Source organism: Mercenaria mercenaria, chromosome 18 (assembly GCF_021730395.1).
Source record: "Mercenaria mercenaria strain notata chromosome 18, MADL_Memer_1, whole genome shotgun sequence".
Classification (NCBI taxonomy): domain Eukaryota; kingdom Metazoa; phylum Mollusca; class Bivalvia; order Venerida; family Veneridae; genus Mercenaria; species Mercenaria mercenaria.
Window position 1 is genome coordinate 57,063,116 of NC_069378.1, and position 239,875 is coordinate 57,302,990.

General features: G+C 36.7%; 5 protein-coding genes and 10 non-coding genes across 16 annotated transcripts; 12 read left to right on the forward strand and 3 right to left on the reverse strand.

Moving 5' to 3' along the window:
- Positions 1–11,636: 11,636 nt before the first annotated feature.
- LOC123539405 (low-density lipoprotein receptor-related protein 2-like) lies at positions 11,637–198,932 on the reverse strand. The gene is made up of 93 exons (XM_053529882.1): positions 198,499–198,932; positions 193,729–193,866; positions 189,394–189,510; positions 189,036–189,173; positions 183,885–184,034; positions 180,937–181,062; positions 176,852–177,085; positions 176,248–176,445; positions 175,309–175,466; positions 174,491–174,714; positions 173,300–173,443; positions 170,749–170,814; positions 170,207–170,418; positions 169,528–169,662; positions 168,796–169,020; positions 167,648–167,843; positions 166,307–166,483; positions 165,062–165,150; positions 163,746–163,886; positions 137,421–137,597; positions 136,308–136,424; positions 135,876–135,989; positions 135,249–135,368; positions 134,445–134,579; positions 133,435–133,536; positions 132,835–132,960; positions 132,127–132,252; positions 126,286–126,417; positions 123,074–123,193; positions 121,707–121,838; positions 120,806–121,017; positions 119,757–119,941; positions 119,133–119,361; positions 116,257–116,434; positions 114,959–115,090; positions 114,025–114,200; positions 113,449–113,572; positions 112,760–112,889; positions 111,507–111,681; positions 110,513–110,735; positions 108,796–109,023; positions 107,639–107,836; positions 106,684–106,819; positions 105,040–105,211; positions 103,997–104,219; positions 103,178–103,303; positions 102,523–102,774; positions 101,543–101,723; positions 100,351–100,509; positions 99,432–99,553; positions 97,637–97,744; positions 97,036–97,228; positions 84,198–84,280; positions 83,021–83,137; positions 82,451–82,573; positions 70,072–70,203; positions 69,098–69,211; positions 68,291–68,425; positions 67,090–67,178; positions 65,476–65,653; positions 64,474–64,596; positions 62,084–62,206; positions 61,321–61,443; positions 60,494–60,625; positions 57,941–58,199; positions 56,940–57,071; positions 56,563–56,733; positions 55,517–55,737; positions 54,973–55,147; positions 54,294–54,367; positions 50,893–51,069; positions 49,297–49,359; positions 48,272–48,397; positions 33,161–33,329; positions 32,052–32,128; positions 30,963–31,094; positions 29,878–30,053; positions 28,997–29,201; positions 28,261–28,389; positions 27,026–27,163; positions 26,358–26,495; positions 25,354–25,513; positions 24,368–24,478; positions 23,655–23,780; positions 20,436–20,659; positions 18,646–18,822; positions 17,834–17,962; positions 17,291–17,392; positions 16,488–16,553; positions 15,053–15,143; positions 14,412–14,499; positions 14,044–14,210; positions 11,637–12,434 (listed from the first exon to the last, which is right to left on the reverse strand). The coding sequence occupies exons 1-93, from the start codon at positions 198,581–198,583 to the stop codon at positions 12,248–12,250; spliced, it is 13,878 nt and encodes a 4,625-aa protein (XP_053385857.1). The 5' UTR covers positions 198,584–198,932; the 3' UTR covers positions 11,637–12,247.
- Trnan-guu (transfer RNA asparagine (anticodon GUU)) lies at positions 85,833–85,906 on the forward strand. Its single transcript has one exon. It is a non-coding gene; the product is annotated as a tRNA-Asn (tRNA).
- On the forward strand, positions 86,672–86,745 carry Trnan-guu (transfer RNA asparagine (anticodon GUU)). Its single transcript has one exon. It is a non-coding gene; the product is annotated as a tRNA-Asn (tRNA).
- Positions 87,511–87,584, forward strand: Trnan-guu (transfer RNA asparagine (anticodon GUU)). The gene has a single exon. It is a non-coding gene; the product is annotated as a tRNA-Asn (tRNA).
- Trnan-guu (transfer RNA asparagine (anticodon GUU)) lies at positions 88,555–88,628 on the forward strand. Its single transcript has one exon. It is a non-coding gene; the product is annotated as a tRNA-Asn (tRNA).
- Positions 91,166–91,239, forward strand: Trnan-guu (transfer RNA asparagine (anticodon GUU)). Its single transcript has one exon. It is a non-coding gene; the product is annotated as a tRNA-Asn (tRNA).
- Trnan-guu (transfer RNA asparagine (anticodon GUU)) lies at positions 93,957–94,030 on the forward strand. The gene has a single exon. It is a non-coding gene; the product is annotated as a tRNA-Asn (tRNA).
- Trnan-guu (transfer RNA asparagine (anticodon GUU)) lies at positions 95,114–95,187 on the forward strand. The gene has a single exon. It is a non-coding gene; the product is annotated as a tRNA-Asn (tRNA).
- Positions 95,377–95,450, forward strand: Trnan-guu (transfer RNA asparagine (anticodon GUU)). The gene has a single exon. It is a non-coding gene; the product is annotated as a tRNA-Asn (tRNA).
- Trnan-guu (transfer RNA asparagine (anticodon GUU)) lies at positions 96,366–96,439 on the forward strand. The gene has a single exon. It is a non-coding gene; the product is annotated as a tRNA-Asn (tRNA).
- On the reverse strand, positions 123,734–123,826 carry Trnam-cau (transfer RNA methionine (anticodon CAU)). Its single transcript has 2 exons — positions 123,790–123,826; positions 123,734–123,769 (listed from the first exon to the last, which is right to left on the reverse strand). It is a non-coding gene; the product is annotated as a tRNA-Met (tRNA).
- On the forward strand, positions 143,294–147,005 carry LOC128550683 (thrombospondin-2-like). The gene is made up of 5 exons (XM_053530210.1): positions 143,294–143,424; positions 144,769–144,856; positions 145,239–145,439; positions 146,272–146,452; positions 146,682–147,005. Exons 1-5 carry the CDS (start codon positions 143,347–143,349, stop codon positions 146,842–146,844), a joined length of 711 nt encoding a protein of 236 aa, XP_053386185.1. The 5' UTR covers positions 143,294–143,346; the 3' UTR covers positions 146,845–147,005.
- Positions 153,586–158,744, forward strand: LOC123539406 (SCO-spondin-like). The gene is made up of 5 exons (XM_045323975.2): positions 153,586–153,722; positions 153,993–154,080; positions 154,677–154,877; positions 157,355–157,535; positions 158,305–158,744. Exons 1-5 carry the CDS (start codon positions 153,645–153,647, stop codon positions 158,465–158,467), a joined length of 711 nt encoding a protein of 236 aa, XP_045179910.2. The 5' UTR covers positions 153,586–153,644; the 3' UTR covers positions 158,468–158,744.
- Positions 198,933–209,092: 10,160 nt separating the features above from the next.
- On the reverse strand, positions 209,093–218,354 carry LOC123539043 (uncharacterized). The gene is made up of 6 exons (XM_045323513.2): positions 217,025–218,354; positions 216,301–216,385; positions 212,951–213,121; positions 212,214–212,305; positions 211,333–211,420; positions 209,093–210,475 (listed from the first exon to the last, which is right to left on the reverse strand). The coding sequence occupies exons 1-6, from the start codon at positions 217,334–217,336 to the stop codon at positions 210,237–210,239; spliced, it is 987 nt and encodes a 328-aa protein (XP_045179448.2). The 5' UTR covers positions 217,337–218,354; the 3' UTR covers positions 209,093–210,236.
- Positions 218,355–229,086: 10,732 nt separating this feature from the next.
- LOC123538810 (uncharacterized) lies at positions 229,087–237,562 on the forward strand. 2 transcript variants are annotated; one of them, XM_045323200.2, is made up of 3 exons: positions 229,087–229,234; positions 235,370–235,502; positions 236,922–237,562. In XM_045323200.2, exons 1-3 carry the CDS (start codon positions 229,226–229,228, stop codon positions 237,119–237,121), a joined length of 342 nt encoding a protein of 113 aa, XP_045179135.2. In that variant the 5' UTR covers positions 229,087–229,225; the 3' UTR covers positions 237,122–237,562. The 2 variants fall into 2 exon arrangements, with proteins under 2 accessions (XP_045179135.2, XP_045179133.2); XM_045323198.2 differs by lacking the exon at positions 229,087–229,234 and adding an exon at positions 229,283–229,429.
- Positions 237,563–239,875: the final 2,313 nt, after the last annotated feature.

Genomic DNA, 239,875 nt, shown 5'->3' on the forward strand with positions numbered 1-239,875 from the left:
CAAGGAAGAATATTTTTGTTGATATATCATCTCATGTCATAGAGATCTCTGAGAGCATCTTTGCCTCGTTTCTCATTAGTGCGAAGTACTAAACCTACAATTTTCTATTAGGTCTGGTATGTTCTGCGCTTATTTTCATAGTTTTTTTGCACCTTCGCGCTGCTATGTTGCTTCCAGGCATTTTAGCTGGAGCTTTGTCTTTCATATTTCTCATCATTTTCATATATACCATGCTATATATTTACAATATGCCATAATTTTCATTTGAAAATTTACAATAAAGTCACGGCCTTATCCCACATAATTTTGTTTTGTTTTTGCTATATTACTTGGTACATTCACCTTTGTCTTAGAACCGATGAACTCCCTTATGCAGTCAGACCCGTACTGTAGACAGCCTCCAAAAATTATAACCTGCTTACCATGGTCACACGTCACCTGTCTTGAGAAAATATATGTTTTCACAAATACCGGCATTTTTCAGTCCCCAAGGGAGGTTCTGCAGCCGGGTTTGACTGTATATATATATAAATACCCTAGCACCCACCCATAAATTAAGTGATATCAAGATTACTTGCATTTGCTGGCTATATAGGTTGCGACACCGACTGCCTACATTCGATTAAAAAAATACCACGTCTGCCGTTGTAAAATAGAGAAGTAGTCAGAGTGTAAACAGTATTTGGAAAATTATTCTTTTCATATCTCTTTTCACTTCGGATTATAATATCTTGTAAAACAATCAACTACGACAAAAGTCTATTCTGTGGAGTGAACAATGACAGGAACGTTGATGATATAAGACAAACGAGATCATAAAGATTTCACATCTTTAACATTCTTGTAGCAACACAATTGATGCTTCGGTTTCTTGAACCTCTTACTTCAGTGTGTCATTATTTGATATTTAATAATCATGAAAACAATTGTTTCCGTAGATCTTTACTTTGTTAACTGCACAAATACAGACAATTTAGAATGTAAAATTGCTTACTGGCTATGGCGAACGATACCGTTTACACTCCTCACAGTAGGGTTGTTTGGAAATATTTTAAATTTTGTGGTGCTATTAAGACCACGCATGCGCAAGAAATCTACAAGCGTGTATCTTTTATTTTTGGCTGGAAGTGATATGCTATTTCTGTTTAGTGACCTGTTTCTAGACACCTTGTACGTCATTACCGGGACCAAGGTCATGAATTACTCCCATCTCTTCTGTAGACTAAGGATGTGGCTTTCATACACGTCTGGATCATTCTCTGTTTGGCTTCTTGTTTTATTAACTATCGAGCGGCTACTATTAACAAAGATTCCAATGGTTGCGAGAGCCAGACTAACACCAAAGACTTCTCTCGCGTCGTCAATGTTGATTCTATTATTTATTGCAGTTACAAATAGTCATACTCTTATAGGTATTAAACATCATTCGTCCAGAAAAGAAATGAAGGAAGAATTTGGTAAGGAGCTCCTTTCTTTTCCATGCTTTTTTGCTTCAAGCTCATATATGTCATTTTATACAAAGACTTGGAGTCTTGCATTGCTTATTCTTTACAACATTATACCCGGCACGATCCTGTTGACAGGAAATGTTACAATAGCAGTTGATATTGCCATGCAAAAGAGACGCCTTCTTCGAGCAAGTCAAATTCCACATGGAACTCATGGAAAGAAGAACAAAGATTTTTCAGATATGCGAGAAAGCTCGTATGTATCGGTTATTCGCCAGAAGGAATTGCAGTTCAGTGGACAAACAACAAATAAAAATGTTCAATCAAAAGAGCATCAATCGAATGAACCAAGCAATGGTACATCTCCAAAACCACATAACACAAGATCCATCATCAAAACGGAAAAATCAAAGCTGTCACCGAATCGAATTTTGTTCACACCAACTACGTTTTATTTCGTCACAAGGGCTCTGTTTTATATGTTTTTGGGTTTTTAAGAGTAGATTAGTTGAGTTAGATGAGAATGACATTTTTAAGTGGCAGTTAATATATGTTGTTGCGCATATTTCGTTATGGAGCAATTTCACATTCATTTTTTTTCTTTATTTTGTAAGTGGAAGTTTATTTAAACAAGAATGGAAAGAACTATTGCAGGAAGGAAAAGTTAAACTCGGCACCATATTTGGTTGGCAGAGAACTGTCAAAGAGATTTAGACATAGTCTGAATGTGACTGGACTGTTCTGAGTACAAAGTAAATAGAATGCTATTTGCTATACTAGTGAATAGATGAATTGTTTTCTTTTCCAACGTTCCCTGAAAAAAAAATCAGGGGAAAAAAAACTTATTTGTTTCTTCATTTTTGTCTGTAATGTGTTTTGATATATATTATATATGAATAAACAGTTCCTATGTGTTATCAAATTAATTTATTTGGGGGAATTTGCACAATTTTTTTAGAATTCCTGTACACGTGCTTTAACTTTTGTAAAATATCTGCTTGTGCATTTAGGTTTGTAAAACGGCTGTGTACGTGTTGTAGATTTGTAAAATCACTTTTTGCGTATTCTAGGTTTGTGCAGCTACTGAATGCGTAACATAGGCTTATAAAAGGATAGTATGCGTATTTTAGGTTTGTAAAATCACTATATGAGTATTTTAGGCACCAGTTTGGCACACTATATCATACATGTAAATAGCTTGGCATTGTGCTATACTGAATTTTTTTGTTTATTTTTGTACTATTTTAAAAATGCATATGAAAAATTGTAAATATGTTTGTTTCTTCTTTATCAAATAAACTTTATTTTCTAAAATTATAAATGCGTTTATTGTTACGATTTCATCATTATATATGTCAGTTGTCTTGACTCGGCAAATAGTAAAACTTTCTGTAAATATGTATAATCAATTAACTGTATAAAATTAATCTTTCCAAAGCCTACATTATCCATATTAATCGTTTTTTATGGGTAAACGTGTTTAATTCAAATTATAAGATGCCTTTTAACAAGAGATACCTGTATTATGGATAGTTTATAACAGTTGGTCGTTACCAAACATTACAGAGATGTTCTTCACTCCGCTGTCTATGATAAATATCAAAGATATATAGGTTTTGGTTGCGGGTTTATCCCGCTATCAAAGTAACAAGTATATTTCTGACAATCATATAGCATCTTGATTTTATTCCGAATCACATCCAAAGGATGTTCATGTGCTACACAAAATAGTCCCATTCATGAATAATGCGGATGAATTATCAATGAACAAGCAGTTCTTATTCAATCTGTATCCATTCACACTGACCATTTAGATTATATAAGATCTATCAATGATAAGGTATTCCAGCCCATGGTTACATCACAAGCTAGGTCAGGCAGAGTTCATCTTAGATATGAGGCACATTAAATTTGTATTTGCTTCTCATTCATGTATATTCATAGACTGTCATTTAAATAGAAAATAAATCTACCAAAAACCCGCAACCATCAGACATTTCAAGGCTTTGATTATATTATGCTAGAGAGCCATATGTTAGGCTTGCTATAGCCAAATATGTTATACTCTTTAAACAAAATTATAGTTAATATTATTTATTATCATTATTACTATTACTATTATAATTATTATTAATATCCATATTATTATAACACTCAATTAAATTACACCAAGGAATAGTTGTAAGGTAGGTGGATAACATGTAAAAGGCTGGCAAGATGAATAGCTTATTTCTTAAATATCGAAATGCAAAGAGTGATGAAACATTGTCGGCAAGCCTGGTATTGTTACTATATCTGTTCAGTAATTGACATATTTAAAACCAAGATAACGCATATAACTGGTGTGATTTAAGCGTTGCTTACAACTGAAACTACTTAAAACATTACATTTACAAATTTTACGTGTATGGGTAAGTTATACGGGGTTGAAGCATCATTTACGTTCATTACCACTCATTACTTTCTGACAACGAATAAACTAAAACAAAATTCAACACGTAATATTATTTATTTGATCAGACTGTGAAACTGGTAGTCACTTTCGGATAATCAAATTATACTTATGTTGTTTGTTGTTAATTTTCTGTGTCACTGCTTTGGGAAACATTTCTTTCTATATTATTTGGATCAGAAATATAAACGTATTAGTTCATCAACTGAACGATACTCTCGTGTATATTTAACGTATTTAATATCGTTTAAAATGTCTAAAACTGGGAAATAAATACATTAATGAGCTGAGACCAATATGCGGTGACAATCATTTTCATAATAATCTAGACACTGATAACATGTTAATTATACTCGAGGAAAACAATTGGGAAATTTCATTGCTGCCTAGCTAGCAAACGGTTTCTGGTGGGGTGTTTTGAAAAGGAGAAAAATTAAGGATGGATATTGAACAGGAGAGAGATGTTTTGGTAAGGAGAAAAATTAATGATGAATATTTAACAGAGAGAGCCACACTCCAAACACGTTACTTCCCCAGACCACACGCAAACACGCACGCACGTATCAAGATCACTAGTTGGGATCTCTAGCCAGTAGGGTACTTAACCTCACTCAAACTAAAACAGGAGAAATACCACAAAGGTTCCAAAAGAAACATGAGGCAGCATGCTAATACCAATACATCAAACATTGCCAGCCATAGTAAACATCTGCTGCGCTTCATCAGATGAAATTGGTCTCACCTTGATAATACGCTAATCGGCGTTATATACCACTCTGTAGATGCTAATCGTTTGCATTTAGTATTGCTATTTAAATAGAGTATGAGCACAATTAGCACAAAACAGTCAGGCGTATATCAAAGTGTACACCATTTGCAAATCAAAACACAACCAAAGAAGACAATTGAAAGTCAAACAGCAAAAGGACTGAGCATGACAAAGAAGCTATTGGCAATATTTTTAGGATCGTAGCTTTTACCATCGATGTATTATTCTATCAGGACATCAATAATTGCAATCCAACGATATTATTATCTTTCGTTACACGTCTATTCGGGACGAGATTACGTCATGATATATGGCTTCTAACTCTTTTCTTAGCGCAACATGATATTAGTTTTAATGCCCACAATTAGTAACAGTCCCATTCTTATAGTCATTCAAATACTTTGATAGAACATCAAGAAATGTGTTTTAAAGCGTATTAGTATAGTGTGGTGGCCAATTTAGGACATTTCGTTATGTCGCGTTGACATGCGCATGGTTTATGAGGCATACTTCATATTGAGAGTACTGTATGTCGTTTTGGCGTGCACACTAACGCGACGGAATGAAATTAACAACACATGTTATTTTGCTCTGACATGCGCCACCAACAAAAATATCGTGTTGGCGCGTCCTTGCACACACCAAGATGAAATGAAATGAGTCATTGTTTCTCGTTGGCGTGCGTGCCAGTAACAAATATTTCGACTCGGCGTGTTGATATGCGCGCCATGACGATACAGAATGTTGAGTCGTCTCGCATTGGCGCGCCCTAGGATGACACAACGAAATACGCTACGTAGTCGCGCGCATCAAGACGCGCGAACTCCCAAAATCAGGTCTTTTTAAATGGCGTGCAAGGCAACGCGAAATAAAATGCTTCGTTCTGTTGCGTTTGATGTTCCATTATGTCACGTTGTTAGTTTCATTTTCTCGCCTTGGCGCGCGCCTCAAAACGGCACACAAAACTTCCAAAAGTCTTTATGGCGCGTTTCGCATGCGCACCAGGACAACACGGAGAAATGCGCTACAAAATCCACGCGCACGCTAACGCGACGTAAACATGTTTTAGATCACCCACCAAAGAATGGTATATGCTCAAAGTTAGACATTGCTACCAGCTAATAAATTTAAACGATTATATATATATTATATTATCAATACTGATTGCTCTGAAGTACGAGACGTGTTCAGTTTATTATGAAACAGTTTTAAACAAAGCTTAATTATTTACTCGCATACGTTTTATTGCAGCAGATGCTCAATCTGGGATCCATGGCAATAGTAAATCATTCTGCACCTTCTAGGCCAGCTTTCTAAAGTCCGGTTTATGCACGACTGCTCAAGTTTGTTCCATTCGTCTTTAAGAGCCTTTTTAAGACCAGTCATGGTATAGATCTTACGCTTTTGTAGCCTACGTTTCAGTATGCCCCAAATACCAAAGTCCATGGGAGCTGCATCTGGGCTTTTTGGCATCCATTCTGCAGGAGTTTTATAATTTACTTTGTGTTTGTTGAGAAAATCAATGGTCATTTTAGCAGTGTGACTAGAAGCCGAGTCTTGATGGAACACGATATCATTCTCTCTTCCAGGAAAAAGGCGCGGAACATCTTTTGTTTCAGAAATGGCTTAAGAACCTTGCCTATGTAATACTTTGCATTGACTTTCACCCCTTTATTGATAAAAATCAAAGATGGTTTGCCGTAGAAACTAACACCGGCCCAAACCATAAATCCATGTGCAAATGCATCTCGTTTTACGAACTTCAGTTTGTTTAGGTCTGTCTCATTAGAACGAACGTAGCAAACACGACGTCGACCATAACTACCGCCCATACAGAACATAGCCTCATCAGTGGTGACTACGTTTTTCCATTTTCCACTTTTTGGTCTAACCATATTGAATTTTGAATTCAAATGTATTGAGTATGTGTACGATACACTACTTTACATGAATTAATCGCTTTACACGAGGTTTTGTATGCTGAAAGATCTTATAGGTGTGTTTTGATAGTGTTTCATAATAAAATGAACACCTCTCGTATTAGAAGTGTTTGAAGATAGGGTCATTAAAATAAATGTGGTCTCTAAAGTGCTAACAACCTTTTCCTTTGATTTGACCTGGTGACCTAGTTTTTGACTCCACATGATCCAGTTTCTAGCTTGGCCTAGAGATAATCAAGATAAACACTCAGTACAAGGAAACCTCAATATGGCTGAAAGGGTTAAAATTGAAAAATTTGCCCCTATCAGGGGCAGTGTCTCTAGAACCCATGATAGAATCTAGCCGATTTTCAAAAAGAAACAAGATCTTATTGTGTATGTGTATGTTCGGGATTAACGTCTTTTTCAACATTTTTTTCAGTCATATGACGACGGTGTCTACTTGTAGCAGTGACAATTCCCAACTTTGTAGTGCTGTCTCACTGTAATATCACGCCGTAGACACGTGTCACGATAACCTACCCAGTCACATTATACTGACACCGGGTCGCCCAGTCTTCTTAATGCTAAGCGCCAAGCGAGGAAGCCGCTAGTATCATTTTTAACGTCTTTGTTAACTTGGCACACTTATTAAATGCGAAATCTAGCTTACGGTCTACATGCCAAATTGAAATTGACGATATTCTTGTATGCTAAACAGGTTTAACAGTAACAATGCAAGATATGCAACAAAATCCATTCGACACTATTCAATTTATTAGGGAACAAAACGAATAGGAACGAATTTATTACACGCCCTTTAGATTGCAAAATATGCTCTCAAGAAATTGTGGACGGAAGACGTACCACGTGACAGGTGGGCTGACAAAGGAATCAGTTGTTAACGAAGACTCAAAGTTATACTTATGTTACCAATTGACATTTTACTTCTCTTCAAACATATATTTATTTTCAGATGAAAAACAATTTAATTTGAGTTTCATATGAATATAAAGGGTATATTTCTCTCTAGGGATTTCTTAGTGTATATCATAAACTTGATAACTCTTTTAAGTAAATTGTATCAATTGGAATGAGCATGTATAAGAGCTTCAATCATTCTGCCGTCAGGGTTATTAATTTTGATTTTCGTATATAATGATTATTAAAACTCACAGGAACAAGCACAAGCAAAGGCAAAAGCACTTGCTGCCAATAGGCTTAAGGTTAATTTGTTGAGCCGCGCCGCGAGAAAACCAACATAGTGCGTTTGCATCCGCGCAGTCTGTTCAGGATCCATGCTGTTCGCTAATGGTTTCTCTAATTGCAATAGTATTTGATAGCGAACAGCATGGTTCCTGACCAGACTGTGCGAATGCGCAGGCTTGTCTCATGTGTCTGGATCCAAGCTGGTCGCAAACGCACTATGTTGGTTTTCTCATGGCGCGGCTCAGTTGTTCATTTTCATGTGAACTGTAATAAATGAACGACGATGTCGTATAATTCAAATTAAAAATTTTTATTGATGACGAAACAAACGTTAATTATTCATTCAGCTTTCAGTAAAGTTTATGGAAAACAAATTGATATGCGCATTCAAATAGACCTTTGTTATGTAAATAATGTAAAATGAAACTGAACGTGTGCAACAAAACGGAAATTCAACACTGGGATAACTTTACTTTGAAAGAAATGATAGAAGGACATAGCAAGTATTAATTGGTTACATTATTTAAATACATTTCAAGAATGGGCTAAACTAACTGAACCGATCGCAGAAATGTAAAGGAACGAAGTAAAAATAAATAGTCGTATAAAATTATGAAATATGGATACACGAACATTTGGTTAACATGCAAATTGTATAAAAACGCGTTAATATTGACGACGATTTTTTCGTCCTTGTTGCATTGTGTTTTCGCACTTTGACGCAATGGGATTCTAAAAAATTCAAAACGTTTTTTAAATTAAGTGGATATAGAATTGTCTTAACACGCAAAATTACAGTACCGAACTAACAACAAAACTGTACTGTTTCGGCATAGTGAAAATCACTCCCGAATACAACGGCTGGCTTCGATTCACCTATTTCGACGGAACAGTTGGACCTGGTACAGAACTGAAGTTTAGTTTTGCATTTCTCTTCCTATTTGTGATATTTAGGAATTCGATCTGACCACAGCCAATGTGATTAAAACTGGAGTAATCGGAAGTATTATTTAGGAATATTACAACCTATTATTTACTTTACAGGCCCTTTAAACATGTACATTGATAGTGTGTATAAATAGAAAAAAAAAAGTTTTCGTGTGCAATATTCTCGTGTATATGAAATATTCCCACTAAACAGCAAATGAATAAACGTTTCTTTAATTCACGGACAGACATGAATGTGTTATGGAAGCAAAAACCATCATACTTATTTTCTAGGGTACAGCTCTAACAGATGCTACCTTTTGGGTGATATCTTTGGAAACAGATGAAAAACTAAATGAAAGAAATATTTATTGACTCTAAGGACCTATAGAAGAACTGTTGAAGAATACTTAGTTTTATATTACTGACTTAACAGATTGCGTAAAAAAGCCGAAAGAAATAAAGCTGATTTTAATTATGAGAAACACAGTTTTCATAGATTTATATCACGCCAACTGCACTGATACAGATGGCGGACGGTACCATTTACACTTCTCACCATCGGGTTGATGGGTAATATTTTGAACTTTGTAGTTCTATCGAGGCAGCGCATGCGTAAGTATTCTACAACTGTGTATCTTCTATTTTTGGCGGGAAGTGATATAGTATTTTTATTATCTGGTGTGTTGCCAGACACAGTTTACGGTATAACTGGATTCAGGCTTACCGATTATTCCATTTTCTTCTGTAAAATAAGGTGGTGGACCGTTTACACAGCCGCAGCATTTTCGGTTTGGCTTCTGGTTTTATTAACTGTGGAACGGTTGCTGCTAACAAAGGCGCCATTTGCCGCAAGGTCAAGGCTAACACCGATGACGTCATTTGTAGCCTCGATGTCGATCCTTGTGTTACTCGCAGCTGCAAACATTCATACAATCATTGGTTTTAAACATTATTCGTCAGAGGATGAACTCAAAGCAGAGTTTGGGGTTAAATTGCTCAAACTGAATTTCCCATGTAATTATGCATCGCGAAAATACATGTCATTTTTCACCGGTATATATCAACCCTTAATGCTTATTGCTTACAATGTTATACCTGCCTTGATCATTTTAACAGGAAACGTGAATATAGGAGTTGCTATTTTAATTCAGAAAAGACGGCTAAATAAAGTTCATCCATCAAGTCGAACGCCATCCGAAACAAATAGGTCAACAAGATTTGAATTATCGACGGTAAAGAAAATAAAAGATTTTCGTCTTTTATCAACACAGACAAAGCGGCTGCAGACGAATCAGCAAACTACAGTAACTGTTATATCAAGGAAATGCGTAACGGATCAGTCTGATCCTAACGGAACGAATCAAGCAGGCACATCTGCCAGTGAACATAACACAAGACCCACTCCAAACGCAAACAGAACAATAAAAACGTCTAATTCCCCAGCTCGAATGTTGTTTACGCTGACTATATTCTTCATCGTCACAACGTTTCCGTTTTGTTTATATTTTGTTTTACAAGGGAGACTTGGAGATCTCAATGACAAAGATATTGCAAAGTGGAAACTGATCACCGTTGCTCTACTTTGTCTGGCATGGTGTAATTACAGTTTTAACTTTTTCCTTTATTTTGTGAGTGGAACCTTATTTAAAAAGGAATGGAAAAGAATATTGCAGAAGGGAAAAGAGAAAATTAGCAGCATTTTCGGTTGATCCGGATTCCTGTTATTTAGATTTACAGATTAAGCCGTTACTAATGAATTTGCCATTTTCTATTTTGTCATGTGGATCAGTTGGGTAACATTTTCCACATTTTATGCTCGACTAATACGAGAAACAGCTTTTCTTCATTATTTAAATTAATTGATGAGTGTTTATTTGTCAAAACATCAAGTGAGTGAGTGAGTTGGGTTTTACGGCGAACCGACACAAAATGGTCATATATCGCCGAGGCAAAACACCAAGGCCTTCAACATCAAGGCCTTCGAGCGGTTTGTCGCATGAATTACTACAGTTTGGAGTTTTGATGCACAGGAATTGAACCAAGAAAGTGTCATGGGAGTGAAAAAGCCATACAAAATTTTAGTATTAGATCTACACTAGTAATAAAAGCTTTGACATCGACGCCGTATAGGAGACGTTGGTCCATTTGACGTGGTTTATAACCCGCGTTATGGCCAAAATGTTTCGGAGGAGGGGTAATTCATTCCAAGACAATTTTAAAAAGGATGAACATTATGTAAGTTTGACAAGTTTTAATTACAGAATTTCACTTCTTTTGTTAATTTAAAATATAACAGACGACTACGAGTATATGAACAATTTTCACAATAGTGATAAAGTGAATGCTAGAAACTTTAACTAAACGAATCTTTATTAAATGGACACAGAATTGTATAAACTTACTTTGTTTTTAAAATATGCTCATAACTTGACTCTTGTTTTACAAATAATGTTATTATTTACGATTTGTTTCATTCGAATTTTCATATTAACCCGTATACGTACTTTAGGTCATATGGCAGTAATTCGGTAAAAAAGTGTAGCCGAAAAAAGTCCATAATAAATAGATCCTGATTTTTATTTCATTTTTGAAACAAACAACGATTTCTTATAACCTAAAAGTTAAGTTGCATCATAAGGCTTGTTAAAGACGGTCTTTAAGGGTACATGAGTCAACTCGACTTCAGATTTTACACGCCGACACTTACCTGTAAAAAATGTCCTACACATATTTTGTGTAATATGTACTGTGATTCGGGTTACTCAACATTATATGATAAAGGCCACGTGCATGACACAGTATGTCTTTATATAGTATATATTTGGTTCTATTTTATGTAACCTGTCTCATCAATACGCCATGACGTCATATTATGTTTAAAAACTGGTATGATGTGAGCAAATCAAGAGTCTGCAAAAAGGTTTAATATATCAAAACACTGCATATAATGTTCTGAATGTTACATAAACAGTGGCTTTTCATATTGAACTTAACAAACGAGTTTGATATGTCAGCTGAGAATTTTGTAATATTTGTTCAACTAGTTTAATAAATTCAATGTGAAAAATACAAACTTAAAAGCTTCTGTTCCTGTTACATTGAAATTTCTTCTTTCCTAGTTTGCGTAGGCAAAATCAACTCAACCAGCGACTTTTATACTTGAATACGTCAAAATGTTTTTACACAAATGTAATACCAAAAGATGACATAGCGTTATTTCACTTCTATGATGTCAAACATGTGAAAAACACAATTTTCACACCACAAACCAGATGTTGTTTTTTTTTTTTCGTGTAAATCCGTCAACATTTGGTAATCTTACAACTTTCACACCACAAACCAGATGGTTTTTCCCCCATTTAATCCCGTGTACATTTGGTAATCCCATTACCTGAGACAGGCAAGCGTATGTACAACGTTGCTTATATAGTATCGTAAATGTCAAATATTATGTCTAAAATATTATGTCGAGAAGAAATATTCAGCAAATAGTCTTTAATAATTAAGAACACATTAAGTCCTAAACTTGATGTTCTTCCATTGTTGAGCCATCTATATTTTGTTTAACGAGAACGTTCGTGTCACTCCCGTGATCCTCTGCGGCGTCAAGATGTCGAGGTTCACTTCCGGCGACTAAACCGGCAAAATCAGAGTTATTTCCCGCCCCTGTAGCTGTTATGTAGGGATCATCAATGCCTTGGTTAACGCTACAGAAAAAAGAATAACTTTGATATTAACCATTATCCTGCTAAATTTCTATAATGAACTTGTCCATCTTTCAATTTGGACAGTACAATTAACTGTTAAAAGGGGTGCTTACCAAAATGATACTGACTGAATGGCGAACTGCAAGTAATGTTTTTGGTAAGGTTTCAACTGATGCTAGTTTTATAAAAACAATCTTCCCAGTAGTTAAGAAGATATGGGGCGGACACAATGTTAGAGTATTTGAATTTCAACCTCCAAGTGTGACCTTGACCTTGGATTTGATTACCTGGCTTGTGTGCTCTCACATTCACTTATTAGGTTAGCAATTTGTGCTGTGTAAAAGTATTCCTAGCTATTTAGACGATATGGAGTGGGTGGAGTGACTGACCTATGGAAAGCCGGACATGCGTGCCTCCAATGTAGTCCCCATATACTATGTCTCCGGGAATATACGTAATTAAGAAAACGCATTTAAGATAATTATATTTTTTTTTCTAATTCAGGGCCACCCTGGGAAAAACAAATCATGTACACATAGAAGATCAAAAAATATTTTAAAACACCGAACAACTACATCTTAACCACTAGGTAATATCGGTAAAGGCATAAAACAAAACACACACACACAAGTGTTCAAATATAATCATGTAATACAGTGTAACTTCCGAAAACCGGACCTTCTGAAAACCGGAAACCTTTGAAAACCGCACGAAACTCAAGGTCCCGATTTTTTCTGTTCTTATTTCTATTTATTTTTAACTTCTGAAAACCGGAACTTCCGAATTCTGAAAACCGGACGATTTTTGAAGGACCGTTTGTATTTCAACACTAAAATTGACTTCCGAAAACCGAACAGCAAAATTTTTGCTGGGTTAAAATGTCACCTGTTAATCCAAAAACGCTGTCAACATGTTCTTTTGTTTATCTATCAGCAGCCCGCGTTTATTTTGACACGCTAGATAATCACAATGATCATTTGATACAAAAGTAAGCAGTAATCAGTGATTACTTTCATTTGTATTCATATTATGAAAACGTGATAAATTAAATATTTTAGTGTGAAAAACGTTTTTAATGTTTGAACGAAAGAAAGATAGGTGTTTTAGTTCATTTAGTTACATCGATTAAACTATGCATTGTCAACATTAATGAAATGTTGACGAACTCCAAACTCCAAAAATGGTAAATGTAGGTGAAAAATATTTGCGTAAATGCTATTATTTAAGATATGTTGTTTCTTTTTATATTTGTTATTTATGTATTTATTATCCTTAATGTTTGTAATTAATTAATAAATATATTAATTATTTACTTTAATTAAATTGTAAAATTAAAAAGGATAATAATCTCCTTCATCCTAGGTGTAAGAAAACATAACTCTTGTGCACCAAGTTCACTTCGCCTACAAACTTTCAAACTTCTGAATTCCGGAAACTTCCAAAAACCGAACTTTTAGGCTGGTCCGGAGGTCGTTCGGTTTTCGGAAGTTACACTGTACTACAGGACATTTCATATCTTAAATTATGTCCCATTTTGTAAGAAATGGTCTCATTTCTGTCTTGAACTACACAAATGCTCTTTTATCTATGCTGCTTAAAATCTACATACCTCGGGTATATCGTGGTCACACTTCCGGCGGAAGCATAGTGATCTTCATCGTGCACGGAAATTTCTTGCACACCTTTCATAAACATTTTCGGATCGTCACCATGACACGTTTCATACAATGGATTACAGAAATTGGTTGGTGATGGGTCATTCGAAGATGCTTGTATCTGTGAGTATTAAAATTCAATAAATTTTGCTCCAATTTGTTTCAAATCAATAAACAATTGCAAAAAAATGACTTGTGCTTTATTCCAATGATATATCATAATAATTATAATAATATTACATAACAAAGCAGAATTCATATATTGTTGAAAATATTTAAAAAACACCTAAAATATCCTTTCCCCTGAACAAAGCTAACTTACGTCTGCCGCTTCCGGTACAGAATACGACGTCGGGATTTCTACGTTTTCACCGTTTGTATAAGCTACAGACGCTCCAGACTTCTTCAGGCTTTAAATATAAAGTAATTCTTTATTTAACGTAACATGTAGGTAGCATAAAACAAGAGCTTCAAAGCTTTTGTGCGAAAAATGAGATATCCAGTAACAGATCCTAAACTGGGCTTATTTTATCCCGTGGTTTACCCAGGAAACACTGAGTTCCAAGCAGGGGAACTACCAGTACCATTTTTTTTTATATCTTTGTTATGACGCGGCCAGGGATCGAACCCCCGATCTCACGCACTAGAGGCAGTCACTACCATTAAACTATTGATGCGGTGTGGGACCGGATGTAAAACGGTTATTAATGTATAAACGAACTTCCTTCAAGACGTCATTTTCTTTTTTCATGAATTAAAACTCTCATGTTATAGAATGAAATTTTGATATGCAATGTATCCTATATAAAAGATAAACTTGTGGCCAATTTAGTGCACAATTTAAGTCTATAGTGCAGTTATTGCATAAAAGTGATAAAACAAATACTATTGGTAAGATTTAGACATGAAATGCCTAAATGAACGTGGCTCAGAAAATAAATCTACTATAAATTATATACTTACCCTCGCCTTTTGAATATAAATATTATTACAACAACCAACACTACCGCAAGAAGAAACACGACTACTGTGGGTATTACTATAGCCAGCAACTCTGAAATGTAAAAAGCTAGATGTTTTATTTACAGTAACCCGAACCATAGACAGCTGAATAAGAGAACGGCCTGGCGGAGCATCGTGCACCTGCCGCACTATTCCTTTTAAGGATTAGAATATTAAGTAAATGCATGCTGAAACTAAATTGTAAACTTATACGGCTGGATGATCTGCACAATCACAATATACTTCTTCGCATAATGAATGTTCATTTTTTAACAATGACTATAATCTTAACCTAAGACTCACTGTCCTAAAAATCAGTACAGATTATGCACTGCCCATGACCAATATGCTTGCCAAGATTGAGAGTCGTATGTCAAGTCATTCTAACAATATTTAGTGAAAATGTTTTCATACTAACAATTACTGTGAGTTTGACCTTTGACCCAATAATTTCAATGGCAGCACAGTTCATCTATTGTACACTGAAAATGTACTAGCAAAGTAGGTGGTAGGTCGAATCGATGTCAAAATTTTGAGAAGAAACGTTTTTCGTGTCAGTATGACTTTAACCTTTGACAATATACCCTAAAAGGCAATAGGGGTCATCTACTGCCCATGGGAAATACCCCTGACAGGATTCAATATCGTAGGTGAATGGATTCTTAAGGCCTAAAAAAAAATTCTTTGTTTCCTGTAACATGCTCAAAAAATTTAGGGTAGGTAGGTCGGAATTTTTTTTTTTTTTTTGGAAATTTTTTTTATTAAGGGAGACTTTTCGGAAATTATTTTTTTGTCAAAAAATGATTACAAATAAGGGGGTTATGCCTTTAGAGCATCAGTAAGTTGATTTCTAACATCACTGGCCATGTTTAAAGCATAAAAAGTGCAGTTTTGCATCTTTTTGCTAAAAAGTTGAAAAAAATATTCTCCAAGGCCATAAAAACATTTAGGGTCGGGCCAAAAATTTAGGGTAGGTCGGGATACCGGAAACAAACAATTTTTTTTACGCCTACGATAAAAAGCGGTAAAGGCTTTGGCACACTGGCCTCAAAATCAATAGAGGTCATGCTTTGTTCATTAGCTATGTGCACATGAAAACCTTCAATAAGCTAGTTGGATACCGGTTACGTCAAGTGAAAAATACAACACCTTTAGCAGGTTTCGAACCTACTTTAATGTGATGCGAAGTCAGTGACTTTAACCACCTAATCACTCTAGTGAAAAAGAACTAGTTGAGGGAGATCTTTAAGTACCAATTTACAAGTAATAGTTTTATTATAAACATAATAATGTTAAAGATGCAGAGGAGGGGGAAATTACAGTCACCATAAAACGAACAAAGAATGAATTTATAAAAATGTATTTTTTGATGCCGTGTAATGCCAAGCTTCCTTACCCGACATATCCTCTTCAGCAGTCAGTTTCTTCGGTTCTACGTGCTCACACAGGTTGCCACTGAAACCTGAAATCAAACATTAGAAGTATCTGGTTTAACAACTCCTTTATAAGTCGCTTCTTATTAACTAACATGTTTCCTTAAACACACGGTACGAATAGATATTTTTCACATTTTTATTTAAGAGTAGCTTAACACGTTCGGATCACTTTTTTCTGCAATGCAGAATTAGATTAAAACCAGATTTTTAAAACTTAGTAACATACACATGTACTTAGAAAACTTGGTAAATAAAAAAGACGAGTTCGTGCGTTTGAGTTTTTGCTAAATCATATCTAGTTTTCTTGTATCTTTATTCTAATGGTTTCTCCTTTACTTTCTGTAGCACAATTTACACTCGATCAGACATTTGTTGGAAGAAAATAATAGAATAGTGCCTGTCTCATTAAGAGTGTCCTGGGTTTTGGAAGTCAATTAAGAATGATATCATTAAAAGCGCACTATCTGACTTGAGTACTCGATCTTCCTAAATGTATATGTAGAGTTAATAGACATGATTTTAATCAGATGGTAAACCGATACACAAAACAGACAATTCGTAAAAAGTGTTTTAATTTATGCATGTTATAAAGATATTTTTGTAGACTACCGAGATATCGATGTTTACTTGCACTATGGTGATAGTAACTGGATCGTCATTGTTCAACATCGATACACACCGCCGGCAGTCGAAACCCACCGATAGTTCAACCCATCTTAATACTTGTAGTGTCAATCTTTATGTAAAGAAACGTGTTTGTTACCTGATAAACATTTACAAATGCTTGTTCCATTTTCAAGTGTGAAACATTCTCCACCATTCCAACATGCACACATCTGCGGGGCGGATTTCGCTACCTCAGAGGCTAGTAATGATATACGACAACTTTCATTTTGATTCGACGCACATCATAATTTTTATCTCGAAAACGACCATTTCGTTCGATAATTTAAATACACTTGGCACGTTCTAAAACAACATATTAGTTTGACTTATAGTTTAAATACATTCTCGATCAAGTAGATCTGTCAGTCACTTGTTCAATCAGTGGTTTTAAATAAGTACTTATATACGTTACCATGGTTACAACTACTTTTAGTCTACTTATAGTATCAAATGTAGAAAGGGTTATGCAAATCTACATTAATCAAACATGTGCTTAAAATGCACTGCATAATTCTTCAGCTAGCCAATAACAGTTTTCGAAATGTTTCTTTTTTCATAAAATTAACGTTTTTTCTTCATTTTTTTCAGCACTGTTACATGACCACTGCGACTTTGACTCAAAACATTGTCATCCACCTACCAGCATCACATATATAGCTATTGTCTCCCTCGAATGAAGTTCCATCTGGACATGCACACGCGTAACCGTTCGGTTTCAACAAACATAAATGACTGCAAACATCCCCATGTTTCGGACATCTAGGCTTAACTGTAAACAATAAAAGTTATGACGCAAACTTTGTAAGTCATGACGTAAAAAAAACGTCATCATTGGCTTAAATGTATTATGGTACTGCTACTGTAGGGATACCACCTGTTTTTGTTATAATGTTATAATGTCTGTAGATTTTTCAAGAACTGGTTGGTGCTCGAGCCCGTTGCGCCGAGGATATCAACGTACCCAAAGCTCTGCAGATGTTATAAAAGAAAACAAGCATGCGTTAACGCTAATCTAACAAAAGCTTGTAAAAGCTAAAATTACTGAATATTATGTCAATAAGCATTCACGTTTTAATTAAGCGTTTCAGGGCCGTAATATGTATACGTTTCGCCAAGGAAAACGCATATATAAAATGCGTTATAACGGAAGTAGATCTGCTTGATACACAGCTTTACCTTCAAGTTAAAACATCTCTCGAAAACGACATAACAGCGTTTTAACACTAAAATGTTTTTGAAGTCACAATTGCTGATTCTGTCGCCAGGTTTTCTTTACCGTGGTCTACAAATGTAAATGGATATATTATCAAAAGGCTGGTCAGCTGACTGGAAAGACTAGAGGATGATTCTGTGCAAAAAGTTATTCCGCGCTATAATTGCATTTATTCAGTAAAGCTTTATCGTGCAAATCCTATTGTTATATTCTCCGGGTTCCAATTCAAAATGTCTTACTTTCCAGATCTTTCCTTAGCCTGTGGAACAATCTTACTCCGCTAGGATATATGAGTCCTGTCTGAAGGACGGTGGAGTTCCCAAAGCCAAATTTATCCATGTAATGCGCTGTTCCATTCCGTTGTGAGACCCAGTAAATCTTCGACTCGAACACGTCCAAGCTGACTGGACTTAAAACTGTAAAACATTTAGAATTTCTGCATGCTTTTGTAGACTGGACTGCAGCAGATATCTAATATGAACGGTGTAGAGGAAATAACGTATGGAAAACCAGAATTAAACAGAAATTGTCAGAAAAGAGTGACTGCGAAACCAAGTTAAAAAAAAGACAAAAGATGCTAATATACATCTATGATGCGGCTCAGCAATGATAATAGACAATAGCATTAATTTGCAAATATTTAAACTAAGCGTCAAATTTAAATGGACAGTGTGTATCACATCATTATAGCTGGTAAAAATGATCTGACGTCCTGATAGCTAGTCAAAATTATTTCACGTCCTGATAGCTGACGTCCTGACAGCTTGACCCAACGATTTGACGCCTTGATAGCTTGTCAAACATCATAGTATCTCAAAAAGATTTGACGTCCCGATAGATTATCAAAAAGATCTGGCTTATCAAAAAGATTTCGCGTCCTGATAGCTTATCGAAAGGATATGACGTCCTGATAGCTTATCAAAAAGATTTGACGTCCTGATAGCTTATCAAAATGATTTGGCGTCCTGATAGCTTATCAAAAAGATTTGACGTCCCGATAGCTTATCAAAACGATTTGACGTCCTGATAGCTTATCAAAAAGATTTGACGTCCTGATAGCTTATCAAAAAGATTTGACGTCCTGATAGCTTATCAAAAAAAAATTGACGTCCTGATAGCTTATCAAAAAGATTTGACGTCCTGATAGCTTATCAAAAAAGATTTGACGTCCTGATAGCTTATCAAAAAGATTTGACGTCCTGATAGCTTATCAAAAAGAATTGGCGTCCTGATAGCTTATCAAAAGGATCTGACGTCCTGATAGCTTATCAAAATGATTTGGCGTCCTGATAGCTTATCAAAAAGATTTGACGTCCTGATAGCTTATCAAAATGATTTGACGTCCTGATAGCTTATCAAAAGGATCTGACGTCCTGATAGCTTATCAAAATGATTTGGCGTCCTGACAGCTAGTCAAAATGATCTGACGTCCTGATAGCTTATCAAAAGGGTTCGACGTCCTGATAGCTTATCAAAATGATTTGGCATCCTGATAGCTTATCAAAATGATTTGACGTCCTGATAGCTTATCAAAAGGATTTGGCATCCTGATAGCTTATCAAAAGGATTTGGCGTCCTGATAGCTTGTCAAAATGATTTGACGTCCTGAAAGCTTGTCGAAATGATTTGATGTCCTAATAGCTTGTCAATATGATTTGTCGTCCTGACAGTTAGTCAAAATGATTTGACGTTCTGATTTGATTAATTTGATTCTGAGACATTTTCGTGCTGGGTCCGAGTCCCCAATAACTATCTTAACTCATAATATTATATGGTTAGTTGGGCTACAGTTAAAGCCTGTCAATACTCGGTGGTCGCCGGCAAGCGCCAGAATATTTTGTATCTTGCAAGCGAGGTATTCAACGAAGTGGTAGCGGAGATAATTACTTTCGATTTCTCTTGCGAAGATGTTTCTTAAAATTTGAAAATTAAATCATTTTAGTTTTTCCTTCCAAACTACATTCAAAAATAGATTGTCAGTACAGTACATGAATAATTTATATTGTTATATGTACCAACCACTATATACCTTTCCCAACAATCAAAGCTCTTTCAGTTCCATCGAAGTTCATTGACTCTATGACACCGGTTTTATAATCTGCCCAGTATACTCTGTTTGACATAATGAAGTCTATTGTCAGAGCTGACGGATGTATAAGACGCTTGTAAACAAGTGTCTTTCGTTTCTCGCCGTTCATCCAAGACTGCTCTATGCGCGGATGTTTAGAATCAGCATCCGTCCAATATAACAGTCTGAAAGAAGAAAAAGAAATTATGCGAAAAAAAAACGAATACAATAATAGAAGAATGAAGTATGCTTAAACGTAATCTTAACCAGTAGAACAGTGTGTCAGAGGAATTATTCATGCTGAAAGCAAGACATTGATAGCAGAGAGAATCACGCGTTAAGACAAGCTTGCATGTAATCCTGAGCAAAAATATCATGATTCTATTAATTTGACTGACCTCAAACCATGACGATAGTCTCAAAACGGGAAAGGTTAGGGTCCTAGCATATATTTGGATTTAATTTTCTACCAAAAGAAACCTTAAGCTGTTCCTTTGATAAAATGAATAAGAAGGTCCCTAAAAAGCACAGAATGCAACGGAAATAATGTTCTACTACTCACTCAAGTAAAGGACAATTACCGACAATAACCCTGCTAATTACAAGAGGTTAGAACTGAGAGCAATTGCTAATGGTTCTTCAGGCTTGGGGATAATGTTTACTACTTGTCCAATTTTAGGACATTTACTTAAAGTTTTTCAAGGCTGAACAATAATGTCGCACTACTAACTTAAGTTAACTAGGATTTACAGCAATTGCAATCGTTTATAGTTCCTCACAATTAGAGAATAACGTCTTAATACTTACCAATGTTTAAGATTCACAGCAATTGGTAGTAGTTTATGGTTCCTCAATGTTTGGCAATAGTATCTTTCTACTTACCAAAGCTTAAAATTTACAGCAATTGCTGTAGGGTTAACGCACGTTTTTTTGTGTAACAACATCTGCAGAATCCCAAGGGATTGGTTGGTGCACGAGCCCGTAGGGCGAGTGCACCAACATAGCCCGAGGGATTCTGCAGATGTTGTTTCACGAAACAAACGTGCGTTATCGCTATTCTTGCATAAAACACAACTTAAGTGCTGGAAATATCGAAAAAACAAGACTATCCAGCTGACATTAGCCGATCGAAGTCGGCCGTTTCAGGTTGTTATGGACACATGTTTTATTTATGCATTTCCAGGGCATACAGAAACAGTGCGTATTTTATACATGTCGAACGGACATTCTTGTTGTGGTAATTTCTTTTATATTAAATATATGTAAAATAAGCATGACTTCCCCTTTTGCCGATATATCGGTAGGAACTTTAGCTTTAGAGGCTCGGAATTATGAGAAAAGGGCATAACCCTACACGGCATCCTGTCTACACAATTTGCAGGTGAGGTGCCGACAGAACACAATTCTGCTTGGTTTAAATTAATAGTCTGCCCCTTACGCTTTTTAAATGTAAATATTATCGTTTAATAGAAACTGGTATCAATACCTATATTCTTCATGTCGTTAAGAATGAAATCTCTAGGCCTATAACTAGAAAATTTTGCTTTGCACCCCACCCCATCGCGATCAAAGTTTGATAAACACAAAAATTTGAATTTTTCCAACATCGATATAATCAACTTAGATTGGATTTATAAACTCAAACATGGTTGGTGAGATCTACAAATAAATTGAAAAATATATAATAAATACCTTCTGTTCATCAAATGTTCATTAACTGTGGAAAAATCCTTCAAACTTTACGCTTCGTCATGTTTATGCTTTACATTACACACCATCACTGTATCAGTAGACTGCATAGATGTGTAAAGTAGACACAAACATTTTTTAAAAGTTTTAGTGTAAGATTTAAAGTTAGCATGTCAACTTTCTCGACTCAAATTAATTTGGAAAACGAAATTGTATTTTTGTACATTATTGTTTGCCTATCATTTTCAGGGATTAAATCGCGGCGTGTAAACTTACTTTGAGTCTAATACGCGTAATAATACAAAAATAAGGAACGTCAATTCAGTCGCGTATCAAGAGAGGTAGCGCTTATTACAAGTTAAAGTAAAGTTAGGTTGAAAAATGATATTTTTAATAAATATGCAGATGAAAAGATTTCATAAATCTCGGACCTTTCGACTTCGGCCAAAATTGATTCGGGATCCATAATTTGCTTACGTTGGACCCACAACAGCATATTCAAAACGTTCACCAACAGCGCGTGCTCACGAGAATCTCCTTGTTTGTACACGTTTTTTCCCTGTTTGTGCATGCCCAAAATCGGCAAAAAACAAAGGTTTTATGCAAGAATAAAGGTCTGGGATAATTTCCTACTACTTTCCTAAGTTTAGGATTAGAGCAATTGCTAAAGTGGAACGACTATACCCTACATATTACCTAGTACGTCAAGGCTGATGAAAAAATATCCTACTGCTACCAAAGTTTAGAACTTACATCAATTGTTAAAGGCTCTTCAACTTTGCAGAATGATGTCCATCTGCTTACATAAGTTCAGGGTTTCAGCAATTACTAAAGGTTCCTCAAGGTTGTAAAATAATATCTTACTCCTTACCTAAGTTTAGGATTTACAGCAATTGCTTTAAACATTGCTAAAGGTCATAGAATAATGTCATAGAACTTATCCCGGTTTACGATTTACAGCAACAGTTACTGCCAAAGGCTCCTCAAGGTTGTAAAATTATGTCTTACTACTAACCCAAGTTTAGGATTTACAGCAATTGCTAAAGGCTCCTCAAGGTTGTAAAATTATGTCTTACTACTAACCCAAGTTTAGGATTTACAGCAATTGCTAAAGGCTCCTCAAGGTTGTAAAATTATGTCTTACTACTTTCCTAAGTTTAGGATTTACAGCAATTGCTAAAGGCTCCTCAAGGTTGTAAAATTATGTCTTACTACTAACCCAAGTTTAGGATTTACAGCAATTGCTAAAGGCTCCTCAAGGTTGTAAAATTATGTCTTACTACTAACCCAAGTTTAGGATTTACAGCAATTGCTAAAGGCTCCTCAAGGTTGTAAAACTATGTCTTACTACTAACCCAAGTTTAGGATTTACAGCAATTGCTAAAGGCTCCTCAAGGTTGTAAAACTATGTCTTACTACTAACCCAAGTTTAGGATTTACAGCAATTGCTAAAGGCTCCTCAAGGTTGTAAAACTATGTCTTACTACTAACCCAAGTTTAGGATTTACAGCAATTGCTAAAGGTTCCTCAATGTCGGAGAATAATGTCCGTTGATATCGGCCATCAAATAGAGAAACGGAGATACTACGTTTCTTCACATCTGTCCAATATATGTTACTGCAATAGATATAGGGAAATGTAAATCCAATATAAAGGGCATATATAGTAAATAAATTGAGCCGTGACATGTGAAAACCAACAAAGTGGCTTTGCAACCAGCATGGATCCAGATCAGCCTGCGCATCCGCGCAGTCTGGTCAGGATCCATCCTGTTCGCTAACGGTTTCTCTAATTGCAATAGGTTTTGAAAGCGAACAACATGGATCCTGACCAGACTGTGTAGATGCGCAGGCTGGTCTGGATCCATGCTGATCGCAAACGCACTATGTTGGTTTTCTCATGGCGCGGCTCAAATTAACTTTAATCAAAGCTTGATCAATTAGTGGAGAAGTATTAACTATGAAACGAAAATAGATAATCTTACAAGAGATTTGTTGTTAAATTGCACTGAACTAATATTTAATATTTAAAGTGCATACCCTTAATTCAATCTTTAAGCAAGTGCTGTTGAAACCAACAGGATTTAACCTTCTTTGCGGCAAAATAACTCAAGTTTGAGAATCTTGCAAGACATACAAATTAAATGACCTGTAAAATTAATACTGTTAATAAACGAAGTAATAAGTATGTTTTTATTTCATTACTTTTCTATCCAGTCCACAGCTATTCCATACGGTCCGGGTGCACGAACGCCAATATTTTGAGGCAGCCCTAGACGATCTTGTTTATTTGTTATTGGTGCGCGGAATATCTCACTGAAATAACGTATGATTATAAACTACAATAAAAAAAAGTTACTATTAGATTCAGCAAATCAAGAACATGTGATTTTCACGAATCGCGGTTTTATGATTCAAGGTTCAGATATATATGTTATACATAATCTTAAAGAATTTCGTGATATTCGTTTGAAAATGTCTATTTTATGGCCAAAAATTAAAAAATATAATACCTGTGAAAATGTAAATTTTATGGTCAAAAATGAAATTTTACTTGTCTAAAATTCCGGCTCATGAAAATTATGAAAAATTTCTTCTTTTTGACATTTTACAAATCGTTTGCATGGAAATGTTTCTGTTATGCTAACTAAGATATCCTGAAAGTTTAGTTACACTCCATCTACAAACAAAACAAAAATGAAATTTTAAAATATTATGATGTCAAAAATGTTTGGCGAAACTTTGTAGCTGAAAACAATTTATTAAAATCGTCTGTTTTGACAATCGATTCCAATCCAATCAAGATATTTTGAAATTCAGAAAGTACAACTTTGAAATGCCGGTATTTAAAACGATGTAAACAAGAATGATTTTGTTTAATCTTTAGAGAGAACTTGAGGAAATATCGTGTTACAGAAATGGTAGATCAAAGAGTAACTTTCAACATTATTAATTCGTGTCCTTTTTGCCACACATTGTAATGCGCATGCGCGAAAAATCAAAACATCCGCTTTATTTCCTTAGCGACCAGACGCTGTGTAAAAAGGTCTATAGTGTAGTGATACCTTACAGTTCATTGTTGGAAGAATTTGTGTTAATTTTTTCTAACAACAAAACGAGTACTTTGCTTAATCGTGTTTTTATTAGGAGTTTGTTAATTATTATATGTCTTTTGTTATTTAAAATCTTACCCATTTCTTTGGTCGGTCCAGTACAAAAGTCTTTTTGCAATGTCAAGGTCAATGGATGTTATGTAACTGCCAGAAATTACTGCCCCTGAATACTCTTTTTTATCCGGCTGGAATCGTCGGATTTCCGTTAGAGTGGAAAAGAAAAGTGACCGACTAACTGCTGCTCAATAAATATAGATAAAAGGTTAAGATTTCTATTATAATTTTGACACATCACATGAAACGCAGAAATAATATCCGCATTATTTTCACACATACTCCTAAAAACTTCATATATAAAATGTTAACTGAAGACATACAGTCACAGGCGACTCCTAACATCACCTCAGCGGTCTACCATTTTGAAGGTAAAACTGGCCGCTGGTTCTGTAACACTTCTGTTTTAAAATACATTATTATATCTAGTAGAAATTGCACTACATGTATTAAAAACTACAATTTTATTGCTACAATCTGTATTTTTATGTATTTTCATCAATAAGTTTATTCATAGATAATAAATATCCAGTTGGTAAAGTTTTATGCAACTCGTCCAGTTGGGCTGCCAAAGAAACTTCCTCAAAATATAAAGTTCGTTAGTGTAGCAGGCACAGTTTTAATTCGTTATTGGTATGCAAGCACCCTTGCTATTACTCACTGGCATAAATATATGCTTTGCCTACACACTTTAACATATGACATGTTAACACATATAAAATACATGAAAATAAAGGTCCATAAAATAAATCAGATATGAAAGTCTCAGAGGACATAAAGTCAGATCTCCCATAACCTCGTGTCAGGCAAATGAGATCTCGATTATCGATGAAGACGCTTCCTTTACTCATTACTTAAAAGCGTCTGTGCAAATTATGTGTTTTTTAAAATTATACTGGTACGTAATTTAAAAAAAAAACAACCAGATTAAATTCTGTTGTATACTATTTCTTTGATAAAAAGAAAAACAACAAAAATGACACTACAACTACAGAGCAAACCTATTAAAATTCTGAAATTCTCATTACCTTTACCTTCCGGTTTACAATCGTGACCTTGACCTTTTACATCTTTAAACCCAGCCGCACACTGGCACTTAAATGATCCTTTCACATTGTTACACAGCTGTGGACAGTTATTGCCATAAACGGAACACTCATTTACATCTGCAAGGCATAAAATGCAATATCGAATACAAAAGTTTTGCGCGCCTCGTGAGATCCAACCTTGCAAAATCCACGATATCCGAACACAAAATCCCAGATCTAGCTTCTGTTATAATGACCTTTTTATTATATACCTCCACCTTTTTGTCTTTTGTTTTGTTATTGAACGAATTCTTCAATGCTTATCGATGTTATAATGGATCTTAGTGAAGCTTTTATGGGCGCTATTTGTGTCAGGTCATGCATATTAATGAAAGTAGTCCGGCAACATACAAAACAAAAGGTACAATACGGAATTTGTTTCTGCCTGTTTATATTTACTTGTGAAATACAAGCCGTTCTTTTTTTCAGAATTTATATAGGTATATAATAAATTGTTTTATCGTATCGTATTATCGAATGTTAGTAAATTTAGCTGCTGAAGCGAAGGTCGAATTTACGATCCTTGGTTTCGTAGTCAGACATTGTTACCACTGTACCACGTCGTTTGCTCTTAGCTGTTTAAGCAAAAAATGATAACACTTTTATACCTTTGCAAGATTTCCCGTCAGTTTCGCTGATATAAAAACCGTTCCAACAGGAACAATAAAATCCGTCCTTTACATCGGTACAATTCTGTTCACATCCCCCATTCTTCACAGAGCAGTAAGATTTTGCTCCATCTTTTGCTGAAATCAAACAAACGACATAATATTGAGCCGCACCATGAGAAAACCAACATAGTGCATTTACGACCAACATGTATCCAGACCATCCGGCGCATCATCATACGCAGTATGGTCAGAATCCGTACTTTTCGCTTTGAAAGGCTGGTCTGGTTCCATGCTGGTCGCAAATGCTCTGTGTTGGTTTTCTCATGGTGCGGCACAATTATTATTACATCAAGGCTTGAACATCTAGCGTTTTTCATAACTTTGGTACCTGTATAATCTGGAATACGACAGGAAGTAAAATGTTTACATGAAAGTTAATTTAGTTTTAAACCACGTGAATATAAATAATGTCTAAGCTTTCCTTGTTTTATAAACCAATAATTCAGACAACGTCTTCTTTCGCATCACTTAAAATCATGAAATCAGCTGGAACTTATTTCTATTTTGTAAAAGTTGAAAAATATTCATGATGGGTTTAAAGTCAAACTGACAAAAATTGAGCCGTGCCATGAGAAAACCAATAAAGTGGCTTTGCGACCAGCATAGATCCATACCAGCCTGCGCATCCGCGAAGTCTGGTCAGGATCCATGATGTTCGCTAATGGTTTCTCTAATTGCAATAGGCTTTGAAAGCGAATAGCATGGATCCTGACCAGACTGCGTGGATGCGCAGGCTGGTCTGGATCCATGCTGGTCGCAAAGCCACTATGTTGGTTTTCTCATGGCGTGGCTCAAATGTTATGTCAAATGGCGATTTTTCAAACTTTCGGTAGTGGAGGAAGATCGCATATGCCAAGCAAGGGCGGACACCTGGGTAGAACCATCGACCTACAGTAAGCAGGCGGATGCTTCATCACGTGCAAAAATTCAATATCCCAAGCGAGGTTTTGAACCCACATCTGAAAGGGCAAGGATTCGAAGTTAGCGACTTTAACCATTAAGCCACGTTGACCCCCACGTCCTAATAAAAGAAAAAAACATGACCATCTCATAAAATGATGTTAAAAGCATCTGGACACATTTCTCATTTGATGATTAATTTAAAAAGGAATGAATAAGTCAGAAAGTGAAAACGAATGTATTATTATTGCAAGTATACACGGAAAACTTACAACAGCCGATCTCGTCTGATGCGTCCCCACAGTCCTTGACATTGTTACAAACTCCGGAAGTAGATATACAGCCACCATCCGAACACTTGTACTGGTCAGCCTTACATGGTTCAGGTTCCTCTGGTTTACCTGTATGTTATTTTTGAAAATGACATTCGTGATATGATTTAATAGTTATAAAGTTTTGCTTTATAGTTTAGTTCATGTACTTTTACTTTGGCATATGATTCTTATTGTCTTTGAGGTGATGAAAAATATTAATCAACATTTTAAATTTGCGTGAACATTACGTCGCTAAATGACTCTGATTTGTCCTATTTCATACTGCGAAAAAAAAAGTTAATATACGGGAGTGTACGGGATTCCGTATATTACCCATATGCGGAAAGAAATACGGGAAAACTAAAATACGGGCGTGTACGGGGCTTGTATATTTTAAAGTCCGTATACTAATAAAATACGGATACGTATACTATGAAATACGGAATTCTTAGTATACGATACCCGATACGTATATTATTGAAATACGGGAATTTTTAGTATACGATACCCCGTATATTATTGAAATACGGGAATTTTTAAAACGGGTTATCGTCTGATCGTATACAACACCGTATATGTCTGGTGCACTTGCCATTAAAACATAAGCTGTCTAGATCAAATAGTTTCGTTCACATTTGTCGTCTGCTTTGACAACTCCATTTCAAATATAAATTCGAATATAAATGTCACTAACAAACAGTTTTATTGTTTTCATCAGATCCGTCATCACACTGAGTGATATTGTCACAAAGCTGCCAACTCAAGATGCATTTCCGGTTATCACACCGGAAGTGTGTTTCATCTGGACACGTGATCTGGTCACATGTTTCAACTTTTTCGTCTGTTTGGTCGCCACAATCATCATATCCATCACAACGCCAGTGTAAAGGTATACAAATCTTTATAAAATAAACATGATAAAGATAAAATAATATTTGTCTTATAGTAAATGTCCATAACAGATCTCAGATCTACTTCAGCAAAGGGATATCCAAATGTTCCTAAACAGAAGACGACGCATAACCCAGTCAAATCTTTCCATTTATCATTTCACAGGATAAAACATAAAAAAAGTCTAATTTGTGAACTTATTCACATCAAGTGAACAGTAGCACGTATCATATGCAGGTAAGTCTGCAGCATACATGTATATGACAATGAACTGGTTAAATTCATTACGTTCTGTGCTATATAAAATATCTATTCGAACAAGAGTTGTCAGAGGGCTACAACGCTCAGCTATTCAACATCCTTTTCAACTGAACGAATATTAAAGTCTTAAAAGGGGCATAATTTTGTTGAAATGCAAAGCAGAGTTACAGAACCTGTACAATGCAGTACAATTTCAGCTAATCTCATCACAGTAGTGTGTGAAGTTTCAACTCATTCCCACAAGTGGTTACTGAGAAATCAACTTGCATACAAAAACATAACCAAATCGGGACGCCGACGCAGACGCAGAAGCCGGTGCGGACACACGTGCGAGTTCAATAACTCTACCTTCATTTTTGTGTGCTTCGCATAGTCGAGTTAAAAGCAGATGTTACAAAAATATTAATAACAGAATATAATTACATTGTTATTGCACTGGAACTTTTCACCAGGGCATGTCCGGCCGCGTGGATAAACGCCGGTACAGTTGGCTTCGTCCGAAAGGTCCGGACACTGGCCTTCGCCGTCACATCGGAAGACCTTGTCTAAACACTGTCCTGTCAAGCACTGGAACTGCTTACGGGAACATACAGTGGGGTCTATAATAGATCAATACAAATAAGTATTGCGGAAGTCGCTGTATATTTGTCATTGTATTTGTGTAACATTCAATATATTAAGGATGATATCATAATATCACTTTACAGTTACGTCAATTTTCACGACAGCACGAATGTCTTATCAATTACCTTAAATACATCACATTTTTTAAAAATAATTAAACCAGCAAGATGAGTATTTTAAAGGAAAACATTGTTTGTTTCGTCTGTCAAAGTAAACACCATTTTTAATTGTATTTCAGTTATACACGATACGAGCTCTTAATTTCAAATTTCCAGTATCTCGTGAGTAAGTGTTTTCAGCTCTTAGTATTATTTCCAGTTTTAAGTTGTTTTCCTCGAGTAACTGACATTTCTCCTTTTTTATTTTCTGTCTTTTCCACAAGCAACTAACCTATACTATGAAGTTTGTACGAAGTGACTCAAGGCGTTCTGCAGTTAATGATCGAAAACTGAATGGTTTATCCACCGGTAGGCGGATAAATCACACAAAAAAAGCAAAACAAATGCTCTTTCTTCTTTTAAGTAGGGGCATAAAAATCTGTATGGTACAAATCCACCTTGACAAATTTGTTGTACACTGCGAACATGAACACTGTTTTGCTCCTTGACACATAAGCTATCATTCAAACTAGAAACGGATCTTAAAAATGTCCAAATCAGCTCAAAGAATCAAACAACTTACATTTACAAATAGCAGGATCTTTGTCCAAGTTATCTATGCAGTCGCTACCACTTACTACGTATGCATTTCTGGAGATCGTATTCAGAGACAAGGGAAATAACTTACATTTACAAATAGTAAGATCTTTGTCTGAGTTATCTACGCAGTCGCTGCCTCTTACTAAGTATTTCTGGAGATCGTATTAAAGAAGAGAAATAACTTACGTTTACAAATAGCAGGATCTTCATCTGAGTTATCTCCGCAGTCGTTGTCATAGTCACACTGCCATTTGCTGCGTATACATTTTTGATTCTTACATCTTACTTCCGTCTCAGAACACTGCCGATACAGCGGTGCTGGAAATATTGAAATTCTCGATGAATCAAAGCCTGAAATGTGCTGAATGAGATGGGCTTTACACCAAATGTATCATTTAAGTGATAGTTTATGCTCATGCGCAATCCATTTCATACAGCAAACCAGATCGTTCAAACACTTTAGGCAAACCTTACACGTGAAGCTAACAGTTTCTGAAAAGGGAAGTTTTTAGTACAAACAAGAGCTGTTTGTAAAACACGTATGCCCTTCCACCGTCCCTAAACGTGTACGTCCAATTTTCAGTCCCGAGATAACTATGACCTTGCCCTTAGACCTGCTAGCCCCAAACAACAAAGGATTCATTAACTGAACGCAGGCAATCGTTCTTTGACGTTACTTGACTGTAGGCTAAGCATATAAGTTATCTAGCTGAAACTGTCTTCAGTGTCAAAGGTCAATTTGACCCACTGACCACCAAAACAATAGAGGACATCCACTAGTCTGGCAGTAGGTAATCATCTTATGAAAACAAATCAAGGCCATTTTGTTTTTTTTTTGTTATTCAACGGGGACCATTTTCGGTGTCAAGGTCACTCTGACACAAAATGAATAAGGTCATCTACTAAACACTGGCATTCATCCTATGAAGTTTGAACATCCTAGGCTAAGGTATTCTTTATTGAGTCTAGGGACACCCAAAGTCTTTCCCCACCATGAAAAAATGGAAAGTTGCTGTATTATCTAAGATTGTGTCAGTGTGACCTTAAACAATGGACCCGTGATCAATATCGGTAGTTTCCGTGTATTTACGTATTCTCGGCATTCTTCGGAATTCCCTGTCTGGTTGCTTATACGGGCTAAATTTGCAGCCGGAGAATGCCGAAGTAACATCGGTGGATTACGTAATCTGACGTTTATTGCCGACTGTCATTAAGGGTCCGTTACCTACAGAGCAAAAAAAAAAGTCCTTAAGCTTGAAAAACGGCATGGCTCACCACACATGGTTGGATTTTCATCACTGTTATCTCCACAGTCATTATCAAAGTCACACATCCACCGTTTTGGTACACATCTGAAAAAAAAAAATATATATAAATAAAAATCTAATATGAAAATCCTTTAGAAGCATTGAACGCAACCAAAAAATATAAAAGCATACCCAGAGCTTGACTGAATCAATTGGAAAAAGCAATACTTCTTTACGCCTAAGGCTTTTGTGGCACAAGACAGACCTCTGCAAACATATTTCAAGGCGGGCTAAGTTCACGATTTATATAATTTTATGAGATACATAGTCTGTGTTCAGACACAGGAAATAACTCCTGAGGCTATTCAAATTTTGTATAATTATGTCCCTTTTCTTCTCAAAAACACTGTACATAATCAGAGCCAAGAAAGATCGGTCAGAATATATAAAAAAAATGATAAGAATAATTTAAAAAGATTATCTAGTCGGTAGCCAGACTAGGCGATACCCTGCATTTAATAAAGTGACTATAAATCCATTAATGCATGAAAGTATGAATAATTATTTATCTATCACTTAGATATTACAGCTACAGATAAACAAATTCTGGGTCTGGTCGAGTTTTATAAACTGGAAATTGCGACATTCAGCTAGTGAGTTTTCTTAAGTAAGAAGGTATTTAGTAATACCTATTTGTTATAAATTTTATTAGACAGAACAATTTAAATTTTCACAGTCAAAATCATGACGACCTGTTACTCTTAAACCAAGAACTGTTTATCAAATTTTAAAGTTATAGTTTATACGCCTGTAAAACATTATAATACATTTGATTCCGTTGTCAACTCACAAACATTGGTCAAAATGATATTTATATGGCCTAAAAAAAGGAAAAAAAAAGATTTTTCTGTATCCCAACCTATTCTAAAAATTTGCGCGACCCTAAATGCTTTTTATGGCGTTGGCATTTTTTTCGATATTTTCGCAATTTTTTATACTTTTCTTTTTGTATTGCCTTTTCTTCTTTGTAGAATAAAATCCAAAAAGAATTCCTACACACCTACCCTATTTTTAGGAGGGGGTGGGGGCATGTTACTGGAAATAAACATTTTTTAGGCCTAAGTTATTTGTATTTACCGTTTGTTGGCACACTCGAAGTCTCCTGTAGGGTGACACTTTGGACAGTTGGCTGTTTCTTCATCAGAGTTATCCCTACAGTCGTCCTTACCGTTACACCTCTGCCAGTCTGGGATACATCTGTAGTTCGAGCGACACTTCCACCATCCCTGCTTACACGTGCGATTACCTGAAAAGAAAACATCCACTTCAGTCATAACGGTACTCGGCAAATAACATATTATCGCTGCCCGTGTGCGTTCTTGGAATTTTTCTAGGTGTTGTGTTGTTTTTTTTTGTTTTTTTGTTTTTTTTTTTTTGTTTTTTTGTTTGTTTTTTTTTCTGCAAGTCATATGCGTATTCAGCTATATTTACGGGTACTCAATCAACCAGGATAACAGATATAAAATATGTGATATCTTGATACCTGTGCGATTTCCAAAATAATGTCTTACACAAATGGTAAAAATAAAACGTTTGTTACAAATGAAATGAAATAGTCTTAAGTGGGTATGTTGAACAAATCATAACCCAGAAACTCAACTAGACAGTCTATGGCCTATATTGCCTGAAAAAAAGCTTTTTCCTCATACGTATTTAACTTAAATAATTTCTCTAAACTATATAAGGTAGTGACCCCCGTTATCAAACAAAAAAAAAACGATAGTCATTACAGGTCCACTACCTTAATTTCGTACATAATCTGATTTCACCAAAGAAACGGGGAGAGTAAAGTTGTTTTTAGAGTGCGAGAGGTTAATCTAATGAAAACGCTTACACTCCTTAAAGTATTTTTTGCTAAGAGCGGCATTTCAATGTGTATCCATATATTTGATTTCTGTACTAACTTTGTCATGTTATGAATATTTGTGGTTTTGCAAATTCGTTCTATTAACCTCTATCCCCTATGCACTTTTATACTGATTTTACCCCCGATCCCCTTCCCCCACCCCAATCCACACGCCATTTTTATAATGTTTTTATCACGGCTGTAAAGTATCCAGCAGGCTGTAATTTCTCCGTACGTAATGTGACTTAGTTAGATCTGTATTTTGTTACTGCTGCGTCACAGGTGCTGAACTATGAGAACTATATAATTATGAAATCGAGCTGATAGTTTTGTTTTACCACAAAACTGTCAGAATACGTATTTTAAAGACAGAGAAATCAATTAAATACAAAATGTCGTGCATCAGGTCAACAATCTCACTGTCTTATCAAAATACTGTTTCCATAGTAACAAATGCTGTTTGTAAAGCAAATATTTGCCATATTTTAAAATTCAAGAGCAAGAATACATAATACAATATTGTGTATTATGGATCTATAATTTTCAACATTTAGTAACGCTGTTGCCAACAACTGACAGACTGAGTCAAATACTTTTATATAAAATCACCATAAAACAGTAACTTGGCTTTTGATCGAACCCAAGACCGCAAAAGTGGAGCAGTTTGACCAACCTGCGAACGGCCTGGCACTAATTCTCCCTTATACCGTATGCTTTTAACGTCACTTACTAGGATATACAATTATTTATCAATTACTTATGTTAACAATTGTTCCCGACTAAATTACACATAAACCATTCTTCAAACATCAGTAACATAAATAATAAAGTGTGATGTTACACCTGATCATGCTGGACACGATTGAGTCTGCCTTTGTGACCAGTGCAGATCATGATCAGGTGCACATCCGTGCAGTCTGATCATGACCTGCACTGTTCGCCATTCAGTCAGTATTTTTTGTTTGTGTTTTGGTGTGCATCCATTTTCAGTATTTTTTTGTATGCACCCCATTTAATGGCACTGTCAAAGTTCAAAAATGGACAAGTTCATTATAGAAAATAAGCAGGATAAGGGTTAACTCTATGACTGCTGGCTTATACACGCTTGTTATGGTTTTATGACATGCAGTGTACTTCTATGGCTGGATTTTATGCCATACAAGTATAGCAGGTTTTCCGCCACTGTCCCATAAATAAGTGAGGGAGATGACTGTATTGTATTTGGTTTGATCAATCGTACTACCTCTAACGTCCAAGAAATTAATCACGGGATGACTTTTATTATATGAGCCGCACCGTGAGAAAACCAACATAGTGCGTTTGCGACCAGCTTGGATCCAGACCAGCCTGCGCATCCGCGCAGTCTGGTCTGGATCCATGCTGTTCGCTTTCAAAGCCTATTGTAATTAGAGAAACTGTTAGCGAATAGCATGGATCCTGACCAGAATGCGCAGGCTGGTCTGGATCCATGCTGGTCGCAAATGCACTATGTTGGTTTTCTCATGATGCGACTCAATTATCTAGTTTGATCAACGTTGATTTCGATAATAACATTACAATTTGTCATTTGAAAACTACTGTTCATTCCAGACAAGAAATATGAGAGTACTTAATAATATATGATAACTGTTTTATGTCTACAGACATGCGCGTTGGGCGACATTCTGCGATACGCGCGTCATTATTTCAATTAACTGATATTTTATTTACAGTGATTACGAGAGCTTTTATAGATTATTTCTACAGTATATAATATGTGAAAAGATGTAAATCAAATAACAGAAGAAACAGAATTCTGATGTGTCCGTCGGAAACTATAGTTTTAAATGAAATAATTCTATAATGGGTGCAACAAACATTCTGTAATATCGAGGATGAAAAGCTTCTCTAGTGTATTCTGTGACAAAAACTGTAACAGAAAGAGTAGAATTGATACATAATACATTAACAACAATGCAATAGATAATTTTGCCAAAGAGATCGTTTAGAAGTGTGATTAACACATATCTTGTGTGAAACATTATCAAATAAAAAATAATGTAAATAAACAAAAAAGCAAAATAACACACTAAGAATAAAGATCGTGGTTTGACAGATAGCTCTCTTTGTGATTATCATTTAGGAATACAGAAAAATTTAACTAAATCAGAAACGGAGTTTATAAAATATTAATGAAATATTCTCTGAAGGTACAAAACTTGATGCTGCATGGAAAATGTTTATCTTTTAATTCTGCTGTGATATTGTTACGCAATTTACATTTTTACTACATATGAGAAATATAGTTTCTATAGATTTATATCATGTCAACTGCACTGATACGGACTACACAGAATGTAGAATTGCACACTGGCTATGGCGGACGATACCGTTTACACTTCTCACCATTGGTTTGATCGGGAATATCTTGAATTTTGTGGTGCTATCAAGGAAGCGCATGCGCAAGCATTCAACAGCGGTGTATCTCCTTTTTTTGGCGGGAAGTGACACAGTATTTCTGTTGTTCGGTCCGTTACCGGACACAGTACACGGCATTGTTGGATACAGATTATGGGATCATTCCACTGTTTTCTGTAGGACAAGGAGCTGGATTATTCACACATCCGCATCATTTTCTGTCTGGCTACTGGTTTCAGTAACTTTAGAACGTTTTCTGTTAACGAAGGCACCAATTTATACCAGAACAAAACTGACACCGAAAACATCTTTTATAGTTTCCGTAACAATTCTTTTGTTACTTACTGTTGCAAACAGTCATAGTATTGCAGGATATAAGCACTATACTTCAAAGGAAGAAATTATAGAAGAGTTTGGAAGTGAATTATTACACTATCCGTGCAATTATTCCTCTAAAGAATACATGAAATTTCACCAAGAGACTTGGGGAATCATAGTCCTAATTGTGTTCAACATCATCCCTGTCATTTTCATTCTGATAGGAAATGTGTATATAGCTGTGGCTATAACGCTTCAGAAGAGACGGCTCAATGTTGTTCATCCAATGTGCCAACAATCTTCATCAAAACCAACGGAAGGAAAACCACCATTGAACAGTCACACAGACAGAGTTATTGAACTTCGTGAATTTCCGCGGGGACAAACGGAACAAAAAGTCGATGAGCACACGACAAACGTGTCTCAGAAAGCCAACCTTGCGGCTAAACATATCGAAAGCCAAGGTATCTCCCAGCAAAGAAATCGGCCAGAGACAAATACCGGTCTAGAACGAGCTAGACCTACAACAACCAAGACAAAAAAGTCATTTTCGCCAACCCGCATGTTGTTCACGCTGACCATATTTTTCACTGTAACGACATCTCCGTACTGCCTATATGCGGTGTTTAAGGGCAGATTAAATGAACTAGATCAAAGAGATGTTGCAAAGTGGCAACTTATCACAATAGCTGTACTTATTTTTGCATGGTGCAATTACGCTTTCAACTTTTTTCTTTACTTCATGAGTGGGACTTTATTCAAACAAGAGTGGAAAAGGTTAATGCAGGCTGGAAAAGTAAAGATTCGCAAACTTTTTGGATAACCAATTTGAATTTGGATAACCAAACTGTTTTCAACACTGATTTTTTTTTTTGTGATTCTCGACTCAACCGATGAGCGAGATGCTAAAGGGTTTGGTTTTATGTCAATATGTATAAACGTGTATAGTTCAAGAGATAAATATAGTATCATCTTGAAACATGCTTCGAGCCAGATACAAAAACCGCTCGTAAATATGATTACTTCCCCTATCTGCATAGTTTAATACCAAGTGATATTATCTCTTTATTATCGAAGTTTTCAAGTTTTTTAGTTAAAAACTGACCACCAAATACTGAATATATTTCAAAATTGCAAGATTGAAATATCTTTACGAGTGAACACCAGACGCAATAATTATTTTTACGAGTGGCATAGCAACGAGTAAAAATATTAGATATGGCGCTAATGAGTTAGATATAAAGACAGTTTGATCTTACATGTAAAACAAACAAACAAAATCTTTTATTTCATGTTTTGACGAAATTTACCTATTTCATATTATCATACCCATGAAAACTAGAGCTATCACTAAAGGTGATGAATGTACCCCCCCCCCCCCCCCCCCCCCCCACACGCATGCACTGACACAGTACATTGCAATTTGACGCACACAAGATTGCATAATTACGTGGACTGTATGTATATAGACTGTATGTATACAGTAAAGTAACAAAAAATAAAGTCCCATAACTATGCAGAATAGTTATCTAAAAGAATGTAACATGCACCATGCACAACTAGGGTTGGTACTGATCACTTGTGTGAAGTTTCATTAAATTGTGTGTAAGGGTTTGGTAGATTAGGCATGCACAAGATTGCATATGCAGACTGTATGTACATAGTATGTTAACAAGAAACAAAGTCCCATAACTCTGCAATTTTTGTCGCTGAAAGAACCTAACATGCCCCATACACAACTACTGTTGATACTGATCACTTGTGTGAGGTTTCATTAAATTGTGTCAAGGGGATGAGGAGAGATGGTGCGCACAAGATTGTGTCTATGTATATAGTATAGTAACAAAAAAACAAAGTCCCATAACTCTGCAAAAAAATTTTCTGAAAGAACCTAACATGCCCCATGCACAACTACTGTTGTTACTGATCACTTGTGTGAAGTTTCATTAAATTGTGTCAAGGGGATGAGGAGAGATGGTGCGCACAAGATTGTGTCTATGTATATAGTATAGTAACAAAAAAAACAAAGTCCCATAACTCTGCAAATTTTTTTTCTAAAAGAACCTAACATGCCCCATGCACAACTACTGTTGTTACTGATCACTTGTGTGAAGTTTCATTAAATTCTGTCAAGGGGATAAGGAGAGATGGAGCGCACAAGATTGCGTCTACGGACAGACGGACAGACAGACAGACGGACAGACAAACAGACAACATGAAACCAGTATACCCCCCTTACAACTTTGTTGTCGGGGGGGGGGGGGGGGGGGGGGTACAAATATACAATGTATTTGATACTTTTACTGTGAAAATATTAGGCTGAACACCACTAAATCCGGCTGTTCTTTATTTCATATAAAATCCACTTACTTCATAACGGTTTTTCGACATTTCCTAGCATATCAGATTTTCAGAGACATATTTCCACTACTTTTCGCTTCTTTCAATTTCTCTTTTGGAGACATTAAATTCTTACGCCCCCATTTTTGCCTAGCATGCGATAGGAACATGCCGATTTCAATAGAATGCAAAGTGATACATACTGAAACGCGGTAGGGTAAAAGTAAACACGTTGCTGTTGAAAGAAGGCACTAGGAAAGGAAACAATTTATTAGATATATTCCACTTTTATTTCGGTAATTTTCTGAAAAAGCATATAATAAATATATTTTTTTGTGAGTTTCTACGACAATAATTATAAATGATATTTTGAAAACTGAGAAATACTGGTATCTTCTTACAAATTATACTGAAGACAATTGACTGAATTAGCAAATAAAGTGGAGAAAACATATTCATTCTTGCAGGGCCTTGGAGCTCATAGAAACATGTACGTCAGTGACGCAAAGGAAATTCATAATTAGAATGATTTACAGCCTGCTGTGTCTTAGTTGTGACAATAAACTTAGAAAGTACCATAGTTTGTTTTTCTCAAATATTTTAACCCTCTGACCGCAAACTTATTAAGGCGCATCAAATATAATTGCAATACCTCCCTATAGCAACAGCTGTCGTTATTTGCATTCAAAGAAGTAATAATTACCTAAAAAAAATCAATTTTATATATTAGTAAATGGCTCTTTTTTATACAACTGGGTTTGACTACGTATTGTCTACAAATTTATGAAATATAACATGTATACCAATCATGAGAAGAAATATTAGACCTTTCAAGTCATCATTTTTTCTTCTTACTTTTATATATAAAGCGTTGAAAGGCAGTCATCTTGTTAACCCTTACCATGCTGGACATGATTGATTCCCCGTTTGCGACCAGTGTAGATCATGATCCGTGCAGTCTGATCATGATCTGCACTGTTCGCCATTAAGTCAGTACTTTTTTTGGTCAGTTAATGGTACTGTCCAAATTGAAAGATGGACAATTTCATTGTAGAAATTAAGTAGGATCAGGGTTAAGCTATTCATATAAGTCAAACGAATAGGCATTAATTTTGTGTTCAACGTACACTTTCATACACCTTTGATGTGTTTTCACTGACTTTACGAAAGCGAAAGAGTTACAAATATAAAACAGGAAATAGTCTGTCTGTCGATTCATTATTAATTTATCTTCAATATTTAGTCAAGTGAAGTATTTCATACAAGCATTTCACTATTAATTCATATCAAATGTGTATAAATGAGAACATCCTTTGAATACAGAATTTCAGATAAGAGCACTGATTCCATACACTCTGTTAGATAACTAAGCCGCACCATGAGAAAACCAACAAAGTGCGTTTGCGACCGGAATGGACCCAGACCAGCCTGCGCATCCGCGCAGTCTGGTTAGGATCCATGCTGTTCGCTTTCAAAGCCTATTGCAATTAGAGAAACTGTTAGCGAACAGCATGGATACTAACCAGACAGCGCGGATGATAAGGTCGCTGGCTTCAAATCACTTGCCCTTCACCGATGATGGAGAGGCACCTAGGGTCTTCCCCAAAAATCAAGGCTGGAATGTCGCCATATGACCTGTAATTGTATCGGCGCGACGTTAACCCCATCAACAAAAATCTTTTACTTCTTCTTGGCGTTCACCATCAACAAAAATATAAGTACTGTTGGATTTAATGAAAAACCGGCAAATGTACAGGTCATATGGTGACTCTCCAGCTGTACATGACCCACTGCAGATGCTTCTTCGTGTATTGTAACAGACACGTGTGGGCACCTGAGTAAAAACCAACGACCACCCGTAAGCCAGCTAGATGATTTCCTCACATAAAACGATTCTTTTCCCCAAAGCGAGGTTCCCCGCCCACAACGAGAGGGGCAAGTCACTCAAAGTCAGTGGCAATGATAACTCGGCAACGTAGGACCCGTTTCCAAGTTGCATACAAAATGTATATCACAATATGTCAAACCACACCGCCAAATATATGTCAATTATTTTCTATTTGCATACTGTAGAAATAGTACCTTAAGTTTAAGTCATAATACATGATTAAAAGTTTAGAATCCACAATAAAGAAAATTACATAGAGATCTAGATCTAGCAATAATTATTATAAAAAAGAAGGGAGCGGTGGTTAAAGTGCCGGCCGCTCAACCCGAGGGTCGTGGGTTCGAGCCCCACTGGGGTCACGACCATGACATCTCATATGACACCAGTACTAGTTTTTCCAGGAAGCGGACTTGAGAGTGATTCGAATAACTTTTCAGCTTTCATCCCATCGCACTAAAATGAATTTGTATAAACTAAACTAATAACAAAAATATAGATCTAGTTTGTATTGAAGATTGTTCATAATGGTTCTATTGTACCACAAAGTATCACACTGCAATATTTAGTGGCAATTCTATTAACAAATATCTAATAAAACGATGGAAATACAAGAGGCATAAATCTGATTAAGAAATTCAATCTCATAAAATCACTTAACAGTTCTCAAAGCGTCTCGTCTTGCCAGAATAATTTGTTTCTGAAAACGATTAAGAAAAGTAGGAGTCTGGTATAGTTAACAAATGGCTTAGCATTCAAACCGCATTCATAAAGCAGTTTAACAAAGGGGTTTACTTAACGAAGTAATGACCATCTCGTCAGGCAGGGATTAATCGATTTCCTTCTTATATTACTGAATACAACGCATCTGGTCAAATGATTTTAATTTTGCCTTCAGTTTGTTCACGTGTTTATTAATTAATATTAATTAATTTTTTTATTTTTATTTGAGCCGTGCCACGGGAAAACCAACATAGTGGGTATGCGACCAGCATGGATCCAGACCAGCCTGCGCATCCGCGCAGTCTGGTCAGGATCCATGCTGTTCGCTAATAGTTTCTCCAATTCCAATAGGCTTTAAAAGCGAACAGCATGGAGCCTGACCAGACTGCGCGGATGCGCAGGCTGGTCTGGATCCATGCTGGTCGCATACCCACTATGTTGGTTTTCTCATGGCACGGCTCATTTTTATTTGATTCTCCACTAAACATGCAAATTAGTGAAAATCCAGTCCCACGTGTGCATTTGCTAATACAACTGTAACAATGTGTTTAAACTTTTATACATGTCAAACTATTGTACAGTAAGTAGAATCATATCAAATTATAATGTGTTTGACATATTTGAGCGAACTACAACTTCATAATGAGCTTCATATGGACGATTTTGCCTTGTCCCCCGCTCGGATGCATACATTTGTGCTGAAATAAAGTCACTTAACTCTTACGTATGACAGGCAATAAGCTAAATTTTCCTACCTATTTGTTTCAAAAATTGAGTGGAAAGACATTTTACCTGTGTAAAAGGGCTTTTGCATAGTGTGGCTGCTAAACTTTTGTCCCTTGAAAATCAGATAGATACGTTACCAAACTTCGGAGAAGCCAGAGAACCACATGCATGCTCCTGATATGCTTTAATTTTATGTTTTCAAATCCATAAGTTGTTATATTCCTCCATGTAATAATCAAACTGTTTACCATGCAATTGCAAAAGCAATGATATTGTCTATCAGGCGACATTATATGAATAATTATTTAAACCGAAATAGATACGTTACTACGCTTTCCAACCAAGTATCATTTACCATTAAAAGTCCATTAGAATATTGAGTTTAATCGCTTAAGATTAAACTGTTTATCGAGCACAAAAGAATAATTAATTTTGTTAATTGGTTTTTAATTAGATGACGTAATATAATGAGAAGATGAGCACGCGCTTAGAGCGCCATCTATAATGAAAAGATAGCACACGCTTGGAGCGTCCTCTTTCTCGCTGGCTTCCAACGAAGGTAGACACGCTTTTGGTGCTCTGTCAAAAAATTTAATTTAAGTCTCTAAAAAACACCACCCACCCTCCCCCTCTTGTTTTCAATAGTTTGTTATCCTCTTTTTTTGTATATTTTCAGCTCCAACTCCACTTTGTCATGGCTGTGGATGCGTTATGGAAATGCATACTTCCTGAGAAGATACATACATGTACTTATGGAAGAATTGGAAACAATATATACAGACTATTCACTATATAGTTCAATTGTTTTGCTACCGTTGCCGGAGCAAAAAGCTAAATCTTAAACTTGAAGTGTGGAAGTGTTTTTACATAAGAACAATAGCTGCAAGAATTATGACATTCGTTGGCGTTTTTAACGCATAAAAAATCGCTCTGCTACCGTTGCCGGAGCAGAAGTTTTAAATAAAAAGACTTATGGATTATCATCAATGCATTTATTTATAAATTTATCAAAAATTAATATATATTCACAGCCATGGCCAATATATGACCCTATCTAAAAAATAAATTTCATCAAACTCTATTTGTAGTTTGTTTCTTTTGTTGCTGGATAAATATTGATACACATTAAACATTCATACATTTTCTATGTGACTGAAGGTCTTTTTTTGTAAATGTGACAGTAAAAAATGGATCTTTAGATTAATTTTTCTTTTTTGCACAATAGATACATTACAGACAGATACGTTACCGATTTTTATTGATCGAGCCTTTGGTTGACTTTTTCACATGCTTTAATGATGTTGTGTGAGTATCTATCATTTATTGTAAAGCATCTGTTCCATATTAAGTAGTGTGCTTTACAACAGGATACGACTAGATATTCTTATTTATTTTTGCATAGATTATAAAACTTTTAACAGTAGATAAATTTCTAATATCCGTTATATCTTTGAATCAGAAGCAGGGCCGTGTTAGAGGCAATATAACCAATATACATGTATATAAATACATATAAATACATAACCATTCTATGCATCATAATGTTATTATATGCAAATAAAAGAATAAACCAAATCGAATTTCAAACATTTTCATAAAAATGGCGAACTCAGAGTCGAAATGCATTGGCCGTGCCATGAGAAAAAGAAACAATTAAACGTCACAAATCTACATCAACTAATGGTTTATATATAGGAGGTCATGAAATGTGAAATTTGCGTCATTTCTTTAGCTGATATGGTCATCAAGCATGGTGTGAAGTATAAGTAGCAAAAACTTGCTGACGACTTGTGGGTTACATTAAATAACGACATTTGTAATATAGAACCTCTACATTTATTGGCAGATCACAAAGGACCATGCATTTGAACTAATTGGAGCTACATTAAAATTTATGCCAAAATAGACAATAGATACGTTACCGCCACTTAAAACATTAAAATTGAAAGTATGTGTCCGTTTTACAATCTAAAACTACTTTTAAACACTTACATTGAATATTCTTATAGTGTTAGCAAGTAAATTTGTTTTCATTGTTCATGGTTTTAATATTTCATATCTTTCTAAATTAATATTATTATTTGAATAGATACGTTATCATTGTAATGACCTTTGATTACAAATAGTGATTTGAAGATTAAATTATGTCAGCATCAAGACATTAAATGTTGGTTGTATTATTGTATCTTAAAGCTTTCATTTGTACATATTAAAACAGCAAAGAAGGCACTGATCAATTTGAAAACTAGATCTTAAACATTGTTTGGTATACAGAGATAAACTGAAAATATTCTTCAAAAATGTACACAAGTTCGTCGATTTAGCAATTCCTTAAGCAGAATAGTTGTGTGAATGTAAATCACAAGCTAAATAAGACATGTATTTGCTCATGTTATAAAACAGGTGCTTTTAGTTAAACAATAGATTAGTAACGTATTTATTTAAAATGAAAGTAAGTATTTAGGATGACTTGATTTCAACCTAAATTCCGACTTTGTCTACGAAAGCTAAGAAAATCTAGTATTCATTCACTGTTACTCAAACATTAAACCTCAAAATAATGTGCTTCAACGTTATTTTGGCCAAAGTTCATTTTTGAGTTTTCTGACATTTTAATTAACATGTTTAGTGGAGAATCACGATATTAAGTGCTATAATGATCCTTTTATTACGTCCATAGTCCTATGTCTAGTGTTATTTCTGCCACCATTGACTATGATTTAAGACAAATAAGATTAATCAAAGGCCTGAAGGGCCTGAGAGTCGGCTAAAAATGTTGAAAGTACAAACTACAATTTGACAGGTGACACTAAGATACTTCCCATGACTATAAATATTTTTCCAGTAAACATTTGCCTCCGGCATTACCAAAACAGGCAATTATCGGCTGGTATATATTCGCACATGATAAAATTTGAATATGAAAATTTATATATTGAAATTTTATAGCGCGGATTGCCACATACAATTTGTAACGGATGGACGAAAGAACTGTTCAGATATTTTACAGATAAGGGGCCTGGCAATAACCGTGTCACACGCTAGGTATTGTTCAATCATATTATAAGGGATGTGAATTTAAAGTATACTTACTTTTGCGTTTAAAGATATGTAAATGTTGCTGAGTGTCAATATATAGTGTCATAAATGTTTACACTGACAGGAAAATTGTGCATTCGAAACTAAGAGAAGTTACTCGGACGAGCTACCAATTTCGGAAAAGATAACCAATATTAATAAATGCAGTTCTTTTTTATTTTAAAACCATCATTTATTCTATTTCAGACCTGTTAACCCCTTCAAAACCATGTCAGTAGTCCCAAGTCTATGTACTTTCAATTATCCGTTTTGATTCATGTAGACAGACAGACCCAGACTGGGCTGAAAAATGTTTGAGCCATTTTTCCGTGGTCGGTAGCAGGGTGGGTGTTGTGAGGGGTGTTCCTTCCCGCTTTGAACTGCAGTCAGATTTTGAAATGGGCATTGTGGCAGGTGGTAAAAGGGCAAATGTATCAAACTGTAAAGTGGCAATATGGGGGGAGGGTGTGGGAGGATACCCCCTCCTGCAAGTAGGGTTTGGGGTATCACCACAAGGAAATTTTGAAAATGTAGACCCTTGATACAGCCTTTGGTGCGATTTCTAACTGAAAATTTTATGTTTAAATTTCTAAATATTACCCAGATTCTTTTTAGTATTACAATATTCAAAGTATGAATGACTGTCACTTCATATTTTTACTTTCAGGTCATGCCTCAGCACTAGAATATAAGTCTGATATTGATTCTATGTATGTATTATAAAAATAAATTCTAGAATCATTTCTGTTACAATAATATCTATCATGTCTGTTACTTTAATGTTTAAATTTCATAACACAGCTCGATATTTACCCAAAATATTATATCCGGATATGATTACACTTTCTTTTATACTGCCAGTTTCAATAATATGTTCTACAAATTGTGATGATATGAAGACAGTTTAGCAGCAATTGGCAGTATCTGATATTGAAGTTTACGGTGAAATTATTTAAATCATTTCATACAAAAAAATTGTTTCGTTTTGTCAAAGCACTCTAACATAGACGATCTACTTTCGATTTCAAAAACTACAAGAAAATACAATTTAATGTTTCGCCGATTTGTTTATTTCTCGAAAAATAAGAAATAAAATCATTTTTAAAGTCAGTAGTAATTAAACAAATCAGTAAGAGCTCTTTTAATAATAATTTATCCGCTTACTGACTGCAAAAGTCAAGACATGTGTCATCATGAAAAGCAGAATGGGTGACGGTTTCATTTTTTTGCGAACCTGAATCGTAAGCAAATTATCCAAACCAGTCAAAATTCCAGAAAGGTTACGATCTAGATTCTTTCTAGTATTACAATATCCAAAGTATGACTGTCACTTCATCTTTTTACTTTCAGATCATGCCTCAGGACTAGAATACGAGTCTGACATAGATTATATGTAGGTGTAATAAAAATAAATTCTAGAATCATTTCTGTTACAATAATATCTATCATGTATGTTACTTGAATGTTAAAATTTCATAACACAGCTCGATATTTACCCAAAATATTATATCCGGATACGATTACACTTTTCTCCAGTTTCAACAATATATTTTACAAATTGTGATGATACGAAGACATTTAGCAGCAATTGGCAGTATCTGACATTGAAGTTTACGGTTAAATTACCTCTTATTTAAATCTTTTTATAAAAAAAGTTGTTTCGTTTCGTCAAAGCAGCCAAACATAGACTATCTACTTTCGATTTCAAAAACTACAAGAAAATACAATTTAATGTTTCGCCGATTTGTTTATTTCTCGAAAAATAAGAATGAATATCATTTTTAATATCAGTAGTAACTAAACAAACCAGTAAGAGCTTCTTCTTCCGATAATTTATCCGTTTACTGACTGCAAAATTCAACCCACGCAAAGTCGTAGAAGCATTGTTATAAACAGGTCACGCGTGTTCGCCGAGAAGTGTCCAGAATGTAGTTAGGATTCATCCGCGAAGTCTCGCGGAAGAATTAACGTACTGCACATATCTTATTCGGGTCATTTAAAATGAAGCTGTCATAATTTAATTTCATCGATGTGGTAAACTCTTTGATAAGAGACTTTCCAATGCTTTCAGAGGTACCCACTCAATAAAATACTAGCAGTATGTTCTGGAACTACATTTTGTCTTTCGCTGGATGTTACGCAAGCTTTGTAAGTTTTCGCGCAACTCATAAAATGCACAGCACAATAAATTTGTTATTTGCGCAATGATTTTAAAGATTATTTTTTGAAACGGACAGGGTAACAAATGGATAATTTGGCTAATAAGTTAATATGCAGTTTTTATTTGAATTTGTGAACATCATATTTGCTATTTTGTGACAAAAGGGCATAAAATTCGTCACCATAATCATATGCGCAAATGTATTACCAAACCCCGCAGAATCGTTATGCGTGTTTACGCTTAATGAGTTACCGCGGAAGAAAAAACGTGGCTTTATTCGAGTATTGTACAATTACAAGTCATAAATATGACAGATAACATCGTATATTGGCCATAGCAAATAGGATTAACATAAATGAACTTCATTCGATCAATGAACTCTTTGAAATTAGAGACAATCCAATGGAACTACATCACTTCGCTGTGTTGTGAGGCCATTTAAGAATGAGAAATCGTGCGATAGCAAGGACTCGTCAAACGCTTGACAGCGTTTAGCCGACTCAAAAACTCATTTTAAAAGGTTTTTAACGCATCGAGACGCTATTATTACGTCATTTCTGACTCCTTTTTGACGTCACAACTAAAGCAAAAAGTCTCACAATTGCATAATGCGTAGGCCTACCCAATGGGAGTTGAGTAGAGGGTTTTGTTCCTATTAGTAAAATATATGCTGTATTTCAGACAGAAATTTCGTAGGCACATTATAAGACTTACTGCATCCGAATTCCGGTTTCTCATCGCTGTTGTCACCACAGTCATCATCGAAGTCGCACTGCCATGACAACTGGATACATCTTCCATTGTCACACATGAATTTATTATCTTCGCATTTTCTTTTATCTGAAGTAGACAAAATATACAAAGGAAGTGACATAAAGGTCTTTGAGACAGGGTCATTATAGTTAATCATATATATGTTATGGTCTATGAATAATATAACTCTCTAATTAACACGTTTCTTATCATATTTGAGCCGCGTCGTTTCTATGACTGGAAAATTGTTGAAAAAGACGTTAAATCCGAACACATACACACATACAAACTGTAAGTAAAGGGTAGCACAGAAAGTTGATGCTACAAATAATAGTTTAGCGACAATTTTAAGATTCAATACGAGTAGCTTTGTTTACAAAATAAAGCATTTCCAAAGTGAAATTTATTTGGTATGTAATGGAAAGCAAACGATTAACATGTCGACAAACTACTTCAATAAGGCAACAAGGAAGAAACAAACAAAAGTAACGCAGTATGACACCGCCTTGGAACAGTCAGTGGTCAATTGGTAGATCTATATAAATAATTTAATTGTGCGCATCAAACCTTAGTCAATTACAGGATAGTGTAAAGGAAAGTTATCCCGCCATGTGAATTCCTACCACACGTTATAAAAACAAAAGGCATGGAATGGAAACTACGAAAATTTCATCTGAAAATTTACCTCCCCCACCAAACTTCTGACATATAAAACACAAACTTGTCTGAAGAACAATGCATGTACGTAATGCCTCTGCAGAAGTCAGAGCAACAATGGAAACACCATTCATTACTTCGTGCTTGGCATTTATTTGCATATAACCAAAATCTTTGACAATAAATTGAAACATATGACTCGTTATTACGATATATGCTTTAAAAAACGTCTATCACGTGTTAGTATTATCTAATGGCATATTTCTGTAATATTTAACTACAGTGTACTTATCTATGTTAAAAGTTATCACCAATTAGCATAAACTTACGGCATATGTTTGTAGATTCGTCGCTATTATCCCCACAGTCATCCACCTCGTCACATTTCCAACCTACGTAAACATATAAACATAAAGATTTATTTTCACAGAGGACCAGCAATCGCTCGTTACAGGGAAACAAACAATGGAAACCAAATCAAAAATAGAAACACTCTAAAGATTGCTTAATGTTCTACAAAAACGATGCATTCTCCATAGTTTTAATATCTGTAGACAGGTTAGGATGACAAACGGCGATATGAGCCGCGCCATGAGAAAGCCAACCTAGTGCGTTCACGACCAGAATGGATCCAGACAAGCCTGCGCATCCGCGCAGTCTGGTCAGGATCCATGCTGTTCGCTAATGGTTTCTCTAATTGCAATAGGCTTTGAAAGCGAACAGCATGGATCCTGACCAGACTGCGCAGATGCGCAGGCTGGTCTGGATCCATGCTGGTCGCAAACGCACTATGTTGGATTTTCTCATGGCGCTGCTCATATTACGTTTTTCCATTGATCCAGCATCAGGCAGATGTAACTGGATACTTAACAGACCACTCCAGTGTCATTTACGATCCGCTTTGTAACATCTTCTAACCAAGCGGAAACACTCAGAAAAAAACGTCAAGAAAAACAAAGAAACATAATTATACACAGAACGACCTTTAAGAGGAATTAAATACGTACAATAACTGTTTTGATATGGTTATTGTTACTGTTTCAAGATACGCGAAGTGAAATGAAAAGACATTATGGAAGGCCGGTGCGCCATGCTAAGTACCAAATACCAAAAATTTAACGCTAAATTCTAATTACTTAATGCTAAATGCCAACTATTATACGCTAAATGACAATTACTTAATGCTAAATGCTACGCATCGTATGCTTAATACCAAATACTAAATGCCAAATAGCTAATGCTTATTTCTAAATGATAAATGCTGATCGTCAAATTTAATTAGAATTAAAACAGGGATCGCCTGTCCGGTCGTCCGAATAAATGTATTTTTTTTATTATTTAAGACTATTTTTTTACTAAGCACTAAGCAATTACCATTTGGCATTTATTGTTTCGCATTAATTTTCTCAATTAACAATTAGCATTTATCATTGATATTACCGTTTGACAGTCATTATTTGTAATTCAGCATCTGGGAAATAGCGTTTTCATTAACTATTTATTATTAAGCATTGGCAATTAGCATGACGCACCGGCCTTCCACAATATACAATAGTTGTGTTTGCAAAAGAATAAGAATAACTATGGAGGTCGGTTTGTCAAGCTAATTGTCAAATACTAAGTGCCGAATCTTTAAAGCAAAATACTATTTACCAAATGCTTATTGTCAAATATTTTTCATCATACGGGAAATGGTAAATGCGAAACAATAATTGCCAAATGCTTACTGCTAAAGGCCTATTCCAATAAACAGCTAAATATATCAGTCAATGAATGCATATCTTGAACAGTCATTGGTCTACATTACATAACTTTGTCTTTATTAAAAACTTTATCCTCTGCTTACATAGTCCTATGTTACAAAGTCGTCTGCTTATAATAGCCGATTCTTATCAGACGATGAATTTGACCAATGGCAGACATACCTTTAGGGATACATTTGTGATTTTCACATTGGAACTGCCACGACTCACACTCGTGTTCTTCACAACCCTCTTCGTCCGAACCATCTCCACACTGGTCTATCAAATCACATGTTTGAAACCCATAAACACATTTGTTATTACGACACCGGAACTGCCCCGGCGAGCACGTGGTGGCAGCTGCAAAAGAAAGATCACTGTATGTCAAAATGAGCAACACTATTCATGGAAAAATAAAGAAAGTTACGATGAATGCATTTAAAACCAGAAGAGATGTTCTGCTAAATTATCAAAAAAAAAAAACCCACCATAAATATGGGTTTTCGACCTTTCAAATTTTTACAAACTCTTTTTTTGGCTTGATCCTTAGGATTGATCTGTTCTCAAACATGCAATTTGAAAACAAACCAGAGCTCCACAACCTAGAGCAATACGCTTGGCCCGAATTTCGCAGACAAACTTAAGTAATTTCTTAGCTCAGTCTGTTATTATGCACCCCTTCGAAGAAGGAGGGGTATATATTGTTTTGCAGATGTCGGTCGGTCGGTCGGAATGTAGACCAATTCGTTTCCGGATGATAACTCAAGAACGCTTGGGCCTAGCATCATGAAAGTTGATAGGGAGGTTGGACATCACCAACAAATGACCCCCATTGATTTTGAGGTCTATATGTCAAAGGTCAAGGTCACAGTGACCCAGAATAGTAAATCGGTTTCCGGATGATTACTCAAGAACGCTTGGGCCTAGGATCATGAAAGTTAATAGTGAGGTTGGTAATGACCAGCAGATGACCCCTATTGATTTTGAGGTCAGTATGTTAAAGGTCAAGGTCACAGTGACCCTGAACAGTAAAACGGTTTCCGGATGATAACTCAAGAACGCTTAGGCCAAGGGTCACGAAAGTTGATAGGAAGGTTGGTCAGGACCAATATTGATTTTGAGGTCAGTATGTTCAAAGGTCAAGGTCACAGTGACCAGGAACAGTAAAATGGTTTCCAGGCAATAACTCTAGAACGCTTGGGCCTAGTGTCAGAAAGATTGATAGTTAGGTTGGCCATGAGCAGTAGATGACCCCTATTGATTTTGAGGTCATTAGGTCAAAGGTCAAGGTCACATTGGCCAGGAACAGTTAAAACGGTTTCTGATCTTCTTATCCAAAACCATAGGGCCTAGAGCTTTGATATTTGGTATGTAGCAAAATCTAGTGGTCCTCTACCAAGATTGTTCAGATTATTTCCCTGGGGTCAAATATGGCCCCGCCCCGGGTGTCACATGGTTTATATAGACTTATATTGGAAATAACTTTGAAAAAAACTCTTGTCCAAAACCACAGGGCCTAGGGCTTTGATATTTTGTATATGACATCATCTAGTGGTCCTCTACTAAGATTGTTCAAATTATTCCCCTAGGGTCAAATATGGCTCCGCCCTGGGGGTCACATGGTTTACATAGACTTATATAGGGAAAAACTTTAAAAATCTTCTTGTCCAAACCAAAAAGGCTATGGCTTTGATATTTTGTGATGTAGCATCATTTAGTGGTTCTCTACCAAGTTTGTTCAAATTATCCCTCTAGGGTCAAATATGGCCCCGCCCCAGGGGTCATATGGTTCATATAGACTTATATAGGGAAAAACTTAGAACCTTCATATCCATAACTTACATCATTCAGATTTGGACCACATGTATAGTTTTGAGTGGCAAGATGAACCTTGACATGAGTTGACCTTGATCTTGACCTAGTGACCTACTTTCACATTTTTGAAGGTAAAGGCTTCAAATTTGGACCACATGCATAGTTTTTTGTTCCAATATAAATTTGACCTTGATTTTGACCTAGTGACCTACTTTCACATTTCTCAAGCTACAGCCTTCAAATTTGAACCACAGACATAGTTTTGTGTACCGAAATGAACTTTGATCTTGAGGCTGACATAGTGACCTACTTTCACATTTCTCAAGCTACAGCCTTCAAATTTGAACCACACGCATAGTTTTATGTACCGAAATGAACTTTGATCTTGAGGTTGACATAGTGACCTACTTTCACATTTCTGAAGCAACAGGCTTCAAATTTGGACCGCATGCATATTTTTGTGTTCTGAATTGAAATTTGACATTGATTTTTACCTATTACCTACTTTCACATTTCTCAAGCTACAACCTTCAGATTTGAATCACATGCATAGTTCTGTCTACCGAAATGAACTTTGACCTTGAAATTGATCTAGTGACCTGCTTTCACATTTCTCAAGCCACAGCTTTCAAATTTGGACCACATACACATTGTTTTGTACCGAAATGAAATTTGACATCGATTTTGGCCTTGAGCTAGTCTTGAAATTTGGAACATTCAAAAATGGCTCAGTGGATGGTACCAAGATCACTGTTAGTTGTTAGGTTAATAGGTTTAAGGTCAAGGTCAGATTAAACCAGAATGGTAGAACTTTTGTTTACAGTGAGCATATAATTTCTGTTCCTTGTGCAATTACTGAATGCATGAAGGGGGGCATTTCGTGTTCGACGAGCTCTTGTTTCAAATGCTTGTTTTTGCCCTTTATTCGTCTTCAATGCTGACTTTTTATATCTTATATCAGAACCGTATATGTCAATTTCATAGATCAAAACACAACAATTCTGAATTTTGCAGAAAACGAAGTAGAGAAATAGCAAATACTTACGTCATATTAGCGTGACAGAAACAAGCACTGCAGACAAAATTAATACCTCTAACCATAGTATAATCTAGCTATAGAAAAAGATCACGATTTTAAAATAACAGACTTAACTAAGTAATTACTTAAGTTTTTCGTGAAATTGGGGCTTGATGTCTTAGGTCAGAGGAGGAGGAAGTAAATTTTACAAAATATTTTGGGGTATTTGTGTATTTTACAGAGTAGTAACGCACACTAATTTGGTAGGAGTCGTGGGGGCGGAAGGTTAAAGTAGGGGTATAGGTATGGGAATAGTGTAGATTGATGATGCACTCGACTCAACACTAACCAAATATATTCCTAGTTATAAGTCAATGCCTTAATAGGTTTTAAGTTGTGCTCAGGACACAAAATATGACGGTTATTTTTGACATTATAAATCAATCTGTGACCTTGACCTTGACCTACATACTCAGTTCATGGGCTCTGCATACCTACCTATATGCCTAGACTGAAGTCAATACTTTGATAGGTTCTTAATGTACCCCTTTATAGGACATGTGACAGCTCAGCTTGACCTTTGACCTATCAACCCGGTTCGTGCTGTATCGCAACATCAATACCTTAAATGGTCAAGTTATGGTGCAGCAGACGGACGGCCATACAGACGAACAGAAACACGCGTAATGACTTTATACGTCCGTTATTCCAAAACATGCGGTATAATAAAGTATCGTTAAATCATATTTACGACATGTATCCGGTTCATCTGCACCATCTTTGCAATCACGTGACCCGTCACATTTCCATATTCTAGGTATACACCTGAAAAAAATCATTAAACATACAATACAGTAATGCCATGCGAATACAGTGGTATGAAATTAATGACTGAAACCTTAACATATAACGTGTGTTTATGATATGTAGCACTTAAACTGGTTTTACTAAATACAAATGGCTAATAGACAAATGAAATTAAATTTGCTTAAGGTTGCCTTTGGCTTCATAGCTCGCAATCAATAAGAAAACTGGTACAACTGCTTTCAATAACCTAAAAGCTTTTCAGAAAAGTGGCATAACTTTTTGCCAGCCTCAAAATGACACAATGACACAATTCCTTCTTTAGAAGGTAAGACGATACTAGCTGCTGAAGCGTAAAAAACCGCTTTTTCAGTGAATACGATAATTTATGACTATCATCTAAGGAAGTGTTTCAATTGTATGTATCCATAGTAAACTTGCAAGTTAGTAAAGATATGACCCATTTCCTTGTTCTTTTGTGGCTTTGTCGACGGGTCCTAAATAAATCAAGAATACTAACTGTCTGGAAACCGTCAAACACAAATGGAACGTGATGTAAGTGAATTGTATGGCACTCTAATAAAAATAAAACAAATTTAACAGTTGTGAAATCATTTGTGAATTACCTGTCATTGATAGCCCCACATCTTATCTGAGTGATAGAACAGTTCGCTTTGCACGTGTGCATGTCCTTATCCAGTTCAAACTGGTCTGGGCATGCGCAAGTAAAGTTAGTGCCACCTGGTTGCAGAAGACACAAATGACTGCAGCCGCCATTTTGTTTGCCACATGGATTCTTTCCTGAGAAATTCGAAATTACATTACTGCGATGAATAAATATTCCAGTATAGAGAAATTGGAAACATATCATAAAGCCTAAACGACAAATACCATCAGCATAGAATATTATCTGGATATTGTTCTGATTTATTATCGGTTTCGTGTACACCTAATTTATAATATCATAGCTTAATTTAGTCAACGGTCAATTTATTTTAATGAACAGATGTTTCTGAATTGTCTGACCTAAAAACATACTGCGTAGATAAGTGTGTAAATAGACCAAGGATACATTTCTTAAATAACATTAGTGTTTATGCTATCTCATGGCTTCCGCTTATCATTTATAACCAAAAATATTATTTTCAGCTAACATAAGGTACAATTTACCTAGCTTCTGTTTCAGAGGATGAAAAACGTGTATATCCATCGGTCTATGCGTTGTATTCAGAAGGGTTGTGTGATTTCCGCCGGTGAATTTATTGCATTTCTCTATAGTAAGGTGATTCCAGTCCGTCCAGTATACCCAGTCTTCGAACACTGCTATCGCAAATGGGTGGGGTACATTACGTCGAACCATATGTCTGTTGGTTCCATCTACGTTTGCATATCTTAGATAAAAGAGATTTTAGTAGACAGCAGTGGAGTCAGACAATGATACTTCGGTCATTTGTTTAAACAGTAACGCATACAAACCTATACATCGACGGCAATGACATTCAATAATGTTCTGTAGCGTTTCTGCGGTAATTTATTCATTATTTCCGTATTATTAAACCATTAAGCATCAGATCAGACACAGGTTAATGTTTTTTTTTTTGCAGAATAATAAATATAAAAACACATTTAGTTTGTCGTAAACTTTTTCGTAAATCCTCACGATAGCTTCCTGTTGGGCATGCGCACAGACAAATATTAAGTCATCAAAAGCAAATTGCCGACTGTCATTACGGATCTATTACTTTAAATATTATATAGGTCACAAACAGGCAAATAGTTTTCCCTGTATATGCTATATAAAACTGACATATTTTAAAGAGCTACCAAATACATGGCAGCCATTACGCGACTAGACCAGATGGCTCCCACGCTGGTTCCTTTACTTTAGTTAGGCATATAGCTTATTGCATCAATGTTAACTGATAAGTGGTACTGAAGTGTAATACAAATCATGGAAATATATAACGTAAAGATGAAATACTTGGAACAAAATAGGATTTCTTTGAAAGGTACAATATTAACGACATCCGAACAATGTACCGGTTTGAAAATACAATAATCCGGCAAAAACATGCTTAGGTAAAGTAAATAATATATAGCTGAAAACAAACCAAGAAACCAGTGTGTTCAAATATAAATTCAAAGACATCCATTATTTATATTTGCAAATACGATAAAAAAACAATTTATTGGTTAAAAGGAAAGTGTAAACTTACTCGATCCAGTCTAAATGTGCGTCCGCCCACCACAATCCGTTGGTCTCATAGTCCATTGTAAGCGCGTTGGGCCAGCCGAGTTTTCGTTTAATAACAATCTTTGGGTCCGACCCGTCTAGACCCATAGAACCAATGTAGGATTCTTTTGACCAGTCTGACCAATAGGCATAGCTGTAACAAATAAAACGCTGTTAACCAATGGGGATAGTCATTACAATTCAGATATATCTCTTCCAATTAGCATAGATTTGAAGAACAATCTGACAGTAACGAAGAAAGTACATTTGAAATTAAGAATTCTTAACACCTGTAAAACTAGAGTGGTATTATTTTTGATGCATCATTTGTGTGAATATATAACAATATTCAGTAAATACCCGGTAAATGGATTGAGAACCAGTGCACGTGGACGTCGCAGAATAGTTTTCTTCAATAAAGTTTTCACACTGGTTCCATTCAGCTCTGATACATACATTGCCACTCTTTTCGCATCGATCCAGTACAGCTTCCTGCAAAGATTATAAAAAAAAGTACAAAAATTATTACAGGTCAAGATCACACGAAAGGCGCAAAGGTCAAGTATGGTCTGGTCTTTTAAAATCCACAACAGCTCAATACATCCCAGATCAAGCTACTGTTATAATGACCCTAGGGCCTACAGTATACCTTCATTGTATTTTTTAATATTCTAAATATGGCTACAAGTGCTTCTGAAAGGAAGAATAATTTATTTACTGGGGTATGAATATAAATGAAAGTAGTTCAGGCAAATTATCAAATTAGATTTCTACTTAGTGCAGTGCGGATTTTGACAGTTCGTATTTAATCATAAAGTATCCGCATTTATACAAGAAATATGATTTACACAATAATTATACGTATTAAATTAACATTTGTATAGAATTTCTTCAAATGACATAACTTTAAGTACAAGGAATAAAGCAAACATATCTCGAATAAATTTATACCTAATATATTAGTTATAAACCAATAATGATAACCCTTTTAAGTATACACATTTACAATTGTATCATTTACCGTTCCCACATCCCTCTATGACGCAGATGAATTAAAATTAAGGTAAGCCTCACGAGAAATTTTGTTAATATTTTTTACTTACTAAATGACAGAAAGAATGCCAACAGGCAAGATAAAAATTCTCGGTTTGATTAAGTTTGTTCGTGAAAGGCAGTAAAACAATGTAACACCTCTAACGATCCCTTCTACCGGCTAAAGTGGAACTCTATGGAACCTCCTCCTCAAAGAGGACCGGAAGTAGTACTAGCAGATAACATATTTAAACTTTCAGTCTTACATATATTTGCTATGCTAAGAAATATAATTGAATTTCATGTGTTTTAATGCAGCAAATATTTACCTTCCCACCCAATCAATCGCAAGCCCTTCTGGAGACTTAATTCCATGGTCGATTACTGTCTCCGTTACTGACCCATTGATTGTCATTCTCTTTATCTGTTTCGCCGTCACGTCGGTGAAATACAACATGTTCTCGTCGTATAATATGTCCATAGCAACAGCGTTCCCGAAATCATCCGCTATTTTCTGGTAGCTTTTGCCGTCGGTGGTAATTTCTCGAATGTAGTAACGGTTTGTAAATATCAACCACGGTGTTATATCTGAAAATAAAACACGTTACGTAGTTCATGATAAACAAGAGCTCGTCGAACACGAAATGTGTCCCCCTTGCATTGATGCATTCAGTAATTGCACAAGAAACAGAAATTATTTGCTCACTGTAAACAAAAGTTCTATTGTTCTGGTTCAATGTGACATTGACCTTTGACCAATTGACCTCAAAATCAATAGGGGTCATCTGCTGGTCATGATCAACCCCCAAATTAAGTTTAGTGATCTTAGGCCCAAGCGTTCTTATGGTATTGTCCGGAAAGGGTTTAACTGTTCCGGTTCAATGTGACCTTGACCTTTAGCCTACTGACCTCAAAATAAATATGAGTCATTTACAGGTCATGATCAACCTCCCTATCAAGTTTCATGATCATAGGCCCAATCGTTCTCAAGTTATTATCTGGAAACGGTTTAAATGTTCCTGGTTACTGTAACCTTGACCTTTGAACTACTGACCTCAGAAACAAAAGGGATCATCTGCTGGTCAAAATGAATCTCTCTGTCATCTTTCATGACCCTTGGCCTAAGCGTTCTCAAGTTATCGTCTGGAAACCAGTTTACTGTTCCTGCCAATGTGACCTTGAACTTTGACATAATGACCTCAAAATCAATATGGGTCATCTGCTGGTCATGACCAATCTCCGTATCAATTTTCCTAATCCTAGGCCCAAGCGTTCTTGAGTTATCGCCCAGAAACCGTTTTACTGTTCCTGGTCACTGTGACCTTGACCTACTGACCTCTAAATCAATAGGGGTCACCTGGTGGTCATGATCAACCTCTCTATCAACTTTCACGATCCTAGGCTCAAGCGTTCTTCAGTTATCATCCGGAAATCGTTTAATTTTTCAGGGTCATTGTGACCTTGACCTTTGACATACAGATCTCAAAATCAATAGGGGTCACCTGCAGGTAATGACCAACCTTCCTATCAACTTTCATGATCCTAGGCCTAAGCGTTCTTGAGTTATCGTCCGGAAACGGATTGGTCTACATACAGACCGACCGACCGACCGACATCTGCAAAACACTATACCCCTCCTTCTTCGAAGGGGGGCAAAATTAAGCATGTTCAGCTATTGATGCTTGCCTTTGGTTTCATTGTAGGAGTCTAAGCCCTCCTATATATCTTCTAATGGACTTTTTCAATATGACATTTCAATTTTATCAGGCATGTATTTTGGAGAAGAGTTTTTCTTTAATCTTCCGTTGATTTCAAAATTTATGAATATAAGGATGTCATGTAACTTTTGCAGTGGCTGTGTGGTATAAGTTTTAGCACTGTTCGTATAAAAGGCAAAACTGACTTATTCAATATTTGCGCAAGCACAAAAATGGCAACTATTTTTGTAATGTTTGTAAATGCGCATATATAAAATAAAACTTTGTGATATCTGTTTATGAACAAAGTTTGATATTTGTATATATACAAATGGGTGGTACATATAGTTCTGCAACATTTTCTGATGAGAAGATTTTCGAATATTTGTATGTTCAACTTTTTATTCTACATTAGTTAGAAAATATTTTTACAATATGAATTTTTAATATGTACAAAAAAAAGATCGCAAACACGTTTGCATTATGTGTCGACAATATGCACACTATAATTGCAACGTTCCAAATGACAACCTGTCCGTTCACGATATCGCATTTGTATGTATGTTTAGATTTAATGTCTTTTTCAACATTTGTTCAGTATATAAACCACGGTGTCTAATTATAGAAGTGAGCACAATGACAGACTTTGCTGACACATTGGAATATCACGACCTAGACACGTGAAATGATACCCTGCCAAGTAACATTACAACAATTTGCCAATGTGAATACATGTTAGAGAATAACAATATGAATATATTATCATTAACATCTACAATACTAATATTCTTCCTATTTGAATAGTTTCCAATTAACTTTTACCCTACTAAACTTCTAAAATAGAGTGGTCCATCATTCAGTTTGGGCAGTACCATTTATTATTTAAAGAGATGTTTTACTGAAAATTTACTGACTGAATAGCGAACAATGCAGACCTTGATAAGCCTGCGTGGATGTGCAGGCTGTTCTTGGTCTGCACTGGTCGCAAAGGCAGAATCACAAAAGGCTAAAGGTTAATAACAATTACAAGCCAATTTTTACATGATTTCCATTGTATTAATGCCTTTGCACAGAGTTGTGCCTATTTCTAAATCAAGCAAATAACTAGAGCTTCAAGTAAAGACAATTACATGTATTCACAGGAACACGTCTAAATTCTAGAAAAAGAGTACAACTGAAACTTACTATCGATTCGTTTGCATGTCTTCCCATCTATGCGTTTCTTGTAACCCTTATTACATTTACACGTATAGCTTCCCTGAGTGTTTATACAAACTTGGCTGCAAACTCCAGGAATCGCCAGACACTCATTTATATCTGCAAAACAATTGTTCTTTTTTTAATTATACATGTATAAGTGTTAAACGAAGCTGTCTGTCATCATAACTGGAGTTACTGCCACTATGAATGCCAAATTACGTTATGTATAGATTCTTCTTGGCGTCAAAAGTGAAATGTTTCAATCTGCCTATACTGCACCTTACATATATGAGCCGTGCCATGAGAAAACCAACATAGTGGGTTTGCGACCAGCATTGATCCAGACCAGCCTGCGCATCTGCGCAGTCTGGTCAGGATCTCTGCTGTTCGCTTTCAAAGCCTGTTGGAATTAGAGAAACCATTAGCGAACAGGATGGATCCTGACCAGACTGCGCGGATGCGCAGGCTGGTCTGGATCCATGCTGGTCGCAAAGCCACTATGTTGGTTTTCCCATGACACGGCTCATATTACAATATATCCATTTTTGTAAATATTTTAGGTTCACGTGTTAATGAAAACTGTGAAATTTTGGTGACTTATAGGCCCGTTGGGCCGGGTATACGTGTATTACTGTATATATACGATATACACATGTAAAACTATTAAACTATTTACTTACTTTACTTTCTTCTATCATATTATATTAAATCATATCATAAATTTACAACGATCTGAAAATATTATATTCAACATTGGTTAAAAAAAACTGTTGACTTCGATTTAAGACTTGGATATAGTAAACATGATATACCCGTGCATGATATTTTATCATCCAGGAGTTTATATCCATTATTGCACTGACATGCATATCCGGATTTCAGATCAACGCATTTCTGGGAACATACTGACGTGTTCGAAAGACATTCATTTATACCTGCAAATAATTGAAATTTAATTGAAGATTTACGCAATATCCAATATTAAAACTATGTTTAACATCTATGCGAATAAACTTCTCACGTGGGGGCCTTCGTGGCCGAGTGGTTAATGTCGCTGACTTCAAATCACTTGCCCCTCATCGATGTGGGTTCGAACCTCACTCGGGGCGTTGAATTCTTCATGTGAGGAAGCCATCCAGCTGGCTTACGGAAGGTCGGTGGTTCTACCCAGGTGCCCGCTCGTGATGAAATAATGCACGGAGGGTCACCTGGGGTCTTCCTCCACCATTAAAGCTGGAAATTACGTGTAGACATTTCATACGATTTATTTCAAAATCTTAAGAACAGGTATATTTTGAACTGCAACAGCAGTGTCCAGGAAACAACTTTTAGTGTCTGTATATAGTACTGAAGGAGTTGCATATCTTTAAATAGAATTAATTTGAAAACGAGCCATGCAGAATAAAGCAGATGTTAAACAAGATTTTAACAAAATTTTGTACGAAATATATATGCGGTTTAAATTCCCTAAAAGTAAATGACAAAATATTTACCGTCAGTCCAATCTCAACGACTGCAGTAAGTTATAAAACTAAAACTTCATTCTCAACTTAAAACCAATTAATACAGTCTTACCACAAAGTTTCTCATCTGACCAATCACCGCAGTCGTTTTTCTCATCGCAAACAGCTGATTGGCTGATACATGTACCGTTATGGCACTGGAACTTGCCCTCGTCGCATTTGGCAGCTTTCTTTGCTACATGATATTTAAAATGTATACACTTAAATACGCGTATTTTACAAGTTAAAGCATAGCTAAAATTCCTTCTAGGGCACATCGATATAAATATAATATGAAATTAGGTGCTACCTAAAAGGCAGAGCTCCCTGAAAAATCACAGTGCCCCTTTGAAATTGAAGGAGTGGTGTTGGAATTGTCTGGAACTAAGGATTCGTTTAGGAAGTTTATGTTCTATTAGATCTATTAAAATTATAAGATCCGAAAATATGATTTTTCTAAATGCATGTTTTAGACTGCATCAAATTTAATTCTTGACATGTGAAATATTCGTAAGATATTCTGTATATAATTTAATGAAAGTTTGATATAAATTAAAATCTGCACCAAGATAAAGAATGTAAATGTTTGGCAATAAGGACTTAATGTAAAAAGTTAATGTTTCAATTCCAAAGTTAGTTGAAATTACAATTTATGTACTCCTGGAAATGACTATTGTAATTCTTTTAAATGTCATTATTGTCAAATTTTGGTTCTTTCTGAAAGGAAGAATGATTGTGTCTTCCTTTCAGTCAAAAATACTGCTATAATAGACGCCTGGTATGGGAAAATTACAATCATTTACATGACTGTACAGAGCTTGTTTTAAACCCAAATACTAGCAATTTTTAAAAGTTAATGATCAGAATTTTACCTGAGAAAAACAGAGTATGCCGAAATTCTTAAAAAACCCTGTTTATTTACTAAACTTCTAAGTAAACATTTCTATGGCTTTTTATGGTTAATCTTTTGGCACTATAAAACAGGGGCGGTAGTATGAACCTTTTTGATGTTTATTGATCATTGATCGCCAATAGTTTTTGTTTTTTAGGTAAACTCTGGTCAGTGTTAATGCTGCCCACATAAGTGGGACTTAACATTTGTTTGAATAAAATTGAAACTAAACTTGTTTTTAACGCTAATGGATGAAATATATGCGAACGGGGAGAAGATCATTATTTGCTTTTCACAGTTCAATGCCTGTATATTTTGATTCTAAAGCTGTTTTTGTTTTTAAAGTTATGTCTACTGACTACTGCACAAGCACTACACTGGAGCCTGACATCAAAACTAAACACTTGTTAAATTTCACATGAATGACTTTAGTTATACAATATTTTCAAAACTCATAATAATAGAAAAAAAACTGAAATAAAAAAAGGAATTGAAAAATTTTTTTTGTCTCGGTGAGATTCGAACTCATGACCTCTGGTTTTCAACGAGAACTCGCTAACCACTACACCAATGTGGAGTTATGACGTCATAATGACAAACATAAGTATATAATTATGATAAAGTTTGGTCATGGCAACGTGAGGAAAGTCGTTTCAAAATGAAAATATTGTATTTTATTTCTTTTTTCTTCGTACAAAATGTATTTAGCTCTAAATTTTTATTATCAAACGCGCATTTACACTTCTTATTCAATATTCAAAGCAGTAAGCGAGACACTTTTATCAACCGTAAACAGTAAGCGTCTACTGACGTCTTTACTGATTAATTACTATGTGCATAGAGCACATGAAAAAGTCCGAACAACACCGATTCCAAAAAAGTACCACGAATTTTCAACTCGATAGTATACACAGTTAGTTCTCTCTATTCTTTTTCTTGTTCATAAGTGTAACCGTAATGCGACGCTGTCGGCGCCGCTCCGCGGCGCCGGTAGCTCTACTATAATGATCATCTGGTAAAAGTTTGATTGCAATGTCTGTTTTAAATATTGGTCATCAGTGTGTGGAACCCCGGGATTGGACGCAAGGACAAGACCATTCCGAAACTGAAACTGCTTTATTTGATTAAACATCTAATTTTACAAGAGTATATTCACTGGCGTTGTACATTAGATTAACAAAAATATAGTTAGATATATACATAAAGGTATCAAACAATGAAACACGAGATGTTTGACAAAATTATTACAATGTAAATTACAACATTGCGTAAACGTCGGTCACACTATATAATAGAGTATACTCAGCGTGTCTTCCATATTCTATCTTATTGATATATTATATATATTCGCTTTACTTTTCCTGTTTTTTTTCTGTTTAACATCCTAATTAACTGTTAAAAAGAAGTGTTTACCAAAAAGATACTAGATCTTGATCAGACGGCTGATCATGATCTCAGTCCTGGCCAGCATGACAAAGGTTAACATGTTTAAACGCGGGTTGGGGCGGCCAACTTCACACTAAATAGAATATATAAGTTGCTGTACAAAAGCAGCGTAAAATATAACTTACAGCACATTGATTTTTTCTCATCTGAGAAGTCCAGACAATCGTCCTCTTTATCACAGACAAAATGCTTTGGAATACATATCTTGTTATCACACATAAACTCGTCTCCTTTGCATGTACGGTAATCTATAGAGAAAGAAATCTTGTTATCGTACATAAACACGTCTCCTTTGCATGTACGGTAATCTTATAAATCGTCCTATTTATCACAGTCAAAATGCTTTAGAAAACATATCTTGTTATCACACATAAACTCGTCTCCTTTGCATGTGCGGTAATCCATAGACAAAAAATAAATCGTCCTCTTTATCACAGACAAAATGCTTTGGGATCTTATCACACATAAACTCGTCTCCTTTGCATGTACGATAATCTATAGTCAAAAATAAATCGTCCTCTTTATCACAGACAAAATGCTTTGTTATCGTGCATAAACTCGTTCCCTTTACATGCACGGGTAATATATAGACGCAAATTGTCTCATAAACATGTTTGACAGCATCATGTGTTTGACAAATTTCTTACTATAATATAATCGAAATTCTATTCAGTGGAGCAGACCAAAGAACAATTGCTATGATCTTGATTTATACAATCGTATTTCAATAGTTTTAGCATGGTGAAATTTGTTAAGCTAACATTTAGAGATATCCAGTTGTCGGTTGTTTATTGTGTTCAAAATTGTTGCTTATAACCAAAAATTGAAGCTAAGCGATCATTATGCATGATTTTTCTATAATAAAACTATCCAGACAATTTTGAGCTAAAACTTTTAATCAAACGCGTTTTTTTTTTCAAAAAATACATCGCTGACACCAAGTCTCAAGAGGACTATAAAAGAAACTATCGCTATGTTATCTTTCGAATTAAAGATGACTTAATGTACATTTCTTTGGCTACCTCACTACTAGAACTTAATAGCAAAACAAGCTGTTGTAGCACAATTAAAATAGTGTTTCAGCCGAGTGTTCTATTGGCTGAATATGATTGTGAATTCATCCGTACCGCATTTTTCTCCTTCGTCAGAACCATCCGGACAATCGTGTACGTGGTCACAGCGAAACCTGTCAGGTATACACTCCCCGGAACTGCACTGGAACTCGGGAATGTCGGGATTGCATGCTGGGCGTGAGCAATCTCTCTCATCCTCGCCATCCGAACAATCCGCTGTTCCATCACATACCTTGGGAGAAATAAATTGTGAATTTGTTACAGTATTTGCTTCACATATTCTGATGATACAATTGTGTGCATTTTGTCAACGTGTGGCCACGTAATTCTTTAGAACGAGAAGGTAAATAATCGCAAAGCGATAACTTGTTCATTGAGAAAAAGTACCTGTGTTCTGGGAAGTCGACATATGACTGTGAACTTTAACTGTGTCGAAGTGACAAGAAACCGAACAAAAATAATTCACGAATAAACATGTAAACCTGGGATATAAAATGAAATTTTCAATATCAGCTAACGAGATATATGTCCATGCATATATACCTGCTTGCTGAACGTCAACATCAGCTAACGAAATATATGTCCATGCATATATACCTGTTTGCTGGACGTCAACATCAGCTAACGAAATATATGTCCATGCATAAATACCTGCTTGCTGGACATCAACATCAGCTAACGAAATACATGTCCATGCATATATACCTGATTGCTAAACGTCAACATCAGCTAACGAATTATATGTCCATGCATACGTCAACATCAGCTGACGAAATATATGTCCATGCATATATACCTGCTTGCTGAACATCAACATCAGCTAACGAAATACATGTCCATGCATACGTCAACATCAGCTGACGAAATATATGTCCATGCATATATACCTGCTTGCTGGACGTCAATATCAGCTGACGAAATATATGTTCATGCATATATACCTGTTTGCTGGACATCAATATCAGCTAAAGAAATATATGCCCATGCGTATATACCTAATACCTCCTTGCTGGACGTCAGTATCAGCTACTGAAATATTAGCCAATGCATCTATACACCTGCTTGCTGAACGTCTATGACAGCTAACAAAATATAAGCCAATGGACGAATACATGCTTGCTGGACGTCAATATCAACTAAATAAGATATTATGACATGAATACACATTGTTTGCTAGATAAACATGTAAAATGACAATGCCAAGCTATATGAGGTATTAATCCATAGGTATACGTAATATTCCATAAATACACTGACGAGATATGAAAACGCAACAAACATATGCCTAAATTAATATATTTTTTTCTACAAAAAACATCTCTTTGAAATGTTCAATACATACACATCTCGATACTCTATACCCACTGTGTTCAAATTTAATCAGCACAACAGACTGTAAAATTAACTCAATGGGAAAAAGAGTATCGAGATGTGTTTGTGTTGAACATTTCAAGGTGATGCTTTTAGTAGTAAAAATATATTCAGGGATATGTTTGTTGCGTTTTCATATCTCGTCAGCGTATAAACCTGTTTGCCGGATTATAATAATTCTAACTAACTTGGTATGATATAATAAAATTTCATTTTATATTATTTTTATTCAATGTATAATCAGATAAAACAGTGGCCCTGAACAAATTTTCAGATGTACAGAAATGCCTACTATACCTGTTTGGCGGATATACAGGGATAGCGCCCAAGTCTGCGGTTTGCTTCACAAGAAAAGGAATCCTTTTTGCATGTAGCTGTGTACGAATCTAAAACAAAAATGGTTAATTATTATAAATAGTGACCTAAATGCCACTTTAAGCATTATTTTTTTCAGACAGAAGATTATAACAAATATAAATACAGCTAAAATAAAGTATAAACTGCCAACAACTGGGCATGTAATCATGTTCATTTGCTATGGACGAACAAATTAATTAGGAGATAAATCTGTATTTAGGCGGTCGTAAAATGTCGCCACGTTCTGTGACTTCGCATTGCAATTTTCTCAAGTTATTTTTCACCAAGTCCAGTACAATAGAATTCCGCTTAAACTGATGTAAGGGACATGACGAATGATGTATATTACATTATCTCTCGTGGAAAGCCTCTTCCAAGTCCGCTTAGTTGCGTTCGAGTGAGTGAGTTGGGTTTTACGGCGAATCGACATAAAATGGTCATATATCGCCGAAAGTTGCTTTCGATGCTTTCAATTCATTATCAAACTGTTTTTCTTTGTTGTTGTTGTTGTTGTTACACAATCCGTGTGATTTTTGTGATAATAGTTGTTTATCGACATGAGATAACATTTGCTCATTTTGAGCGCCTTTACCTGATAATCTTGTGAAATAATATACACAAAAGGTGTAGACATCATACAATTAAATCCGAGCCCTGCCGATGAGCTACGTATAAGACAGTAAGTTAGGTGCCTATTTTTAAATGTATAATATAACAACTTGGGTATATACAATGTCTTGAAACTCGTTCGTTTTTCACTAATTCATGCTATGAAGTTGTAAAAAACAAACAGTCATGTGTTTGCAAAACACAATTATGCCCTGTATGTGTCAAATAAATGTTATTTTCAGTCTCAGTCAATGTAAAACTTGACTTAATGATCCTAAAACCAATAGCAGTTATCAGCTGGTCTTAGGCAAATGATTATTGCTGCGGGCCGCGACTCGGGGATACTGTTACCTTTACCTTTGACCTGCAGACCCTAAAACATTATGGGTAATTTACTACCAACAGACAATATCCAGAGTCACTAAAGGTCATAGAACTAAGCATACTGTAGTTATTCATTATAGAAAACATTACATAAAGTGGGATTTTATTAAAACTGCACTCGCAAAATGAAACATAGAAAAGGACATACCACAAGGAAGATTGTACTTTTCGTCACTCAGATCACCACAATCGTCAGACCCATCACAAACCCATGACACAGGAATACACTTGTTGTTGGAGCAACGGAACTGTTTATAGCCGCATGACATATTCTTGAAACTTGCTACAAATATTTGTTAAGGCTATATAATGTCAATTTCATTGGTGCAAAACCTATTTGCTTTTAGAAATAATTTCTGTGATTGGACTTTGACACTGCTTTCGTAAAAAACATACAAGAACACACATTATAACACTTTATATGTGTGATACACAATAAATGCAAAATAGCATGTGAATTTTTAAACTCCTTACATTAAAATCCAGAAATATCTATCAAAGATTACATTACATTGTCTAAAACATGATATCAAGGTTTTGTAAAAGCATCTGCCTATGTGACTGACGCTCCGGCCATTTAAAAATGCATTGCTCGCATAAAAGACGCTTTGGACCATACAAGACTATTGCCCAACGGCATGTAAATTACGCCCTGGGCCATATAAAACTGCAATGTTCATGTAAATAACGCTGCATTGTCCATGTTAATCATGCTCCGGGTCATAAAACTGCACTGTCCGTTAAAATGACCTTCCGGGTCATAAAACTGCACTGCCCGTTAAAATGACCATCCCGGTCATAAAACTGCACTGCCCGTTAAAATGACAAAACCGGGTCAAAAAAAATTGCACTGCCCGTTAAAATGACGCTCCGGGTCATAAAACTGCACAGCCCGGTAAAATGACAAAAGATTATGGATAACATTTTTAAAATCACAAAACTCATTCATACTCACTGCAGTTTGCCTCGTCTTGTTGTCCCTGGATACCGTTACAGTCTGGTTCACCATCACACAACCATGACTTTGGTATACACTTTGCAGAGGAAGGACTGCTACAGGCATATTCATCTAAAAAATTCAACATAAAACATATTTTTTAAAAGCTTTTAAGCATTCTCACAACACTACAGTAAATATCATACCTGGAAATAAATGCTACAACAAAAGTTATCTAAAAGGTTTAACACTGTATAAATACGTGGACTACTCACCTAGTATTTTTATTTACGTCGCCTTGTAAGCATGGGGACTGAGTGAGGATTTGGTCACAATATTAACCAATTGCAAATTATGCTCTCCAGTGGCGTTCAAAGCCTTTATTTCTGTGTTCTATCCTTTTCATTATTTAGCCTATGTATTTTTATGTACATGTTTATAATCTACACCATCAATCTATACCCACACTGCTGTAGGCCTTCCTTTTGGGGAAGCTGCATCTTTTTTAAGATGACTTCCGTTAGAACCGTCTCCCATATACAACGTCAAATTTTTCATTAAAGGTATACAGATCCAAATTTCATACTTAAAAACATGAACAATTACTTTATATAGTTTATGTTAGCATAAAATTAACAAGTTTTTATGTATTAACAGAATTATGTATTAGGTTTAAAATGGTTCGTACTGTATACATGTATATATAAACACAGTATAAATGTGTACCAGCACTAAAAAGAACTGGCTGCCTTTCTTAACAATCAACTGTTACTGTTTGACATGCAGTTACGATTGTAACTCGTATATGCAGACTTAATTTTTATATTAAGTAACGTTAAATATATTTGATAACGATTTTATACATTTGAAATAAATATCTAAATATAAAATATTTTAGTGAAAGATAGCCTTTGAATATTTTAATATACTGTTAAATTTCCTTTTTCACGATTTAATTAGATATTAATTTTTATAAGAATCAAAGACAAAACCTTTTCCACAATTATGTTGATTGCAGTAGACGCCAACTTCATCTGCACCGTCCCCACGGTCGTCATCCCCGCCCCACAACGGTGGTCTCCTTATACATTTCGTATTGGACAACTTTTTTGGGGTAGCAATTACTGTGGGTTGAAGCGAATTATTTGGGATCCGTAATGACACTTCGGAATTTTGGAGTACTTTCTAATTCGATTTGCTCATTGCAGAGAGGGGCTTTGCGCATGTCGGAGTGAATATCATTGGATGGCCAGAATCCAATTATGCATTCCGCGACATAGTGTATCTTGTATAATACTACACTGACTAAGGTCTAAGGTTGTTTAGGCAGGGGTACATAATATTACGATTTTATAGATTCTTTCATTTAATGCTGCATCCCAATTACCGAGTCTGAAGTTTATACAGCGACTCAGGTCCGTGAGTCCATGACTTAATAGGCTTTCGGCATTCCTCGGACATAACGTAGTCAACAGTCACAAGATCAAGACTCCCAAAGGGGTATAGCAATTAGTATTCATGCAACAACATCATCGGGCGTGAGTTGGCGTACAGCAGTAGCAGCGTAGGGCATTAAATGCTGCTATGCCAGCAGTTATAGCAGTAATCTCCTATGCCAGAGTTTCAGCTTCACGCCCGTGCCAAGTTTAAGCAGTTATGGTCGCTACTGCTAGCATTACAGCAGTTAATAAGCTGTTTACTAGTTGATGAGTTGCTGACTCAAGTTTTTGTGTAATAAACTTCACTTCTTGCAATATACATCCTCAAGTAATCCCTTATTAGTTCAGTCAGTGCATCTAATGTTTCTTTTGTACTGTTATTTCAAGCCAAAAGGGAGAGGGGTGCACACTGCCCCTTCCCCCTAACCTCCCTTCTTGTTTCTACGCTAGGTAAGTAGTTTCGTGGTGATGTATCCCTGATTTGCTCGTTATGAAATGAAGTGAAACGCGCGCTTTTCTAGATAGGTACATGTATGATCAATTATGTTTCTAAATAAAAGGAGTACGTCTATTTAAGGCATTTATTCAATGAGTTTTTAAGTTTGACGTGAGATAGGAATAATATTAAAACAGTTGCTTCTGTGGAATCGATCGGTCTCCGAAAGACACTAACTAGGTTTTAGGACTCCATCTTCGCATTATTTTGTAGTGTGTGCGTGTCGCGCGCGCGCTTGGTGTTGTGTGTTCGGATTACGTCTTTTGCAACATTGTTCAGTAAAGAGGGGTGTCTACTGTACCCAACTACACTGTGAGCACGCCCAACTTAACTGCTTGCTCTTGGAATATCCGGCCCGTAGGACATGGCATGATTTCCCACTCGTTCACATTATAGGGACGGCTGACCAGACCTGCACTTATATTAAAGCGGAAGCTGCTAGTACATTTTTTCTCTTGGGATGACGCTGCAGGGATCGAACACGACCACCGCTTCTCGTGAGCGGACGCTCTACCCTAAGCTGGGAGGTTCTTATCGATCATTTAGATATGGTAAAGCGAATGTTTGGGGGTCCCCAGCTCCGCCCCAGACCTTGAGTTTTGGATCGGACCGGGTGGCCATTGTAGAGAGGGTTGTCCCCCACCAGGCACGGGTGGCCGCCATTCCGGGAAAACTCTTGTTTGGGAGAAACCCGGGTCGAGGTGTGAGGCGGGGGTGGGTCGGGGGTGGCCTAAAATCGTTCCAGCAGTTAATAGGAGGTCCCTATGGGATCCTGAGTTTGGGTTGAGACCGGGTGGCCGTTGTAGAGGGTGACGGTTTATGGGTGGCCAGCATAGTGGCTATTCCGGGAAAACTCTTGTTTACTCGTGAGCGGGTCTCAAAGTTGGGTTTAGGTCATTGTCGGAATTTTTCGTTTTCTTCAGTTTGGGCGCCCCCAGCTCCGCCCCAGACCTTGAGTTTTGGATCGGACCGGGTGGCCATTGTAGAGAGGGTTGTCCCCAGGCACGGGTGGCCGCCATTCCGGGAAAACTCTTGTTTGGGAGAAACTCGGGTCGGGTGTGGGCGGGGGTGGCCTAAAATCGTTCCAGCAGTTAATAGGAGGTCCCTATGGGATCCTGAGTTTGGGTTGAGACCGGGTGGCCGTTGTAGAGGGTGACGGTTTATCGGTGGCCAGCATAGTGGCTATTCCGGGAAAACTCTTGTTTACTCGTGAGCGGGTCTCAAAGTTGGTTTTAGGTCATTTTCGGAATTTTTCATTTTCTTCAGTTTGGGCGCCCCCAGCTCCGCCCCAGACCTTGAGTTTTGGATCGGACCGGGTGGCCATTGTAGAGAGGGTTGTCCCCCACCAGGCACGGGTGGCCGCCATTCCGGGAAAACTCTTGTTTGGGAGAAACCCGGGTCGAGGTGTGAGGCGGGGGTGGGTCGGGGGTGGCCTAAAATCGTTCAGCAGTTAATAGGAGGTCCCTATGGGATCCTGAGTTTGGGTTGAGACCGGGTGGCCGTTGTAGAGGGTGACGGTTTATGGGTGGCCAGCATAGTGGCTATTCCGGGAAAACTCTTGTTTACTCGTGAGCGGGTCTCAAGGTTGGTTTTAGGTCATTTTCGGAATTTTTCATTTTCTTCAGTTTGGGCGCCCCAGCTCCGCCCCAGACCTTGAGTTTTGGATCGGACCGGGTGGCCATTGTAGAGAGGGTTGTAGGCACGGGTGGCCGCCATTCCGGGAAAACTCTTGTTTGGGAGAAACCCGGGTCGAGGTGTGAGGCGGGGGTGGGTCGGGGGTGGCCTAAAATCGTTCCAGCAGTTAATAGGAGGTCCCTATGGGATCCTGAGTTTGGGTTGAGACCGGGTGGCCGTTGTAGAGGGTGACGGTTTATGGGTGGCCAGCATAGTGGCTATTCCGGGAAAACTCTTGTTTACTCGTGAGCGGGTCTCAAAGTTGGTTTTAGGTCATTTTCGGAATTTTTCATTTTCTTCAGTTTGGGCGCCCCCAGCTCCGCCCCAGACCTTGAGTTTTGGATCGGACCGGGTGGCCATTGTAGAGAGGGTTGTCCCCCACCAGGCACGGGTGGCCGCCATTCCGGGAAAACTCTTGTTTGGGAGAAACCCGGGTCGAGGTGTGAGGCGGGGGTGGCCTAAAATCGTTCCAGCAGTTAATAGGAGGTCCCTATGGGATCCTGAGTTTGGGTTGAGACCGGGTGGCCGTTGTAGAGGGTGACGGTTTATCGGTGGCCAGCATAGTGGCTATTCCGGGAAAACTCTTGTTTACTCGTGAGCGGGTCTCAAGGTTGGTTTTAGGTCATTTTCGGAATTTTTCATTTTCTTCAGTTTGGGCGCCCCAGCTCCGCCCCAGACCTTGAGTTTTGGATCGGACCGGGTGGCCATTGTAGAGAGGGTTGTCCCCCACCAGGCACGGGTGGCCGCATTCCGGGAAAACTCTTGTTTGGGAGAAACCCGGGTCGAGGTGTGAGGCGGGGGTGGGTCGGGGGTGGCCTAAAATCGTTCAGCAGTTAATAGGAGGTCCCTATGGGATCCTGAGTTTGGGTTGAGACCGGGTGGCCGTTGTAGAGGGTGACGGTTTATGGGTGGCCAGCATAGTGGCTATTCCGGGAAAACTCTTGTTTACTCGTGAGCGGGTCTCAAAGTTGGTTTTAGGTCATTTTCGGAATTTTTCATTTTCTTCAGTTTGGGCGCCCCAGCTCCGCCCCAGACCTTGAGTTTTGGATCGGACCGGGTGGCCATTGTAGAGAGGGTTGTAGGCACGGGTGGCCGCCATTCCGGGAAAACTCTTGTTTGGGAGAAACCCGGGTCGAGGTGTGTGAGCGGGGGGTGGGTCGGGGTGGGCCTAAAATCGTTCCAGCAGTTAATAGGAGGTCCCTATGGGATCCTGAGTTTGGGTTGAGACCGGGTGGCCGTTGTAGAGGGTGACGGTTTATGGGTGGCCAGCATAGTGGCTATTCCGGGAAAACTCTTGTTTACTCGTGAGCGGGTCTCAAAGTTGGTTTTAGGTCATTTTCGGAATTTTTCATTTTCTTCAGTTTGGGCGCCCCCAGCTCCGCCCCAGACCTTGAGTTTTGGATCGGACCGGGTGGCCATTGTAGAGAGGGTTGTCCCCCACCAGGCACGGGTGGCCGCCATTCCGGGAAAACTCTTGTTTGGGAGAAACCCGGGTCGAGGTGTGAGGCGGGGGTGGGTCGGGGGTGGCCTAAAATCGTTCCAGCAGTTATAGGAGGTCCCTATGGGATCCTGAGTTTGGGTTGAGACCGGGTGGCCGTTGTAGATGGTGACGGTTTATGGGTGGCCAGCATAGTGGCTATTCCGGGAAAACTCTTGTTTACTCGTGAGCGGGTCTCAAAGTTGGTTTTAGGTCATTTTCGGAATTTTTCATTTTCTTCAGTTTGGGCGCCCCCAGCTCCGCCCAGACCTTGAGTTTTGGATCGGACCGGGTGGCCATTGTAGAGAGGGTTGTCCCCCACCAGGCACGGGTGGCCGCCATTCCGGGAAAACTCTTGTTTGGGAGAAACCCGGGTCGAGGTGTGAGGCGGGGGTGGGTCGGGGGTGGCCTAAAATCGTTCCAGCAGTTAATAGGAGGTCCCTATGGGATCCTGAGTTTGGGTTGAGACCGGGTGGCCGTTGTAGAGGGTGACGGTTTATGGGTGGCCAGCATAGTGGCTATTCCGGGAATACTCTTGTTTACTCGTGAGCGGGTCTCAAAGTTGGTTTTAGGTCATTTTCGGAATTTTTCATTTTCTTCAGTTTGGGCGCCCCCAGCTCCGCCCCAGACCTTGAGTTTTGGATCGGACCGGGTGGCCATTGTAGAGAGGGTTGTCCCCACCAGGCACGGGTGGCCGCCATTCCGGGAAAACTCTTGTTTGGGAGAAACCCGGGTCGAGGTGCGAGGCGGGGGTGGGTCGGGGGTGGCCTAAAATCGTTCCAGCAGTTAATAGGAGGTCCCTATGGGATCCTGAGTTTGGGTTGAGACCGGGTGGCCGTTGTAGAGGGTGACGGTTTATGGGTGGCCAGCATAGTGGCTATTCCGGGAAAACTCTTGTTTACTCGTGAGCGGGTCTCAAAGTTGGTTTTAGGTCATTTTCGGAATTTTTCATTTTCTTCAGTTTGGGCGCCCCCAGCTCCGCCCCAGACCTTGAGTTTTGGATCGGACCGGGTGGCCATTGTAGAGAGGGTTGTCCCCCACCAGGCACGGGTGGCCGCCATTCCGGGAAAACTCTTGTTTGGGAGAAACCCGGGTCGAGGTGTGAGGCGGGGGTGGGTCGGGGGTGGCCTAAAATCGTTCCAGCAGTTAATAGGAGGTCCCTATGGGATCCTGAGTTTGGGTTGAGACCGGGTGGCCGTTGTAGAGGGTGACGGTTTATGGGTGGCCAGCATAGTGGCTTTTCCCGGAAAACTCTTGTTTACTCGTGAGCGGGTCTCAAAGTTGGTTTTAGGTCATTTTCGGAATTTTTCATTTTCTTCAGTTTGGGCGCCCCCAGCTCCGCCCCAGACCTTGAGTTTTGGATCGGACCGGGTGGCCATTGTAGAGAGGGTTGTCCCCCACCAGGCACGGGTGGCCGCCATTCCGGGAAAACTCTTGTTTGGGAGAAACCCGGGTCGAGGTGTGAGGCGGGGGTGGGTCGGGGGTGGCCTAAAATCGTTCCAGCAGTTAATAGGAGGTCCCTATGGGATCCTGAGTTTGGGTTGAGACCGGGGGCCGTTGTAGAGGGTGACGGTTTATGGGTGGCCAGCATAGTGGCTATTCCGGGAAAACTCTTGTTTACTCGTGAGCGGGTCTCAAAGTTGGTTTTAGGTCATTTTCGGAATTTTTCATTTTCTTCAGTTTGGGCGCCCCCAGCTCCGCCCCAGACCTTGAGTTTTGGATCGGACCGGGTGGCCATTGTAGAGAGGGTTGTCCCCCACCAGGCACGGGTGGCCGCCATTCCGGGAAAACTCTTGTTTGGGAGAAACCCGGGTCGAGGTGTGAGGCGGGGGTGGGTCGGGGTGGCCTAAAATCGTTCCAGCAGTTATTAGGAGGTCCCTATGGGATCCTGAGTTTGGGTTGAGACCGGGTGGCCGCTGTAGAGGTGACGGTTTATGGGTGGCCAGCATAGTGGCTTTTCCGGGAAAACTCTTGTTTACTCGTGAGCGGGTCTCAAAGTTGGTTTTAGGTCATTTTCGGAATTTTTCATTTTCTTCAGTTTGGGCGCCCCCAGCTCCGCCCCAGACCTTGAGTTTTGGATCGGACCGGGTGGCCATTGTAGAGAGGGTTGTCCCCCACTAGGCACGGGTGGCCGCCATTCCGGGAAAACTCTTGTTTGGGAGAAACCCGGGTCGAGGTGTGAGGCGGGGGTGGGTCGGGGGTGGCCTAAAATCGTTCCAGCAGTTAATAGGAGGTCCCTATGGGATCCTGAGTTTGGGTTGAGACCGGGTGGCCGTTTTTAGAGGGTGACGGTTTATGGGTGGCCAGCATAGTGGCTATTCCGGGAAAACTCTTGTTTACTCGTGAGCGGGTCTCAAAGTTGGTTTTAGGTCATTTTCGGAATTTTTCATTTTCTTCAGTTTGGGCGCCCCCAGCTCCGCCCCAGACCTTGAGTTTTGGCTCGGACCGGGTGGCCATTGTAGAGAGGGTTGTCCCCCACCAGGCACGGGTAGCCGCCATTCCGGGAAAACTCTTGTTTGGGAGAAACCCGGGACGAGGTGTGAGGCGGGGGTGGGTCGGGGGTGGCCTGAAATCGTTCCAGCAGTTAATAGGAGGTCCCTATGGGATCCTGAGTTTGGGTTGAGACCGGGTGGCCGTTGTAGAGGGTGACGGTTTATGGGTGGCCAGCATAGTGGCTATTCCGGGAAAACTCTTGTTTACTCGTGAGCGGGTCTCAAAGTTGGTTTTAGGTCATTTTCGGAATTTTTCATTTTCTTCAGTTTGGGCGCCCCCAGCTCCGCCCCAGACCTTGAGTTCTGGATCGGACCGGGTGGCCATTGTAGAGAGGGTTGTCCCCCACCAGGCACGGGTGCCGCCATTCCGGGAAAACTCTTGTTTGGGAGAAACCCGGGTCGAGGTGTGAGGCGGGGGTGGGTCGGGGGTGGCCTAAAATCGTTCCAGCAGTTAATAGGAGGTCCCTATGGATCCTGAGTTTGGGTTGAGACGGGGGCCGTTGTAGAGGGTGACGGTTTATGGGTGGCCAGCATAGTGGCTATTCCGGGAATACTCTTGTTTACTCGTGAGCGGGTCTCAAAGTTGGTTTTAGGTCATTTTCGGAATTTTTCATTTTCTTCAGTTTGGGCGCCCCCAGCTCCGCCCCAGACCTTGAGTTTTGGATCGGACGGGTGGCCATTGTAGAGAGGGTTGTCCCCCACCAGGCACGGGTGGCCGCCATTCCGGGAAAACTCTTGTTTGGGAGAAACCCGGGTCGAGGTGTGAGGCGGGGGTGGGTCGGGGGTGGCCTAAAATCGTTCCAGCAGTTAATAGGAGGTCCCTATGGGATCCTGAGTTTGGGTTGAGACCGGGTGGCCGTTGTAGAGGGTGACGGTTTATGGGTGGCCAGCATAGTGGCTATTCCGGGAAAACTCTTGTTTACTCGTGAGCGGGTCTCAAAGTTGGTTTTAGGTCATTTTCGGAATTTTTCATTTTCTTCAGTTTGGGCGCCCCCAGCTCCGCCCCAGACCTTGAGTTTTGGATCGGACCGGGTGGCCATTGTAGAGAGGGTTGTCCCCACCAGGCACGGGTGGCCGCCATTCCGGGAAAACTCTTGTTTGGGAGAAACCCGGGTCGAGGTGTGAGCGGGGGTGGGTCGGGGGTGGCCTAAAATCGTTCCAGCAGTTAATAGGAGGTCCCTATGGGATCCTGAGTTTGGGTTGAGACCGGGTGGCCGTTGTAGAGGGTGACGGTTTATGGGTGGCCAGCATAGTGGCTATTCCGGGAAACTCTTGTTTACTCGTGAGCGGGTCTAAAATTGGTTTTAGGTCATTTTCGGAATTTTTCATTTTCTTCAGTTTGGGCGCCCCCAGCTCCGCCCCAGACCTTGAGTTTTGGATCGGACCGGATGGCAATTGTAGAGAGGGTTGTCCCGCACCAGGCACGGGTGGCCGCCATTCCGGGAAAACTCTTGTTTGGGAGAAACCCGGGTCGAGGTGTGAGGCGGGGGTGGGTCGGGGGTGGCCTAAAATCGTTCCAGCAGTTATTAGGAGGTCCCTATGGGATCCTGAGTTTGGGTTGAGACCGGGTGGCCGTTGTAGAGGGTGACGGTTTATGGGTGGCCGGCATAGTGGCTATTCCGGGAAAACTCTTGTTTACTCGTGAGCGGGTCTCAAAGTTGGTTTTAGGTCATTTTCGGAATTTTTCATTTTCTTCAGTTTGGGCGCCCCCAGCTCCGCCCCAGACCTTGAGTTTTGGATCGGACCGGGTGGCCATTGTAGAGAGGGTTGTCCCCCACCAGGCACGGGTGGCCGCCATTCCGGGAAAACTCTTGTTTGGGAGAAACCCGGGTCGAGGTGTGAGGCGGGGGTGGGTCGGGGGTGGCCTAAAATCGTTCCAGCAGTTAATAGGAGGTCCCTATGGGATCCTGAGTTTGGGTTGAGACCGGGTGGCCGTTGTAGAGGGTGACGGTTTATGGGTGGCCAGCATAGTGGCTATTCCGGGAATACTCTTGTTTACTCGTGAGCGGGTCTCAAAGTTGGTTTTAGGTCATTTTCGGAATTTTTCATTTTCTTCAGTTTGGGCGCCCCCAGCTCCGCCCCAGACCTTGAGTTTTGGATCGGACCGGGTGGCCATTGTAGAGAGGGTTGTCCCCCACCAGGCACGGGTGGCCGCCATTCCGGGAAAACTCTTGTTTGGGAGAAACCCGGGTCGAGGTGCGAGGCGGGGGTGGGTCGGGGGTGGCCTAAAATCGTTCCAGCAGTTAATAGGAGGTCCCTATGGGATCCTGAGTTTGGGTTGAGACCGGGTGGCCGTTGTAGAGGGTGACGGTTTATGGGTGGCCAGCATAGTGGCTATTCCGGGAAAACTCTTGTTTACTCGTGAGCGGGTCTCAAAGTTGGTTTTAGGTCATTTTCGGAATTTTTCATTTTCTTCAGTTTGGGCGCCCCCAGCTCCGCCCCAGACCTTGAGTTTTGGATCGGACCGGGTGGCCATTGTAGAGAGGGTTGTCCCCCACCAGGCACGGGTGGCCGCCATTCCGGGAAAACTCTTGTTTGGGAGAAACCCGGGTCGAGGTGTGAGGCGGGGATGGGTCGGGGGTGGCCTAAAATCGTTCCAGCAGTTAATAGGAGGTCCCTATGGGATCCTGAGTTTGGGTTGAGACCGGGTGGCCGTTGTAGAGGGTGACGGTTTATGGGTGGCCAGCATAGTGGCTATTCCGAGAAAACTCTTGTTTACTCGTGAGCGGGTCTCAAAGTTGGTTTTAGGTCATTTTCGGAATTTTTCATTTTCTTCAGTTTGGGCGCCCCCAGCTCCGCCCCAGACCTTGAGTTTTGGATCGGACCGGGTGGCCATTGTAGAGAGGGTTGTCCCCCACCAGGCACGGGTGGCCGCCATTCCGGGAAAACTCTTGTTTGGGAGAAACCCGGGTCGAGGTGTGAGGCGGGGGTGGGTCGGGGGTGGCCTAAAATCGTTCCAGCAGTTAATAGGAGGTCCCTATGGGATCCTGAGTTTGGGTTGAGACCGGGTGGCCGTTGTAGAGGGTGACGGTTTATGGGTGGCCAGCATAGTGGCTATTCCGGGAAAACTCTTGTTTACTCGTGAGCGGGTCTCAAAGTTGGTTTTAGGTCATTTTCGGAATTTTTCATTTTCTTCAGTTTGGGCGCCCCCAGCTCCGCCCCAGACCTTGAGTTTTGGATCGGACCGGGTGGCCATTGTAGAGAGGGTTGTCCCCCACCAGGCACGGGTGGCCGCCATTCCGGGAAAACTCTTGTTTGGGAGAAACCCGGGTCGAGGTGGGGCGTTGTTTCCAAGGATAACTCTTGTTTTTAGGAACTCGGGGCTGAATTCCGCTTGAGTGGTTTTCTTTCAGCAGTAAATACACCAGAAATATATTCGAGACTGGTAAATTGCTCTCGTTTGCCGTAACAGGAGCCTTGCTTTTTGCTGTCATAAACATTTTACTGCTAGCAGTAAGAGGAGCCTTGTAAACATTTAATCGCTGGAAGTTACATGTAAAAAAAAGCTGGTATACTGGTCTTATAAACCATTTGACTGCTGCCAGTAACACAGAGAAAACTCTAAAACTGCTTTCATTGGTCATTTCACTGCTGGAAGTGACATGCTCTCATTACGGTGTCCCGTTTGGACAATCGCGACATTTTATTGAATCCTAAATCGCGATGTACGATAGTACGATGACGAAAACGCGATAGTGCGATGGCACAATGATGAAACAACGTTGGTACGATGGTGAAAACGCGATGACACGATGATGAAATCGCAATGATACGATGGTGAAATGTCGATGTAATATCGCGTTTTCACCATCGTATCATCGTAGCATCGCGTTTTCACCATCATATCATCGTACCATTGCGTTTTCATCATCGTACCATTGCGTTTTCGCCATCGTGCCATCGCATTTTCATCATCGTACCATCGCATTATCACCATCGTACCATCGCGTTTTCACCATCGTGTCATCGCGTTTTCACCGGTGGTCATGCGCAGTGGTACAGTTTATGTGTCAGTAAAATACAGGCTTGATACAATTTCATTTTCACATTGCACTATATAACTTCTACATCCTAACAAGAATAAGATGAGTTTGAATAATATCATGTGACTATTACACCCAGCTTTTTATTTACTTTCATGCATACATAAAATACAAAGGACGTGGCCTTGAAGGTTTTACACAGTTTTAATGAACTGAGCACTGAACATTTTGTAAAACATATTGCAAAACAGCAGAATCTAAATGGTAAATTTCTTCTCACAAAGTACATCGAGATACATTCATCTATTGTTGACAAAAGTGCAAGTGCATGGGACTACGCATTTCCAGCCGGAAGGCGATGGTACGATGGTGAAAACGCGATGGTACGATGGTGAAACCACGATGGTACGATGATGATAACGCGATGGCACGATGGTGAAAACGTGATGGTACGATGATGAAACCACGATGGCACGATGGTACGATGATGACAACGCGGTGGCACGATGGTGCGATGGTGAAAACCCGGTGGTACGATGGTGAAAACGCGATATTACATCGACATTTCACCATCGTACCATCGCGATTTAATCATTGTGCCATCGCGTTTTCATCATCGTACCATCGTTGTTTCATCATCGTGCCATCGCGCCATTGCCTTTTCGTCATCGTATCATCGTGCATCGCGGTTTAGAATTAAATAATAAGTCACGACGGGAGAGACTTTTAAACCATTTAACTGCTGGTATTACATAGTTTGTAGGAGAATTTAAGGGCAAATGGGACAATTTCCTTGATAGGGCAAAAACTTTTCCTACGGGCAGAATCTCTTTAAACTTTGTATACTTACTGAGAATCAAGTTTAGAACAAAAATATGTATTAAAATCATAGGTATCCAGGCTTGATCCTGAATTTTCTGCCCTTGAAAGTCAGTTTCAAGGGCAGATAATTCATGATAGAAATAGATTAAGAACGCTTCAATGATCTTTAAACGGTACGGACAAATGTATAAGCGAGAAGGGCAGGTTTTACGGCCTATTACACATCTGAAGGAAACTTGTAAAACTGATTTTAATAACACAATTTAACTGCTGGCAGTATTATATGTAGGACACTGACAAAATAAATACCTTATGCCATTCTAATCATCTGGTAATACAGCTTTATTAACTGTTATAATTGCTGGCAGTAGTAGCAGTTAACTGGTGCTAGTAAACACGATCAACTGCTGTAACTAGTGGTAGTTAACTGCGACAGGCAATAAACTGCTGTTACTGCTGGCAGTAGCAGCAGTTAACTGCTGTAACTGCTGGCAGTAGGAGCAGTTGACTGCTGCTATTGCCAGCAGTTACAGCAGTTAACTGCTCCTACTGCTGCTACTGCTGTACTGCCAACTTCACGCCGATCTAACAATCGGACGAGGAATTAACCTTGAAAATTAATTGGTAAACATTTACACTGACTGATATATGAAATCATTTCATGAATGACAGACTGATTGTCTGGAATCTCGGGCAGACGGATGAACGGACGGACGGATGGACTGACATTCTGATCCACCCTTTAAATAAACTCGTTTTGTTACAGAGAAAAAGTCATAATATCTTGTTGACAAGTATATCTTAGAAAAACATATTACCTCTATTTGGACGATATATGGATTTTCGTACATTTTGCGCCGTTTTCACTCTAAAGAAGGCTGCGATTATACGCTTCTTTTATTAACCGAGTAAATAGTTTACAGATACTATTTTGTTTTGCTTTTTTTTAATGTCCCTGTATTTTCCAAATAACTTGTTAAACACTCACGGCAATTCGTCTCATCTGATCTTAGTCCATCTCTGCAGTCATCGACGCCATTACACTTCAGTGCGTTATCGATGCATCTTCGATTATCACACTGAAACATTCCCTCTTTGCACGCACGGGACACTGTGGTGAAAACAAGAGCTATCACTGAAGCTGATTAATATTCAACCAGCTTGGCTTTGTCAGAGTGAATTTTTTTTTTACTTAAAGTCAAAAGTTACTTTACAAAATGTTAAAAGAATAATGAAAAAGGGACAGTGATAACATTATGCGCAGGCAGGGTTACTGGATACCTGTGCAAGTCATTTCTACTTATTGCAGTTTATCATTGATTTAATAACATGTAATTTTCTCAGTATAAAAAAAATATTCAAAAGTAAATAGTAAGAAGAGGGAGAAATTTTATTTTTTAGGATTTGATCATAAAAAGTAAAAAACAAAGGACTTTAAACAAAATGCAATCGCCTGAACATCGCAAATCATAAAACGCCTCGTGCGCAAGGGTCGTACTCTGCACGTGCACTATCCCAGTCTAATTCAGAGGTCTAACTGCAGTAGCAACAGACTTACCACAATCCTCCTCGTCCTCTCCACCAGGACAGTCCACATCATAGTCACACCGGAAGTATAACGGTAAGCATCTTCCACTCGTACACCGATATTCTCCGGACCGACATTGTCTGATGGCTGTTGAATATATAATGCTAACCCGTTAATATTCCATAAGGCTTAGAATTACAAAAAAGTAAAGCAACTGTCCATATAGAGAAAATTCATAATTACTTTCGTAAAAATCACTTCTTTAAATATTACCCATGAACTTATTCAGTTAAAGCAATAGAGGGAGGTAATCATAAACAATAGATTCACTAATATTTTCCACAATGTTTATAAATATTCAAATCTTTGGCAACTACATCGGAAAACAATTATCAAAAATAAGATTTAAATAGGAACAGACATTTCTGGTCATAACCAAAAATGTTGCAGCCATATTATAAACAAAGGACATTATTTTTTTATTTCACAGGTTAATATAAAAGTTTAATATTACTGTTTTAATTCAACTGTGTAACAATATTTTTTGTGTCACGATTGAGTCCGATTGCATTCATCTTTCTTCTTGACTTCCCGAACTATAATATTTGAATTATTACGTAGAATTGCCTTTTACATAACACGGACATAGATATCGCCGCAGGATATAAGCACAACATATCGTTTAAAAATAACCATTGCAGTCTGAGGCAAAATAGTTTTTGCAACAGCTGTCATTTACCCATCAATATCTAAAGTTGTTTTAATAAACGTGTCTTAATACATTTCATTATGTTTCTCATTGTATCAAAAAGAAAAAAAATTATAACTCCTTATATAATTCGCCGGTCAATAGTTTGTGCTACTCACCGGTTTATAGTTCAAAAGTAAATTGGCTTAAGTAAAAACTTGAAGAAGAAATATCTTTTAAAAGAACACAACTATTTAATGGGTCAGACTGTCAATATTCAATCTGCAATGAATATTATGTATAACTTCTGCTGAAAATGTCAGTCTGAACTCAACTGTACTTACAAGTCAATTAATGTTTGGCCATATTTACGGATTGCGGCACAATGTATGTTGATACCATATAACACGTAAGGGTGCGCACCCCAACTGTTCTTATGTTTATGTATTGTGCTCTAAAATTGAACGGGTAACAATGTTCTAGTTCATATATTACATTGTTTTCACGAAACATACTTACCACAATAATATTCACTTTCGTCTTCCGTTTTCAAATCAGATGATTGCAAACAGTTTGGTTTTCCATCACATACAAATGTGGAGCTGAATAACAAACAACAAATATGTAAGTCCGACAATAAGCAACATTCTGAGTCTAAAATAGTGCCATTTACTATTAGATATTTACCAAGGGGGCCTCAATAGCCAAATGGTTAAGGTCGCTGACTTCAGACTACTTGCCCCTGACCGATGTGGGTTCGAGCTAAATTCTTCATTATAGGAAGCCTTCCAACAAACTCACCATTTTAACTGTTTCTTATATGTTCGAAAGGCACGCAGCATAAAATATACTTAGTATCATTAAATAAAATACATTGTGAACCTAAGAATGTTTTCTAAATTTCAATCGATCAAAATTTCTTTAAATATTTATTCATTTTTACTTGAATTCTTAGGCATCGGCTCTTTTGATAAAAGCAAGTAAAAGATGGTGACTTTGTTTCCCGAACTTCATTAATATGAAGTTTCCCGTTCCGGAAACAGGGAATCAATAGAATGTTTTTCCTCCGCTGATAACCTTCATTATTATGTGCTTAAAATATCATATTAGCCATAACTCTTTCTGTGGTTATTCCTCAACATCCTATGAACTGAGGTACGAGTACTTTTAACCAAGACATTCTAAGCCAATCCTAGTCTAGTATATTCAACATGTCATAACTGCTAATGAAATGTATTTCGAGAAATCATTTTGCCGTGTCTCTAACGTTTATTAGAGTTTTTTTTTCAGATAAAGTATCAATTACATAGCTAAATAAAGTTAATATAGAAATTAATTTGCAATATATAGTAGCTACTTTGCTTTGATACCACAGAAAATTGTATATTACCAGCAGCTCTATTTTCTCTTAGAATACCGCGTTCTGTGATAAACTTATTCGTATTAGCATTATTTGCATATAATTATGTAAATGAATTAGCTTATTGAATACATAGAGCAACAGAAACACACCTGAAAAAAGGCGAAAATGAGTTAAGAATAATTCACGATACTGGCAGTTCATGTAATACGTATATAAAGTCAGTATTTTTGATATCCGTTTGACTATTGTCGCAAAGATTTTTTTTCTTGAAAACTTCTTTAATTTCTTCTTTTTTTTTTAATCACTGGATGTGTACTCGTAGTTTCACGAAACTAAGTTTTTCGTCAAACGATTTTTAAAAGTTTCGCAATCGTATTAGCTATGGGAAGCAGTCTTTTAAAATCTTCTTTTTAATAAGTAATTTACTTGTATAGCTATTCCGACCGTAGGTATTAAACAGAAATCGAACTTAAAGGGTTATCAAGTAATTTAAAAATTATACCCCCTATCTTCGTGATGACATAACTGCATCATGTTTCAAGATGATTATGATTATAAACTTTGATTTAGATTTTATTAAATATTACAGGATAATATCTATGTCTCGCAGGTGTTCTGGTATGTTTTATTTAACTACTGTTCTGAATGATAAAAAATATAGACATAATATTAAGTCATTTTACTTTAATTTACAACATCTATAAAACCAGCTGACACATACTCGTAGCATAAAATGTTATATTAAATACTTAATATCTGATAAAACTTAATACATCCTCCAAACGACAGATGTCTCTGTGGTGCAATCGGTTAGCGCGTTCGGCTGTTAACCGAAAGGTTGGTGGTTCGAGCCCACCCAGGGACGTTAACTTTTTATAATATTTGAAGTAAAATAAGTTAATATGTAATCATAGTTGAAGCTAAAAGTCAATAAATTGGCCTCTACTGACAAAGAATTTCGGGCTCTATTGACAAACAATTTCTATCAAAAATTTTAAGGTACTAATAAACTTTGATAACGTGGCAGTTGGCCCCAATACAATCAACACTTTATTTTCCAATACAGGTAAATCCAACGATCGCTTTACAATAGGTCTGTGACGGATTATCTTTGAACACCCCTATACTTACTGGACTCAATTGCCACATTATCAAAGTTTATTAGTATACAGTAAAAGTGCCTTTATATAAATTATATAAACAATACTTATAAAAATCGTAAAAATATATTTGTTCATAAACGTGCAGTCAGTGTTACTGGAATATAACATAACTGGAAAATCAAATTACTCTGTTCCAGCAGTAGCCTACCCCGACATTTAGTTACAAGTCTGTATTTTATGACAAATTGTGTACAAAATATTAACATTTTCTGGTATGTTTTATTTAACTATTGTTCTAGATAATAATAAAAAATATAGACATAATAAAAATGTTAAGACATTTAACTTTAATTTACGACATCCGTAAAACCAGCTGACACACCTCTCATGGGATAAGTTTATATCAAATACTTAATATCTGATAAAACATCATACATCCTCCAAACAACATCTGTAAAACTAGCTGACACACTCTCAGGAATTTGTTTTTATTAAATACTTGATATCATATCGTCCAAACCGCAGATGTCTCTGTGGCGCAATCGGTTAGCGCGTTCGGCTGTTAACCGAAAGGTTGGTGGTTCGAGCCCACCCAGGGACGTTAACCTTTTTATAATATCTGAAGTAAAATAAGTTAATATGTAATCATAGTTGAAGCTAAAGGTCAATAAATTGGGCTCTATTGACAAACAATTTGGGCTCTATTGACAAACAATTTCTATCAAAAATTTTAAGGTACTAATAAACTACGATAACGTGGCAGTTGACCCCAATACAATCAACACTTTATTTTCCAATACAGGTAAATCCAACGATCGCTTTACAATAGACCTGTGACGGATTATCTTTGAACACCCCTATACTTACTGGACTCAACTGCCACATTATCAAAGTATATTAGTATACAGTAAAAGTGCCTTTATATAAATTATATAAACAATACTTATAAAAATCGTAAAAATATATTTGTTCATAAACGTGCAATCAGTGTTACTGGAATATAACATAACTGGAAAATTAAATTACTCTGTTCCAGCAGTAGCCTACCCCGACATTTAGTTACAAGTCTGTATTTTATGACAAATTGTGTACAAAATATTAACATTTTCTGGTATGTTTTATTTAACTATTGTTCTAGATAATAATAAAAAATATAGACATAATAAAAATGTTAAGACATTTAACTTTAATTTACGACATCCGTAAAACCAGCTGACACACCTCTCATGGGATAAGTTTATATCAAATACTTAATATCTGATAAAACATCATACATCCTCCAAACAACATCTGTAAAACTAGCTGACACACTCTCAGGAATTTGTTTTTATTAAATACTTGATATCATATCGTCCAAACCGCAGATGTCTCTGTGGCGCAATCGGTTAGCGCGTTCGGCTGTTAACCGAAAGGTTGGTGGTTCGAGCCCACCCAGGGACGGTAATTTCTTTTAATAATATTTAACTTAAGTAAAATAAGTTAAACTACAAACATAGTTACAGCGAAAGTGCGCAAGTTCATATCATGAAAAAAAACTCGTGCAAGGTTTCATCAATTTATGTCAAATACTTTTTGAGTTAGGTGCGTCACGAACTTCGGACGGACGGACGCACGCACGTACAAGACCAAACCTATAAGCCCCCACCACTCATGGGGGCACAATAAAAATATTAAGTCATTTAGCTTTAATTTACACCGACACTAGCTCATACGATATAAATGTGATAAAGTATCAAGGAACGTCGAAAGCGCAGATGTCTCTGGCGCAATCGGTTAGCGAGTTCGACTGTTAACCGAAAGGTTGCCAATGGACGTTATTTTTTTTTTAATAATATTTGAAGTAAGTAGTTAAAATATAATCAGATATAGGGAAAACTTATTAAATTTGGGTCTTATTGACAAACACTATCTGCCAATATTATAATGATGAAACAAGAGCTAAGGAATGCTGTCTTTTGTATTTTTCTTAAGTAATTAACTTATGTAGCTATTCCGACCGAAGATATTGATAAAAATGTAGCTTTTAAGATGATAAAGTAGAGCTAGACATCTCTAACTTTTAGTAACACCTGTGTATTACATATTTAAGTTACGAATAGAATGCTAACATTCTTCGATCTTTTTCCCCCGTTTATTGGTTCCTGCAAATCTCATATAATTATATGATGTTTTAATGTCATTATGATTATACATTTTGATTTAGATTTTAAATATTACAGGATAATATCTATGTTTCGCAGGTGATCTGGTATGTTTTATTTAACAATTGTTCTAAATAATAAAAAAATATAGACTTAATAAAGATGTTAAGTCATTTAGCTTTAATTTACAACATCCACACACACTCATATAATTTTATATTAAATACTTTATATCTAATAAAACACCATACATCCTCCCAGCGACAGATGTCTCTGTGGCGCAATCGGTTAGCGCGTTCGACTGTTAACTGAAAGGTTGGTGGTTCGAGCCCACCCAGGGAGGGTAAAGTTTTTGTAATATTTGAAGTAAAATAAGTTAAACTACAATAATAGTTTATCGATCACGATAAAGACACATGCATGGTTTCGTCAATCTATGCCAAATACTTTTTTAGCTTGTCGCGTCAAGAACTTCGGACTTTTGTTCTAAATAATAAAAAACATAGACATAATAAAAATGTTAAGTCATTTAGCTTTAATTTACAACATCCACACACGCTCATATAATTTTTATATTAAATACTTTATATCTGATAAAACATCATACATCTTTCTAACGACAGATGTCTCTGGCGCAATCGGTTAGCGCCTTCGGCTGTTAGCCGAAAAGTTGGTGGTTCGAGCCCACCCAGGAACGTTAACATTTTTATAATATTTGAAGTCAAACTATATATAATCACAGTTATGGTGAAACAAGTGCATACCAGTAAAAGTGTCTCTATATTTATATACACTACTTACATAAATGGTAAAAAATATTTGTTCATGAACGTACAATCAGTGTTATTAGAATATAACATAACTGGAAAAAAAAATTACTCTGTTCCATCTACAGCCTACCCCGACATTTCAGTTACAAATCTATATTTCATGATAAGGTTGTGTACAAAATACGAATACTCTACTCTAGAAGTGTGTTCTAGGTCTCATGATGTTTTACAGTGATACACATACATTTACATTAGATTTTAAACATTACAGTATATATATATTGTTCCTTAAGTTCTCTGAATATTATAACATTTTCTTTTTTATTTAAATGTTACATTATTACATCAGTTTACTTAAAATTTCATCTCTTAAGTTTTTGTGAAATAAAATATAAAACTTTTGCGAGGGTTTTGGCTAAGGAACAGTCTTTTATATTTTCTTTAGAAGTTTACTTATGTAGCTATTCCAACCGAAGGTATTAATAGAATAGTAACTTTTAAGGTTATAAAGTAGTTAAAAAACATCCCTAGCCAGACATCTCCCTAACGTTTTAGTAACAATTGTGTATTACATATTAACCCTGATCATGCTGGACACGACTGATTCTGCCTTTGCGACCAGTGTAGGTCATGATCTGAACTAGGGGTGGAACAAGCCAAAAAACAGAAGATGCGCAAGTTCATATCGTGATAAAGACTCCAGCAAGGTTTCATCAATTTATATCAAATTCATTTTGAGCTAGGCGCGCCACAAGGTGAAAATGTGCACTTTTGACTATTTCGGGTCCGTAACTCTAGAAATAGAGGCGGAGCCAGACGAAAATATAGGAGGTGCGCAAGTTCATATCATGTTAAAGACTCATTCAAGGTTTAATCAATTCATATTAAATACTTTTTGAGCTAGGCGGGTCACAATGTGAAATTGTGCATTTTTTACTATTTCATTGGCCATAACTCTACAAATAAGGGATGGAGCTAGACGAAAAATAGAATGTGCGCAAGTTCATATAACGATAAAGAATCATGCAAGGTTTCATCAATTCATATTAAATACGTTTTGAGCTAGGCGCGTCACAAGGTGAAATTGTGCTTTTTTGACTATTTCAGGGGCCATAACTCTAGAAATAAGGGGTGGAGCCAGACGAAATATAGAAGATGTGCAAGTTCATATCACGATAAAGACTCATGCAAGGTTTCGTTAGTTTATATTAAATATGTTTTGAGCAAGGCACGTCACAAGATGATAATGTGCATTTTTTACTGTTCAAGGGACCATAACTCTGGAAATAGGGTTTGGAGCCAGATGAAAAATAGAAGGTGCGCAAGTTCACATCATCATTAAGACTCGAGCAAGGTTTCATCAATCTGTATGAAATACTTTTTGAGCTAGGCGTGTCGAAAGGTGAAAATGTGCATTTTTGACTATTTCAGGGGTCATAACTCTGGAAATAGGGGGCGGAGCCAGACGAATGATAAAGACTCATGCATGGTTTCATCAATCTATATCAAATACTTTTTGAGCTAGGCGCGTCAAGAACTTCGGACGGACGCACGTACGCGTGCACGTACAAGACCAAACCTATATACCCCCACCACTAATAGGAGGGGGGTGGGGCACAAAATATACACAATAGAAATTTTAAGTCGTTTAGCTTTAATTTACACCGACACACACTCATAGGATATAAATGTGATAAAATATCATAGAATGTAAAATGGCGCAATCGGTTAGCGCGTTCGGCTGTTAACCGAAAGGTTGCCCGGGGACGTATTTTTTTTTTATAATATTTGAAGAAAGTTGTTAAAATATAATCGTATATAGTGAAAACTTATTAAATTTGGGTCTTATTGACAAACAATATCTGCCAATATTATAATGATGAAACAAGAACTAAGGAATGCTGTCTTATATATTTTTCTTAAGTAGTTTAATTGTGTATTTATTCCGAATCGCAGGTGTTCTGATATGTTTTATTTAACTACTGTTCTGAATAATAAAAATATAGATATAAGTCATTTAGCTTTAATTTACAACATCTGTAAAACTAGCGGACACACTCTCAGGAATTTGTTTTCATATACTTGATATCATATCCTGCAAAGCGCAGATGTCTCTGTGGCGCAATCGGTTAGCGCGTTCGGCTGTTAACCGAAAGGTTGGTGGTTCGAGCCCACCCAGGGACGGTAATTGTTTTTATAATCTTGAAATAAAATAAGTTAAAATATAATTATAGTTATAGCGAAAACTCAGCAAACTAGGTTTTACTGACAATATCTGCCAATATCATAACGATGAAACAAGTGCATATCAGCAAAAATAGTGAGTAGGTTATAGGAAAAAGATGTTTCCTTTTTGTGAAGAAAGCACCAAACTTTGTATGCAACTATTTTGAAGTATGCTGAATCCAAAAAAAATGAGGAAACACGTAGTTCGCAAATCCCAACTAGCTTAAAATGAGGCCCCAAAAAGGGTCCTATATTTCATTTATTTTAATCATATATTTTTTAAAGCAATGTCCAAAAGGTTAATTAATAACCTAAATAAATATCTATTATTGACATAATTTTTAATTAGTTACATTTTAAACACATTTAATATATAGGACACTGACAAATGACATAGATGAGGCCCTAAAAGGGGGGAAATTGTTTAAAAATTTCATTTATTTTTAAATGTTTATTATTTATTTATTTCAGTCTCTTCCATTTACAAACAATAAGTATATACAAATATACAACACAACATTACAACATATGTAAATGGCCATTCAATTATAGAATTATAAGAGACATAAATATGAATATTATATCACTCAGGTAAAGCTTTACAAAACTAATTTTAGTATTTAATTATATCAAAATATTATTTAAACATTCTTTACATTTTGAGGTTCATTAAGAGTATCTTTAAAACAAGTTCACATATATATTTGTACGTACATAATTCATATAATCGATTTGACAGTATTTATACTGTACATGGGGTACCGATAGTTCGACTTCCCTATGAATATTATTATTAAGCATTCAAAAGAGCAGATAAAGCAGGGGTTATTTTGTGTCTTTCTTGTATTTCAATATCTAATTTAAATGCAGTCATGTATAACATATTATACAAAACATAATTTATATGTTTTTTCAAGACAATTAATGACTTCAAGCTAAAGCATACGATCATCCTAATGCTTTCTTTACAACAAAATGGAATGTGAACTAAATACATTGATGTATTTATTATTGCTAATTTATACTATATTCAATGATACTAATTTAGTTGAATTTGATTCAGATTTCAAGTTTTAGAATCAGTCTAAATTCCGCTTTCTTGAAAAGAGCACTTGTATTGTATGATAGATTAACCTTTGTACGGTTTGAACCAACGACCTTCCAATTGATCAGACAACACCTTTCCCACTAGACGGTCTCTCTTACTGAACCCCTCCACAGCGCTTATAACTATAAACATTTGCAGTGATTCACTGCAGACGCCCCAAGGACGCAAATACTTGTTTAAGATGAAACAGAAATAATGAAAGTCATGCCAAATAGAGTTGGTTATAATTATTTTAAGGTAAAGATTAATCGATTTGTTTATGTCTCCTTAAAATATACTGAGCTACAGTTATCTTGCATGTTAAGCCTTTGACAAATAACGAAATAGTGCATTTTCTGTATTAGGTTTCAAATCGGCCTATATAATGATATCATGTATCTGATCGATAGCATATATCTGATAAAGAAATTATAATTCAGAACATTGTACTTGTGGGTCAGAGTTGAGTATGCTCTGCATCTCGGTATAGCCGATGGAGCTCATTCAACATGGGTAAAATAACTATTACAGGCCGTCTAGTTATAACCATATTTTTCCAGTACAGTGTTAGGAATACCTCTCAGTAGCGCAATTATAAGTGCTAGAATAATTGCTTGTTTAGGGTAATGTCCCAAGAATTTTTCGTCAACTTACAGAAGTTTAGAGAAAAGTTACGATCAGGTTACCCTAAACAAACAACTTCTAATTTTAGGCGTAACAATCCTTTTAATATTTAACTAAAACTGTAATAGGTTTGCCTATTTCACTCACTAGCACACATGTCTTCGAAATGTCTAAGTATACAGGATCGGTTTGATATATTTATATCTGCCTTTGTATGTATTCTTGTAGTTACATTGATGATTTTCCTCCAACTTATAGCAGCTAATTATGAAGCGTATTACATAATCAAAGCCAAGTACCAGTTCTCTTGACCATTTCCAGTTGACAGCATTAGCAATGTCAATGTATGCTATAAATGCCTGTTTACAACCTGCTTGATACAATGTTATTTGCAACATACGTAAACATCTCTTATAGGGTTGTTTTTAATACGTCTAATTGCTTAAGAAAATATATTCTCTGGCCTCATTTTGATATTACTTCTTTGCATGATAGAACAACCTATCCTTCCCTTCCAGTTGTCATGTCTTGCAAACGTATTGAGACAGTATCACAACCAGATAATGCATTATAATGAATTTTAGCTTTAAGTCTACGTTCTTTGATTTGTCTTTTCTTGTTGGATTTTTTTGTCCTTGTTTTTATGCCAAAAAGACGGCTTACTACGGAATTAGTCAGCATGTACCAGAACTGTTTTGAACGGCCGAATTAAGCCACAGCTAACAACTAGCAAACTGTTCTACTGTAGAAAATAACAGTGTGTATAAATGTTGGTTGCTCGTAACATTATCCCTTTGTGGTCTTGTTTTATGCATCTGCAGCAAACAAATGTGTACCATGTCGCATACAAGTTAGTGCACCACATGTAATTTCAAACTTTTGGAACAATACAATGAATATGTTCCGTTATATATTAAATACTTAATATGTGATAAAACATAATACATCCCCTCAAACTGTAGATGTCTCTGTGGCGCAATCGGTTAGCGCGTTCGGCTGTTAACCGAAAGGTTGGTGGTTCGAGCCCACCCAGGGACGGTAAAATTTTTATATTTGCAGTAAAATAAGTTAAAATAATCAGTTATAGCGAAAACTCAGCAATCTAGGTTTTATTGACAAATAATATCTGCCAATATCATAATGATGAAACAAGTGCATACCAGCAAAAGTGGTTTTATATTTATATACACTACTTACAAAAATGGTAAAAAATATTTGTTCATAAACATGCAATCAGTATTATTGGTATATAAAATAATTGGGAAAACAAATTACTCTATTCTACTCTAGAAGTGTATGCTTTCTTCTTTTCTAGGTCTCGCGATGTTTTACAGTGATACACATAGATTTACATTTAAATATTACAGGATATATATTGCTCCTCAAGTTCTCTGAATATTATTACATTTTCTTTTTTATCTAAATGTTAATTATTACATCAGTTTACTTAAAATTTCAAAGTGTACTAATATATAAAACTTTCGCGAGGGTTTTGGCTAAGGAACAATGTCTCTTATATTTTTCTTAAGCAGTTAACTTATGTAGCTATTCCAACCGAACGTAATAATAGAAATGTAACTTTTAAGGTTATAAAGTAATTAAACAAATTCCTAGCTAGACATCTTCCAAACTTTTTAGTAACAATTGTGTATTTCATATTAACCCTGATCATGCAGGACACGATTAATTCTGCCTTTGCGCCCAGTGTAGATCATGATCTGCACTGTTCGCCAGTCAGTTAATATCTTTTTAATAAGCATCCCTTTTAAAAGCTAATGGTACTGTCCAAATTGAAAGATGGACATGTTCGTGATAGAAATTTAGCAGGGTAAGGGTTAAAGTTACGAACAGAATGCTTATATTCTCTCTTTTTTTCTGCACAATTTCTATAGTTACATAATTGCAGTATGTTTCAAGGTGATTTTAATTACAAACTTTCATTTAGATTTTAAATATTACAGAATATATCTATGTCTCGCATGTGTGTTTTATTTAACTACTGTTCTAGATAATAAAAATATAGACACACTAAAAATATTGAGTCATTAAGCTATAACTTACACCGACACACTCATAGGATATAAATGTGGTTAAATATCATAGAATGTCAAGACGTTAGATGTCTCTGTGGCGCAATCGGTTAGCGCGTTCGGCTGTTAACCGAAAGGTTGGTGGTTCGAGCCCACCCAGGGACGTTAATTTTTCTTTATAATATTTTAAGTAAGTAGTTAAAGTATGATCATATATAGTGAAAACTAAGCAAATTTGGGTTTTATTGACAAACAATATCTGCCAATTTTATAATGATGAAACAGGGCATACTCATAGCATATTTTAAATTTTTAATATCTGATGAAATATCAGGGAACGTCAAAACCGTAGATGTCTCTGTGGCGCAATCGGTTAGCGCGTTCGGCTGTTAACCGAAAGGTTGGTGGTTCGAGCACACCCAGGGACGTTAATTTTTTATAATATTTGTAGTAAATAGTTAAAATACAATTATAGTTCAGTAAAATGGGTTATATCAATATAATAATGATGAAACACGGGCATACCAGTGAAAGTAACCCTGTCCTTATATTTATATACAATACTTAAAAAAATGTTAAAACACATTTGATCATAAACGTGCAATCAATGTTACTGGAATAAACATAAGGCCTAAAAAAATCTTTGTTTCCGGTAAAATGCTCAAAAAAATATGGTAGGTAGGTCGGATTTTTTTGGGGAGATTTTTTTTGAGACTTTCCGGAAATTATTTTTGTGTCAAAAATGAATACAAATAAGGGGGTTATGCCTTTAGAGCATCAGTAAGTTGGTTTCTAACATCACTGACCATGTTAAAGCATAAAAATGCAGTTTTTCAACTTTTTGTTAAAAAGTTGAAAACAATATTTTCCAAGGTCTTAAAGACATTTAGGGTCAGGCCAAAAATTTAGGGTAGGTCGGGATACCGGAAACAAACCATTTTATTTTTTCGCCTAAAGAAAAAAAATTACCCTGTTGAAAGACATTTCAGTTACAAATCTGTATTTGTGTACAAAATACTAATATTCTAATCTAGATGTATGTATTGTTTTTTGTTTTAGGCATCAAAGTATTGCATGAAGTTTTACACATATAGATCTACACATAGATTACATTTAAATAATACATGATATATATCGCTCCGCAAGTTCTCTTGATATTATTACATTTTTGCTTTATCTAAATCTTAAATTATTATATCAGTCTACTTAAAATTTCAACAGGTAATAAAATTTGACAGCTATTATTATCTATTCAACTTAAAGTAGCTGTCACACGTTGAAAACCGACAGGATAAACTTGACATAGATAGATAAACTAAATGTGAAATACAAATTGTATGGATGTCTCTGTGGCGCAATCGGTTAGCGCGTTCGGCTGTTAACCGAAAGGTTGGTGGTTCAAGCCCACCCAGGGACGTTCTTCCTTTTTATTCTATACTGTATTTGTATCAAAACTTACAAAGGCAATAATTAAAGATATCCAATGGCCACCTTACATTAAAACATTTTATTCATATTAGATATGGACTTCAAATCTAGAAAACCCCAATCAAATGTGTTTAACTTCACTAAGTATATAAATACTGTTTGTCATGCAGTCACAGCTGATTGTTTAAAAAAACTGCCAGTTTTTTAGTGGCAGTACACATTTATACTTTGTCTGTATATACATGTACATGTATACAGTGTTTACTATTAAGTTTAAACCTAATGCAAGGTACTATTAATACACATAAACTTGTTAATTTTTCGTTTACATAAACTATATAAACTATATAAAGTAATTGTTAATGTTTTTAAATACGTTTTGTATTAAAGGATTTGGATCTAATACCTTTATTATCGGCTTAATTTTGCAATCATTGTACTGTAGTTCGTTTCGCTGTTGAACAAAGATAGCCAAAATAACTCAAAGACAGACACACCTCCAAATATTATAAAATACTTCGTACGTACATTTTTTCTTATATTAAATGTGCATTAAAGCAAAATGTATTATTACATAATACTTACCCTACACAATGTCCATTAGTGCATGCGAACTGGTCCTCCCTGCACGTGTTGTTCTTCCGCTCACAGGTTTTACCATTCTTACTCAGGACTGTGTTTTTAGTATCGTTACACGAGCACACAGCTTCCCTGTTGGTACCCGGCGTGCATACTTCACTGCACCCACCGTTATCATAAAGACAGGAATTAGCATGGCCTAGAATAAATCAATTAAAAATTCTCTCTATCTAAAGGAAATTAAGAAAGATTTTTACTACATTTGGTATTTCATAATTATACGTTTATTCGACGTTTTTCTTTTGTTTGCTATGACAGTCGCAAGTGCAGTCACGCAAAAGTGAGAAAGGTTCTAATAAGCATGGTTCAAATAAAGTCTTATATGGGGATAAGGAAAAGGGCAAGGAGCAAAATTGTTCAAACAAGTTATGAAAAGAAAATTTGTTTGCGGTGAAAGATAGACATACAATAACAGCATACGACTGCAAAAAAAAAAAACGCACCAGCACTGCAGGAAACACCTTATATTCTTCCTTAAATGCAATTCTAATTCTTTCAACGTTTTCTACAACTAATGAACAGAAATAAAATATTTATAAATACTTACAAGCGTCAGATCTGTTTCTATAAATAGCAATTCCAAATATGGTTCCCGTGGTCTGAACAACAATCTCATTGTTTGCTCCTGTGAGCTTGTCTGCTCTGAATATCATATCTGTGGCGGAAAATTGAGCCGCACCATGAGAAAACCAACATAGAGCGCTTGCGACCAGCATGGATCCAGACCAGCCTGCGCATCCGTGCAGTCTGGAAAGGATCCATGCTGTTCGCTAACGGTTTTTCTGATTGCAATAGGCTTTTAAAGTGAACAGCATGGATCCTGACCGGACTGCGCGGATGCGCAAACGCACTATGTTGGTTTTCTCATGGCGCGGCTCAACTGATGTAACATATATAAAGAAGAGTTGTTAAGCATGTCGATAATTCATTTTATATGACATTGGCACTTTTAACTACACAAACGGATGTTATGAAATAAATGTTTGAAGTCAACAGCATTTTTTTACCAATAACTACGATCATGACTAAAACAACTGGCTAAACAAAATTAATATGTAGAAAATATTCGAGTTTTAATCTCTGACTATGACCTTGAAGTTGACTGTTACACTGTTCCATTGTGGCTAATAGTTAAGTTGGTATAACAATCATTAAAATTCTCAAATGCTGTTAGGGTAGCGAACCCGTAATGGTATCCGGCAAATTCCGTCCGATTACGTATTCTTATACGATGTTTTTCATTACAGATTTGGTGCAGCCGTTCTGCGCATGCCCGAATGATTATCAATTTGAGCGCACGGCAAAATCACGCATTTTGTTTTGCACGTCCGCACGCATTTAGTGTATAATATGCATAATGTACTGACTAAAGGTTAGAGTTAATATCATCATGGTTATAAGATATATACATTCAAGATATTTTTCGTTCAATTTGCTTGAATCCGGTATATACCGGAGTCTGTAATATATCACAGGCGCACCAGATCTGTTTTTTGGTAGCAGGGTACACTTAGATTCGAAAATTTTGGGCAAGACCAGGCTTACATGTAGCGAGCCGCAATATTGCACTTCCCTAATGAGCAGAATCAGGGTGGCCAATTTCTAAACTGCGTGCATGTTTTGTGCTTTTAAATAATGGCACGATCGGTACTCTCATACAAGAATACAGAAAGTTATCAAAACGAAAGTTTTACACCATCCATTAAAATAGCATGCCAAAATCATCAATTTTGCACTTTTTGAACCTTTTGCAGAAACAATGCCCAATTTTATTGCATTTCAGATTTCTCAATTTAATAGTCCCTACTCAGCCTACTGAACTACAGGATATAAACGAAATGGGGGCCCATCCAGCTTGTTTGTTCACAAAATAGCGGAAAATGTTCCCGATCAACAAGCACAGAACCCTTCCGTGATTTCAGTTTCCCGCGCCAAGGTGACTCATCGATTCGTACAAAGCTAGCAGCAGTAAGTTTTGCAACTGACATCAGAATTTTTCATGTATCGGCTGTTTAAATGTTGTAAAGAATTAACAATCATTATCTCTCGCCTTAATTTACAGACATCCAAAATCACAAAGTTCTATTTATAACAAATATTGACGGGGGCCAAAATTCGAAGTGTACCCTGCTACCTTAATTTAGTCACAGCCATTCTCATATCTGTCTTCGGTACTCTTCGGTCATTATCGTATCTTACACACGGTCACGTGGATTTCCGTCACAACCGGTGAATGCCGAAATCGCATACGGAGAAACACGTAACTGAACGGAAATTGCCGGCTGTTATGATGGGTCCGCTACCTTAATTGACACATATTAAGCGTACACATATATTCTTACTTGTATTAGTGTCTGTGTAATATATATTTTGCCGGAATATGGCAATATCTCTTGGCTCAGTGTACACTGTAAAATAACTTGTCAGACCTTTGCCATTGAAATCGCAGTGGTAGATACGGTAACTAACGAAAAAAAGATTAATCGTCAAATCAAAGTTTGCCTTTCTTATGTTGACAAGTAAAACGCATTTATTTAACTTCCTGTTCCTGGGAGGACAAAGGTACTTGCATAGAAACAGTGCAGAATTGCATATAACGATACAAAACTACTTTTCAGTTGTTCATGGTTCAAGATACATGTAGATAAACGATTAATTTACGTTGTACGTAAACATTATTCGTCTTTGAAAAAATCTTACTTAAAGATCACGGTCAAAAAGTTTAAAAGTAGTTAAGTTATTATAATGCCAATTTTATCGGTACATCAGAACAGAACAACAAATACACCACTTAACATGATAAAACAAATTTAGGAGGATACGTCATTTGTCATTTGAAGATATTTCTATATATTTCTATTTGGCAGGCTTTTTGGCGAAAAAAAATATCTTTGATGCCACACTTTTTGACAAATCATAAAAAATGAATTTTTGACCAATTAGAAAAATAATTATCTTGGAAGCCATGCTTTTTGACGAATCTGAAAAAAAGTATCTTGGCGGCCAAGCTATTTGAAAAATCAGAATAAATGAACTTCTGATGAATGATGAAATAATAAATTATATTCATTATTGACGGCCAAATTGTTTGACGAAAAAAAAGAAAAGAAGAAAAAAAAAGAATTATATTGGCCACCAAGCTTTAAGAAGCAAACGTTTGGCAATGTAAATATTCAGTTAATGTCTCTTCAACATATTACTAATAATGTCGTTTCTTTAGACATAGATCAAATCTGAATTGCCTTATATCATCTTACATACTTATTTCTGTCGACAAAATACAGTCTCTCCTCCTCGTAATCAATTGCCAATCCCTTAGGTCGTATTGTCATGGATCTCAGGATAGTTCTCCTGTCGGACCAGTCTGTGTTCATCCGGACTATCTCTGCTATGGCCGTTGTGTAACACCAAAACAACAACCTGCGCAATTATATAAAAAAAATCAATAAAATAAAAGACACACTCAGCACTACCGTAATACAACCGTATGAAATTAAACTTTTTGGTTGCATACAAAGTAGGAAGATTTAATACAAGGAGTCATAACTCTACCTTAAAACATTCTAAAACCAAAATAAGTCTTGGTAATTGTGTAGGTCAGTACATTTAACATAAATCGGGCTATACACGTATATCGTTATATATTCTGTTCATTGCCAATGAAGTATCCATTTGTTGGCTCGGACAGAAAGATGAACGAATGCTCGGACAGAAAGATGAACGAATAGATTGACAGGTACCGCAGGACAAAATACGTTTTATTTCTTCATTATCTGGACATCTTCTATTTTGTACGGGTTTTTTTTCTGACGAAAACGCGTAAATGATCGAAAATGGCCGACTGTTATGACGAGACCGCCACCTTAATTGACAAATATTAAGCGTACACATATGTACTTACTTGCATTAGTGTTTTTCTGACGAAAAAAAAGTCAAAAGTAGTTACAATGTTTTCTCTTAATTGTTTTTTTTTCATTATTATCCACATTTTGGGAGGCAGACAAGTCTGCATATATGGAACAAAGACCGATAACTCTTCCTTCATGTTGTTGGAAACGAAACCGAAACAAAGAAGATTGGGTCATAAATATGGTTTAGGTTCAAACAAAAGTGTTCCCAGTAGTGAACTGGTCTGATTTATTCTAGATACAAATCTTGTGTGGAGCTATCCAGCTGGCTTACGGAAGGCCAATGATTCCCCTTGCCTGCAATAATGCCCGGAGGGGCACCTGCGACTTATACTTGTTTCAGTGTTGGTGAGTCACCAAGCCCCTTTCGTCCAGCGCCACCCTACACACACCAAACAAAAACTTGTGTGTACGTTTTGGTCCTAAATCCAAGTTCCACTTGCATCTACTAAAGGTTGATGTTATGTCTGTATGTTCAACACATTTTGTTAGGAACATATTTTCAAAATGTAATATAAAAAATAAAATTCAAGTTACGGACATACCTTCTACACGGATACACAACGATATCAGTTATCGGTATCCCCCCTCGGTATCTGTACAGGTTTGACCCGTTAATATTCATGCTAAACACAGCCATCTTCAATGTATCTGTCCAAAATATTCTCTTTTCTATCCAATCATAGGTGATACCATCCCCAACGCCATTTGTGAAGATTTTTCGATCTGAAATACAATATTTATTATTGCATGACTCTTTATAGTGTTTTTATAAAACAGCATGTTAGATAAATGTTCATATTTTTTCCTTCAAGCTTTGATGTTAGCCAAGCTAAATTTAGAACTGAACTATAGACCGGCCAGTAGCACAGTTAATGAACTAGAAATTTATATAAACAGTCCTGTTACAAAAGTTAAACGGTAGTCTTTTGATCCAGTTAATTGAATAGGATCGTCAATTATCATGACATCAATATCTCGTATACACCTTGTGCATCCTCATTGTTAAATTTTAATGAGGTTTATTTTTCAGTGGCAAACTTGCACCATACCCGCATTCACGTTATTATTTCGAAAACAATCTGACAGAATTTACTCAGACTGCAAAATTATTTTATGGAACTGTTCAAAACTGTAATATCTGATCATTCTCATTTTTTTATTTAAAAAAAAAATAAATAAAAAATTTAATTTTCACTGTGCGCATTACACATGATACATTTTTAAAGGAAATACTTTAAAAACTCATTTTTATCCTGGTTGCCCAACAAAGATAGAGTTATTTCATCATGCGCATGCGTATAAATTAATATTTTCACTCGTAATGACACTCGGCAATTTCTGTGTGATTACGCACTCCGGTGCCGAAGAATGCCGAAGTAGCATATGGAGTATACGTACTTTACCAATTGTCATTACGGGTCCAATGTCTTAACATTTTGTTGTTAATGTACATCTAGAGGAATGTACTTTTAATACAAAATCCATGACATTTTTGCTAAGCTACCCGTTGCACGATACTCACGTGGATGATCAGAAGTTAAATTCATATATTCTTGTATCTCTGTACTCTTTGACGCTGTTGTATTAACTTGAAAGACCGCCCTCTTCAGTCCATCAGAGTAGAAGATCATTCCCATCTCAAAGTCGAAATCGATGTCCAGCGGACTCCCTTCGTTGTCCTTTGGAGCAAACGGAGAGGATTTCACGGAGGCGTCCAGGTACGCGCTCATTACTTTCTGGTCCGCAGTGAATATTAGATATTCTGATTTTGTTTCTGTAAAACACAATTAAATATATTTGAAAATCTGAACATTTTTTATAAATATTAGCATGCAAATAAAAGCCGCGGAAACCCCATCAACTAAATTTTATTTCCTGTCCAAAGCGGCTAATAGTAGTTGAAATCAAACTTATTTGACTTAATCATCTCGAATATACGACTATGGACGACTGAAACTCCTGGGTAAATATTTCAAAGGTCACTGTATCCAATTAATTTGCCTACCCAACATGTATACGAAACCTCGAGAATATGACATTTTTTTATCAAATAAAAAAACTAAATGCACGTGTTTTCTGTGCCAAATAAACACTGAAAGGTATTTGCTGACAAGCCCAACAAGTATCTTAAGTGGTTACGAAACTCTTTAAACGATGAAAAGACGGATGCATATTACCTCCACACGTGCGGTTGTCATTTTTCAGTTGACCTTTGCTGCATTTGCACGTGACGTCGTTACTATTAGGTAGCGCAAAGCACAACTGATCGCAGCCCCCGTTGTTTAATGAACACGGGTTCGTAACTGAAATTTGTTTGTGCATGTATTAAGAACAACGTAAACTATTAAATATTTTCTCTAAGACATTACACTTAAAAACCTGTAAAATTATTATAAGATAAGAGTATGGAATGTAAGCCGTAATGTTCAAAGAGATTTGCTAGTAACAACTGCAGAATGGATGCATATAATGTTCATAGAATGCTCCATAAGTCGTAACAAACACAATTTATGGATCGGACACTATAAATAAAATCTTGCCACTGGTAAATCTTAAAATTGCGCTCAAACTGTGCCAGCCTTATACTCTACTTTTGTTACCAGTTACAAAACTAAGCTCTAAGACCAGAAACTCACCGTTTTTATAGAGCTTGCGGACAATTTGCCCTTGGCAGGCTTCGAAAACGTGACATATCGATTATTGAACGATAGATACTAGCTCTACAACACATGAAGAATAGACTGATTGAAGAAACGAGATAAAGAACAAAATGGCTACAACTTGTCGTAAAAGCATTGATCTTAAAGAAATCATTTTTTCGTTTTGTTTTGGTACGAGTCAAACCGAGCCAGACCTGTCTAGAACACTGACCGTTCGTAAACCAACAATTATTGAAAAACAAAAAAAAAACAAATAAGAATTACTGAACAACATCACAAAGACCTCTTCAGTTCAAAGACATCTCAGAAAATCACATATTTTAGATGATTACATACCATTTGGTTGCATTCTTTTGTCAAATATTGCCAAGCCCATTACATGATGTAGACCGCCTTTCAGAGTTTTGGCGCGAATATCTGACTCGGATTTGTCAGCTTTGTATAAAATTCCTAGGGACTGATCCAACCAGTAGATATTTTGCTGTAACACCGCTATCCCTACCGGAAATGGCAAATTGCTGCGGACGTATTCACGTCTGCTGCCCAAATAATCCATCTTCTACAAAACAAAATCTTCATTTACCACCTTGAAATTTCAATATAACAGGGACCCTCAAACGGTTCCAGTAATGATTTTTTTCATAGTGTAGATAGATTCTTGTTGTATAAAATAGTTTATACTTAACCTCCTTATAATGTCGTGAAATCGGTATCTTTGGCCAAAACGAGGTTTAAAAAGTTTAACCCGATAAAATTGATACATATGTTCCATATGAACCTCTGTCGGGTTACTGAAATTGAAAGTGTAATACCAGCCAGTGTTTTTAAACTTTGACCTTTGACTTCATAAATCCCAAAACAACAGAAGTAATTTGCTTCACGACTGTAGGAATTAGTCCCCTTCAGTTACAGATAGGAAACGGAATACAGCGTCAAGGTCATGTTGACCTTAACTTTTGACCTACCGACCTATCGTACTACTGGTCACCTACTGGCCACATGTAATCGTCCTTCAAACTTTTATGACGTTATACCATAGCATTCTCCGCTAACTGAATGATTCGGGATTAATGTGTCTTTTCCCTTTGACCTGTTTATACCTTAAACGATAGGGTCAGGCTTCATATCAATATATATATATAATTAATTTGTAAAAGTCATTCAATTGTGATTCACAACAAACAGTTTTTCTATCTTATAGCCTTCATAAAAAGCAGCAACCTTGCAACAATTCAAATTCTTGTTACAGTTTATCTGATGAACTGTGCACCGAAATCCATAGGTTGTTCTTTGGGATGAATGGGTGACGACTACAAAATGTCACATTAAGGTGTCAATAGAGATGGTTCTGTTTGAGCTCGACAATGATATGACAGTACCTGAATAGCATCGACGGCGGAATCGGTCCAATATACATCATGAGTGAAAATATCAACAGTTATTCCACTTGGTTTGAGTACGCCATTTGTAATTATGGCTGTTCTGTTTGAGCCGTCTAGACAGCTCCGCTCAATCTTTGGAAACTGTCCCACGTCCAGCCAGTATAGGTATCTGTAAATATTGATTATAATCTCATGTATATGAATCATTTTCACTACGTGTTTATGTCCATTCCTTGTAATTAAAAATCAAAGGCCTGAATGGCCTGAGTCGGCTAATGATTGACGTACTGACAGTATAGTCTACCAGTTTCAGTTTGTTTTTAGTTTTTTTCTTAAAATTTCATAACACAGCTCGATATTTACCCAAAATATTATATCCGGATACGATTACACTTTTCTCCAGTTTGAACAATATATTTTACAAATTGTGATGATACGAAGACATTTAGCAGCAATTGGCAGTATCTGACATTGAAGTTTACGGTTAAATTACCTCTTATTTAAATCTTTTCACAAAAAAGTTATTTCGTTTCGTGAAAGCAGCCAAATATAGACGATCTACTTTCGATTTCAAAAACTACAAGAAAATACAATTTAATGTTTCGCCGATTTGTTTATTTCTCGAAAAATAAGAATTAAAATCATTTTTAATGTCAGTAGTAACTAAACAAACCAGTAAGAGCTTCTTCTTCCGATAATTTATCCGTTTACTGACTGCAAAATTCAACCCACGCAAAGTTTATAGAAATCATACGATGCGTGTTTACGTTCAATGTGGGAGAATTAAGGCTGATCGGCTATGTTACCTAACGCATCCAGACGATTCAGATTTTGTTTTTAAAAAAAGCATTGTGTGCGTTTCTGTAATTTTATATAAGTTTTTATACGCTTAGAAATTATTAGACATGCGTATTTGCATTATTTCTATACGTAATTTACGCTTATACGCATCTTATCTGGAGCCCTGTGGAACTATTTTTTTGTCTTTCGCTGGATGTTACCCAAGCTTTGTAAGCCTGCGCAATTCTTAAAATGCACAATTATGCTTAATGAGTTACATTCGAGAATTGCACAATTACAAGTCATAAATATGACAGATTACATCGTATATTGGTCATAGCAAAGGGAACTGACACAACTTAACTTCATTCATGCAGTGAACTGTTTGAAGTTTGAGAAATCTAATGGAACTACATCCCTTCACTGTGTTATTTGGTCCATTTAGAGAATCGTTGGATAGCAAAGACTCGTCAAAAGGCTTTCAGCCTTTAGCCGACTCAAAAAGCGGTAAATGTAATAACTTAGTAAATCGACCAACGTATTAAAGAGCCAATATTAAAATGTTTTGTTGTGGTTTAGGCCTTGGATTCCAAGAATTTTTAGAAGCTCTGAGATTGTCTAATTATCGCTAACATAGTTTCAAACTTCACTTGTTGTTCTTTTGAAGTATAACTATGGGCGTACACGTAAGTAGGTCAACCGGAAATGCCATCATATCTAAAACATTCAACATTGCCGAGACTCCATCAGTAAACTTTGATTCGAAGAGCGAGTGATTCAAAATAACTCGGAGTAGAGTCCCTCCATTAGATTCGAGCAAATTATCATGACAAATTTCGTAAGAACTTATTGATAGCTTACCGTTTAATCGGGTTGACGGCAAGTTCTGTCGGAGAGTTCGCTGGGTCGGAGATAAGAACAAGTCGATTTTGACCATCCATGCGTGAGACCTCTATATATGTTTCACTTGGCATCACATTTGTAAAGTAAAGATTACCTGAAATAGATGAAAAGCCTGAAAGTGTGCATAAATAATGAAAATCTACTCTAACCCAGTGAAAACAAACCTCTGAGCTCTCTTCCTTCTAAAAATAAGGTATCGAGGTGACATTTTAGGATATATGACAATAATAATGAATAACCGGACAAAAGTACCTTCTCGAAAAATACCGTTATGCAATCTCGACACAATTTAAAAGACATATATTGGAGATTAAAAATACCGAAATGAAAGACTGTAATAAAACTTCAACTGATTTCATACTACATGCATTGGCATGAAGACTTCAAATCATTTCAGGAATAAGAGGGTGAACTTCATCTCGTTTTAAATAGTAACAGGCAGACATCGGATATAGACATACTGAGGCGAAAGTAATGAGACACAGTTTTGAACTGGGCTGAATGTCAATGCTGATCTTAGCAAATTCCCTCTAGTGTATGTTACATAAAAACGACAGTTAAGCTTTTAAGTAAACAGTTAATAACAAATAATTCAGTCACATGCGCATATCGCACCGGATGAAAGTAATTTTTTCATACACTAGTATTGCTATTCTGTGTTCAGACCCAGTATTTCGTTTACAGGGGATAACTACTGAGGTATTTCTTCTCAAAAAGAGCCAAGAAAGATCGGCCAGAATATATAAGAGAAATCATTGTAAAAAAAAATAAAAAATATTATCTAGTCTGTAGCCAGACTAACTGTTGTCTTCCAAATATAAACAGATATATGGTATTGTTATGATTATTCAGAAAAAGTTAATAGACTTATTGGCACTATTTTCCTATAGATAATAACACCGATGAACTATACCAGCTATCCAATCCACAGCAATTCCTTTGAAACCGGTGGCCCCGGGCTTTCCGAACGAACTTCCAGATACCACGCGTCCGAATCCACTTCCATCCGGCCTCATCCTGTATATACCCTCTGGCATAGGTGAGCCCGGCAACTCCACCCAATAAATATGTTTGCCTACCATGTGAACATCCAGTTGGTAAATACTCCGGTCTGAAAGAATAAATGACTTTCTTTAGCGGGTGTAATAAAATCAGATAAATTTACTCAGATAAAGGAAAAGCTGAAAATAGTCCTCTGCATTGTTGACAAGTTTGTTTTAAATATATATCAGAAATGGAACCACGTACTTATCATTGTGTTAGGAGCCTCCTTGGCTTAGTGGTTAAGGTCGCTGACTCCAAATCACTCGCCCCTTACCAATGTGGGCTCGATCAATGTGTAGGGAGTAGAATTCTTCATGTGAGGAAGCCCTCCATCTTGATCCAGCTTACCTTATGCGCTTTCCTGGACATTTTATCAGTGCAGTAGTGTAATGTACTCCTCAAGAAACTGACAACTTCCCTATATGAATCAGTGGTGGAGACTGAATGGCCTCAGACGCTTTGTCTACAGTCAGTCATCACGGAAAGCAATCGCGATCTCGTTCGGGATCCGAACCCGGGACTTCATGGTATGAAGTATCACACTCTACTTGTTGAACTAACTGGATAGGCTTTCTCCTGAATCAGCTGGATACATACATTGTACCCAATATGTGATCCACCAAATCCTTGACGTTGTTTTACGCGATTTATGGCTTTATTATGAGAGTTAGATCACTATCTCATTTTCAAGTTTACATGTATACATAGATTATTCTCAAGGTACCCAGGTCCTGTATTTTGATCTTTTTGATTCCTTAAAATGTCTGATACTTTTTGTACAATGCCAGTAAGAATGAAAAGCGGTAGGGCAATCGATCAACTATCATAATCTGTTTTGGATATGAATTTCAAAACCACTAAAAGGTGTATGAACATTAACTTCATGGAGGTTCTTTAAAATAAGGTAGGCCTATGATATGAATGGTAGTGTCTTTTATCTTCTTTTATTTGGACAGAAACCAAGGTAAAACCTTGTTTTGAAAGAAAGATGGAGAGACATATATGGAAAAAAATATCAGAAACTACCTGGACCACCTATAGGCGATAACGCCTCATCGTGGCTCCCCCGGTCCAACGCAAACCCTCTTACGTACGCTTCGAATGAAACGAGTACGAACGATTCGCTTGACGTACACGATCCGTTCTCAGCCTTATCGTAACCAACACCACAGGCACAAACGGCCGTTGTATGACTAGTTGGAAGACAAAGTTGTTCGCAACCACCGTTGTTTAAAGCACACTTGTTTTTCTCGCCTGAAGAAAGAAATTATATTTCAAAACTTTAAAAGAGTCAACTGTCCATCATACGCGTAAGCTATGTCTTGGTTAAAATCAACATAAGATAGAACTTCAGTGAAAGTCAATGTAGAAGAGAAAACTAGCAAAGACGGTATAGAACTGAACATCACTCACAGCAATTTTTGTTCAAGTATTTGAGCTAAGTTACACGCCAGTCACACAGTGAAGTCACTCGTTACCGTCAGCCAAATCAAAGCCAAATACTACTTTTGATGTCTATATACAGTCAAACCTGTGTTAAAGACCACCTTTGAACAGAGACCACCTGACTCTAAAGACCACATGTTTCGTTCCAATTCTAAAATTTACAGTGTATTTTAACCTGTGAATAAAGACCACCTCCCAATAAATACCACATCTTGGCTCTCCCAAGGGTGGTTTTTATAGACAGGTTTGACTGTATTCAGTAATCGCAAAAATACCCAACTTATACCGGAACTCTATTCCAAACCATTTTTAAAAAAAATAAGTATGAAAATATAATATCTGTAAAAATAACATTTAGAAGTTTGCAAGATTCCAGATATTCAAATAATAGGAAAGCTAGGACGTTAACGTAAATGACCAACTTCGGCAATTCCCGTGTGATTACGTTCCTCCGTATGCGATTTCGGCATTCCTCGGCCATTTTCAAAATAACCAAAGGATGCCGAAATCGCATCGGATATTACAACCTCCGCGCAGGAATATTGTCAAACAATCATCCCTGCCTTCAAGTAAATCATGTGACGATGGTACAACCATTTGATCCTAAAATGGCGGCGCGCTTGGCAACGCCGGGTAAATCAAATGCTTGTCTTAATCGACAGTCAAATTGACATTTATTTCATAACCTTTAAGATCATAACGGAAGTATTTGAAATAGTTATATGTTGCAGTACGCCACTCGTCAAATTCTCTTACTGTACTCAAAATACCGTCAAGTAATTTCATTGTTTACATTTTTAGCAGGTCCGCGTCACAACACCAGAAAAGGAAGTAATTTTAGTAATACTGCATTATTTTTTAGTTTTTTTTGCTCGTTTTACAAACAAAATATATAATATTTAACTACTGAGATAAAAACTTTGTACAACAAAATTAAAATAAAGAAAAATATAACCCGGCTGAAATTCAGCCCAATTTATACGTGGTGGCAGTGTCTACTGTACCAATAAGGGGAAGTAACACTGTGTTGGAGTTTGTGTAAATACGTAAACAAACGGAAATTGGCGATTGTCATTACGGGTCTACTACGGGCACTAGTTCAAGCAAAGCTGATATTCATTTCTTGTACAAATGAGCCATGCCATGGGAAAACCAACATAGTGGCTTTACGACCAGCATGGATCCAGACCAGTTTCTCTAATTACAATAGACTATACTTTTAAATGTTTTTGTTTTCGCCGGAGCCGGCAAACGTCATCACTGATATCGTCAGCTTAGAAATAACTCATCCACTTACCTTTAACATTTCGGTTATGGTAGACGGTAATTGCCTTCACTTTTCTTACATTCTGCTTCAGAACTGTCAAATCACCGCCTCTACGAAGTTCTAGCTTGTTGAGTGTTTGCTGACTGTTGTCTGCGTAGTATAAAACACCGCCAAAAAGCGCAACGCTATTTGGTTTGCCTACGTTATCCTGAACCACGAACACGCGACGAGTCGAAAATTCCCATTTAACGATCTGAAATTACATGTGTATACTTATAAATCGATAAAAGCTCATCTTTATCAAATAAATGATTATTAATAAGATGATGAAATACATAACTTGTAAATATCAACTGTAGTGTTCTGAGTTACATTTTGTCGTGCTATAAATTAAACAGAAATACAACTGAATACAAACAATAGCTCCGTCTAGCAAAGGGAAAAAACACATCCGTCCACAAGCAGACAGGGAGGGGGCGGTAAAATGTAATAAATCAGTTGTGAGAAAGGAGGGAAGGGGTGGAGAGGGCGAGTGGGACGCTAAAACATTTGAGAAATACAAGAAACTGCAAGTAATAAAAATAGAAATAACTCTCGTTTTAATCTTGTTTGGGGAGAGGGAATACAGCAATAAAAACAAGCGAGTGAACTGAAAGTAAAAAATAAATTTAAAGGCGGGCGCGGGGTCTGGGGCTTAGGTTAGGTTGTGTGTGGGGGCGGGTGCAGGACTGCAGGATGTTGAAGAAGGTTACTATAAAACTATCATTTGAAAATGAAATGGAAAGTAAAAATAAATACTAGGGAACGTGTGTATGTAAAGAATGAGTATCGCCATTACATAGTACGTTCCGTCTGTTCAAAACGGGCGTATGAAATTTTCATATGTATAATTTCTGTTTGAATAGCATAGTGTTACATTTATATTTCTCTTGTATCTTACCATTTTTTATTCAAAAGAGAACAAAAACAAACAAATTTTGTATTAAAAGTTGAAGTCAAATTAATAATAAGTAGATTTTGGCACCTGTTGTCTTCTTCCTTCCGTCCAATAAAGATCGTTGGTTGATGGGTCACGTGACAGGGAAGTGGGTGTGTCCACACGTCGTGCATGGAGTACCTGCCTTCTTGTACCGTCCATTAACATAGATGCCAACTTAGGACGCAAGCCGTGGCCTCCGATATCTATCCAGTATATATACCTATAAAACAACATTTAGCGAGGGTTGGGAAATAATTTTGGTTTTGCGTGCTTTGCTGGCAAATAAAACACGGTGTTGAGTTCAGATGTGTAGTATTATAATCTACATCTTTGATAACATCAGGCAAAATATTGGACTGCATTGTACCGTATTCTTATCTAGCGCACTGCAAAAACTCGTGACTCCAAAGACGCGCCTGAGTGACAGGCACATTTTATTACAAAGTATTATAAGTTCCGAAACAGAAATCTTTTTAACAGTAACAAGAATAGCAGGACATTTTAAAGCAGAAAAAAGAAAATTGGCACATAAAACAGTTTGAACAAGTGCCCACCGAGGCGCATGTAGACTAGTATACTTATGGTCAGTATCACTGACTTAGAAAACATAAACAAAAGTGTGCCAACTTCAGACAACGGTGTGACACAGATTATCTGCCTTCCAATGCAAGTGGAGGTATATCCCTACCCTCATGAAAGATCTATAGATACTGCCACTGACTAAACACACATCTATCTGTTTCCCATGCAAATTCGAGTAAAAACCTACCCTCTCGAACGATTAAAGATGCTTCCACTGGTGAAGCACTATCCGTCTTCCCATGCTTTTAGGGGTATGTACCTAAATTCCAGAAGGATCTGAAATTAAGCCACTGATTCAACACAGTCTGTCTTCCCATGCAAGTGGAAATAAAACCCTACTTTTTAGAAAGCTCTGCAATTACTTCTACTGATAAAACACAATTTGTCTTCCCATGCAAGTGGAAGTATATACCTACCATCTAGAAAGATCTACAGATACTTCCACTGTCTATCAGGTTCCCATGCAAGTGGAAGTAAAACCCTACCCTTTAGACGGATCTGCAGATTCTGCCACTGGTTAAACACAATCTGTCTTCCCATTCAAGTTGTAGTAAATACCTACCATCTAGAAGGATCTACAGATACTTCCACTGGTTAAACACAATCTGTCTTCCCATTCAAGTTTTAGTAAATACCTACCATCTAGAAGGATCTACAGATACTTCCACTGGTTAAACACAATCTGTCTTCCCATTCAAGTTGAAGTAAATACCTACCCTCTTGAAGGATCTACAGATACTGCCACTGGTGTCACACAATCTATCTGCCTTCCCATGTTACTCAAAATAACTTGACGATAAGGAATGTCACCGGTCATCCGCATCACTTCAATAGTACCACTCACAACTGTTAATATAACATACAGTTTAACCTGTATTAGCCGTCAACTGTATATACCGTGATACTACTTAGTACGGTCACCTTTGGTCAGACTGTTCGGATTCTCTACATAATGAACCTTAATATAGTGTGACCCTGTCTAAAGTGGTCAGCGGCCAGTAGAAAAATAGCAAAATGTACCATAATGGTCACTAAAACCTTTATTCGATGAAATATACTACAAAACTGACCTATAGACTAGGCCCAATCAATTACATCACAGCGTTTCTATATATTGTTTTATATAAGGTACAATTTCGTTCTATAAAATTATTTTGATATGCTGCAAGTATGCATCAGAGTCACAAAACGTTTTTCGTACTAAGAGCAGTGAAGTAGTACACGGATACAACGATCATGTCTCAAGAATGATAAACATAAGTCTTGGTACAAGTTTATAAAACTCAGTTAAAAGACAAGCCTCAGAATTCAGCCTTGCCATTGGTCAATATCAGGAGAAAGCTCAAAATCAAAAGATCAGATACTGGAGTTTGAAGACTGGTCTCAAATCTTGGAGCATACTCACAATCAGCCCAGAAGAGGTTTTTTGAGACCCAGTCAAATGCAATGCCAGCAGGGTTACCAATATATGACGTAGGTGCCAGTAAAGAAACGTTTCCTGAGAATAACTTCATTGTCTTCAAAGTGGTCTGCAAATATATAGTGTTCATTTCATATACGGTAGAAGATTTCCAATTTTCTATGTGATGTCCTTCAATATACCAGCGATATTTTGTCTGTCCTGGATAGTCTTTTAAGGCAATATGCAAAATGCGTCGTCAATATCATATACGTATACCATGCGAATACGGAATGTTGAAAATTACAATTTTTCATTTTTAAAGTGGCGTGCAAAATATGGCTTGAAGTTTACATAAGGCACCAGCTCATTTTCTGATAAGAATCTCACCATAAGGTTCAAGTCCCGTTCTGACTGTATATTATCTAAGTCTTTGTAAAGAACACTGGTATTTAAATGTAAAAACGTCTCCGTATCTACACATTAACTGTCCATAAAAAATGAAAAGCAAAGTAAACACTGCGGAAATGTCTAAAGATTAAAATAATACAATTATATATAAACATATTGTCTATATCTTACATTTCCTCTACTCGTTTCTTCAACAAAGAAAAGTAATTTATTCCGGCTGTCGAAGTCCATACTGACTACTTTCTTGCTCCTTGCCAAGGGAAAGTAACTCTCATTGCCTCGTCTAACCGGAAGTTGCAAAGCGGAAATCCCGTCCGCGTGACTATACATAATATAGTCTGTAATATCTAAGAATAAAGAACAAACGCGTGGTAAAATAAATTTAACAAAAGGGTTAGTAAAAATCCCAACTTTGATTAACGCACTATGGAAGCTTATTGTAACAGATTATTTAAAAAAAAATGTAATTATCCTTGATACCAAGCAGGCTGTGTTGTTTTGGTGCATCTAACACAAAACATTAAAAAAAAGAAAATAACTCTTATTTCACTTGTACAAATGTATTCATATACATGAATTTCATTTGACTGTGCATACCTACATAAAGTTAAGAATCGTATGAACTATTTACTCACTAAATTGACATAACAAGAGCTTTTTTATTCAACAAACTTGGCCTTCTTTCGACACAGCACAAATCGGTCGAATTCTTACTAGGCATGCGCAAAAAAAAACAATACTACCGAGATATAGTAAAACATAAAGCGTGTAATTATCACACAATCACCGCATTAATTGGCTCTTCAGCAAACGGCGGGTAAGAAAATGATAGACATTTGTTTATTCATGCAATCTGAGGTTTACTGATGGAGTTAAGCAAAAAATATTAGTGTTTAAATACATAAACGTCAAAACTATCTTATGACAAATGTATCTCGCTGGATTGTTAAACAAACATGGAAAAACAGCCGAATTACTGGTTCAGTCCTTACCGCAGGAATCTCAAGTCATGCATTGTTACCAAACAAAACCCACTATAACAGGTATTAAGGTAATAAGCAGACTAGAAAATACAGAACTTGTTTTCTAGGCACATTATGCTTACCTTCGACACAGAGATGAGGTGCAGACTGAGACAGTCGCATTCCCATTGGGCATGCGCAGACGAATCCACTTGCACTTACAGGGGAGAGCAAACACAGATGGCTGCAAGAAGCTAGACTGCATGGATTTTTATCTAACGGAGAAAGAATTAAACATTTTAATTATTTGGTCTTAACAGTAGGTTAATTTATAAATATAATTATACGTACAGTTATCAATTACTTTGAAATGTTTTACCGCATGGGTTAAATTGACACGAATATGATACATGTACAATAAAAGACACTGCAAAATACAGAACATTATCAAAAAAGAATGCTTTTTTTTCATTACCTAAACATAATAAAACTCGAAAACTGGTACACAATGTCAATAACAAAGTCAGCAATTTGTTTTAATTATTTTATACTCAACTTTCTTTTTTTTTTCATCTTACATAATTATATGGATGAAATTCGATATCTCGAACTTGACAGCTTTTTAAAGCTCCGTCCCAAAAACGTGTGCACAAAGTATCATTTTCAGACGAATGTCGGCTATCTCAGAACTAAAAAGCTCGATCCATTGGTATTCGAAATACTGACTTTCAACAGTATTTTCACGGTAGTCAATGGGGGTTATAGTTATCCGGTTTCGACTGTTTACAATGCACTTTTTTATTAAGCACTAGTTCAAGCAAAGATGATATTTATTTCTTGTACAAATGAGCCATGCCATGGGAAAACCAACATAGTGGCTTTGCGACCACCATGGATCCAGACCAGCCTGCGCATCCGCGCAGTCTGGTCAGGATCCATGCTGTTCGCTAACAGTTTCTCTAATAATAACAATAGACTTTGAAACCGAACAGCATGGATCCTGACCAGACTGCGCGGATGCGCAGGCTGGTCTGGATCCATGCTGGTCGCAAAGCCACTATGTTGGTTTTCTCATGGCACGGCTCAAATGTTGTTGCTCTGTGTGTTTGTTGGGATTTTATATTATACAGCAACTTTAAACGAATTTTAAACGAACATGAAAGACCACCACGTGTCCCTCCTGGCGTAATTTTAGGTGTACGGAAGGCACTCAGGTAAAACCAGCAACCTCCCGATCCCGACAGCCAGTCGAATGTGTCCCTCACATGACAGAATTCTACAGCTCTTGCACCATTTCGAACCTACTGTAGCGGGGGATATGATACTCGAAACCACCGATTTGACCCCTCGGTGACGGAGCCAGGGTCATTTTACTATGACGCTATTCTAAATAGACAAGGATAAAATCTAACAATTTTTTTTGGAAAGTAGTTATACAAACCTTTAGGTTGTCTGGCAGGGTGAAATACTGTGACACCAATAGGGTTGTACAAGCGGTCCTGGTTCGTAAACAGGTAGGTACAGTTATACTTTAAGCACATAGACACTGTCTCAGTCTCCCGGTCTGTCCAGTAGATAAGGTCCGCAAACACGACAATATCGTGCGAATGTAATAAAAACTGAAATAGAAATATTTCTGTGAAATATCATGCTAATGTAATAAAAACTGAAATAGAAATATTTCTGTGAAATATCAGGTGAATGTCATAAAAACTGAAATAGAAATATTTCTGTGAAATATCAGGCGAATGTAATAAAAACTGAAATAGAAATATTTCTGTGAAATATCAGGCGAATGTAATAAAACCTGAAATAGAAATATTTCTGTGAAATATGCGAATGTAATAGAACCTGAAATTGAGATATTTCTGTTAAATAACAAACCTTGTCAAATTCAGACAGAAAATCAATAACCTGAACGTGACTTATTTTTATTTTGTACTTCGTTCAGGACACGTTTTGGTTTGGTCTGGCAACAGTAAAATACCAATACTTTTGCTGAGCTTCGACGTTGAACATAATGTTTTTGAAACTGTTGTTTTTGTGTTAGTTAATGCGGTGACAGCGAACAATAAGCACAGTTCCGTGTATTTTTTAGTTGCGTTTAGATGATAACACCACCGGAGTACACTCAAACTGCTGATTTTTGAAATTTTCTTGTCTTCATGTGGTGGGTGGGGTGTGTGGGGGTCTTTTTATATATATATATACTTTTGGTGGTTTATAGACAGAATTTAAGGATCCTCTGATTATAACAAGGTCGTCTGGTTCATGTCATAGTCCATTATACCCACAGGATTCGCACTTTTGTGGCCTAACATCACATAACAGGGACAACACTAGTTACACAACCCCTCCTCAACAGTAGACATTAGACAAGCGTACATTAAATCTTTTATCAAAGATCTCCTGCATTAACTGATATTTTGTTAAACAACATGGAATATTACGTGACGTAAGTAATTATGTGTACAGATTTACTAGTCACATGCATAATTAACATGTTATGCAAGTTATTATATTTACGTGAGTTTCCATATTAAATATCATATTGTTACACAAAGGTACATTTACAGAGTTATAAAAGTAATTTTCTATTCGCTAATTACAACAGAAGAGAGAAAATTGAATTTAATGATTCAGGATAGTCCCATCTTATCTTAAACATTTTGAAAAGGAAAATGCTCCCCGTGTTATAACAAGCTTTTGTCATGCAATACAATTATCATGTTTAATATTTCTGTACAATAATTATCCAAAGCATTTGAGAGGGATGAGATGAATTTGCGCAATATTCTATTTTTACTTTTTCACATTTTAGGTGTAATATCACAGGGTAACCTGCCTGCCTAAAGATTCCAGCAAAATAATCACAGTGATGTGTTACTTAAGGTAAAGTAAAATGAATTCCGTCACCTACATTACATAGTTTGGATATGTTCATTACCGTAGCGGGGGGGGGGGGGGGGGGGGGTGTGCAGCAGGCCCCATCCCCGCTAAATTTTGAGGGGGTGGCAACATATGCTTGATTCATGTAGAATTGGTTAAGCTATTTGGTGAAGTTTTTTGTATGTAAGCTGGTAGCTCAGTAACCACTTGTGAGAATAGATTGAAACTTCACACACTTATTCACTGTGATAAACTGACTTAAATTACACAGATATTTCATACACAGTTTAATTAAAATTTCATTTTTGACGTCTTTCATAAAACAGCTGATAGGATCGGCGATAGTTTAAACATAATTTCTTCTTCAAATATTTTATGAAAATCAATTTTTATTTGAAACCTTCACTTAATTTTAGATACCAACTTCTACCGACACTGCAATTTTGAATTAAAATTTTTATTCTTGTAATATTCATACAACTATTTCTTGATACCTTAGTTAGCATTTAGGCATTCAATCTAAAGAAATTAAAAATCTACTTTCAAAACGGCGTTTTCTTGTCGTAGAAGATATCTTTTAAAATGAATATTACATGTGAATTTGTTAAAATTGGTTCTGTAAAATTCCCGAACAATTAGTTTTGAAGAAGTGGTGGTCATACTCATACAGGCAGATATCTTTGTTTTTCACCCACTATAAACAATGCACAGCATGTGGATATTGAACTAAGAAAAAAAACAACGACAAAACTTCCGGCATCACCTGAACAAATATTAGACGGTTTTGTATTGACAAAGGATTCAAATGTATAAATGCGCTTTGATGAAAATAAACCAGTACTCAGTGCCATATACACTCACCTTTGTATGGTAATATATATTAATAATCAAATTATCTAACTCAACATTCTAAAATTTGCATTAATGTTACTTATATTTCACCTTTGTATGATCGATTACCGCTCCTGTCGTCATTTGATGAAACCATCTTGCTGGTCTGCCATAGGTCGGTGGTTCTACCAAGATGCATGGAATTAACGTCATGTTAACCCTTACCACGCTAAATTTCTATTATGGACTGGTCCATCTTCCAATTTGGGCAGTACCATTTATCATTTGAAGGGGTGTTTACTAAAAATTTACTGACTGAATAGCGAACAGTGCAGACCATGATCAGACTGCACGGATGTGCAGCTTGATCTTGGTCTGCACTGGTCGCAAAGGCAGAATCACTTGCCGTCAGCAGGCTAAGGGTTAAAGCACCTGGGTTCTTTCTCAAAGCCATAGAGGTGACAAATATGGTAAAATATTGCCCATACCAAAATGGCGGGAAATCTGTTATGATTCGTATAGTATATAAATGATTGTTAGCATGTATTTCACATGTTTTATGATTACAACAAAAACCCACCAATAACCGACACTTACGTTAGGGCGAAGAATAATCTTCCGGCGGCCTGATCCGTCGTAGTTACAAAATTCAATAGAATCTAGTTTGGCGTCAGCAAAGTATAATCGACGTGTTGGATAGTCTATTGAGAGACCATTCGGCCAGTACAAGTTTGTAGACACAATAGTAGTCCGACCTGACCCATCCATACCCGCGCGTTCGATCCTAGGATACTGTCCCCAGTCTGACCAAAATATATAACGAGCACTGAAAAAAAACGAAACATTGGGGTTTAGTGTGTGTACGTGTACGAGTATATCAAGAATTACCTATGCCATGTTACGCGTACGCTCATTTTATCACATTCATCTAGACGCTTAATAGAAACAGAGAAATTCTAACGGTACATGTGACCGTACCCGCACGTGACCTTTTATGCACATTCTTAAAATAGCTCTATTATCATGAAATACTAAATTATCATTATGAAATGGATCACTAATTGATTATAATCGAATGCAGGGAAATATGAAACTTTTGTAGAAGTTAGTTAAATAACAATGGGTGTTTTCGTAAAATATTAGGAAAACATGTACGTTTTAAAATTGGAATGAATTCAAACCAGAAGCTTGTGAAAATGTGACAATTTTAAAGGTAGTTACTCCTTCCTCGGATCGAGTTCGATTCCTCTTGGACGAGTTACATTTTCACTGAAGAGGACCATTCGGCTGGAACCATCAAGTCGGGCTACTTCGACTGTCTCTAAAGTATAGTCATTCCAGTACAAATTGCCTGCTAACCAGTCTACGGCAATATCCTCAACTACGTTGATTCCAGACGAAATTACCTTCAAACGAAAACATCAAGAAAGTAAGTACAACTTTTTTCCCGACCAAATAACCTAACAATACGTAAACATGCAATGGAGACGAAATAATCTGGTAAAATAACAAAATACAGACAGGTGGAACTGGAATTAAAGATAAATGACCCTCATAGGTAGACAGGTTTGTTTTCCCTTTTTCAGTTGTTGGATTTAGAGTCATGCTGATACAGTTTAGGTCATACGGCGACCTTCCCGGTTCTGATGGTGGATGAAAATCCCATGTGCTCCTCCGTGCAATATTTCATTATGAGGGTGGACCTATGTAAACCACCAACCTTCCCTAAGTCAGCTGGATTCATTCGTTACAAGACTCCTATACACCCCAAGCGCGGTTCTGGCGCCACAACGGTCTGGGCCAAGTGATTCGAAATCAGTGACCTTAACCACTCGGCCGCGGAGCCCCAAGACAAACTTCGAAAGTCAGTTTGAATAAATTAGCAGCACACAGCAATTCAGTTATGTGGCTTGAGCCGACTGCAAAATTAAACAAATGTACAAGTGCTGATTTTTACCCAGTAAGTTACTAACAACTTCCACTAATGAACAAGAGAATCAAAGGTGAAGGGCGAATGGCTTCAGATGCATTGTCCTCTGCTAATTCGTCACGCCTAAACATTGGAGTTGCTGGAAATCAAATTCGTGACCGTTCGATTCATAGCACTGTCACATTGTGCTATCCCCTCTAAGCTTACACTAGTATATCGGGGTGTGGGTAGGTGGGGATAAGGATTTGTGTCATACTAGTCAGTGGTATTAAAATAAGAAAATACATCTGTGTATAGAAAAGACGCTATACTGATTGTAAAAGAAAGGAAGTCCACATGCCTCTGTCAGGTTGCTCCCGTTCACTGACATACTATAAATCTTCATTGTCCTCGAGTCGCTGAAAAACAGTTTGTTCTCTTTCATATACACGTCAATCCCGGCGAGCGACGCCGTGTCCTTGACCGGTATAGTTGTCCACTCATGGTCGTATATCGATAAATGGTTTCCGAATGATATTTCATGTCGTGTAGTAACGACAACTCTAGCATCGCCTGTCGATTAATATTAAAGAATCAAAACACAGTTGCATACAGATAACCTATATACTGGTGCAACATCTTCATTCAAAATCGACCACTACAACATTAGGATTTTTACTGACCCTTTTTAAAAAAATCGCGACACCAAATAATGTGCTTAAGTTATAAGGAATGCTGGTATGCTGTGAATACTGAAGAGAACAATCAGTAATAATTTGTTAAGAAAACAGTGACACTTTTAACATTAAACGCTGTATTCTATGTTTGTTTTTCAAATATGACGTCTCAGTGGTTTGGCACCGTTTTTCGGCCATTTTTCAGCAACTTCTTCTCATGAAATTGACGAATCAGATGTTAGTGGAGGACGAATGACTTCGGACACACCGTCTTCAATCAACTTGTCACGGAGTACTACATGTTCGAAAAAAGCATTCGCTGGATTCGGTTTCTTTTTGTTATCTGCCTACAGAGTACTGACTAACCGGTCGGGCAAGTAAGGCACAAACAAGATTATTGATGTACCAGCAACGGATTGTGTCTTTGCGGCTAGCACGGACCAAGATCTTGATCATGGTCTGGATTGTTCGCAATTCAGTCAGTAAATTTTCAGTGAACACCCCTTGGAATAATGAATGGTTCTACCCAAAATGAATAATAGATGAGTCCATTTTAGAAATTTAGAAGGGTAAAGGTTAATATACCAATAGCACGACAACCCTGACCGTCGGTTGAAGTAGTTTTTTCATATCCCTCTTCGCACAGACATTTGAACGAACCCTTTGTATTGATACATATCTGGCTACAACTGGTAGGATCCTCACATTCATTTGTATCTAAAGACAACAAAAAAGAACTTATTTTTTAAATGTTTTCGATCTATGGTAAATAATATTATGGCGTAATTATTGGGGGAAAATCCGAACAATCACGCCAACAAGAATAATTCGTCGGTGCCGTCATTTCTTCCATATTCAACGTAATTAATTGTGGACATGTCATGGACATTGCGACCAGACTAGCTCATCTTTTCAACTTTTCCTCAGATGCGCAACTTATAATATTGAAGAATATTTCAGGACAGTGTTATGACGCTAGATCAAATACTTTTTGCGATATGTGTAACAAACCATTTCTCTGATGAACAGCCGGATGGACAGACAAATCTAAATCTTATCCTGTGCGGTGGCATAATAAGCCAGACCTTACCATCATCATAGGAATATTTTCCTACCGCCGCGATATAAACTGATTATTTAAAATCATGTTGAGACGGTCCCCTTGAAAAATCGATCGTCTTAGGTGTCCACAGTCCACGTAGACTTAATTCGCAGGATTAAAAAGACAGAACTGTTCAAAGATTATCGACCGCTGTTACATAATAAATATATTTGTTCTTTGAGAAGTATATAAAATTTTAACCACCGTAGTAAGTGCGGAATATATAACTAATTTGTATATTGGTACGCAAATATGATTTAATTGCGCAGTAAAAGTCAAGTCATAGCAGACTGTGTTTGATCGCGTATAGTGCTGATGCGCCGCTAAACAACACTGTAGTATTTAAATGCAGCATATAATTGTGTGATTATTACTAATTTGGCTTCAGTGGTAGATACGCCGTTAAAACTGTAACCATCGTAAACTTCTACCGCTTTAGACTGCGTAATAAAGACTAGTGCCGAGGCGCCGAAATGCTGCGTATAATTGTGTTATCATTACTACTTAGGCTTCAATCAAAATGTAGATACGCCGTTAAACTGTAACCTTTAGACTGTGTAATTATGACTAGTGCCAATGTGCCGTTAAACAATAGAAAGGTGAAATGTTGCGTATAATTGTGCGATTATTATTTGACTTTAAATTGCCGATGTACCGGTAAACGGTACTTCTGGGTTAACAAAAGAGGTTGTCTACTGGGAAGTTCTATATCTTAGGGCGACACGAAGTTCAAAAATTAACTTCGGATTATTTTCAGAAGTTTCAAAGACCGATTTTTCGTGTAGCGCTAAAACATTGAAAATTACGGAAATAATTCAGAAAGAAATTCACTTTGCATTCTTTCCCTTACCTACACATATTTTAGTTCCGTTTAACTGTTGACCTTGAGGACAGACACACTGAGGTCCCTGCGGGGTTTGAATACAACCGTAGCTGCACCCGGCATTACCAATGGCACATTCGTTCCGCTCTTGTTGCAAACAGAGTAATAAACAAATAAATACATATAAACAGAAAAATAAAAGCAAAAATAATGAAAACAAACTTTGAAAAATGCATATTCTAACACGATCCGATTTATTTTCCTATTAAACAAAGAAGGCTGGAAACAGTGAATTATTAAACAACAATTCACTGTTCTGACGTCACAACTATTACGTCATAGCGTCAAGCGGCGTAGCGGCGCGCTGGAAAAGAACCCGACTGAAAACGGGCAAATATTTAATGCATGCCGACAAGGGTGTACTTTAAAGTTCCTGATAACGTGTTAGAATCGAAATAATATATCTCATTCAGTGATTTGCTCTTGAATAAATCACTGTTTGTCGTTCAGATGCGTAGCATTATATCACTCGGGCTACGCCCTCGTGATATAATTCCTTCGCATCTGAACTCCAAACAGTGATTTATTCAGCGACAAATCACCGATGAGATATATTATTTCTTAAGCAATATATAACAGAATTAAATAAAAACGTTTTAACTGCTGCGAATTAAAGAAAAAAGTTTGTGCCCCGGGTGAGGATCGAACTCACGACCTTCAGATCGCTCTGTTTTAAGTGTGATTATGAGACTGACGCGCTGCCTACTGCGCTACCGAGGCACTTGCTACACAATGGTTCGTGTGTTTATATTGTACTCAATAATACAATACTTCCTTTAAAATAATATTTTTCATCTTTTTTTTTTCGAAGTACTAGATACCAGAAAATATTGTTTCGTATATTATCAAAAAAAGAATGTATATATATTTTCTAAATGTATTGTCATTGTAAAACTTCTGTCATGAATGCGTGTATTTCCTACCTGATCTATTTTTAACATAATAACATGCTCATTAATATTCATATCAAATATAGCTGTCGAAATATTTGCTATATGCTAACGTTATTTCTGTCATGCTTGTCATAAAAATATTCAACTAATATATATCAATGCATTTCTTCGTTAAAAACGTTATTTTTTGACATAGATTAAATTGATATTTTCTGTTTGGTCTATTTTTAACCGTCACGCATAATGAAGGACATCTATTTATAACCATAGCAGGCCTAATTTAAGTAATAATAACTTTCCCCTGCGATAATGTTCTTGATATTTAATTACCTCAATGTTTTCATATCAATCTTTTGAAAATAAAAACCTAAATGCATTATTAGAGCATCACACAGAAATACTCATATTTATGATATATGCAAATATCAGTAATTTATCAAATCTATTTTTAACCATACATTATGATATGAAGGCCATCTATTTATAACCGCAGCAAACAAATACCTGATTGTACATCAAGGAAAAGGAAGAAGGAAAGAAAAGTAAATAAATGTGAACAAAAGTGAAACACGAAGAAGCAGATGACATTGTTTTTGCTCCTGAAACAAAGAAACTTTAAAATAAACAATGTATGTCTCTTAAATGATAAAAACCTTGTTCTGAATCTCAAAAAAGTTTGAAATAGAAGTATTATTTCTTAAAATAGAAAATATGGAGAAAAACTATAAATATGTATCTTTAAGAAAATGTAGCATATATGCAACACTGAAATTAGAAACTTGCTAATGACCAACTATTAGCAGCGCGCGGAGGCATTAAAATTACATCTACAGTTTCCGAAATAATCAATTTATTTATTATGTGTATGTGTGTAATTTAAGACTTTTTTCTATCATTGAAATCAGATATTGATGTTCACCTGATATTAAATATCAGCGCGGAGGCATTAAAATATAGCTATGTACAGCTTCCTAAATGATCAATTTATACATTGTGTATGTATGTTTTGTCCGTGTAGTTTAAAACTTTTTAATGTTGAATTGTTTAGTTATTTGATGTTGACCAGCTATTAGCAGCGAGGAGGCATTAAAATATATCTACAGCTTCCGAAATAATCAATTTATACATAATGTGTATGTATGCAAATGTGTTCGTGTAGTTTAAAACTTTTTTTTCTGTTGAATATTGTTCAGTAACTTGATGTTGACCAGCTATTAGCAGCGCGGAGGCATCAAAATACATCTAAAGCTTCCGAAATGATCATGCAATTTATACATTATGTGTATGTATGCAAATGTGTCTGTGTAGTTTAAAACTATTTTTTCTCTTGAACTGTTTAGTAATTTGATGTTGACCAGCTATTAGCAGCGCGGAGGCATTAAAATATATCTCAGCTACCGAATGTGTATGTATGCGAATGGGTCTGTGTAGTTTAAAACGTTTTCTGTTGAATTGTCTAGTTGTAGTCATTGAAATCGGAAACATAATGTTGACCAGCTACTTGCAGCGCGGAGGCATTAAAATATTTCTACAGCTTCCGAAATGATTTATATATACATATATGCAACAGTGAAATTAAAAACTTGCTAATGACCAACTATTAGCAGCGCGCGGAGGCATTAAAATTACATCTACAGCTTCAGAAATAATCGATTAATACATTTTGTGTATATATGCGAATGGGTCCGTGTAGTTTAAAGCGTTTTCTGTTGAACTGTTTAGTCAATGAAATCGGAAACTTAATGTTGACCAGCTATTAGCAGCGCGCGGAGGCATTAAAATTACATCTACAGCTTCCGAAATAATCGATATATCTATATATAAATACGTTATGTGTATATGGTCCGTGTTATTTAAAACGTTTTCTGTTGAATTGTTTAGATATTGAAATCGGAAACTTAATGTTGGCATGGAGGCATTAAAATATATCTACACTTACTGAAATAATCGATTCAAATCGATTATGTGTATGTATGCAAATGGGTCCGTGTAGTTTAAAACATTTTTTTGTTGACCTGTTCAGTCTTCAAGACAAACGCATCGTTGCACATGACAGTGCTAACCTTGTAAAAGTTAGAAGCTTTTCATATTAACGTTAGACGAGGCATTCGATATTAAAATTATCGGACAACTTTTCGCAAACGCATATTCTACGTGTAGAATTTTACGAATACTCGTGCGCTTGAAACATCGGATAATACCGAGACTGAAATCTCATACTCGTACATGTAGATACATATTGGATTATATTTTTTATTGCTTTATAACTATATATACACGTCTTACCACAAGTTATATCTTCGTCTAGCCCTCCTGGACAGTCCTCTTTACCGTCACAGACAAGGGAGCTGTTGATACACTTAACCGTCGCCCCCGGGCACTCCCACTCACCCAGGGGACATGCAAATGGTGGTGGGGCTTAAAAGATGAAAATAAAATCAATATAACCAATTTCATCATCTACCATGAGGACACGCTAATAAAATAAAAATGAAAGGATATTAAAACCACTTCCCCCACCAACCCCCATAAAAAAGAAAAATGGTGACAAGGCTTGAAACAGGACGGCGCTGATGGAAACAGGTTTTGGCAGACATTTTTGACTTTGTGCCTAAATGCTGTTCTTTGATAGTTTAAATGAAGCAGGGAATGACTGCACTGACAGTTCGCCTTAAACAAATCCATGTGAGTTGTACAAAATACAACTTCTTTAAAAGTGCTTTCAGCACAGATTTTATCTAAAACAAAGAGATGTGCCACGCGGGGCTAAATACGCTCAAATGGTTACATCAGAGGAGGAGGGAAGTAAACTGTGAAGAAAAACCATATGTAAAGATTTTTTTAGTTTGGTGAGGCATATGAGGGGTGGGAGGGGAGTGGGGGCAGGGGGTGTGCGCGCAGTGGTGATTACAGCAGACAGGATACTAAAGAGGGCAAAAAACTAAATGAAAAAAATGGGTTGGGGTGGGGGGCGGGGCGGGGGGAATGCAATGTAGATTGTTGCGGTCTGTATCAACACCTACCTATATTTCAATACGCTCTGCACATCATCTCATCGCCACCTACAAACAAGCCAAGTTTGAAGTCAATACCTTGCATGGGTTTTTAGTTATGCTCCGGACACGAAATATGATGGCAATTTTGACCTTTTACCTCAACTTGTTACCTTGAATTTGACCTACAGAGTCCGTTCAAGCACTCTGCACATCGTTTTCATTGCCATCTACCTATATGCCAAGTTTAAAGTCATACCTTTTGTGGTTATAAAGTTATGCTCTGGACATGATGGAAGATGGACGGATGCATGCGCCATCAAATAATACGTCCATTTTCCAAAACGGTCGTATAATAAGAAACAAACAGATTAAAGGTAAGACAAGAGGGTCATGATGACCCTGGATCGCTCACCTGAGTAATATGAGCTACATGTTTCAAATGTCAAACTGATGATAAAATATTAAGAAAGTCAGTAGGTCACATTCATGGTCAATGAAATTCAGTTTTACGATTTGTGTGCAAAACTGTGTATGTCATCAAAATTTCAAGACTGTATCTTAAAAAGCAAGAAAGTAGGTCAGTAGGTCAAGGTCACAGTCAAGTGACATCATATTACTTGGGGTCATCAGGTAATTATAATTAAACAGTCTTGGAAATAGGATCAGATGATTTTTTAAGTATTTTTCCTATATAACTCACATAATAACTAAGTGACCCCAGGGCGGGGCCCCTTTTGACCCCAGGGGAATAATTTGAACAATTTTGGTAGAGGACTACTAGACAATGCATCATACCAAATATCAAAAGCCTAGGTCGTATGGTTTCAGACAAGAAGATTTTTAAAGCTTTTAACTATATAAGCCTATATAAAACTTGGGACCCCGAGGTCAGGGCCTCTTTTCACCCAAGGGGTACAATTTGAACAATTTTGGTTGAGGACCATAAGACAATGCTACAAACCAAATATCAAAGGTCTAAGTGTTGTGGTTTCAGACAAGAAGATTTTTAAACTTTTTTCCTATATAAGTCTATGTAAAACTTGGGACACCAGGGGCGGAGCCATATTAGACCCTAGGGGGATAATTTGAACAATCTTGGTAGAGGACCACTAGATGATGCTACATACCAAATATCAAAGCCCTAGGCCATGTGGTTTTGTACAAGAAGATTTTCAAAGTTTTCCCTATATAAGTCTATATAAACCATGTGACCCCCGGGGCGGGGCCATATTTGACCCTAGGGGGATAATTTGAACAATCTTGGTAGAGGACCACTAGATGATGCTACATACCAAATACCAAAGCCCTAGGCCATGTAATTTCGTACAAGAAGATTTTCAAAGTTTTCCCTATATAAGTCTATATAAACCATGTGATTCCCGGGGCGGGGCCATATTTGACCCTAGGGGAATAATTTGAAAAATTTTGGTAGAAGACCACTAGATGATGCTACACACCAGATATCTAAGCTCTAGGCCCTGTGGTTTTGGACAAGAAGATTTTTAAAGTTTTTCCTTTCGGTTGCCATGGCAACAAGAGTTCTGCATGAAATTCAATTCTTTGAACAGTTTTTGTAGAGCTTCACCCAAGGAACACTCCTGTGAAGTTTGGATGAAATTGGCCTAGCGGTTTATGAGGAGACGTCGTTTAAATAAAAGTTTACGGACGACGGACGGTGAGTGATCACAATAGACCTTTATAACGGACACGGACAATGTAATCGTACTATGTACTATGGTCAATATCTGGGGAAATTCTCAAAACACAAAAATTGTAACCACAAGAATTCGTTTTTTTTAAAGATAATAATATAATAAAGGTTTTCGCGTAATTATAATTATCAAGGCACAATATATCTTTATAATTCTTGGCTGCGCTCTCCTTTGCTGCGTATAAATCTTGTCCTCAAGGAGAACACAAATGAACAATTTGTATCTACATATACGTCAGATGAAAAAATACAATGTTCAGTTTAATTAAACGTCACATACTTGTACTTTTATTTATTATCTGCAATTTTATAAAATGCCTTTTTTTTTCCTTTTGAAATTTTTGAGTGTTATTTTGACAGTCTATCGGTAAGCAACGCAAATACAACAAATTTCAGAGAATATATTTTGAACTAAATTCATTGGACGGTAGCTGTTTTTTTTTTTTTTTTTGTAACTTAGGTGAAACAATTCTGAACTTAGCTCAAACAGACCATTGCTAGGTCTTTTCACTCAAATAAGTATAATTTATGGCAGAATATTATCTTTTAATTTAGATACAGCGATTTTGATCCAAACAGCTGTAATACAATTGCAAGCTGATGTTTTTATAACTATGTTATTTCTCATGTTTGGTGATAATATGTCATTCTAAACTCTTGACCGAAAACCTTTGTTTCTATTTTTAGTAACAAACTATCAGCTACCCCATATATATCCAAGCCTTTCTATACTGGAAAGCTATCTATAAACAATGTTTTGTCGTAACATGTCGTTGTTACTTACTGTAATTGAGCTCAATCAATTTAAGCGAATAAGGATTTCTATAATATGTATTCACACTGACGTCTGTGTCCGTTTTGCTCTTTGCTGTCGGGTCAAAGTTGGCCGCCTAAATTTTTCTAGTAACTGCCCATATAATCATTCAACCTCATATTTTGTAATAGTGTTGGTTCAATGATTAAGTCAACCTTTTCAATGCCTTTTTAGTTATAATCACTATAAATAAAAAATCATCATTTCTTAAGGATTGATCTTGTTATTTGTAAATATCTCATATGCTCCAACCCTTTACGCCTGTACAGTGGCTTCATCTCATCTCTCAAAAGTGTATATAGACAAGTAAGTACAAAAAGTTAACCATATTATTTATTTTGTAATAAAGTAAGCCTCTCAAATAAATAGGTATAAGTTTAGTGTTCTTCTAATTTTTAAATATTCTCCCAAACACCAAGATCCTTAAACCACCCAATTACACTCCTACACCGACCGTCAGTTATCTTTGTAATTTCTGTTCATATTCCTTTTTTAGCTCGACTATTCGAAGAATAGTCTAGCTATTCTACTCACCCTGGCGTCGGCGTCGGCGTCACACCTTGGTTAAGTTTTTGCATGCAAGTACATACAGCTATCATTTAAAGGCATATAGCTTTGAAACTTATTTATTCTTTTTCTAGGTCAAATACCAACCTCTCTGGGTCAAGTCCCATAACTCTGACATGTATTTTGAGCAAATTATGCCCCCTTTTGGACTTAGAAAATTTTGGTTAAAGTTTTACATGCAAGTTACTATCTCCAAAACTAATGCAGATATTGAATTGAAACTTCACATGTGTCTTCGGGGTTATAAAACTAGTTGATAGCATCAAGTCCCATAACTCTGACCTTCATTTTGGCCAAATTATGCCCCCTTTTGGACTTAGAAAATTCTGGTTAAAGTTTTGCGTGCAAGTACATACAGCTATTACTAAAAGGCATATAGATTTGAAACTTATTTTTTCTTTTTCTAGATCAATTACCTACCTCACTGGGTCAAGTCCCTTAACTCTGACATGTATTTTGAGCAAATTATGCCCCCTTTTGGACTTAGAAAATTCTGGTTAAAGTTTTACATGCAAGTTACTATCTCCAAAACTAATGCAGATATTGAATTGAAACTTCACATGTGTCTTCGGGGTTATAAAACTAGTTGATAGCACCAAGTCCCATAACTCTGACCTTCATTTTGGCCAAATTATGCCCCCTTTTGGACTTAGAAAATTCTGGTTAAAGTTTTGCGTGCAAGTACATACAGCTATTACTAAAAGGCATATAGATTTGAAACTTATTTTTTCTTTTTCTAGATCAATTACCTACCTCACTGGGTCAAGCCCCATAACTCTGACATGTATTTTGGCCAAATTATGCCCCCTTTTGGACTTAGAAAATTCTGGTTAAAGTTTTGCGTGCAAGTACATACAGCTATTACTAAAGGCATATAGATTTGAAACTTATTTTTTCTTTTTCTAGGTCAATTACCTACCTCACTGGGTCAAGTTCCATAACTCTGACACGTATTTGGGCAAATTATACCCCTTTTGGACTTAGAAAATTCTGGTTAAAGTTTTACATGCAAGTAACTATCTCCAAAACTACTACAGATATTAAATTGAAACTTCACATGTGTCTTCGGGGTTATAAAACTAGTTGATAGCACCAAGTCCCATAACTCTGACATGTATTTTGGGCAAATTATGCCCCCTTTTGGACTTAGAAAATCCTGGTTAAAGTTTTGCGTGCAAGTACATACGGCTATTACCAAAAGGCATATAGCTTTGAAACTTATTTATTCTTTTTCAAGGTCAATTACCAACCTCACTGGGTCAAGTTCCATAACTCTTAACATGTATTTTGAGCAAATTATGCCCCCTTTTGGACTTAGAAAATTCTGGTTAAAGTTTAACATGCAAGTTACTATCCCCAAAACTAATGCAGATATTGAATTGAAACTTAACATGTTTCTTCGGGGTTATAAAACTAGTTGATAACATCAAGTCCCATAACTCTGATATGTATTTTGGTCAAATTATGTCCCCTTTCGAACTTAAAACTCTTTTGATATTTAACATTTTGGGTAATAACTGCTTCTGTGACAATATTTCGAATAGTCGAGCTTGGCTGTCTTACGGACAGCTCTTGTTTTTTAAAAAATCCTTGTGTATCTTTTAATTGTTTTAGAACACCACCATCCTTTCCCAAACAATTACAAATACGTCAAAGATCACTGTGTGTTTTTGTAAGCATGTACAGTAAGCAACTTAACAGAATTAAACTTCACCTCTACACAATTTAAAAGACAATGCGCTGTAATTATAATTATACATATTATCGATATACACTAAGCACAATATGTTACCATTTTCTAATAACATGTTTGAGAAAACCCCTCAAATTTGACCATTGTACAGAGTAAGTTTACATTTACATTTCCATGTCCGTGTCCGTGATAAAGGTCTGATAGCTAATAAAAAGTAGCAAAGACAGCCTAATAACTGATTATCCACAACTCCGAAAATGTACGAATGTTGTACTAATACAATTTAATTTTAGTTCATTGTAACACGTGAATGTCGTGCATTTTTTATAAGTGTGCACATGCTTACGACACGTTTTACTTTGATCCTCGTCGCTGTTATCCCCACAGTCATCTTGTGTATTGCACACAAGCTCGCTGGATATACACTTCCCATTCTTACACTGGAACTCACTCCCGGAACAGGTTATCTTATCTGAAAGGGGGAAAAACATAAAACATTGACGGAGAACGGGATAGACAATTTCAACAGAAGCAAATAATAACTGAGGACAACTGCACCTAAAGTTAAGAACAAGATTTGTTCACCTTGGGCTCAGAACAAAACTATCTTGTTCTTGATTATATGCTGTTAAAATAGTTTCGTGTTGTGCCCTCGATCTGCTGTGTTGTCCGTAGAATCCGTAGAACATAAGGTTGAACTTAAAACCACGTAACGAATTTACTTTTATATGGTACCTTCAGGACGTAAACTGATAAAGTGGTTATTCCCCTAATTAAGTTGTGCAAAGATGACAAAGATTTTAAGCATTAAAAATGAACATTTATACAAATACAGCATTTACAAAACAAAAAAAAAAGAAACTCTACCATTCAAAAGAAGACGATTATGTCAAACAGTATTGCCATCTGACAGTATTAAATATGACACGAGTATAATGAAGGAGAAATTTCACATTAAACAAAATGAAATGCTAGAGAAAGGGCAAAGTTTCAGAAACTCAGTAAAATCATGCTTAGATATTAAAAGGGTTGAAAAGAATATCCGCCCACTTACCGCATCCACTTTCGTCCGTAGAATCGGAACAATCGGGTTGACCGTCACACTTCCACTTGACAGGTATACAGCCACCGGTGACGCACTTTAACTCGTGTTTGAAACAACCGTCTTGTGGTCTTGCGGCTTCAATGATATACGGCAGGTAATAGAAATAGGAAAATGTTTACATTCGATTACTCGGGTTCAAGACATGCCAGCCATATACTTCACACACCCGGAAGCGTCAGATAATTTCGCTACATAGTGAATATGTACCGAATTGTACTAAATATTAAACCACTCTCATTGTTGTTAAAGACTAGAAACTTAAGGTGCCAAAATTAAGGTAGTAGATCCGTGATTATTATAGTAATTTCTGTCTGGCAGCGTATTCTTCGTATGATGTCGTTTCGGCATTTCTCGGCAAGTATTACTGTACCGCCGAAGAATGCCGAAGTAAGATACGGACGAGCGTCAGTATACAAGGGCAATAAGAGATATTGAGCCGAAAAATATGGTTCTTTCAGCACATGAGGACTATTTAAGTGAGGATAAAAGTAAGAAAGAATGTAGTTTTTGTTGTGTTGAATGTAAGAAGAGCGAGGATGGTACACTTACTACAATTTTCTTCGTCTGTATTATCTCTGCAGTCCAATGCACCGTCACAGCGGTACTGTATAGGCACACACTGCCGCACTGTTCTACATCTCCAGGAATCAGCTTTAACATAAATCAAGCAGAACCGTTAAATCTATTTAAAGAGTTGAACTTGTCGAAGATCCTAAATAATTAACTAGGATCATCCACTAACTAGTGACATCCTTCCTAATAAAATAATATTTGCATGATAATATACTTTTTACATTTTAGGCCTTCATAGAATCGACAAAATAGCTTCTAATTCTGTGTTATGTGTGTATCTAAATTATCATCGATCTAATTAATTTTCACAATGCATTTTAACTTTCCCATGGGAAAAAATACTTAATATAGGTCTATCTATGAGCAATTTCTAAAATTTCCACATGGGAACATAGTATCCCCATCGGTAAGAATATTTCAGAAAAAAATTACCATGATTTACGTCATGGAGCCCAGTAAAGTAATTCTGTAACTACTGCCAATGTTGGACGGTAGTAAATCGACGACCTTGCGTACTTGCTGTACTCGTAAGAAGTTCCAGACTATCAAAATAGTCCCAAGTATTTCCAGGGTTACGAACATATTTCAATGGTAGATTCTAGTTATTACTCGTTTCATCACTAAATATGCCCTTACAGAGTATTTTAGAAGTGGCAATTTTATTCATTTAATATATATCGGAGTGGTAAACTATTATTTCAGGATGTTGCATAGTAAACACAGTGGACCCTGGTTGGCGGAAAGATACGTGGTTCACGAACGATGATGTCAATAAAAGTTAGCCGGTGCTATTGCATTATATTGGACATGTTTTATACTTCAGATAGTATTTACAAACTTTAAGTATATACATGTAGTCTAACAACTACTGAAATAGTAAAGCAATAAAAACTCTGAAGATGTCAGCAATTTAAGATGAAACAAAGAGCAGATCTAACTAGTATCATGAAACCTTTTTTGGACAGTAGAGTGCATGATCTTAGTACCTGGACACTTTAATGGCGGGCAGTCTTTCTCATCCTCGCCGGTGTAACAGTCTTCTTCGCCGTCGCATTTTAATCTCTCTGCAATACACCGTTTGTCCGCACATTGGTAATGACCGGGCTGACACACGTGGTCTTCTACAGAAAAAGCAAAGCCAGTAATTAACACATGGTTTGCATGCTTGAGCATGCTTAATCACGTGGATTTTTAAAAACAAAGAAGTGTGTGTTTAGTAAAATGTTTACAGTCGCAACTTCAAAACACTCCTGAAACGGTGTAGGTTTTGGCACGGCATGTCACGTAACTACACCAATAAAACACTGCGTAGAATTTCGGTCACCAAGGGTTCTATCTAGTAAGAACAGCCGGAAAGACGACATCTCCAACGTTAACATTTTAACCAATGGATTTCATTGCAATTACGTATCCTTTTAATAGTTTATACGACTCTTTTCCATACGCTTCCGAGTCACTGCGGTTATAGAGTAGGTATTTTTGAACCTACTAGTAGGTCTACTCTATGGAATGTTTTGTATGGAATTTTCTCGTTGTTTATTCCTCCTGCGTATACTCAATTACACTTCAGTCACATTAGCTTGTTTCCTATACAGTCAAATATTCAGCTGTGGTTTAATCATAAATAATTCTAACACGACCCGATTTGTTTTCCTATTAAACAAAGAAGACTGCAAACTGTGTGTCACATACACACATACACAGTCTGAACGTTACAGCAGCGCGCGCTAGAAAGGACCTCGCGTAAAACAGACAACTATTTGGTGACACAAGAAGAAAATGTCACTTACCACAAAAATCGCCTTCGTCTGACCCATCTACACAATCGTTCTCTGAGTTACATTTCAGTCGTATGTGAATACATAATGTGTTGTTACACTGAAACTCCTGTGGTTTACACTGTTTGTTTGCTGAAATAGTGAATTACATGTTGTATATATGATTTAATATACGGATCTTATAAGTTTGAAAACTCAGTAATTGCAATGCAATCGATCCTACTTCTTCATCAAAGCAAAGAATCATTTCCTCTATATAAGACTGAGATTGCTAAACATTTTGTTTATTGACGTACGTACTGTATAAATATTTCTTCATATTTCCATTCCGAAAGTTTAACATAATTGTGATTAAGTCTTAACTCTGTAAATCAAGAGTGACAGTTTGGTTGTGACTCCCGTCGCATGTTAACCCACGGATCTGGGGTTGAGAGACTGGCATTTGATGTAATGGACCCGTAATGACAATCGGCAATTTCCGTGCGATTATTTTTTATAATAACCGGAGAATGCCGAAATCCCATACGGGGAATACGTAAACGAACGGAAATTGCCGACTGTCATAACGGGTCCACTACCTTAACACATTATACTGTCGTTCCCTTAAAACATATCACATTTAGACCTGACTATACTCACGGCATTGGGATTCGTCGGACATATCACCGCAGTCGTCCTGACCGTCACATTTCCAATGATAACTAAGACATTTTCCGTTCTTGCACTTGAACTTGTCTGCTGGGCATTCTTGTACTGAAAATTTGAACTATTTGTGTTATTTATCTTTCGAAAACTTGAGCCGATTTTCAACAATAACTGTCACGTTTCCAACAAAATAAATAAACTTGAAAATAGCGAAAATGGTGATCTGTGTTTTATCATGAAGAATATCTTTGGATACAGGTAATGTTTGGAATTAGATCAGTCATCGATGTGATGTAATAAAGATCATGTATATACATGCATATCCGAACGTTATTTGCGCAAACCTTTTTTATTTTTGTTTGGTAAAGTAGTTGTATTGGCTGGCTTTATCTAAAATAATAATCCTGTTTACATTCTAGTTAATACCTTTCGGGCACTTTTCTTCGTCGCTGTTGTCCATACAGTCATTGTCACCATCACATTTATAAGTGGACGAAATACACCTCCCTGACTTACACTTGAACAAAGAGGCGCGGCTACATGCTGAAATGGAAAATACATTTGAATTTATATAATTCTTCTCTCACTTGCATTTGAATAAGGAAGCGCAGCTTTATGGTGCAACAGAACATATTTTGAATAATTACATATCACTGACTTACACTTTAGCAAGGAGGCGCGGCTACCGCTGAAAAGGAAGACAGCGTTGAGAAATTACACCTCCCTAAAGGAGGCGCGGCTACCGCTGAAAAGGAAGACAGCGTTGAGAAATTACACCTCCCTAAAGGAGGCGCGGCTTGCTGGATACTGAAATGGAACTAATTGAATAAATACACTTTCCTAATGGAGGTGCGGTTAAATGTTGAAGCGGAGGACGGATCTGAATAATTACACGTCCCTGAAAGAGGTGCGGCTGAATGCTGAAATGGAAGATTAATTTCAGTAATCACATCTTCCTGAAGCAGGCGTGGGTGAATGCTGAAATAGAAAATTGACTTGAACAATTACACCTCCCTAAAGGAGGCGTGGCTGAATGCTGAAATGGAAGATTGACTTGAATAATCACACCTTCCTAAAGGAGGCTTGGCTGAATGCTGAAATGGAAGATTGACTTGAATAATCACACCTTCCTAAAGGAGGCTTGGCTGAATGCTGAAATGGAAGATGAATTTCATTACAATGCACTCACGGAGACTGAATGCTGAATTGGAATATTTATTTGAATAATTAAACCTCCTTAAAGGAGGCTCGGCTGAATGCTGAAATGGAAGATAAATTTTATTACATTCCACTGAAAAAGACGCGACTGAATGCTGAAAGGGAATATTGATTTGTATAACTACACCTCCAGACCTTTATTTCAATAAACTGAAGTAATATCCAAACCATCAAAACATCTTACAGTTTTATGAGTTGAAAACATGTTTGAGTCCAATTATATTTTTGATTTTAGTACAAAAATAAACTTCCTAGGTTTTTCTTCAAATACATGTTCATATCATCTTTGCAAACTATGATTTGCTTTGAAATCATACCCACCTTTTGTAGGTTTCTCTGCCTTATTTTCCTCACAGTGTAGATTGTCTGCTCCTAGTTTCATTCCAAACGGGCACCCGCATTGTTTCTGTACAGTTCGGGTACCAGCGCTTGTGGTGCCTGGCATCGGGAAACAGAAATGCGAGCAACCCCCATTGGTCTTAGTACACGGGTGGTCATCTAAAAACAGTAGAAAATATTATCTTTTTAAAGTTGTCTTACTGAGTGAAAAGAAAAATATTATCATGGAACTGGTATTCAGATTCAAGAAATGAAGACGCTTACAAGCGCAATTTGGATACGAACCAAAAACAAAATGAAAACTGCCATTGGCTTACTTGTTTTTAAGTTAGTACGATTTTTTTGATATCGTTACTGTTTTGTTTTTTTTGTAAATATATTTGAAAGGACTGCAATAAAGTGAAAAAAATATTTTGGTAGGATTTTTTTTAATTCATGGACGCTTAAAAATGTGCTGCCAAACGTCACTTTTATAAAATACAGTTTTTTATTACACTGAGAGTTCGAGAGTGCTGCAACCAGCAGTGACTTATTGTCTTTTGCTTCAGATTTATTTTAATTTTCACTTTTATAATGATTCGAGCTATCTATATGTTTATCTTATATATTAATTTAACAAATGGACTTGTTTTTGACGACGACAACATCGTATGTATATTATGTTTCTAGCTTTTCATAAATAGAATTAACGATAGATTCGAATTCTTGTTTCTGAAATTATTTATTAACTCACAATTTAGATAAAGATTACGACCGATCCATTAATCAATGAAGCGTTCTTAACTGAGAAAAGACGATTGAACTCGGTATTATCAAAATTCCGGCTATCTCAAAGACATTTTCAAATACCACCACGAAAACACGTGCACAAAATACCATTTTAAGTCGAATTTCGGTCATCTCAAATTTAAACACTCGATCCCCTTGGAATTCAGGATCCCAAGTTTCAACTGTAGATATACGAGTATATCATCGGTCAAGGGGCTAGCCCGAGACTGGTGAGAAGGTAATTCACATAGTCGTCTCAGTCTGAAGAAAACGATATAATTATTTCAGGTTTTTGGATGGTCGAGCAAGATACAAGCGCTTAAATAACAGACACGTTCCCTGTTTTTAACATGTAAATTGTAAAGCACCTTGTTCTGGATCTGTAAAAAAGTCATATCCGAAAGACTTCAAGTAGCTTTTGTTTTTCAATCCTTGACGAAGGAAGAAAACAAACAAAAAACTGCAAATGTCATTTGACAACAGGATAGCAAAGTCGCCAATCTGGAAGCAAAGGTACAGCAACTGACTAAAGCGCTGGCTGTGTCACAAGGCTGCTGTGTAGATTTTTGTGGTGAGTGATGAATTTCCTTAGCTAATTAGAACTATTTTAACATTTTTCGGGACCCGCTGGGGTCACGACTATACCTCATAAGACACCAGTACAGCTTTTTCAAGAAAGCAAACTCGAGAGTGAATCAAATTAGCCTAGAGTACCTGCCCTTTACCTGCTACGCAGTGGTACTATTAGTACACGCCGGGAACCAGGCTAGATTCAAATGTGCTTCAAGTAGGTAACATAAATTATTATCAAATAAACTAACTTTCCTTTCAACTTAAATTAAGATACTTATTTAAAATGCCAAAATCCTAATGTCAGTTCACATTCCCTAAATCTCATCTAGCTGTCCAACATGTTTAATTAAGGTAGTGTATCCGAAATAACAGTCGGAACTTTACGTAATTGCACGGAAATTACCGATGGTCATTATGGGTCGACTCGCTTACTTGTTCGGTAAAAATGGATTTTTTCTCTGAAAAATGTTTAAGCTTTATTTGTGAAAGACTTAGAGGTGTTTTTTTCTCTTTTTTTGCGAAGCATTCCTGTAAAGTACTTTAAATCTTTGTCTTATAATGAGCAAAGCGTCAGAGACTCTTTGGAAATGATGAACCGTATCATTATACGCTAATATTTTTCAAGAATTTTCAGCACAAGGTTAATTTCCTTTGTTTTTACTTGATGTCATGCAGACATTTTACATCTTACTGTGAGCATATGAAAAATAGTTCACCAATATGTCATTATTCTAACCAATTAGCTTTCAACGTTTATTTCATATTCTAAGAAATTCACTGGACAAAGTGGTCGGCATGGACTTCACGGTCAAAATGCACCGGACAGTGCGGCTCTGGCTATGAGCAGACTAGAACACGGACACACACATGCATAGATCAAGTTTCCAACACACAGGGACTTCAATGCACTGGTGATTCCTTAGAAACCGATAGAAGACCATGCAATGATGTGGAATTCTACGGTAATGTCCATTTTCCTTTACTATATGCTATAAAGCATCCCGCTTAAACGTATCTTCAAGACTTAAGTGTAAGCGGCCGCAATAAGAAATATCTGTATTCCTCTAGGTTCATGTGTTAAACAATAGAATGTATTAATGTTTAAATTGCGATATATCAATGTCCATGTGTCTTTGTAATATTATATATAAGAATAAAGCATCAAATAAAAACTAAATAAAAGCAAGCTATTCAAGGCGTTTTATTACATTACATCGGAAATAAATCTATAATTCTTTTTTGATAACTTTTTACTTCAGCCCTGCAAACCTGTGATGAACTATCAACAGGTCAATATCATGAATTATGGACACGCATTTTATACAATGATTCATGTAGTAATAAATAATGTGCATGTCGGTATAAACATCCACATGCAAGAAAGACCGTAACAAAAACACTTTACAGTAACAAATACTAGTAGATTAAACTAAAATCTACTCTATTGGTTGTCTGAACTCTACGCAGAACACAAACAAGCCATACTATGGCCTGGTCCTTAATTTCTTTGACGAGCTCGCGCAAAGCACGTGCACTGCTGCTGTGAAAATTAAGCCGCTCGCGCTCGCATTAAGACGGAACTGCCAAGGCGGAAATTCACCAGACTGCGCACAAATCTGCTCGAACGCTGGGTATCATAACCCTTCATTATTCTTTTAAATTATATTTAGTTTTACATTGTCTATTCTTACGTTATCACTTTACTGTTTAAACGATTGTCTTTTATTTAGAAAAAAAATATATTCTTGACTGGAAATACAAACACTTTGGCGTTTCTTATTAAAAGTAACTTATTCAATTATTTTATGAACATGTTTGATATTTAAGCTCAGTCAGAGAAATAATAAAAGCTGCGAAACCCCCGCAACGGACATAAAATACCTAACAAGGTCGCTCAGGCGAAATCCAGTTACCGTATCCTACTAGGAGTGTGCTTCTTTTCTATGTTCTATTTTAGTTACTTTCGTAAAGTCATGTTCTTTTTAGATTATGCAACCTTTTTTTTTAAAAAAAAAAATAGAAACATATGATGCGTCTGTTTTACTGTGATATTCTGTCTACAAAAACGTCTTACACTCTTTTTTGACACTGTTTCAGTGTAAGACTGAAATAACTTTCATGGGTGAACAACAAATGCAATACATAGCCAAGTGGGAAAAAATGTTCTTTATGAGTGAAAGACATTTTGATTTAACATTTAAAATAAACAGTTTTTCATTCTATGTGTTGACTAAAATTAACTATTTTATAATTTCTTACCGGTGAAAAATATATTTTGTACTTTTCAATGTGAAAATACCAGATATATTTCACTCCATTATTTCGATAGTTCACTGAGAAACATGTAATAAAATGCAATGTGCAGACTGGTTCATTTTTACTCGCAGATACACCTGTTTTGATGAGCTCTATGTGTACCAACCTAAACACATTCTTAAACCGGACATAGAAACAGATGAAGGCATGCCGAGACTCATGATCTATCGCTATTTTGGCTGTACAGTTCACGGCGGTGGGGCGATATCGGTCAGTTAATTCCCCTGATAAAACAGGTGCGCGTATAGGTGGCGCTACATGCGAATAGGTCCTAGAAAAGTTTGTATACATTATTTACATCGTTATTCAGTCGCTGTCACTTCAAAATATTAGTAGATTTGGAAAGTATCCGACAATGTCATCAAAGTTCAGCTGTTAATCACTTGAGCAAAATTTGAGTGAAGAGCTTTATTCATATCTATTGATATTCTATGCTTTGAAAAATAACAGACTTGGTAGCTGTACGGACTGTTTTAAAGTGCATTTTTCTGTGTGTCAGTTTATTTATAGACTGTATTATTGTCATATTTGTTAATTGTGGCAATAAATGCTTTATTTAGCTTTTAAGTATTTTTTTCAATATTAAATGCCCTCCTTGGAAAATCCTTTTATCATTTTGCAAGTATTCAGAATATATTCTTTTAAATAAGGATCAGTATAGGAGAGATCGTGTTTGTATACAAATTCTATTTTTAGAACTGATAAGACAGTGATCGGGTGGGCAGAAGCCGACCGTCCATGTTTTTTGTAAACAGTGATGTTTTTCTAACGGTCTAAACTTTCTTAAAACACAAATTACATAAATAATTTTTTGATCAATGGAAAGGTTATAAAACAAGCAATTTATTGATTACTTTTAATTGTTATTTCGAAATAAAATGGATTAATTATGAACGCTTAACTTACACTGTTTTTCTAAAGGTTGTGAAAATCACTACGCCGCTTTTAAAATTATATGTCATTTAAAACGGTTATTCATTGAAAAAAGATATTTGGATACAAAAATATGAAGATTGTTAGTATTTCAAATCTTTTTGAATTTTGAAAATCCATAAATGAGCAAAAAAGTTATTAAAAATTAAAAATTCTGATTCAATACGCAAACGGTGTTAAAATCATTTGTTTTGCCAACCACCAGATAAACAGATGTTAACGCGTGACGTCACGGCGATCTCTCGACAGTATATATTAAGTTACAATTTAATCGGAAAGATCTGCATACACAGCTTAATGCAATGAGGTCTTGAATAATATAGAAATTATAATAATAATTACTGTAAAACGTTAAAATATATGCCCTTGTGATAAGATGTCCCTTCAATTTTCCATCAGCCCAGTTAATTATTACAGCTGTTTTCTCATATATTTTATGAAAATATCATCCATGAGGCATAAATGATCTCTATTGAAAATTAACATATCTCGTGTTAATTTTAATTTTATGGGCTGCCTCTTTAATTTTCAGTCAGTTCAAATTCACAGCAACTTGCCCACATAAAGTGAAATACAAACTTCCAATAAAATGGTCATTGGTTCAATCTCAGATTTTTGTCAGGGCTAAAGCATCGTCTCTTGAGATAACACCCCAACAATTAGTTGAAATGTTTTTAATCAACAAAAAAACAGACACGTTTGTTTCTTAACTATAGAAAACAAAGTAGAAATATTACAAGAATGTCAAAATATGAATCTTTACATATTATAAAAACACCCGGAGGATTTTTAATATACAGACCACAGACTGCTGTTAGTCATAAAATAGCACTAAATTTTGGTTCCTTGAAGTTATAATAGTTTTATCTTTAGTCATTCACTTTTAAGGATGTACAAGCGTTGTTTTTTCAGGATATCCGCCATTTTGAAAAAAAAATGTTTCTTTGAATATTTCTTTCTAAGAAAACGTATGACGAAAATAAATGCTAATAAATAAATAATCAAAATACGGCTTATGATGTACCATTTTACCAAACAGATTCCACTTGTTGCGAAAGAAAAATCACCATTATTCTCTGCCAGCGTTTGCCATAATCTGATGTAGGATGCACCATGGGGTAGAGATCGGTACTTGAATTTCAAATACCTGTTTAAGCAGATCAGTTAAGGTGATGTAGTTATTTATGTAGAAACAATTCTTCTACTCTAGCTACACGGTTATGTAAGAGAACGCAGTCAGTCCTTACGATAATTCCGACATGTTGTCGACATAAACCTCAAAACAAATTGTTGCTCTAGCTTTAATTGACAGTGAACAATGTTTTGTATTACGAGTATTTTTGTCTTTGGTGCTTGTGTTAGCCTAGCATGTGGAGTTCTTCTTGAAGACACTGTAGTACGTATACAGTATGTATTTTTGTCTAGAAAATTGAGGAATTTTAAGTGAAAATGTCGTTTGAAAAATGATAGGCTGAAATGTCTTTTTTATACGCCCGAAGGGACGTATTATGTTATGACGCTGGTGTCCGTCTGTCCGTCCGTCTGTCCGTCTGTCCGTTAGCAATTTCGTGTCCACTCTGTAACTCTTGAACCCCTTGAAGGATTTCAAAAAAACTTTACACAAATGTTCACCACACCAAGACGATGTGCAGACCACATGTTTTGGATGTCTCGCTTCAAGGTCAAGGTCACACTTAGGAGTCAAAGGTCATATCAGTTTGTTTCGTGTCCGCTCTGTAACTCTTGAACCCCTTGAAGGATTTCAAAGAAACTTGACACAAAAGTTCACCACACCAAGACGACGTGCAGAGCGCATGTTCCGGATGACTTGCTTCAAGGTCAAGGTCACACTTAGGGGTCAAATGTCATATCAGTTTGTTTCGTGTCCGCTCTGTAACTCTTGAACTGCTGGAAGGATTTCAAAGAAACTTGGCAGAAATGTTCACCACATTGTAACGATGTGCAGAGCGCATGTTCCGGATGACTCGCTTCAAGGTCAGGGTCACACTTAAGGTCAAAGGTCATATATGACTTTGCTTTGTGTATATTGCTCTGCATTGCAGTGCTCTTGTTTTTATTTGGCAGATCTCTTTTTTGTACTTACAATATTTCTTTTTTTAGTTACTTCCCTTTTATGTTACTATAAATAGCTTATTTTGAAACTTTTTTATTATTGGCCGTAGGGAAAAACCGAGACCACTTTTCTGTGGTACAACATAGATGGTACCTCCAATTTTAAGGTGTATTTTTACATACCTGCACCTGATAAGATTTTTTTTGTAGACTTTGAATATTTTTTTTGTGGACTTAGATTTGTTTTTTGAAGTTTTCCTTTTGTTGTTCCAGTCCTTTGGGGCTACAACAGTCAAGTTCTTAAAATTTTGCTCCCATCCTATGATGTAAGCCTTCGGGCGTATATTGCCCCGCTTGGCGGCGCTTTTGTTTTTACTGGCAAAGCTGTAATTCAGAGTCAAGCACTGAGAAAAGTCGAGTGTGCTGTCTTATGGACAGCTCTTGTTTTCATGTTAACGCGAAACATGGTTTTTAAATGAGTACCGTGTGAGTACCATTGTCCTATTCCTATTAAAACAGATGACATAATCCACAAAAAGGTCATGACAACGCGCAAATATTTTCAAAAGAACAAATTAAACACAACAAAATTTTACATCTATAAAGAGAAGTGACCGTTAATCTATATATGATGGTGCAAAATTATATATTTCATATTTAAAAATAGGAAAGCAGATTGGCAAGTTTGGAAACACAGATGGAACGTGTGGTAAAAGAGTTGGCGGTAGTACAGGGATGTACTTCCGATTTTTGCGGTAAGGACTTTATAAATACAATTATGTTTTGACTTGATTTTGAACCAGCAGATTATGGTAGTGGACCTGTAATGCCAATCGGCACATAACGTATTTTCCATAAACGATTTCTGAATTTTGCGGTTTTTAAGGAAAGTCATGTGCGTTTTGAATTTTGTACACGTACGTCCGAAGAATTTCGAACTGACCAACGAGAATACGTAGATACACGGAAATTGTCGAGTGCTACATCGGGTCTACTACCTTAAATCTCAACTTCATAAAACGTGTGCAATTATTATGTCGAAATCTCTCTCATAAAATCATGATTTTACAACTAGTCATACATGCCATATCATTTATTTGTGTAAATGACACATAATCGAAGTGTATGTATTCTAAGATATTCATTGGACGAAATGGGCAACTTGGAGCTCCTGGTCAAAGTGTACGGGACAATGCAACCAGGGATATGGATCTAGCAAGCAAACCAGAACACGTACACGCACGTGCATTGGGCAAACTCCTGACACCCAGGGAGTACAGTGCACTGGTGATTCAGTGGAAACTGATAAAAGACCATGTAATGCCGTAGAACTCTATGGTAATGAAAAATGGTTTTGTTATGAAACAGAATAACTTTGATATAATTTAGATACGCATTTCTCTAGGCTTTTAAAAACACTCCTTTCCTCCAACAATTTCATATGGTGGCATATAAGCAGCACTTTTGTAACATTATTTCATAAATTATTACCCGTATAATCTCTTCAACCGTTGTTAAATATGCTATTTTTGTCGGATTAAGCAAGTCCAGTTACGTACCATAATTTGAGCCGCGCCATGAGAAAACTAACATAGTGGCTTTGCGACCAGCATGGATCCAGACCAGCCTGCGCATCCGCGCAGCCTGGTCAGGATCCATGCTATTCGCTAACGGTTTCTTTAATTGCAATAGGCTTTGAAAGCGAACCATGCTGGTCGCAAAGCCACTATGTTGGTTTTCTCATATTATCTAAAGTTCACAAAACGTTTTTTTCCTCCATAGCCTAACATGTATTCTCATAATTTTTTAAGTAAAACTAAATTTTACATATCTCACCAACATTCAAAACAATTAGACATAATGAGAAAACAGTTATATTTTCTATCTATATGTTTTAGTTATATTAACTTTTCATCAATAAAACATACTTTTGTATATCTACAAAGAGCAACAAGTTTGAAAATTCTACGGTTCGATTGACATGAACGGAAGGAATACGTTATGAAAAAAAAGAAAAGATTTTAGTTCACATCACTAAATTGGCATTACTCAAAGTCTTATATTTATGTCTTTCCGTAGCACTATTCATTACTCAGTGCAGTCAAAATAATTAAATATTACCTGCACTGGAAATAACAGTTTAAAGGTAAACGTTTCAATGAATTTACAGGTTGTCTAAATTCTGCACAGAACACGAACAATACATATGGAATGGTATACAATTTCTTTGACGAGCTCGCACAAAGCGCGTGCACTGCTGCTGTGAATACTGCCTCGCACGTGCTTGCGCTGAGACGAAACTGTAATACTGGAAAAGCACCACAGTGTTCTACGATCTGTTCAAATGCCGGGTATAAATTGTTGTTGTTTTTTATTTACAGTACCTTTATATTAGCATAGAGAACAAATACGCATGATCTAACTATCTTATGCACTTCTGTCTAGAAATCAAGATAGATTTCGTCTTTACCAGCAGATACGCATGTACTCTTTTCGAACGTTCTTCTTGGAAATGTGTTCTATACAAAGCGGATACAGTTTCCCTTGCAGATATGATCTTGTCTTTATTTTTACTTATAGGTACCACTGTTTTGACGAGCTTCATGTTTATCCGCCTCACAATATACTTAAGCCAGACGTATATACAGATGAAGGGAAACCGGGATTGATGATGTATCGATATTTTTCATGCACTTGGAGCACCGGCAGTTGTGGCCCTAATTACTGTTGTTGCAACTACTAGTATAAGATACTTTTCCTTGTAGGAAAAAAAAAACATTTACGGACTAACTGCCTTGTTAATGAAGACTGGAAGTGTCATTTTCTTCTGACCTGTGGATGTTTTCCTCTCGATATCTTAAAGTGTTGTATATGTTACATTTGAGAATTTAAAAGTAAAAGCATCGTCTTGTCAGAGGCTTAAATAATGACAGTGAATTTTCGACGCTGCATCCTCACCCTCAAACAAAATAAATCACAGGTCGGATAGAATTTCCAGAAAGTGATTATGTAATCAGTAAATCTATAAGAAGAATATTTGGAAGTAAACCATATATGTACACTTATAATAAAGTAAGCATGAATTCGGTAGCTGCTGGAATAAATGGTGTAAAGGAAAACGGGGTTTTGGGTATTAACTTTTGGTATTTATATAATTATATAATTGTTTTTAGGAAGAAATATCCAAAGAAACAGTTTTGAAAATAGTATACTTAAGAAGTATATGCTTAAGTGCAACATGTCCAGAACACTGTAACTTAACATTCTTGCTTATTTTTTTCAATGGATCTGGGCAAATTTATATTAACGGGAGAAAAACCGTATATTTACAAGGGAATTCATTTGCAGTTAGTATCTATTTTTGAAATGCCGTTTAAGAGCCGAATATTTATTCTTGCGTCACAGAAGCACATGCGCGGATCGTTTACTCCCCCTTGTTTACTCACTTTCGATTTGGATGAAAGGAAAAAAAGTTCGTAGATAACTGTAAATGTATTGAATCGCATGTAAACTGATTGTTTATTCATATAGGTAGCAGGACAACGCGTTCGAACTCGTATTATCTCGTTTGTAAAATAATTATCCTAAAAATATGTCCCTTTTTACCGAATTGTTGAATGATGTGCAATGTGGCATTGGTCTGTTGATGCGTCAAATGTGGTGTGCTGCGTGTTGTGTGCTTGTCACCTTCCGCTTTCAGCCTCCGCCGCTGGCTAGCCTTCTGGTGAAAAAAAGAAGCCGAGTGCGTAAGTCTTCCATGCCAGTACATAGCCTCTCTACAGACAAGCCCTTTGGCAGAGCCTTCCAGTAGGCACCACACGGTAACTAAGCACCTTGCGGCCTCAGGCAGAACTGCAGGGGACTTGGAGGAGGTCTGCCCCAGGACATGTGGCATGTCAGGCCCACCGGTGTGTGGACACGCCCTGGTGCCTATGAACAGACCCCAGCTATGGGACAAATAGCCCCTGTGTTCCCAGGGTAAAGTATTAACTCGGAACGAAGGGTGAGGTAACACCGACAGAAACCTAGAGAGTTAAAAACAGAGATGGCCATTGTCACTCTCTTAACGAACCACAGCATCATGAAATATCGCTATGACTACACAGCCATCCGGTATACAACAATGTGGTGCTGAATCTCTGAGGTCCCTCCAAAGAGTTTCAGTGCCGGGCTCTGAGCCTCAACAGAGTCCACCTACAACTAGTAGGGGTCCCTCCTTCAATCCAAAACATGCAAAGAGAAGAAGGAGGAACATACCAAGGAGGAGAATTGGAATGCGGAGGGTGTCTTCAACAAGAAGGCTGAACTTGAGCATATCCTCCATGAGAAAGACATCAATGTCTGTTGCATTCAAGACACTTACCTACAACCAGAGAAATCTTTCAAAGTCAGAGGATACCAGTGTTTTCGCTGTGACAGAATTGGTAGACGAAAAGGAGGCATCATGACATTGACCAGGAACAACATCAGTGCTGTCCAGACCAACATACATTTGGATGACTCTGAGTTCCAAGTTCTGAGCCTCAGAAAAAACGAGTTCAACTTGAAACTTGTATATATATATTCTCCAAGTGACAAAGCTCTGTCCCTAAACAAAGTTACAACTGATGAAACCAGGTTCATAATTGTAGGAGACTTTAACAGCCACCCACAAAGCTGGGAATATGACCACCTGGATAAACCTGGAAAGGAAGTGGAGACCTGGCAAGATGATAACAAGCTTAACCTCATCAATAAGCCGGACGATCCCCCAACTGTTTACTCCAGAAGCTGGCGAACAACGTCAACACCTGACCCTCCTTTATGCACTGATGATATACATGGCCATGTCAAGCGGAAAGTTGATGAGCAACTAGGAGGTAGCGACCATCGCCCAGTCCATCTTACTACTTCACCTAACATCCCCAGATGGAACTACAAGGAGGCCAGATATACCTTTTACCAAAGTCATGAGCTCTGTAACATCAGAGTGGAAGGTAGAGATATTAACAGGGTTGTCAAAAGACTTCAACGCCAGTATACTAAAGGCTGCTTACAAGGCCATTCCAAGGGCAGCAAGAAATGACTTTAAGCCCTTCTATAGTGATGAGTTAGAGAATCTACAGGCAAAGCTATCAGAAGCCAGGGAGGAAGCAGAAAACAATCCCTCACAAGAAAGTAACCTTTCTCTACAGCGTGCCAAGGCTAAATTCCTCAGACACAAACTGAAAGCACAGAGGAAGAGCTGGTGAAACAAACCAGCCTTACTCGACCTAGAGCGAGATGGACGAGACAGCTGAACGATGAAGACACAGGCCGAGGCTACAACTACAAAGATGTTTCCAACATCCCCATCAACAGGGAACGGCAAAGGGAAGCCCGAAGAGGAAAAGGGAAAGGCAGACAGGTCAAGTGACATCCGAATGCATGAAACAGAGTCTTAAAGAGAATTCCTATAGCTTTTTTCTTTTCATAGGTTTTTTTAAATTCACATATATGATAGGAAATTTGTACTGAAAACAATGAACAAGTAAAAACAATGGGTCACCAGGCTTGTTTTTGTGAAAAATTGTTTTGAACACACCCGCTGTTGCTGAAACTGCCAGCGAGTTTTCAACATTTTCATAATTTTCTGCTTTTTTATAAATACCAACCAAAATATATATCAAGACAGCACAATAAAGTTTATACTTATGACAGATTTTATTATATACTTATTTGATATCATAGTCATATTTGTAATACTATATCCTTACAATAATGGGTACAAATGGAAAAAAATCTTGTTTCCTATTCACTTTTGTGATTTTTTTTTTTAGTAATGAATTTTTTTTTTTAACTTTGAAAAAACTGTTTCATAGAATTTTTTCCTGTATTTCTTGTGTATGAATAATTGTATTGTGAACACAAAAATGGCTAAAAATGTATGGGTCACCAGGCTAAATTTTATGTTAAGACCGCTTGAATACAACACCTGTTTGGACGAAAAAATGGCGCGAACCTGACCAAATTGATTACATGTATATCTGCTAGAAGTTAAAAAAGAATTTTCAAAAATTCTTAATTCTTTCTTTAATTGAATACTAAATAATCTGAAAACTGATATTGTCTTATCAGTACTAAGTCAATTGTCTTACATTATATAAACGACACTGTTTTTGTACTAAAATGTGATGTGAAAACATAACCACAAAAATGGCAAGATACCTGTCAGGCAGGATACTTCTCAAAACAACATTAACCAGTATCAACATTTGATTACTGATGAAACTTATCAAAAATGTTATTTCATTCAAGATTCCTCATATTTAAGATTGTCTGTTACATGTTTCAACAAATGTTGACTTCACTTCTTCACTTCAGTTTTCCGTAGGAAGTGTCGCCTGCGCAGAAAGATGCGCATAAAAAACTATAGGAATTCCCTTTAAACTACATGAGTTACAGACAGCTCTCACGCAGTTGAAGACAAAGAAGTCTCCTGGACCAGATGGAGTCAAAATGAAATGCTGACCAATTTAGGAACTGCAGCAATTTGCAAACATCTGGAAATTTACAACTAGCTTGACACAAGGACTACTTCTACAGATATGGAAGGAGGCAGTCATGATCCTATTCTATAAGAAAGGGAAGGATCCAAAGAAGGCTGCAAGCTATTGTCCAATCAGTCTAACCAGCTGTGTTGGAAAGACCATGTAGAGGATTGTGAATGCACGCCTGAAGTGGTACATGGAGACTAACACAACAAGCTGGCTCCAGACAATTCCGCCCTACTGAGAACCAGACTACTTACCTATCGCAAGAGATAGAGGACGCCTTTCAAGAGCAGAAAGTCGTGCTCATAGCATGGATTGATCTGCAGCGAGAAGTCTGGACTGATGGACTCCTGGTCAAACCGATGAGGAGTGGAGTAAGAGGTAACATGCTGAGGTGGATTAAAACAAAGAAAAATATCAAACAGGGAATGCCACGCACCAAAAGCGCAGCCTCCTCAAAACGAACCCCCAGTCATACTTCTACCACAGGAGAGCAAGAGTCAGCTTAGAACATGCCAACAGTAGGAAGTTTCTGTTGCGTCATGGTGTCCCGCATGAGAGGGGAGTCTTATCTCCTACACTCTTCCTGCTTTTCATAAATGATCTGGTGTCTGAACTACCAAAAAGAGTGTTAAGGCTGCACTCTAAGCTGACGACCTGGTGTTATGATGTTAGGAAGAATATGCAACAACACCACACACAGGATACTAGAAGACATCAACAAGCTTTCAACTTTGGCTGAAGATTGTTGTGTCTCGATTAATACAGAGAAATCGTCCACCACACTATTCTCCCTGTCGTCAAAGCAGAGGGCCGGTAAAGTCAAGATGGGAAATACTTCGCTGACTGAAGCAGACGAGGCAAAATATTTTGGAGTGACCTCTGACAAACGACTAACCTGGAGACCCCAGATTAGTCAAGGAGAAAGGAAGGCCTGAAGGAAGCTTGCCATGATGCGTAAACTTGCTGGAACAACGTGGGGAGCAAATAAGCACATACTCAAGACAATATATCAAGGAACAGTAAGACCAAATTAGGAGTATAGCTCAACTGCCTAGTCAACTACTGCCAAAACCAACAGGCTCTAGACAAGGTTCAAAACCAAGCACTGCGGATGGTGACAGGTGCTACAAAGTCTACACCAATCTCCTTCATGGAGAAGGTAACAGTCGTTACAAGATAGGAGACATGCAAAGATCCTGCTTCAAGCAGAGCAGTTGAGGGTTTTTCAAGACCATCCCATGAAAGCCAAGTTGGACGGCTACACAAAAAATTGGCTCAAACGTAGCAGCTTCGTTCACGAGCCAAAGAAACTCAATTGAGAGTTCAAAACTGAGCGGAACATACCAATTACTTCCATAGGTAGAGAAGACATTATAAACCCTCGAGCGAATGATCTGTCCTCAGTGACTGTGAGACTTGCTGTTCCTCATCTTGACCGCGGGAAGCAAGAGGATGAAGGTATTCGGAAGAGCCTCACACTGGCTATGATCAATGAAGACTACCCTCCGGAAACATGGACTCATGTCTATACAGATGGATCAGCCTCATGCGCCGTCAAAGATGGAGGAGCAGGAGTTTTCATTCAATACCCAACAATAATGCTCCGCAGCTAGCCAGGAGAATGCAGAGCCTGAGTATAACCTGCAAAGTAGCATTTCAGTGGATTCCCATTGTTGACTTGCAAGCAATGAAGAGGCAGACAAACTGGCTAAGCTAGGAGCTCGGTCAGAACAACCAACAACACCTGTGAGCTACAGGGAGAAATTCACCATCATCAAGGCACTAACGAGACCATGGATAGAGGGAGATACTTTTCATCTCCTTGGTCGGTCTGAACAAGTGAGGCTGATCAGGCTTCGCTCAGGGCACAACAAGTTCAATGCTCACATGTACAAAAAAATACAGACTGGCAACATCACCAACCTGTCTATGTGGTGAAGAAGATCAGACTACGGAGCATATACTCCAGAAATGTAAAAGGCACGACCAGGATCGAGCTGCGAATTTGCCGATAGATACCATAATCCACTAGAGACTGTATGGATGCATTGAGGATCTGCGGCAAACCACAAGTTTTATCGAGGCTACTAGTCTGAGAGTGTAGTTGTGTACGAAAAAGAAGAAGAATGATATGCAAAAGATGTTCAACGTTATGTTTGTAATAACGAGAAATAAAAGTAATTGCTTAAAAACCTTTATGCGTGCCTTTTTAAAGTGTTGTTGATTTGTAAGCTGTTGGCCGTTTCCAAGAACAACAAAATGGTAATTTAAAAAAATATTGAATCGGAAGTCATATGGTAGGCGAAAATGGCTACCAATTTTTTACATATGTGGTTTTCAAATGGCTATATCTTTTTTGTTTGTAGTGCGGTTTTGTTATTCTTTCGTCAATGTTAATGTTTCACCATATAACATGTTGCCAAAAACTGAGTATTCCCCTTTAACAACAATCTGTAAACGGAAAGCGTAATCTTGTTTTTCAATGTTTTATACCTAATATGTCTGTCTTGTATGGTTATCTGTCTGTAATGGATTTATTTGTATTCATATTTCTTTATTGAAATGCAGTTTTATTTATTTCTAATCGTTTCTTATAAAATATCTGCTGCCAGGCAGCTGCGAACTTGTATAATAAATATATACACGGAGAGAGCGCTATATCAACTCTTACCCTGCTTCATTTCTATAATGGACTTGTCCATCTTTCAATTTGGACAGTACCATTAACTGTTAAAAGGAGTGCTTACCAAAAAGATACTGACTGAATATGGCGAACGGTGAAGATCATGATCCACACTGGTCGCAAAGGCATAATCAGTCGTTTCCAGCATGGTAAGTGTTAATTAACGTGGTATAACTGTAATAATAATCCAGTTAAGGTGATGTAGTTATCTAGATGCAATTCTTCTACACTAGCTACACGGTTATTTAAGAGTACCGCAGTCAGTCATTAAAATAATTCGCCATTATTGTCGACATAAACCTCAAAACAAAGTGTCCGTGCTCTAGCTTTAACTGACAGTGAACAATGTTTGGGATTATGAGTATTTGTATCTTTGGTGCTTGTGTTAGCATAGCACGTGGAATTCTTCTAGAAGACACTGTAGTACGTATATGTATTTTTGTCTAGAAAGTTGATGAATTCATAAATGAAAATAGATAGGCTAGAATGTCTTTCATGTTAACGCGAAACATGGGTACCCTGTTATTACTATTATCCTACGTATTTGTTTAATAAATGAAATAAACCCCAAAAAGGCCATGCCAACGTGCAAATATTTTCAAAAGAACACAACAAAATGTTACATCCTTGGGGAGAAGTGACCGTTAATCTATATGGATGGCGTGAAAATGTATATATTATATTTAACAACAGGAAAGCAGAGTGGCCAGTTTGGAAACACAGTTGGAACGTGTGATAAAAGAGTTGGCGGTAGTGCAGGGATGTACGTCCGATTTTTGCGGTAAGGATATGTTACGACTTGATTCTGAATTGGCAGATTAAGGTAGTGGACCCGTAATGAAATCGACAAACCACGAATTCTCCGTAAGCGATTTCGGTATTCTCCGTAATCGATTTCGGAATTCTGAGGGTTTTTTTTATGAAAGTCATGTGCGTGTTAAGCTATATGTACGTCCGAAGAATGCCGAACTGCCTAACGAGAATACGTAGTCACACGGAAATTGTCGAGTGCCACTCCGGATCCGTGTGCGCATTGAGCTATATGTACGTCCGAAGAATGCCGAACTGCCTAACGAGAATACGTAGTCACACGGAAATTGTCGAGTGCCACTTCGGATCCGTGTGCACGTTGAACTATATGTACGTCCGAAGAATGCCGAACTGCCGAACGAGAATACGTAGTCGCACGGAAATTGCCGAGTGCCACCTCGGGACCACTACCTCAAATTTCGGTTTTAAAAAACGTTATTTGTGCAATAATTCCGTCGAAATATACATGCCCTTTCATAAAATCATCTCAATGTTTACCACTAGACCTGCATGCAACATCATTTGTTTGTGTACTAAGTCAAACTAAAGAAGTTTATGTTTTCAAAGATATTCACTGGACGAAATGGGCGGCTTGGAGTTCCTGGTCAAAGTGCACAGGTCAATGCAACCAGGGATATGGATCTAGCGAGCAAACCAGAACACGTACACGAACGTGCATTGGCCAAACTCCTGACGACCAGGGACTACAGTGCACGGGTGATTCTGTGGAAACTGACAAAAGGCCATGTAATGCCGTAGAACTCTATGGTAATTATAAATGTTTTTGTTATAAAACAGATATATTACTTTGATACAATTCAAATACGAATTTCTATGGACCACCGCAGCTGTCTTAATTCGGAATATTTCATGTTATCATGTCAGAATGTGTTCTTAACTTTTCAAAACAGTGTCTTATTATGTTAAAAAAGCTATGGTATCATGTCAAAGTGAAAGGTTAACTTGTCCAAATAATGTCTTATTATGTCAAAAAGATGTGTTTACATGTCAAAGTACAGTGTGATCTTGTCAATAGAGCATGTTATCATGTAAAAAAGCTAGACAAGATCAAATGATACTTTAACAAGATAACATAGCTTTGTGACATAATCATTCACTGTTTTGACAAGTTAACACCATATTTTGACACAATAACATGATTAGTTAACATAACACTCTTTGACATGATATTATAGCATATTAACATAATAAGACACAGTTTTGACAAGTTAACACAACACTTTGACAAGATAACATAGCTTTTTAACATAATAGCACGCTCGGTAGACAGTATCACATGGTATTTTGACATAATAACATAGCATTTAAGATAATAAGACACTGTTTTGACAAATAAACACAACACTTTGACAAGATAATATGCCTAGTAAACCTAATAAACACTATCTGGACAAGTTAACATCAAACTTTGACATAATAATATAACGTATTAACATAATAAAACACTGTTTTGACAAGTTAACACCACACTTTGTCAAGATAACATAGCTTTTTTATCATAACAGCACGCTCGGTAGACAAAATCACATGGTACGTTGACATAATAACATAGCACTTAACATAATAAGACACTGTTTCGAAAAGTTAACACCACATTCTGGCATGATAACATCGCACTTTGACACGATAAAATTGCATTTTACCAAACTAAAACACTTGTTTTGACAAGTTAACGCAACACTTTGACAAGATAACATAGCTTTTTAACATCAAAATCACACGGTACTTTAACAAGATAACAAAGATTTTAATATAATAACACGCTCTGTAGACAAAATCACACGCTACTTTAACAAGATATCAAAACTTTTTAACATAATAACACTCTGCAAACAAGATCATACTTTGACATTAAAACATGACTAGTTAACATAAAAAGACACACTTTTGACAAGTTAACATCACAGCTTAACATGGTAACATAGCTTTACAACATAATAAGACGCTGTTTCGACAAGTCAACACTATGCATTGACAAGTTAACATAGCTAGTTAATATAATAAAACACTGTTTCGACAAGGTAACACTACAATTTTACATAATAACAGAACTTTTTAACATAGTATTTAAGGCACTGTTTTGACAACTTAACACAACGCTCTGACATGATATTAACATGAAATGTCCCGACATAAGACAGGTACGGCATTCCATAAATTTCCCATTTTATTTAAAGTCCACAAAACGTTTTTTCCCTCATAGAATTGTGTACCGCCGTAAAATCTCATCCGCGGATGTCTCTAAATTATATTTTGTACTTGAAGCATGTGTAAATAGGGCGTGGACGGTAGCATGCATTTCCACTACCCTCCATAAACAGACTCAATCAAACCGAGTCTGCAACATTTTCGTTTTTGTTGTGTTTGGCGACCTGTGGAGTTTCCACTTTTTCTATTACATGTATTTTTCATATTTTTTTGTAAAAACTAAATTTTACATACCTCACCAACATTCATAAAAACTAATATTATGAGAAATAATATATTTATCTATATTTAGATATTTCATTTTTTTCATCAATATCACTTATTTTTGTATAAAAAAAATGACAATGATAAACGGAAGGAAAACGTGATTTTTTTTTTTTAAAAGCATACAGTAAAATATTTCCACTGCTCAACATCTTAAGATTTATGTCTTTTTATAGCACTTCGTAAGACATTACTCGTTTATAACTTTGAGAAATTCACATACGAGTACTCTGTGATGTGAGTGTTAGTTTAAGAACAAAGTTAAAAACTGGATTTTGAATTTTTGATTTAACATTGTACAAACGTTATACTGCGTCAGATTCATCACTTCTACAACTGTTAGGATGCTATCCATTTTCTGAATTATCACAGCTACCATTGACGCTGCTGCCATTAAAAAACTGTTACTGAGTATCGGACTGATAACTTCCAGCTTTTTAAAACTGCCATTTTTTGTCCAATCCATCATTTCCTCCATCGTAAAAACTGTTCTTTAGTGTGTGTCGATTATTCGTAAAACCCAACTCACTCACTGTTCTTTAGTGTTGGATTCATCACTGCTACCACATCCAAAACTCATATTCAGTGATGGATTTATCACTCAAGATTGCACTAGTGCAAGTTATGACTGTGTCGTCATTATGTAAGTTTTAGTATGGAATGAATTTAATGAAACAAATACATTCAAAATAACTTCATATAAATTTAATCGGAAATGACAGTTTAAAGTAAACGTTTCAATAAATTTGCAGGTTGTCTAAATTCTGCACAGAACACTAACAATACATATGGAATGGTGTACAATTTCTTTGACGAGCTCGCACAAAGCGCGTGTACTGCTGCTGTGCGTACTGCCTCGCACGTGCTTGCACTGAGACGGAACTGTAATACAGGAAAAGCACCGCAATGTTCTACGATCTGTTCAAATGCCGGGTATTAACTGTTTGTTTGTTTTTACGTACAGTAGTTTTATAGCATAAAGAACAAATATGCATGACATAACTACCTTATGAACTCGTTTCCAGTATTTAAGACAGATTTTGTCTTTCCTAGCTGATACGTATATGATCTTTTTGGAAAACGAGTTCTACATATAGCGGATATATTTCTTCTTTATAAACAAAGACTGCTTCTTTTTAATTTTTATTATTGCTTTTATGACCTGTGGTATGCAGAACTCTACATAAATTCATCTAATGTAGTATTTACACAGAAATGGTCTTTACTGCCGTGTATTTAACAACTGTTTCCTATTTATGCTGTGTTCTATTTAGATATACTTCATGTCAAGTATCACAGTGTCCACTTTGGACCCGTGACTTGTCATTAGTAGATACAAGTAATTTCATGTCCTTAAAAATCTCTTCAAGTTTAAGTAATTTACTTGCATATACATTACATGTTGCGTTTTAAAGACTAAGTGAATGATTCGTGTCCATTAGGAATCATTTTAATACTGAGTAATTCACTTGCAAGGTACAATAAATACTGTGTTTTACAGATGAATTGAATGACATACTTTCAGATAAATTACTTTAGTGTTAAGTTATTCATTTGTATATACAATCAACATTGTATTCCAATAGAAGATTGAATGATAAGTAATTTACTTACATATACAATCAATATTGTAAGTATATACATAAGTTTGATCATTTCTTGTAGATAATTATGATTTTGTCTTAAATATCTTTACTTCAAGATACCACTGCTTCGACGAGCTTCATGTTTATCCGCCGCACAACATTCTTAAGCCAGACGTATATACGGATGAAGGGAAGCCGGGACTAATGATGTTTCGATATTTTTCATGTTCATATGGCGACGGAGGATGCGGTCCTAATTACTGTTGTTGTAGCTACTAGGATAGCATTGAAAAAAGTCATATTTGTTATATTCACTGTTAGTAACGGTTAAGAGTGTCATTTTCTTCCGAACAGTAGGAGTTTCACTTGATCTTCTTAGGTGTTATATATGCAACAATTAATAATTTGGAAATAAAAGCATCGTCTTGTCACAGACTTTAAATTTTTGTTAATTATAATATTCTGCTATATATGATGTAAATGTGTTGACAGCATGTTCCAGCTTGGAATACATATCTTAACATTTTTCTGCCTAGAGTTTATGATCAGGTTCATGAATGATAAAACACTCAATGTCTCACACCATCAATTGGAGTCGGTTGATTAGTTATAGCGTATAAGGTCTATTTTCCAGTCAGCAATGTTATTGTCAATAGAAATCGTTTCACAATGGAATGTTTTCAACTGTTTCAACATGAAACTCGGTGTTGTTTTGGTACTGATATACTATTAAGCTTGCATGATAATACTTATTTAAATGTTACTTACAATACTTACAAGTCGTATGAATAAAATGTAGATATTGTTAATGCCGGACGATTTGTTTAATTTTGTTTACACAAACACCTAAGTTGACAGATTGAATGAGTAATATGACAGGTGGCGAATATGTACTTCATATGCAAACAATATTCGCAAATGTTACTACTCCAGCAACATAATTATTTAAGATGGCTTCAACCAATACCGCTGTGATTGTTAAGTCGACACAAACCTCGTTCAAACTCATCTGTACTCCATGTGAGGTGTCATAAGTTCCATTGTTGGCAGTCAGGTCTTATAATTTAAATATCTGACATTGAAAAAAAAAATGTTCGGCATAACATGCATTTGTATGCTTGGTGCTTGTGTTAATCTGGCACGTGGGATTACGTTCGAAGACAATGCCATATGTATATGTACTTTGACTAGAAATGTGATGAATTTATAACTGAACATTTTCTTTGACTAAATGCGTTAAAAAGGGTTTTACTTCCGAAGAGAAAGAAATGAGACGGTAATTAAACATATAACGTGCATAAATATATTTGTTTGTTCAATATTTAAGTTCAAGGTATTTACAAATATATTTGGTTTAAACATATTTTTATTTCCCAATATGTACATTTCAAATGATTATTTACATACATAAATTCTGGATTGGACTGGAAGCCAGTAGGCTTATTGAAGTCCTCTCCATACATATATATTTCTGAACATTTCAGGGAAAGCCTCAAACACGTTTATTTTCTGTTTATATAGATGCTTTGTATAAACGTTCAATTTTTAGCTCGTCTGATTTTTGCGGAAAAAAAAACAACATAAAATCAATCAACTAAATATTGCCGTCATTTGATCGTAGGCGTGGGGTCGGCGTTATTTCGGTCCTTACTTTCGAAAAAAATAGCTATCAGACTAAAACTTTAATACACATTGGTAAATACAGAAGAAAACTGACCGAACTTTAACACATTGTTTTGCAAAAATAGTTTTATTTTTACAAACGGAAAGCAGACTGGCAAGTTTGGAAACACAGGTGAAACGTATGTCTAAAGAATTAGCGGTTGTACAAGAATGTAGAATATACTTTTGCGGTGAGGAATGTTTTATATCTGTGTCTCTTTACTTGGAGCTACCGATTTTTCGACGAGCTTCACGTATATCCGCCTAAAAACATACTTAAGCCAGACGTATATACGGATGAAGGGCAATCGGGACTGACGATGTACCTATACTTTAAGTGCACAAACAGCAACGGAAAATGCGGTGCCAATTACTGTTGCTGCAATTACGTTTAATAGCTTTTGAAAACAGACACAATCACTTGCAATCAACCGGATAAAAATACGTTTGTGAACTGTTAAATTTAAGTATCTTAAACATTTATACTATACAATAAAATGCACATCAACCACCATTTTCATAGATTAATTAAAAATCATTACCAGTGATGAGTAACATAAATCAAATGCAGTTTTGCGCAACTTGGTTACAGCTGTTTCGAAACACTGATCTGATAATTGTACGCAAATTCATTAGTTTAGATATGCATCTTCATGAGTTTTAAATTACAAATGTATCTTTAGATGTTGAAAAACCTCTACATATTTTGATATTTCTTGAAGTTTTGTTTCGATCCTTACCGTAAATTATTCATTGCGCAGATTTCTTTGTTTTCCTTATTCTCCTTGTTTGGTAAATTGACATATAATTATGCCTATTAAACCTGTACGTAAAATTGCTGTCTTACAATATCCCTCAAGTCATATACAGATGAAACTCGATTTCTCAAACTTGCTTATCTTAAAATTCCAGCTATCTCGAAGGCACTTTCAAGAACCGTCACAGACACACGTGAACATAATAGCATTTTAATTCGAATTTCGGTTATTTCGAAATAAAACGCCCGATCCCTTGAACTTCGAGATACCAAGTTTAAACTGTATTTAAAATGGACTTTTGCTAGTTTTCAGAAATAACACCTGTATTAAAAATATAAAGATGATTTTCAGAAGTCTTATCATAGCCCTCTTTAAAAGATGTGGTTTATCATAAATGCGCTACGGACTAATACACTATCAACTTTTAAGAATATTTTATCAATGATGCGTCAATAGGGTCAACCTACTTGCAGATACCCCGATTCAAATACTGTATGGTTTAATCTCAAACTTAACATTCATTTGCTTCAGTGTAGACCCTAGCAATATATTTTCTTTTGGGTTTTATGTGTGTAATTACATGGGAATAATGTTCAGCTTTGCTGCGTGTATATATATATTTGGAGTTTGGGTTTGTCTGGCTCGCGGACTTATCCTTGACGACAATAGTCTTGTACGTACATTTATATATGTTTTGTAGTGTGTTTTTTTTTACCTAGTGACCTAGTTTTTGAACCTAGATGACCCATTTTCGAACTCGGCCTAGACTTCATCAAAGTAATCATTCTGACCAAAATTCATGAAGATCAATTGAAAAATACAGCCTCTATCGCATACACAAGGTTTTTTCTTGATTTGACCTAGTGACCTAGTTTTTGATCCCAGATAACCCATTTTCAAACTCGGTCTAGATTTCATCAAGGTAATCATTCTGACCAAATTTCATGAAGATCAGTTGAAAAATACAGCCTCTATCGCATACACAAGGTTTTTTCTTGATTTGAACTAGTGACCTAGTTTTTGACCCCAGATGACCCATTTTCAAACTCGGCCTAGATTTCATCAAGGTTATCATTCTGACCAAATTTAATGAAGATCAGTTGAAAAATACAGCCTCTATCGCATACACAAGCTAAATGTTGACGGACGACAGACGACAGACGACGGACGCCGGACATCGAGCGATCAGAAAAACTCACCTGAGCATTGCTCAGGTGAGCTTAAAATGTCAAAAAATTCTGTTATACTAATGAGTGGAGCAAATAGTAAGCTCCCTGATCGCATATTCTTTATTAAATAATGGTCACATTTTTCACGACTCTTTATATAAACTGCCTGGTAAGTGTTTGTGCGAATGACCGGTCAAAGGTTCAACACAAAAAACAAGACCCAAAGAAAATAAAGCTGTTGTCATGTAATATGGACTGTAGGTCAATAGTCAAATCTTTTCAAAGTTTAGTGTTTGAATAGTTCTAAATATTGAGTGGCAAGCTTTTCAATATGTATATATATTTATATTAATGTTTATTTGCAGTTCTACGTGTTTCGACGCGCTGCACGTGTATTCACCACACGTACTTCACCCAGCTATACAAATGGATGAAGACAAAAGGGGTCTCATTATGTCCCGATACTTTGGAAACAGATGTTCTTACAGGCCGTGCGGCCCCAACTACTGTTGCTGCCATTACTAAATGCCAGGCTACAACTTTTGTATACAAAACAATAAAACAAAACTATTTCATTTCATCTTTCTAAATTTTTTTCTTGTTTTTTTTTCATGTCACACGCATTATTTAGGACATAGGCCGTATAAAAACTTACTGGCTTAAATGATGAAGTAGTAACCAGGCACTCATCCAGACATTAATTCAGGCTAGAATGGAGATCTCGGTGTAACCAGCCTCTGAAGACTGTTTACTCCGAATAGGAAGTGACTACTCAGTGTTTGCAAAATGTAGTTCCATGTTGTAGATAAAATATGGTATAATGAATCATACAAAGATGTGGGAGTTATATCTTTGGCTTAGTTTTATTGCTTATTGTATTGAGAATAAATCTAGACCACATTTAATGTGAATGTGTATGTTATAGTTTAATTCGTTGAGAACATGTCTACATACGCTCATCTGAGACCGGCCCTAGTTCATACAAGATTAGTAAACGCCCCTACTCAGAAAAGCATAATGTGATTATCCGAGATGAATGATGTAGTTATAAGATACATTTAACGTACAGATGTGCACACTGTCGAGCTCGAAATGAAAATAAATATCCATCCGGTTATATGAAAGAAAAACACTGTAAACGTTTCTGTTGAAATGTCTCATAGTCTACATTTTACATTTCTCCACAGCAAGTTTTACAGGGTGTTGTTTTTTAAAACATATTATTTTTTCTGATAAAATCTATGTGAAATAACATCTCAATATATTTTTTTTAATTTTGTAAGAAGACATGTTATACATAGTTTCACATATCACTGAAATGTTCTAAAGTACTGACAATGAGGTCTCAAGATTTGATTTTTTTTTTATGAAATTAAGAAGTAACTGATTTTATATAATGCAACCTTCTGACAGATTCCTCCTTTGAACAACTGTACTTCCGGTGTAAGATTTTTTAACAAAATTACGTACAAAAGAATTTATTCCTAAATCATCAAAGAAAGAGACTTTTAGTAGTTGTAAATGTATGTTTATATATTGTGTCATTGTTCATGTATTTTATCATTATTCATGTAATGTATCAACGAATTATGGGCTTCAGTAGTGTTATGGTTGTCAAATCTTGACATTCTCATGCAAAAATATTGCATTTACCTGTAGTGATGTGGAAAGCATTTATTGCTGCAAAGGAATATCTTAAGAACAAAATGGAGATAACTCTAATAAAATTACATACAGAGTCATGGTTCTAACGCTCAACACTACCATTGTGTCACATTATCTTAAATTAACTACAGTGGTGCCAAAGTTAGTAACAGAAGAAATTCTAGACGTACGGATGGACAGATGGACAGATGGCCAGGTCAAAGTGATTCTAATATAGCATCCCCCACCAACCCCCGCGCAAAAATCTCCATTTCTTGGGTGTATATTTAATATGAACTAACTGTATTGTGCATGCTCACTTACCTGAGACCTTCTGAAGATCCTTAGCAAATATTCTCAAGCTCCGTAAAAGCTCTACTCCCTGTAGGAGAACAGTCTCTTCATCACCAGTCATTGTCACACGTGTAATAGATTGCAGTTTCCAGTCTGTCAGATAGATGTAACCTAAATACATAAAAATATGTCATACAATCTTGAAATAAATAAGCCCCAGAGCTTATATTTCTAATTTATGATTACGTAAATTAAAAAATCAGCAAAGTCTAGTAAAGAAAACAAAACACATTTGACCAAATGGATTACATTTGTCCGAAAGGATTTACATTTGCGGGTTCCGACACTATGTTAACTGTTACCTAAGCATTTAATAACGTAAGATTAATATTGACGGGTCGATATTATGATTGGACTTTTGCTTGAAAATATTGAAAAAGACTGAAGTTTTCGAAAACAGTTACAGGTCGTTGATAGGCTATATGTGTAAAAATTAAAGAAAACACGCTTGTGGAATGATATTATCTAAATCGAAACGAAACTTCCTCTCAAAAATGAGTAAGATTGTTGTATCATATTTTTTTATTAATTTTGTCAAAGTGTTTATTTACTTTAAGGCTTGTTATTTTTGCCGTTCTGCTTGTCCAGACACTGTTCAAAATTAGACCATAATCTCTGATTTTCAGCAATGGCATGATACAAATGGAACCCCAGAAGTAAGATTCGTTGTTTATAAACAATTATTTAGCTGCAGAACGATGGTCTGTTTACGTTAAACAATGCATTTAGAGAAACAACGCAGATGTCGAATTTCCAAAGAAGCTTGTTTTTAACAACGTTTTTCGTCAGTTTTTCGCCGTCCGTTAACCTTAAACAGCTAATAATTGCTAAATGTCATTTATGAATGAAACATATAGGCTTAAACAGATTGTCTTGAAAAATATTCTTGTCACTGACTACATAAATGACTTTTGGTTTGGTAATTACGTACGTTTACACGCATGCGCATTAAAACCAAACAAACAAAACAAAACAAGCAAGGGGAATATAAAAAAAAAAACAACCTCTGTCCTTAGGTTTTAACTCGACTCGTCTATCGTATAAACAGCGTTGGAATAATTTGCAAAGCACATTTGTCCAAAAGGATTTACATTAATGGGTTTCGAGGTTTCGACACAAACCTACAAAGATTATGACATATGAATTCAGATATAAACAGTCTTTTAAAAGTTTACTACTGTCAATAACAGAATGAACAAACTGAATCCTTTCAACAACAAATCTTGCGTCAATGCTGAACACTCCCCTGGTGAATTACCATAGAAGTTGCGACTTTAATATTTTACCTCTGAACACAGCCACTCCAAACGGATGCACTATCTTAATTCCTTGAGCTGTCTGTAAGTCATTTCCGTCCAGGTCTGTATGCTGCAACCTGATAGAAAACAAACACGGGCTTGCATGTGTACACTTTCAGTTTCATGTTAAAGATGTATTCTGCTCATCTTCCAATGAAATATTTTATATAAAGATATTTACTTCAAATGCAGATAATCCTCATCAAATCTATTCAACTTCACTAAATATATAAATAAATTGTCTATACTGAGCTACATTTATAATCAAATGTCATGTAGTAACAGCTGATTGTGTAAAAAACTTCCAGTTTTTTTATGATAGTACACATTTATATTACTTTCAGCTGTACATGTATACAGTGTAAACTATTATTAACCAAATTCATCAGTGTAAATACACATAAGTTTGTTTATTCTATGTTTATATGAACTACTGTTAGTATCTGTTCATGTTTTCAAACATGAAATTTTGGTCTAGTATACCTTTAAGTTTTCAGAAGGTATAACTTTACTGTTGTAAATAATATGTAACAATTAGGTTACTTTGATAGAATTGTGTTGTACTATTCATTCAGGTAAACATGTCAGATGAGCGAATTTATATAAACATGTTTATTACTATCAAAATGTATTAAACAATTATTTTGACATGGTGGCTGTTTAAACAAAGATGGGAGTCCAACGTTGTATAATCTCTGATAAACAACGGTTGACGCACGGACCGATGAGAGAACATTATGACATCGATAGTGTGGTCAAATAGCCACTTGACGTTCTCTTCATTATTACTTGAATGAATGAAGTTCATCATAAATTGTATCATCATGTTTAATGAGCAAGGTAGAATGAAACCAAACAATCAACTCTAGTGATTTATCGTCTGATATACTACGGTTCATCATTCAGATGCTGATATTCTCGTTTTTCATGTCATGTGTATCTAAACTCTGAAGCATTGTTAATCTGACGAACATCTTTTCATTCATTATGAACATTTCAAAACAGTTTCTTACGCAGTTTAAAAATAAATAAATAAATAAAATTCCTCTTACTTTTTCGAAATTTCGAAAGTAGAGGATAATCACCCATTCAAGCAGGTTTCTAAACTCATTTTTATAACCTTGGACATTGGTAAGATAGCACAAAATTGATCAGTAAGCCATGTTTATGCAATCTTGATGTGGAATATACTGATTTAAAAAACATAAAAAAAAAAAAAAAATAAAAGTCTACCTGTCGAAATAAGCGTCCACCCAATACACTCTATCTTGATCGTAGTCCACACACATTCCATTGGGCCAGCCAAGCTCATACCTATGAATCTTAGTCATATTGCTGCCATCTCCATGGCAACGACCAATGAATGGAAAGTTATTTCCATCTTTCAGCCAGTCAGCGAAGAACACATATCTGGATGACATAAGAATAGTCACTGAAATTTTTTGTCAAAACAAAAGCAAAATTTTTAAAATCAAACCTTGTATGAAACAATTTACAACAATGGAATAAGAACTGATTCCAATATCATATCTTTTAACTCATGCGCCAAAGAATAATCATGCGCATGCGCCAGTCCTCAAATACGACAAAATGCTTAGAACATGCATAAATCTCTAAAGACCTCACATAACTAAAGGCACCTTATTCATTTCTGTCTAGGAGCACTTTTTTCTTTTCTTTCTTTCCGCGTCATTGAAGACTTTTTGTTCATAAATGATGTCTGTAATCTGGTGCCATGTCCTATCATGGTTCCCATTCAAAATAGCAGATTACGGCTGCTTTAAAAGACCCGCTTTTATTGGTTACTTTTCAATAAGCCAATCACCTTTCACCTTTTATGTTAGATTGTGTTTAGTCGCCGGCTACATGTTTGTTATGAAAGACGAAGCTAAAAGTCATTAATTTCCTTTTTTTACAATGTTCGGAGCTTTTACTAATCCTTTCGCAACAGCTTCTCAACGAGGCAAACACTTCAGTCCACCATTATGAACGGAAGCCATTTCGAGTGATCTAAGAATAGAACTGCAATGGGACTTTACAGTCAAACGTCTTGCATTGACCCAGACAACAATTGTGCGAAGTTTGACAGTTTTTGCCTAGTATGTCTAGACTATTCGATATTAGTTTTAATTCATCACGAAATCAAACATTTTGAAAGAACATAAGACTCAGAGTATATTCATACTACATGTACAAATACTGTATGTTTGACGGAATCATACTAGCTAGGCACCATCATGATCAAAGTCGCCAGCGCATTACTTGAGATCAGTTTCCCGTCTATGCTACGAAATATTCGGATATGGATCACATTGGTAGTTTCGTGAATTCAAACATGTTTCTTTTGGTAGTTATTTGCCTTTAGACATACTGTTTTTTTTCTGTATCGGCTGATATACAGGGCTGAGATTAATGAAGCAATAAGCTTTTCAGGGCTTATTTCATTTGTAAATGTCTTACTGGCTCAAAAATAAATCTATCAGTTTCTGTCTATTACATATAAAACAAAGAACCAAACCAGCCGCATTCTTGCTTTTTAAAAGCTAATATTGTATTTATAGTAATTTCTCTTACCCCCGCGCTGGATGTACTACAACTGAACGTGGACTGCCTAAACCAGTCAACAACACTCTTCTTTGATCTGGGTCATCCAAACGTACAACGGACACGGTCTTTGCGAAAAAGTCCGTAAAGTATAAATTACGTGAGATCCAGTCTAGACTTATTCCTTCTACAGATCGAATATCATTGGCTAGGACATGTGTCACTTCTGAAAAACACGAAGGTCATATTCCTTTGACAACTCCCAAAAATTCTGCAATGGAGTGAAAACGAGTAGTGTTCCGGGGTGCGGACTTTTCTAAATAAAACCTGGTGCAGATAGAACTGTCACGTGATAATTTTACGACAATTGAAAGCGGGATAATCTCAACAGTGTTGCGTACAAGATCAGAAAAGAAACCTATTCTATTCCTTTGAAAACAACTAGAATATTAATCTAAGTCGCCATATGACCTATCATGTGTCGGTGCGACGTTAAATCCCCCAAAAAAAGAATATTAATCTACATGTAGAATCTTTAGAACATTATTCTGGTTAGTAAAAGAAATATGGCCGAACAACCATTACTCGTGTTATAGGTATGACGGTAGTAATGCGCCGGTATTCCTCCGTGGTCCACTCGAATGTAGTCCCTGACACTATATAGTTGAAATTTATTTGGTGGTAAAAAAGGCATTTTCATGCTAGCTATTGCTTTTATTTTCAATTTAATCAGTAATAATATTCTTCTAGAGTATTTTAGAAGAGGTCAGATATACGGAAGATGGTTATATGTAGTTTTGTGATGTTGCTTAATGACAGCTGAGGATGCTGGAAATGTTTGCGGAAGAATACATTGTTTACAATAGTGATGTCATTCGAAGTTAGCCGGTGCTCTTGCATTATGGTCAACATATTGTTTTTTTCTGTGCTTTCAATAGGATTTGGATTATTTTATACAAGGAATATGGTCTGGCAACAAGTGAAAGAAAGGAAAAGTAAAATAAAACATTGTAGACTTTGACAATTTAATATGACTCAAAGAAGAAATGTTTTTAATACCGTCATACCTATACTTTCTTGAATTATCCTAGATAAGGTTTATCGTTAAAATATCATCTTTAAATCTATACTTTAATATCTCATACAGTTAATAATGAAAATGAAAATATTTGAGGTACCTGTTGCATCTATGGGCGATTTAAATATGGCTCGATTGTAGATGTCTGAAAAGTATAGTTCTTTTCTGGTAGCGTCGTAATCGACGGCGACAAAACTGTTTCCCCGTCGGGTGTTTGTCAATCCTACCACAGGCTTCATGGCATCAATAGATCGTGTCTTGTCTCCGTCCAGTGGTATTGCACGGACTGAATGCTTGGTAGCGAAAATTATGAACTCTTCAATACCTAAAGTAAGATTTTTATGGACTCATTTAAATTTCATGAAACTCAACATTTTTTTTTAAATGTCTGTCAAATTTAGTACATGGGAAATATTGTACAATAAACTACAGATTAACACTGACGTCTACGGCGTTTTTGATTTTTAGTACCAACGAACTCGGCTATCTACCTATATGTACTGTAACTTGTAGTGTCATGAAATCATTTTCACCGTGCTCAACCGGCACTGACGAATTCCGTAAACAACAGCAACCCGCTCCCAGAAAAGACTGTAATTCGGCGTTACATTTAAAGTAAAAACTTACCGCGTATCGACAACACAGACTGAACACCTTTCATTTTCATGCAATAATGTGGAAAGCCTCGTATTATGTTTTTAAACAAGTCACATACATTGTCGTTTTGATGAAGAATACAATACTTAAGATAAATATGTCTGTATTGTGATGGGCTCCAGGTCTTATAACCTTCTTTTTTCGAATACGTGTTACAAGTTTAGCCACTACTTACTTCTACATGAAAATCCGTCTTCATTCAGTTGGTATCCAGCCTCACACACGCACCTGTATCCTAGTCCGTCGTTATCAGTTACATGGGTCAAAACGCACAAATGTTCACACTTTGTCCTTAGGCAAGGGTTGGTTACTGGACATAAATTGATATTACATGACTGGTAAATTATTTGTACTTAATATGTCAGTAAACCTGTTAAATGACTAACGACTATTCTTTCTGGAACCAAGTTGTCCAGCATTAACTACAGTTTGCACGTGGTCCGTCCAGTTTCCTCCCTTAGATAAAATATATATTTCAAGTAACAGCTATGTACATGTATTTGTTCTAAACATTGTTCTTGAATTTAAACAAAAAATAAACAAGTACGTATCAGTTTTTGTTATAAAAATTGATGGAAGTTTTCAAGGGTAGCTGGTACCTGTGTCTAGAAGAAAACAGGGTCTGGTATCAAACTTTTTCTTTGCGCTGGCGAGTGGGGGGGTGGGGTGGTGGAATAGCGTGTATATAAACTTTATGTGGTAAAATGTTCTTTTCTTACTGTATTTTAATAAAGTATATAGAAGAAATTTTTCTCTAAGTAGTGTTTATACCGCCCTTGTGAATTGACAGCTTCAGTCAAATTAGACCGTCTCTCATAAATTTTAATTAGACGACAAATTACAATACAACATACTTCTGTTAGTGCGTCTTAGCACCGCGTGTTCTATCTTCAGTGACGTCAATACCGTTTTGGTCCGCCATATCTGGGTCACGTTCCTACTTTTATCAAATTTTCCCACTTTTAGAACTGCCATCTTTGTGACGTCAGCCCAGTATATCTCGTTCTCAAACATCGCGAGACTTACAGGTGCGGGAATATTTAGACTTCCAGAGATAATTCTTGTCCTAAATTAACAAAAGTTTTATAGTAGCTTGCAAATATTTTTCAGTCATATTTCAGATAGACAGAGTTCAAAATATTTTCATTCGATGCACAGTTAACTTTTATGTTTATTTGTAAGTTTTTGAAACGGGGATGTGGTAATAAAATGAATAAAATAATATCTGTGCATGATTCGATATTTTTGAAGTTTCCATATGTTATTACCAATATGCTGACTTTAATTTCGTTAGATTTTAAAAACGTACTTTCAGTATTTTTTTAATTATTTTGGCACAATTGTAAAAGGCTTGTTTGTTAAGTATGTGGTCTGATAACTAAATGTGTAAAATTACCTGTGCAAGCCGTCATATGTAGCAGTTTCAATCACATCTAATTTAGAATCTGTCCAGTAGATACGCCTGAAAATGAAAGAAAAATGAAACTGTAGAAGCAATTTTTTTTTGCTATTAAACTTTAGAACACTTCCATAAAGTACATTGTAAGATAGCTGCGATTATCTCCCTTGGCGCTACATGTCTTCACAAATAGTGCTCGTACCCATGAAAATCACAACCGTTTCAAAAAGAAATTCGATTACAATTTTCTTATTTTCGATTTAATTTCATCATTTATTCTAACACGACCCGATCTATTTTCCTATTAAACAAAGAAGGCTGAAAACCTGTTATTAAGGGGACGCATACTTTGAAATTAGAAAAAAAGTGGGTGGGGTATTATAAAATTTATCTGCAAAAAAGTACACGGTTTTGGTAAATGAAATGAATACTGTTTCAACTGTTATAAGTACACAAAGGATTGCTCACTAAAATAAAAATGAGAAAAACTGAAACAAGAAAGTTATTGTTGAATTACATAAGACTTCTTGTGTACATTCAAAGTCAACAATTAAAACTTTTTGGTGCGAAAATAATAGTGCTTCACTTTGTCCAAACATTTATCAATGTCCTACAGATTCTAATTTAAAGAAAGAATGTGAAATAAGTTCACTGTCTTGCTTTTCATTTGGCATATGTGAGCTAAAACACATTATTTAGTTTGTTTACAAAGTAGTGCATAAGAAAAGATACGGTGGTCAAGGAATGCCACATTACAAAACTAAAAGAGTATATTCCCCTTAATACATTAAACATTTATCATTACAGAAGTCTAGTGGCTTACAATAAAGGCCTAGAAATGTTGCCATTATTAATTTTTAACTTGGTATTCATGAACTGCAATGCACTTAAATATCAAAACACATTCAACAAACTTTTGAAAATCTACTGTCTTAAAAATCCCTAAAATAAGGTATGAAATTTGGTTGAGAGGTCCAATCAATGTGTATATGTGCAAAAGCAACATTCTAATCTTGTTCACAAAAGTTACTTAATACACAGCAGGAATGTCAATGAATGATCAAAACTGGACGAATATACAGTTATCCTCACTTTAATGTCATTTATAATTTGTCCTTGAATTCTCCACCATACTTTTCATAACTCTGTTTGCACGAGTTGCACGAGAATGCTGTCATTCACGTAAAAAAATGGGGTCAAATAAGTTGTAAATGCAATATCATGTAAACGTAGTTAATGGATTATGCAGTTCAAGATAAACTTTATCTCAAAACGTAACGAACATGTATAATGTTGTAACAACAACTTTACCTACACTGATTTAAGTAGCAGTCGGTTTATAAGTGACTTTATTGATTCATTTTGTGTTTTGTTATTGTTGTCAAAAGTATAACGGAAGTGCCTCACAGCTGAAGCGGAAACCAGTTTGATGCGCAAAGTAGTCCACTGTAAGTAATATTTTTTGACAAATGTCCACAGAAATTAATAATTTTCTAATATTAAAGACGAATATCTGAATAGGATTCATTATTTGATAAGAAATTATAATCATCGACATGTTTTTTTAAAAATCGTACACGTGCTGACACCTAAGTTGTCTCCCGTTGTTTATTAGAGTTACCTTTCGTCCGGCACAGTAATACATTTGCAGTGAATCGCCGAGAAGTCGTGGGAAAATTAAAAACCATGTAAACAAACTAAAATTAACCACCTTTTCAAGATGAATTTCAAGTGATCGACATTATGCATTTAACCCGCCTGACCTGTGTAGCATCTTAGATATCTGTTCTAAGGTATTCATTGTGTAGAATGTCATGTTATGTCCTTGCAATGCTAATTCCACTCTGATTTTTTTGTTTACATTTTTTGTCAATGAGAAATATGGCGTCCATCCCGAGATGAACTGACGTGGCGTTAAATTTTTACATGTTTAAGCAAACCTGGTGTGTTAGAAAGAAAATCTCATCCCTTCAACATTATTTGGAACACTGTTATTGTAAAAAACCTGTTTTTTCCTTATACAAAAGCTTAATATTTTGTGTTGAATGTTCTTTCAGAAACACCTCTGTTTTCCTATTACATTCATAGTACCATATCCTTATCCACAAAATACTGAATATTACAGGTGTCCATCAGTATTATATCAGTTTACGAATATGTTTTTTATTTTCCCACCATCGATTTCTTGAATATGCACCCCTTCCGCATTGCTGTATGAACTGTGAATGTAGCAATATGCGTCCCCTTAAACAACAATTCATTTTATCATTACGCCACAGCGCCAAACGGTATAGCGGAACGCTGGAAAAGAAACCAACGGAGAACAGGCAAATATCTAATAAATGTCGTCAAGGATGTACTCTAAAATCCTTGGTAACGTGTAAGAATCGAAATAATATATCTCATTTAATGATTTGCTCTTTAATAAATTCATTGTTTGTCGTTCAGATGCGTAGATCTATTATTATACGAAAAATACTCAAAACAATGTCAGTAACAAAAGTGTAATATCAAATAATGAAGAAAAAAAAAAGAATTCTGTACAAACCTTGCAACATTATCGACGCTGATACTGCTTGGGGAGACAAGTTTGCCTAATTTCAGGTCTAGAATAGAACTGCCATCCATAAACGTTCGAACAATACGTGGTAAAAGCCGTGGTTTCCGTCCGTAATCCGTGTAGAACATGTAACTGGAATGATAACACTAACATGAAGTTTAACGTTCTGCAAAGCGAATCAATAATATGACTTCTTTCCGACCACAGCAGTGTTCTGACTCATTACCACCAATAGAGCGACATACTGATCTGAAGTCAGCAAAGCTTTATCTTACCGGAAATGCACCCGTCAATATTTTGCCCGCCCGGGGGAGCGGCGGGCATACACGGGACTTTAGACAGAAGACCATTCCCGACAGGCGGGAATTTGACAAAACATTTGATGTACCAACCAGGCTCAAGGGTGGGATTTAGACAAAAAAGGTTGTCTCTGGGGTGGGGATTTAGACAGCAAAATTTTTGAAATGTCAAATTCCCCTGGGTCAGCCCCCCCTCCCCCCAACCGGACGGGCAAAATATTGACAGGTGCATAACGGTAATCACTCCAGAGCCATGTTTTACAGGCCTTTTCACATATACACCGAACCTTTGCCACCGTATCGCCAATTTTGATCCGAATCTCTGGGCAAAAATGATGTGCATGAACTTACCCAGAGCAGCCAGAGTAGCCATGGTTAGGGTTAGGGTTAGTGTTAGGGTTGGTTTCCTGTTTTCATTTCTAACAAGGTGTATATATTGCTGCACTTACTCTCTTAACAACATGAATATCATGTATCATGTAACATAGCAACATGCTTTTAACAACTGCCCTGACCTCCCAGTTATGATCAGAAATTGATTGTTGGGAGTATCTCCGTAGATGTAGGTGTTTCTGGCTACTCTGGGTGTTCTGGTTGCTCTGGCTAAATTTCCACACCCGCGAAAATGTGTAAATCGATCGACTTATGGAAAAGTGCGACATTTTCACCTATGCTGCCAAAGTTGGTACTAGGATTTCAATTTGTTCATGTTTTCGGTTTTACTTTTCGGTTCGGCTTATAAAAATGGCCAATTTATCATAATGCATTCTAATACTTTTGTTCGCTTTCGGTTGGGAGCATATGTAAAATGTCCTTTACGGATGGCGATTTTTGGCTGAGATAAAAAAAGCTATTTTTTATTATTGTCAATGAAATTTACCCTGTTGTCGGATCTACAGCGACAGCCCGGCAATTTTGTATACCGTCGTTGATGATGTTCTTTTGCCGTTTACTGCGTAAATTATAGACAGCTATACGTTTGGCCAAACAGTCGACAATATATAAGTTGCCACCTATCCAGTCGTAGGATAAACTGCACGGTTTTGGCATGCTTTCCAAACTTAACTCTGACTTCCCTACATCACCACTAGTAGTCTGATAAACCTGTAAACACAGAACAAATTTCAAAATATAAGAAACAAAGGCTTTCACCTTGACCCAGCTGGTCATGATAAGCAATTCGAGCCTTGATTTTTCTATAAGCTACATATGGACCAAATATCATTCTAAGTACATGAACCAAATTCAAATTATATATTTTCAGCAAATGTGACTTTGGTTTTAAAAAAACTGATCCTTCCCTAAACCTAAGATTCACTGATTTACTATATCTAATTTGAGTTACCCAGCATACACATAGATACATGCTCAACAACTGTGTCCTGGACCTTGATCCCACAGTTCAACGCGCAGAACAAATATATACGTACATTAATATAAACTAATTATAGGCATAATTTCTTTGCAAAAACGAATACCAATCCAACCTCAAGATATTAAACGGACAGGTGGTGTTTCACTCTTTCCGCTCTCCCTCACAACAAACCGATCTGCTTAAAGTAACATCAATTTAATTAATTATCACTTTTAAATACACGAAAAAGGCAATGTACAATGAATATAATTTTGTTTATATACTACCTATTCATTTCACCGTAGAGAAAGCAGAATTCGACATTCATTAGTAAATATCATTACCTTATTTTCACTTGTGTCGATAAAGAATATGGTTTGAGCGGCGAAGTCAAGATCAAAATCTCCAATGTTTCCAGATACCACTAGTTCCGATTCTGTTCCGTTCATGCGCATGCGCGTTATGTTATATTCCGTGCCAACGTATAACTTTGCCTCAACTCCTGTAAAAAATAAAAAAAGGTAATACAGTAAGTTTATTACACTGGTATAGTTTAATATAACTTTAATAACTGAACAGAACTGTGATAAAATGTTTAGTAGTACATGTATTTCAAAATACAATTAAAAGGCATTTATTTGCGAAGTTGCTACTGCAGGCAACAATCAAGATATAGATATCGCCAAAAACACTAACTCCGCCTGTGACCACTCCCTCGTATATATTATGGCGGGCATTGTTAGGAAACACCGTTATTGTTTATAAAACAAACGTCAGAAATTAATACAAACAGAACTTAGCTACCAAGACGGATTTATTTGCAGTTGCGTAGAATTATGGATTCTTGTCTCTGTTACATGTATTAAGTGTTGCTCATAACAGGCTGGTAACGTTTTAATGCAACTTCTGCTAGATGTAATTGTTTCTTTTTTGTCACATATGAATAGTGAACAATGCAGACCATGATCAATTCAGGCTGATCTTTGTCTGCACTTGTCGCCAAGGCATAATCACTTGCCGCCATCAAGTTAAAGGTTAAGTAAAGAAGTTCATATTTGAAGTTTATTTTATAACATTATCTTAATTTATTTTTATTATTGTGTTTAATACATAAATAGAACAGTAACGTTGATCAAAGCAACGCAAGGCAGATCAAAATCTTATCATTATCAAAAAGGTCATAGCCTATTTCCTAGGAAGTAATAATGTCTCGAAACACTTTGATAAAAAATTCATGTTTTTTTTGTTGGCTGTGTTTTGTTGTGTTTTTGTTTTTTGCTTACCACTGTACCCATATATTTCCACTTCACAAAACTGTAAATATTCTGTAATGCCTTTTAACGTGAGCTTGACGTAACGTGCTTTGACGTTGTTTAACGTAACTGACTTGAAATTGCCAACCTTGCCGTCATCGTATGCTGCCCTGGACCATTCACCCTTAGTTACCGCTGTAGCTATCTCAAGGTTCCGGGCTCGACCAGCTGTTAACAAACAGACAACTTACAATCAAGAACCGTATACAAATAAAAAACATTCAGTCGTGAACTATTTTATCCTGGATCCTTGGCTACATGGTTATCTTTTAAATACTGCAAACATTTAATAAATTTTAAGCCTCTTAAATAGCACATTTTATCAGATGGCTAGACCATACGTACATGTAGACATTTATGTATGAAATATATGCCTAAGAAACGTTTTAATGCCAGTACGATATCGTCTTTATATTACCAGCAGACACACGTTTTAGCGATATAACTTGAACAACACGGCATTAAGATACAGTTGTAACTCGGTATCTCAAAATCCAAGGGATCAAACGTTCGAGTTAACCGAAATTCGATTTACATATAAGCTATATATCGAGTTTCAACTGTAATGGCTTACTGCAACAGTCCTCCCTGTTGTACAAGTCCACTCGTGTAATGATATACACAGACTGAAGATCGACCATCCACCAGGGCTCAAACGCAGTTTCTGTGTGAAAACAATGACCATTGAACATGTCGCTGTCACGGTTGCCATCGTTACCCTTATCAGCGTCCCAGTCTGCCCGGTTGTTCCATAAGTTTGTCTGGCTTGACGGTTTCCCAAGGGCAAGGTTGACTGAAGTTGCCGCAGCTACAATAAACATTATGATGTGTCACTTTCAAATGAATGCTTTATTTGGCTGATTTATTTAAAATTAGAAAGTATACGTAGAGCGTTTATTGTAGTATGTATTATGTGCAATGTTTATGACTTCATGTTAGTTGTAAATCTGTGCAATCTGTGTGACATTATGCAGAACTTTCATTGTATTACTAAATATGTGCGATCTTCGTGGCATTATACGTAAAAAGTATATTGTAAAATTGTAAATATGTACAGTCTTTACGAGATTATGCTGGACGTTTATCGTACGCATGTGCAGTCTATATGACATCATGTAGAATTTTTAAAATAATAGTATGACAAAATATGTGCAATCTTTATGACATTATGTAGAACATTTAGCGTACATATGAGCAATCTGCATGACATTGTGTAGAAAGTTTATTGAAAATATTTGCAATTTGTATGACATTATGTAAAACTTTTCTGATATTGATAAATATACGCAATCTTAATGACATTATGTAGAAAGTTTATTGTGAATATTTGCAATCTTTATGGCATTATGTAAAACTTTTCTGATTATACTAAATATATGCAATCTTAATTACATTATGTAGAAAGTTTATTGTGAATATTTGCAATCTTTATGACATTATTTAAAACTTTTCTGATACAAAAAAAATGTAAAATTACTAAAATAAACTTTCCACATAATGTAATTAAGATTGCATATATTTAGTAATATCAGAAAAGTTTTACATAATGTCATACAGATTGCAAATATTTTCAATAAACTTTCTACATAATGTCATGCAGATTGCTCATATGTACGATAAATGTTCTACATAATGTCATAAAGATTGCACATAATATTTTGACATATAGCTTGCAAATATTTACAATAAACTTTCTACACAATGTCAGTTATTGTAAATAATTGCAATCTGTATGATATTATGTACAACTTTTCTGATATTGATAAATATATGCAATCTTAATTACATTATGTAGAAAGTTTATTGCAAATTGTGATTTTATGTAAAACTTTTCTGATATTGATAAATATATGTAATCTTAATGCATAACGTTTATTGCAATCTTCATGACATTGTGTAATTGTTTATTGTAACTATATACAATCTTATGTAGAATGCTATGCGCATTCTCTGTTGCATTATATGGCATATTTGGTGTAGTTCGTACATTCTGCCAGTCCACGAACTTTTAGTTTAAAACACGTATACACATGTATTATAATTTACATTTCAAATCATTTATAATAACAAGCACGACTTTTCCAAGTATAAGGATTCTTGCTTCCTAACATTCATATGATATTCCTACGCTACAAAAAAGCACCGTAAAATTGCATCTTACACTAATTAACTCCTTTCATTTTTGTGGTTATGTTAAGAGAAATCGTGAAATGGTTTCGGGAAATTTTACATGCTGTCAACACTTTTCTGAAATGTCATAGACGTATAATTTGTGGTTATTCTAGCAAGATGATTTATGACTATAGAAATCATGAGACGTGTCCTTTTTGTCTTTTTTTTTTGAAAATATAACATAGGGTATTTAACGTTATGTTTAATAGTCATTTGGTATCTATCTGTACACAGGTATCTAGTATAAAGACAATTTATAAACAAGAGCCATGTCAGACATGGCTAATCCCCCCACCGGGCATATCATAATTGAAGGATGTGGTCCGCATCAGGGGTTTTAAGATGTGGAAGAAAGAATAAGTCAGTGGTGAGGTGGTTTACTGCTAAATTTTATTAATTTTCATGAAGAGTATAACTATGATGTTTTTCTATATGGCTACTGTAAAAAGAAGGAATGGAAAGCTAACAGGGAACAAGAGTGCCAGAATGTCACAATATATGCCCGTCAAAGCAAATTTCTTTACTCTAGCAGCTGTATTTGCAAATGGAATGTTAATTTTGTGGTTGTTTAGTAATCATTGTAAGTCTTTTGTTTTTTAAAGTCCACAAAAAAACTCCTTACTAGGTAGAGATACCTTATATATAATAAAATTAATAAAATACACCTAAAACTGGAGAGTAACATCTATGCTGTACCACAGAAAAGTGGTCTTGTTTTTTCCCTAGGGTCAATTATAAAAATGTTACAATATAAGTTATTTATATAGTAACAACTAAGGGAAGTTAATCTTTAAAAAAAAAAAAAAAAAAAAAAAAAAAAAAAAATTGCAAGTCCACACAAAAATCTTTATCAGGAAGAGACTGGTCAAAATACACCTCAAAATTGGATTTAGCATGTTTGTTGTACTACAGAAAAGTGGTCTCGATTTTTCCCTACGACTAGTAATGAAAAAGTTACAATAAAAGCTATTTAAAGTAACAACAAAGGGAAGTAATTCTAAAGAAGGGAACTGCGCATGACACTTCGTCTCATGGTGGTGTATAATTGTGCCAAGTTACATCAAAATCCCTCCATGCATGAAGAAGAAATGCTTCGGACAAAGTCATTCTTGTATCTGACCTTTGGCCTCTAAGTGTGACCTTGACCTTAGGCCTAGTGACCTGGATCTTGCGCATGACACTCCGTCTCGTGGTGGTAAACATTTGTGCCAAGTTATATCAAAATCCCTCAATGCATGAAGAAGAAATGCTCCGGACAAGGTTTTTATTCTTGTATCCTTTGACCTCTAAGTGTGACCTTGACCTTAGACCTAGGGACCTAGTTCTTGCGTATGACACTCCGCATCGTGGTGGTAAACATTTGTGCCAAGATATATCAAAATCCCTCCATGCATGAAGAAGATATGATCCGGACAAATTTCTTTAAGAAAATATGATAAAGGGGAATAACTCAAAAAATAGGCAAGGTAGAGTTATTGTTCTTGCACACTGCACTTCCTCCCAATGTGTTCTATCAGTGTATGAAGTTTGAAGAAAATCCCTCCAGTACTTTTCGGGTTATGCTCCGGACAAAATGTTTTAAGAAAATATGATAAAGGGGAATAACTCAAAAAATAGGCAAGGTAGAGTTATTGTTCTTGCACACTGCACTTCCTCCCAATGTGTTCTATCAGTGTATGAAGTTTGAAGAAAATCCCTCCAGTACTTTTGGAGTTATGCTCCGGACAAATTTTTTTAAGAAAATAAGATAAAGGGGAATAACTAAAAAAATAGGCAAGGTAGAGTTATTGTTCTTGCACACTGCACTTCCTCCCAATGTGTTCTATCAGTGTATGAAGTTTGAAGAAAATCCCTCAAGTACTTTTGGAGTTATGCTCCGGACAAATATCGTTGCGGACGCACGGACGGACGGACGGACAGACGGACGCACGGACGGAGAGCATTTCTAATATCCCCTTCACCTTTGGTGGGGGGATAAACAAGTAATAGCACCTTTATTACATAGTGAGTCGTTTCGCGTGGATGATTTTGTCTGGAAATTTTACTATACTTAAAACTTAAGGCAGTGGACCTGAAATGACATGTCGTAATCTTCGAGTAATTTTTGTATGGAGTTTCGGCATTATTCGGACAATATTCTAGTTCATACGGGCACCTGGTTTTCCGTTTCTACCGAAGAATGCCGAGATCGTATAGTATTACGTAATCAAATATCGTTATGGATATACGAACTTATATCTGAAATGTCTTCAAAAAGTCTGAACAAATATTTGTTAAAAGTATTCATAGAATTAGTCGTCACCCGCTGGCAAGAAAATTTTCCATATCCAGATTTGTCTTTGAATGCTAGACTATACTAAAAGGTGCAAAGGCGCTTGATTTATAAACGGTCACGGATCCTTTTAGTAGTTTTTGTCTTTGTTGTTGGTTTTAATTGACGTTGAGATTACACCTCGACTTTTATAAAAAGAACATGAAGAATGGTACCTCCAATACTTCTACAGGTCCCTTTATCTTCTAGCGTGTAGCCCTCTGCACACAGACAACGGTAACTGCCAGGTGTGTTCACACACTTCTGGTCGCATACTCCAAACTCCTCACATTCGTTATAATCTAAAGAAAAATGTTTATATTCAAAAATGTTAGTAGGTCATCTTGTCTGTTTCACCGCCACTATCTGTAACAGCTGTCGGTAAATATAACACTATGTGTTCGTCTTACCGGAAGTTACGATCGTTTATACAGATCGTGACGTTGCACCAATACTCCATTGTCGTAGTTAACAATTAAGGCTTTATATAAGATTTTTTGTTTCAATTTTATTTGGTTTTTGCATCCATTGTCAAGATACGTCTACATGTATTTCATAACCATTGCAAAATATGGAGAAGTAAACATATGATACAGATCATCCCCTAGTTGAAAAAAATGCAAAATAGAGCCCCGTATAAACAATTTCTTGCATTTTATCATTCTACATGTAATTATACCGTTTTGATTCAGGCTGCACGCATGTACGTGTCTCGGAATTTGTTAATTCCATTAGCTTCAAGTCATTTACAACGTTAAAAGAGGACAAAAAGCATCTGTAGGGTTCCTAAAATCGACAAAAATATGTCTATTATGGATGAAAACTGGGCCTATATTTCAAAGAAATGATTTTTTGAAGGGTTTCACACAAAAAAAATCAGTAAATGTTTTTTCTGATAGTGGACCCGTAATGTCATTCGGCAATTTCCGTAGGTTTACGTATTTTCCGTATGCAATATCGGCATTCTCCGGCTGGTTGAACTACATGAGTCAGAGTGTGCCGAAATACCTACTGTCAACAGGGGTCCATTATCGATTACCTTATCACAAAAGACATGGCATGCTTTTGAGGACTTTTGTGCAAGGTTTATACATTGTACAATAGTAACATCACTGTTGGAAACAACACTGACCAACGATAAAATATAGTTCATTCTTGGAAACACCATTGATTCGATTTATTGTGTAAAGCCGCGTGGTTCTCTCAGTGCAACTTTTTTTTTCTTTTTTTTTTTTTTTTTGCATTCAAAACAAATTTTAGTTTCAAGAATTCTGTTATGTTTCGTTTTATGGTTACAACTCCTGTAGCTGCAAATTTGTTTCGACTCGGTTCATATAATCTGATGATTTGTGTATTGTCTACACGTATAAATAACAGTTGCATTAACTTATATCATTACTAAACATCGATTCATCATTTTCTCTTTATTGTCTTTAATTTTTGAATAAATTAAAGTGTCAACAATACATTGCTGTTTATTTGTTTATTGACTTGGGGCTTTGTTCACTAATTGTATGATCCATTACAAATCACCGAGCGACCAATTTATTCACGAAAATTATTCCAACACATCCTACGACAGTCGAGAAAAAAAGTAAAGTAATGTTCTCTAGTGCAGATATTGTTCTAAATTTAAAAGCCTGATGCAACAGAGACAGTCGCGTAATAAATATCTAAGACAAAGGAAGAGCAAGTTTGCTTCCTGTTCACTACAAATAATCGCAATAGGACTGCATGGGTAACAGGGTACAATGTAATTCCTTTGACAACAGTTAAGAAGAGTACTCTGAAATCTGAGAACACTGTTCGGAACAGTCAATATGGCCAAAGTTATTATGCAGGGTTTGACCGCTGCATAACATATTAAGCTCCTTCTTCAGCTACTATTATTTGCATGGTTCGGATGTAAGCTTATGTATAAAATGCACCAGGTATACATGTATGTGACAAATTCATATCTTTGAAACATAACCGCACTCGTTGTTGTTTAACAGAGGTTTTTGCTAAACTGAGGTTGTTGCTAAACAGAGGTTGTTGCTTAACAGAGGTTTTTTGGTGACAGAGTTGCTGTTGAACAGAGGTTGTTGCTAAACAGAGGTTGTTGCTGAACAGAGGTTGTTGCTTAACAGAGGTTACTGTTGAACAGAGGTTGTTGCTTAACAGAGGTTGTTGCTAAACAGAGGTTGTTGCTGAACAGAGGTTGTTGCTTAACAGAGGTTGCTGTTGAACAGAGGTTGTTGCTGAACAGAGGTTGTTGCTTAACAGAGGTTGCTGTTGAACAGAGGTTGTTGCTTAACAGAGTTTGTTCCTAAACAGAGGTTGTTGCTAAACAGAGGTCGTTGCTGAACAGAGGTTGTTGCTGAACAGAGGTTGTTACTGAACAGAGGTTGTTGCTTAACAGAGGTTGTTGCTGAACAGAGGTTGTTACTGAACAGAGGTTGTTGCTGAACAGAGGTTGTTACTGAGCTAAAGTACAGTTGAAACTCGATATTTCGAACTCACCTATCTAAAAAAAGACATTTTCAAGTCCGGTCCCGAAAACACGTGCACAAAATATCATTTTAAGTCAAATTTCGGTTATCTCGAACTAAAAGACTCGATCCCTTTGATTTCGTTATACTAACATTCAACTGCATTTGCTTAATTAGGATTTATGTTTGAAATTTTTCTGTATGTTTATTTCCACCAAGTTTGGCACGGAATGTAAATGTGACATAAAGGTGGGTGACAATAAAAGTCAGATATTGGTAAAAATGTAAGAAGAATGTAAATTTTCTGCATTATTTCAAAAGCGTTGCAACACTTTACCACCTTGTGCACAATATTTTTGATTATTTATAAGAAAATCTTGCAAAAAACTTGTCAAAAAGTTTTAACACCAGTCATTTTCAAAGTACTCACTTTTTATGATTTTTTGAAAGAAATTATTTTCACATACAATGTGTGGGCTAGTACCTTTAATGAATCACTTGGCAATGATTAGACATGTTATGACTGGATATTTTATGCAGAATGTCTGCTAAAAACATGTGACCACTGGCACAAGTTGTACTCTATTTTATGTTTTTTAATATTCAATGAAATTAATACACTTATTTATTGACAGACTAATTAATACACTTACCAACGCATTTGCTGGTGTCATTTTCATCTACCATATAACCTCGTTTACATATACACACAACTTCCACGCCATGTTTGTAGTTTCCATGCAAAGAACATACGTATTCCGATCCTCTTAGACAATGACCATTTTTGCATGTCGTGAAATTACCTACAGAATAGACTTGGATGTTTTAATTCGCTTAAACGGTTCATTGGTAGGGCGACATTTTTTTTTGGATTTAACGCCGCACCGACACATGATAGGTCATATGGCGACTTTCCAGCTTTAATGGTGGAGGAAGACCCCAGGTGCCCCTCCGTGCATTATTTCATCACGAGCGGGCACCTGGGTAGAACCACCGACCTTCTGTAAGCCAGCTGGATGGCTTCCTCACATGAAGAATTCAATGCCCCGAGTGAGGCTCGAACCCACATCGATGAGGGTCAGCGACCTTAACCACTCGGCCACGGAGGCCCCTTCGGCGACAATTAGGCCATTCAAAAAGTTGAACCAGGACCCAATATTTAACAAAACAAGTTATATACCAAAATGTTCGAAAAGGTCTGGAGTTTATCAGTCTGCCGGATTAAACTGGCAAAATGGTGGCGATCTGAGGAATCCAAGATGGCGTCTAAGATGGTGGCCACAAAAGTAATGATGACTATAATGTTTAAACACACCATCATGTCTACATTTTCATATATATATTTTTTTCTGTTTAATATTTTACTACGATATGTCAGATTTTATGAGTATCTTTTTAACATAAATTGCATACAATTATTATGCAGATTAAAGGTCAAAAGGTCATTTATTTATTTTGTTGGGTTTAACGTCGCACCGACACCATTATAGGTCATATGGCGACTTTCCAGCTTTGATGGTGGAGGAAGACCCCAGGTGCCCCTCCATATTTCATCACAAGCGGGCACCTGGGTAGAACCACCGACCTATCAAGCCAGCTGGATGGCTTCCTCACATGAAGAATTCAACGCCCCAAGTGAGGCTCGAACCCACATCGATGAAGGGCAAGTAATTTGAAATCAGCGACCTTAACCACTCGGCCACAGAGGACTTAAAAGGTCAAATAATCATAAAACTCAAATATCGGATAGATAAAAGTATATTTTTAGAATATGATTTCAGGACAATTTTCAGATTTCAAAAGTATTTATGCAAAAACATGTCCTTTAGTTCATTCTCGGCGAGAAGTACTCATAGTACCGTGAATGCTACTCAGTAAGCAGTACTCACAGAACCGTGAACACTACTCAGTGAGCAGTACTCACGGTGCCGCCAATACTACTCAGTGAGCAGTACTCACGGTGCCGTGAACACTACTCAGTGACAGTACTCATAGTGCCGTGAACGCTACTCAGTGAGCAGTACTCACGGTGTAGTGAACGATACTCAGTGAGCAGTACTCATGGCGCCGTGAACACTACTCAGTGAGCAGTACTCATGGTGCCGCGAATACTACTCAGTGAGCAGTACTCACGGTAATGTGAACACTACTCATTGAGCAGTACTCACGGTAATGTGAACATTACTCAGTGAGCAGTACTCATGGTAATGTGAACTGTACTCAGTGATCAGTACTCACGGTGCCTCGAACACTACTCAGTGAGCTGTACTCACGTTGCCGTGGACGCTACCCAGTGAGCAGTACTCACGGTGCCGTGAACGCTACTCAGTGAGCAGTACTCATGGTTCCGTGAACACTACTCAGTAAGCAGTACTCATGGTAATGTGAACACTACTAAGTGAGTAATACTCACGGTAAATGTGAAAACTACTCAGTGAGCAGTACACACGGTGCCGTTAACACTACTTCGTGAGCAGTACTCATAGTTATGTAAACACTACTCAGTGAGCAGTACTCATGGTAATGTAAACACTACTCAGTGAGCAGTACTCATGGTAATGTAAACACTACTCAGTAAGAAATACTCACGGTAAATGTGAACATACTCAGTGAGCAGTACTCATGGTGATGTAAACAATACTCAGTGAGCAGTACCCATTGCAAATGATTCTGCAAAACAATGCATGCCGTTAACACTACTTCGTGAGCAGTACTCATGTTTATGTAAACACTACTTCGTGAGCAGTACTCATGGTTATGTAAACACTACTCAGTGAGCAGTTCTCATGGTAATGTAAACACTACTCAGTAAGCAGTACTCATGGTAATGTAAACACTACTCAGTGAGCAGTACTCATGGTAATGTAAACACTACTCAGTAAGAAATACTCACGGTAAATGTGAACATACTTAGTGAGCAGTACTCATGGTAATGTAAACACTACTCAGGTAAATGTGAACACTACTCAGTGATCAGTACTCACGGTTATTTTAACACTACTCAGTGATCAATACTCACTGTAAATGTGAACATACTTAGTGAGCAGTACTCATGGTAATGTAAACACTACTCAGTGAGCAGTACTCACAGTGCCGTGAACACTATTCAGTGAGTTGTACTCACGGTAAATGTGAACATACCCAGTGAGCAGTACTCATGGTTGTGTAAACACTACTCAGTGAGCAGTACTCATTGTAATGTAAACACTACTCAGTGAGCAGTACTCACAGTGCCGTGAACACTATTCAGTGAGCAGTACTCACGGTAAGTGTGAATATACTCAGTGAGCATTACTCATGGTAATGTAAACACTTCTCAGTGAGCAGTATTCACAGTGCCGTGAACACTATTCAGTGAGCAGTACTCACAGTAAATGTGAGTACTACTCAGTGATCAGTACTCACGGTAATATGAACACTACTCAGTGATCAGTACTCACTTTAAATGTGAACATACTCAGTGAGCAGTACTCATGGTAATGTGAACACTATTCAGTGAGCAGTACTTGTAGTAAATGTGAACACTACTCATCGAGCAGTACTCACGGTGCCATGAACATTACTCAATGAGCAGTACTCGCGGTAATGTGAACATTTCTCAGTGAGCAGTACTCACGGTAATGTGAACACTACTCAGTTAGAAATACTCACGGTAATGTGAACACTACTCAGTGAGCAGTACTCACAGTAATATGAACACTACTCAGTGAGCAGTACTCACAGTAAATGTGAACACTTCTCAGTGAGCAGTACTCATGGTAATGTAAACACTACTCAGTAAGAAATACTCACGGTAAATGTGAATACTACTCAGTGATCAGTACTCACTGTAAATGTGAACATACTCAGTGAGCAGTACTCATGGTGATGTAAACACTACTCAGTGAGCAGTACTCATTGCAAATGATTCTGCAAAACAATGCATGCCAGCAGCTTATTTCATCAAAAGTGAATGAAGAAAATTCTTTTTTTAAAGCACCTTTTTCATTTTATGGCGGCCATCCTGGACGCCATCTTGGATTTCCCAGCTCGCCACCACTTATGCCAATTTATGCCGGCACTTTCAGAATCTACCAACTTTTACGAACATTTCGGTATTATAACATGCATTGCTAAAAATGGGTCAGGGTTACCCCTAGAAATAGTGGACTTTCTTGGCCGAAGTCACGCTACCACATGTAATGCGTTTCGCTTTCTTGTTGTGGGTTTAGCACCATTTTCAACGGTATTTCTGATATTTAACTGGTCAGGTAATCTATACAGCAAGCACTAGCAGTCTGGATTCAAGGCTAAACTTTGTTACCAGTAATAAAGAATTGAGCCGCGCCATGAAAGCCAACATAATGACTTTGCGACCAGTATGGATCTGCGCAGGCTGGTCAGGATCATTGCTGTTCGCTAACGGTTTCTCTAATTGCAGTAGACTTTGAAAGCGAAAAGCATGGATCCATGCTGGTCGCAAAGCCACTATGTTGGTTTTCTCATGGCGCGGCTCAATTAAAGAATACAAAATTTTAATCGAATCATTATATGGGTAAAACAAGGAGTATAATATAAATACAACTATACCGTGCTTTGTTTAATTGGTTTAACGCCGCTTTTCAACAGTATATCATTGTTACTGACTTGTTCTCCACAAGTCAGTGACAATTTCTCCACATGATTCTGAGGTGGAGTTACGCTGTCTTCTGTTAAATTGTCACGGAGCTATGTAGGCACACGAGGACAGAACCCGCGACCTCTCAATTTTTGATACGACTATTTCTTATTAAGGGTCTGCGTTCTTCATATTGATTCTCTGCCCTTGTTTTTTTCCTAATCATTCAGTAGCTCTACATGACTGTATTTTATTTTCATTTTTTTCTTCTTAAGTTTTCCACGTATTTGAATATGTTATGATACAAAAACAAGACTGCGGTTAAATATCATCCACAAAAAAATGCAAAAATGTTTGTTTTATAAAGTTTACATAATTTGCAAATATAATAAGCCGTTGTCGATCATAAATATATTTTGTGACTCTAGTAGATGAGTAATGTGAAATATCAAGGTTTTTTTTACTGATATAAAATGTCCTTTTCTCTTTTTATTAGATATACCGGAATTAATACAGCCATGATTTTTGTCTTGTTTATTTCACTGAATAAACATAGAAAACCTAAAATAGATGACAGTCAATTAAGGCCGTTTTCTGACAATATATGAATTCGCAAAAATATAATTACTAAAAGTTCTAACATGACCAGCAAATAACCTACATACCTGTAGAGCAAAATCTATCTCGGGTTATTCTGCAATAAACCACTCGCGTGCAATGACGTCATCCGATCCAGGTGCGTAGCACGGTCGTAAAAGTAGTTACCATTTTTTCTAACACTGTTGAACTAGTATGTCGTGTTAGAATCGAAATAACAAGGTCCCGAGTGTGATTTATCGTAGAATAAGCCGAGTTTTTCGTTCTTACGCGAAACAATATATCACTCAGGCCTACTTATTATTTCTTCAATATAATTATATCAAGATTTGATTTTCATATTTAGAAGAAAGTAAACCATCGTGTCAAATATAGCATTTTTTTACTGTATGGCCATAGCTCTAGTACTCTGAGCATTTTTGTTCGATTTGAACTTGTTTGAGACCTTTAGGTGATATGCTCTCCGTGCCAGTTTTACGAGAAATACTCAAGAAATAATGTTTTCTAACTGTGTTATCAATATAAAATATGCACAATTTTGACTACTTCAAGGAACACAACTCTTGTGCCAAAATCAAAATTATCCGAGAGGTAACAAGAAAACACTTACTCATGTATTCTGCACAAATAGAAGGCTTTCCCTCAGTACCACACGTTAGATACCCTCCACACAACTTTGACAGGGACAAACACTTGTTGTTTTCTGGACACAAGTACTCGGTAGCCTTGCATGTCCGCGGACTGTCCGCTAAAAGAATATTCACGTTTTAATATGTTGAAATGCTATCAGAATAAAGTTTTTCTATTAATACTTAATTCTATTTGCAGGTATTCATGTATATATGAAAGGTTCTTTACAATTCCTAATTTTATTCTGTTTTATAAAAAGTCTATCAACATAATAACCCCTAGCTTTAGTATATATTGCAGAATATGAAACAGCCCTAAATGGAAGGGAAGTAACTCACCACAGTGGACCTCGTCCGAGTTATCTGTACAGTCATTTGATCCGTCACAAACCCAGTTTTGAGTAATACAACGCTTATTGTTACACCTGAACTCATTCCCTTTGCAAACTTTGAATTCTGTGTATAATAAAGTAACAAAAATCTATTATATATTTTTTATGGAGAAACGCTGTCATCAGTGGGGCCACTCCTGTTGTTCTTTAATTTAAACTACCTCCGTCTATGGAAGTATATGGTACTTCGCATACGAGTTTCCCAGAGTATTACAGGTGGTAATTTTATGGCACTTCGCATACGAGTTTTCCCGCATAATGCACAAGGTTCAAACCCCACCGAAAGGCAACGCTGATGTGGTTGTTTCATCGCGTGATCCACTGAACTTTTCGGCGGTACACACTAAAGAATGTGTGCCTGCAGACCCACCCCGGTCATTTACCACAATTTGCAAAACTCAAAGTAAACTTTTTGTTGGCGCAGCCAAGTAAGTAAACTATGATAATAACACAAATAACATAGACGAAACATCACAGAAGGCACCGCCTTCAAACTAGAGCAAAATCGCCACTAGTTTACTTAAGAAATAATATATCCAAAACAGTGATTTGTCATTCAATAAAATCTGGAGTTTAGATGTGAAAGAATTATATCACGAGGGCGCAGGTACACGACAAAACAATGATATTATTCATGAGAAAATCACTGTTTGTACCGTACTGTTTGAGATATATTATTTCGATTAACACGTTATCAAAGTTTATTATGTACGTATTTGCCTAATTTCTGTTGATTTCTTTTCCAGCGCGCCGCTGTAGAATCTACCGTCTAACGCTATGACGTAATAATCACGACATCAGAAAAATGAATTTTTGTTGAATAATAACACATGTTCAATAGGAAAACAAATCGGACCGTGTAAGAATTATGCTTAACCTCACTCTTTAAGCCTGACAAAGTTCTAACATTACAAAACGAAACATAACTAAACGAAACATAACAGAAGGGACACAGATGAACAGGGCACCACCTTGAAACTGTTGAAAAACTGCAACTAATTTACTGGTGCTTAACCTCACTCTTTAAGCCCGACAAAAGTTTTAACATTACAAAACGAAACATGACGGAAGGGACACAGCAGAGAAGTGCACCGCCTTGAAACTGGAGAGAATTTTAACATGCCACTAGAACATGCCCGACAAAGTTCCAAAATTACAAAACGAACATGACAGAAGGACACAGCAGAGCTGGGCACCGCCTTGAAAATGTAGCAAAATGACCACTATTTAACTAGTGCTTTACCTCACTCTTTAAGCCCGAAAAAGTTTTAAAATTACGAAACATGACAGAGGGGCACAGCAGGGCACCACCTTAAAAATGTAGCAAAACCGCCACTAGTTTAGTGATGCTTAACCTCACTCTTTAAGCCAACCGCTGCGGTAGCCTAGTGGTAGAGCGTCCGCTTCGAGTGCGGGAGGTCGTGGGTACGATCCCCGGCCGCGTCATACCAAAGACGTAAAAAATGGTACTAGTAGCTTCCTCGCTCGGCGCTCAGCGTTAAGAGGATAGTGCTAGGACTGGTCAGCTCGGTGTCAGTATAATGTGACTGGGTGGGGTATCATGCCACGTGTCTATGGCGTGATATTCCAGTGAGGCAGCACTATAAAGTTGGGCATTTTACTCACTGCTACAAGTAGACACCGTCGTTTATATCACTGAAAAATTGTTGAAAAAGACGTTAACCCGAACACACACACACACACACACACACACACACACACACACACACACACACACACACACACATACACACACGCTCACTCTTTAAGCCCGACAAAGTTCGAATATTACAAAACGAAACTTGACAGGACACAGACGAGCAGGGCACAGCCTTGAAACCGTAGCAAAACCACCACTAGTATAGTGCTACTTATCCTCACTCTTTAAGCCCGACAATATTCGAATATTACAGAGGGGCAGAGCAGGGCACCGCCTTGAAACTGTAGCAAAACCGCCACTAGTTTACTGGTTCTTAACCTCACTCTTTATGCCCGACAAAGTTCGAATATTACAAAACGAAACATGACAGGACCAAGATGAGCAGGGCACCGCCTTGAAACTGCAGCAAAACCGCCACTAGTTTGCTGGTGCTTTACCTCACTCTTTAAGCCCGGCAAAGTTCTAATATTACCAAACGAAACATGACAAAAGAGACATAGCAGGGCAATGCCTTCAAAAAGTAGCAAACCTACCACTAGTTTACTGGTTCTTAACCTCTCTCTTTAAGGCCGGCAAAATTCGAATATTAGAAAACGAAACATGACAGGACACGGCAGAGCAGGGCACCGCCTTGAAACAGTCGAAAAATCTGCCACTAGTTTACTTCCTTCGGCCCGACAAAGTTCGAATATTACAAAACGAAATATGACAGAAGGGACACAGCAGGGCACCGTCTTGAAACTGTAGCAAAACCGCCACTAGTTTACTGGTTCTAACCTCACTCTTTAAGCCCGACAAAGTTCTAATATTACAAAACGAAATATGACGGAAGGGACACAGCAGGGCACCGTCTTGAAACTGTAGCAAAACCGCCACTAGTTTACTGGTTCTTAACCTCACATTTTAAGCCCGAGAAAGTTCTTATTTTACAAGAGGAAACATAACGGAAGGGACACAGCAGAGCAGGGCACCGCTTTGAAACAGTAGAAAACCGCTATTAGTTAACATGTTTATAACGTCACTTTTAAAGCCCGACACAATTCTAATATACTTAAAATGAATATGACAGAAGGGACTCAACAGGGCACCGCCTTGAATCTGTAGCAAAACCGCCAATCGTTTACTGGTTCTTAACCTCACTCTTTAAGCCCGACAAAGTTCTAATATTACAAAACGAAATATGACAGAAGGGACACAGCAGGGCACCGTTTTGAAACTGAAGCAAAACCTACCACTAGTTTACTGGTGCTTAACCTCACTCTTCAAATCCGAAAGTTCGAATATTACAAAAAGAAAACGATGGGACACAGCAGGGCATCGCCTTGAAACTGTAGTAAAACTGCTTAGTTTACTGGTGCTTAACCTCACCCGACAATATTCTACTATTACAAACTGAAACATGACAGAAGGGACACAGCACAGCAGGGCACCGCCTTGAAACTGTAGCAAAAACGCCACTAGTTTACTGGTGCTTAACCTCACGCTTTAAGCCCAACACATTTCTAATATAACAAAACGAAACATAGCAGAAGGGAAACAGAAGGACACCGCCTTGAAACTGTAGCAAAACCGCCATTTGTTTGCTTGTGCGTAACCTCACTCTTTAAGGCCGACAAATTTCTAATATTACAAAACGTAACATGACAGAAGGGACACAGAAGAGCAGGGCACCGCCTTGAAACAGTAAAAAACCGCCACTAGTTTACTGGTGCTTAACTTCACTGTTAAGTCCGACAAAGTTATAATATTACAAAACAAAACATGTCAGAAGGGACATAGCAGAGCAGTGCACCGCCTCGAAACTATTAAAAAGACATCACTTGTTTACTGGTCCTTTACCGCACTCTTTTAGCCCGATTAACTTCTAATATTACAAAGCAAAACATGACAGAAGGAACAGAGCAGAGCACCGCCTTGAAACTGTTGCAAAACCGCCATTAGTTTACTGTGGTGCTTAACCTCTCTCTTTAAACCCGACGAAGTTCTAATATTACAAAATGAAGCATGACAAAGGGACAGAGCAGAACATCGCCTTGAATCAGTAGCAAAACCGCCATTAGTTTACTGGCGCTTAACCTCAGTCTTTCAGCCCGACAAAGCATGTTACAAAACGAAACATGACAGAAGGGATACAGCAGAGCACGGGCCTCCGTGGCCGAGTGGTTAAGGTCGCTGACTTCAAATCACTTGCCCCTCATCGATGTGGGTTCGAGCCTCACTCGGGGCGTTGAATTCTTCATGTGAGGAAGCCATCCAGCTGGCTTACGGAAGGTCGGTGGTTCTACCCAGGTGCCCGCTCGTGAGAAAATAATGCACGAAGGAGCACCTGGGGTCTTCCTCCACCATTAAAGCTGGAAAGTCGCCATATGACCTATCATGTGTCGATGCGACGTTAAATAAAAAAAAAAGCAAAACCGCAGTTAGTTTACTGGTTCTTAACCTTACTCTTTCAGCCTGACAAAGTTCTATTACAAAACGAAACATGACAGAAGGGATACAGCAGAGCACCGTCTTGAAACAGTAGCAAAACCGCAATTAGTTAACTTTACTTGTCACTCATTCAGCCCGACAAAGTTCTATTACAAAAGGCACCTCATGTTTCGAACAATATGAAAAACATACTGCAATTTTTAGGTTCATCACTGTTATCCAGACAATCGTTCACATGATCACAGACGAAGGATTTCATAACACAGCGACAGTTTGTACACTGGAATTGATCATCACTGCAAGGGGCACAACTCACGCTCATTGGTATCGCTGAAAGAAAGAATAGAATATGTATAGTATATAATCTGATGCCCTTGCACCGATGTGGGTTCGAACCCTCGATTGGGGAGTAGAATTTTTTTCATGTTAGGAAGTCAGATGGCATAAGGAAGGTCTGTGGTACTTCAAAGGTGCCCGCTCGTGCGTGAAATAATGCACTTGGGGGTATCTGGCCTTTTCTTCCGCCATCAAAAGCTGGAAAGTCGCGATACGACGTTAAACAAAATCTGAGTACTTGTCACTACTTAATAAGACAAGAAATACTGAGGAAAGAAATCAGCATAAATGCAAATGGGTTCATTTGTTTCTATTCCCCGGAAGGTCGGAATGGTAATTATTATCGCACTGACTCTTAGTGTGTCCTGTCCTAGTGTCGTGTCAGAATTTCCAAGGTCAATGCCAAAGGCATTGAAGTTTCATGCAAATTTATATAATTATGATTCTCGTGTCTCAGCCATAAAATTTAAAGTACTGAAAAAAATATCAGTTAAATTTTACACAAATGTAGATCTAACGGGCGGTGTGATGGTGTGTCGTGCAAAAATGTCAAGTCCAGTCTTCGAAGGTCAAGGTCACAGGCAATGATGCTTATAGCTGTTTATTTACATAGTATTTCTTGTCAGAAGCAAAATGTTTAAATAATCAAAGGCATTTACATGAAGTATAACAGACATATCGACAAGATGAGGTCTGTTGTGTGCATGAGTCAAGTCCATACCTCCAAGTTCAAGGTCATTTCGCCGCTTAGTTAGTCTTGCCAGTAACGTCCTAATGCACACAATTTTTGTTTAATAAATGCATTATTATACATGAATGGTGTGTATATGAACGCTTTAAATACGGAATAATTAGAATGGTAATTTTCATGTCCTCGTTAAAGAGTGGAAACTTAATGCAAACATAATTATAATTGATTGTAATATCTGACAAAAAGATTGATAGTTGTAACAGTAGTTCAAATGTACGTTTATAATCTCTAATATACAATTAAGATATTTACACGAAGGTAAAGTCGGCTGAAGCGTAACGAACTTTTTGTATGAAATTTATTCAAATATGTCATAAGTTTGCAATAAAACGTCAGTTTTACTCATCTAGTTTTCTTATTTATGCATTGTTTTTGCTTTAAAATGATCTTAACTCGCAGTGTGTGAAGCGATTTAATACATTTTTCAAATGACAAGTCACGTCACAAATGTAAATATTTCTTTTAAATCAAAATTTTGAATAATTCATTTGTTTTTCATTTGGTGTATTGTGTTAATAAATACTCAAAGTTTACAGTTATAATGGTAAAATATTTTAATGAAAATATGAATATCTAAGATAATTTTTCCATGAGTTAAGGTGAATTTGATCTTACATATCAATAGGCTCATGACTGCATCACAGGCAAAGTTGTGCTAAGACGTCACAAAAGCAGCACCGCATTACATTCATCACAGGCAAAGTTGTGCTAAGGCGTCACAACAGCAGCACCGCATTACATTCATCACAGGCAAAGTTGTGCTAAGGCGTCAAAAAAGCAGCACCGCATTACATTCATCACAGGCAAAGCTGTGCTAAGGCGTCACAACAGCAGCACCACATTACATTCATCACAGGCAAAGCTGTGCTAAGGCGTCACAACAGCAGCACCACATTACATTCATCACAGGCAAAGCTGTGCTAAGGCGTCAAAAAAGCAGCACCACATTACATTCATCACAGGCAAAGCTGTGCTAAGGCGTCACAACAGCAGCACCGCATTACATTCATCACAGGCAAAGCTGTGCTAAGGCGTCACAACAGCAGCACCGCATTACATTCATCACAGGCAAAGCTGTGCTAAGGCGTCACAACAGCAGCACCACATTACATTCATCACAGGCAAAGCTGTGCTTAGGCGTCACAACAGCAGCACCACATTACATTCATCACAGGCAAAGCTGTGCTAAGGCGTCACAACAGCAGCACCACATTACATTCATCACAGGCAAAGCTGTGCTAAGGCGTCAAAAAAGCAGCACCACATTACATTCATCACAGGCAAAGCTGTGCTTAGGCGTCACAACAGCAGCACCACATTACATTCATCACAGGCAAAGCTGTGCTAAGACGTCAAAAAAGCAGCACCGCATTCTGTTATTATGACAGCCAATAATTTTTAGATCCGTGTTTTGTTGCACACGTATTCAGGCTTAAAAGCTGTTTGCTTCCGGTATCCCGACCTACCATAAACTTTTGGCCCGACCTTAACTGTTTTATGGCCTTAGAGAATTTTTTTTTTCAACTTTTTAACAAAAAATTTCAAAACTGCACTTTTTATGCTTTAAACATGGTCAGTGATTTTCGAAATCAATTTTCTGATGTTCTAAAGTCATACCCCTTTATTTGTATTCATTTGTTGACACAAAAAAAAAATTACAAAAAGTACAACTTAATTTAAAAAAAGATAATCCTGCCTTACCTAATGTTTTTAGCATGTTACCGGAAACAAATAATTTTTTGGTTAGACCTAAACAACTGATACAATATTTAAAGAATCTTGTACGAGTGTTGTGATAAAATGTGAGAGATAAATGTTGCATCGGATCAGCAGTGACACCTAAATGTCAGCTGTGTATTATATAGAGACACTTCATACTTTCACTTTCGGTAAAAACAGTCGTAAATAATAATCTCATGTTGCCTCCAAAATTCGTTCGCATGTCTGAGGCGACAATATTCCCCCACCCAGGAAGAAATTCTTTGAATTCAGTAATTTATTTATATATACAATGTCATTATGACATTTAGAATGTATCAAAGGATATAGCATCACAATTGGAGAAAATACATGTGGTATAACAGCGTAGAGATCAGTGTTAAACTGAAAATTTTGGATTTAGATATTTGAGTACGGACAGGTTGATGACCTCGTTTCTGTCATAACAACAACCGAAAGTTAACAGTTTTAAGATGATTTGAGCCGTACCATGGGAAACCCAACATAGTGGCTTTGCGACTGCAGTCTGGTCAGAATCCATGCTGTTCGCTAACAGTTTCTCTAAATGCAATAGGCTTTGAAAGCGAACAGCATGGATCCTGACCAGACTACGCGGATGCGCCGGCTGGTCTGGATCCATGCTGGTCGCAAACCCACTATGTTGGTTTTCTCATGGCGCGGCTCATTTCTAAACCACATCACCACAACTTCGGCTGAAATCTTTCCCTGAAACGTGCATTTTTTTTTACTGATTTCGTATTTGACTGGTGCACGTCGTGCACGAGGCACAGTTGATACCGGACTCGTTATACAAGGACCAAATATAGTGTACCCTGTCTTAATTGATGAATCACATTAAGGCTGTGGAGTGCAGTTTGTTATACTTTATGTTTCAAGTTTATTCAAATATATTCCACTGGACTTTAAGCCCATGATGGCAAACACTGTTTTACATTATATATATGACGAATAGTGAAATATATATAAGTGGAGAAGGTATGGCATATTACATTTTGACATAATAATACAACTACAATTCATATTATAGATCAATCATTGCAAAGGATGTATATCTGAATTGTCGGACAATATTTCTCACTGCTGAGAATATGGCTAATTACGCTATACCTTAACGAAACGCACTGGTAAAAAATTACTGTAACTTAAAATTTATTTACTTATGTGCTAAAAAAGACATATAATCAGCTGTGTCACATTTAATGAACTTCATTTATGATAGATACCATTTTATGAATCACATTAGAACATCACCCTGCCTGAATCACATTATGATATTACCCTAGGATATCACCCTGCCTGAATCACATTAGGATATCACCCTGCCATAGTTAGAAAATCAACAACTGGTTGTCTACATTAAAAAGTCACGTTATCGTGTAAAACATCAATATTCAGTGAAGTATATTTAGATTGAATGAATAAAACTTTAACAAAACTGAAGAAAATGGGAGATATCTAAGGCAGAGGTCTCGTCCTAACTATTTCGTTTGTTTAGAATTTATCGCTGTTTTTGTAAATCGTAGTTCAGTTATGCAACGGGGTGCAGTCAACCTAGATTCTGCGCCAGTACTAACTTGTTCTCCGCAAGTAACTGTCAACTTCTCAGCATGAATCAAAGGCGAAAGACGAACTGAATTCAGACAAAATACATTTTATGATATTACCAAGGAGAACATACGCCTTGTCCAAGGATCGAACTGACGAAATCGCGATCCGTAAATCTGCGCTCTTCTTGTTGGGCTAAGCGGACAGGTTATCTCTTGATTGAATTTTTTTTAGGATAGGACACTGCATTAGACAGCTGTTTGTTGACATTTGATATCTGTTCATCTTTGCTGCATTATAATAACTAATACACAACTATTGTACAGCGGCCAACCTTCTCTGCAAATTTATTAACAATAATATACTGAATATATATGCTGCTCACCCACTACAGAATTATGCATAATCAAACTTGTGTGTTTTCAGATTAGAAAGAAGCCTTGAAGAAGACATAAATACGTACAGAATGGACTGTCTCACAGGAAATGACGAATATAAAACGAATTATTAAAATTTGAATACCGACCTTTCGAAGGACATGATACAAGCAAGCGCGAGAGATAATTGGTATGAACTAAAACACAACTTACTTTTTCTGATAAGTTCGGAGAAGTGAGATCCAGTAACTACCGGAAGTAAAACTCCAATAACAACAACAACGTGAGCACCTGTCATTTTCACTATCTATATCCAAAACCTGTGTGACAAAATCCATGAACAAATGAAAAAAATAAAATCTCCTTGCTTATCTGATAAACTGATGTTATATTTCATCCAAAATGATACTACACATTCCTACAGTGTCATAGTAAACACGCGCTTTTTTTCTTTTTAGTTTCTTTTTCTACCACAAAACAAAGATGCTCAATTATTCCTTCCTCCTTAATCGATAATTCCAAAATTGGCAATACAAGAGCGGGAAATTGCGGGAATTTCCCGGTTTAAAAGATGCATTATGGTAAATTATAAAACGGTGTTGTTAGATTATGCTCGTTGATTATTAAAATTCATGAGACAAAAACAAGAGTTGTGAAATTAGAATGAAAATAATTAAATGCGTTACGCATATGAGATAGGACAATAAATATCGCGCTTGGATGCACGTGGAGATATTCTTATACTATTATATATGTATGTTTCTTATATGGCGAAAGAGGGATAAACATAAATTTTCGCTAGCAAACCTTGAACTTTAGTCTTACGTCCGCTAGACAAAACTAGTAAATTCAATGAATTATTACCAACCGCGAATAGTACGCCTGGTGCTAATCACTTAAAAGAAACTGTCATTGCTGATTAAAGATAATTAAGATTGTAAAAAAAAAGTTGTCTTTCTTTAATAAATGTTTCAGAGGCTAAAACTTTCATATTAATATGACAAGTGAGATGACATCTGCTGTGATATATTTGCTAGTATATAAAACCATTCATAAAACACTGCAACCTACACCAGATATAGCCATAAAAGTTATAAATTATACGAAAATTCCGTCATATTTCTCCCCAAGAGATTACATATTGTTGTACCTACGCTTATATACCGTATTCAGAATTGAAAAAAAAATGCTTTTTAATAGTTGAACGCTAAATTTGTCTTTTGACGCACTATTGAGATACTATACAATACATGTGGCCTTAACCGTTCGGCTACGGAGGCCCAACTCGGCTACACATTTCACTAATTAGATATTTAGTACAGCTGCACTGTAAGTCACATAGTCTTAACATATTCCAGTGCACCCGTCGGCATAGATTTAAGAGACCTCCTTTTTCCGAGTGGGTAAGGTAGCTGGCTTCAAAGCACTTGCCTCTCACCGATGTGGGTTTGAGCCTCGCTTAGGGAGCAGAATTCTTCATTCTTCAAGCTGGCTTGCGGAAGGCCGGTGGTTCATCCAAGATGATCGCTCCAGATGAAATAATATCCGGAGAGCCTCCACCAGGAAAAGCTGGGAAATCGTTTGTATAATGTACAATTGTTTCGATGTGCCAAAAAAGAGAGATCAAGATAAGAAATATTTCAGAAATTTCTGTTTCTAAGAAATCTTAAAGTGGCATTATGCGCATCTAATAATGCATATAGTGTGTTTTGGGCGAGTGTTCTATAAAAGCAATTTTCGGTTGCTGTGCATTTAGATGTGTTAAATTAACGATAATGCCGCATTAGTATTTGAAGTTGATGCTTTAAAAATAAAGAAATCGGACGGATAAAATAATAGATATCTTTTTCAATCTTCTGCGCAATGATCTCCCTTACCTGAAAATTGAAATTTCTGAAGTAGAAGGGAAGCAACTCCTGCTTGCATTTTGACGTTTTTTAAAAAGACTGCCCCAGTCAAAATAAGAAAAGTCATATTTGGAAACTTATTATTTTGTACTGGTAACAGGAAGAGTTTGGTATGTTTGGTTAAAAGCTATAATTTTCTCCATCCTTTTTACGTGCACATCTATTTAAGCTTGACTTTTACTTGAAAAATGCATATAATTCCACTTTAAAGATAAATATTTTTGTAAATGTACATATTAAAAGTAAGAAATATCCATAGTAGCCAGTAGACTGCTCACTACAAGCTGAAATGTAAGCCTACGCAGGGATATCACATAATATTATAGTCTAAATATAAATACCCAGTAGTCCTTATCTTTCTTCCTTTCATCGTGCCCTTAAGTAAATTTAAGTAAGTTTTATTTGGCACAAGTGTACATGACATCAACATCATCGTGTTTTACTCTATTGCGTTTCAGTATGTATTTGCAAGCTTGTTAAAAATGCCGGTGTAAGAATTCAAGATATTGAAAGAAGTGGAAAGGGGTTATATTTATGAAGTGTAACACCCCTTTTTTTCTTTTTCTATAGTAGCGACATGGCTCTTTAAGGGAACATATAGCCGGATTTAGTGGTGTTCAACCTATTAATTTTATAATGCCTTTACGCAAGGTTATCTAAACTAGGTTATAACGCGCATGACAGCGTTTAGCGCTACCTTCCATACCAACGTGCACAGCTACCTTAAAAACTTGGGTGAGGTTGTTTTAACGTTCTTAAATCTTATGAAAACTGATGATTTAAATCGATTGCACGTGCCCAGCTTACGTTATAACCAAACACGTAACATTTTGTTGTACAGGAAAGATTTATATGGCCGAACATGACAGCCGTATCATAAATTTAAATGCCACTAAGCGAGAAAAGTTTGTCACTATAAATTGCTGCCATTTTCTGAATGTTAACTAGTTATATTATTTTATGCATGTGAACTGTAACGCGCAATATAATGCGTTACTAAATAAATGATATACATTCAACATTAAAAAAAAAAAAGTTTTAAAGTCTTTATGATGCATTGCATCTCAGTCTTTCACCATTACGTACGGGATGTGCTGTAGTCCATAAAACTGAGTATGCTATACAGATTAATCTGTGAGAACGGCAATGCTTGTTTGATATAAATGTTATGTTGTTAATATATATATAATTTAGACATCTGCCTGTCGGTCTGTATGCCTGCCTGTCTGTATGCCTGCCTGTCCGTCGGTCTGTTTGCTTGCCTATCTGCCTGCCTGTATGCATGCCTGCCCGTCGAACTGTTTGCTTGCCTATCTGCCTGTCTGTATGCCTGCCTGTCCGTCGGTCTGTTTGCTTGCCTATCTGCCTGCCTGTAGGTCTGTTTGCTTGCCTATCTGCCTGCCTGTAGGTCTGTTTGCTTGCCTATCTGCCTGCCTGTATGCATGCCTGCCCGTCGATCTGTTTGCTTGCCTATCTGCCTGTCTGTATGCCTGCCTGTCCGTCGGTCTGTTTGCTTGCCTATCTGCCTGCCTGTATGCATGCCTGCCCGTCGAACCGTTTGCTTGCCTATCTGCCTGTCTGTATGCCTGCCTGTCCGTCGGTCTGTTTGCTTGCCTATCTGCCTGCCTGTAGGTCTGTTTGCTTGCCTATCTGCCTGCCTGTATGCATGCCTGCCCGTCGATCTGTTTGCTTGCCTATCTGCCTGTCTGTAGGTCTGTAGGTCTGTCTGTCTGCCTGCCTGCCTGCCTGATTACCTACATACCTGTATCTACCGTTCTTTCTTTCTTTCCGTCTTAAATAACTTATTTCTCTCAGTATAGTGTATATATTAATGGGCACGTATTCAGATGTATCGATTGGACTCGGTCTGCTTGCAAGGTAATAAAATATGCATCTACTTTAACGTCCATTAGTTAGATGTAAAGTCTATTAAACCTATACAATGAATGAATTCCTATGATTTCAAGTGACCAGAAAGTATAAAGACACGAAGTCCAAACTTATTCTGTTATTATTTTGCTTGGTTGCGTTCTATGCTTTAATCCTTAGCATGCTTGCGACAATTGATTCTGCCTTTGCGACCAGTGCAGACCAAGATCAGCCTGCACGTCCGTGCAGTCTGATCATGGTCTGCACTGTCCGCCATTCAGTCAGTATATTTTTGGTAAGCACCCCTGTTAACAGTTAATGATACTGCCCAAATCAAAAGATGGACAAGTTCATTTTAGAAATTTAGCAGGGTAAGGGTTAAAATTCTATAAAGATTGATCAAAGACGATGAAGCACATGCTAAAGAGATGTCCCTAAGTTCTGCAAAAAGACGTGCAATACATAAGAAATTCCCAATGATATCATTCATGTGTACTAGAGAAACAGAGGGACGTGGAAAGAGCATAGGGACACCTATACGTTGACACAAAGAGCATCTGGCTTCTGGTTTCAAAACAGACTAGTCACTAGACTGATAATAAAGATATTTCTATTTTCAAAATAACTCCTTTTAACATTACTTGAAATCAAGGCCTGAATAACAGCAGATTGGTTATTATATCATGTTTTGATTTGTTGATATCCAAGTCATTTATCACGACTTTAATTTCAAATTCTTGTTTCAAGTTGATTGACGAGGTAACGTATTATCGCGCATGAGCGTTGTTCATTCATCGGAGAATTAAACCGACCTGTTCCGTCAGGATTATTGCAAAAACAAATTCCAAAAGGATCCGGATGCAAAGGGTATATGTAGAGTTTTAGAACTTCAAGTCGTTCAAAAGGCCTTTTTTGACGTTGTCTAAAAACTGCAGTGTATGCCTCAGATGTCACCTATTTCCGTACCTGAGACTGATACCTGCTGACCTTGACATTTCAGCAATATTTTCAAAATTACTTTCACGTAATTAATGTTGACTCTGCGAAGCGTGAAGGGCCATCAGACGCTAAAATTTACGTTTGATTACGTCACAGGTGTGGAAAGGATATAAAAGTTATGACAATGGTTTAGTTTAATTACTTATAGCTCTGTTGTGCGTAAGTATTGACCTAGCACTCATGAATATTCCGTATATTTACGTAAATTAATTTTCGGTGTCCGAACATAAATAGCCATATAACTATTACATATAATTATAATTCTTAAATGATATACTGCAGGTAACTGTGCGGACAAAGCGTTTAGCTGCCAATATCAGGGTTGTGGGTTCGAGTCCTACGTCTGGCCATTTTTTTCACCAAATTTTATAGCAAACCTACCACTTATTTGATCAAACGTATCGTGATATTTATTTCAGTTATCAAAAGTTGTCATATTTACCCGTTGAAAAAAGGTGGAATAAATTGTTTTAAAAGTATGATAAAAAAAACAATTACCCGTCACCACCGTTCAGGAAAATAAATACTACAAGAGAAAACAATTAAAATTCATGAAATATGATACATTGAAAATAAAACAATTATCGATAACATTACATTAAAAATGATCTAAGTGATTTTGAACCAGAGGTAACCTGCGTGGAAGTCAGACACCTTACCACCTTACCACTACGCGGCCGTGCCATTGGTTAACTGTAATTATGTTACTTTAGAAAAAAGATATTTTCAGGATACAAATATTGCGTAAATTTACGAAAACGCCCGAAAATATTGGCGAAGGTTAATGAGTACTTACGGACAATACTATAATTAATTAAATTTGTAAACGACATGTATAGTTTCCTTCCAAGTTTTATTTGGCAAGAACCGCGATTCGAACATGGCAAGATCGCCATCAAATTTAGTAAAATGTGGTGTTACTGTTTTTTTTATCTGAAATCACTGTCGACAATTCAGAAGCGAAATAGTTACAAGTCCACACAAGAGTTGTCTTTCTTATGGGTTAGATTTCGTCCCGTTTCCACATATTTCGTCTAGTGTTTTCACAATTCGTCTTGTATTTCCTCTGTGGTAATGTCTTTTTAACGGATAAACTTGGTATTGATATTTCAACACTTGTTAATAATTTAAATTTTCTCCATTTAGCTGCTTTTGATGTTTGTCACTTCAATGCATTTCTAATACATATATCTCTTTTCCACCACCGAAACCATTAAGAAAATGTCAAATAAAGTAACCGACTACGTTGAAATTTTCATTGTTTTCTAGGAAGGCGACAAGGTACTGATGGAATTAAACGCTAGTTAGAAAACAATGTTGAAAATGAAATTTCGGAGATTTTACCTTCTTTCGCTGGTTTATTTGATAACTATCCTTGGATTTTGCCTTATGGACGTTGGCGCACAAAAGAAGTATTTCGGACGAAAGTTTTCAGGACGAGTCATTAAGACTCTTGTTTCAGTGAGCCTGGAATCGTGTAATGATGCGTGTAACATTAGGACCAGTTGCCGGTCTTTCAATTACCACAGATTAAAGCAACTTTGCGAACTACATTCTAATTCGTTCCAGGACAAGTTGGAATTGGATGTCACCCCTGGGTATGTGTTTCAAGAGAAGTCGGTGGAAAACATCAACCGTTGTAGTGGCGATTGTCCTTCGGGCGCGTTGTGTGAAAATACCGGTAACAAGCAATGTGAGTTCGCCGAATGCTGGAAATTGCACGTAACAAATGGCATCACTGTTGGAAATATGAACAACATTGGTTCAAAGTTACTAGCAAAATGCCACGAAGGTTACCTTATGGACCGACGCTTGGGTACAGCACAGTGTGAGAGATCGGGGAGCTGGGATGTTGAAGGCGAAATTGTTTGTAAACAGATATGTGCAACACCTGAAAACATCAATGGTGGGAAGTGGGTCGAAGCTGTCATACAAAGACCGTATGGAAAACGCTTCTATAATGTTGATAACATCACAGGTGTATTGGAAGATGAAATCCTAGAGGGATCTAGTCTAACCTTCTCATGCGAAGATGATCTTCAGATATATGGTTTACGGACGATATTTTGTGAAGCGGGAAAGTGGATGAAACCTCCAGTATGTTTCTACAAGTACTGTGGTAAAGACAGAGTCTGCTCTGAACCTAAAAGGATTTGTTCGAACAAAACATGTGATTGTAATGCGGGTAGTGTTAGTTTTTCTATGAAACTTTGCGCTGAAACCTGCCCTGATATTTTATCAGTAACGACCCCAGAATTCGATGACACATTCAACCAATCGACAAGCAATAAAACAGATGACCACAGTAACGAAGAGCAGATAATGTCTGTGTCAGCCGAGAAGTGCAAGGAGATATGTCTTCGGGCTCAAGATTTTGCCTGCAAAAGATTCTTTTACAGGCCTTCCACTGTCGTTTCTGATAATGCCACGTGCATGCTGTGGTCTGTTAACTTGGAAGACCGCACAGATGAGAATGCCTTAGACAACTTGAAAGACTGTCTATATGACTCTGAATGAACATACAAAAATATAATTACGTATATTTTCATGTAATAGTGGTCGGTCAAACTAAACTTACAAAAAATAATATTTTTTCGACTCTAGAAAGTTTTGATATGTTTTTGGGATTGTAAAAAAGAAACTCAACAATATATATAATTTATGTACAAGTGTAAACTAACAACTGAGCTCAAAATAGCTGATAACTTATCTGTTGTTTTTCTTAATTTGATTTTGTGATCATTCAAAAGATTCTTCATCACTAATGTTCAAAAGTTTATGCTATTTCGTTATTTCGTTCTGTCGCCCGCCGAACGACGTTTTGGCACACCGACAAACGTCGCCCCGCTTATCTTTGCCCTGACAAACATCGACGGACAAAAGGTTGCACCGCCGAATGTCGCCCCGCAAAACGGTTTGTCGTTGTGTCGCTGCGACAGAATGAAATGGAACAATTATATCAGACATCACAAAAGGCCTCTGTCGTAATATACATTGAATAAATAAATTAAAAAGTGGCACGTGATTGTTACTGCCGATTCTTTAGGTGCAGCTACTCCAGCTAACAAATTTACAGTTTAGCCCTAAGCCTTATGGCACGCCCATTTTTTGGAGTTACGGGCCTTTGAAATTTTACAAAATATTTAATTTGTAACTGGCAGTTTTCTATTTAGCGAAACTTATTCATATTGCCAGCATGCCGAAGTTAATAAGTCCTGTCCCTGTGAATTATTACCACATACCAGTTACATTTGTAGTTGTTTTTCAAATATGTTTACGTTTAAAAGATAGAGCTCATACTCATATATCTTCCTAGTACAAAATGCACAAATTTAAACGCTTTCATACAAACATCTGATAAAACAATTCGGCGAAGCCATTTTTGTCATGGCCAGCTAGGTATTGAAGGGCGTGGGTCAACATGATACATGCGCGTGAAAATGACCAAAAAAGAAAAAAGACAAGATTAAATGGAACTTTATTTCAACTCCAGTAATTACTGACATGCAGAGTATATAAAATATCAAAACTAAAATGAATACATTTTTGGGACTCTTAGACTAGGCCTCCTTCAGAATGGAAACCACTGCGCCAAGGGGCTAACTAGCCCGTCAAATCAAAGTACTAGTAAGTTTAAGATACCTACACACTAACAATACACGTACGCTGATTGAACTGATTTTGGAACTCTCTCATTATTGTTTGTGTGTGCATTGGTTTCTTTGTTTTTGTTGGGTTTAACGTCACACGGACACAGATATAGGTCATATGACGATAGTCCAGCTTTTCATGGAGGAGAAAGATCACAGATGCCCCTCCGGGCATTATGCCATCACAAGCGGTCACCTGGGTTAAACCACCAACCTTCCATAAACCAGCTGGATGGCTTTCACAGACAAAGAACTCTATGCCCCAAGTACGGCTCGAACGCACATTGGTGAATGGCAAATGATCTAAAGTCAGTGACATTAACCACTCGGCCACGGAGGCCCGCATTGGCTTCTGTCTGCAGGAGCTAGGTCCGCATGTTACTGCATGTTTCTTGTGGAACGGGCTTTATTTTGAATATATTCACAAAGGTTTGTAGATCGAGCCCGGAAGTAAGGATTATAATATATATAAAAAAAAAAAAAAAAATATATATATATATATATATATGCGTCTTCTGCAGCTGGGGCTTACAGTTGCTCGCTTTTCATTAGTAATCATTTTATCCCCTGTTCCCTTTTTCCCGTCAGTTTGGGATAGAACTTACTGAAGAAGTACGTAAAAGTAACATTCGCTTAAAATGTTAGTTCTACGGTGGTCGTGCTTTATAAACTTTAAATGTGCAAAACATGAAAGACTTTTCGGGTAAACTAAACATGTTTAGAAAATCCAATCTTTTGAGCCGCACCGTGAGAAAACCGACATGCTGCATTTGCGACCAGCATGGATCTAGACCAGCCTGCGCATCCGCGCAGTCTGGTCAGGATCCATGCTGTTCGCTTTCAAAGCATATTGCAATTAGAGAAACCGTGAGCGAACAGCATGGATCCTCACCAGACTGCGTGGATGGGCAGGCTGGTCTGGATCCATGCTGGTCGCAAATGCAGTATGTTGGTTTTCTCATGGCGCAACTCATTTTGCTTTCACAGACACCACTTACAATCAAAACAATCAAAGGCCCTGGTAAATACGGCTGACAAACTGGCACCAGACCGGAGAGAAAATGCCTACGTTCACGTTACACCCTACCTCTATGCATACTATAAGAACCATAGTCATGAACGAGGAAAATATACTCGTCGCGCATTTCTGACCAAAACGCGCAGTTCGGTATATATGGGTTCTATGGATATTGAACAAGTGGTTCTTTTAGTATACCTAGGGGTAGGGTATAGCAGATATAGAGGCTTTTTTCTTCCTGGTATGGTGCCTGTTGGGCTGACAGAGGACAATTTATGAGGCCGGTATGAAAGCGCTTGATTAACAGTAATTTTATATTTCAACTTCGTAATGCTCGCTGTAATTAAACGATCAAACTGTTTGACTCTCGTACTTGCCTTGTTTTTCTCATATTGGCTTAAATGAGTTTGGTATTTGCTCAATCAGTTTTGTATGATATGTACAGTGAATGCAATAAAGTTATTGTCTCGGATATTGTGTCAAATTCTGAACAACTGAATATTATTGTATCAAACTTAAGGCCTACTTCAAATGTGTCATAATTTATGTTCATTAACATTTTAAATAAAGGACTATCAAATGTCTGACAAACTTCTTTTGTACATAGGCGAACATATTTAAATATTGGAGACTGATCCTATGCCAAGTAAAATTTTATTAATCAAGTGATTTGAGACATTGTTATTTGTCCAAAGGTTGTCGTATCCGTCTCTGGCCTAGTTTTATTCTTATCCGAAATTGTTTACAGTACCTTAACACTTAGACCTGACTCTGTGTATAAATCCTTTTCCAAGCGCACAAATCACTGTTGTAATTTCACACACCATCCACACTGTCAAGATGTCTGTTTATGAGAAATGTTGTCCTTTTAATTAGTCCGAGTTTAACATATTTACGAAATATTTTCCTAGAAAATTGTCAAACTTGCAGTCTGAAAAGTACTACCGAACTGAGCCAAACGTATCGTTATCATCTACATGTATAGCTTCTTCGACATTGTATGTCCGCTCAGTCACACTGGTTATTACATGATTCTGTTTGATAACATTATGTCAGAAATATGATGTATTTACGTAAGACAAAACGGTGCCATTAATAAAAATGTAACTGAAACATTTCTCCATATTAGCTTTCTCGGAACCAGTCAAAATATTTAACTAGATGGTCTAAGGGAGACACCAATGTATAGCGTTGATCTCGATAAACAAGGAAAGATAATAGAATCGATTTTTGCCCAATTCTTCAGTATGCTTAAATCCCATACTGACCTCGTTTTCTCGTATTGGCCCTGATTTTGTCAAACTGGCTAAGTTGGCTCGAGTATAAGCACAATATGTCTCAGATAATCTGCACAATTTACCTCATATCGTGTCCAATGTTTCTTTATTGAATAATAATGGACATTGTCTGTAAAATATAATCCGGAAATTACTCCAAACTGTGGATGGAATTGAGTTTTTTTGTTTACCGTTTTGCTCCAAATGTTCTTCATTTACTTAAATTATTAGTATCAAATAACGTTTTTGTGTGTTCACATTTTTACTTGCGCTCTTGAAAATATAGAGTCTCACTTTTCGGTAAGGTTATGTCCAATGTCAAATTTAAAAGAAATAACAATAATTACACAATATATATAGAAACACAAAATAAACGTCATATTTGTATCTATAAACATTTAAACCTTACCCTACTAAATTTCAATAATTAACTTACCGATCATTCAACTTGGACCGTACCATTAATCGTTAAAAGGGGTGCTTACCAAAAACTTACTGACTGAATGGCGAGCAGTGCAGATCTTGATCATACTGCCCGAATGTGCAGGCTGATCATGATCTACACTAGTCGCAAAGGCAGAATCAATCGTGTTCGGCATTATTAATTTTTACTACCACTAAATAATTGGTAGTTTTTTTTTAAACAAATCAATGCTATTCAATGACATTAAATTTCAGTTGCAAGCATGCTCTTAAAGTCATACACATGTAAATTTGTATTTGTATTCAGCCAGGTTAAGTACACTTCAAGAGGATCTCTAACTGTCCCCATGTTCATTACAGAAAATTATCTTATTGCATTATTGCTAACAAAAACCCACACTTTATTTACTTTATTCAGTCATACTGTTACACTATTTGACCTGACTTAAATAAAAGTAATTGTTGTTGTTGTTGTTGTTGTTGTCTATAATTACAGCAAAGTCCCTGCAGCGTTAACTTCCCCTTACGGTACATTAATGTTTAACTAGATTTGATTAAGTTTTCGCATCTAGATGGTAATATTCGCGCACATAATTGTTCAAATAACAAATTGAGGTGAGTTTGTTACTTAGACGTCTCTGCTAGTTTGCAGTGTCAAGTGACTTGTTATAATGAACGCAAGGGAAGGTAACCGCTGTTAGGAGCTTGTAATGACAGGGGTGCACATGCTATATCTTTAAAAGTTAGGCTTATTGCCTATATGCATGCAAATGTGACAAACGCAATGAACGTTGAAGCTGTGTCTGCTTTAAAGATCATATTCACACAATGGATATCTCGGGTACTCTGTGCAGGACTGAGAAACCCATTGCCATTTGAACGGCGCTGTTTCTTCGTACTTATACGCGGCACAATCGAAGCCTCCTTTTGGTTCTAGACTGGCCCAGTTTTCGTATACAATGGGCGTAGTATAATCGGACAGGTACCAATTTCCATCTGTAATGTTGCGCACGACACCAACCCAGTAACGTGTAGCAGCAACGTTTGCTAGTTAATAAAAATACAAGACAATATAAAATCAAGAAATATATATTTGATTAATACTCCCGCACGATACAGAGATAGACCCTAAAATTTTTGATGATAGTTACACATTAAATAAAGTCTAGAAATTTATTTCAAAGTCCTTGAAATAACCAAAATTAATTTCACAAATGTGAAGATTATGATAGTTTTGTTAATATCAATAACAGAAGATTTAATTTTTAATTTAGAGTTGTGATCCACAAAGAATGACAACTCTTGCCTTGGGCTAGTACTTATAAGCAGAGATATCTATTAGTTTACTTCCCTTGCAATTACTGTAATTATTACACAACGGAGTGGAAAATGAAAACTGTTTAACCCATAATATCATACTTTTTTGCACAACAAAAACATTTAGGATTAGTGAAGGTGCAATTATATTGATCTCTTTTTCCTATGCCTACACAATAATTTTTAACGACAGCATGTTTATATTATCGTTTGTTATGGTTCTCAAGCATCGTTGAACTCAAAAAGGCTGTCAATGACAGAAGTTAAGTGCATACTGTAATGTTATACAAAATATTTTATGTATTGAAACATTTTAATGAAGACAAATCATAATAACCAAACATGTTATCGTTTGAGTTATCGTGTCGGATATATAAATATTCATATATTTATCTGCAATATATAGCACAACTCGCGAGTATGAAAAAACCCCCAAAAATACCTGTAATTCATCAACAAAAAGTGGGACAACTTGACATTCGTGGATGGTTTCCAAAAACATGTTCACCACCCGTTGTACTCAAATGGGTTACAGAAAAGCAAAAAAAAAAAAGAAAAATAAAAAAAATAAAGAAAGAAACACTTACATGGTTTTGACAGCCGACTTGTAATGTACTCGTGTTCTGCCTGAGACGTCACATGAATCACGTGACCACCGTTTACTGCGCAATAAGCCTGCAAGATGTAGATGGATGTATAAAGTCTTGATTTGACCACTGAAATACTTCTGATGTCATTGAAATAACTATTCTGTTGTAATACTACTGGTATTGCAGTACATTATTGCAATACTACTGAGATTAAGGAAAGGTCTAAACAATTGTTATACTGTGCGTATTGCAGTACATTATTGCAATACAACTGAGATCAAGGAAAGGTCTAAACAATTGTAATACTGTGCGTACTGCAGAACATTATTGCAATACTACTGAGATCAAGGAAAGGTCTAAACAATTGTAATACTGTGCGTACTGCAGAACATTATTGCAATACAATTGAGATCAAGGAAAGGTCTAAACAATTGTAATACTGTTGGTACTGCAGTACATTATTGCAATACAACTGAGATCAAGGAAAGGTCTAAACAATTGTAATACTGTGCGTACTGCAGAACATTATTGCAATACAAATGAAATCAATGAAAGGTCTAAATAACTTTGATAATATTGGTACTGCAGTACATTTAAGCTCAAGTAAAAAAGTCTAAACAATTTCATACTGTGTGTACTGCAGTACATTATTGCAATATTACTTAGATCAAGGAAAAAAGTCTAAACAATTTTAATAGTGTGGTTACTGCAGTACACCATTGCAATATTACTTAGATCAACGAAATATCTAAACAAATGATACTGATATTACTACAGTACATTATTGCAATACTACTAAGATCAAGGAAAAAAGTCCAGACAGCTGTAATACTGTTGGTACTGCAGTATATCATTGCAATTGATATTTATATACATACGGATGCGTCACTGAACGTTTTCTTTAGACTAGTGCTTGTAACAACGAAGTAACAGGACAGTCCCCACTCTGTACTTCCGACTACAGGACAGGCTGAAAAAGAATGTTGCACACGTTTTGAAAAACATCAGCGTAGCAAGCCTATCTGAGCCGTGCCATGAGAAAACCAACATAGTGGCTTTGCGACCAGCATGGATCCAGACCAGCCTGGTCAGGATCCATCCTGTTCGCTTTAAAAGCCTATTGCAATCAGAGAAACTGTTAGCGTACAACATGGATCCTGACCAGACTGCGCGGATGCGCAGGCTGGTCTGGATCCATGCTGGTCGCAAAGCCACTATGTTGGTTTTCTCATGGCGCGGCTCGCTTTAATTGTACAGCACCATGCTTCTAGATTTGATGACAAGTGTAGGCGTTACCCAAGCAAACGAAATTTTGCCATAGTCTTTATTTAAACTTTAGTAGGAATGAAATTAAGACTGCTTACCTGGTCTGGCACACGGTATCATGTTGTGAATAACTGTGATGTTTTAGTTCAATAAAAAGAACATGTATGTTTGTTTTCATTTTTATGCGCATGTTGTCTTAGGCCCTATTTTGTCTCCAATTTGAACATGCTACATGCCTAAGATATATATGTATGGCAGGACGAAAAGTGATTTACGAATGTAAACTATTTGTGAACTTCCCCAGATATAAAACTACACAGTTATACGAATATCAACAGTGTAAAGTTACCAGTGTTACACTTCGGCTCATTTCCGCTCCACGTGCCGTTTCCCTGACACACGCGAGTTAACTCCCCTTCCGGTACATACCCGTCCTTGCAATCACAGCGAATATGACGACCTACTCTAACGTCATTGCCAAGTATCTTCCCATTGGCTGGATTGTTCGGCAAGACGCATTCTGTTTTGAAAAGCAGAACAATTCATGCTTTATTTTTTACACAAAAAGTAATGGTAATCGAAGACTATTTTGTACAACAAGGGCCTGCCCCTAGGGACACCTAGTTGGTGGTTCCACTCAGGTGTCCGCCTATAATAAAATATGCCCGGAGGGGCACTTGCGGTCTTTATCCGCAATCAAAAACTTGACAGTCGCCACGTGGCCTATCATACCGACATGTACCGTTGAGCGTCATGAATTTATAGCTTAAACGTGACGCCAACTTCACGACTGTTGTGACACATGTCCATACATGTAAAATGCAGATAGCTGTAACTTGGAAACGACTTAATTTTTCAAACTGAAGTTCTAACAGATAAAGTTGCTAATAACACATAGTGCTCTTGAAGAGAATATCAGGCATCATGTTCCACGAATTAATCGGATTTAGCAGCACCATTACGTTAATGGATAAATCAAGTTAAACATTATTCGCAGGACATTATATTTCAAATTTCTAAAGCAGTTCAATGTTTAACCGTAATTCCTGCTTCGTTGGAAATAGGAGTTTCTTTCATTAACAGAGAATATAAATCAAATGTGCTAATTATGAGGACTGACAAATTCCGAACTTTACACATGATTTGCTTTGCTATAATTCGTACAGGCTACAGGTAGAGCCTGATTCAATTTTTTCTTAATTAGTGACAAAGATTGTACACACAGGGTCCCGTTTAACATTTATGGGCATTAAACCTTTTTTTTACGAAAATCCTTCCTACTGTATAAAGATGACTCGTTTATCATTGATTAGTAGAACATTTTCAGGATACCCTTGGTAGCATAAAGATAGCAATAATTGTATATCGTCAACAGTAACAATAACTAGATATCATAAAGAAGAAATTATTTGAAGTATTTTTTTGCTGTTTGTTAATATGATATGCCGCGTAGCATGTTGTTGACTTGATATAAACCTAAGTTTGACGTTTCTACAGAATAATATTCTCTTAATGGGATGCATCAAACATATTGTTACATACTCGCTTTTATTCTCTGTTTAGTTTTAATGGATCCAGACACGTCATTATTTTTTATTATAAATCTACGAATTTTCTGTCTGAGTACATAATGTAGGGATAGAGCATGTTTTTTTCGCGTTATAACATCTTCAGAATCCCTCGGAAATCGTTGGTACCCTCGCCCTAACCAATCCCTTGGGATTCTGCAGATGTTTTAACACGGAAAGAACATGCGCTAACGCTGTTCTAGCATTAAACGCGTAAAAATCAAGTAAATGAATATATTATCCCACAACGTCATTACATTTCCATGAAATGCGCGTTATAGGTCAGAGACCACCAATTCAAAAAAGTACAGGGAACTTACTGGGAAAAAGGTAAGTGTATACCTGGGAATAAGGTAACGTCTGTGCGTTCTGATTGGTCAGTCATGTAAACGAACCCAGGAAGTGATTATTTTTTCAAAATTGATATTTTTTCACTGCATTTACAGTATTTTACTATACATTTTGACACAGTTTGCTACATTTTATGTGTATTGAAAAAAAGTTTTATCAAACGAATTTCTCCCGCCATGTCAATGATGTAAACAGGGGGTCATCTCATTCACACGAAAATTACTTAAATAACGTATCACTATTCATATGTTTTTCGTCCGATATTTTGGTAGAACTAAGATAGTTCTTGAAAAACTTGTAATAAGATATACATGTTTCGATGTATGGAAGGCCGTACACGCCATAATGTTACAATGTAAGTCTATGGGAAAACAATTGGTGGTCTCTAACCTATAATAGAGCTAAAACATGACTTTCGTCGGAAGCTATCACAGGTAATGTAAATGGCCACAAATCTGTTGTAAATGATGTAGAAAGACGTTTTCGTGCAAAAATAAGCGTGATATTTGACATATATTTTTTTTAATTTTGGCCTAGCTCTTTCTTAACAGGTGTGCCCATTTTTATCTGAGCTTTTGGGCCAAAAAGGATTATTTTTATCTCTGTAATGTTAGAGAATGATCAAAATTATTAGACCTTATTTCTGTTTTTTACGGAATGAATCGTATTTCAGCTTCCAAGTCAAATCAAATGCAGAAAACTGAAATTTTCACGAAAAATTGCAATCTGACGACGACAGGGACTGAGTCTGGGCATATAAATCGACAGGGAATGACCTCAGTAAACTGTCCACATCTTTCTTAAAACTGAACATTTCTTGATGAAACTTTGTAAGACATTTGGTATTGGATCATTTTTCACAATACCACTGTAAAAGTGGAAAATGTGATACGAAACTTTCATCTATAGGTCAGAGACCACCAATTCAAAAAAGTACAGGGTACTTACTGGGAATGAGGTAAGTGTATACCATGGGAATAAGGTAACGTCTGTGCGTTCTGATTGGTCAGTCATGTAAACAAACCCAGGAAGTGATTATTTTTTCAAAATTGATATTTTTTCACTGCATTAACAGTATTTTACTACACATTTTGACACAATTTGCTACATTTTATGTGTGTTGAAAAAAAGTTTTATCAAACGAATTTCTCCCGCCATGTCAATGATGTAAACAGGGGGTCATCTCATTCACACGAAAATTACTTAAATAACGTATCACTATTCATATGTTTTTCGTACGATATTTTGGTAGAACTAAGATAGTTCTTGAAAACCTTGTAATTAGATATACATGTTTCGATGTATGGAAGACCGTATACGCCATAATGTTAAATGTAAGTCTATGGGAAAACAATTGGTGGTCTCTAACCTAAAGTCTATGTTGTTGTTTTTTTCACGTTGACGTCATTTCCTTTTGAATTATCCGTTTTGTGGCCGTAATACGTTTACGCTTCGCCACGAAACGCGCATATATAAAAGGTGTTATAACAGCATGTGAGCGCGAGAATCTCTCTGTTAACACACGTTTTCTCTCCTGTTAAAACACCCCCGAAAAGGGACAATAACAGCAATTTAATGCTAGAATACCATATAAATCCTGCATTTAACTCCAATCGGGAACGGTAAAAAGAATACTGTCGAAAATAAAATGTATCATCAGTATCAAACAAATTAAATAGTCAGTGACACTTTGTACCCGTGTGTAAACATAGATGCACGTGTACTTTAACACTATAGGAATGATGATAGAAATAAGGGCAAAAATGTCAAAATGTCAAACCTTTTATTTCGCAGTCAAAGCCAATGTTATTTTCCCTTTGTACACAGACTTGTCCCTCTGTACATGTACAATCGTTAAAACTTGTCTGAAACAACAACAACAACAAAAAAACACGTGTAAGAAAATAGAAAATAATTACGTAAAACCCTCTTTACCTTAACTTTGTGAGTCCATTAAGGAACTGTCTGTCATAATTTGTTGAAGATCATAAAAAATAGATATACTGAAAATTATGGTGGCTGACGTAGGCCATTTCGTTATGTCGCGTTAGAGTGCGCGCAGTTTATGTAGCACATTTCGTTTTGTCGTCCTAGCGACGAAACTTTGAAAGAATCTGTTGTATGTGTCGTTTAAGCACGCGCGCGCGCCAAAAAGACAAAAGAAAAGTAACAACGCGACATAACAGAACATAGAAGGAAACATTTTATTTCGTGCATCAATGAAAGTTTCGTGTTGAAGCATTGGCGCGTACGTTGTTTCGAGTTGGCGTGCGCGCCATTAATAAAGATTTCGCGGGCCATGACAATATATAATGTTTCCTTGCCTAGCACTGGCGCGTGCACCATAAATATGCTACATAGCCATGCGTCTATATTAACCTTCGTCCTATGACCTAATACATACTAGATTTGATCGAGCTTTTAGCCACTATAGGCAGGCCACTGCCGTTTAATAAGTGTATATAATAATGCAGATTCAATTCTTATCACAAGAGCAAATTTACCATGTCCCATTCCTCTTTCCTGGAGTATAAGAATCCAGCACATGTGCCTACAGCACATTCTTCCGTGTGTAGCCGACACATCCAGGATAAGCGGTTGTAGCTATAGGCTTTGCATGCAGGCCGTTCCTTACAAAGTCCGGTACACAGATAATAAGTGTCCGCTAAATAGATAATATCCTTCGGTCCACTGCAACATTTTCCAAAGGCCACATTTTCAAATTTCTGATTCGCTAAAACTTTGATTATCACATTAGCTAGAATAATCAAATACAGAAAATACAAAGTTGTAGATTTCAGCTTTGCGAAATCCATTTTAAAGAGTAAAATTTCAATCCGGCGCCGAGTGAACAATTACTCTTGCGTTAGTTAATTGTTTTGGTGAGGATATTGGTGTCCGGTTCATTAAATCATCATGTTATTGGGCCAATCTGAATGTATCGACAGGCGTTTTATCGTTTATCATTTCATCAAATCAATGTTTTGTTTCCAGGCACAGAAAAATAAACAAATATCCATTACCTTAATTAAAAAAATGAAAATCTATTCATTGAATATCAATTCAAAGTTCTTTTAATATTTACAATTGAGAGCCTGCATAAAATACACTGCTCATTTCCGGTTGACTTCAAAGTGTCGGTACAGTAGGAAAATACGTTTTAATTCATAAAAGGCATTTCCGTCGCACGTCACTGCTATACTGCATTTTGTAACAAATCTAAGAGTATAAGTGTCCGGTTTTCGAAAGTGGTGTTGAATTTATTATAGTTGAATGTGACAGCGTTCTTAACGTTTTAAACAAAGAAACAAACAAATAGACAAATAGACAAATGTTAAGGGAGCACCGTAGATCCTATGTATTCACTATAGATACTAGTGTACAAACTAGATAAAACCGTCCGGCTGGCCCTCAAAAGAATCTCACAAGTTTATTACCAGGCGAGATGAATGATACCGGAAACAACTCTGGCTCATGTGGTTCATGTGGGGCGGATGCCAGATTCTTTTAGAAAACGAATCAGAGGATGTATTTATTTAAGTTCACATATCCATGTAAAACAATAAAAAAAATAAACACGGTTCACCAACATCATAAAAAGCACTTTTTAAAATATTTGTCAGATCGTCTGCCGTGGTAAATTATACTGAAGGCACACATCAGCTTTTGTCGATATAGTCATCAGTTTTGCATAATTGTACCAATACAAGTAAACTACATCCACCCCTTGTAATAAATGATGTAACTAATAAATCCAACCATCATTTAGCATAAAATTAAAAGATTTTTCCAATTAGATTCTATTTATTGGTATTTCTTCCATATATTCCAGAACATTTTCAGTTTGCAGATATCGATCTTTGACAAATTCTTTCATCAATCACTCTTACTTGTAATATCCTAACTCTCTACCGGCTTTCAACTTTCAAATGCAGGTTAAATATTTATAAACTTTTCGCTGTTTCCTTTTCTTTTTTCTTTGTAATGAATACCTTTGTTCTAAGATGCTTGGAGATTTAAAATACCATTCAAAAACGTGTAGGTCTATATACGTTGTAAATATAATAGAAAAGATGTACACTTTGAAGATTTTAGCGAATGAAAAATATATGCCGTGCCATGAGAAAACCAACATAATGTGTTTGCGACCAGCATGGATCCAGACCAGCCTGAGCATCCGCGCAGTCTAGTCAGGATCCGTGCTGTTTGCTTTTAAAGCCTACTGCAATTAGAGAAACCGTTAGCGAACAGCATGGATCCTGGTCTGGATCCATGCTGGTCGCAAACCCACTATGTTGACTAAGCCACTCATGGCGCGGCTCAAATAATCATTTCAAAAAAGCAGAATACACGGTCTTTAGCCATTATCAAAGATTTACTAAAGAAATGCCAGAATAATAAAAGGCAAATTCATTTTCAAAAATTACAAAGGAAAAAAATAGGAAAAATGTTTTCACATGAAAAAAGTATCAAATGATCTTTAAAAAAGACAAATATTTACAATTGTCTTTATGCTTGAAATCGTGGGTATACAAAATTATACATATTCTCTTATTTTCTTGAAAAAGGAATTCACCACAAAGATAAAGAAAATGTCAAGATTTTGTAACCAGATACCGCGTTTTAAATAGTTCTGACGGGAATTGTCTTTGTTTTGTAGAATATCTTCCGTTCCTTTCATTCTAATTGCCGTAGTGAAACTTCATGACAGGTCAATAATTGAGCCGCGCCATGAGAAAACCAACATAATTGCATTTGCAACCAGCATGGGTCCAGACCAGCCTGCGTATCCACTAATTGCAATTAGAGAAACCGTTAGTGAACAGCATGGATCCTGACCAGACTGCGCGGATGCGCAGGCTGGTCTGGATCCATACTGTTTGCTGACAAAGCTTATTGCAATTAGAGAAACCGTTAGCGAACAGCATGGATCATGATCACTACTGTGCGGATGTCCAGGCTGGTATGGATCCATGCCGGTCGCAAATGCACTATGTTGGTTTTCTCATGGTGCGACTCAGTTGGTATTTTGTGGTAGAATTTGTGGTAACATTTTTCGCTATGACTGAAATAAATGGACATTAGAATTCAGGACTTAAAAATTTAATTAAGTTGTATATGATAAAAGTAAATTTTAGCTTATATTTGACTGAAAATATTTTTGCATCAAAATTAATCCCGTCCTTTTCCTGATTAATTTTGCAGCACTGCTGTTGTTCGCGAATAAAAAAGCAAGTGAGAAACATTTCAAAAATGTCCAAGGTTTAACATATAGAATATCCTAAGGCGTTACCAAGACACCAGAGCAACTAGACGATGTGGAATTTCCAGAACTGTTGCCAACCACGTATACAGTAAAGAAATGTCTTAGCTAGGCGCAGCCCCTACCTCTGAAAGACTCACTGGCTGACATTTCTCCGCCAGTTTCAAACTTGTCATCTGTATATAGTATATAGTTGTCGTTGTACACTTTCGTATAAAGAATAGAATAACAACAAAATAAAGCAGTAGAGCATGCGATCGTACGAGGCGCTGTACGTGTCCCCGTGGTTACCGTGCACGTCTAGAAATTTCAGCATTGATTCATTACCTGTGTTTGAAACAGAAGTTGTTTCAATTTATTCTTGTTATGCACCTTTTGAAGTGTTTTGCACCTGCCTGTCCCCTCGGTCGGTATGCCAATCAGATACAATGAATGAGCTTATGAATTAATGCCTACTACAGTTTTTGTGGTCAGTAGGTCAAAGGCCATGGTCACAATGACCTGAACCTAAAAAACGGCTTCCATCCAATAAGTGGAAGGACTCTTGACCCAGATGCTTCAAACTTGGTAGAATAATTGCGCTTTAAAAGTAAATGACCCCTAACGTTTTAAAGGTCAGTCGCAAAGGCTTGAATCTTTAAAACGCTTCCGCCCAATAACTGGAGAACCACTTGACAAAAAGCCTTCAATCTTGATTTCATGATTGGGCTTTTAAATGAGATGACCCACTATAGTTTTGAACTTAGAAGGTCAATGGTCAATGGTCAGGCAGGGTCACAGGGGCAAAAACCTTGAAACCGGTTTCTACCAAATAATTTTCTGAACCATTTGACCACAGAACCTCCAAACTTGATAGCATGATTAGGCTAATAAAGTAAATGATCCCCTGGCCACGTGTTCACAAAGCATTTTTCGATCTCAGCTGAGTTTGAGTTTGAAATTTTATTAACAGTGTTACTAAAACTTCAAGACTTAATTCCAGATGAAACCGATCATCAATACTGAAAAGTCATTTGAAAATACTTATTAACTTAAAATTTAGTTTTTAACATGCTATTTAGCTATAAGTGACAAATAAAGTTTCATTATCAAACTCAGCTGAGACTGAAAATGTTTTGTGAACACGGGGCCTGATTGCTTTAGGTGTCAGTAGGTCTAAAGTCAATGTCTAAGGGTCCTGAACCTTGAACGATTTCCGCTTGATAACTTGAGAACCACATCAACTAGAACTTTAAAACTTGACAGCATGATTGGCCTTATAAATTAAATAGCCCATATTAACAAATAAACTGTTCCTTTCCTATGAATTTTGATGTAAAAATGTACAAACATAAGAATCAAAACTGTACCTCACTACCTGCTTTCAAATGTTCCAGTAGTAACGCGTTTATTGGTCAATTATGGACGATGGAGTTGGCTCCCTTTCAAATAATATGCACCATAGGAAATAATAGATTTCTATAATGCTACTTGTTTTTTCCGGTCAATACCGGTAGGTCAAAGGTCAATGTCATAGGGGTCTGAAATTGAAAACGTTTCCCACCCGATAACTTGAGAACCATTCAATTTAGAACCTTCAGACTTGATAGCAAAACTTGATTGGGCTTACAAAGTAGATAACCTCAATAGCTTTTAGGGCCAGTATATCAAAGGCCAAGCCCGCCCACCCGCTTAGCTCAATTTCATTTTCATTTAAATTACTAGTACCCTTCAATTGTTCATGCCTTGGTATAGTTCTTTTTTTAGTTTTAAAATAAATCATGATAAAAGTGACATCATTTGAATAAAAGAAAAGAGATATGATTGAAATAGAAATGTTTACGTTATAAAGGAAAAGAGAAAGAAAAAAACTATTCACATGTATTAGAAGTTGCACAACAGATTAATACATTTTTAGGAAATAGAAAAAAAGAAAGAAAAAACTTCTATGAAATGGAAATGACATAATTGTAGGGATGCAGAAAGAGTCTTAGACAAAGGAAATAACCAAACGTTGCAGACATTTTCTGTGTCCCGTCTATACGATGGCTATTGAAAAACATCGTCTCATTCTTTTATGAATTTTAATAGATACAATATCACAGAATAGATAGATTAAATGCAACAAAAAGAAAAAAAACGAGTGATACTTTGGTTCAAGTATGAATCAAGATATTTAAAGTGTAAATAAAAATGCACTACAGCGTACCTTTTAAGGACTCACAGCACTCAAGAAGTATCTGTCAACGATAAAGCACTTTGCAACATGCAAAAACTATGTATCGGTGTATCAAACACTTCAACCTGTTTCATAATATCTCTGTGAACTGTACCCCATATAGTCATTAAAGTAAAACGAATGTTGGGTTTTCGATGCACCTTTGTACAATATACGTGTGTTTTTATTTTATTGTTTTTATGGACTACTCTGGAACCACAGTCATGCCGATAATAATATACACTTATTGAATGACGTGCCGGGCAGTAGTCGCACTATTGCTCGAGGTCCGAAGGAGGGCAAATAGTTTGGACTATTGATCGGGAAGCCATTCAATAATTATAGGTTATTAGCTTTGTATCGGGAAATATGCACGTGTTCTTCAGCGAAAATACTGCGCGACTTTAGGAGCGTAATATTCTTCCGCTGAAGAACGAGTGCATATGTTCCGATGCAAAGATAATAACCTTTTTATTACATACTCATCTACACGTATAAATATAATGTAAATATCATAAATTTCTTCAATAGCCTGAACAGGATTGACAATACTGCATAAAATAGAAAAAAATAGTGCAACAACACACACTGATTACGTCACGCACCCGATATGAAATTCAGGCGTCAGTGTATGGAAAAATATTGACGTTTCCGGTACCAATATAACTTAACGGGGAATAGAAACGAGTATGTAATAATTATTGTTTTATTACGTATCATCACAAGTAAGTTTTCATATATTATTTTTCTTCACGTTCTGACTGAAGTCCAGCAGAAATTTGTTGTTGAATGTAGACCTGTCTAATAGATGGACCGGTTATTTATATAAAAAGTCGTTTAGTAACCCTTCAATCAGAGATAATTAAAAAGAAATTATCATACTTCGTACTCCTAGCTCAACTATTCGAAGAATAGTTCGAGCTGTTCCTCTGACCCTGGCGTCGGCGTCGACGTCACACTTTGATTAAAGTTTTGCCGCATGCAAGTATTTAGTACGAATATATAACTATCATTTAAAGGCATAAAGCTTTGAAACTGGTAATTTCCTTTGCTCGAGAACAGTGTGAATTTCAGAAATTCTTTAATGCAGTTACATTTTGTCCTTTGAACCCTTAATTACCATGCTAAATTTCTAAAATAAACCTGTCCATCTTCCTGTTTGGACAGTTCCATTAACTGTTAAAAAGGTTGCTTACCAAAAATATACTGCCTGAATAGCGAACAGTGCAGATCATGATCAGACTACATGGATATGCAGGCTGATCATGACCTTCGCTTGTCGCAAAGGCAGAACCAATCGTTCTACCTATGCTTGACCAGATTTACATGTATTTTTCTCAGAACAAATTAAAAACTAACAAGTTTGTGTTTCTGAAGTGATCTACTTTTATTGATAAATTTCCACCCAAGCGTTTGACTGAAATTGATGAGGATAAACTATTAACAAAACATATCGTCAACTGCCGTATGAAAAAATATAAAGTTGTACCATGATTGATCTCTGTGTTATTAATATTTCTGATCCTTCCTTGATTATGGAGTCAGTATGATATGGCGCTTAAAGGTGTTCAATCACATTTAAGCAACATTTTATAATTTGTTCATTTTTAGTATATTCTGTTAGAAATTTTTTAAATGAACAAACGGAAAAATTACATAGACTTAGATCCCTGTAAGAAATGTGTGTTTTGTTATTTTTATGAATTACTTCCCTTTAATATGAGTGGACTATTTTATTTGATTTTCATATAATATCTCGTTTGTCCTTTGCATTTGATAGATATTAGATAGTTCAATAACCTTAACCAAGTTGCAACTTTTAAAATTAAAATCTGTCGTGGTTGCGCAAACAAAATAGATAAGGGGAGGTAATATTAAGGTTACATGCTTTTTATAATGAATTTCGGCTTAATATAAATGTGATAATGTTAATCTTTGACAAATAAAATAAACAGTTCTTATATTCATATCATTCCTTGGCAAAATATGTTCTTTAAATTTATACATATGTTAAAATAACTCTATCTTTGCTGGACAATCATGATAAGGAAATCATTTTTTTTTAAAAATACTTCCGCAACGAAAATTGAACATGTATTACTAGTAAACATTCTTTGCGTCCAATGGATCTTACATTTTTCATTGAGAAAGAGACGTTCTCTATATATGTATTAGGAGCGGTCCCGCACCAGTGCATAAGTATTTCACAATGCCCTTCGCCTTGAAAACAATGATAGCTCATCCGCTTTATCAATTAACTTTGTTCTAGTTTTAAATTTGATATACGATACGTGACAGGATTGGTAGGATATTTGCGGCTGACAAAATGACTGACTAATCATTTTTATGTTAATAAAAATGCTTATAGTAAACTATACTGATAGCTTAATTACATCAAAATGTATATAACATGTATATACGGTTATATCACCGTTTTGACTTATGTAAGAGAATATATAATAAACATTGCTCGGGAGATTTTTGTAAACTGAATATGAACAAATTAAAGAAATAAATATTCAGGATCGACTAGCTTTAATATGAACTTAGAATATTGTAAATATAACCCCCTTTTCATTAAATACAAAATAGGGTTGAATGTCTTGTAATTATTGAATGAAATAAAACAGGGTACATTGACTTTGAATGTTTCGCTGTGGTCGCTACAAAACAACTGGCATGCAGAAAACAAAAAATTACTTTTATAATTCAACAGCTTAAGAGGAGCAAAATTTTTGGCGGTCAGTATATTTTTGTCCATACATATTTTATTATCATGTTAGTGTCTCATTGATAAAATAAGTCATAAGTATCTACCTTAATATGTCAAAGAAATTTCACATAAGTACGCAGGAGCGGATTAGGATGGTGTACGTGTGTGAGATGGGTGGTGGGGGACTTCATAGCCTTTTTGCCTTTCATTTGTGTTTCGCCATTTCTTGTCCTGGCGTGTACAAACAAAGGAACTTGACGACCTACCATTTGGCGCCATACATGCGCTAAGAAACAGTTCTATCTTATTTGATCTAAATTTTACAATAAAATACATATAAGAATCGAACTAATTTATAGCTAACCGTGTTTGAACACTACTTATACTCTCTGACTAGAATAGGAGGAGGATAGGATAGTAGGACAGTAGGAGGGTAGAATAGTAGGACAGTAGGAGGATAGAATAGTAGTACAGTAGGAGGGTAGGATAGTAGGAGGATAGAACAGTAGGAGAGTAGGAGGGTAGGAGAGTAGGAGGGAAGAATATTAGGAGTGTACGATAGTAGGAGGGTAGAACAGTAGGAGGATAGGATAGTAGTACAGTAGGAGGGTAGGATAGTAGGAGGGTAGAATAGTAGGACAGTAGGAGGGTAGGATAGTAGGAGGGAAGAATATTAGGAGTGTACGATAGTAGGAGGGTAGGACAGTAGGAGGATAGGATAGTAGTACAGTAGGAGGGTAGGATAGTAGGAGGGTAGAATAGTAGGACAGTAGGAGGGTATTATAGTAGGGGGGTAGAATAGTAGGACAGTAGGAGGGTAGGATAGTAGGAGGTTAAGAGGGTAGGACAGTAGGACATTAGGAGGGTAGGATAGTAGGAGGGTAGGATAGTAGGATGATAGGAAGGTAGGATAGTAGGAAGGTAGAATAGTAGGACAGTAGGAGGGTAGATCAGTAGGAGGGTAGGATAGTAGGAGGGTAGGATAGAAGGAAGGTAGGATAGTAAGAGGGTAGGATAGTAGGAGGGTAGGAGAGTAAGATAGTAGGAGGGTATGCTAGAAGGATGCGAGGGTAGCGACAGAAGGATAGTGGGACGGCAATATGTAATCCTGCAATCCTAGCATAGTGCTTTGATAATTCTGCGAGGAGCGATGGGTAGATTTTAACAAAACAGTATTCCATATCGAGGGTTCAAAGGTAAAAGGTGATAACTGCCATTTTTGCCGAAAATGACATTTTGGAATTTTTCAAATGTACTTAGTGTCCTTTATATCTGGCAAAATTTTTGAAGTAAACTTCAGTCCTTATTTGGGCATAAATCAAAGAGGTATTTTGTGATAACTTCTTTTCAACAAACTTTGTACAGGTAAAAAGTTGAAAGTGTACTTATTACCCTCCATTTGACAGTTGCTGAAGAATATGTAGTGGGAAAAGGTAATAACTGATTTTATTACCTTTTACCACTGACAGAATATTACATTCATACAATCCACAGTGCACTATCTGCTATCTCTTTTTCCCATGAAATTTCTCGGTTATTATGTAAATGTTTGAGTCGTAAACGTAGTGTTAACAGACATTTGTGGAAAGCAAATATTAGAAAAGAGCAGCGGCCGAAAGGACAGGAGTACACAAGTAAAACTAGGAAGACAATCAGAGCGAGAAGATTGCTCTAAGTGCAGATTCAAGTGTAACAAGAATATAACCGAAAATGAAAGACAGTCAATATTCAAAACATATTGGTCAATGGGTGATTATACAAGTCAAAGGCAATTTATTTGTTGTCATGTTGCCAACAAAGAACCAGAAAAGATTTCAAAAAGGAGAACAAAACAAAGAACTCTTTCAAATTCTTTTTTCTTAATTGTTGATGACAAAAGGGTGAGGGTGTGCAAAGACTTTTTCCTAAAGACACTAGATATCGGCAAAAAGTTGCAAACGCAGTAAAACAGAAGGCATCGGGGCTATTTGTTGGAAATGACAAAAGAGAGAAAGCAGTACCTGGAAATAAAACCTCAGAATATCACAGACCATTTGTAAAAAGCATATCGAAAGCTTTCCAACTGTTGATTCTCACTACACAAGAAAAGACTACAACAGGAAATATTTAACACAGGATTTAAGTGTAAGGCAAATGTACTTACTTTATGTAGAAGAGTGCAAAGAACAAAACAGAAGCTGTGTTTCTGAGGCTGTGTACAGAAATATTTTTTGTACAGAGTACAACTTGTCTTTTTTTCACCCAAAGAAAAATCAATGTCCGGTCTGTAAACATTATGACACTTTGAAGCTGGAAGATAAACTAGATGATGCAACAAAAACATAATATCACGCACACCAAGAAAGGAAAAGAAAGGCCAGAAAAGAGAAAGAAAGTGATAAAGAAAGTGATAAAGAAAGATCCAAAATTTTTTGCGTCAGCATTTGACCTCCAGGCTGTACTCACAACACCGTGCAGTTTAACTGGAGAACTTTATTACAAGAGAAAATTGTGTTGTTATAATTTCCCATAAAGTACACCGACGTCACAGACTACAAGTGGAACAAAGACCAGAACTTTTGCTCCATGAAAACCGACGTTTATGATGAACGTGTTAATTGGCTGAATATAAAATGGATACAAGTTCGCAAAGACAGTGGACAAAGTATTTTTGTGAACTATGGATTTGATCCAAGTGATTTCAAAGAAATAAAGTTGATCCAGAAAAAGAGCAAAAGCAAAGAAATTTTTTTCAAGGCGCCACGAAAGGCTTACAGAAAAAGCTTCCAATATCCGCTACAAAAAAGGCAGATCTGTTATCACTTGTTGCTTCCGGGACGATTCCAAAAGAATATGAATCATACTATCTGTCATTACCCTGCAGCAAATCTGTGAAGGACAAACTTCCGTTACCTTCTATTAGTGAGAGTGAAGACAACGCGTGAAGTTCATGAAATTTAGAAACAATAGTTCCCCCATCCAGTTGCACGATTGATATTATCAAATGGCAACCATTCTATCAAAGACTTGTGTGAATAGCATGCACTTGGAATTGATAAGTTCTGTCTGATTATATTAATGAACGGTGTAAAATTAAATTTTTAAACCTTATGAAACTTTATATGAATGAGGTGTTTTTTGAGTAATTGACTTTGTCAATCATTACTGGTGTACTACAGTACTGGTGTTTGTCTGACCTCAAAAGTTTAATACTATACATTTCAATTACACTGTTCAATTAAAACTTTGTAAAACTTTATTGTGTGTGAGGTTTCTAATAAGCTAATAATCATGTATTTAGAAAGTAATGCTTCGAGTTGGGGAATATTTCTGTGAATGAGAAGCATTAGGTTGTGTTCAAGTTTTAGTTTATTATTATGTTTTGTGTTCTTAATGACATTACGGAACATTGTACCAAGCAGTGACATAATCATATCGCAACAGTTATAACAACATCTTAATAATTCACAGTGGTAAAAGGCAATAAGTGCACTTAACACCTTTTACCACAATTTATCTAGAACTTTCATTGATACCACTTCAAAGGTAAAAGGTGCTTCCGAAATTGTGGTTAGTCAGGATCTAAGTACACTTAGAACCTTTTACCTCTGTAAAATGCCACTATTTTATTTTATAATTTCCAAACAAACACTAATTATCGTTTGCAAATCATACCCTGCAAGGATAGATTGTTGTCATGTTGTAGCCCATGCTCCTCTCACCCACCAAACTTTACTCCGCCACCCAACTTTACGCATACGCTCCTACTCCACAAATAGTCGGTCAATGATACCAGACTTTAAACGTGTTCAACGTTGGTTTTGACATAATTTGATGTGTAGACGGGTACATTACTAGTATCTCCGAGTATCGAGTAGTTTATTTGTACAGCCTCTTTAGTATCGAGATATATCGTGTTCTCACGTGAGAACTTTAATCAAATAAACGCACCTCCCGCTGTCTGCCGTGTGTCACGTATTATTCAATGAATGTTAGTTCTGTACAGATCTTTTTTTTATAGGTTGAAGGTGCGGCTCTGGCTCGACGGTAATATTAGGCCGAGTGACCGCAAAACAGTTACCCGAGAGCCAGATATTTCCATCTGCACCTTCAGCTAGTGATATATTCTTTTTGTTGCATGCCGAATTAATAAAAGAAATGAAGTAAAACGAACGCTTTTATTTAGCACAATTCTGTTATAGAAGCTTATGAATTTACGCATTCATTCATGAATTGCAGCACGTGAGTCGTCTTACACCCCAGGGTAAGCTCCGGCAAAATCTCGGGAAAATCCTGTCTGGCATGCAAGAAGAGTATATATATAATGAACAAAATCTTCTTTTTTTGTCTCATGACAATGAACTGTTCACACTAGGTACACATGCGGCTACAGATGTCTGTGTAGCAAAATGCGATTTTATTTGTATAAATACGGTAACGTGAATTTTAAATTGTAATGTTACACGTTCATTGGGAAATAGTTGCATCCGTCTTAGGTCCCATAGTTTGTCTACCATTTTGTTTCTACAAGAAGTAATTATTATTTACGGATAATGGCTCAGGTAAATTTTACTGGTTGCTTAGTTAAAAAAATAAATGACACAGGAATTTGAAATCAAGGACTTCGCTTCGCAGTCATTAGTAATATAATATACATTTGTATATGCGTGACTTGATTTTATGTCGTAACAGTACACGTTAAAGGGAAGTTTTTTATTGTCGATATTTAACCATTTTGGATTATGGCGCAGCCGCAGGTAAAATTTTCATTTTTCCTTTTTTGATAGGGTATTACATTTGTACAGAGCAAGGTCTTTGCTTACATAATACTGTTACCGCCCATCAAGTTTTTCACCTCACAGATTGACGACAAATTACCACTTGTTAAATTAATGTTGCTTTTACTAAATGTTTTGTCTTACCTGGCATTCCATATAGAGTTATCATTTTCCACTTCTGCTTCGCAAACTTGTGGGTGGGTGAAGATATCGTCTCAATTTTTACTTACGCGGAGGAGAGATATAGTTTGTCTGTTTGTTTTTGGGTTTAACGCCGTTTTTCAACAGTATTTCAGTCCTGTAACGGCGGGCAGTTAACCTTTAACCAGTGTTTCTGGATTCTATACCGGTACTAACCTGTTCTCCGCAAGTAATTGCCAACTTCCCCACATGAATTATCAGAGGTGGAGGACGAATGTTTTCAGACACAATGTCTTTTATCATATCGTCACGGAGAACATACGCCCCGCCCGGGGATCGAACACGCGTCCCCGGGATACTGACCTGTGCAAAAATTATCACAATATCGCGACTCGCGTACAATTAGTTGGGCTAGGTAAGGGTTAACTTTTTTCTAATGCATCTACGGCGGAAACATTGACTAATTTTTTTTTTATTGTTTTGAGATGTACTTAAATTGAAGGATTGTCAACGTTTTTATATGTTCTATTAAATAGATGTGTGTTATGTCACGGTCGGAGAGTCTCTATACGCATAAACCAATCCCAGTCTCCATACAATTATGATGAAAAACACATTCACATGTATTTAACTTGCCTTAAAATCTTGAAAGACCGATATACGGTACACGTAGTTAAGACGACCTATATTTGAGATATAAAATTTCTCATATACGATGTCAAATATATATACATGAGTGTGATAATTATGCAAACAATTAATCTTTAGCTTGCTGGCGGCAAGTGATTCTGCCTTTGCGATCAGCTGCAGGTTGATCATGGTCTGCACTGTTCGCTATTCAATCAGTAAATTTCAGTGTACACCCTTTAAATAAGAAGAAGTACTACCCAAACTGAACTTTTAGAAATTCAGCAGGGTAAAGTTTAACAAAATAGTGAATCGATTTCATCAACGCTAGAGCATAGCTTTCCAAGATACCTTGTGGGTGGTTACATAATGTGAAAGGTGACCCTTTGAAACATAGCCAGCTTATAACGAGAAATATCTAGCTTTCTCTCCTTTGATTATCGATTGTGTTAAACCAGTTTCCTCTGATTGAATTTTCTCCCTTATATTAGCTAAAGGTTTTGCATATATGACCTAAGACCACAATTATTTTTACTGTATGTTCTATATAGACACTGGACACTATTGCAATTTTGCATGCGTTCCAAATCCCCCTAACAATACCTGCACTCAACAGAACTATTCAAGAGAAAAAAATCAAGCCGCAATAAACATGGGGTTGACAGGCTTTTTTCTACCATTTTGAACCAAATCACGTGCGTATATACTCTCTTGATGGCCGCAAACAGGCAAAATTGGCCCTATCGAAAAGTCATGTTATGCATATTCTGACATTCTCACATTTTGTCAGATTGTACATGTACTTACTACTTCATATCGCCTTTATTCAGTTATGCCATTTGTGCAGGTCTTTCACTCTAAAATTTCATCAGTATTCAACATCAAACAGAGGAACTATTTTCCGCGTAACCACTTCCTTATTGTGGTCAACCAAGCGCAAATAACTGTGGTCTTGTGCCTGTTTATCGTGGTATTGCTTTGGACAGTACTAGAAAGCAATATAACCTTCTGCATTTTAGAAAAGTTTGCTGTGGCCTTGTTCGGTATAGATCCTGTTGCTTAATAGATTCGTATGAAAAAATATTTATGTAAAAACGTAAAACATTTTAGTAAAAACATTTAAAAACATTATGTTAGCTTGTGATGTTACGAAATTCGTGTTTTCAGAAAATGAATAGCTTCAGACAAATTTATTTCCTTTTGTTTTGAAACTAAATTCCGCCATAAAAAACAGCCAAATATTTCGAAAACAACAACAACAACAAAAACATGTACTTAATAAAACCGAGACTAAAATAATGTCACTTTACGTGCATATATATAGAGGTTTTCAAGTTTTGAATTTCCGGTAAATGACAAAAAAAAAAAAAAGAATATTCAGTTCTCTTTCTAAAGATCGTTATGTTATGATTCAACCAAATAATTTCCTTTTCCCACCAGAAAGGAACAATTTTCATATCTTAATACAATATCGATGTTTGGTACATTTATTACATACAATAAACTAAAACAACAGAAATTCTTACGTGACTTAAGTGAGCTCAACAAAGCAATTTCAAATATTTAAATATTGATATGGAATGTGAAATAAGTTACACACTACAATGTCCTACTTATATAGTTACTAAAAAATGCATATGCATAATGGAGAGATTAAAATATTTTTGACAGATTGCGAAAACTAATGACAATTAAATTTTTACACATGACTCATAACCTAGTTTAATGTTTGCTGTTTTTTCTACCGGCCGGTTTGATTTTCTGAAAATGGCTCTTTTATGAACATTAAGGCAAGAAAACCTACATATGTGCTAATAAGGTGTCATATTTGGAAAAACATGAATTATTTGCTTCTAAAGTGAAAGAAATTGTAAATGTTAGTGATCTTCACTGTATGCTCAATGTAAGTTTTTTTACATCAAATTGAAGAAGAGAAATTGATGTATACTGTCATATCTGCTATTTTAAGAAATATTTTAAATTAACCATTGAAACATTTTTATACGCCCGATTGAAAAACGGGACGTATTATGGGAACGCCCCTGGCGGGCGGGCGGCGTCCACAGACTTTGTCCGGAGCATATCTTCTACATGCATGAAGGGATTTTGATGAAAGTTGGCACAATTGTTAATCATCATGAGACGGAGTGTCATGCGCAAGAACCAGGTCCCTAGGCCTAAGGTCAAGGTCACACTTAGAGGTCAAAGGATACAAGAAAGAAAACTTTGTCCGGAGCATATCTTCTTCATGCATGGAGGGATTTTGATATAACTTGGCACAAATGTTCACCACCACGAGGCGGAGTGTTATGCGCAAGAACCAGGTCTCTAGGTCTAAGGTCAAGGTCACACTTAGAGGTCAACGGATACAAGAATGAAAACCTTGTCCGGAGCATTTCTTCTTCATGCATAGAGGATTTTGATATAACTTTGCACAAATGTTCACCACCACGAGGCGGAGTGTCATGCGCAAGAACCAGGTCCCTAGGTCAAAGGTCAAGGTCACACTTAGAGGCCAAAGGTCAGATACAAGAATGACTTTGTCCGAAGCATTTCTTCTTCATGCATGGAGGGATTTTGATGTAACTTGGCACAATTATACACTATCATGAGACGAAGTGTCATGCGCAGTTCCCTTCTTTAGAATTACTTCCCTTTGTTGTTACTATAAATAGCTTATATTGTAACTTTTTCATTACTAGTCGTAGGGAAAAATCGAGACCACTTTTCTGTAGTACAACATGCATGCTACATCCAATTCTGAGGTGTATTTTGACCAATCTCTACCTGGTAAAGATTTTTGTGTGGACTTACAATTTTTTTTGGATTTTTTTTTTTTTTTTTTTTTTTTTAAGATTATCTTCCTTTAGTTTTACTATAAATAACTTATATTGTAACTTTTTTATAATTGACCGTAGGGAAAAAACAAGACCACTTTTCTGTGGTACAACATAGATGTTACTTTCAAATTTTAGGTGTATTTTAATGTATCTCTACCTCGTAAGGAGTTTTTTTGTGGTCTTAGAAAAACAAATGACTTACAATGATTACTAAACAACCACAAAATTAAAATTCCATTTGCAAATACAGGTGCTAGAGTAAAGAAATTTGCTGTGACGGGCGTATATTGTGACATTCTGGCACTCTTGTTCTCTATATAATCCATTGCTCGTAGGTTTATCAATTGAATATAGGGGAGAACCTACTATGATATGACAGTTCAAATATAACAAAAGCTGGGGATGAAAGTACCTGGATATGATGACTAAACATACTGTTAGTTGTACCCATTATGAACGGGTGGCCACTTGAAACGATAGATTGTTGACATTTGATAAAGAAGTGGGCAGTTTGTGCGAGGGTTGATACATGAAAAGATAACCGTGCACTTTATTATATGAGCCGTGCCATGGGAAAACCAACATAGTGGGTGTGCGACCAGCATGGATCCAGACCAGCCTGCGCATCCGCGCAGTCTGGTCAGGATCCATGCTGTTCGCTAACAGTTTCTCCAATTCCAATAGGCTTTAAAAGCGAACAGCATGGAGCCTGACCAGACTGCGCGGATGCGCAGGCTGGTCTGGATCCATGCTGGTCGCAAAGCCACTATGTTGGTTTTCTCATGGCACGGCTCATATACAGTTTCAGTTTAAGAGGATCGCACATTTTATGTGTTGTTGTTTCTAAGTCTCTCGAAATAGTTAAGGTGGTCGCATGGTAATTTGAAACAAGGGTGTCCAGTTAATATTGAGGGGGCCTCCGAGGCCGAGTGGTTTAGGTCGCTGACTTCAAATCACTTGCCCCTCATTGATGTGGGTTCGAGCCTCATTCAGAGCGTTGAATTCTTCATGTGAGGAAGCCATCCATTTGACTTACGCAAGGCCGGTGGTTCTTCCCAGGTGCCCATTCGTGATGAAATAATACACGGAGGGGCACTCCGGGTCTTCCTCCACCATCAAAGCTGGAAAGTCGCCAAATATCCTATAATTGTGTCGGTGCGTCGTTAAACCCAACAAGATAAAAATAAATTAATAATCAACATTGACCTAGCCATTTGATACGAGTGTTGATATGAGAGTTGTCACTACGGTTATTTAATGCAAGTGTGGTCGCGTCAAACAAACGACTGATACAAGGTTAATGATGTGGGTATATATTAGTAGATGTGAGGCCGATTGACGTGACGAGGTTGGTCATTTTACACGATGGGCTGACACTCCATATGTTGAGACTTAGTTCGAGGGTCGACTTGAGGTTGGTTATCACTTAATTCGAGGCTGGCCATTCAACACAACTGGCCTGTACTTGATTTAAGTGCCGTGTAGCGGCTGTTAAAAACTCCCCCCGTACTATGATTCAGTGTTGTTATACTTTCTGTCCCTTTTAAAATTATGGAGTTCATACAGGTTTACTACTATAATATGGTTCCATTTAAGCAGGTAGTAGGGGACGTGAGGGGTATTACATATTTCATTGCCTGTCATGAATAACCGAAAAAACCAAGTCTGCTTTTTAGCTCGTCTGATTTAAAAAAAAATTCTACGAGGTATTGTCGTCACTTGATCGTCGGCATCGGCGTCGGCGTCAGTGTCAGCGTCTGCATGTTAAAGTTTTTGTTTAGGTCCACCTTTTCTCAAAAACCGTAAGAGCTAAAGCTTTGAAACTTTGCACACTTGTTTTTCATAATTAGGTAATTTAGTAGGCCAAGAACCATAACTCTGATATGCATTTTGTCAAAATTATGGCTCTTTTTGTACTTAAAAATTCTGAATTACGAATGTATAACACTTTTCTTTCATACTGACCAGCACTTGCAGACGAGCGATGGCACCCGTGCGTGGGGCTATTGTTTGTTTGGTTATGTTCTACACTCCAAAATTTTAACGATCTTTTTTTATAGATTTTATTGTCACTTGATTGAAGTGTTACACTTAATACATCTGTGGTCTTGTACAGCAAAATGAAAATCGGAGGTGTAGGAAAATTGTGACGTTCCTATAGACATTAACCAATGGCTCAAATGCAGAAAAAGTTAACGTTCATTTAATTTAAAGATTTAATGTGAGAGTGGGCTATCGAGGACTGTGAAACGTTTCTATGTGAGACGCTAAGAGAATAGCATGTTTATTTTGTATTCGTTTCTGCTTTCAGGTCGGTCAGTGGTCCCATTCCCTGTTTGGATGCTTTGATAATTTCGGGACATGTATTATAACGTACTTTGTACCTTGTGTGACCTTTGGTCAGACTGCGGAGGCAATCGGTGAGGGCAGCTGTGTTACATGCGGTAAGTTATCAAGTCATATATTTAATAGAAAGACCACATGCTGTAAACTTAAGATTTTCTTCAAGTTGGGTCACTTTCGGTAAGTTACAGATCTATACAGCAGGCCACTTGCTGTAGGTTATTGTTGTAAGTTTAAATATGTGCCATTTGCTGAAAGTTATAAATCCTTAAGAAATGCCACATGCGATAGAATTGGTCACTCTTAGTAAAAATAAGTCTATAAGATAGGCAACTGCTGTGTGTTTACAGGCATCAAAGATATGTGTCTCTTACTGAAACTTCAAGATCTATAAAGATTAGCCACTTGCAGAAATCTTATAAATTGATAAAACAGGCAGCATGCGGTAAGTTTTACTAATAAAAAAGATCAGTTTAAGTAAGTTAAAGATCTTTAAGAAATGCTTCTTGCTGTTCTTTATTATTATTATACCAGATTTATATAGCGCCCTTTTCATGATCAATTTCACGTTCAAAGGTGCTTTACTTAGTTCAACAGGGCGCATAATTCATTCTCTACTGGTTCTTTAACGTGTCCAGTGTATAGAACTGATACACAAGGATTGCCTGCGTTCCTGACCTAGTTGGGTGAGAAATACTGGAAAGCGTTTCTGAAAATTCCCGAGTAGCTGCCGGGTGCTGTAGGTCGAACCCCCGACCTCAGGATTGGAAGGCCAGTGTGCAAACCACTGAGCTATCCGTCCCTCTTTATTGATTTATTACATAGGCAGCTTTTAGTAAGTGATAGTATGCTTTCAGTAAGTTATATGTATATTAGATATGCCAAATGCTAAAATTATACATCTTAAAGATTGGCCACTTGCCGTAAGTTATGAATTTATGTTAGGTCTGTTTCGGTAAGCGATATATTCAAAAGTGATATAATACGTAGAGAGACATTGCTTTATAGATTTGTATGATAGATAGAAAAAGCTGTATTTCTTTCGTTTCGTTTAAGTTTTGAAATAATGAAAAAGGAAGTTAATATGATAAAGCTCGAAAATATCACGTCCTTTATAAAATTCTTGCCTGATATTTAAACGAATCTTACACTTGGCGTGTATATTTAGAGCGTGTCCGTTTAAAATACCTGTTGATGATAATGCATTTTAGTTTAGTGTGAGGCTACTTTTGCTCAATCCTTAACATGCTGTACACAATTGATTCTGCCTTTACGACCACTGTAGATCATGATCAGCCTGTACATCCGTGCAGTCTGATCAAGATCTGCACTGTTCGCCATTCAGTCAGTATCTTTTTGGTATACTATGCACCCCTTTTAACAGTTAATGGTACTGTTCAAATTGAAATATTGACAAGTGTATTGTTGAAATTAAGTAGGATAAGGGTTAAACGCTTGATTCACAGTTTGGTATTCTTTATATGCGTTTATCAAATTCACGCTCAATATTTCTTATCCAGGGCTTGCTTATTTCGTGCCGATACTCAACATCATCACATGGCTGAATATCAGAGGAAAGATAAGGGAGATGAAAGGTATAGAAGGATCCACAGTCAATGACTGTCTGACCATATTGTGTTGTCCCCTTTGCGCACTCGTCCAGGAAGCACAGGAAGTGCAGGGAGGCGGTCCAAGCGCACAGAGCATGTCAAGAGAATAACCGGAACCGGAAGTTGAACACTCATTTTGTAAAATAACCATTAGTTTTTTTAATGTGTTATTTGCAGTTGTTATAATGGTCGCACGATAAATATTTCCATTAACACCACAAGAGACTATCGGATTTTCTTCCGGTCTTAAGTTACATTTTTCAGTCAATGACTCTGAACATTACCATGAGAATTATTGATGATATATATATAACAATCATGTTCTCGCCATTTTACACTGAGACTTCTGACACTGTTAACCTTGCTCATAATCGAACTATGCATGTATTCTTTTAGTGGAACGCTTGTGTGTGTATGTGTGTGAAAGCTGTATAAGTGAAATAGTTTCACCATGAATAAATACATTCCCCTTGAGCATCATGATTTCAAATAAAATTGTTTAATAATGTATTTTAAAGTAGTATTTTGTATAAATAAAGCATTCCCATGAGTGTTATGTGACATTTCTCAATGCCGAGGAATGTTTAAGGTGCTAGACGATATATTTCGTGTTTTTTTTCAGTTATGCTACATAATATGTCATTTAAACAAAATCTCAATATGTTTAACTTTCATGAAAGATGATCCCCCAGTTAAACAAAATCACAAGATTGTTTGATAATGTGTTGTGGTGTACCATCATACAGGTGACCTATATTCATGCGAAACCCGGAAGATTTACCTGCTCGTTTGTACTGCAAAAAGAAAAAGAAATTTACCTGATATGAAAATCAAACATACTGAGAAATTTTCCTCACTTATCAGGGGAAGGAAGTGTGCAAATACTACGATTAAGTCAGTTTCGCTGTTAGCGTTTTCTCCCCTTAGCGCTTTGATAACTCTTATCTCAAACAGTGATCAAGTAACAAGACATCATCTCTTACATGCTTGATTGTCTGTATACATTCAATTAATATAAATGAATAGCATTCTTTATTCGGAATGTGAATGTTGTGACTGATGTTTTTCTTTAAACAAAATATTTTAGCAATTTATTTTCTGTGCTTTGCACGAAACAATGGATACTTTTTCGCACCTAATACGCAAGTGTTTCATTAGAAATTTATTCGTTTTATAGATTTATAGATTTCTGATCTGAAATTTTAATCCAACAAAAGTATTTAAACTGTACGAGAGGAAAACATTTCAATACAAGATAGTGATATGTTTTGTGATAGTATTTATTATCAGATCAGAAATCAGATTTTTTTTAATAATTGATGTATTCTTCAGACTGAATGACAAGCGGATAGATCTATCAAGTTTACCAAATCTATTCAATAATTTCATTGCACATCTTTTAATAATATCATGTATTGGTATTCAAACAAATCAAAGTATACATGTGTATGATGTATGGATGAATGGCTATACCCTGTTTTAAATGTACGCATGCAGCTATGATAAAACATAGAGTTCTTATGAAATTTGATAATATTGAATTAGGTACATTATATAAAATATCTGCACATCTGTTTATAATATATCATCTCCAACACCATTCCCCTTATTTTCAGAGTCCTTATCTTTGCATCATCTTAACACACACTTATCAGTAAGCATCAGTAGCTTTGCGGAGTAACTTTTGTAGTGATTCATAGTGATTTCAGTCTTGTTTTAAGTTCTTCCGTGGTCATTTCACTGGCGGGTTTTTCATATTTTTTTTTCAAATTGCCATAAATCTCAATTACTGACAAACTTTATGTTATGGACACGCATTAGAATTTGCCGTTTTTAATGCTTTTTACGATGAAATATAAAATATAATTCCTTGTGCTTGTATTTGTATCTATAGTTATATTATTTTATGAATGTTTGCCCGGTCCTGAAGATTTTAAACGACATTTTGTAGAACGGAACGTAGAAGAATGGTCACCACAGTAGAGTTTTTCGTTGATAAATCATGATAAGTGTGACACGTTTTCCGTCTTTTACAGAAAAAAATATATAAAAAAAATTGTCAGACAGATGACTCGAACACACTACCCTGCGGTTAGTGGCAAAACGCTTTGTCCGCATGATACATGATGGTATATAATTAGCATTTCAATAGTTGTATCGTTGTTTAGGTTCGGACACCGAAAATTTATTTACGAAAACATACGGAAAATTTATGAGTGCCAGGTCAATACTTACGGACAATACGTAATTATATTATATAGTTTAATTTGAGAATTATTTCTTTCCTTGTTACTTATTATTTTTAATAAAGGGTAAAACATGAAAAAATAATAAAACCTAAAATGTTGGCCCAAATGAACACAGGTGGTAATTATTAGTTGTCGATTCTCCATTCATTATGAAACACATGTGCATCTGTCCACTGTTAATTACATCTAATTAAGAGATAAACATCTTTTTGGCGTAAAACGGCACGCACTAGAAAACTGCTATCAATTTAGTAATCATATTAATTCTTTGAAAGGCATTTAAGTTTAGTACTACACTGTCAAAAATTATAGCCATTTAGATTTCGAAAAATGTAGGAACTTTTCAACTCTTTCTTTGCGAGATTTTTTTTACATCTGGTTATTCCATTTAATTATTGGAACATTTTACAAGGTGCGTATAAAAAAAACCCTACAAATCATAGCTAATATCTTGTCAATTTTCTTTTAATTCTAATTCACTGATATAATCCGGTACTTTGACATAAATCACGCATTTAAATTCAAATACTTATGTCATACATCGGCACGTGTCACGATGTTATACCTTTCATTCATACATGCCGTGATTCGGATGGTAACATACGTGCTACTTTA

Excerpts from the sequence above, each read along its gene's own strand:
- LOC123539406 (XM_045323975.2), top strand. The coding sequence starts at position 153,645 with ATGTTTGGGATTATGAGTATTTGTATCTTTGGTGCTTGTGTTAGCATA. Across the intron at positions 154,081-154,676 it reads ATGTACGTCCGATTTTTGCG|ATATTCACTGGACGAAATGG; the intron begins GTAAGGATATGT and ends ATGTTTTCAAAG. Across the intron at positions 157,536-158,304 it reads ACGATCTGTTCAAATGCCGG|ATACCACTGCTTCGACGAGC; the intron begins GTATTAACTGTT and ends CTTTACTTCAAG.
- LOC123539043 (XM_045323513.2), bottom strand. The coding sequence starts at position 217,336 with ATGGATTTCGCAAAGCTGAAATCTACAACTTTGTATTTTCTGTATTTG. Across the intron at positions 216,386-217,024 it reads GGAAAGAGGAATGGGACATG|ACAAGTTTTAACGATTGTAC; the intron begins GTAAATTTGCTC and ends TTGTTGTTTCAG. Across the intron at positions 210,476-211,332 it reads AAGTCGGCTGTCAAAACCAT|CAAACGTTGCTGCTACACGT; the intron begins GTAAGTGTTTCT and ends TTTATTAACTAG.
- LOC123538810 (XM_045323198.2), top strand. Across the intron at positions 235,503-236,921 it reads GGGCAGCTGTGTTACATGCG|GGCTTGCTTATTTCGTGCCG; the intron begins GTAAGTTATCAA and ends TTTCTTATCCAG.
- LOC123539405 (XM_053529882.1), bottom strand. The coding sequence starts at position 198,583 with ATGACAGGTGCTCACGTTGTTGTTGTTATTGGAGTTTTACTTCCGGTA. Across the intron at positions 119,942-120,805 it reads ACGGGAGCAACCTGACAGAG|GTAATTTCGTCTGGAATCAA; the intron begins GCATGTGGACTT and ends TTTCGTTTGAAG. Across the intron at positions 32,129-33,160 it reads TTCGAGTGTGCCAACAAACG|ATGTGTACCAAAACGGTGGA; the intron begins GTAAATACAAAT and ends TTTTTTTTTCAG.
- LOC128550683 (XM_053530210.1), top strand. The coding sequence starts at position 143,347 with ATGTTTTGTATTACGAGTATTTTTGTCTTTGGTGCTTGTGTTAGCCTA. Across the intron at positions 144,857-145,238 it reads ATGTACTTCCGATTTTTGCG|ATATTCATTGGACGAAATGG; the intron begins GTAAGGACTTTA and ends ATGTATTCTAAG. Across the intron at positions 146,453-146,681 it reads ACGATCTGTTCAAATGCCGG|GTACCACTGTTTTGACGAGC; the intron begins GTATAAATTGTT and ends TTTTACTTATAG.